Genomic DNA, 240081 nt, shown 5'->3' on the forward strand with positions numbered 1-240081 from the left:
TTTTCTGGAGGGAAAAAAAGCTGTCTCATTTAAAGCAGTCTTTAATATTAGGGCTTGTCAGTTGTAAGGCAGACTGACTTCCTCCTGAAGCTGAATTCTCAGTAGCAGCTAAACATCCATTTAATTCTCCCACCAAAGAATGGCATGCCTGCCATTAATGTTAAGGAGAGGAGCCCGTGGGTGTCAACAGGAGCGCAGACCTGACCCTGAAAATGTGAAGTGCAATAGGGTGGGCAGATTAGAGCAGTGGTACCACGTGGCACCTGCAGCACAATCAAATGGGCTTTCGATTATGAATGGAGGTAAAAAAGCAAATACCCAGATACGAACATGTTATTTAATCATTCTCTTATTTTTGTTTTCTCTTTTCCTCAGCTTCAGAAATATTTTTAAAACTTTAATATTAAAAATGTTAAAGCAACCCCCAAACATCTCGATCATTTTAACTGGAGCATTCAGCAAAGTTTATTGTTGGAACAAGCCATCAAGAATGTTCTGTATTTTGGTCTATTTAACTCAACTGCCAGATTTTGTAGCGCGTCACAGCTGGATTTCAGACTCCTCCTTCTCATGGTGGTTTTTGAGGGGAAAGTCACGGGAGTGTTTGCTTGTCAGTGAGTGAATCAACGCCTGATGAAGAGATGTCATCTGAGAGCGAGAGCATTAAAATTAGAGACGGTTTCATAGAGTGGCAGTGACAGTGACTCAAACTCCACTCTTGGAGCCTTGTGGCCCTCAGAGGGCCCTACTCAGAGAAACTGTGACATGTGGATTGTGGGAGTTAATACCTTCAAAGCGGCACAGCTCTGGGTGGGCACTCCATGGTTTCTCATCTAGTATATTTTACAGATGCAAGCAGGGTAGATAGTATTTATTTGCCTAGGGTGAGTAGGGCGAGTACCGGCTGGCCTAGGGTGACAGGGATTAGTTTAGCCTTAAGAATTTATCACTGCCCCTCCTTAAGTTCAAGCAGGGTTTCTTCCTTTCTGCAGACTGTGCAGAAATCTTATGCACCCAATGTATCTGCTTATATTATGCTTATCCAAATAGGGCACAATTATATTAACGCTAGCGAGCTTAGTTCACGTGTAACATGATGTGACTGAATTAATCAATTGGTGGGATACATGCTGGATTAGGATTTGTTGCTCAGGCTTCTGCTGGTATAATAAAGATATAAGATCCTTATGGAGAGGAATGTGCCAGGAGTCAGGAAAGTGGGTAGTACAGGTCCAGTAGGAATGAAGACCAGGAAACAACTATGCCCAGAAAAGGGACAGGGCTAGCTTGGTAGCAAGAAGAATTCATTCACTTCCTTGGAAGCATCTGCTGGTAGAGCTGGCATAAAGCCTCCAAAAGCTGCCTGTCTCTGAGGACCCTACCCAGGAGAGCAGAAGCAGTAATACCACACCACTGAAGGAATACCTCATGGACATTCAGGGATGTAATTAATGTCATCCTTTTTTCTCTTAAGTCTGAGGATGAGAGTCTTGCCCGTTGTATCAAGTTAATTTTTTTTTTTTTTTGCTGTGTTTTGCAAATCCTGTGAACATTGACTGCATGCCGAGGGTCTGAAGTGGATTGCTTTATAACTTTTGGTTCATTTCCAAAGCATGAGTTTGAATGAATTTACAGAATTAATTAGAAGCATTATCATAGCTTTGAGACGTAATCTCTAGGCCGTAGTGCAAGCAAGGAGCAGGGCTTTGAACAAGTTTTGATAGTAAATTTTGCAAATGGCTTATTATGACATTTTAAGAAAATTTCTAAGTAGTTGAATGTATTAGGGAATATTTACAAAAAAGGAGATAGAACAATGATCTTTTCTTACTGTACAGCTAGTTTGCTGTCCTTTCCAGTAAACCACAAGGTTCATTAGTGCTCAGTACTGTTTCATTTATGATAACTGTTTTTAATGTGATTTTCATGACCAAGTGTAATTAGTGAAACCTTTTACTCAATTTTTCCCTTTCTTTGCTTTTTTTAAGGAGAGACTTCTCCTTATATAGTATATATACTTTCTTACAGAGCTTTCTTACCTATTTTTATATAAGATGATTTGACAATGTAAAGTTAAATGCTCTATGAGCAAGCTATATCACTGTTACACAATCTAAAGTGCTAATATAATGACTAAGGGCCTGAACCTACTGCCTTTTACTCAGGTCCTGGTTTAACCACGTCTTTCATGTTGTGCAGTACCTTTCCCTATAAGCAGTTCCATCTATTTCTCCGGGATGACTCCGAGAAAGGCACTATTAACATGAATAACAGTGGTAAAACTGAGCCTCCTCTCCATTCTTAGCGGGACATCTGTCATGAGTAAAGGCTGCTGGCTCTGTCCCAAAAGTATAGTCATAGATTATAGTTCCCTTGATCTTCAGTAATTTTGAACTTGTTTGCTGGTGACTATAAGCTAATAACTGATCTTTGTGAAAACAAATATTGAATCGTGCTGTTATCAGCAAAAGTATTAAAATGTTTCACATTTTAATTCATTCTTTCATTGGGATATAAGGAATTGGGTTTGTGAAGCGTTATATTGCATAGAGATAGCACACATCTATCACCGCATTTTTAAAAAGTAAGAAATATACAGTATGTAGCATTTTCTTGCATACTTTTATACTGCCTGTATGCCACCGATGCACTCGGTGCCTTCTTTCTTTTGTATAAAACGAATACGTAGAGAAACTAAAGCTACCGTGCGTAAGCAATGTCACTGCAACTGAAGAGATGTCTTAACCTGATTATTTCTAGTACAGGAGGTTTGAGATGGCAGTTCAGTTTAACACAATGCATTTCTTTGAGTTTGAAGGTTTCCACTTTCCTTCCTTGCCCCCCTCTCCCAGAAACCTCCCCATACAACTGTTTATTCTTAATTGATTCCTGTGTCTGATGTAAGTCACATGGTGTTAACCAAAGAACCAAGTCTGTTTCTAATTCTTTGGATAAATAGTGTTTGGACTTTCTATTACTTAAAGACAAAAATGATAGAATGGATCTCTTTGAACAAATATCAAATAGGCGTCTATAAATGTGACTCACAGCTGAGAATTCAAGATACCTCTTTTCTGACTGGTTGTGCATTATTGTATCAGTAACAAAGTGTTTGAATTGTATTTCTTTGTGCATTTTAATCGAAATCCCGTCACAAGCAAAAATAATAGTAAGTCAGTGCTGTCAAATTAGCTTGTTTTACCCATTTTATACCTATATCTGAAGTGTGCAACTTTGAGAATAGATTCAGCTTTTCTGTGTCTGAAGTCATGATAATAACTGTCTAGTGTGTGCTGGTCTTACAGAAACAGACTCATGCTGCACTCTATGTACATTTCCTAATTGTACCCCCTTTATTCTATCATCTTTGTGATATAACACAGTTTTCAGTGACTGTTTCAACTTGAAATTCCTTAAATTTCAGTGCATGTATAGCCTTAAACGTTTAAGACACCAAGCACAGTTTTAAAGGGAATAGGTTATATTTGCAAGTAGTTTGGCACAGAAATCAGAGAATTATTTTTATATAGCAATCAAAGATTGTAGAAAATGGGTATATTGCAGTCGTGTTATCAACCATGCTTCTAATTGTATGCATTTTTAAAACAGCATTTTTGCTGAAGTTTTCAGAGGTGAAATATCAGTGCTCATTTTCTTTCTTGAATTTGCTTGTTTCGTTTTCGTACTTTCATTCCTATACAGAACCTTGGAGCCCCTAACTAATTCACTCCTATTTTCAGAATTCCTTGAGCTTCTTTTCTTTTCTGCTACATTTTTAAGTTGAATAAGCAGTAATTAAAATTCTCTATTTTTTTTTTTCCATTTTGACAGTAACATAATTAGAGCAAATGACTGTTTGCAACTGTTTATGCAGCTTATTGAAGTCTTAGGACTTTGTTTGAAACCGTCATGATAATCCAAATGAAGACATACGTTTCATGGCATTGCAGTCCACAGTGGGTGAAAACAGGAGTTCTGGTGATTAATGTGCAGATCTGCATATTGGGTGTCAGACTGTAAATCCCCAGAGGGATTTATAATTAAGTGTCACATTGTATCTACAGTACCTCCAGTTGTGTGTTGTCAGATACTTGTTGTTTTGTTTTCTTTATTATTACCTAGCAAAAAACTACTTTTATCATTTTGTGCTACTGTATATTAATCTTGAGGGTTTCCAGTGTGCGAGATTAGTTAATGTTGTCAGTTCTCTTTCTGTAAAAAAAGCTGGACTTTCAGCATACACATCCCATTACTATTCTGATTTTGGGGAGAGGCAAAATGCCACCAGCTGTTTTCAGTTATGTTTACCTGTACAGCACAGGTAGCTTTAATCCCATGTTAGTTTGATTAAAACATGCTATAGTATATTTTCAAACCATGCATCTGTCACAACATTAAAATAGTCATTTTGCGTACCTGAAGCTTTGCAGCTGTGGATTTGTATTTTGTTTGCTCTCTCTATTTGTATTGATTACTCTGTGAAATGTATTTTTGTCAGTTTGAGGACTGGAATGGGTATCCCTTGGTTATTTCAAAGTATTTTCTGTACATGGAACTAGCTTTTTGCATGTAAACTTAATTGCTGGGAAGTATTTGAAAAAAAAAAAAAAAAGGAAAAATTACTTTTAAAACCGGTTGTTGTCACTTTCCTTTGGAATTTGTTAGATCGTAAACAAATGTAATAGACTTCACTGTTTAGAAGATAATAACGCTTGGTCAACCGTTTGAACTGCTGACTGCGTTAAAGAGAAGAACAACTTTTTTAATTTTGGCAAGGTAACTAATCCTAGCCTTTACACACTTTTTTGCTCTGTTTCCAAATTTCCTAAGTTACCCCCAGTTCCCTTTCTGTTCCTCACAGTCTTCGTTGATGTCATGAATCTTCTATTTAGAGAATTTTAAATTAAGCAGTGTGATAACGTTCTGACAAATATGATGTGTATACTGGCAAATAAAGACACACTCAGGTGATCGTTCTGATTGACTTTATACAGTTTTCTTCTGGGGTCATCTACGATTCCCTCTGCTTCTTTGTTCCACATATATTTCTCAGGAAAGATCTTCTCTAACATATTTATGCTTAACTTCCACTTTCCAAGGAATAAGTAAGCTGAAATAACTGAGGTTTGATTTACATGAAAGAACACTTTCTGTAAGTAACAATTATAATTTTACTGTGACCCAGCTTAGATCTTCTATATTATCCTCCAATGATTTTTGTGGTACATACACAAAAAAGCTTTCTGGGCTCTCATGGCAGCTCTGCTTTAGGATGTGCCTGAATATATGTATGTTTTAATACATCTTAGCGTACATGAAAAAAAGAATTGTTACAACAATTAAAGCATGTTTTCCTATCCTAAAGGTAGGAAAACTTAGTATAAAAAGCTTCTATCGTTTCTTCCCATTTCTGCAGATGAGAGGTGCATAGCCCAGTGACTTTTACCAGATGAAAGTGGAGAGAGGGGTGCGTTTCTTTGCTATATGATCCCAATCATCTGGACCCATCCTCATCATCTGTGCAAATCCTAGGACTTCCACAAATAAGATAACATGGTACTTGCTGCTGTTAAGGCTGGCATTTTCGAAAGGCTGTACACTTAAAAATAACTTGTCATTCCATATGGAGACTGGTGCATATTTGGTACTTGAGAAACTCTGAGAGGAGGGCTTAACGTTGTGTCCATATTCCTTAGAAGATTTGACAAGACATTTGGTACCCTTGTCTATCAGAAAAAAAAACTCCCACAAATGTTCTCCAGATTATGGGAGATCTCTTAAAAGGTGATAATATGAACTATTAGGTATTTGTTTTTAAAAAGCAGGAATTATGAAGCTGTGGAAACATGGCAGAATAAATGAAATACATGTGTTGTTTATATGGTAATAGTTGTTCATCATTTATAAACAGCCATTTTCTATTCAAATGTAACATAAAAAAGAAGAGTTAATACATCTATGAATCAAATTCAGCTTCCAGCTGTGTGTGTGGCACCTTTCTGTCACCCATGTTTCATGCATGTAGCTGAGCAGAATTACATGTAATGCTCATAGTTGTTAATTAGTTTGTTCTGCATCAGTAATTGCTTCAGTCAGGTAGAGCCAAGTTACATCACTTTTATGCAGATACAACTTTATCTGTCAAAGGTTTTCTCTGAATAGTTACCTTCCTGGGGCAAGTTCTATATTAGATAGTATTTAAAATCTCTTTGAAGCCACTAGTTACTTATTTCCAAGAACTCCTGTGGGTAAGGGCTAGTTAGCATTTTTCCTGCTGAAATTTGTAGCCTCCATGTTTTTGTTTTTATAGTCCAGCAGTGCAGTTCTAATTTAGTGCTTGATTCATATTAGACATTTTGTTTACTCATAAATTACTCTGCTTCCTCAAAATTAAAGAGACCATTACTAAGGCATTTTGTAACCTGCTAATAATTTTGAGTAGCTACATTTCAGCACAGGGATTCTAAAAACTAAATTTGCTCTTGTTTTAAGAATAGTAAGGATAGAAGGAGGCAAAACAAATGCAGAAATGAAATAAATTCTCATCAAGTAAGATCATGCAACAAATCAGCTGGGCTTTAGATAAATGATTTATTATTAAATTCAAAACCTAATAGGTTTTTGTGTTCTAAGTGTAGGTTACACTGGTTTGTTTTCCACTTAATTAGAAGCCTTACATTTCATCTTATTAATAATGAAAATGCTCTTGTCAAACTGTGTATGATCATGTTGAACTAATATGTATATTTTAGAGGGAGAATAAAATCTCCCCTCATAGCCTTTCATATTATTTCATTGCATTATGCAAAAATGACATTCTGCTTTTAATTTTGCTAGTGTGAAATAAGAAAACTTCAAATCATCTTGCATTCCTGGTTGAGAAAGTCCTGGTTTCAAGAACTGCAGGGAAGATAGTTCGATCTCTGTAGCTGACTGTTCATGATTAAAGGTTAACTGTAAACAGAAATGCAGAATACCAGGCAAACTCAGCTTTATAAATGTAATGAGTAAGGGTATAAAAGATAATAATCCCTCAGTAATCAAACCGTAAGTTATACCTTTCGTGTCAGTTCTTGTTGCAGTGGTTCAACAGTTTGGAAAGGGAGCAGGTTCAAACATGCCAAAGGAGACTATATTTGTACCCCATTTGTTTATTAGAGTTAAGTACACATTTTCCATGATATCACAGCATTTTCATCTGCCTATGCGGAGACCTAAAGCACCAATAGACTGAAATGTCAGTCACACAAGCGTTTGCTAATTAGTGCCTTCCCCAGAAAATGTCTGGCACTCTTAGGAAATCAGGGATATAGAATGTAGAGATCATTCATATTTATATACTTTTTTTTAAAAAAAAAACACAATAAAACGAAAAGGCATTTAATCAGCTATTTTAAAAAGCTCCAAATCAGTCAGCTAGGCTAAAGGTCATGGAAATGTAGCTAGATCTCAGCGAGCCTCAGTGGCGAATCATTGCACAAGCTCGTTGCAGTTTTCTGAGCGGGTCTAAAGCCCCTGGGAGCCCACAAGCCAGGCCAGGAGGCCAAGTGGTAGCATTAACCGTTCAGCCCTCACCATCTGTGGTGCCTGCAGCCAAGCGACAGTGGGATGAAGTCGTTCCGTGTGTTGCCTTATTTCCAAGCACATGGGGTTTTTTTTTTAACTGAACCTCACAGGAGGCACGGCAGCGAGTACAAGCCACTGTCATTGGCAGCACCAGTAGATGTTGTAAAGTGGTAGAATTGATTGGGCAATGGCAATTGGGCTGTTAGCAGCCTCTTGAGCATACCTGCTAATAAAGCAGGGCGAGGGTGGGGTGGTATTTGTTGCTCTAAGCATGGCACTGGGAATCAGGAGTACCCTTTAATTCCACGTTTCATGCAAACTGGCTCTGTAGCCTTAGCTGATTTGCTGATTTACTGGGCTCTTATTGCCAAAACTCGCATTTTCTTCCACGTCAGTGATATATCCAGGCACTAAATGAGATATATAAGATTATATATAAGATATATATATATGATATATAAGATTAATCGGTAAAACTGAATACTCTCTGTAAAGTACTACAGTATAGAAATTGCTGCATGTGGTACTATATTCAGAAGAATGCTTTCCTGCTTATGCTTAAACATGCTGCATATGTATGCTGAATACCTCAGTTATGCAGTCTTTTTGTGATTCTTGCTATCAACAAGAGTCACCGAAGGATCAGGATAAAGCCTAAGAAGATTTTTTTTTTTAAAGTTTCCTGTGGGATCAGTTCCCCGATGTAACCGAATTAAGGGCAGGCAGAAACAAATCCCAATACTTTTGAAACACCATAGAGAGATATTTTGATGGGACAGAAATTGCTACTTGGTTCTGGTATAATGCATCCTTTCAAAAAAATAAATTAGAAAATGTATAGCAATGTCATAATTTAAAATTCTGTACCGTTAACAGAGTTAATGTTATTTTGGGGGTTCTCCTAAACATCCAACAACAATCCCCCCTTTTTTTTTCTTTATTTTTTTTTTTCCCTTCTTCCACCCCCAGAACACTTGTCCCACAGCAGGACCCGCTTCAAGAGCACAGGTTACCCTTTTTATCTGACACAAGAGTCACTGTAGAGGGATTGCCACCATCAGTGCTTGGACCCCACGGAGCCCTTTGAGAGAAAGGGTGGTGGTGCGTGACCGAGGTGGGAGCACCACCAGGAAGCTGAAAGAGAGCAATTGCTGAAGGTAACTGGAAAGCAGGTGTTTCCAGATGATCTGTAAAGGTCCAAAGATGCAGGTACCCACGCCACTGTGCATCTTGCAAATAGATTTGCTCATCTACTTCCTCCTTGGTTTGGTTTGTTTTTTTTTTTTTTTCCTGTGGAACGGGGTGATCCGCCCTTAGGCAAGCATTTCTCTGCCAGAAGTATTTCAAGGAATTGTTCTTCTCTGAGTGTGTATCCCACCCTCTCTAATTATGCATAATATTTCACTGAAAGCTTTCTCAAAAGGTAGACATGCGGCATAAGATCAATTACGTCAACAGCCTGAAATACAGAATACACTTAAATTGTTCATTGTTATTCCGGGCAATCCAAATTAAGTAAATGCTGCAATCAAAAGAACAAAAGCTGTAAGATGATTCAATGAATTTATAGTCCATGTAACCAGTGAACAACAAACATTCCTGCCTTGTACAAAAAGTAGAAATGTAGAAGTTTATGCAACGGTTGGATCTGAAAAAACCTTGAAACGTCATGGTGGTCTGCAGTTAGAGCTTCAGCCTTCACTTGGATCCACTACCTCTATTTGTCAGTGGATTTCTCAGCAAGTACTCGCACCTGATCTTACCTGTTTGGGTTTTTTTCTGGATACAGCGTGGAGCTATGCTTTTGTAAGTGGATATTGAAATATTTAATAAATACTAATTGCAGTGTGTAGCCCTGTGTCAGGCAAGTGTATTGATATTCTCAACCTGATCCTGAAATGAGCCGGTTTGAAGATGAAGCCCGGGAAGCTCTTAGCAGTTCAAGCCACCACTGCACACCAGTTTAAGGGAGGAGACAAAAACATCAATCCTAATTTAATGGGAGAATTTTCAGGTAGACAGTAATTGAGTTGGAATTTGGCCAAAGCCTTGAGGTTAAAGAACCTGCTCTTAGGAAATGTATTAGAGAATCTTTAATGAATGCAAACAATTGAGATCACAGTTTCATCTCTTCTGCAAGGGGTAGCAGAAAATTCTCATTTCCCTCCAGAAATACTACGTTGCCTGTAATCAGGCTGGGGCATTGAAAAAAATATGCCACCTTCTGAAACACCAGAACTGTTTTCTGATCAACAAAGATCTCAATGTGTTGACCTGTAGGAGGAGTAGCTGGCTCATGTATTTTAATAATAACCCTCACATCAATGCTGAGAAATGGCCACTAAGCAAGTACAGAAATCCCTAAGTAAATTGAGTTGAATTATATTGAATTCAACTAAGTTGGGTGGATCAAAAATCCTGCTGATTTACAGAATAATTTCAACAAGTTTATTAAGCTCTTCAGACGTACTGGTCAAGAGGAAGGTCTCCAGACTTGCTGCTTTCCATAGATAGATATTTCCATATTTGTCAGTTCTTTTGGTTTTCTTACATATATTTATTTCTAAATATAGCTAATGATTGGAAAAAAGAAGTATGACTGGAAGAGTCCTTGGCAGCATAAAAATGAAGGCAAATTGATGCTTTACAGATACTAGAATTGTTTACCATTGAAGCTCTCTGGGTGAAAAGAATGGTGTCAGCCTGCTTAACCCCAAAATGTAAGTTACTGTATGTACAGAGGGATTACATTCTGTTATTTTAGACTACCTTTAGCGCATGATAGTTTATCAGCTGAAATAGAAGTCCCTTTAAAAGCAACAGCCTCTAAAATGCATATGAAGATATTTACTTCAGAGATGTAAAAAATATGCAATTCAGACTTTATATGAGCGCTTAAATCATTCAAGATGGAACTTGAAACGCTGATGCGTGACGCTGCCTTGCACCAGGACGGCCCAGAGCAGCAACCACAGGTATCTAGCTTGGTTACTTTCACTGACGAGAATGAGAAAAGAGCAAATCATTTAGATTTTGGAACACTATCTGTTAAAGCTAAATTTTTGCAAAAGTAGCAGAGATAACGGTTCGTTTGTTCCTTCTTTAACTAACTGTGAATTTACGTTTGATCGTAACCTCATCATGGGTGTGTAGTTCCCAGCACACAGACGGGCCAGACATACCACGTATCACTACGTACTCTGGAATTATTAAAAGCCTTAATGTTTACACCTGTGTGTGGAATTGCTAAAGTGGTACCAGGTGAATCAGACCCAGGCTGACCAGTACCCTGCCGCAGGGCAGCGGCCCTGAGAGTGAACTCCAATTCTAAACTCTGCATTCAAATTTATATATTTAACTTTCGGCCCTTATTAAAGTGATTGCTTCCTTCGTATATGTACACTTTGAAACAATACGTGTTCCATATTACCTGGATCAGAGTTTGTGAGGCAAAATTAACTATATTTAAAAACATACACAGTATGTAAACTGAATAAGAAACTTAATTTTAGTGCCCTGCCTGAGATTCCCTGCATTCCCCTAATGCTTTCCTCTCCAGCCTCTGTACTTAGAAACAAACAGAGAACAAAACCTGGGAGAGTGGATAATTTCTTCAAGATGACATGGACTTGGAATCCAACTAAATAATATACTTGCTTTTGTATTTGATTTTTGGTTTGGATTATTCAAGGATATTTATCCTTCTCTCTTGGAATAATTTTGCTTTGGAATAATTTCAGACAACAAACACAGTCTATGGTTTAACTTACTGTGACCCACTCTGGCTCCCAGAATAATTTCTCCTACCAATTTGTTTCTCAATCGTTGGATATGCTCTGCTGTGTTTTAACTCCTTTTGTGCCCCTCAGATTAGGAATTGCTGCCGAGACCTCTTATTTCTGATTTACTGTGCTCCTCTAAGTAAAGAAATTGCTCTTATTGCTGTAAAGTAGTAGGAAGCTGCTAATGCTTTTTGAGAACAGAACCACACACAGGAGGCTCATATAATTTACTTTGTAATTGAATGGTACATTTCTCAGCATCCACATTTTTAGCTGTTGGGATTTCTTTTTTAAGATGATATATCCTTCAGAGATTGCAATGTATACTCCTATTAAAGACAACTGGGATGTATTTCCCTTGCTCATCATAATAACTTGCCCGAGCAGACTATCACCAGCGAATCACCCTTCCAGTTCTGCGTAATCCTCCGGTGACCTTGCGCAAACTTCTCGCAGGCTGTAACAGAAACTTGGTACCTTGCTCCTGGCTGCCCTCGAGCTGGGCTGGTGCCTGTTGAGCTTGTTTTTGTGTTTGGACTGATTGGATCTTTCTTCTCGGGGCCAGGCTCTGCCAGCTTTATTCAGGCCGAGTAGTCCCGCTGCGCTCAGTGTAACTATTCATGGAGTGAGGTGAGCTTGAGGAACTGTTCAATGGGAGCTGGGCTGGCACTGTCTGGCCCTTGGAAGCGGGGAAAGTCTGTCCCTCCTTTTGTGAAAAGCAGAGAGCATGTGTAACAGAGAGGGATGGCAAACAGGAATGCGTCAGGCAGAAGCAGACATGGGAAAGAAATAGATCTTTAGTTCATTATCATGGAACGGTAGCTAAGCTGGAGCTAAAAAATACTTCAGAGATTTAACATGAGATCTAAATTTTATTTTAGAGTTCATATTGCAATTTCATTGCAGTGACAAAAATGAATCAACTGAATAACTGAACTGAAGCTGATCGTTATTCAGTTTCTCTCGGTGGTTTGATAGATGAACCGATACCGAAGTTTAAAATCTCTCTCCTTTCAGCAAAAGAAAAAAGTCACTGTTCAGCTCCAGAGTGCATGCCTGAGAAGGACTGGATATAAACTGTCTTTGCTGTTGCTGCTGGAGTTGAAGGTGAAAGTGGATAAAGGCACTGGAGTGAGTACCAGTATACTGTACACAAAGTGAAAATATAAAGGAATACACAAGTGCTTCCTTATGTCTTCCTCTCTGGTTTTTTGGGGTTTTGTTGTTGTTGTTGTTGTTGGTTTTTTTTTAATTTGGGGAATAGCGTATTCCACTAAAATCAGGAGTATTGCTGCACAGGTTTGTTTAAACTAAAGCAATTGCTTGTCCCTAGCCATTACTCATACCAGTTAGAAAACTTCGTAGGACTTAGCTTGGGCATCTCCCCAGTCCCTGGAGCTTAGATATAGTCTAGCATACGCCATGTGGATGAAGAAGAGGGTTGACACTGCTGTGTAGTAGCTAAAGGGAGGTTTTGGAGCAGGCAAGCAGGAATGGCTTTGGGTAATCACCATTGCACCAGATCCTGCTCTTAAAATGCTGTCCCCCCCACACATCAATGCTGTCTTCCTTTCTGGACATTAGACGCTGTGCAGGCCTGTGACAGAGGAAGGTAAATCCTCTTCCTCAGCACTGGGCCCAGCACTTGGTTATCTGCGCTCCTTTTGCCTGAAGCTGAGGGGGTAATTTCCTGCTGGGTTGCTCTAGTCTGAACACACCCGTGTCTTCCCCTTCTCCAGACCCTTCTCCCCTCTTTCTGCCAGGAGCACACCCAGGAGACACCACCAGGGCATGTGGTCCTTCCTGGTCCCTGGTAATATCATCCGCGTTGGACTGTGCTATTCTTATAAATAGTCCCTACTCATGGCAGTAAAAGTACTCCTGAAAAATGCAGTGCTAATAAAGAGCAACTTCCAGTGCCAGAGGAAGAGCCACTTGTGAGGATCACAGAGCTGCGAGTCCCAGCCTTGACAAGGACACATGCCTCAAAACAGTTCTCTAAATGAAAGTTAGTTCTCAGAGTAACTTCAAGGGTTTTGTGCTACTGTTCAAGTAAAAGGAATAATCACTTCCTGTAGCACCAGCTAAATAATTGAATGCAGATTTTAGCAGAATATTATTGGTCCAAGGACAGTGGAAACCTAGATGTGTGCTTTTGCAGTGACAAACTGGGCAGAGGAATGCTTTTCTTATGTCTGTGATCTGCTTATATTCATTCTCTCATTCCCTAGCTGCTTTTGTCACCTCAATTTTGTCCGTACAAAATTTCTTTTTTTTTTTCTCATAGAAAAAATAGAAGTATTTAATGTTATTTTTCCCTGGTCCGAAGAGATGACTTTTTCCTTAGCTATTAAATCAATAGGTTGGACTTAAAATGAAAACTGAACTTAAAATGTTTTATTTTTTTTTTTAAACGTAGTCTTTCTCAGTCTTCATTGTAAATTGAAACACAAAGCCTTTTAAATTTTGATAACATTGATCTTTTTTTGTTTGCTTGCTTTTATAGATCGTAAATGTTGAAGTCTGAAAAGAGAGACATGGGCAAGGAGACTGAGAAATAAATGGACAAAGTCATGGTAATAAGAGTCTGAATGCTGTTAAGTCTTAAAAAAAAATCATATTCAAGTATGAAATTCTTCATCAAAATATGATATTTCCTCCTAGCAATGCAGTTTGTAATGCTACCCTAGAAAGCCTGTCTTTGGAGAGATGTCACCAGAGCACAGAGGGGAATGACTAATCCATTCCTGCCAAAAGTGTCTCCTGCTAATTACAGGTAATTTGTGCTGCTTGATATCCTTATGCCCGCTGAGCTACGTCGTGCATAAAAAATGGATACTCAACAGCACTAGTATCATAATTTCATAACCTTTCCATTATTTAGACATTTCTCTTTTTCTAATGTACTTTATGTGCATTGCAAATATTTATTATAGAAAGAAAACATTTGAAATTATGTTTTTAAATTATCGCCCTATGTCCCATACAAAGGTAGGCTCCCTCCCTTCCCTCACCAAAGACGTGCTGTGCTGTTGCAGCTGGGGGGCCTTTATCCTGTAATTCATCTCATTCTTCCTAACCTTTACAAAACAGATGAGAGTGATTCCCAGTATCTCTCCCTAGGAAGGGTGCTTCCTACCGGAGCCTCCACCCAGGCAGCGGGTGGGTGCTATTTCCCCTCGTTCAGTCTGTGCAGAGCAGGAGGTGAAGGGGCAGTGCCAGGCTGGGATCAGATCCCGGCTGGCCTCATGTGGCTACGGCTGCTCTTGCCAATTCGGGGGGGCTTCCGGAAAATGGGAGAAGCTGAGCACTGCAAGAGGCTGAGAACGGCTGTAGGCAAAGTGATTACAGTGATTTTTGACTTGTGGATAACACCATGTTTTCTATCACGTGCTAGCATAATGAATATATTCCTAGTGATTTCTTCTTGTTTATGAAGTCCACAGATCACAGGATGAAAAACCTGGGGAGTAACAAGACATTGCCACCTTTTTGCCTTGTTTCCCTCCTTCCTCTCTTGTTCCCGCTTCTCCCCTCCTTGGCTTAATGTTTGTCCTTCTACAGCCCTGTTCCTGCAGCAGGCACCACTTCCCAGCTGATCCCTTCTTCTCGTCACTAAAATGACCAGCCGCGCAATTATCAATATTAGAATTCACCCATAAACACAGCAGTGAGGTGGGGTCGGAGGAGCTCCTACCTCCCAACTTGCTGTGCCACGCTGCCAGCAGATTCGGGAAGGCGACACCACACTGGTTTATCCTGGTTTCCTTCCCGGCCCTGGTTTTAACTGGTTGAGCGATGGCTGCAGTTCAGCCCAATTCAGATGTCTCAGACAGTCTATATAAACATCAGTCCTACTTAGAGGTCCTACTGGAAGAAGTGTCTGTTGGGCACTTAGTGAATTACAGGCTTAAGAAACTACCTGGCAACGCTGGAGACCTTGAACCAGACGCAAAACTTCCACTAAAGCAGCTCTTAAGTAGGCACTTGGCTGCCAATCAGTTTTAGGCACGCTGTAAAGGGACTTTCTAAAAAAAGCCCTGACTCTGGACCAGCATCCCCGTTTGTTTCATCTCGATTTGGAGTGGTTAAATAGGAATTTGCAAAGGAAATGAGTAAGGGGACCGGCTTCTTTCATTTAAAGGGCTTGTCTAAGTAGAACCAAGCAAGAAAGGAATTCAGCGTAAGGTTTGCAATTTTTGTCGCTCTTGTCTAACCAGATTTACATCGGCAAAAACAAAACAAACAAACAAATCCACCAAACCAACATGAGAGAGCATGAGCATTTTAGAACGTGTGCATTACAAGTGATACAGAATATGCATTTATGATTCAAAATTTTAAACAGCTGAGAAATAAATATGCAAAGTAGATTGTTCTGTTTGCAGATGGTAATCCCGCCACACTGATTTTGCTCAGTTGTCTGATTTTTCAGTGTCTGCATTCCTGGTTCCTGGGGTTCCCGATTAAGAAATAAAATATGAGTCATGGTGCATGGTTACCTTCTGCACATCTGAAAGGGTAACTTGGCGACTGAAAACAGATAATAAGAGGCTGATCTTGCCCTGCTGAATCCAACACAATGTCAGGGGCTTGAGAAAACTCCCTGCTCTGCCCCTCGTTTTTACAGCTGTAGGATAAAGGTTCCTGCCAGCTCTTGTAGGTCAGTTTGTAGTAGATGTGCTGCCCAGCCCAGCTCTCCCGGGGGTCTCTGCAGGCAGAGACGGCCGGCGGGCAGCACAGCAAGGTGAGGCGCATCCCTTTCCCTTCCTCTCCTGAGGATGACTCAGTCGGTTATTAAAAATTTCCAGCTTCCAGCTAAAAATGGCATCAGAAGCAGTGCCCCGGAGGGAAGAGGGGGAGAAGTGAGAAATGGGTTCTGTTCCTGTCTCTGCTTCCTCACACACACACATACACACACACACGCACACATGCACACACACGCACAGAGCTGATGTGCAGCTCGTCTGGGAAAAGTTTATTTTGCAATAAGAGGGGTTAGTATTCTGCTAAAGGCTTTTGCAAAGACTGGATCCAATTTTCGGAGCCTGTTGCCAATATTTGTGAGTCATTTCCTTGGAATCCTACCTTTGGTGTTTATTTCCCTTAGAAGGAAACTTGTAAAAGAATAATAATAGCTCTCATTCTTTGTGGAAAGTAGCACACAGCAAAGTGGGAGACAACTCGCTCTTTGTTCCAAAACACTTTTTTGTTTGTTTTGTTTACTTTCTTCGGCAGACAAAAAGTGAAGAAGGCAACATAATTAACCCCATAAACCATCTAATTTATGGTGCTAGTGACATGCCTGTGCTGCTGCACTGGAGTGAAAGTTAAGTGGGGAAGCGGTTTTAATTGGTACCTCTCGTACAGAAGAAGTGAGGAGAACTGCCTTGTGCTTTGGGAAGTCTCCTTTGCTTTCTCAGCCCTGCCCGGCTGCTGAGGCCCCTTCTTCTCTCTGACTTCAGTCCCAATGACAACATCTAGCACCTATTCTGTGTCAAAACCCATTGCAAAGGTTAACTAATCATAAATACTGTCAGTTAGAGTTTGCAGCAACAGGAGCACCTTTTAACCTCAGGATACTGAAGTGTTTTGCAAACCAAACTCCCACTGAGCTGAGAGGATCCCGGACAGAGCTTTATATGTCTTGCTGGGCCACGCAGCCACCAGCGGGGTGGAGGCAGAGAGCATATGAGACATTTTGGCTAAGAACACTGGAAAAAATATTTATGCTTTCTAAAATAAATACCATGGGGCTTTATTGTTCTCCTAGAGCAGGCAGGCGAAGCAGCTGTCAAGAGATGGCTGCAGTAAACTTGATGTCACCTTTCTCGTAGCTGCCAGAGCACCGTGGAAAAAAAAACCCATTGCAAATTGGCTTGTATTTTCATATATTTGCAAAAATTCTAGCACAAACTGTAACTGTTAGAACCACCATTTAAGAGTTCATTGCATATAGGCTACCAAGAGTACTGATAGGTGACATATACCTACAAAGAAATGAAAGAAGAAACCTCTTTTCTGTCGGCCTAGAAACCTCCTCTAGTTCTGCTTCACCAGAGAAAGCACAACTGCTAAGACTTCAAAAAAACATTTTCTTTTCCCTTTCTTTTCTTTTTTTTTTTTTTTTTCCACTCTGAAAAAAATGCTTGCTAAGAAAATCCGGGGACTCTGACAAATCGGGACAGGGTAACTCCAGAAATTCTTTCTGGGAAGAATTCAACTGCAAAGTATGAAAAGAAACAAAATTAGGATGTGGGAATTAGGAAAGTTAGAGAAATATTTGCTTGGAATTCTGTCTTGAGAAAGAGACACTTGAGCATCTGGAGTTGTATAATCTAAATTAGGACAGAAGTTAAGTGAAGATACCTTTGAAACACTTTCATGGAAGGGCTGTATCTTGACACAGAAATCAATTTCTGATTTCAAATTAATTCCTCTCCCACCAGACCGCGAGTCCAACTCCAGAAAAAGAAGGGGGAAAAAAGAGAGCAAGAAGAAAAAAACAGTGGATTCCTTGAAATTCCCTGAAGTGAGGGCCAAGAAACACAGGGAAAAACACTAGACTTGGCAGGTCTATAGTTTATCTATACCTCCGAAGGATGAAGAGCTGAATTGACCTCATTGGCACACAGACCTGTTGTTCTACCAGTCTAGTTATTTCAGCCAGCCTTAACCCTTTCACGTCACCCTTGTTTCATGCTTGTGTTCGATGGCTTTATACATGTTTCTGATATGAGGTGCGGCTGAAGGAACAGAAAATGATCATTGCCCGGGGCCCACGCTGCCTTGCTGCCACCCATCCTCATCCCCTCTTCCCTCTGCCTCCTCCCTACCATCTCCGGTTTGTGCCTCAAGCGTCTCCCTCACAGCGGACCAGGGACCACCCTGCGCTGGCGCAGTGAGATACTGCCGTTCTTCTCAGCTATTTTATATCAACAAGAGAAGGAAGACCTCTCTCTCTCTCTGCTCCCAACCCACAGGGTCTCTTGGAAGTCCAATTTTCAGTTTAAATCCAGCATGGCCAATTCCAGACGCTTTCCCACTTCTTTCAGCCTTGCTGCTCGCCTTGCCTCCAGAGCCCTGATCGCAGGGATCGTCTTTGACGCTTTGCTTTCATTTACTGTGATTTGGCTGCCCCAACGTGCTGCGATTCAGTGTCCCCTGTGTTTCCACTGCTTCATTCATAATGTTACTATAATTCCATGCATATCCACCCAGACAAGAAACGTTTTAATCAAGGCCCTCGTTATCTCCCATCTCTGTTTGTAACTTCCTCCTCCTTGAATTTGTGACATATCAGCCAGTTTGATCTATTTAAACACAAGCTCCCAACATCCTCTTCCCTGTCCACTGCTGTGGTCAGAGCCAATCCACCTCCTGCCTTTCCTCCTTACTTGCCTGCGTCTAGTCTTTATTTTCACGTGTTCGGTTGTCGCAGCTCCGCCTTAGCTGCCATCGCTCCACCATTGTCTCCACTGTACGGCTGTGCTCCCTTCGCCGGTGATGCTGGTGTCCTCGTGCATTTATCTGCTCCTTCCAGGGGAGCCTTTATGCCCTCTTCCATGATGCCCTTGCCCATAGGATGCCCTGCCTCCGTCAGCTAACTGGTGATACCAAACTTTGTTGCAGCAGCCATAAAGAGCGGATAGTTTACAATGAGGTCAGCCTGGAATCTGTTTACATGTGATATAGTTGGGTTTTGTTGTCTTTAATGTACATACACCAATCTGGGTATGTGATTGTGCTTTTCCCCTTCCTCCCTCCGGCTGTCACTCGCTTTGGCAGCGCGTGGGTCTGCGCAGCCTGCCTGCAGCGCTCGTGCGGTGGGGTCCCTGATTGCTTCTGCACTGTAAATTGTCTGTAACGCCAGAAAGGTAACAGCTACCAAAACGATGGCAATTTTGTTTTCTAAGCGCTGCAATCCAGATGTTAGCAATGGTATAGTACAGTTAAGGAACGCTATTCCCTCCTCAAGTCATGTTGTTATGCAATGGAAACGCTCCAGAATATGTGATAAAGACTGAAAGCGCTGCAGTACTTAGGTACAAGCCCAGGAGTTAAGAAAGGAATAGCCATCTTAAAGTCTATTCCCTTGTCTTTATTGATCTTGGGGAGACCTGCAGCATTATTGTCACAGGCATTTTATATTTAAGTTTGGGTTTTTAGAGGCGTTCTGGAACTGTATAAAGAGCCCTTTTCACTGACATGGCATCAGGCTTGTTATAATGTGAATGGCATCATTACAGTTCTCTCATTAACATCATAATGGCTCTGGAGGAATAGTGAGTGAAAACCCCAGCAAATGGAGTAGCGTAGCAATGTATAGTAGTCTTACTGTGTAAAACTGCATACGGAAAAAGTTTGACATTTTAACCTTCAGGCTGCTGTAGATGCCTCGGGGTGTCCTCACGCTGCATGCGTTTGGCTGACAAAATGGAAAAATTGTGGTAGCCTAAGGATGGAGGGCTGGGTTCAATAAAATACTGTGCCTGGCTTCCATGCCACTGAAGCCCACACAAGGCTCCCAAATGGATTTTTCAAAATTGAATCCAGCCCTAAGTGTCAACCTTTTGCTGTAATTTTGTATAGTAAATGTATTGTATGCTCAAATGTACATCTTTCATCCTTTATTTCCAGTGGCATTAATGGAAATGTAACAATGCATGTGCTGTTCTGCAAAGCCTCATTGAAACGAACCGGATTTTGGATGAAATCCCTCCATTGCATACGATAATGTAATATAAATGGGTTGGGCTTACAGCTGGAGGACGATGAGATCTGGTTCTATTTCTGGCTCTGACACTGATTCGCTGCGTGACTTCTGGCAAGATACTCAGGAGTGGATTTTGCCACCCTTAACGGGGAAAAACAGTAGGTTGGCTCTTCGGGAGCAATGTCAGAGGTCCTGTTTATGGAGCTAGGTTCGGCAGTGCTTTTTCAGTAAATACCACCTCGTACTTCAGGCTTTCAGTTTTGCCGTGTCCAACTTTACCTTCGGGGAGGCTGACTTTTCCCACGTGCTGAGTACTCGCAGCTCCCTTCCCACTCCTTTGCAGCAGCTGGAAATCAGTGCTTCTGAAAATCAAACGGGAACAAATAGCATGCCCAGAGTCACAAGCCCTTCTCAAAGCCTGGTTCTCAGCTTCTGTCTGCTGAAGCAATTCCTTCGCTACAAAATGGGGCTTATTTTGTAGCTGAGTGCCACCCATACAGCTTTGTAATGCGTGCTGAGACCTACAAGCTTGGTTTGGGGCCTTCATTTTCTGACTGTTTTCTTTTTTTATCCAAGGGAAGCTCTATTATTTATGCCTTGTTTTTATACAGTTTGGAAACACGGAGAATGCACATGGACAGTAGCTGTTTATGGAAGTTAACTGCCCTGCCTCTATTAATTTTGCATGTTGTAAATAGCAGAAGCAGTTCATTTACTGGCAGTCCAGAGAACTCGGTTTTTCAAGATAAATCAGCAACACTGAGCAGAAGGCATCCCGACACTTCCTTCCTTTCTTCCTTCCTGTGTGTTTCTGCATAAGCATAGAAAGACCTATTTGGGATGAAATATGTAAAAAGAAAAAAAAAGCCCAGTCGAAATCTCCGTTTCTCATAAAAAAATTCCACAAAGAGATGCTGAATTCATTACGTGCAAAGAAATCCTGACTTTTCCAAAGCAGCAGCGAGTTTCTTCCAACCCTTATTCTCTAAGGACAAACACTGAGCGTTGACATCACGCCAACATGAGAAGATTGATGTCTCCCTGTGAGTGATTCCTCAGTGCAGATTAATGAGAAGAGTCCGTGGGTGCTTTCTAATGATGGCGTAATCTTTTCAGCCACAAAATAGATGACTTTTTTAGCTGGTTCTTGGGCCGCTTTTTGGCCCTGCTCTGAGGTCAGCAGACTGACCCACTTGTTGTTTTGACCAGTCTTTCCATGTGTCGCTACTCAGCCGGTAACAAAAGCCGTGAGGAATAAATAATATATACTGGGTGTGTCGGGGAGAGCTTCCAATGGGCCAGTCCAGTGCCTTGCCACTCCCCGCGTCATTGTTTCTTTGCCCAGGAAAAGCAAGATGGCACTACAGGGCTACTGCGAGAAGGTGGCTGAGGGCCGTATGCAGCGAGTGAGCAGTAAAGTGATTGTGAGGAAGGGGTTTGGGCACCCTTCAGTATAATGGCGGCGAGGTCTGGTGGCCTTTACCAGGGCAAACGAGGATTTAGCAGGGCTCGGGGATTTCCCCTTCGCCTCCTGTTTTCTGCCCCGTTGAGGAGCGGAGGGCGGACCTACGCGTGCATCCAAGGAACAGAGAGTTCGCTCGTGCTGGAAGCCCATTTCTTAATAAAGTAGCAGCCTCGTGCATTCTTCCAGGATTTAAGAAAACAACTGGCAGATGTGAATGATTTATTTTTCCTCCCTCTTCTGCTGCGGTTTATTTTTTCCTCTTGTTAGCGAGCGCTCAGCTGCTAACACAAACAATTGCTGAAATTCCACCTGCCCACCTGCGGCCCCTCCTTCTCGCTGCTTGCTCGGGCCCTCGTCTTCCTCCGGGAGGGCTGCACCGAGGGGAACCTACATCCCGCTTTCTTAGAGAGAGGAGGAGGAGGAGGAGGAGGAGGAGGAAGGAGAGGGAGGGAGGGGCCGGGCCGTGTCTGGGCGCATTGTTCCGCGCTCCTCTGCCAAGAAGTAGGTGACTATGAACTCATCCCTTGCCCCTCGCAGAAAGTTTGCTCCCTCCCTTCCCTTTCCCTCCCCTCCCCTCCCCTCCCGCCTGCTGTCGCGGCAGGAGGCAGCGCGCAGCCTGGCGCTGGCCCTGGAGTCCCCGCTCCTGCTTAATATTCCGCCTGCTCCGCCGATGTTGTGCTTGGCTCCGGTGGGACCGCAACTCACGGCTTGAAACCGGAGCCAATTTTCTGTCTTAAGTCTCGCAGTGTTTTGACTGGAGGCAGATCCAGTTCAGTCCGATCGGGGCTAGTGGAAACAACTACCTAAGTCTCTGCTGTCTTGTTTCGTTTGGGAGGGAAGAAAGAAGAAAGGAACGCGGTCCCCGGCTGCCGGGCGCGCTCTCTCTCGCACACACGCACACCCCACGCCACACACACGCACACACACACGCCCCGGCTCTCACACCCGCCGGTGCCGGGCGCGCCGTGCCAACGCCGCCGGGAGAGAATGGGAAGCGAGTGAGCGGATCCGTGCCGGTGTGTGAGCGGGGACGGGGACGGGGACGGGGAGGCGGCGGGAGCGGGCGCGGGGCCGGGGCGGTGGCGGGGAGGGGGGGGACGCGCACAAACTCCCGGTACCGTAGACCCCGCGCCCTTTGTGGGAGAGCGCTCCGGTCTTTTCCTGCCGTAAGAAGGGAAAAAAAAATATAAATAAATAACGTGTGTCTATGGCAGATATATAGGCGTATATTTTTGATATACGTGTCTGTGGAGGTATGAGTGCCGGGGGGGCGGCGGGGGCGGGGGGTGAGGTGAAGGGGGCGGCGGGGTGCCGGGCGCTCACCGCGCTGCTTCGCTTCCAGGTGCCGGCGCCCGCGATGACCCTGGTGCTGCCCATGCAGCGGCTGGGCCGCCCCATCGCCGCCGAGGGAGCCGCCGACCTCGCCGCCTACCGCGGCCTCTGGCAGCCGCCCTGCTGCGGCCGCCCCGGCCCCGCCGCCCCGCCGCCGCCGCCGCCGCCGCCGCCGGCCCCCGGGCCCCCCGCCGCAGGTAGGCACCGCGCCGGTCCCCGCGGCGGCGGGACGGAGGTTGGTTCGTCCGCGGAGGGAGGCTCCGCCGGCTTGCCGGGGGCAAGCGGGAGGGGTCGCCCACGGGCGAGCGTGGCGGGGCCGCAGGTGCGCGGGGTTGGCTTCTCCCCGGGGGGGCGGTGGGGAAGGCGGCCCCCGGCGCGGAGGGAAAGTTTTCCCGAAGGCGAGCGTCCCGGGGGCGGCAGCGGGTCAGTCAGCCCTCGGCTAGGCGAGCCCGGCGAGCGGTGCCTTGGTCCGGTGAGGGTTTGTTCCTGATCGCCGCGAGTGGATCTGTGCGAACACGCGGCGGAGTTCTCCTGTAGCGCGAAGGGGAAATGAAAAGTATTTTGTTTGGAGAACCTCCGGCAAACCGCATGTCATTTGTCATATCTGATTTATTACCCACAGGATCACATTACAGGGGAATTTCAAATCCTGTAACAACATCCAAGATCACATACTTTAAAAGGAAATATGTGGAAGAAGAGGATTTTCATCCACCGCTCAGCAGCTGTACACATAAAGTATGTTTTCTAATAGTCATTATTTTTACTCTGAGTTTCAGATGCTTCGTAACACTCGATTGACCCATTTCCAGAAGGCTGAAATGCTCTGCTGAAATTAGGGGAATGATCCAGCTGTTTGCTCAGAAACAAATAGTTGTCACTTGTTCACATTTATTGTTTTATTGTCATCGAATTGCTTAAGAAGCAAAGGCGTTTCTTCATTTATAACAACTGTAAATGGAAATGCTGAGAATAACTTTTTTTTTCCCCAGGTTATTTTGTTTTTAGCTAGTTTATATCAAGCTTACAGAAACAGCTCCGTAACAGCGTTTCAACAGCAGAAATGAAGAACATAAATAAAATGGGCCCATGATTCCCCACTTCATTCAAAACTTTTTCCAGGGGAGAAAATAGTAATAGGTTCCATGTACCCCAAACAGGTTACAGATCCTCTAGAAAAACAGAATGATTTGGAAAGCGAGTACAAGCTCCTTCAGTATTTAATCCTGTTTATTAAAAAGCTAATAACTCCAAAAGAACAGATTAGTAAATGAAAGAATATTTTTTTTAATGAAAGCTGTCAAGGGAGGGATTAGAGCAAACGTTTACCAGGGCAGTGAATACACAAATTGAAATCTAACTTCTTTTTTTTTTTTTTTATGAGAGATTTTCTGCTCTCGTTCATTAAGGGCTGGGTCCTGTAGGGAATTGAATGCCTGGAGTGATGTGCTTAAGGGTAGCTCGTGCCTTGAGACATCATCCTTACCTTTCTGGATCATACCTGGCCCATGGCAGTCCAGTGCTACCTGTGTACTATTGGTGATAGAGAGGACAGAATATAATCTGATTAAAGCACAGTTTATGGGAGGCACAAAACCCATATAGAACCACAAAACCTTATAGTACCACAAAAAACCCAGAGACAGAAAGCTAAAACAGATCAAGACGCAGAGCAAGTCTCTACGTTATCTTTACCTGCATCACAGAGGCAGCCTTCTGAGATGTGAGGAGAACTGAGTGCCTCGTCCCTCCCAGGGACACCAGGCAGGGAGGTTTGCCCAGTGGGACCCTGTTTCCCTGGAGGGATTTCTGTAGAGGAGGAGTGAGCAGTGAATGCCGAGCTCGGTTCCCAAGGACCTTAGAGTAGCGGAAGGAATTTTCAGCTACAAATAGTGTTGGCTGGAAGTAAGTACCTGACCAGGAAGGTGAAAAACTGTCTCACCATTAATTGCAGAAGGTGTCCGGTCTGCTGCCAGAACAATGAATAAATAGCACCAAGGGTGTTGAAAAATGTGCTCTGGTTAGTGAATATGTCTCCCACGTGTCACATCACTCTCTGATTTCAGCCAGTTTTTTTCTTGGCTAGATTGTTGGATTTTTGTGTCAGTGATTGTTTTCCTCACAAAGAGGAGGAATGGTTACTTATCCCTTTCTAACGGCATAAAACCCAGCTGTAGAGGTATTGGTAAGATAGACCTGTCCTAGACATCATTTTGTGCTCTCGTAGGGGTGTGTCATGTCAGAAACCCTGGGTCACCAGTTTCTTCTGTTCTGCACTAACGCGTTTTGTAGTTTGCAGCGCTGAGCTCTGGGGGAGGGAGGAGGCCCACCCAGTTTCTTTGAATTTCTTACACATTTTTATACCTCTGCTACCCGTAAAGAGTGAGTTATGTTCTGAGAGTCCTTGTCCTGTAAAGGGTATGACGATAGGGCCCAGAGCCCCTCTCCAGGGCTGCTGGCAAACATTTGTAGTAGAATGCCTTTGACAACTTGTTCCTACTGGTGGCCCTCCAGGACAATCACGGTTCAAGGCTTACTGGTTTGCTCCAGGCTTTTTTGGGTTCACTGACTATTGCTGCGGCAGGTATAAAGGACACAAATTAACCTGTAGGCTTAATATAATTTAAAATGAGTCACTTATTATAGAAAATTACTCTGTCTTAACGAAGAAGAGCTTCAGCTGTGAAATTGCATGAAAACAGGACCAATTTTTGTTTTTACGAGGCACTGTGCTGCTTCTAAGCCCTGCAGACAGGACCAGGCTGTGGAAAGAGCTAGAGGGCTGAGGAGAGCTGAATGGATGTGAAAAGCAGCTGTGCTTTATGCTCTTTCAGTCCTCATAGCTACGACTTCCACTCTGCAAAAATGCTGTAACCATGTGGGAAAGGGAAGAATGATCAAGCCACAGATGGGGGGGATTTAGAGCAGTCTCTCTTTGTGCTGTGCTGTTCCCCTCCTACGCAAACCAAATTCTTACTAAAAATGAAAATTAGTTAATAGTGCTTACAGTAGCATGCGTTGCCCCTCTCTTATTTTGATTCCCAGGGTAGAGATTACAGCGCAGAACCTGGGGCCTCCCGGGGGCAGTAACCTGCTCATGCTGCCAGTGCTGAGAAAGGGAGTCCTGGAAGGACCATGGAAGGGAGAACAAATCTGTGGGCACCGAGCCAGGATTTCTGCAAATCCCTATCCTCTCTTCGTTTCCTGACCTTGTCCCTGCCTATCCGTGTTCCCACCGGTCCCGTAGAGCGCAGGGTGTAGTACGCAGGCCAACAGCTGCTCTCCAGATGCTGTGGCGCTTTGAGATGGGTTTCTCCCTCCCTCCCTGCACTTCTGTACACAAGAGCAGTATAAGGGAGTTTGGCAAATGGAGGCCTCCTCGCTGGAGGGCCTCTTCTACTGGCACTGGATGAAATGCTCCGACACTTGCTGCGATGGCTGCTGGCTGCGTCTTGCAGACCTTGAGGCTGCAGGAGGGGGACCTTTGCTTGGGTTCAGAGCTTTGTAGAAGCCCTACAGGGGATGGAATTGGGTCCATTTAAATCAAAACACCCCCAGCCTTCACTGGAGCAAAACTGCACAACACTTTTATGTTTTAAACCCAAATGCAAATAAAGAACCAGATGTGTGCATCTGGATTTTGTTCTCCCTTCCTGGATTTGTGCCCTGCAATTGCCTCCGTAGTGTAATGCTCAGCTACTTACCTCCTAAACCCGGCTGAATTCTGTGGCCAAGGAAAAGCAGGTTCCCAGCTACATGGGTGTGCAAAATGAAAAGCCAGTTTCAGGTGCCTCAGAAAGAGAATGAGAAAAGTAGTGGCGCCAGGGGAATACCTTACTTCATTTTCTTTCTGCTTGCCTGGAACAAAACTGGTTGCCTTCAGTTCCATGTCTTCTGTCTTTTGCATTTTCAGACAATCTCCGTGTTTGAGGAGCGGGCCCATATTCTTTACATGTCTTTGGAAAAGCTGAAATTCATTGATGATCCTGAAGTCTACCTGCGGAGATCCGTCCTCATCAACAACCTAATGAAGAGAATCCATGGAGAAATCATCATGCAGAATAACTGGTGCTTCTCCGCCTGCTCCTTTGGTGGCACGTCACCACAAGAGTGGTTCGTGCCTCAGGACTGTCCATACAGAAAACGCCTTCGGATGGCGAAAGAGGAGTACGAGAAGCTCCACACGTGCTGCTTCTATCAAGAGTGTGGCAGTCACTATTTAAATCTACCCTACTCTGTTAATGCTAGTACAGAAAGTACTTCCTCCTCTTCCTCTTCCTCCTCCTCCTCCCCCATTTCTATGCCAAGCTGTTCCCAGCAGGTGGATTATGACATTGGCAGCGCCCCTTCTTACAGGAGTGATGACCAGATACCTGCTAATGAAGTGTTCATCGCTAATGCCAGGTCTCACGGTAATCAGGAAAAGGCAAAATTTAATGACGAGAAAGGAGGTAATGAACCTGAGCAAGAAAGTGTCGCCCTAAACCGTGAACCTATAAGAGGCACCCACGCTCTCGAATGTAAAGGCAAATTTTATGACTGTTTTGAGACTGGATGTAATGACAAGAGCAACATAAGTGAATCTTGGAAAAAATCGTTAAGGAAAAAGGAGTCTTTACCAAGTAATAAAATGTGCTGCAGCAAAGGAAGTAAAATATGAGGCATCTTTCTTGCTCTGTTGACGCATGCGCAGCATGTTTGTTTGTCTATCAAATTTTTATTTTGAATGGATTTTTTATAGTTTTCTACAAATGATACGATCATGCCACAAACATTACGTGTAGTTTTAAATGACTGGAGAGCAGATTGTGTAAAGCGTCTCTGTGATCTGCATCAGCGGGCTATTTATAAATACGGAGACTTCATAAAGAACGCAGTTGCGTTACTGCTTAGCACCATAGTCTGTACAGCTATGGTGTAGCTTTCGTTACTGAAAATACCAATCAGCCAGATGGGAAAAACATATCGTTTTATATATCCCTGCCCCCAAGAAGTCTGCCATTAATTAAGAAGAACCTCCATTATGTTTACCGAGGAATTGGAAGTCTGGTAAACAAATTGATGCTACCAGCAAGGGTGATGTGCTCCTTGTAACTCAGTGTTTGTTCTGACAAAGGACTGTCTTCGTGGACTGGGAATAAACCGTCCTTACGTTTTATACTGATACTTGTGAATTCCTGGATTCAGCATCTTGTTCAACTGACAAAATAGGACATAGCATAAAGAAATAACCTGTTTATGGGATATTAATCAGAAACACAACATGCCGCTCAAGTATTTGCACGTTTTCACCTCGGCTGTAGTAACTAATGAGGCTTGTTGTTACACAGGGCAGGTTTTTTTTTGGTGCCTTACTTTTTGTCTTAATTTTTGCCAGCGTGAAAATTAAGTATAAATCAGTGATACAGCAGGGATTTAACCTAAACAGAGGAAAAAAAACCAACAACCACCACAGGTTGGATCAATATTATTAAAAACCTTTAACCTTTGAAGTACTGAGTTCAACTTCCTATTCAAACATCTCTGTTCTTCCTTTTTGATGCTCAATTGCTTTTTGATTTGCCATCCTTAGGAAGGGATTTAAGAAACAATAGAGAGATGTCTCTTGTAAACAAGCATTCGATGCTTGAGTGTTTCTATGGCAACTGTCTGTTGCTGGGGCTCTCTTTTTTCCTTCTTCGTATAATGAAGTTCATGAACCAGTGGCATGTTTTATACTTTATTCTGTTTCGCATAATTTCTCTCTTTTAGATTGCAAAAGCATGCAGGAATTTTTCTATGACTTTTGCTGTTGATTTAAAGAAGACAAGCAAAGAAAGCAAAAAGCACAATGTTAATTGATAATGTGGCGATAAACACAATTTTATCTGAATGAATGTAAGGGGTTTAATTTTAAAAAAGAACATTTTGGAGAAATGAGCTGAGATTTCAGTGGCTAAGGACAACATTTAGTCATCTCTAGGTAGGCCGTTTGCAAAAGTGTGCTGCTTAAAATGCCCAGAAGACATTAGTCAGGGTTGGACTGGGAGTATTGTGAGTCTTAGATCCACCAAATTAATTAGTTCCCACAGTCATCATAACAACTGGCAGGGTGTGCTCAGTGAAATAGCCACATCCAAGCCACGGCTGACTCATAATAGATGCCTGTTCCCACAGCATTGTGCATCCAAGTGGCATCTTCTCCACTTGGTTCTTGTCCAAAGGGTGAAATTCACCTCTGTGCTGGGGAAACAGCCAGCTTGGTGCAGGGTACGAGCGTCCCGGGGGGGGACACCACCCTGGGCTGCGCCTGGCTCGGTGCTGGAGTCAGCTGGGTCTCTGGGTCAGAGACATCCTGCTCTGGGCTTCACAGGTTCAGCCTGAGTCCTCCTGGACCACGGTTATTTTGGGTGGCATCCACACCTTGCAGTCCTGTTTGCAAACTGGACTGATTTCGTGACTAAGCCCAGTGGTCGCAGGACAAAGCTTCGCCCCCCTCCAGCCAAAATGACCACAGAGTATCTAGGACATAAATCAATGATAACCTTTATGTGGTCAGGTGAGTTGGAACTGACAAGTTTGTAAGGGTTATCATTGTGAAGAATGACAAATAAAGAAAGTATAAATCCCACCTGATTTCTCCAAGACAGAAACTTTTTTTATTAATAATAATATTAAATATAGATCTCATTCATACAGTGTATGAGTAGGATCATAATTTAGACATTTGTCCACAAGGACCAATTTTTTAAAAAACCTGATTTTTCTTGTGTTATACCCAGATAGTCTAGTAATGTCTGCTCTTTTCCAATATTTGATAAACACTTGATGTTTTAAGCTTAAATATTAGATGCTTGTATACTAATGTGTTGTTGTAGTAAAGTGAAATTTCCTTGATATATATTTATTAAAATTACCAAAATTCATTTTAATTTTATATCTCCAATGGCTGCTGGATCTTTTCCCCCATGTTCCCCTCCCTCGCCCAAGGAAATGCCATTTAATCAAACTGCTCCCTGCTGAAGAAGTCAGGCTGCAGTTGACTGTGCACCTCAAGTTTGAACCCAGGACGGAACTCAGCTTTCTCGGGGTTTCAGGAGGCTTTAGGATGGTCTGAAGGTGCACTGAGAAGCAACATATTTCTCTGTGGATTTTGCATGTACAGCCAAGTATAACACCTGGCCAAATGCTGCCCAAGCCACAAATCAGCTAATGATTTTAGGGGGCTGAAAGCTTTTTGACCCCAAGGGGTTCCTTGGTCTTCAAGAGCAAGCCCGCACATATAACCCTTTGCAGAGTCTTCTGAGTTGAATTTGCATCAGCTGAAGCATTGGATCAGCAGAACTCTGGCTGTTCTAACAGCTTCTTTAGTTCCAGGGACACCTAGAAATTAAGCCATTACAGCTCTGGACAGTCTTATTGAGTGTCATCAGGGTCTGTAAGGGGTGAAATGTCATCTAATTTATGAAGGCTGGCCTAAGGGTAAGTGCTCTTTTTTGCCTTTCTCCAGACCCTCCCTCACAAAATAATGGCAGATGCTGAAAGTAGATGTATTGGACTCAGGAGTCAACTAAGTCATCCTGTTTGCTTCAGAAGAGACAGAGGTATTTCATGTTAGAAGAGGGAGTTGGAAACACCTTGTCCAATTGCCAGAAATGCAATAGACCTTGATAGGATTTCCAACCTGGGCTAGGCTGAATGGGTTTAATGGTTTAAGTTTGTTTTGATTTATGGCATGTGGAGAGTGTAAACCTGATAGGCCTTTTTCCCAGTTGCACACTCCAGTACTGAGGATGTTTTGCTAGTATCACAAGTTTTCAAGAACTAGTTCTTTTCCAAGATTATACTAATGCCTTTCATCTGTATGTGCCATGCATAACTGCTAAACGAATGCTCCTGAACCTGGTCCTGGTCAACCTGCCTGGAAGAACTGGACAGAAGGCCTTCTCTCTAGGGCGATTGTTTTACTCTTTATCATAAGATACTTTGCTCCTAGAGTGTGATACTGTAAAGTACTGTGCCTTTCAGCAGGCTAATCCCTGCTTATAATGGTACTTCAATAATACATGGAAAACAACAGGAAAAGATGTTTCTCTTGTCAGGTCTATTTTATTGTCACTAAGAACAGAAGTGTCATTTTATCTTCAGGATTGCTTTCCACCAGCTAATACATTTCCCTTGGCAATGCACAGTTCATTTCAGTTGAAAAAATCATGCTCCTTTTTCAAAACACGCAGCATAATATCATTGTGCTTCATATCTACTTAATACTTCTGGTAAAATTTTACTATTTTTACTGGATTAGCTAAACTGTTGAAACAGCTTAACACGACGGTTACTTAAGCGTTCCCAGCACTCAAATAGCCTCAGCTGGCACCGATTTGCAATGCCAGCGTAGCAGCTGGCTCCAGAGAAAAAACAAACGCAGGCTGAGCCGCAGAAATGAAGTGCTTCTTTCAGCCCTGAAGGTGTTACACCCCAAAGCAAAGCTTGTGGTAAAGAGATGTTTTTCAAATTTCTTCTTCCTGTGCGCCCTCCATCCTCCTTTTAGGTCTCTCATCTACCGACTCTCCTGTCGCTGAAGACCACAACGTGCTGGCGGAGCGGTACGCTGGGTGCCACCACCCTTCGGGTTTGCGCAGGGGAAGCGGGGAGCTGGTTCAGAGGTCTGATCTAAAGGGGAATTTAAACAAATTAACCAGGATGCAGCATGTCTGGCTCCTTTGTGGCCCCTCTGGAAGCCCATGCCAGTTTTGACCCACCCAGCTAAATAGCCTTTCCAGCTGCCAGTAGCTCAGATTGCCACAGTGGCAGTGATCTGGTGATTAAAGGGCTATGGCCAAAGCAGAGACGTGAAGGTGATTTCTAGTCTGTGTTCGACTCGTGCCCTTTCAGTGCCTTCTTGAAATAAAGGCTATAGCCAGAGGTGTAGCAAATGCAATAGCTGCTTACTCATGCCAGGAACCTTGATAAAAGAGGTTTCTTAAGTTTTATCACGAAAAGAGCCAGCCAGTCACATCAGAGAAAGGTTTAAACCGCTGTGGGGTAAAGGAATTCATCTGGCGATTTATTCAGTGAATGTAACTCTCACGTGGAAGCCTCCCAAAGGGACCTAACCTTTCTCATTGCCAGTCCCTTGCTTTGCAACCTCGAAGAAAGGGGCTGCCCTCGCTTTCTGGAGGTAACCTCTTGGGCTCCTCAGTACTGGTATGAGTTTTTCTGCAGCTGCACGAAGCACCCCAGAGGCTTTTCCTGGCAGGGTGTGCAGAGCCTGCTAAAAGATCGCAGCCAGGGAAGCGCTGCAAAGGATCTTGCTGGAAATGTTAGGAGATGTGAATCTTCCACAAGGCATCCCATGTAACAGCCAAGCCGATCAGTCACGACTACTTGGAATACACAGTAATTTCCTGTGTTTTTTCAATCTCACTTTAACTTCTCTGACAGATGGGGAAGGATGACTAAGCCCAGGGAGTTTACAAAAGTTCGTCTTGTGGTGTTTGCAAACTGTCTCTGTGAGGTCCATTTTCTCTAATGTAAACACAGCCGTGGCAGGGTGCCGAGAGCCTTCCCAGCAGTTAATCCTGCTCAGTTTAAGGCTGCTAATGCGAGGTGTAGCCGGCCGGCCCTGCGCCGGGGAACTGAGCCCTGGGGCTGAGGGGCATTGGGATAAGATGTTCACTCCTCTCGGCTCTTCACAGAGCTGTAAGACCAGGCTGAATTTGCCATTCGGGGTCAGTGGCTTTCCGTGCTAAGGGGCCTAGGGTCAGGTGTGGAGTGTTAGATTAAACTCCAAGGGAGTAATCATGTGAAAATGGTTGCATTTGGGGCCATAGTCAGCCTGTTGTTGCTCTCCATAGTCTTTAAGTCATAGCAAGGAAGTGAGCGCACCCTGGGGAAAGGTGGTGTTTCAGTTCCTCAGCTTCGCAGAAGTGGTGCAGACTGCAAGGTGTTCAAAGCTTTCTCACCAGATCCAGCTGAAAGGCAAGGTAGGTAAGTAGGTTAACTTCTTTTAATCTCTGTGTTCAAGTTCCCCTCTGAGGAACGCAGAGGGTGTGAGGAGAAGTCACAGACAGGCGGTCTGTGTATGCTCAGAAGCATGTACCTGGGCAAAAAAAACCCCAAGCCCAACAAAAGTCTCAAAACATGGAGATACTGAATTGTAAAAATAACTTTTCCTCCATGGCTAGTAAGTCTTCTCAATGAATACAGCGTCATTCTTCAATTTACTGCAGAGGGCATCTAATCTGTCATACTGGGGTTGCAGAAAGGAGACGAATGATCTGTCTGCTTGAGGTCAGTCCATTTAGTGCTACCTCCTGCAGCAGTGCTTTCCCTTTCTGTACCACAGGTTGTGTCAGCCTCCTGAAACAACTAGAAGCTCTGGCCGTGGAGAAGGAGGGTGACGAGGTAGCAGTGGTCGGTGGCTCTGCCTCCTCCATGAGAAACTAGCCTGTAGCCATCATGGCTGCACATCTCCAGCAAGCTCAGAGGGACCCTACAACATTGTTTCTGCTGTCCCCTCACCACCTTATATTTCTAATATAGCATTTTCACTTGTGAACTGTGGCTGGTGTGAAATGCTCTCTGGCAGTTTGCTAGCTGATGTTTCAGAGATGTTTTGCAGCCAGGTGATGGGCTATCAGACCCTCGGCTGGTGTGAGATGATGCCGTACCGTTGATTTTTGGGGAAGTTGTGCCTGGTGGTATCAGCTGACCACCCTCTCCTTTGGTTATTGTTGGGTTTGTCTTTCCCCTCCTGCCTTATTTTCTTTTTTTTTTTTTTTTCCTGCCTACATCCATTGCTCCTTCAGGGTGAAATCCTCTGTACTCATTTCTGTGGTAGGCTCCAGTTACCAGCCACATTCTCTTAGCCATACAGCTGCCATGGGGCCATTTATTCTTTTCAATAAAGTAGTGTGATTTTGGCTCAAAATGCAATTGCCCTTTATATTACAAATCATCAGACAGTGAACACACATGAAGTGTTGCTATCCCATAAGTGTAATATACTTGCAATATTATGTTATTCCCAAATTTATGTCCTGTGAGTCTCAACAAGTATGACCAAAGCGACCTGTGTTTCTCAATTTCTATTAATATTATAATTTTTATTATCCTGAAAATACAGTTTGACTAATTTTTAAGTGTTGAGCAGCCTACATGTTACCTGCAGAGGCTGAATGCATATTATTCCTTCTTTGACCCCTTTCTCTGCATGACAGATTGAATTCTGGTTTACCAGCAGACTAATTAGTGTAATAGTGGCAAATTTCATTTTCTGTTTGGTATGAGAAGTAATGTGCATAGTGTTAATGCAATCCTGGAGTGTACCTTCGTTGCAGAATTGCTCCAATATTGAAACTTTAAAATAACCTGTGTAGTCATCACAGTCATGAAGAAAATCTTAAAATATGAGTAGGGCATAAGCTACTGTCAGATCATTTTCCTTATTCTGCACGAAGGGTGAGACAAGGATTTTTATTGTATGAATTTATACACCCGTTGGAAGCGCCCATTTGCTAATTCTGAGGCTTAAAGATGACAGTTTAATGTCAGCTTTTGAGGTATTTCACTAGTGACCATTATAAATAAGGCATTCAGTTAACGAGATGCCCCACATTCCCAGTGGTCTTCTGAGCCCCTCAGGCTGCTGGTGGCCCCCACTAGTCCCTTTCCAGCTGCCAAAGCTCCTTTTTCCCTTTGAATATTTCCATGTGCTATCAATAAAATATCTTCCTAGGCTCTAGAAACACAGGGATAAGACAAACTCTCTTTTAACTGGATAGCAACATAAATAATAGAAAGGCCACTGGGCCGATAATTTTATTCTTTTAATTTTGAATATATGAAACCTTTATTATTATTATTTGGGAATTTTATTGAAATAATGCAACCACAGTGTTTTCTGACTGTCATGAATCTGACACCCGCTCACTAAAAATCCTTCATGATCACATAGCACTACTCTGGTGAATGCCAAAATCAGAACCTCGGCAGAGCCTCTGAGGTTTGAGTGGATGTTTTCCCACACTGCTTCGTTTTTCCCCTGTGCTCAGAAGTGCTGAGAAGATGCATGTGGAGGGGGAGGGGACCCGGGAGAAAAACGTAAATCATGGCAACCTGACTGTCAAGAGAGTATCACTTTTTAATTCCTAGCTCATGCTCCCAGCGGCGGTGGAGCTGCAATATTAAATTGTTTTGGTTTACCTCTTGGCTTGGTTTACAGGTGCCAGAGGAGACGCAGCCCCAGCCCCTGGAGCGCAGAGGTAAGGGACATTGCAGCGGAAAGCTCGCCTAGAGGTTTTGTTCCCCTTTGATAGGTCGGGCTGGCGCTTATTGCAGGAGCAGCTGGGAAGAAATAATTTGCATAACAAAGAGCTATATTATAGTATTGTATTGTGCATTTCGAGCCTTCAGATACCTTGACACATTTGGTTGCATGTTACATAAATCTGAATTCCAGGTAGAACTGGAAAAACACAAAATAAAATGAAAATAAATAGATCCCCCTTACCTGAAAGTTAAAACAATTTGAATACTCTAATTGCAAATATAGAAATCCTCAGTGTTTTGAGTGTAGCCATGCTGTAAGTGCATTCATCTAAAACCCGGTGCCAGTGGCTGTCGGCGTGGCTGCCCGGCAAGCACGGCAGAGGAGTGTGGTTCTCGCTGCCTGGCAGAAAGGTCTGAGGGGGATGCAGGGTGAATTCTTCCTGGTGTGCAGGAGCTGATGGGCTGGGGCGGGGGGGGGTACATGTGAGCTTGGACCAGCGGAAGGGGGCCAAGTGGCCCCAGCCTCCCTGCCAGCTGCTTTCGGCCCCTCTTGGCACAGAGGTGGAAGGGCAGTGCACGGGCAGTGGGTTGCCAAGGAGAAGTGTGTGGGTGCAAACACTTGGTGCTTGTCTCCCTTTCTGTCATTAGCCAACAGCGAAGCTGCACTGTGGGGGCACTGGCGATTTGTAGCGGTGTAGTCGCACAAGCGGTTACAAACCCCAAGGAAAGCTTCTTTCCCTGCCTGGCTGCCTTCTCCTGGGTGCTCCCAGGCGTGGTGAGCTCCTCTCCCACTTCACTCGCGGCAAAGCTGCCCCACACATCTGCTCCTGCCCCATGGCCGAGGCCGGATGGAGGCTGCTATGGCCCCTGGCATTTGCAAAACCCATGCTCCCTTCCCTGGCTGGTGTGAAATAAGCTGCTTTGTGCCACTGCCCACCTGCGGTCTGGCTGCCTACTCACTGCAGTGTACCTCTCGCTGCTCTTTTTCCTCCCCCCTTTTGTCTGGTTTTTGACTGAGGAAAATTACGCACCCCAGGAGTTAGAAGAAATGCAGAGAATGAAGTAAAAGGAGCAAAAATATCCCGGGGAAGGTTTTTCAGAGCTGTTCCTCCCCTGGGTCCGATGTCTGTCAGACGCGCTTGCAGCACACAGCTGCATCGTGCTGTCAGAAAGAGGGATTTAAAATCTAACCTGCATATGCAACTCTTTCTCTTGCTCCCTTGGATGGAGAGTCTCTGGCAGTGCAGGAGAGTAAATCCCAGCTTAGGAGGGCGGCTCTGTCAGCCCCGCAGGCAGTCTGTGTTACAGCGGGGAGCTGCCTAAGCTCTGTCATCCATGGTGGTGGTGATTTCTGCAAAACCTGAATATACTTCACTCAGATATTTGTATTCAGCGCAACCTCATCAAGCAAGGGGATGCAAGTTGAGGAAAGAGCATGGAAGATCCTACTGCTCCATCCTGGTTGTGCATAGGTAGGCTTTGAGGAAGGACAAAACCAGGGCATTACAATAACACATTATGGTAGTTTTAGGGAGCCATAACTTTCAAACCATTACTAAAAACACAACATTGTTTAGGTTTCATGCCTCTGATAGTGATAATAAAATTTATCAGAGAAACATATTTGTCAAAACTAATGAGACTTTTAACAGTTAAAACACACTGACATTTTGTTGTGCTTTCCTTCACAAGTAATATCTAAAATAAGAGTTGTAGTTGAAAGAGATTAGTGAGGAAAAATTACATAGATCTATTCTTTTGTTTACTTTGTGCACTTGACAGCCCTGAACAAAGTCAGGTTCTCCGCTTTGCCTGTACAGTCTGTCAGTCAGTTTTCTGACATTTGTTTGAGCCTTTCACATAGCAGTGGAGAAGACGGAACTGGTTTTCATAAGGCAAGTATGTCCCTGAAAACACAAAGGGCGCTGATGGATGCAGCGGTAGGGAGTGTCACTAGGTGATGCTTTACATTCATTCATTTCAGGAGGAAAGAAAAAAGATTTAAAGAGACTGTTTCTTTTTGCAGCAGAGACTGCTTCTTTGCAGCCTGAGAGCATAAAACACCACACACGAGCACTGATGAAATTTTAAAAAGCAAGAGCTGAAAAGTAAGAATCTCAGGTAAGCTCCCTGCAGGTTTGGGAGCGTGGGGCAGCGCCAGCCCCAGTGCTTTAATCCTGTCCTCACGGTGCGCAGCCACAGACCCTGAGACAGTCTCCTCTGTCTGCAGCAAACATGGTGCACCCCACGTGTGAAAAATCTCTTTCCTAGGATCTGCAATGGCGCTTACTCTGCGTCTTGCAGAGGCACCATCAGGTCTGTTTTCTCTGAGCCTGCTTCTAGTGTGACTTCAGAAACTGGGTTGTTCCTTTCTATAACAACCAAATAGTTTCATCAACCATATCTATTGCCAGTGTCCATTTTCTACAGCTCATGGTACTTACATGGAAAAGCAGGCTCTACGACTTCTCCCATCCTAATTTCACTCTTTCACCAGAAGTGTGGTCAACTTAAGCAAAGCATGCCAGACAGAGCAGAGGATGGGCACATAATCTGCTCTGGTACACCTCCAGTGAGATCAGTAACCCAGCATGGGGGCAGACCCCTGGGCAAGGCTTGTCAGAGGAGATCTGCTGGGCCACATACCATACTAGGACACCCATGGAGTCGTTATTTCCTCCTCCTCATGGAGCTGGACTGAAGCAACAGAAATCAAGCAGGATTGAAAAGTTTTTGGGGTCAGAGAGAGCAGCTGGCTGCAGTGCTTTAAACTTGATGCTTGCCAGACCCACTGTACTTCCTTCAGGCCAATACTGCAGAGTTCTGTAAGACATAACCTTCCCTGAGAAACGGGAAATTAGAAAGATCAGAGAGGTCTGTGTGTGGACTTTCTGTAGGTACATCTGTATGCAGCTTCTGACACCTATGAGGAATGGCAAATATTTGGAACTGTTTGGTGACAACCAAATCTGCATAGTATGAAGCATCTCCATGCCCAGCCCTGCATGTGGCTAAGTGGTCTTCTCCAACTGTCCATTTGCCCATGCATTTCTCCTGGGACCTGACTTATCTGGGACATGCAGATTCTGCTTTAAAGCTCTGTTCATGTTTCAGTAAGACCTACTGGGGAAGAAACAGCTGCCTTATAGCTCTTGTATGGTTGTTTGGAGAAGAACCACAGTCTTGATGAGGCTCCCAGAAGCGTGGCTTCATGGCACCCAAACGTGCTCTGACAGAAAGATGCATGTTGGGCACAGCGGTCCACTGCAGGTGATCCCATGGGTCCACCCTCCTGCCCCTGCTTTGCTCCTCCTAAAGTCTCTCTGATTCTCAGAGGGTGTTGGAGGGACATGACCGTGTTATCTCCTGTGCCTTTGAACCTGGCAAACTGGAGGCGACTCAGTGCTGTCTGAACTACAGCCTTAACTCTTTCTTTTTTTTCTTTGCATCAACACTGTGTTGAGTTAAGTTCTTTCAAACTCCCTGTCGTTGGACAAGAACTGCTGCCAGACCCTCTGCTTTGAAGCAGGAGAGAAACACCTCCATAGTTTCCCTAGCCAGTGCCAGAATATGGAGGAAGTCTGCCACGGTGCATGCCCTGATCCTGCTTTGGGGAATCACTTAGAGCTGTTCCTGTTGTGACAGAGCTCATTTACCTCTCCCTAACTGCTGTAATCTCTTAAGAGTGCAATTCAGGTTGTTAATATGAGTACCTTCATAAAGAATTTCCATATGCAAATTCCCAGTCTGAACTTTGCTACAACAAAGTCTGTGTTGCTGGAATATATTTCTCTGCACCCATAATCATCTTTTTTTCATCCTCTGTGCACCGTACCCTCTGCTACCTGCTCCAAGCTGCTTTCTGCAAGTTGGAAGTCGCAAGCGTGAGTCTAATTTCACCCTTCAGTAAGCAGGGAATTCAGAAAATTCAGAAGTGCTGGGATCAACAGCAGGCGCTCACGTTCGTGATAGCTCTCAGAGTTAAAACCAGGGGGTGCAGCCGTGTAGCTGCTACGGTCTCCTTTTCTCTGAATGAGAACCTGAAACCTCTCCCAAGTCGTCTGCCTGCGGGCAGCAGCGGTCGGCTCTGCTTGCCCTGCCGGAGGGAGGCCGGGCACAGCTCCTCCGAGGACAGGCACATGTGCACGCACATTCGCTGGGCTGTTTCCTGGAGCCCTGGCCTTGTTCTGTCTTGTCTCTGGGCTCTTTAAAGCAGGGGTCATTAGGACTGTTCGTTCTGGCATTTGTTCATCCCACATCCTTCTCCCTATTAGACAATGTCTACCTTACAGTGTCTGATCCTGATCCAGCAGAAAATATTCCATTAACGTGACTTGAAGAGAGGAACATATTTTTCCCGGCCTCAGTCTGTGAAGTTAGTTGCAGCGTGCTGCTTTGTACATTACGACCGAGTCAAACTTCCTTCATCGGCACCAGCTGCAGAGATTTATGCCTAAACCCAGGACGCAGAGTGAAAAAACCTACGGATCCAAGTCAGAGCAGGATCTGACCTGAAGTCATCCATGCAGTCTCAGGTCAAGTCTGCATCTATCTCCTGTTGTACCAAGCTTTCAAAAACAATTACCTTGAGAAAGCCTTTCTTGTATTTTTACATCTCATTAATTGGTGGGTCCTGCTCTCTGTCGTGCTGGCACCTCATGAAGAGTCAAAGCGGGAGCAGGAAATGACATGATGGGTCAAACCACAGAAATTCAATGTCATCCGTCCAAAGAAAGACTAGATTGGTTTAATGGAGGTTGGAAAGGCCATAGCATACATGGAAGTATGCTATTTACTGGCTGTTGACCTTGATCATGGGAAATGACAGCAAACAGAAAAATAGATGTGAATTTATGAAGTGACATAAGGGCAGAAAACAGAAACACAAAGACACAAGGGGAAAAAAGGACCATTTAAGATGGCTCTTGGCTATAGAACTGAGCAAGGTGAAATTAAATATCAAGTAAATATCAGCAAGATCTGCTTGAGTGTATAACAGCCTCCAGAAAGAAACTGGGAGAGCCTTTGCTTGAGCCACTCAAAACTAGCCTGAACAAGGTGCTGGGAGAGATACACTACAGAGAACAACTCTGCAACTGCCATAGGGCTGCAATGATCTAATAGTACTTTCCCACCTTTAATCTCTGTGATCCTGCAGTTAATCATCACATATTCATTGTGAAATCTCTGCTCAAACCATTTGTTAAGCCTGTAACTAGTGAAATTTTATATTCTCTAGAAAGGACAAACCTAGGAGTTTTAATCCATAATGAAGCCAGCAGTGGGCTTGAAGCCATGATTTTGCAGGCAGAAATTTGGACCCAGGTCCAAACTTTGTATCTCTACAATGGGCAGATCTGAAACTCAGCTTCTTTGTTTCTGCCTTGTGCCACTGTAGTAGCTGCTGCCAAGAGATAGAGATAGTGAATCAGAGACAGGTTCTTTTCCAGAGCAGTGGCAGTGACTAGCAATTACAAATAGCATCAGACCTCTTGAAGGCAAGGGTGTGAACGGAGGCTGGTTTTTTCCTTACGCCATTTTTCCCTTGCATCCTGCCCCACCATTTCTTTCTAAGTGCAAAGTTTGGGACTTGGGTGTGATGAAGACAGAGGTGGCCAGAAGAGAGTCCAGACTGTTTGCATGATAAAGTCACCTCCCTGGAGCTACAGGAATAGCTTCCCTTGGTTTGGGAGCTGCAAAGCATCAAGGTGGCAGGGGCAGCTGCAATCCAGAAATTTGCTTTTGTCACTCTGAAAGCTGATTATAGATGTTAGCAACCCCCTGGCACTATGTAGGCTTGCACAGCAATTACTCCTGCAATTACTTCTACATCACCCTGCCGGCTGTAAACTTTAAGAATATCTCAGAAATAATGTTGAGTTTTGGGCTGATGGGTTCCCAAGCAATGAACAGTCAGATGAGCTGTGCCCTGTTGCTCTTCCTCAGTCATGGAGCAGGTGCAAAGGAAAGCAAATAGCAGAGGTGGCCCTCCCCCTGATCCAAGGCTTATTACTGGGTGTTGTCTGTAAATTCGAGAAAGTGGTGATGGCAAAAGGGCCACCAGCAGTGGACTAGAAGGACACAGAGGGGGTTGGGAAATGTGCTGTAACCGGGTCATGAATTGAAACACGTTCCTCTGAAATTTGCTGCTTCTGACTCCAGTCATGGATGAGCAGCTTCTCATTAGAGTTGGCATTTCCCTCCGTTATTTTACCACCAGTTCACATCACTCTTCCTTTGGTTTTCTTTAAGCTGGTGGTGCTTTTCCATATGTATGGACCAGTCCTTATGCAGTTGTAAAAGCAGACAGGCCTGCCCTGTTCTTACCTTAACCCTGCATTCTGAACTTTTTTATTAATTCCCCTTTCCTTGCCACATTATCAGAGGGTCCGGAGAAACAAATTGGGTAACTCTGTCTTCTCTTGCAAACTTATTATTCCATGCTCCCTACACACAGCACAGATAAAAGAAGTCAGGTTTTTGTATAAAAGTTGATATTTTTTTTCTGTGCTTCCCACATTGAATATGACAGCATATGGTTCTTGAATACACTAATGTCTTGATGATTTTTGCATCCAGATTATGCACATTAGTTACATGAGCGGTTCCTGTGTATGAATAGATGAGCTGCTTCTGGGATTTTTCGCTGTGTCAAGCATGGGAAGCAGGTGAAGCTGGAGGAACTGGAAGGAAGCAGTTTTGCTTACAAAGACTGCCATTCTGAGTTTGGATGTGGTTTTTTTTTCAACCAGAAACTTCTTCATGATCTGAAGTTTGCAGAAAGTGGGTTTTTGTATGTGAGTTCATTTTCTTCCCAATGTTGCTTTTGTGGTGCAAAGGGGAGGCTTGGAAGAGCTGAGGCAGTTGGATCTTGAGAGACAGTGTAGTGCTGGTGATACTGTCCACCCTCCACAGTCCTCATTCTGGGAAGAAGAAACAGCAGTTAGTTATTCATCAACTGCTTCAGAAGAGGGACTGCATATTATTCTGCAGCTTCTGCAGATCAGCTGATAAAAAGTTAGGAAGAAGCTCTGCAAAGAAGAAGAAAGAAATAAGAGCTTTGCCTTACCCAGCCTTAATGATTGCCCAGAACACTTACTGAGGAGGCCAGACAACCCATAAAAAAACCACAATTCAGTTATGCATGGGAATAGAGTAAACTGAGATCAGCAATAAAGCAGCTTTTGTACACGTTGGGAGGATGCTGTAACATGCCAGGGTATTTTGCTAGCAGTGCCTTTCAGGGCTGTGTTATGGCAAGTTACATTTTGCCTGGGCTATGTCCAGAGATGGTCTTCCTTTTGCATTTCTTCTTTTTCCATTAATAAATTTTCTTCTGCATTCTGCCAGGCGGTCTGAGAGGCGGTTTATGCGCTTGGCTGGCATTCTTAAGCAGTGGAGTTGGAAGTCAGGCTAAAGGAGTCCTAGGTAGTAAGGGCAGAGAAGTATGTTACATAGTAGTGCTGCATCTGCCAACAGATAACACTGGTTAGCAAAAGATATGAGCTAAAACCTACCCCAATATGTTGTACTAGCTTTCTTAGTGACCCCAAAGAGGGACGTCTGAGCCACTTTTCCAGTCATGCTGAAACCATCTTTCTAGTTATGCTCTGGATTACTGATCTGTGCCTTTCCTGATTTCTTTCATGATCCTTCTCTTCAGTGGACCTTTCCTGGACTGCTTCAGGAAGGATCCTGTCCTATTTAAGAACACTGTCTCTGGGCAAGAGGTAGGGAGAGCCTTGCCCTTGCACATAACTGACTTCCAAACCCACAAATTCAACCTCATGATGCGCACGTGTTGAAGTGGGGCTCTGTGTCCAGAGCAATCCTCAGATAATGGCCCAATTCATCGGGAAGCATCATGAACACCAGGTCTGGACCACAGTGTCAGGGTAACTCTGTTCGCTTCTTGTCCTCCTCTCTCTTCTTTTTCTCCTGTAGTTGGTCCAATTTATGACTGTGGTGGGTTGACCGTGGCCAGCTGCCAGATGTCCACCCAGCTGCCTTCTCACTCCCCCTGTTCAACAGGTCATGGGAGAAAATAATATGAAGAAAAGCTTGTGGGTCAAGATAAAGACAGGGAGATCACTTGTCAATTACTGTTACAGGAAAAGGAGACTCAACTTGAGGAAAAATAATTTATTGCCAATTAAAATAGATTGGATAGTGAGGAAAAAAAAGACAAAACAGCACCTTATCTCCCTCCCTTTTTTCAGGCACAGCTTCACTCTCAGCTCCTCTACCTCTTTCCCCCCAAGCAGTGGAGGGGATGGAGAATGGGGGTTGTGGTCAGTCCATAACAGCTCCTCTCTGCCACTCCTTCCTTCTCACACTGTTCCTCTGCTCCAGTGTGTGTCCTCTTCACGGGCTGCAGTCCTTCATGATCTTCTCCGCAGGCTGCAGGGGGACACCCTGCTCCACCATGGTCTTCTCCAGGGGAATCTCGGCTCCAGTGCCTGCAGCATCTCCTTCTTTTCTGACCTGGGTGTCTGCAGGACTCTTTTTCACATTTTTTGTCACTGCTTTCCCTGAGGCACCACTATCGTGGCTGAGGGGCTCAGCTGTGCCCTGCGGTGGGTCCATTGGAACTGGCTGTGTCTGGCATGGGGCAGCCCCAACCTCTCCTAACAGAGGCAGCCCTGCAAGCCCCCTGCTGCCCCAGTGCCTTGCCATGGACACCCGGTGGAATGACTTCCACTCAGATGGTCAGAAAGTCCTTTCCGAGAGGCTGAAGTCAAGTTTTTGCTGTCTGTAACTCAGGGGTGATGTGTTGTGGGTGCCTGAGGGTGCTTCAATCCTGAATTTTATTTTTTATTTTTTTTGGCCTTTTAAGGCTTCGCTACAGACTGGAGACCTTTTTGTCACTTTTGTGCATGGCAGGGTCAGAAGCCTTGTTCCTTTAGAAGTCACAACTTGCCACCAAGCAGCTCCCTCTCTGGCACTCGCTGTTGGTCAAGTGTTGCCCACGCTGTTGCACCCCTTGGAAGGGGATTTCTCAGAGCCGAGAGGAAGGAGGTGAGGGTGGTTTTTCCCCTCCCTGGGCAGAAAAGATGGCAGCAAGCGAGAACCTTTTGAACAGGAGAAGCGTTTCAGGGAAGGGCAGGGAGGAGGCATGTGTGGCTGGAGGAGGGCTGGGGCTGAGGCGTTTTTTGGATTTCCTGAGGCTGTGGGATGTGGGAAGCACCGTGGGTGACAGACTTGGACGGAGGTGAGGAAATGGCCCGGCGCGCGGTGGGCACTGGCCCAGGAGGAGTGTCGGCCGCCCTGCTGTGGGAAGCCGTCCTCCCCTGCGCTGGGCAGCCACGGGCGAGCTGTACTTGGGCTACCAGCTCCGGCAAAGCTCTGCTGCTGGCTTCGCAGGGCCGGTCCCATCGTTCCCACACAGCAGGGCCCTGGCAGTCTCCTGTCCCCCATTTGCAGCCCAGCCGGCAGAGCTGGGGGCTCCCAGGCTCTGGCCAGGGAGTCCCGGGGGGCTGTGCAGCCCGGGATTAGCGTGGACACCCGGGCATTGCCGCTTTCCCAGCTGCAGGAGCCAAAATCACTAATTGTTCGCCAGCGCGTCTTCTGACTGTGTTTTATCTAGGAAACCCAGAGCTTTAGCTTTTTTTTGCTTTCTAATCAAGCATTCATCAAGACCACTGCAGTTGAGCGTGCTTTAAAGTAACATGCTAATATGGGCTCCTGTTGAAGTTTTAGTTTTGCAGATGGTTGCACTTTGTAACAGATACCGTCATGAACTAAACTCCTAGATCCAAATACCTCCCAGCTTTTAGATCTGACTCCTGTATGTTCAGAACACTTCTACTTAATCATTAGTAAACCAGAATATTAAATGGCATCAAAGTGTGGCCATGAGCTAGAGATTTTGTCGGTGAGGTTTAACCTTTGCAGTTTCAGTGCCAAAGCTCTGCATAAAGGAGAAATTCTATGGTAAATGTAAATAACACACACGTCTGGAGGATTAGCTGTCTCTTGTCCAGAAATGCCACACCTTGTAATTAAAGAAGAGGCTGTTAGTATGTGACATAGGAATGTAGAGGGTGTGGACCATCTCAGATTTACAGGCTATCAAGTTTATGAAAGAGACTAAATACTGTTTAGTGTTACAAAGGTGGTAAGAACTTTGTTCAGCATTGCCCCAAAAATCTGGAAAGCCTCTGATGGGAAAACACTTTGCAAGTAAGATCTTGCTAGAAAAAAAGTCTGTAGGAAAAATTCAGTAGGGAAACTCCAGTAGCTTCTGAAATGACTGCTTTTCTTCATTCACTGCAACAGGATAATGGTGTATAGGCTGAACACGTGTGTGCAAGTTGCCTACTGTGAACTGGAAAGTTTGACTGAATATTTTAATTTAATTTTACAAGTATCCATTAAAATAAAAGTACGTGAGTGAACTTTTGTGCCCAAATAAGTGCAACAAAAGCATTATAGTATGTGAAAAACGGTATCTGTGATGAAGATCTGAATGTAAGCACAGTGCTGAGGAAATCATTTTGGTCGTGTCCTTTCCAGTGAATTGCTATACCTCAGGATATTTATAGCTTTATAGAATAATGAATATTAACACTTGTCATCTCACATCCAAAGTGTCATGTTAAAAAAAGGATTTGAACTCTAGAGATTAATGCAGTGAAAATTATGATAACATTTGGGTCAATGAAAGAAAAGCTTTGAGTTAACCGTAAAAGGCTCAAAATGGGTCCAAACTCAAGAACAAACTTTTTTTTTTTGTTTTCCCCACACCACCATGGTGACTGTGCTCCACACCATTGTGTCCACATCTCCGACCTGGGTAAGGCTGCCTCCAGGACTCGTCTACAGGTCAGTAGTAACACCTCTCACTAAATCTAGTGAGTTTTGCAGGGGCTTTGGTACTCCTGAATGGGCTAGAGAAGAGAATTGAATCACATGCACTAAGAGGGTACAAGAAAATAATCAAAGACCTACTCTTGCACAGCCGTGCTCACTAGAAGTTTGCACCAGGTCCCCTACAATGAAGGCAAACTAAAGAAACTTGATTGCCAGACTTTCCTGACTGGTGAACATTTTGCATGGGCAAAAGTTTCACTTTTCTGAAAGAATTGCAGAAATCCCCTCCTCTCAAGGCACTTGGACCTGTAATAGGATAAAGAAACATTAGCTACAGTGCTCTGAGCAAAGGGGGAAGCAGCTGATTCAGATATCTGGAGTCTGGAGGGCACCATTATAATTCAAAGCTTGACCTCCAGTTGGACGGTATTTCCCTTCCATGCTAGGACTGGATTTGGTTGTGTCATTACAGACACACCATTGTGAGGCCAGATTTTGCCCAGCTGCTACACGGGTACACAAAGAGCTGAGAAAGCTGCAGGGAGCCTCTTCGTTGTGTGTTCCTGGACAGCGGCCAACCTACCATCAAAGGTTTCTCATTCCTTGAAAAAGCACAGGGCTTGCTCCATCCCCCAGCAACGCCACAACCAAAAGGTGTCCAAAAAGAGATGGGAAGGGTATTTCCAGTGTCCCAATCTGTGGGACAATGTACAAGGTGGGCTGGGGAGGGAAATCTGCAGTAACAGAGAAGATAAGCAATGCCTGAATGGGAAGGTGTGGAAAACCATCTCTCAGGGACAAGATGTAAGGCATGATAGAGCTTTTAATGGGTGAGCTGTCATCAAATTTCTAGTAATCTTTAGCCGTATGCTTCAGTACGCCCCTGACTGATTTTTTTACATGCATTTGCAAAAAGTCTTGAAACTCATCTATAAGCTGGCCTGCCTCTGACCAGCGCAATTCTTTGTGTGTGTGTTAGTTTGCATCAAATACAGCCTAATTCTTATGTAAAAATTCCATGGGAAAATCCAGGAATGACTGCATAACTGATTTGGTATGGCACTGGGCTTTAATTGTTTTCAGATTTCAGTTTTCAAGGCCAAGAAACCAAAACCCTAAGCAATGTTTCATTTCTATCCCTTTGCAAACTGAGTGTCAGTGGAATGCACAACTGCAGCACTCAGCGCTGTATATAGAAAAGCACTTTCAGTGTCCTGCAGATGTCTGCTCAGTAGCTTCCATATGGCAAATTACTTGTTATTGGACCAGACTCCATTCATGCTTGTGCAATTCTGTTGCAATTGGCGAGGAGGTAAGGCAATCACAGCTCGATCTGGCCCGTTGGGTCAAATAAACTCTCTGCACACTCGAGTAGGGGTTTCAAAGCTGAAAAATGTTGCTGGAACAATTGCCAGCCCTCACTCACGCTGGTGCAGCCCTGCCTTCCAGAGCACTTGAAAGGCTTACGGGTTCGGTAATAGGTTAAGGGTTCTCTGCCACCTGAGCTCTGGGCTAGGGTGGAAACTCTTGGATATTCCTGGCACCTGAGAAGCTTTTACTGGCCCAATGCAATAAACTGGTGGTCTTAGTAAAGTGAAGGACCTGATAATTATAGAAACAGAATATTCCTCCAGAAACTGGTCTCCCTGTCAAGGCTGAAATATTTTGGCAGGGGCAGCTTCCTCAGCGTCTCTCAAGCTCTGTATTTTTTGTGGCTTAAGAGAACACTGCATTCACTCAGGGTTTTGAGCCACCAAACTCCATTCTGCATTCTATTTATAATATTTTCCATGTTGGTTTTTGGTGAGATTTATGTGTGTATGTCTGAAACAAAGACCAAAATTTGAATTTAGACTCTGCAACCCAGTCTTGCCAGTACTGGTGTCTGCCCAGCCTGGCTCCATGCCCGCTTGGTTTCATGCTGGTGGTACTATGATATAAGGAGGATATGTTTTTGTGATGGTGTTGAGTGACGGGTGGAAATTTTTTCTTACATTCAAAACCTCATTTTGAGATATTTTTGATGCAAATGTGCAGGCTTCAGGTGAGTTGCACCTGCCTAGTTCAGGTCAGGTCCAACCTAACAAATCCAAGTTCATGATAGCCCACCTGAGGATACCCTAAGCTTTAAAGATCCCTCTTCTTTCTTAATCTAAAACTTTGCAGAAAATCAAAGTTTTATCCAATTAGAAAAGATGAATTTGACCCAAAGTGGTTTGATAGGTAGTGCAGTTAAAGAAGGCTTCAAGCAAGGCAGGTAAGGCAGAAACGCGGTGATTGTAACTTGTATGCTTTGGCAATACAGACAGTGGGGACACATAAATAAGAAGGTTTGTTCTTCTGGCTACCTTGTTTTGGTTTGCAATTTGCAAATCATATTTGTAGCTCAGCTAATTTGGAAATGGCAGGAAACTCCAGTCTAGTTATGAAGAGACACTCGCCATCTGCAGTCTAGCAGTACTTGCCAACTATATGTTTGGGACACAGCAGTCTAGGCAAAAGTGGTATCATCTGACCCTAATATATCTATTTCTCAGTTTATGGTGTTGTAAGCATGTCAACAGAACAGTTCTCAAACATGGCACATTTTGAAACAAGTAAATTATAGCTCTAATCTAATGGCCGATTTTGTTTTTCTGACCTACTTAATTAAAAAAAGTGTCTAAAAATGGAAATGTTGTTTAGCTTAACGCGAAGACAGAGCTGGCTTTTTTTCTCCCCCAACATCTGTGTCCAGAAAGGAAGAAAAATCCTGTTTTGACTGGCCTTCCTCCACGAGTCTTTTTTTATTTTTTTTTTTTTATTTCTTGTCTAAAGCAAAGTAAGTTACATAAACATTCCACCTCTTTCCATAAATTGGCTGCAGTTTCTGAACAATAGAGTTACTGTGAAGCGAAGAAAACCACAGACACACCCCACAACTGTTGGTCACACAGCCAAAGAGAACTAAAGACGCATTCTTTGAAAGTACCAAAAAGGAAATCCATGGTCTTAAGGCAAGACCTTTTATGTTATGTTTGGAAATGTTTCTCATTTCTCTCTTTCTTCCCCCACCCCCGCTGCTTCTTTAGCTTTCTTAGCTCAACATGTTTGAGGGAGTGAAATGGCTCTAGACAGAACCTTATTCTTTGTCGAGATGTGTTGATAGTATTTGTCAGTACTCACTAACCTGAGACTGGATAGTGAAAGAAAACTGAAAAGCGGGCTTTTAGAAAGAGGAAAGAAAACATGTTACTAATAATGCCTTTGAGGCTTCCTCAGTATAAAAAATACCTCACTTGAAAGAAGAGAGAGGCTAAGACAGAAATCTCTGTTTAAAGCTGATAGTTTTCAGTTGTAAAAGTAGTAATTCTCTTCAGAAAAGAATAACTCTGTAGAAACAATTGCTCGCCTCTCTGAAGCATCTCAACACGCTTTCCAAATGGGAATTCACACCCATCGTAGCCTGTGTTCCCCAGCTGGGCAAGCCGATGCACCAGGAGGCTAGACGGTCCTGTCAGAGTCACACTACAGCAATAAATACACCCTGAATTACTCTCCTCTGCTGTATCCACCAGCCGGCACAGCCTTCTAAACACAGAATACCAAGTGGTTTGGCACTGTCTGCTGATATTCCCTCTTGGAGGCTCCGGGATTATGATCTCAATGAAGGCAAAGTTGCCACTGATCTTACTGGGAGCTAAGCAAGCGTAAAGTCAGCAGAATCCTGCCGGCACCAGGAACGCAGAACAAAGCGATGCCTATAAATCAGCGACAAGGTGTCTACTCGCCTCCTGCTTGCTGGTGTGTGCTGCGGATGTAACAGCAGCCCTGCTCGCAGCTGTAAAACCCAGCTGCTCTCTAGCCAGCGAGAGGGCACGGCGGAGTTCGCCGGCTTGCTTTCGCAGCAGCCCACGCTCGAGTCTCCCCCCGGCAGAGCCAGCCGGGCTGGAGCAGCCGCCCCGCTCCCCGGCCCGCTGCCAAGGCTCCCTGCTGCACGCCAGCCCTCGGCGGGGGCACTTCCCCCCCGCACCCCCATCTCTCGCTCCAGAGCAAGTCGGAAGCAACGTTCAAATTATCTGCCAGGAGTGTGCCTGTGTTTCTGAGTGCATCCCTATGTATGTTACTGAACATGCTTTGTTCAGGAAAGCAGCAGAAGTGAGCAAATGTTATAGCATCTAAGGAAGAAAACAATGAAAACTGCTGTTCTTCTGTTCAGGTACCAGCAGGAACCATGCTCGCTTTTTTTTTTTTTAAAAAAAAAACAAAACCCAACAAATATTCAGAATAACTTCAAATGCAAGGAAATAAAGAAGAGGCTTCTGGAAACTGAAGATGAATTTTTAGAACCTCAGATGATTTTCTGCAATTTTATTCTGTAGACGTAACTGAGTTTGTGTCATGACGCTACTGAGACCCGTCAGACAGGATCGGGCCCCTCTAGGATACATAGTGTACATAAAATGCTTCCAGGCCTCCAGCTTAAGACAGAACACAAACAAAGGAGGAGAAAAACAAAGAATTACAATCACTTGCCTGCTATTAAACCCAGATATATACAGAAGCTAATCTGGTTTAGACCCTGCAGTGGCTGGAAGGTGCAGTACGCAGCATGTGGACTGAAAAAGGTTAATTTTTCCCTTTTGCCTGCCAAATCATTTCTCTACTCCACCCTTGGTGTCCAACTTTCCAATCCCTGAGTCAGTGTCTGAAGTCAAAACAACCAGCTGGGCCTCACTGAACCTTTCACTGTGGGAAAGCTCCGCTCAAAATGGCTGCATTGTTTCTCTGTAATCTTATCCTCAGTGTTTAATATCCTCAGCGATTCACAGAATTTTCAGGATTGTGTTTTGGCCCTATGGGAAATGCTGACCTAAATGGTGAGAAGCTTTTGCTCTTATGTTAGAAAGGAAAATATTATGATAGATTGAACTATCCATTTACTATCTCTGTTGATATATTTTACCTACTACTTTAAGCAGAAAGCCGCAGGATTGAACTGCATACTCCTTTTTTTCAGATTAATTCCATAAACAGAATCTGATGACCTGCTAAGATGAAAGACACGACACTGGAAATGTACCTGTCATAAAGAATGTGTCATAGTAACATTTACTAACAGAGAAGAGTTTGTCCCCAAGATTTTCAAACTGCTTTACAAAATTACGCATGGGCAAAGCATGCAGTATCTATTAATGTCTAAAGATCCTTATATAGACACACACAAAAAAATAAAATAATGTGATTAAGAGTAGGATTACAGGGCACAGGAAGAATCTGAGAACAAGAAGACACATAATAATTTTAGGGATGTTGTGATGTTGTAGCAACACTTCCAAGCTTATTAATATTGAGGTACAGCAAAAACAAAGGCCATGTTTGAAAAAAACTCAGGAGGATCTCCAAGTGTAAAGGAATAGAAGGTAGGCACTTCAGTGTGAGCAATATCTTACATTTTGATGGTTGGGAGGAAAACTCTGCAAGTATTTGCTGTGTGTCAGGCAAGCAAGTGTGCCTCTCGCTGAAGAGCTGATGTGAGGGGTGCTAGCTAGTCTCATGGGTGCACTTGTTGGAGCAGGTGTCAAGGCCGGTCTTGCAGGCTGACCTCAGCTTTGGCAAGGAAAACCCAAGGAGAATCCAGTTAGTACAGTCTTATTCTCAGCTGTGAGCTGAAGGCCAGAAATCCTACCTTTGGTGGCGAGGTTTTAATATCAGGCCAATATTGTGACAAGGTCTTTGAAGTCAGTTGTGTGATGAGGACCTGTTCGTGTACGTGTTGTACAAATTGCTTACATGTACCTGGGAGAGCAGCGGTCAGGCAGGCTGGGAAGCAAAAGCAAGACTTTTCACAGCCACGGTGGAGGGTTGCCAAAGTCCTTAGTGCTTGGTTGGTTTAAACCATCTGATTCCCTCATTAAGAACTTGATGTTAATGTAGTGTCTCTGATGATCGGCTTATTAAGATGATGATGATGTAGAAAAATCATGTACTGGAGAAACTCTGAAAAGCTCTGGAGCTTCCAAGTCACTACAGATGGGTAAGTACTGCTGTAGACTAAGTCTTACAGCAGACAGCTTCAGCCTTCTGCTGCTGGACCTTGATTCCCAGTCTATGCCTGTTTCCATGCCATTCCATAGCCTTGCTGCTACATATGATCTTTTAGTGGTAAGCATTTTGTGTATGGGACATGTAAATATCTTTTAACAGTGCATATTTCTAATCCAATCTTGGGTATGGGAACCGAGGTCTTGAGATATCTGATGATTGGGTATTGTTTTGTATGCTCAACTTGGAGAATTAGGCAATAGGCTTCACTCATGCACAATGTATGTACTTGTGTATGTAAATTATGTTCCTGCAGTTAAGCATATTGACTGTGAAAGATTTGGTCCTCCCATTTAGGATTTTTACCCCCATAGAGAAAGGAACCCATTTTAGAAAACATAGATATTGGATGTCGGATTCAAGTTTTCACTCTTACTTAGTTTACACGAAAAATCACCTCTGACTCATTCCTCTGCAATTCAGTGTTTGCACAGTTCTCTTCCCCATTGCTTGTCAGAGGATCCCTCCTCACCAGCCTGAAATTCAAAAGATCAATTGTGTTACAATTGCATAAAAAAAAAAAATGTTGCAATTGTGACCACAGCAAATTATACCAAAAGATCTGTTGCTGATCTATACAAAGAATGTCAAAGCCCTTCTGCAGCTATTTGCTTTGGCGTTGTCCATGGCACTGTCCTTGGGCACCGTGTGAGGAACGTGCAGGCGCCACACAGGCGGTACTTGGGCTTTCTTAGGAGCAGTCTGCCAGACAGATCACAGGGATTGTGCAACTGAGAATTCAAACTGATTAGACATGTGTTTTTAAGTGAAATTGGAAATGAGGAGATCAGTGAAGACAGATGCCACATTATGTATAAAAATCTGCAACTTGGTTAAACTGAGTTTTGCACGACAATACGTCCTTATGGTGATCTTAATAGAGGAGAACTTTCCCTTCCATTGACTTTTCCAATTTCTCCTGCTCTTTGCACTGCAATAGCTCTGAGCTTTCTTACTGTCCAAATCCAAGCAGGTCTCATATCAAGGCCTCACAGTTCATAACAAGGCTTTATCAGCTAGTGCAATCCTTAGATTTAAGTAGCCCACCATAAAAATTACAGCAGCAAGTAAACCCTTGAAACTTGTCTACTGGCACAGCTGACACAAAATCACAGGTCAAGGGCACGATCCACCCTGGGGATACGTGAGGTTACTGGGCACGCTGCAAGGACTAGGAAGGACATCATGTGATGACCTTAGGGCCATCATGCTGCTGAAAGACATACTTGAAGTCATTGCTTACAGTTGGAGCCAATTGGCATTTGTACTGCTTTACAGCTTCTAGTTTATAAAAAAAACCCCCACCTTTCCTAGTGCAAAGTTGCAGCCTGGTAGACAGACAAACATCCCCACCTTTTCAAAAATCGCTCTATGTGTGATAGGCTGTGGGCCAGTCTTGAATAGGTACCTGAAATCCTGATACCAAAGCCGCAAGAGGTGTACTCCTGAGAGAATCAGAAACATTTTTTTAAAAGCTAAATTATGCACAAATTTCCTCACATAATTCCATTCATAATTCCATTAAATCTTTATTGCATTTCCTTGTTAGTTGGACCAGGCAAGTTTGTGATGCCCTCAGCTGTACCGTGGTCTGCTTGTATTCCTGGCTGTGTTACTTTTTCTCCCAGGTATGTTATTTTCATTAGAGTTTATACTTTTGCCTGTTTAGCTTTCGCAAGAAACGTCAGTTCTTTCTACTTGAAGTCCCCAGTCATGCACTTCTACTGTTTTTCCTCAGACCAAAACATAATCTTTGTAAACCTTACTACCTTCTACAGCAACAAAAACATGTTGTATTTTCCAGTAAAACGTCTCAGGTGCCAAGCACAACCCAACTGGCAGTCTGAAGAAACTGTCTCCCAAAAAGGTTGGTGAATATGTGCAAACATGAGCTGTTTTTCTAAAAGCACTTGCCAGAGCCCTTCTGACACACCAAGCTTAGAAAAATATTTGGCATCAAGCCCTTCCTCCAGAATTTCTCCATTTGTAGACAGTGGAAAATGCCTTCTTTTCATGTGTTCAGATCTTCTGGGTCAATGCATAAGCAAAGCCTTCTATCTTCTATCTTTAGTTCAGCAATGGCTGGCGAACACACACACTCTTTTAGCTTTTACTCAGGACACAATTATTTGTTTAGTTGGACGATTTCAGTCTCTTAGCTTCTCCCTTTGGATGTTTTCTAGGGCAGGAACTGTAGGATGGATGAGATCTTTTGGCTTTTTTCTCTACCCTGAGATGAGTATGGTCCCCTGCACCTCCAACTTGCCAGTCTTCCTGTGACAAGGAATTTATGGCATTCCATAACAGAGATCATACACCTCTGCATAAAAACCATATGCTGCATACTGTGAACAGGTTCAAAGACTTGGAATGAGGATTTCTCAAAGCCAAGCAGGCATGAAGACTCATGGAGATGAGAGGAAAAAAATGAAGTAAGGTTACTCTTTTGTGCTACGAAGCTTTCTCAGTAATCTGGCTGTATTCTTGGATGTCTCTGTTCCTTCCCATCTAGCTTGCAGGTCTTCCTCTAGACTTCCTGTTAAATTTCATCAGTTACCTATTATACACTATAGTATGCTGCGTGGGCTTTTCCTGTATTGCAAAGTGTGAATTTATCAAGTAAGCATGGTACAAATTTTGAAGCAGGTCACGGTATATCCCCTGGAAGTTGGTAAGTAGGTTAATAGAGCAACCCAAGTCTGTATGAAGGCTTCTCCAACTATGCTTTCCAGGCATATCTGCCACCCAGTTCTGAACTACAACAGAATATCACTTGTTTTTACAACTCCTTCATGAAAAATGCAGTGTTGGTTTCTGTTAGATCATGGACCCAGCATGTGGACTCTCAGATTAGACTGAGAGTAGATAACACCCAAATAATTTTTGTGATTTTTTCCTAGTTTCACCTCTTGTTACTCACATTTAAGTTATTACAGAAGTTATGATTAAAAACCTCACTGGTTTATTTCTGCAGAAGCCAGGGCACAACTTCAGTAGTCTTTTATTGCTAGAATCTTTATGCAAAGCAACACCTTTCTAGAAGCTCATCACGTATTTTCTTTTGCCTAATTTCCTTGTCCTGGCAGAAGCAGGTGACCAAGAAATGAAAAGAAAAAATAATTTGGGGCTAAATTCCAAAGAACAATTCCTTAAACAAGCCATATATAACTCAAAGCCGTATATAACTCGTGACATTATAGTTATTGTGAGTCATATATGGTCATACAACCCACATGCACTGGGGCCAATTTATTCCATTGCTTAAACATCAAATAGTTTATAATTACAGCACTTGAATATTAACAACATCTGTAGGGTCAAGTGATCTTGCAAATATTTCATCAAAATCCTTGATGTTGTAACTCTCCAGCTGCTATATAAATAGGCCAAGGTCCAAAGGCTTTGCTGTATCACTACTCAATGAACAAAACCAAGGACCTTTTTCTCTACAGAAGGTAAATCTTCATACCTACTCATACCAGCTAATAAGGCTCCCTCATCAATTAAACTCTCAAGAATTCAATTTCTTTTTTCTTTTCTATTTGAATTGTTGTAACTGCCCAGAGCCCTCAAACGCTCAACTCTAGACTAGATGGAGGTCTGCTAACATATGTTATGTTCCTCCATCAGAGTGAGTTACTACACAGACAGGTAGCACCATACTCTAATGTAGGCAAATCCTGGATGTAAACTTGTCCCGTGAACATAACTTCTGGGTAACAGCAGAAATAATTACTCAAAGTTATTGCTGAGTGCTCTGCCTGATAGTAAATGAAATAGAAAGAAAACCTTTCACTTGTGGCTGATAATGAAATGCAAAATGTCTTCCTGAAAGGTCCCTTCATAACTACGTAGAACCATGAAAGATTGTGAGATACAGTCCTTCCCTCCTCCTGATTTACATCCGCCTATCATTTCTGGCAGCTGTGTCTCTAATTTGTTCCTAAAAATCTCCAGGGATGGGAATTGCACAGACTCCTTTGGTAGCCTGTGCCAGTACTAAACTGCCTCTTTAGCAACTGCCTGCTCCCCGCTGCCTTGAAACAGGTTTGGCTCTTCAATTTGTTCCTTCTCCAGACATAGCAGGACACTGGTGACTCATCTTAAAGCATGAAGATAATACGTGCTTTTCAGGGAAGAGCATATTTGGATGAACAATCTGTAAAACTGACGTTTCTTCCTTTTCCAATTAAACTGTTTGGCAAAAATAGATATTAACTTTGCTTTCCTGTTAAAAAAACTGTTCAGGAATTCTGTGGGAACTGGTCCCACCCAGCTCACAGTGACCAGCTGGTTGTCAACGACTCTAGAGTTCTCTGTGGGCCAGCTTTTTTTTCATACCATCGCAACTGTCCTCCCTTGTGTGCTTGTGCTCTCTTGCAAGGATGTCCCAGCCAAGCTGTGTGCTTCGTCCCTCCCAGGCGCTTGGGCGGGCGTGGGGCTGGGCGCCCATTGATTCTGCTGAGCTTCTCCGAGGGGTATGCGGACCCTGGGTAGGTATGGACAGGATAGCCATCCCTGACAAGAGAATTCCTTGCAGTTCATAACAGGACTGTAAAATAGAGCAGAAGAGAAAGAGCAGCAAAAAGAAAGAGAAGCTCTACGTGCTTGCCATTTTGTCTAGTAACAAACAGGGACTGGCTGCTTCATGCAGCTCAGTTGGAGTCTGCGTTTCTCATCTGTTTCCTATAGTAGTTCCCTGTCAACTACCAGATCCTTAAAAAGAAAGTAACTTTTGTCCCTTTGTTTCAATTTCAGGGGCCTTTGTTGTATCCTGAGTGTGGAAATGTGGATTTTTGGCTTGTAAATCAAAACTCAAAAAAAAAAACACACCCAACTTTTCCAGAAATTAAATCACCACAACTAAAGGATGTCTGGAATTTTTTTTATATGGTCTTTATTCATGGATTGTTATGTGACCATACTTTAAAACTATTTTCTTTTAATAAGCTTACTTCTTTTTATATGGCAGGGAGACCCAAAACTCTCAATAGGCTAAAATTCACTTAGATATTTTGTCACACTGGCTAAAGTAAAATTCAAGTTCCCGCAAAATACTATTTTCCCTGGAGACTTCTCTCTGTCACTGGCAGCTAAACAATTAATAGACAAAACAAGTGCTTCAAATAAGCTCGTTTGGGGGTTCTCTCCACAGGCAATGTGCAATACAATGGGTTTGGGAATTTTGTGTTAATTCCTCTTAGAATAAGCAGGATAAAACTGTGGGCCACTTAACAAAGCAGGAAATTCCCTAAGTGCAAATACACTTCCAGACATCTCCCAGAGAAATAGAAAGTTGCGGTGGAGAGAGGGAGAGATTTTTGTGTAGTTGGAGGTGAGGAACTGGGCAATATGTGACCTCCCTTGCCCCCTGCAGCCTCTCTGGAGGGGCAGTCCAGGGTGAGGGTGCCCGGCAGCCCCAGGGCCACGAAGATGGGACTTTGAGGTGACATTTCATCCACAGCAGTTGTAGCTCAGTGCTTCTGGGTGGCACCCAGAAATGTGCACGTGGGTCCTGGATGTCATTGCAAGCAGCATCTCCCACAGTAGGCAGGCCCAGGACATTTGCTAGCTGGGGAGAGAGAGGGAGGGAACTTGGCATCCTTTTGCGGGCCGTTTCCTCTTGCATTGCTGCCTGTGGCCATGGCGGGAATGGAATAGCAGGGCTGCGTTTGGCAGAGTCCAGAGGGGATGGCGTAGCAAGAGCCCCCCATGGCAGCACCGCAGAGTGAGGCTGCCTGAGGGGGCCGTGCCATCCCAGGGTGGGGGTGAGTCCACTTTGAAGACTGGAACAGAGAAATGAGAGAGGAAAGAAAAAAGAGATGTTTGGTACAAAATGGAGACAATCTAGGCTAAGAGAGTGTCTCACGTGAAAACGGGTAATGTAATGAGAGAGGAGGGAGTCACTTTTACTGAACAAGCAGCTGGGACAAGGGTGTAATGAAAGAGTAAATCCAAACCAGAGGTCTGGCTGGCAAGCTTTGATCCTCCTCAGAGATCTGGTCTTTTTTCTCTGCAGACCCGAGTACTGAAGGGCCTTGTGTAAAGAAAGAGCCATTTCCATTTTTCTGGAGATCAGGAGACTGTACAATATTTGCAGGGAGACAGACCTCTAAAAACATTTATGGTGTCATGTGTTTTTTCATTTGTTTTTCCCAACAGGGTTACAGTTTCATTGATACGTGCTGCGTTTAGGGTTTGTGATCTATGGCAGTTGCACAGTTTCACTCCAGCAGAGTTTTATTCAAATATCAGATGATACTTTAACTTAATGGACACGTTCAAAATCCTAGAAGTATTTTTCCCCTCTGTGTCTTAAATTGACATTGCCATGCATATGTGCGTCCTGAGTATCCTGCCATGCATATGCTTTTCCTGTTTCTTCAGGCATATCCTGATGATATGCTATGATAGCACGTTCTGCTAATAGACTGGAATAATAAAAATGCTTCCTTTTTTTTTTTTTCTTTCTTAGCAAGAACCACACTCCATTAGCAAAGATGTTGAGCGCTTATTCTTTACTACAGCTGGTCCTTTCAGGCATTTATCTTACAATATCATCAGTTCTTAGATGACGTTCTCTTCAGTCAAGCTACATGCTTGCCTTTCTAAATTTGCAGGTTGCCCAGTGAACACAGTCTCTGGTAGGAATCCATCAGTCGGCAAGTTTGCTAAAGGTGTGATGTTATCAGCAGTTCAGTTTCGTGGTTTTCCACGTGCTGCAGTACTGTACAAGAAAAGCAAAGCAGCAGGGGAAGCGTGCATGTTAGGGAGGATAATAGCATAGCAGAAAGCTTCCTGATTCTCAAATGAGTGGGAGTTCCTTCTGATAACATGGGATTACAGTGGATTTGCAACCAGAACATTGGGTTTTACTAAGTCGGTGTATCAAAGCTTTTTCTCCCCATTGTCAGCTGGTTGAGTGATGTTTGCGTGAGGTTGGAAGCTGGTGTAGGACACTACCTGCCAAATCTTGTAAAATGACAGTGACTGCAAAACATGGGGCTAAATGAAGGGGACTATATGCACACTCTTTTTGTAGCATGGAGTAGAGAGGGGCCGTGGGGAGATCAGAGACCTGGAAGGCACAGCATGTGTATGCAGGTTCCTGCTCCTAGCTTCATACTGCTGTTTTTTGGGATGTACCTGTACCATGAGGTCTCATACTAAAGTACAGACTGTTTATATTTGCGTGGCATGATGCTGTGAGGTACTCATCCACTATCATCCAGAAGGGAGATGTGTCTAGAAAACACCCAGTTTTCCACCCAGTCTGCCTAGGATTTATGGTGAGATCATAGAATCATAGAATCATCCAGGTTGGAAGAGACCCCTGGGATCATAGAGTTCAACCATCTACCCTACACTACAAAGTTCTCCCCTATATCATATCCCCCAACACCACATCTAAATGTCTCTTAAACACATCCAGGGATGGTGACTCAACCACCTCCCTGGGCAGCCTATTCCAATGCCCGACCACTCTTTCTGTGAAAAATTCTTTCCTAATGTTCAGTCTAAACCTACCCTGCTGGAGCTTGAAGCCATTCCCTCTTGTTCTGTCGTTAATTACCTGTGCGAAGAGACCAGCACCAACCTCTCTACAGTGTCCTTTCAAGTAGTTGTAGAGAGTGATGAGGTCTCCCCTCAGCCTCCTCTTCCTCATACTAAACAGTCCCAGTTCCTTCAACCGCTCTTCATAAGATTTATTCTCCAGGCCCTTCACCAGCTTCGTTGCCCTCCTTTGCACTCGCTCCAGCACCTTGATATCTCTCTTGGATTGAGGTGCCCAAAACTGGACACAATACTCGAGGTGTGGCCTCACCAGTGCTAAATCTAGATCTTCACCATCAACTCTGTACAAGGAGCTCCCTGCATCTTTTCATTGTTTCCCAGGACAGAATAGTCCTTTATATCCTATTGCTTAACTCTGGAAAGTTAAACTAAATTAACAATGCAAAACTAAAATATAAATTGACATTATTGCTAAGTTGTGCCTTTAATTTCAGAGCTGTATGCTGTGGCAGACTGTGACTTCTCCATTGTCCAAAAACTTAGATTTAGGAGGCTAAATAGTGAGTATGTGTCCAGGGGAGCAAGGAGCTAGAGATCAGTGGCACTGATGTCATGTTCACTTTGCCTCTGTAAGAGAATTAATTAAACTTCACACAGACAGAAAAGTGAAGCACTGAAATCATGAATGAAACCAGAATGAAAGGCAATTGCACATTTTCTCATGTTTGCTGCAACTGAGTAAAAGACAGGCCATGTTCTCTCCCCTTTGAACCTAAGAACAGCTCCAGTGAGTCAGAGCAGAGATTTGCCTGTTCCAACGTCTCGTGCATGATATGGGCTAATAGTAGAGCCCTGGGTAAAAAGTTTAAATACTAGGCAAGCATACAGACTTGTTTCTCTCAGTGTACCCTTCCAGATTCTGGAAGTCTGCAGCTAGGGATTTCTTCAGCCAAGTTTGTATCCACATCTCCATGCTGAATCATTTTTCATGGACTTTTGCAGGACTCAAAGTCAATTCATTCACAGAGCTGTCTTTGCTCTTGAGGATAGGACACGAAAAGGCTATAGAAATACAAACCACCAGTGCATCAAGAGCTGGTACTTACCAACTCTGTGTTGTGGAAATGAGTTTCACTTCTTTGGTGTTACTCATGACTCTCACTTCAGTCCTACTCATGACTCCTACAAATGCAAGAAGAGATTTGGGCCTTTTTAGTATATTGTATATTGTTTAACAGGTAATGCCTGTACACACAGCAAAATCTTTAGATTTAGCATATGCTGTTTCCTCATCAGAAGCTATTAGCCTCCACCTGTTAACCACAAATTTTTTTCAGGCACTAAATTAAAATGAAAAGCTGCTGAAGACTGCATAGGAAGTCTGTAATTGCTATGAAATGAGGATGAAATTCACTTTGCATCACTTCCTAAATGGCGGCTTCTGGTACTTCTCCTGACCAAGGATTCAATGGAAGCAAAAATCTGCAAAGGAAGCAACACTTTGCAGGAGTACCGACAGTACTGGGTATGTGTGTACAAGACTTCTTACTGCTTAGTTCATTTACCCTTTCTAAAGGGAGGAACTCTAGGCAATTTTGATGGAATAGTCAAATAATTTCGTTGAGCCAAATACAAGGAGAAGCAAGATTTTATATTCCTTAATTATGCTAACTTTACTTTGGCAACATATTATAAATAATTCTGCATATGCCCAGAAAAAAAATAAATTACATAAAACTACATTCACCCCATAGCCCCCCCAACCCTATGGTTGGATCCGATATGGGTCTTTTCCAATTCATAAACTCTTCAGGTGACTCTTCAGGGACTGCTTGTGCACTGTCATTATCACAGTACAGGAGCTCACTGTGCTTGTACCCTTGACAAATTCCCAGAGGTTTCTTTTCAAATCAGATTGCATGATCAGATCCCATTAAAAATCTTCAGCCTTTGTATTAGCATAAGCACTGTTCAGGTTTGAAACATAATTCTGCTTTATAGAAAAGCAGAATTTTCAGAAGAAATGTAATGCTATGATCTAATGATTGAGACTCACTATTTTTGTAAAACACAAAAATTTGGCAGTATTCTCTCTTTAGTAATCCTTTCGGAAAAACTAAGCTTCTTAATAAATCTCAGTAGCCATGGATGGAAATCCACCAACTGCAACAGTGTTTATTGACCTTTCCAAAGTGTTAGATTTAATTAGTCTTTCATTAGTACAACTGTACATAAACTAGTCAAGTCAGCTCTTTTTCATGTTTGCACTGATGATGTTCTTGGCTTCTTTTAGCCTTTACTGGTTCTTCGCTTTTAAGGACACGCTCGCACTTCAGTCTGCAGAGTATTGTGGAAATACCTGAGTTGACTCAGATACTGTGATCAGTTTAATTGCAGTGACCTGGAGATGAGCAGAGGGTTTACCCCACTTCTTGGCAGGCCAATCTGCAGTTTGGCTATGTCCAGCATTTGAGCGAGCTCCTTTGAAGCCAGCTTAACCATCTCTGCGCTACGCTACAGGTGTAGTGCAGGCGCGTGCCTCGGAGGTTTAGTGGTGCTTAATTCTCTGCTAATGTGCTCACTTGGTAAGCATGCTGAAGGAGCATCTCACACCAAAGAAAATATGAGTGGAGTCTTCATTATATACCTTTCTGCTTTCTTCCATGCTTTCAGTGTCTTACCAAAAGCAGCTGAAGTCAGGGCCAGGAGGATGTCTGGCTTTCTCCAACTATATTATTAAAGCAGTGCAGCTATGGAAATAATATGACTACAACATTTAGGAGGTCTTTGTTTATCCAGCTGCCGTCTTATGGTGAACATGTATCTTTCAACATAAAGGGGAGTATAGAGTGGGAATCAGAGAAAAATATCTGATGTCACACCAAACACAGGTATTCAAACCTTTAGTTACATCAGCATGTTTATTATCAGCATGTTTATTATGAACACTTTGCTATCAAATTACTTATGGTGCCTTTTCAAGATATTTTTTCCCTTGGTAACACAGTCTGAAGTTCTAAGAATACCTTTCCATATTTAAAAATACTGGCCATAGCCATATGCCCATTCATTCAAATACATACAAATTAGAACGTCCCCAATGGTTTATTTAATTCTAGTTATGCAAATCTATAGTGTAGTAAGGGCTACCAAAATTTCTAAAGTACTTGGAGTAAAATGTTTCTGTTAAATTATTTTTTATTATCAGCACAAAACTACAATGCGTTGACAGACATTTCCTTGCTACTGAAAATCTTTACATGTGCCTGTTAGAGAGGGTGTATATATGTATATAAAAGTAATCATTAATGTAATGGTGCTCAGAATGGTAATGTAGAATTCCATTTGACACCTCTTTCCCCAGAAGACCATACTCTGAAAAGTGCTGGGATATAAGTTCGAAAATCCTCAGAAATTTCTCACTGCAATTTCCCACAAGTCAACCATGTAAATGTGTACTTACGGTGTAGATCCCTGTGGCTCCCTAGGTGCTCTTCACACACTATGAAACACTCATTTAGATTTTCCTAGCTTCTCTCTTGGAGGCTTTGATTACTGAATTAATGAAATATGTTGCTATTTGGAATATCATTTTTCAGACGAGACGTTAGGAAAAACTCCATTAGGAGGGTATAGTGTCTCTGGAACAGGATACCCAGAGAGGTGCTGAAATCTGCTTCCTTGAAACTTTTCAAGACTTGGCCAGACAAAGCCATGGCTCTTCAGAAGTACTGCCTTCCTTTCCATTGGTGTTCTCTATTTTCTTATGCAAAATACTTTGCTTTTCCCTCAATGTTTATATTACCGTAATCTTTTTTGGTATTTCATGTAGCTTAAGACCAGACTTGACCACTGCAATGATTTAGTCTGATTATCTGCATTACACAGACTGCAGAACTTTACCAGGATTTCCTGGTGAAAGCTGTCTCATAGTTGCCTGAGAGTGTAAACTGTAAGGAAACAACTCAGTCTTGCTTTAAGGATTTCAGGTGGTGGTACATGCCCCAGTAACGTGGAGGGTTGACCTGAGAGATAACTATCCTTACAGCTGCTAATTTGCAGTTTGTTACCTGAATTTTTCCATTTTCAACTTTTGTGGATTTGTTTCTCCAGTATCTGATATCATCTTCTTCTGCATTGTTTACAATCAGAATTAAGACATTGTTTAGTACATTTAATTCCATTATTTTCTTATTTTAAGAATCTTCATTTTTTTTACCATGTGATTTTAAGCTGGGTACAGGATCCAGGGCTCTGTTATGATCTGTATTGATGCAGGCCTGCAGAAGAATAGTTAAAGGACATTGTTTCTGTTTACTGCTCTGGTATGAAGCAGTAGAGCAGAATTCTTGAAAAAGGGCATATATACATATATTTATTTGTATATGTATTTATGTGTGTATATATGTATTTTAAACAGCTGTAGCCTCAGTAGGGACTTCAGGGTACATTCTTCAGAAAAAATCATCAGTTCATTTTCTACTACTCAGATTGAGCAAGTACATTAAATTGTAGTCCTCAGTTACTGACATTCCCTTTTAGACTGAAAACTTCATAGCAGAAAGTGTGACTCTTATTTACTTATGAAATTGCTTGCTGCACTTTCAGGTACTACAAGATAGATAATAAGAAGAGTGGTTTGCAGAGGAAAATCTTCCGAATGATTCAGAAAATTATTATTGCTTATTATACGTTAGTAAAAGTATGCAATAAAAGCAACAGTAAACATTTCTTAATCTGCCTGAACCAAAATGTATGTAAACATAGTTCCTGATGTGATTCAAATGATATTTCCAAATACTGCTGTTTTGGGGATTACCATGGCCACATCTGAAAACTGCTCAGCTGCACAGTAGATTCATCCCAGATTTCTGAAGCTACCCTCGGATTTGTTGAGGGTATATCTCTTATGTTTGTTCACCTAACACCTAGGCTAAGGTGCAGGTCAAACCTAAAGCTACAGCACCGGAACCTTTTAAGATGTCACAAGCCACAACAAACAAACAGAGTGACAGGAATCAGCTGTGCTGTGACACACACTGCAGTGCTGAGGGGGTAAGGACAAATCCACACATGGATGTGGTACCTCGGTGGGGGGTGGGAATTACTCACTGGTTTTCAGAAGATCCCAGTGTTGTGTTGCTGTACCATGATGAAATAATGAAAGCTTGATGTAATGCTTCTGATTAGTTTTTCATTGGTTAAGTGTGTTGTCATTTGATACCCTGATGGAGAGGTTTTCAGAGGGGAGGGGTTGAGCCCTGCGAAACCTCAAAGCACTTTCTTTCCATTGTGGGCAGCTCAGTTAAGCTCTTATTAAACTCAGCTTTTTCTAATTTTGTAATTCACCTCCAGACATTTGCTTTTGCTCCAAACACAATATTAGCTGTAGATGTTTGTCTGTGTTTGTGCTGTGGGTTGTTTCATTGCTTATTGTTGTCTGGATTATCCTTTTCTACTGTCAGGTATCAATTAAATATTTGATTCTTTTTTGGCTATAAAATAGCTTGCTAATTGTTACACTCATGCTTTTGAATTCAGGACTTATTTGAGGTTTATCGGTGAAAATATATGTATTTAGATACATTGGAAATAACATATTCTTATTATAACTTTCGTTTACATGCAGTGGTCCATAAGCTACATAAGTTTTCCGGTATTGAAGATAAACTTAGCTGAAGTGAATTCACTTCAGTATTACTTCTTAATCCACCGGAATGTGTTTCCCTTTTCCTGGAAAAAACCTTTTTCAAGTCAGTTGCTCAAAATGTATCAAGTGACGAACTGCAGATAGCAAACTGAGCATTTGTTTGAGTTCATGCTTATTACAGCAGTGTTCTGGAAAGTGTTTGTGCTTAGGCTTTTAATAAACTCCCTCTAGAGATCAATTACCATGATTTGTCTAGTTACTATGGATAAGAGGTTTTGGGGGGTTGTTGTTGTTGTGGAAATGTTTTGTTAAACTGAAAGAGGCTTGAATGCTTTTATTCGGGCAGAATAAAAAGAGAATGGGAAGCAGAACACAGCATCTCTAAGGAAAAATAATAATTGAAATAGTCTTAGTGAAAGGACTCTGCACCATTACCAGTTCTTGTAGGACAATTTTGTCTGTGTGTTTTAGGCTTGTTCACAGGTAGCCCAGAATGTAGGTCAGCAGGAGGAGATGTGTAGGAAGGAGGATAAGCACCGATAAGTTAATACTCTTGACAAAGTTTTCTCACTATAAGGTTTCAGTATAATCAAAACCAGTTTAGCATTTGAGGAAAAGCACCATGAAATGGAGTAATGGAATTAGCTTTTATGTTTTTCCAGGAACCTAAACCACATTTCCTGTCACAACTGTATATTATTAATACAAGGCATCTGCTAAATCGGAGCTGCCCTAAAATGTGCACAAATATCATGCATCTGGTTTAAATCATTTATTTTTTGACGTTTGTGGTGAAAAACTAAAGCAAGATGCTGCCTCAACCCACCATAAAAAAAAAAAAAAGAGTATGATTTGGAATACAGCAAGTTTTCAGTATGGTCTCACAGACAGATAATATAATTCTGTTAATTTAGCAGCCAGGACTGTTACTGCCTGCATTTTTATGTCTTGCTTCCCTTTCATTTTGTATTCTATGGTTTCAGCAATTAGTTTCCAGTCACAGAGGGAAATGAGCAGCTATCTTAACTCATTCACTTTCCCAGCCCCCTGTCCTGTAGAACTGGGAGTAGAAAGCTGTTTGGTTTCTGATTTTTGGGGGGTGAGTGAGACAAAAGTCGTCTTTTGTCACGTTTCTCTGCAGGCTTAAGGCAAAGGGCCCAAAGTCTGATAACAAAATGGAATCATCTCAGGAACATAATGTCCGGAATACAATTTCCCAGGGGACTAATACCCTACCCAGACATTTTTCCACATTAATACCTGCTCTGAAAAATATCTATTACCACATTTTGTTTTAGATTACTTCAACATATAACAAGGATGACAGAGGCTTCTTTGGGAGCCAGACAAGCCTGGAAGTCTGGCACTGAGTCCTGGACTGTGAATCAGGACAACGAGACTCAGAAATTCCTGTGTAGTTTGCCCAGCCCTTTCCCAAAGGCCTGAGTGGAAGGGCTCTGGATAGTGTCACAGGTATCTGTGTCTGTGTGCTGTTTGTGTCACATTAGCCTCATCAGTCTGATGAATGGGTGGGAGATAGTATCTAAAATCCCACCTGATTACAGTAGGTGACTTACCAGAGGCCTCGAAGACTGGCATAAACTTTGCACAAAGGTAGCTCTAAGCTGAAATAACATGAGAGCCCTAAAGTGGAGATCAGTTCCCTTGCAGAGCTGATCAGCTCATTTTCCAAGGCCTCAAAATTCATTTTACGCTGACACCCACCATCTCTGCTTCCTCTCGTGCCAGTGTTGCTTGACCACCTCAGTCTTGGTCTTTGCTCTCTCCCTTCTCCTGAACAGCTCTACCCGTTCCCACAGATTGTGCCCTGAAAAAATCCCCTCAGCACTTAAAACAATTTGTTCTTAATGAAAAACGAAAACATGCTGAAACAAACAGTGGGAGGAGCTCCTCTACCGCTTTCTTCATTATTGTACCTGTGCCTTTTTTCATCCTTGGTCTGTTGCGATCGCTTGGCCATGTTTTGTCTAATTTAGGGATTCTGAGATTAAAGGACAGAAGTGTTAGCTAGTTCATGTCTGTAGTGCTGTACAGGTTTATACCAGCTAAGCATCTGAATTCATGTGTGCTAAAAACTCTTTCGTAGACTATTCGAGTGACATTTCACATATGGAGGGAGTAACTTGCCTATCCAGCCATACAGCCAGTTTGAGCCCTGAATATTTTGGCTGTAAAGTAACGATGCTATCCAGAATCAAAGAGTGAAAGGAGACTTTTTATAACCTGTTTCTTAAAAGCAGATCTGGGGATCTGAAAGCCAGGTTGGGTGTTTTAAGGTTCACACATCTATAGGATAAAGATTTTGCAATTAGAGTTAATTAATAATTTTCTTGGTTGATGAACCAAATCCAAATCCTCTTCACCCAGTTCAGACTGTGAAAACAGAAAATATTGTTTGGAGTTTACTCTCCAATGGGACTAATTATTCTCTGTATTTCACCCATCACATTATAATCCTCTTCAGAGAAAAGAAAGAATAAATGTTCTCATTAAATTCTGAAACAGGCATTTTTTTTCTGACAAGTTGCTCTTCCTTTGAAGAGGCTAATATCCAATGATAGAAATTGTAAAGAATAAATAAAAAAGCTTTGTAGAGAATGATTTACTTAAAATTACACTGTCAAAGAGGTTTTCATAATAATTAAAAAAAAATTCACAATGCTTGTGATGAAAACACTACTGAAACTGCAATCTGCTTACTCACCTGGTGGTATTTTCATGTTCTTACTTAATGAACACACTCTTTGTTTTATTATTGTAAGGCTGCCTGGGAGAGCTGGGCTGGTAGCATTGACTCTTTCCTCAAAGACAGAAGTCTCAATTGAGCAAATCAGTCCTATTCAGCAAACCACTTGAGCATGCTCTCAAGTTCCATTAATTCGAATGATTTTCTGATCTGGAGACTAAAGGGTCCCTAGTAGCCACACAAGGCTTTTGCTCTCATTCTTTGCAGTAGGACCAGATGTTTTGGGTACAGTGTGTGTATTGGGGTGAAGCTGCTCTTCTCGGTAGCTGTGTAAACACATTTCTGGTTTTCCTGTGAGTGTGGTGTGTGTTGGTATCCAAGGGAGAATGAACTGCTGGGTGAAGGAGAATTACCTCTCATAGAGGGTAGAGAGCAGTTTAATACCTTTAAAATCAAATTATTTTGGTACTATGCTAATTCAAAAGTGAACTCCTTTGAGAAGGCAGACATGGTCAAATGAGGCTCCTGTGAACAGTTATAAACCTGGACTTTTTCTCTCAAAGAGTAATTTCATCATTCCTGGAACCCCATCAGAAAAGTGTGCCTGATGAAACATGTCTTGGCTGCAAGGTGAAGAAATAACTTTTCCTTAGTTAAGGAATGTCGGTCCAAATGAAGAGAAGCAGCTCCACACTTAGCAGATCTATTTTTATGTATATCTCAAACAGGGTCATTTTGACCTGTATGATGGTCCTACCTGAGAAAAACTTCCCTCTCATACCTAGGAAAAACTTGTCTTAGCTGGGAAGTAATTCATCTGAAGAAGTGTAGTCTGAAGAAGGGAATGATTATGTAGTTATCCAGGCCTGTTTGCTTGCCGAAGTGTTACTGAGGGGCAGAAAATGTCCCGGAGAAGATCATATCGAATTTTGGTGGTACTGTGCTTGTAGGCTTATACCAGTTATATGAGGGCAGCTCTAAGACTAAAAGGTGCTTGTACCCATTTGACCAAAGTCCCCTGAACAACACGACAATGTTTTAATGATTCCCTGTCCTGCTGCCGCTGGCTCCTGCTATCTGCTCTCCCTCCGCTACAGAACTTCTCAGTAGTTCGTTCCACTCCCAGCCTCAGAGTTTGTCTCCGTGGGTACCAGATCTGGATCCATGGACAGCTGCTGTGTCCTCTGTGAGTTGTTCTGTGTTACAGTTAGTGTAATCCATCAAAACTGGAATCACTGCTTTACTTTTTGATCTACATGCTTTTTCAGGCTGACTTATTCTCAATCTAATTTTCTGATACAGCTACTATCTAGTATAAGTAAGGTATTAGAGACTCTGGCACTTTGAGATTCTCTGATTCAGGCACTTGAATCACTATATGGCTGATACCTGCTGTCAGCCAGCTCCTAAAACAATGTTAGAAAAGGTCTGCATTGCCCTGGGAAAGTGGCATTATCCTGTCCTAATTTTTAAAACTACACTGCACCTATTCTGTGTACTCTTAACAAAAAATATGCTGTGGACCATACCAAAGAAATATGTATCCCACAGCTAAGTCCACATAATTTTATTTATTTTTTTTTAACACACAAGTTCAGACATGGTTTTCAAGCATGATGAATAGAGAACAATGTCCTGTTTGTGTGGGTGTGTGCACTGTCAAGCAGGCGAGGTTTAAGTGACTGCAGATTTTTGAATGGGAATCAAAAAAGGTCATTTGGAAACGGACAACATTAGCTCCTGCGCAGTTTGCGACTAAACATCTGGGATTCACAAAGGACACTAGGAAAATGAATTAGTAGTAAACAGGATTTTGCAGGTTTCTTCCACAGAAAGAGCAATACCAAGAATAAAAACGGTAACAGAGTAGAAAATGATCAAAAATTGTGCTGTGTGCACTTAAGCTGCTTTTAACAATTATGTTCTTCTTTCTTTCTTTGGTTGTTTTGTTTTTTTTTTTTTTTCTTTCACTCAGAGCCTTAAAAATTGACTAGTTCTAATGAAAAGGAAAAGATGCTGATGTTATACAGTAGTGGAAAACAAACCAATTTGTTGAAAATTACTGTTGAAAAGTATTCTTCACTAATAGGTCACATTTATCCTCTTGAAACATTGTGCAAAATTCTAAATTCTTCTGAGGCTGTAGTGAATGTTTTTCATCTTTACAATAATGTTTTGAGGAATCACAGATAGCAGGCATCTCAGAAGGGGAACATAAGTACCCTCCCGAAGCAGTTTTTACCATAATATCATACTTCTCTACCTATTTTCTCCCCTCTTCATAAAATACCAAAAAAAAAATTACTTGCTTTCAAGCTATAATAACTTAGCAATTTCTTCATTTACGCCCTTCAAGAAGGTATATATCATACTTACAGTTGTTTCATCTGCCTCTTTCTGTTGATTCCCTCCGTTTCAGAAAATGGACAAAAATGAGAGTAGCTATTGATGTGAAGAATACTGATGCATTATTTTAACATATTTATTCCCTGTAAACATTCATTAGTTAAAAACGACGCTTTTCTCAAAGCACTTCCCAGCACATTCTTAAAACACAGTTATCCAAATAGACTACTCCAAGAGCAGGCATCGCCCAGGCATTAATAACCCGGTAGCTGAAGGCTTGTTGGCTTTCTTACCAGAGCCATTCTCTTACTTTCTCTCAGATCGGGGACGCAAATGTGCCTTGCAGCATGCCTTGAAGGTTGATGAAGTCAGACTGTTATTGGCAATAGTTAGTCTTTAGAGGGGACGCATCAAATATTGTTCTGAGCGCAAGACAAAACCTGAAATTCCCAGTTCCGGCTCTGACAATAATTTTATCCAAGGTTTTGCGTAAATCACTTGATCTTTTCACTTCAGTGTCTTTATATGTGAAATACTGATAATATCACTTTGTTTTGCGGAGCAGATTTACAAGATGTTGGAAAATTAATGCTTGGAAAACATTTTGATGATAAAAAGTTCATTTTAAGTGTAAGATTTAATAGAAGCAGCTCATAAGAATGGTGTTCTGTACTCTGTTATAAAGTAATCAGGACAGATTAAATGCTTAAGTCAAACTGCAGGACCTACAACTGTGTTTTTAGAGCAATCCACAATAGCATTTCCTTAGAAAAAGCTATAGAAAGTGGAAACCAAAAATGCTCCCTACTGTTTCCTTGTGGTAAGAATGTTGCAACAGAAATGGCGAAGAGAGATATTGTTCAGAATATTTTACTCAAAATGTCCACAGAATGTTTCAGTTGAAAACAAACCAACAACTCGGTGGAGAGTTGTACTGGGCATACAGTTGCCTCGGAGTGTAGGTCAGCAACAGTCCTGAAGATTAAGTGTCTGTCTTTTGTGTTGCAAAGTAGCCATAGATCAGGTGGCAGCAAGTCTGGAGCAGAACAAAGTGAGTAGCAAAAAATGGCTTTAGAAGGCAGAGTTTTCTCAAAGACCACATTTCAAAACAAAAAGCAATTTCAGCCATGAGTGGAATCGAAGAAGTTTATTTCTTAGCCTTGTTCTCTATGTATGGGCTGCAACTCTGATTGATGAGGCTAGTTGAGCCAGGTCTGTTTTCTGTCCCTTCCTGTAGAAACTCCCTTCTGGAGAAAAAGCTGTGAACTGTCACAACTCCAAAGAAGGACCGGCATCTCAAACAGAAATTGGGTAAACTGGAGGTTACCTAACTGAACGCTGCCACTTAAAACCAGTTAATGCCAGTGATGCTCTAACATTTCCCTGTCAGACCCAAAATATCTTCAGGCACCTGGAGCTTGGCTTTATTTCTTGTGCAGACTCCCCTTGTACCCTTGTCACAGGAGTGCTGTGAAAACTTGTAGGGTGTCTCTGAGTTCAGTGATGGCCTGTCTGTACTCCTCAAGGTCTGCTAGGAGTGTGTTTGCCCCAGCAGCCAGAGCAGGTACCGATCCCAACATCCTCAAGGCAGCCATCATCACTTTCTATTTAAAATACAAATGGTTAGGCCCCCTTTGGCACAACCTAAAGCTCAGAGCAAACCTCAGGGTGTGATAGTGGCAGATCTTGCATTCAGCCTTGGAGCTCCCACCTGGCTCCATAATAGAAGTGAGCTCATGAAAAACAATGTAGTGGAGAAAGAGAGCTCTTCACTTTTCCATGGAAGGGCTGTCACCTGACAACAACAACAACAAAAATAAAACAGAATGCAGGGTACTTGGGGCCAAAAAGAGTAAAAAGTGCAAGCGTGGGGCCGTACCCGTATCTGGGACACTCACAAGGGAAAGGATTTTTCTGGTTTTCGGTCTTCCATACAATTGTTTTTGTATTTTGCACTAAATCTCCATTGATTCAACTGTGTAAACTACTGTCCAGAGATGGTGACTCTCAGTTGTCTCCTCCAGGCAGCCTAGAGGATGATCTTGTAGGGCTCGCATCACTTGGGTGGGCTGGTCCTTACTCAGTTCCTTTTCCATGTCAAGGTGGTGTTTTAAAGAGGTGAATCCTTTTCTCCTTAAGGCAGGAAGATTATGGCAGTTCAGGGTAGACGTGAGGTTTGCAACCTATTCCAGAACTACAGTAGTCAATGAAGACATCGTGCACTGAAAGCAGCACCTTGTCCTGAGGCAGCAATTTGATGTATTTGCAAATCATGTTGCAGTTATAAGCCACAGTTGGCAGTGACCCACTTTTTTATTGTACACAATGTTACTCAGTTGATTTGTGCTAGTTGCAGAGCAAAATTTTGGCATATCAAATAGCTGTAAATATTTATGAGTTAAATGCAATTTTTGCTAATATTTTAGCACCGTTATATGAAGAGATTATCTGCAAAGGGTGAGATGTTGCTGGCATTTTGCACAGGCACAAAGAGAGTTTTTGAATTCTTTTCCTATTGAAAGGCATAATTTCAAGAACAATCTACAAAGTGTTTCAAGTATGATGGAGCACTTCCTGTTGTTTATAAACATTTATGGCCTGTTTACATAAATACAGAAGCAAAATAGAAGATGTCTGCATCCCAAAGTCAGGTTTTTTGTGACTTGGAAGCCCATCCTGGACTACCAGGAAGAGGAGGTACCAGTACCTTCTTTCAGTACCATCCTGGAAGACCTGTCTTGAAGAAAAGGTGAAACATAACGTGGAGACAAATTAGGAGGAAGTCAATGCACAAAGCAAGAAAGCTTCTCAGAAAAAACATACAAAAGCATTTGTTTTCTGAAATATCCCTAGAGGAATGCTCCTTCTGACCAGTAATATGTTAGCTTAGTTCTTAAGGTGTCATCCATGTACTTAAGTAGGAAACCAGCTATAAGCTTTTTATTTGCAATACAACGTGGAGGCAGCTGCAGACTGATCTAAGTGTGTGTATGTGTAAGGGAAAAAGGAACCTGCAGCCATAAGGCCGTGAATATACTTGCACTGACTTTAGTATTCAGTGACTTTTTAATATCCATGTTGTGGTAGAGCTTAGAAGGAACAATTGGCAACTAAGGCATCATTGAACAGGCCCCACACAATTATGGAACAAAACATCCCTGAAGAGAGGGCAGCCTGAATAATAAGGAAAATATTGGCATAACAAATGAAGCTAAGATGTAGCAAAATCCGTTCATAGAAGATATCAGAATCCACTTAGAAATGTTTTTAAGAAATATTTCTACCAGACAGTTGACATAAAAGACTAAGGTGTATATCTTTGCCTGATTGCTATGAGGGAGAAGTTTCTGAGTCCTCTGCTGGTTTTGTCTGGACAGGGCTGTATTGGTTCCATTTGTGATGTTGTGAACAGCCAACTCCACTGAGTTCTCTTAGTTTCATAGACCTTAAAAAGACAAAAAAAACCGCCAAACAACATTCTGCCAAATAGAAATAATCAACCTGGAATGTATTCCCACTCTGTCACAAAGATACAGCAAGCAATAGGAAGTAAAGGATAAATTTGTAAAATACAGGTGGTTGCGGTAGTTGAAATGATCCTTTACTGGTTGTTCATGTAGCGAAGTGGTGTGAAGAGATGGAGAGTTTAGAAAATTTGTTCAGTTGGCAGGGAGAAAGAGCGATCTGTCTGAATATTTTTTGTCAATTATCATATAGTAATCTCACACGTATTTTGGTTTTTTGCTACATTTATTCCATTCACTGAACTGATTAAAAAGGCTATGTTTTCAGGAATATAACTATGGATTAAATATAGATGTGCACAGATAGGAGTAATTTCTTATGCCACTGAAAAAGACGTCTATAATGTGGTATGATAGAATGAGATTTGCATCTGATTTACAACTTCAGTATAACTAAATTTAAAACACCTTTTGGATCACTTACATTTTGTCAGCTACTGGCCCTGTTGGAGGTCAGGTGGGAGTCTTGCCATCGTTTGTAATAATCTAAATTATAATTGAGTAAACTGGCTGTAATCTGGCCTTTTTTCTGAATTTCCTTCCTTTATTATTTAAAAATAAGTAATACCTGAAGTAGGGATTTTTTTTGAAGAATCCCTTCTCCCATGTTTGGGGTGGTCCATCCATTCTGCCCAGGGATGACTGAGATACTGAAACACTGAGGTGTTTAAATACTCCAGTAGTGGATTATCCACTTCCTCGCTAGCAATCATGGAAGATTTCAATATGATGGCTAAGGTATGCAGGAGTTGACTCACCATCCCCTTAACTTCCATCATTTCACACTTAAAGCTAGACGTCTAAGTAATACTGTGGGAAAAGGCATAAAAAACCCCTTTGTGTTTAACAGCTGGCAACTTAGAAACTAGGACTCAAGCATGATTAACCAAGACTCAGACATGATCAAGGTAGCACAGTTGAACCTCACCCCAGGTACAGTAACCAAACACAAGTGGACTCTACATCCATGGTGAGAGTAAGGCTGCATGACTTCACTTACAATACTGTTTTTGTTGGAGGGAAAAATGGATAATCAGTAAAGAAATCCATTAAAAGGCTCAGACAAGGAGTGGTTTCCCAGCATGAATCCAACAGTGAGCTGCTTAGTTACAATACAGTATTAATTTAATGTATTTTTTCCAAAAGTAATTTTATGAATCCTCAGTCAGAAGCATGATGGTAATTTTCCAGCCTCAGAGCATGAAACAAGTTCTCAAAGATGCAAGAGATTCGTTAAAAGGAAGCCAGGAAAATTATTGTATCTGCACGCACAGCAATACTGGCTTTGCCATTGCAAGGATCTCTTTATAAACAATGTCTACATAGATACGGCTAAAGGTGATGGGGAGAAGAAAATGCTTGGCACTTCACAAAGAGCCAGTTTCAGGGATGGGGATCAGATAAGAGAGGGACCTGTGAAGATGGGGCTATTTGCAATGCTGACCAACTTAGTGTAATGTTCACTTTTCATTAAGCCAAGCCAGAAAAGGGCAAACTTGCATGTTATCTCCCTAGAGTCCCTAACTCTGTGCCTGAGATCTCCAGAGGGAGGGTTCATGTTAACCTCAGTTGTGTCATATTTAACTTGGCTATTGGAAGACTCACTTGGCTCTCCTTGTAAATACCACACCTTTCATATTTCTGACTCTCCCCATTTAAATACTGCTGTTTTGCTTCATGGAGATTTCTTGTCATACTTGTAATTTCTTCTAAATATACATAGTTCTTCCTGCTGTCTGCTGCTGAACTTATAATCTGCAGACTCTCAGTGGGTGCTGATTGTGTCCCGTCACTCAGATGTTGCACGCAGGGTGCATTACTGTGTGATTTCCAGAGGGTGAATGAGGCTTGGTTCACTGATGTGAAACATCAACCTGTAAGGGAAAGCTCTAAGGCACCGCTTGTAATTCCCAGGGGGACTTTACATTCAGAAAAGCAGTGAGAAGCCCTATGCTTTAGCCTGACTGAGGACTCCACTGCTGGTTTCATACTCCTTTTGATTTCTTAATGGCATGTGAAACAAATGACAAGTTAAAAAAGGGTTTCCTCAAAAATGCACGTTTTGGTTTACTTTCCCTGCTGCAGAATGCCTCAGTCACCCACCTCATTGCCTTTTATGGTCCCACCCTGCCCTGCCCCCATGGCCACCACAAGGCTCTAAAAATGAAGAGTTCTGAAACAAGCTCACCTCAGAACTTGCACAGAAAGGCAATACTAAGGGCCTTTCTAAAAGTGCTCCTGCTACTTCTGTCCTCCTTGATTCTGGAATCGTTTGCTGAAGTTTCTGATGATCACATCTATAGCTGATCGCATAAGAAAGGGAGACTCTCACCAAATGGCATTTGAACCTTACAGTCAAAACTCAACGATTCTGACTGAGGTGCTATACCAGCTTCAGAAGAGATGGAAATAAAAAAAGGCAACATGAACATCTGCCAGAGACAGACTCTCTTCTAGTAGTGCTTGAACTGATCTGCAAGAGGCTGGCATTGCACCCTGCACTGTTTATCAAGGCCATGGTGGAGACTGGATGCCTTCCAGCTGGCTCCCAGTAGTGAAGATGGACATGGACCCCTTTGGCAGGTTGTTGCCTCTGCACTCTGTCACCATTGGACAGAGTGGTGGAGAATAAGAGTAGTTCAAACCTTCAAGCAGGAGTGATACTCTGAATTTGTCCCAGAGAAACACCTCTACCATCACAAATCATCATTCTGCCCAAGGTGGATTGCTTTTTTGGCCTTGGAGAAACTTGTCACACATGTTCTCAGCATCATACCACTTTCTTCCCAAAGGGCAGATGCCTTGAAGAGGCTGCCAGGCCTATGCAGCTGCTGGGTCACTGGGCAAGAAACCTTTAAAATACGTTACTTTCTTGCTGATAAATGAGAAGTGAGGCTTTCTGCTGCCACTTTTCTAGGGTTTTTGCTCTCAGGTTCCTCTGCTGCCTGTCAGTGACTATAGCAGCAGCAGGACTCGCTTCTTAATTGTGCCATCTAAAATGGTGAGGGCCATGTCAATGCGTAGGTGTTTATGCCAGTAATGTTCAGCAGCTTAGTTTACAGCTAGTCTTGCAAAGTCATTCATTGAGTTTCTTGTCATGTTTTACTAATAAAATTCTTTGAATAAGGGTGGGTAGAAAAAAAATAAAAATTATCTAATGTAGAAGTCCAGGCAGTGAGATCTTCCAGCTGGGAACATTGTCAGAGTTTGTCAGTGTTCCTGCCCCACGGGCTTGGCAGTGACCTTTGTGGAAGGGTAGCTGCCCACCTGGTTAGAGGATGCTTGGGCTCCTAGATGTCACCACATAACTAATGACAAAGATGTCCTTTTCAGTATAATCTGATGTAACGGCTGTAACTTGTTATACCTTTTCCCTTTTGGAAGCTGCAGTACCACTCCTGCGTGCATACTGTTTGTGTTATGCAGCCATCTAGAGGGCCTGCTGCCTATACCAACTTCACACCATTGACCAGAAACCACGAAACTGCAGGAAAATACAAGCTCTGCTGACCCTTAGTGGCCATAAGTCGGCTGCAGTGCTGTGGAATGTTTTTACAAATGCAGGAGTGCTGTTCTGGTGCTTTCATGCAGGTGATGTAGTATTTTTTGTTGGGGGGAGAAGGTACTGACTAACCTGCTGGGGGCAAAAATTGGGGAAGCCCTGTCAGCAGAGAAGAGGATCTGGGTATCATAGAGGAGAATGTAGCTGACCTTGAGATTTTATGACAGTTGCACAGAGTAAATACAATATCTTACACCTAGGGGCTATCAAAATTGACACTGTATATTGAAGCTAAGTAATTTCCTGGCAAAGAGAGACAAGAAGAAAAATTGAAGGCAAAAAGAAAAATTATTAGAGACCGCCATGTGGCTCTGATGGAAAGATGTCACTCTTGGAGACACCAGGAGACGCATGTCTGGTCAGGTAGGGAAGACTTAACCCCTTGTACCAGTGAGACTTCACCTGGAGTATCAGACACAAGCCTGGTGTTCAAAGATCAGGAAACAGGAATTTGAATATGCAAAGAAGGTCTCAAGGTGATCAGGAGAACTGAAACCCCATTTAAAAGAGGAACCTAAAGATCCAGCAAGACAACATCCACAAAAGGGTATGAGATGTTTTCCTCGTTAAAAAATGACATCACTGATGTCAACAACAGAGAAGGATAAAAGTCACATTGTGCAAGATCAGATGAACATAAATTGCCCAAACCTTTTGGCCTGGAAAGTCAATGTGTTTTTAATGCTAAGAGCAGTGAGGTTCATTAGCTGCATCTGAAGTGCCAAGAGGAGGGAACCCTCTCACCCTGCTAAAATGCAGGTTGATCCATGATGTGGTTGTCAGCACCAGCACTTCCAGCCCCACATTCCTGTTTTGGTGGTGCTCTTCAGACCTGCTAATTTCTCAAGTTATATCGTGATGACTGTAAAAAGTGTCTCTGCACTCGCGTACCTCACACTCCAGGAGGGGGGAAAAGTCTATGAGAGGCTGTTATGGGCATCCTTTTGGTCTGAATACAATTCTTCACTTTTACTTAATCATTAATTTACACAACATGTCTTGGAACAGCTTTTCAGAGGCCGATACCTTTAAGAAAATGTCTATGTTTTCACTCTTCCTTGCAGCACCTGTCTCCCAGTGCCATCCCTGTGGCTTTTCCCAGCTCCTGTAAAACAGTGAAGCCAGCACCCTTTTCCAAGGATGCCTTTATGCAAGTGATACTCTTACGATCCCTCAGCTGTGAGGGTGCCTGCATCCACAGTCAGATCCTGATAAATGCTACAGAAACAGAGACCAGAACCCAAATGGTTCATACGTTTGATATAAGCCAACTGATAGGTTCTCAGCAGATCTAAGCAGACCTGTATCACACATTTCATGCCCAAAGACAACAATGTTTCATGCAATCATAGAATACCTTGGGTTGGAAGGGACCTTTAAAGGTCATTTAGTCTAACCCCCATGCAACGAGCAGGGACTTCTTCAACTAGATCAGGTTGCTCAGAGCCCCGTCCAACCTGACCTTGAATGTTTGCAGGGATAGAGCATCTACCACCTCTCTGGGCAACTTGTTCCAGTGTTTCACGACTCTTATTGTACAAAATGTCTTCCTTCTATCTAGTCTAAATTTACCCTCTTTTAGTTTAAAGCCATTACCCCTTGTCCTATCATAACAGGCCCTGCTAAAATGTTTGTCCCCATCTTTCCTGTAGGCCCCCTTTAAGTACTGAAAGGCTGCTATAAAGTCTTCCTGGAGCTTTCTCTTCTCCAGGCTGAACAGTCCCAACTCTCTCAGCCTGTCCTCATAGGACAGGTGTTCCATCCCTCTGATCACTTTTGTGGCCCTCCTCTGGACCTACTCTGACAGGTTTATGTCTGGAGGGCCCCAGAGCTGGACACAGCACTCCAGGTGGGGTCCCACCAGATTGGAGTAAAGGGGTAGAATCCCCTTCCTTAACCTGCTGGCCACACTTCTTTTCATGCAGCCCAGGATGCGGCTGGCTTTCTGGGCTGTGAGTGCACACTGCTGGCTCATGTCCAGCTTTTCATCCACCAGTACCCCCAAGTCCTTCTCCTCAGGGCGGCTCTCAAGCCCTTTACCCCCCGAGTCGGTATTGATGCCGGTCGGTTGCTCCGACACAGGTGCAGGACCTTGCACTTGGCCTTATTGAACCTCATACAGCCGCAGCCGGGGAGGAGGCAGAGCGCGGCCTGCCCACGCCCCGCCTTCACGGAGCTGCCGGCCGTGACGGGCGGAGCCGCAGCGCCACAGCCCGAGGCCCGGCGGGGCCGGCGCAGGCCGCGGGGCTTGCTCCACCGCGGCGGGAGGGCTGCGGCGCCGCTCGGCGGCCGGGAGAGGCTGCGCAGGGGCGGGGAGCTCCGCCCCGCTCCCGCCCACCCTCCGTGGGGGGCGGCCGCGGCGGGCGGGGCCGCGGCCGGGTGTTCTGTGGAGCGGTGGGGGTGTCTTGATCCCAGAGCGGCCCCTCGCCGGGGGTCCGCTTGCCCGCCGCAGGGCTGGAGTTTCGGCTCGACCCACCCGGGTTTGCTGCTCCCGCTCCTGGCGGCGGAGCCCTCCTCAGGTAAGGGAAGAGCGGGGTCCCTCCTTCGCTCCCCTCAGTCCCGAGTCGGCGAGAGCACCCGGGGACCGCCCCTGGCTCTAGTCCTGCCCTAGGGCCCCCACCGGGCCCGGGCCGTACTGAGCCCTCAGCCCCGGGGCCTCCGCAGCCGTCGCGGCCGGGCAGGGCTCACTTAGTCTCCCCTCCCGGCGGAGCCCGGTCGCCCCACTGCCCCGACCCGCCTCGCCGCAGGGCCCGGGCAGCGCCGGGGCCTGAGACGCGCTCCGTGGCTGCTGCCCTGCCCTCCCAGGTCCCCCACCGAGGGCTCGGCGTGCGGTGCCCGATGCGGGGTGTCCCGCTGATCGGTACTTGTCCGTTTTCCGCAGGGAAACCTCTCCCGTCCCCTCTTTCCCTGCAGGGAGGCTGCCGGCGGGGTCTGCGGGGAAGCAGCCCCCGGGCCGATGGTGCTGCCGGCCTGGGAAATGTGTCTCTACGGGCTCCTGGCCGTGGGCTCCCACCTCTACGCTTTCTACGAAGCGCACCAAGTGTCTCAAAGTAAGTCTGCGATGTGGCTGTGCTCGCTCCGGCAGCGCTTCCAGCTGGCGGCCGGTGAGGCTGTTCGGCTTGAGTTGTCCTCTCTGGGTTGGTTTTACTTCGCTCTTCTGCAAGGAGTGCCTGTGCGATCCCTGGCTGCAAACCAGCCCTCTGTGAGGAAGCAGTAGCCAGGTGCCAGCTGGGCAGAGAGCTTTTCCCAAGGCTTTTCTGCATCGAGTGCTGGGACACCCACCCTTGGCAGTGGTGTCCTGGCACTTGGCTGTCAGGAAAGAGATGAGGGAGACCTCTCAAACTCAGCTGCTCAAATGTGGGAAGTGCAGGAATGTTGGCTCTGAACTGAGTTTTTTCCTGGCTGGTCTTGAACCTTCTCACCTGCAGCTGCTTGGAGGTGGGTGGTTAGAAGCAGCTGTGCCTCCTGATGGTGCTTGGTCTAGCCTGAACCTGGGGAGGCCCCAGGGCAGGTGTGGCTCCCAGCCTGGAGCTCTGTGGCTCCTGTGGTGGGTTTTCTGTGCAGCTTTTGGGGTCAGTTTGTTTCCAGACAGCTTCCCGTGCCTTGCGTAACCTCTTGGTAGCTGCTACAGTGGCTTTGTTCTGGTTCAGTGGAGCTGTGTAGTGCAAAGGAAGGGTGGGCTTTTAAATAGTTTAAATACAACTTATAAATGAAAAGAAGCTGTGTTCTAGCAAATTGGTATCTTAAGGGAAATAAAAAGGGTATTATCTAATAAAAGTATAGCTAGTTAGAGGGGCTTGTTAGAGAAATCTGTAATGCATCCCGTTAGGATTTAATCAACAAGGTGTTCTCCATTAATGACCCTGGCTGGCTCTCAGAAGAGCTTAAGGGAAGAACAGGAGTACCAGAAAGGCACTTGCAGGGCAGTGAAGGAAGCACTGGGTAAATGGGCGCAGGGCTGTGCACCCACACGTGCAGCGTCTTTTGCAGAGATGGCAAAAGGCTGCATGGGAACGGGCTCTGGAGGCAGCTTGTCTGAGAGGCTTTGCCCTGCTCTGGCTGTACTGGTCACTGTCAGGACTGTGTGTCCCTTCTGCTCTGATGGGAGAAACCAGGCAGCCCTGAAAGAGTGGAAGTGAGGATCAGTGCAGGTTCTGTGTGCTAAAAGGTTGGTCACTGCCTGCTACTGCTCTTGTTGCAAGGGGGAATCAAAGCATAGGTTCTGGGCAATTCAGTGGCTTTGCCTTTGCCGTGGGGCAGAGCTGTGGCCTAGCTGGGCAGCTTGCCTGGTGAGCACGGTGATGTGCCCTTCCGTGGCTCTGAGTGTCTCCAGCAGCAGAAGCAACACAGGACTGTGGTGCTCTTGAGCAGCAGAGGCCACATCTTTGACTCTCTGCTCTGGCTGCTGTGTCCTTAGCAAAGGTTTGCTCTTCTCTGCAGAGTACGAAGCTGTGATGGACAGAAGGTTTGGGCTGGAACCAGGGACTCTCTTTCGGGGCCTCAAAAAGGTAGGATGGATGACTGGTACCATCATCTTTTATTTTGTGGCAATAATGCAAACATCTTGTCTCCATGCCCTTTGCTCACCTGAGCATCTGATTTAGCTTCAGATATTTATAGCAACTTTGAAGATCTGGATATTCGTAGTTAATTTTATCTGTTTCTCATGAGGAAGAAGGACTTGCCAAGTGTGTCTAGATCTAAGAATCATATCCAAAGTTTTATTTAATTTCTTGATCTTGGCCTAAGCGTTTCATTATATTACGTAATAACCTTCTGTTTTACTGTTTGTCCTTAAAAGCTATGATGACCCTTGACATTTCCTGCAGCCCTTTTCCCCTTTTTCCTGGGACTGGGTGGTTTGAATAATGCCAAACATAAGTAAACACACGTTTTCTTCTATTGGCTGTAGTCCAGCATAGAGAACAGATTTTTGAGGCATAAGGGCTTTAAGAAACATGGTTGGTCTTAAAAAAAATAGTAAGAAAACTAGCATCCCTCTACCCCAAACCAAAAAACAACCAACCCCCCCACTCCCTTTGTTTGCTTTTGGCCTCACATCCTTTTGAAGTGCAGCTATCGCACACAAATATTATTGAGGATGATTTACACAAGACCAGGAATGCATGTCTGTGGAAGTATTTTGGTGTTTAGTCCCACCATCACTGCTTGTAGGGGACCTTTAAGGTGCTTTCAAGAAAGTCATAAAGCAATTGTGGAGATGATCTTCTAGTGGGGCTCTGTATGGGGGACAGGGCTACCAGCTGATCCCTCTTACCTAATTTAGATAAAAAACCCATGTCCCAGGAATCTCCAGCTGACGTGATTTTAATCTGATCCCAACTAGGCTTTCTTGAAACAGGGAGTGAAACTTCTCTTCGGGTAAGATGCCTTTTCACCCAAGCTTTTGGTCTTCCAAGGCAGAGCAGAGCTGTTCTCTGAATCCCTCAGGTGAGGTGAGGGGCATGCACAGGGAAGGCAGTGCTCTGCTTCTCTGCCACCTTTCTTAAAAGCTTTTTCTTAAAAGGCTGACAGAAATTGAAAAAGAAAAATTCCTGGCTAAACTTTGCGCGGGTTAAGGATAGTCCAAAACAGTTTGTTTGTGGTTTTTTTTTCCTTTCTAAATAAAAAAAAACCTCCTAAAATTAAAAGGATAAGGGCAAGATGAGGTGTGAGTTTGTTCAGTTTAAAGAGATGGTCAGGAACGGTAGTAGCAGACTTAATTTGTTATTTCCCAGGAAGCTTCCTAATGGGGAACCAAAGCACGGATGTGTTGGACTGGGCAGCCCTGAGAAGTGGGACCCGTGTTCCAGGCTGCATCTCTCTGTAGTCACCAGCATGTTCCCCATGTCCCAGGGAGGAAGAGTGTGTGTGTGTGTGTAGGTACCTCCCTGCCCACTTTGTGGTTAGAAAACTCCCATGGCACTTGTATGGAATGGCAGCGATTGCTGCTCGATCAGGTTCAGTGCTAGCGTGGGGTTTAGGAGTCATAACACCATCTAAAACCCTTCTTCTGAATTTCACATCATTGGAAGTCAAAATGGAGCTGTCAGAGCTCACCCCTGTAAGTGATCTGACTGCATTGCTGGAACAAGATGTTCCCCAGATGTTAAGTCTGCGGTGTTGGGTAACAGAGCTGGTGTGTTATGGAGGTGTTTCCTTGTCCTGTAAGAGCATGCTTTTACGGCCAGATACATATACTGACCAGTTCCCTTGCTGCCCCAGGACCCCATGGACTTTGAGTGGAGCTACTGGATCGAATGGGGAAGGGAACGTATACTATGGCTTCTGGCTGGTCACCTCCTGGTATCACAAGTGTCCAGGCTCTTGGTGGAGAAGGTATGTATGAATTTTCTTCACAGTGGGGAGTTTCTGTGTGTTTCAGTTTACTCTGGGCATGGGAAACTTGGCACTGAGACTACTTAGTGTGGGAAATCCCATTCTGTGGGGAGAATTGTGTGAGTGGGTCTGTAATGATGCATAAGTGAGAGGGAGTGGGTTGGTTGCCTTAGTGTTTGGAGACTTCAGCCACCAACCCATGAAAGCCTGTGCTTTGTTGTGGAGTATTAACCGGTGTCATTTGACCTGTACACAAGAGAATGGTGTGGTTATTCCTTTCCAAGACTGTGAAGTGATGACTTCTTAGGTTTTGGCGTGATTGTGGGAAATGACTGACATGTGGTGCCATACCTGCTAGTTTGGGGAAGGAAAGGAGGAAGTTATGTCCTCTCTTAGATCAGGGAGGCTTTGGATTTCTCGCATGCTTCTACAGAAACCCCTTACCTTCCATCTTTATAGATACAGTTGGGTTTCCCTGTGTTTCATATGTGTTGTTAACCTTGCTGACTACATTTGTTTCTACTATAGATCCTCTGTAGGACAGCACAGATATTGAGTCCTTTTTTTCCTTTAGAAATAACCAAACTAATATCTGTTCATTTTTCTTTTTCTAACAGTATAAACCATGGTGCTTGATGGTTTATGGAATGGCTGCCTGCTGGTTGTTACTGGGAATCAAGGGCTTTGCTGTCATTTTGTTACATGCAACAATTTCATTTGCTGTGGCTCAGTTCCAGCTGTCACTCCTGACATGGTTGTGCTCCCTTATCCTGCTATCCACTTTACGCATACCAGCTGTGGAAGAAGCCAAGGTAATGTGAGAAGGACTAATTAAGCATCAAATTAATTGTGGTGGTCTTCGTCCATTATGGCAGCTATCTGTGATGGACTACTATCCCTTCAGTTGATGTAAGCAGAAGTTGGCTTTGAAAAACCTTAGGCAGTAGAGCTGCAGGGCCTCATGCTGGAGCTTCTCCAGTTAGAAAAGTCGTATTTCTCAACCATGCTGACCGGTGCGTTGACATGAAAGTATTTCCCTTAGTGCGTAAGTGGTATTCTGTAGAGCTGGAGTATGATAATACTTTATTAGTGCTCTAGTAAACACATTTCTTGTTCTTTGGAGCTGTAATCATACTGATTTAAGGTGCTGGTTTTTGAGTTCATATCCAGGAGTTGCTTAGTCAAGCCTGGCTGTACCTTATTGGTGACTGTAGCCTTCTGCATGGAAAGCAGTACTGTTTCTCCAACACTTTGATTTGTACCAAATGAATTGCTCACAACTGGTTGGTGCAAGCTCACTTTTTCTCTTTCTCTAATGGCTTTTGCTGTGCAGTACAGGTTTTAGAGAAACTGCTGCTTGGTTGTGAGGAAATGTCCTTGTTGCATTTACTTTGACGAAGGGAAAAAACTGGGCATATGTTGTAAGGCTTGTGGCCCTGGTGCTCAGGGAGAGGGCAGAGCTCTTCGTGTGGTGTAGGCAGACGTGCCTCGCTGAGGGGAGGAAAGGGCTTGCTGCTATACGGATCAGCCAAAGTATGTTTGCTGATGTTTCCAAGTTTTTTTGTGATGTGGTTGTTTTTTCTTGTTGTTGGAAACAGGTGTGACAGGGAGTGTCAAAAGCTTGATAAAGGCTCAGTAACATCTTACCAGCCTTGAGCACTCTCTGGAGTGACTGTTTCTCTTCGGATCTGAACTGCAGCTTTGGCTTCAGCCCTAGTGGTCCCTTGGCTGTCCATAGTGGTGCCAGCTGGTTTGGATATTGTATTACTGGACCAAATCTGAGGGAGATAAAGGGATTCCTATAAGAAAAACTATCCTGTTGTCATAGTTCTTCATAACCTGTATGTTTCTGAAATCAGTCTGTTGTTTCTATGCTGGTTGCAGTAGTTCTGGAGGCCCTTTCTCCTTCAACAGCCAGTGCTTGTTGTTCATGCATTAAGTAGTGCTGTTCACTTCAGATGCTCATTCCAGCTGCTGTTCGCTTTAGTTGCTTCCTGCTGCTGCTGACCCTGAAAGTTAGGATCTGTGTGGACATTGCTGCCCTGCTATATAAGAAACACAGTAGTGCACTGTCATGATCTGACTTTGATTTATCTTGCAGAGAAAGTGGTACGACACCGAAAACGAGTATTATCTGCTGCTCTTCACTGTGTCTGTCCGCTGCCTCTTCTGCACCAGCTTCAGCCTGGAGTACTGCTGGCATGGACCTGCCCAGAAGTCATCCCACTCGTTCCTTTGGATGCTGGCATACGTGTTTTATTATCCCACATTCCACAATGGGCCCCTTATGAACTTTGATGAATTTAGTAAGCAGGTAACAATGTTCTTAAGATCACATGGTTACAGATTTTCAGTGCATTTGTGTCTCAAGTGAATTGTGTGACAAACTATTGAAATGGATGGTGATCTCTTCTCAGTTGCCAAATCTAGACACAAACCCTGTACTTTGAGGAAGAGATTAAAGCATGATAGGCTGATTATTTTTTTTTCTTCATCTTAAGAGATTTTAATACCAATCATGAGAAAATGTTAGGTAGGTAAATTAATTGTTTTCCTTCAGATGCCTTTTTAATGGTGTGTTTCATAATGTAATTTACAGATAAACCTGAGTTTCTGTTTATTTTCTAGATAAGTACTTGACAAAAATTGATACTGATGAGACTTTCTAACTGAAGATGTTCTGAATGTTAGTCTGTATCTATTGTCCTTTTCTCTGTAAGTGTTGAAGTAAACAGCATGCAAAAGGGAAGGCTGTAGGTAGAAACCAGTCTTGGATATTCATGCTTGCATGTCAGCCATGGCATAATATTGAACTCTTATCAGGCTGGTAACTAACATTGAGAATATATTTAGTCGAACTATATTGTCAAAATCAGTCTTTGTATCTAGTGCTTGGGTGGAAAGAGATTGATTAGACGCTAGTGTTAGAGAAGGTGGAAAGAAAGCAAAATAGTTATTGAAGGCTGGATGATTAATCTTCTCTATGAGACTCTGAACTCTATTTGCTTCTGAAATAAATATTTTTCCCTCAATGAGATACTCTGAAAAAAAAAAAGCAAACTACAGGAAAGGAGTCTTCATTCACATATGTTTTGACTTTAGTAAAAGTATCTATAACTGATTATGTAATGTTTTTTCTCCTTACTAGTGATTTTAAGGATTTCAATTTTTACTTGGTCCTTGGAGGTTAAGAATTGTTTATGTGTCCAAAGCTATCTTCCACATAACTTTTTAAAAATATCAAATAATGTTATTGGAATGTGAAGAGCTCTAAACTGGACAGTTTCAAGTGTAGCATTGGGAGTTTGACAATATCCTGGTTATCGGCTTCAAGACAAAACCGTCCTCCCCAAGTTCTACTTTGCAGGATGTCTTTTTGTCTGGCATCAGATTAATCCCTTCAGCCAGGGAGCCAGACACATGTCATTGTGTTTGGAGAGTGTTCATAATTTTAGAATGTAGCTGCTGGACTGGATTTTTGTTTTCCTTTCCTCCATTAGGCGGAATAAATTAACATTTTTGGCACCAGCTGCCTATTAACTCTGAAATATATTTCAGAGCCACAGAAAGCTGCTGGTTTGTATTGGGTATTCCTGAAGACCCCAGATTCCCCTTGTGTTCGTGTGAAAACAGCTGATGATTTACTAGGAACACTTTTTTCTTCAGACTTCAGCAAGCTGAGCAGCTCCTTTAATGTGAAAGACCTACCTATCTTACTACATGGGGTTTTTTCCTAGCATCTTGCGGACTGCTTTTCAAGCCTGCTTCTACATGGCGGGGAAAACCTCAGACTGCTGTGCTTTATTGCTTTTCTTATTGCACACTTTAAGAAGTGAAATCACCACCCGTGATGTCTATAGCTAATGTCATTGGGACAAAGTGGATGAGTGGACATTTCAAACCATAAAACTGCTGTTTCAATTTATGTATAGAAGCCTAGGTGTTGCTTGCTTCTGCTTATATTTGGAAATTTTCTGTTGAAGCCACAGCAAATAGACTGGGCTTTATGAAAGTGAAAACTGAGATTCTGGTGGACCCCTGAGTGACAAGTCTTGTGCTCATTTGTCTTCAGTAGCTTTGGAAGATGCAAGGCTGAATGTTGTTATCCTGGGCTGGATGTTGTAGGAAAAGTCCGCATAGACTTGCATAGAAACTGAGGTAATTTATTTTTTACTGTTTATTGCTTTGTAGCTTCTGAAGTGTGTCCACCTGTATTCCTGAACCGCTAGCAGAGGGAGGTGATTTTTTTTTTTTTTTTCCCAAGGAATATTTTGGAAGACATATGAGACTCCAAGTTGAGTAACTTGGGTATAGCTGGTAGGAAAAATTGTGTGTGTGTCTTGCATTGAAACTAAGCTCACCTGATATGGCCCAGTAAAGACTACCTATATTCTTGGTGAGAGGAGAGAAAGGAAGATTGAGAATGGAATGCCTATTTTTGCAGTAGGTTCTCATTTAAATATGCACAGACCTCTTTGGTTAAAGCCATAAAGAAGATGGAACAAACTGAACAATCTTATTGTGTTTATTGTTGGTGTTTGCTGAAGTGCATTGTCAGAGCTCTTACCTGAGCAGAGGATACTGCCTTGACAGGTGAGGCTGGAGAATGGTTTTGAAGTTTGCAGTGCTCAGCAATTGATTCAAAGTGCTCAGTACAAAGAGTGTGCTTATTGCAGCTGTCAGAAAAGACCACTTGCAGAACCCCTTAACTGAAGCTGAGACTGAGATGAGTCTCCAGCTCCAGCTGAGCGGACTGCAAAGCAGAAGTCCTGGAGATGAAAACAGAAACTGCTGTATGGCCTGAAGAGTGTAATAGCAGTGCTCGCAATTGGCATCCATTGTCAGGCAAAAAAGAGAGACACTGATGCTTCATCAATGGCCTTCTTGAATTTCTGGGTAGAAGCAGGGCATAGCAGTTTGTTGTGGGTTTGCAGGCCTGTTGTGCTAATCCCTCCAATTAAGTGGTAGTCTTCAAGCTTTTATCTAACTAGTACAAATGAGCCTTCAAAATGAGTGTCCTGCTTTATTTGTAAGTGAGCAGAGCTAACTGCGTGTTAGCTGTACTGTGTACTTGCAGTTATCAGGTTTGTGGTGTTTGTTTTTTTTCTGTGCAGATGGGTTGATTGCTTACCTTTTACATGCATTGTTGGTGGCCAGTTAGAGACTGGAGAAGGAGACGTTGCACACACATGATGATACATGTACAATACATGACTGAATTTTTAGGCAATCCTATGTTTCTGTTATTTGATTATATTCTTTTACTGGGGAAAGAAGAGAAAGTAATAGTATACTAGTATGTTTATTATAGTTAGCAATATAAGAGTTCGGGGCATCTTGAGAAGCCTGTCAACTGCAAACCTTGTCTTATCTGATACTTAACTTGCACTTAACTACCATTTGCTCAGAATGTCGTGTAGGTGTTGCTGACCTTGGCAATGCTACAGGAGAAAAATGAAGAACTGTCCTCAAATAATTAATCCTGTGCAGCTGGTAGAAGTTGGAGGTATTTTAAGAGCAAGCAGTCATTGTTTCTGTGTTTGGTAGGGCTGCTGCTTAGAAACTCTTCTCCTTCATAGCTGTAGTTTCTTTAAACTTTTTTGATTATCTCTAGAGATTGATCAAGTTGTAGGAAGTAAAAAAAAAAAAGTGTCTCACGTCTGGATTCTGTTGAGGTTAACAGCACTTGGCCTTTGCTACAACAGTTTGGTGCAGTGTATGGTTCTTATTGGCCTCTTGTTGATTTCTACTGCTTACTGAGGTTGGGAATTGACAGACCAGCCTCCCTCAAGGCTGTGTCAGGAATTTCTAAATGGTGTAATCAAATGGTCTCCTTGGTAATAGTAATGAATAGCAAATGAAATTTAAAAAACTTGTGAGGATGAGTATTTGTGTAAAACAGTCAGTTTTGTGCCATATAACATCTTTGGATTTCTTTTTTAGATGAGGAGAACAGAAGCCTTCAGTTTGAAGACCAATCTCAGCATCTTAATCTTGGGCATAATTCGTATTTTCTTTTGGTGGTGCCTGGCTGAGCTGATGATTCACCTCATGTATATCCATGCTCTCTACAGCAGTGCTCCACCTTTGGAAGCTGCATCATACTGGGCCTTGGGTGAGTATAGAAACAATAGCAGAAGTCTTCTCTCTCCCTTCAAGAAACCCAGTCTACTTCTGTCCATCTGTAGGTACTTAACGAATAGTACGTTCTGGCCTGTCACTGTCAGAAAGGTGGTCTACAGACTCTTAATATAACATGTAGATCCTCCAAGAAGCTTACAGTTGAAATTGAGTTGCTTCCTAAATTAAAAAATATTCAGTATTTTTTCCAATCTAAAGTGTGTCTAAACTTTGTTCTAAAGTGGCTTTCTCCCCCCCAGGTCATAGAAGTGGAAACTTAAAAAAAAAAAAAGTTTGTTCAGTGTAGGGATGGAGGAGGGGAGATGTTAAGAGTTACAGTGTCTACTTATCTCCTCCTGTGTTTGTTGTTTTTAGTTTGTATTCACATTGAAAGGTAAAATGACAGTATTCATGAAAAGAGCAGAGGGAAGGAATTGCAAGCAAGTTGGCCTGGAAGTAGCAGCCAGTGCCTCTCCGTTCTGTTTTCCTGCTTGACTTACCCCATTTCTGCCCCTCCCCAGACCCCTGGTATTTCATTAAAATGCCTGACAATGGGGGGAGAAAAATGAGTGCTGATGAATGTAGCATAAAACGGCAAGAGCTTTGGGTGCTGGTACCTAGATAGATGTAGGCTAACCCGTAAGCAGCTGGTGTATGTGGTTTGTTTGATTTTTTTTTTTTTTTTTTTTTTTTTTTCCACTGCCCTGCTATGTGTATCATCAGGTAGGAGGAATGAAAGCAGAGTAACTTCAGGCCTTAAAATTGGGTTCTGAAAAAGCCTTGTGGCAGCTGAAGTAAAGGAGATACTTGCTGGTATAGTAAGAGGCATCAGGAATTGATACACACACTGGTATGGTCCTGTCAAGCATTCATTGGAGATCATGCATGATGAGCGGTGTGCGCTGGAAGACACTTATGTATTGGCCTCTGGTCAGTAGAGGGCAATGTGTATGCTCTGTATGTATATGTGCATATATATACACTTAAAAATTATATTTTTGAAATACATATTATGTATAAAAAAGAGCAAGAGCAGTTGTAGAGCAGAAAGTGAGAGGTTTGCTGCTGTGGTTCATTTTACCCCTCCTCACTCAGTCACTGTTTAGAAAGTGGATTTTGAGTTTTCATCTGTTCTAAATGTCAGTTCATTTATGAATTAAATCTGTTAGCTCCTGGTATTGTCTGTATGTCTGAAAAAAAACTTCTTGTTGTGTTACTGAGCATGTGGAACTTGGTAAGTGCTGGCAACTGGATAAGGCAGGCAAGGCTATGGAATTAGGGACAAAATATTCCAACTTTGGTGTTACCAGTGGATTTTTCCCTCCCTTCAAAACTACTGATGCTCACTTTTTTAAAAAAAGGGGGAGAGGAAAGTTACTTTCCAGACAGTAGCTAAGTAGGCTTTATATTTATTTGATGGAATCAAGTGTTATATCCTAGGAATTAAAATGCACTTTGAACAGATGATTAAAGAGGCTAAAATGCCTCAAAGCAACAGGTGACAAAAGCCAGTGTTAAAGCAAGTTTGGACTGTAAAGCTGCCTGATTTAAAATATGATCATTTGAATTGAAGCAAGTCCTCTGTGGAGACCCTGCTTTTAGGAGAGATGTATTCAAAGTGTAACCCTACTCTCATTGCATTTTGTCTTTGTAGTAATGAAAGCAGGTGTTTATTATAGTGCAAATGAGATTTTGAAGCAGAAGTTTTTCACTTCTTGAAATGTTTTGTCACAATGATTATACTAGTCATCTTAGAGTGACAGGCCACTGTTGTGACTTGCTTTAGGAAGCTACTGATATGGGAGTAAGGGTACTGGTATATTTTCCTATTGATCCTTAAGGATCTTGCCACGTTTCTATACCAGTTCTTGTACAGAGCAAAACACTTCTATTATTTTTGTGTTTTGTGTTATTAAAACCAATTACATCAGATACATCTGATTACATCAGAGTTTTGAGACCAAGGAAGCAGCTTGTTTTTGACTCGGTAGGGTTAACCACATGGTATATTAGACTTTCTGCACTGCTGGGTTTTTCGTTCATTTTGTATTTCCTTTTTAACTACAGCAGCTTCAAAGCAGCATGGAGTGTCTACTTGTGTTGTGATGCCTGGCTGCTCCGATAGCCCGGTAAACTTAGCGGAAAGCTGTAATCGCATCTAATTAGGGTGATTATAACCACTCCTCCATTTTTCTTCTGGGATATCTTTGGGCAACGGGCAATAAATGCCAGCAACCAAAGTGCAGGTAAAGACGAAAGTGCTATGAGATTTTGTTCTTGGCATCTTAAGGGCAATGCTGGTGGTCAGTATACACCTCAGAAGTGCGAAGCTACACAGTGTGCTGCATCACTTCGGGTGGTGTTCCTGTATGGTGAGACTGCAGATAAATAATCTAAAACCAAAACAGACCTGTACTGCGATTCAATGCTTGTTGTACACTGTCATTTTTAAGCATTAATAAATGTACATGGCCATAAATGACAAGGCAGAAATGCTAAAGTTACCTGAAGTAACATTACTGAGTGCACACAGTTATGAAAAAATAGTACCTGGGAGAATGTGTTACCCAGCAGTAAGAGGAACTTCCACACGTTTTCCCATGTGTGGAAGGAATTAGGCAAATGGGTTTCTAGAAGCAGCAATATACAAAACAGTGCATGTATGGTTTTGATGCCTGTGTAGTTAACTCTAACAGAGGTGCAAGCTGCCTTTAATATTACTGCTTGCGTGCATTAGCTACTGTTGGTACATTTTGTGAATTGTATGGGGTTTTTGAAACTTTTAAAACTTTTAAATCGTGTCCTTTTGCAACTAAACCAAAGATCCTCTTAGGTCAAATGTTCAGGTTGTTCTTTTCTCCATGCCCTTTACAAACCAGTACCTTCATTACTGCTACAGCACTCTTGGCCTATAGGCTGTTCTATGTCATTCTTTCCAATTTACCTGCAAATGCCTAATTCTGTGTGTTCTACTCTTCTGAATAAGCATGTCAAAGTTGGCACAGAGTTTCTCCCTTTCTAGAGGAAGCTGCCTTCAGGCCCAGATAACCCAGCTGGGCTGTGTTTTCTTGTGACACTGTTACCATAGTGTCTTAAAGGCTCCGAGGGCATCGTAGCCTTGCTTGTTGGATAACCTCCAGTCTCTTTATTGGCTATGTAATCTGGGAGATGAAGCCTGTCTCTTGAATAAACAATGATGTGGCACATGCTTTCCTGCATTTTTTGTTAACTATGGATGGAAGAACTGCTGTAGTTGAAGTATCTGCACAATCTCTTTAATTGCTGTTATATGCAGGTTGTATTTGTAATTGGCAAGTTTCAAGGTCGTTAACCAGGTGATAATGTTGAGAATTGTGAGCAGAAGTCTAAAGACAGTGTATGTGTAGTTGACGTAAAGGTAGAACCTTCAGTTCTCCCCTGGTCACCCCTGTTTTGCACCTGGCAGCTGCCAGTAAAGGCAGCTCATGTGCCTGCCCTGTGGCTCAATGAGCTATGGAAGTACATAGTCAGCAACCTGCTCTGAGAGACAGCAGGCTGCATCCTCTGTGCATTGATCCTTTAATGAGTAGGAAATGAGTCTTGTTAGTCTTGTTGCACTCTGGGCCCTGGATTTTGCGGGGGGGAGGGTTGAATGAAAAAAGGTTGGAGTCCTAACTGGAGGGTCCTCTGAAGAACAGCGGCTTTCTTCAAACTATTCTTCTTATTATTTAGAACTTCTCTACTAAAAGAGAAAATGGACATTCATTATTTAAGCTCTTTAGCTAGACAGTACAAAATCTATTGTTTAATTCAGTTTTTTCAGTGTTGAAGTTTTTTAACTGGGTTTCTGTCCATGATATGAGAGAAATCTGGTTGCATCCGCATCCTCTGTGCACTAAATACAATAGAAAAATATTATGGATCTGTTTTCAGGGCATCCCCTCCCCTGCTCAGTACTACAATCCCCATGTGCCACAGAGATGTCAGAATTTCTTCTACCACATATTCCTTCTCTCATCTAAATTGTTTCCTTTGCATTCTAACATACTTTAAACTTTCATGCTTATACTGCAGCAAGCTGTGGTACTGGAGACCAAATACTAAATGCATTAACAAAAAGCTGCATCATATGGGTCTGAAAGTGTAATTTCATGCTGAGTACACGGTTGTATTCTCTTTCCTCAGTGGTCTGTGTTTGGTAGCAAGAATAACCTCCAAGAGGAAATGTCAGTCTCTGTCAAGAGGAGGAGGTGGTGAGAGCTAGCTTTGGGTAGAGTTGCTTTTAGATAGCCAAATATTAACTCTTGGGCACCTTTAGTTATAAATGATTTCCAATCATCGCCCATGGCTCCAGCTCCCACAGAGACTTTATTCTTCTCTGTGTAGGACAGTGGGAATCTTGCTTCCTGTCTGGATGCTGGGGAAGGCATTTGGCTGTACCCTCTGGGTAGCATGAGATAGAGAATACAAAATCCATGTGAAATCTTGTTTCTTCAAGAAACAGAGCTTCATGTCAGTCTCGCAAGGTATAATGAATGATGAAAGCCAGAATTCTGCATGAAAATGTATTGTCTAATGTGATCCAGGATACTAATAGATACTGTAATTGTGAAAATATATTTAATTAGCAATCTGTATATATGTGCTTTGTCAGAGGTGTGTCTGATGTGGAGATGTACATCTGAGATGTATGATACAATGTCATGAGTGTTCTGTGGGTTTCTGTATTGGTCTTAACCATGTGCCGTTTGTTTGTTGTAATGAAGCATGCACAAGTTAGTGTCAATTAGCTCTCATTATTTTAATTATTAACTAGGCTCTAGTACTCCAAAAGAGTATTTATTTTCCTCTGAACAGCATGTAAGTCAGTCTAGAATATGATCTCTTCAAAGGTGGAGTCACCTGGTTTAATCTATAATTGGTGATTTCATGTTTTGATTTGTTAAAAGAAGACATGTTATGTAAGTTCCTCTTTGAAAGCAAGATCTACAGAGCAGTTGGTGTAAGTTGGATGTAGGGTGCTGGTTTTGATGCGTTGCAGTTCTTTTTCTAAGGTGGCCATAGGTAGGAAATGGACTTCCAAGTTCATTTTAAGAAACACACAGTGTTTTGGTATTGAAATTAGGGTGTCTGTGCATCTGTCTAAAAGGTAATGAAATGCTAACAGAGTAATCTGAGATTTATTTTATTTCCATCCTGCAAGATAACGATAAGGAGAATCTGACTAAATATTTGGCATCTTGATGTCTGTTTTGAAAACTGGGAATACAAACATGAATCAGAAAGCTTAGTAAGATTTTATTCTCTAAAACACTGGGTCGTTCACTGCTTTATAGAAAGAAGTGGATTTGGGGGAAGATAAATTTTTTTTTTTATAAGCTTTCCTGCAGGCTAAACTTCCGGGTGGTATTGGCAATTAACCTACTTTCATGATTACTTTTTAAACTTGTGTGTTGTGGTGTAACCCCAGCTGACAACTGTGCCATGCAGCTGCTTGCTCGGTCCACCCTCCTCTCCCCCAACCCCAGGTGGGGTCAACTGTCCTGGCTGTGTCCCCTCCCAGCTCCTTGTGCCCCCCAGCCCGCCTGCTGGTGTGGTGGTGTGAAGAGCAGAAAAGGCCTTGAACCTGTGTGAGCACTGCTCAGCAATAAATAAAACGTCCCTGTATTATCAACACTGTTTTCAGCACAAATCCAAACATAGCCCCATAAATTTTCTTCACTAAAAAAAAAATACTTGGTCCCAGTCAAAACCAGCACAGTGTGAGAACTGTTGATTTATTTAGAGAGCTCTTTCCTGCAAGTATTTACTAATGAACATAATGCCTACCGTAGATGTTTTGGGAGTGTTCATGTAGGTGGCTTTGAGGCACGTGTATCCTGGAAAAAACCTTATGGTTTTCTCTAATCTGGAAGACCCATCTATGCCTTGACCAAGAGTCAATTGGCAGTTCTTCACTTTGAGATCTTTATGTTCATTCACCTTTCTCTAAAAAGAAGCACTTAGCCTCCAGGGCAAGGACTGTGGTATGTGCTTTCCTGCCACTGCTGTGTATGTTTTAGGATTTTTCTTGCTTCTTGCGTGCTCCTGGAAGGCTGGGATATGAAGCCAGGCTGCATGAATCTTTGTAGTACTTTTTTCTTTCATCATTCCTTTTGATTTTGTGAGCCAGCACCTCTTTTAAAGCACTGCCAAGCAGGAGTGAAAAACACTACTAAGCAATATGAGCCTAATTATTAATTGCATTGTTTGTTGTTCAAGGAATGAAATTGGGATGCTTCATGTTTCTCACATGATGCTCTGTTTCAGTGGCTGGAGACAGGAATAACAGAATCGAGTTGTCACTTTTGCATTAGTTCAGGTCAGTGTAACAGGTGGGAGTGGGTGGTTAGTCCTCACTGGGGACAGGTCAATATGGTGTGAGATATGTGGGACTTCTGGCAATGGCTGCAGAGCTCAGCTTACCTGGCAGCTTGTGACCGGTTGAGCCAGTGCTGTGGTAGTCGTACGTTCACGTGAAAGCTTCCCCCAGCATGAGGTGTAGCCTCCTGCTGTGGTCAATACCAAACTAAGAAAGTCATAGTAGATCCGATCTTGGGGCTCTTGTCAGGGAGGAGTGTCCTGCTGTGAAGAAGATGCTGTAGCCCAGCATGTAAAGCTTGTCAAAAATTGTCCTGTTACTGATTGATTAATGGAGCTGGAAAATCTTGAAGCATCTTATGATTGTTGGCATTATTGTTGAGATACATCTGTAGCCTATCTGCTCCAGTGCAGAGCCACATGCTTTCATGGTGGTTTTCATTTGAGGGAGTCCCTGCATAATTTTTTTTTTTTCTTCTGTAGGAGAAGAGGCATGTAAAAAATGAGAGAGGGTAAATGAACCCCTTAAAGCCTGATATTTTAAACTTGATGATATGGCTTCATGTTCTGAGCTGTTTTAAATGTCTGTTTCCTATTAGATTTGTGTCAGTAACCTTCTTGAAATATGGCTGCATATTTATCTCCAATACGTGTTTTCTAGTTTAACTTGCCGTGGTACTTGACACAAAGGAGCATCTACGATCGTTAATGCCATAGGGTCAGTATAGCTACAAAAAGGATAAATTTGTGCTTGTAATAAAATTGCTTGTTAAGTTACAGTTCTTGACCATGACTTTTGGTGATGGCTTGTGGACAGAAAATTGCCAAATGTTGTTTCTAATGCATGGATCCAAATATTTTGTCTTTTACTTATGAAAGTGTTCTGCTTGATAACTTCTGTCAAAAAATATCAGGCAGGGTTCTGAGAATACAAAAACTAAAAAAAATCTGTGAGCATTCTAAATTCTGATTATCCTTGAAACAGATCTATGAAACTTAGAAAATGAAGTTTTGCAGTAAATTTAAGGAACGTAAATATTTGATGGTCTATGGATACATTCTTAAAGCATAGGAAAACTCAATGTTTTAAGGATTGCAAGATGATAAATTGAAAATATCAATTTGTATAAAAGCCAGTTAATTTAATCTGGGACTTCAAACAGCCTGACTGTTGAAGTGCATGTGTTTAAGATTGTATAAGTACTTTAACTTGATATTTTTATCCCTTAACACATTTCAGTTTTAAAAAACATGAACCTTGACTCTGAACCCTTCGAATTAATTTATTCTGGGGAAAAGATAACAATTTTGCATTACTTTTTCCCTTCAGTGTTTTTAATATACGCTTGGTATAGCTTGTTTTCAATTTAAGATAATGCTCATGTGCGAGTTCTTTTTAAGCTTAAAGTTGAATGCTGGAGAACAAATTATGTGATATTGTTAATGAATTTGAGAAATTTAGCATTGCTCTTAAATTTCTTCTTATTTTTTCATGTTTTTAAATCAGGTGAAGCAGTGTTCTTCTGGTTGCTTTGTGCTTTAATGGAGCAAATGCAAAGCAGCTGGAATGCAAGAAGGTGTAAAGCCTGTACCTGTTGGCAGTGCAGCCCAGCTGTTGTGTGGGTGTGAATCTTGCCTTGGTCTTCCATGGGTGGCCAGAACTCTCACACAGCTGGGATGAGCTGAAGACCAATGAGTACTTATTTTACATAGTTTTATAGGGACCTTCACATTGCTGGTGTTGTGAGGCTTAGAATTGCCACGTGCAGAGTAGCTAGTGCGTGCCAGGTAATGATTGGTTATGTGACATCTACATTTATTTAAGATACCAGTGCTATTGAACTCTCTGCTAGTTAACAGTAATTAAAACTTAGATGTATGTTATTAGATATGGTGAAAATGCAGTTTGTTTTTTTTTAATTAAACTTATAACTTTGTATCTGAGAACTTGGAATCTTTCACTGTTGCATTTAAAATCAAATGTATTGATTTTCAGGTCTCAAGAGAGTGGTAGTCTGTGTCTCTGTCTCTTTTCATCATGCACAGCCAAAGGATTTTGACTTCTACCAGTGCACAGACAGCTGTAGTCTTTGTAATTGGTTTGTGTGGGTGTCAGCATTCAGCTCTCCAATGAAATTTGTCAGAAAAGAAATGAGAAACTGAATGAGGTGGGAATTAAAGCAGAAAGTTGTCTGTATAGATGATTTAGCAGTAATCTAATGTGTAGCTAATTGGCTAGTATCCAAATTGCGCTTCTGATTGTTTGTTTTCCTCTGGGGAAGAATGTTACTGAATACTAGATCACTGCTTTCCTGAAGGAAAATGCCATAAGCTTCATGTCCAGGTATTTTGTTCTAACATCAATTTTTGTTTTGTATGGCACAACTGTTTCTTATATCATGCACATGGACCATGATATTAAAAGTAAAAAGGAGTTTTGCTATGTTATTATTGCCAGAATTTCACCCTAGGTTATTATATATTGGATGAATTTTTAATATTTAACTTTTCACTGTTATCCATAGTAGACTCATTAGTCAGCAGAATACAAAAAGGATGTTTTGCCAAAAACCCCCACAACAGATTATTTAGATGTTCATGGCCTTGTACTGCTGGAGTCAAATTGAAAACTTTGTCTCCAAGGAAAGTCTGCTGGAAGGTTTTAAAATTACACTAAATATCTAAAGTACTCCAGTCAAATAACAAGTTAATATGAGAGAGGGAAATCAAAACACTGGAAAGGAAGGAGATAACAATTGTATTTTATAATTTTTACTCTTCAAAATTATAATTTTACTTTCCTTCCTTTGGGATTAGTTTTTACTTATGTCAGCTGTCAGTCAGATGGAAAAGTTCACCAAAGTGAATGGACCTTTAAGGAGTGAACTCTCACCAGTTTCTATAAAGGTGTTGGCCTCTGCTTTTTACTGAGTTTTTCCTTATGATTATTGGTCAAATACCATTTTTATTTGGTAGAAAACATTTAGGATATTAAAATGAATCATCTTGCTTTATTTCTAATGTGTTCTGAGGTTGTTACTTGCATGAGTAATAACTCTGAGAATAGCTGGTATGATTTTTCATCTCACACCTGTGCAAGATGCTGCATGTTGTGCCATACCTGGGGTTAAGCTGTGAGCAAACACACTGGCAAAATTTCTTCTTTGGAAATCAGGCAGCTGAAGTGCCTTAAGGATGCCTTTGTCCTGTGGTTTTAAAAACTGAAGTATTCCTGAAGCATTACGCCAAGTGGTGTTCCAGTCTTCTATGCCTGGGCTGCAGCAGGAAGGATCTTGTAGGGAGTGCTTTAGGGGACACAGATAATCTGGCAGTAGATGGGATGTTTGTGGAGCTGTCAGGATAAGCTGCAAAGATAACCTTGTTTGTACCTGATCTGGAGGAACGAGTCAAGAGTGGTTGTTGGGTTTTTTTGCAAGGGTAAAACTTGTCTCTGTGGTAAATGTTCATTGCTTATATCGGTATGTTCTGATTTTTAGCTCAACATAAGTCAGTATTTGTTTTTCATAGCATTCAATACCCGCAGTCCAAAGATTTTTTTGAAAGTAGAACTACAGATGCCTTTATATTGCAATGATGGTACCGTTTTATGTGTGTGCGCGCCTACAGTCATAATTGCATGTGCTTGTGTCCTAGAGCTGTTTCAAAAGTAGGTACTGTATATCCCAGCAACCGATGATACTTGCTTTAGTTCTTTGAATAATGGCTCTTTAGAAGTAATCAGCATTAACAGATTTTAAAAGTGTTTCAGGATTTGTTTAAGTTTTATGTTTATTTTTTCTTTTAGGTGGTCTGGCTTTAGCTCAAGTACTGTTTTTTTATGTGAAGTACCTGGTTCTTTATGGTGTTCCTGCCCTCCTCCTTCAAATGGATGGACTCAAACCTCCAGCTCTGCCTTGCTGCGTGAGCCTGATGCACAGTTTCACTAAAATGTGGAGGTTAGTCATTATTGCTTTTCAGGTAGTTTATTACTGATATATGGTAGTCAGTATATAAGAACATGCTTGTGTGTGTTCATGGTAACCATGGTAATCATGCTTGCTTTCATGTCCTCGTGCTTTTTCTCTCACCCCCATTATTCATCTTTAGCACTTTCTAAATGAACTTCAATTTGATGGTTACTTTTTTCACACTGCAGAGGGAAGGGGCAAGCATCCCTTCCAGCATTTTCATCCTCTTAATTACTAGAATTAGACTCAGCCTACTTAGCTTCACTAAAATAGTAATTATTTTTTTCCAGGTACCTGTTAAATGGTTCATTTTTCAGTCTTGGTCTAAAATCCACATTTCAGATATTCTTCCAGGGAAGGAAAATAAATGGTTGATTAATCACCCTGTGAGGAAAGCTGTAGTTACAATACTCTAATATCTAGAGTCACACAGTAGAGAAAGCCTTCAGCACGTTAAAAACATTATGAAAAATGGTAATTGTTTATAATATAGGATGAATTTCTGGATCCCATTTGCTTTTAAAGAGCTTCAGCGCAATATTTCAGTAAAAAGTATCAGTTTTGAATTTTACAGTTGCTTTAAATCAGTGTTCACTGCAGTATTTTCCCTGAAAATTGTCTCCCAGGTGGAATTCCGCTTGATGTTTACACTGTGTGTAACAGTGGATTCACTTGACTTCTCCCTTCCTGTGTTTTTCTCTGCACTATCTCTAGTTCCTCCAGTGTGTGGGATGCTGTGCCCCAGACTTCTAGAAATAATACCTAAAATGAATTAGATTTGTCACCAGCTTTTTAGTCCAGAGACTTCTCTTGTTCTGTTAGAGCAGAGCCTAGCACAATGGTGCTTACCCTGTTTTGTCTCCAGCTGCTTTGGGATATGAATAAAGCTTTTTCATTTTAATCATAAAAATAGTGGGCCTACTATTATCAGAGCTTTATTGGATGAGATTTTAATTTTGTTTTCAGCTTGAAGCTCATTGTAGCAAGAAGGCTTTAGAGTTTGTAATAGTTGGTAACTGTAGATGTGTAGTATTCAAAGAAACACAGCAGAAATAGAGTGCAGAAAGCAGATGAACTGTTAAAAACTATTTGAGCTACTAGCAAGTGCCTTAGTTTAAATTCTTTCAGAGTTTGAGCTGAACTCATGACCTACAATTCTCATACAGAAATCTGTGGTTTTTACCAGACACTCTCCTGAGAACAGCATCTAATGGCCTGCTGGCCCTTGTAAGCAGAGTTGCAAACAGCAGCAGTGTGTTTGCCTCCTCTCCCGGTTATTATTCCAGGGAATCTGTGTATTGCTCCCGAGGTGTCAAATGAAACTGAACTTCAGCACAAATACTAATGACACTGATGTGTCAGGTACTTGTAACAGACCATGACAAGGTACTCTGCTCCTGCAGCGATGTGTAGTATATCAAAGTAAAAATATAGGGTATTTGGAAAACAATATTCATAACACATAGGAAAATTGAATCTAGTATCTAAGCAGAAATTAAGTTTTCACAGAAGTAAAAAATGTCAGCTGCTGATAATTACTATTTGCCCAAGTATTTCATTCATATATGTATCAAACATTCACTGCCAGAAATAATAAAATTATCTGATAGATAGGATTTGTTTGCTTTGAAGGTTGGAAAAAGTCAGTTCATGTACAGCTGACTTCATTCCTTGCTCTCAAAGCTGTGTGGATAGTAGAATTTCTTATGACTGCTAGTGAATTATGAGTTGTTCTCTATTATCTAAGAAATCTCATGTAGCTTGCCCTCTGAATCCCTGGAATGAGCCCAATGGAGGGCCACAAGGATGATCAGAGGGCTGGAGCACCTCTCCTATGAGGACAGGCTGAGGGAGTTGGGGCTCTTCAGCCTGGAGAAGAGAAGGCTCCAGGAAAACCTTATAGCAGCCTTCCAGTACCTAAAGAGCCCTACAGAAGAGGTGGGGAGGGACTCTTTATCAGGGAGTGTAGTGATAGGACGAGGGAGAATGGTTTTAAACTAAACCAGGGGAGATTTTATTAGATATCAGGAAGAAATTCTTTACTGTGAGGGTGGTGAGGCACTGGAACAGGTTGCCCAGAGAAGTTGTGGATGCCCCATCCCTGGAGGTGTTCAAGGCTAGGCTGGATGGGGCTTTGAGCAACCTGGTCTAGCAGGAGGTGTCTCTGCCCATGGCAGGGGGGTTGGAACTCGATCTTTAAGGTCCCTTCCAACCCAAACCATTCGGTGGTGATTCTTCTGGGATGGTGGTGGTGATTCTTCTGGGATGGTGGTGGTGATTCTTCTGGGATGGTGGTGGTGATTCTTCTGGGATGGTGGTGGTGATTCTTCTGGGATGGTGGTGGTGATTCTTCTGGGATGGTGGTGGTGATTCTTCTGGGATGGTGGTGGTGATTCTTCTGGGATGGTGGTGGTGATTCTTCTGGGATGGTGGTGGTGATTCTTCTGGGATGGTGGTGGTGATTCTTCTGGGATGGTGGTGGTGATTCTTCTGGGATGGTGGTGGTGATTCTTCTGGGATGGTGGTGGTGATTCTTCTGGGATGGTGGTGGTGATTCTGTCCTTATGCCTTTACAGTTAAATGCTTCAATGGCTACTACCCAGAGGCTTTCCAGTCTTTGGTATGTTATATAGGAATGTCAGCGTTAGAAGTGGGAATAGCCTTTGTTTCTAAACTGTATGACTGTCTGAACAGGACATGAAGTACGGAAATGATGGGTTTAGCATAAAGGCTAGCAAAAAATGGTGAAAGTAAATAGCTTGTGTTGTGAAGCCTTAGGAACAGCAACACTTTTGTTTCCTTAAAGTGCTAAATACTTTTTTTGTCGTTTATGAATATGTGGACTTCTAAGTGAATGTTCCTAAAATCTTTTTTAGAGTGGGTTAAATTTAAATGTTAGTAACACAGTGCCTAGTTTTAAGCTGGTAGAGTGAGAGAGACTGTTTTCATAAAATGGTAGCCTGGTAAAGCTTATTAAAGGCCTCTGAGGGCCGGTTTGGGAAATAGAGTGGGGTGGAATGAGCCAGATGACATGGAGTGCACCGCTCTTAGCTGCTGGCTCACATCAGGGAGGCTGCTCACGGTAAAAATGTTTGTGTATCCTTGACTTGCTCTTGCCCTTCTTGCTGGTGTCCACTTTAGGGTACTCTCAGAAACAGGGTATTGTGCTAACCAGGGTTTTGGAAGACCCAGTATTGCTATTTTTAGGCCTCAAAGCTATTAGCAGTGCAGATTTTGAAGGAGAGAAGGTAGCCTTGAAGAGAAAGACAACATGAATGTCACAATGAAAAGAATGCAAATGTGCAACTAAGGAGTCTTCCTCCACCACCTGGTGTCCTTTGAGCATAACACAGCTTTTGATCTGATACATCCAGACCAGTGTCACTTATAATCAGTATATGCCGACATAATTCACTATGTGATACAGCAGGTGGAAGAGCTTTCAGTGAGGAAGGCAAGAAAGATACCACAGTGTGTCTAAAATTTCTCTAGAGCTGAAAAGCAAAGTGGGTATTAGAAAAACAAATCAGTATGCTGCCTCCCTATTTTTTGGTACTAAACAATAAACTAAATTCTGGCCATTCAAACTTAAAAATTAAAGGCTTTAATTAAAAAGGAGTTATGAACACTATAGTAGATTCTGCCTAATTTGCATTTTATTTAATCAAGACAATCTCAAGTCAAAAAATTAGCAGTCTTGTTTACTGTCTCAAGACAAATACAGGTATTGAATGTGTTGCTGTGGTTTCATTTTACCAGGATATCATTATCTTGCTAAATATGCAGCTGCATAGCTAATAAATGTATGATAAATTAATTCCTATTCAGAAGCTTGATTATAGCTGTGAAAAGCAGTTTCTGAGCTCCTGATTTCCAGATAGGGCAGCAGTTCAGTGACACATAAAGTTTTTAATGTCTGCTTCGTCTTAAGTCATGAGGAATTAAAGCTTGGTTTTTGTTACCAAGGTTAAAAGCAACGTAATGAATCATGTGAGAGCAACCAGTGATGTTGTAAACCTGTAAGCGCTTTTAAAGAGTTGGTCAAGGCTGACCATACAGCTTCTGAGGTGGGGGGCAGATTCCGCAGTGCAGCTGGAAAAAGTTGTGCTACTGCTGAAACTTGCAAATTGGTTCAGTATGGAAAAATATCCTAGTGGAAGAGTAAGGGTGTGGAAACTACAGAAATAAAAGATAGCACATAACTAAATGCTATATCAATTTTGACATGTTGGTGAATGACTTTGGCAAGGTATTCCACAAAAAAACTTGTCAGTTCATAAATTAGGACATCTAGCACAGGTGCTGTTCATGGAAAAAATCATGCTTCCATTTTTGTTTCCAATACTGTTACTGAGTGGCAAGTGCTCTTCTGCAAAGATGTTGGACACATTAATCAGATATGTTTTGACATGCTGTGGGAACAGCATGGCATAAGAAACCAGTTATCTCTGGTCATAGACTGAGATGTGCAGAAGCACAACTTTCCTTTGCCTTTTCACCTTAGAATTTGCATGTTCCCAAGTATCTTTTCCCAAAATAATTTGGAGACAAGTATGTTGGGGACAAATTGTGCTAAAACTTTATGCATGTTTAATATAGGTTAGCTTCAGCAGGGGTAGAGGTTCTTTAGGAGGGCAGTAAGAAGTAGTATTTGAAAGGTAAACCTCACAGGAAATGGAATTTCATCCAGAGTAAAGAAAATGGAGTTTAAGAAATGCTGCCAGATAAAATAAAATAATGCAACGATAGGGAAAGGTCTGGCTACTTTCAACTACCATGCTGTAAATTCCAGATTGTCTTGTATTTAACACCCCAATTCTTGACAAGACAGGAGTCTGACATAAGTCAACCCCCCCACTTTCTTGCATGCTAATGGGTGGACTAGGAGGGCTATATTTTGCTTGTACAGACACACACTTTTATATAAACATTTAAGTTTATCCCAGATACGTTTTGGTGACATCCAGAAATGGTGTCTGGGTTATTATTTGAAAGAAATTGTCTGCAATTCAATCTGATTTACCTGCCTCATTATTGCAAAAGCATTGCTTGCCTTGTATTAGAAAAGCGTTCTGTATGCAAGCTCTCAGTGAATTGCTCCAAATTATGGATCAGAATTTTGCTGTAGGCTAATCGTTCTCGGCTATAACCATCCCATAGAAAATGGATCTAGAAATGAAAATGTAATTTCCTCTGCATCTCTTTCTTCCTCACCCTGCTACTTTGTCTACCTTCACCATTGTTCTTGAAATCTTTCCCCCCTCTGGAAACAGTTTCTTGTGTATGTCTGTCAGAAAGGCCTGTACAGGGTATTTTCCCTTCCTTTCAGATTCTTTTCTGGGAAGAGACAAGTCTGATACTGATGCTATGTGTGAGTGTGAGCCACAAGAGATCACTGTAACCACATGCAGTAATTTTAGAATGATGAATAGCAAGCAAAAATTTACCATCTCTTACTTCTGGTTTGAACACTTGATAGTATTTACATCTAATTGCTTATTCTTAGTTTGTGGTGAGGATGGGAATATATTTTTAAACAAGGAAAATGGATTTTCTGACCTGTGGGGGGGGGGGGAAGTAATTATTTAAGTCCACTTTCACCTATGCTTCTCATGGTCTCGGCCCAGTTTACTATGTACTTCCTGTCTTTGGGCTTCTGCTTTTTGTCTTGGAATAAATCATTATGGGAGTGAACTTATTTCGTGTGTCAAGATGAGTAAGCTGCTGAAAGGCTTTGTTATAAAATATCACTAAGGAAACTGAAATAAGGTCAGAAATGGTGTTTCTATCGATGCTTGATTTGGGAAGCTTGCCTCCTTAAATTCCCAAATAGCCAACCTCTGGCACAAGTTAACTCTAACATAATTGTCTAACTGTAACTGTGCTACAGCCATGTGTAGTCAGGATAACATCTCTGCCACTGGGCTCAGAAAAAAAGTGCCTTTTCCAAGCTTAGGGGCTTGTATTCTTAACAAACTCTTGTGGAAGGCTTTTGCTTTCTGTTTGACTATCATAATGCTCTTTTGTTGTGGTGTTTCTGGGTAAGTTGATGAATGGCCTGAAATTTGAGAGAGCAGATTTTCTCCCTAAATTTCATTCTTTTGACTTTAGTTCTCTGATTATATGCTAGTAATCATGGCAAGTCACTGTTGTGCAATACGTCATTTGGAGGTAATTACACAGGGGAAAGGAAGGATACTAAATGATGGATGGTAAACTCCTTCCCATGGCAGGTATCCTCAGGAGTCACTGAAGTTACAAATCCTTGAAAAACTTGCATGAGAGGAGGAGTGGTGAGCAGTGAAAAGGAACTCCACATCTCCGTGGCAGTGTGAAGAGATTTAGCGCAAATCACTTGGAGCCTGATAGAAATTTGAATGGCACATCGGGATCTGTGGCTCAGACCTGCTGCCCACCTTGCTGTCGAGTGGAAGGGGTTACAGTGGCAGCAACAGTTGCTTCCCAAAGCTGCAGGAGGACCTTCCCTGGGGTTCTGTGCATGGGGAGAGGATGCTGCCTGGGGACTAGAGCAGGCATGCTGAGCCAAGCCTGCTTGTGCTACAGAGAATTTCATTTTAAGTGCTATAAATGGCCTAGCAGTCAGCTTCAAGAGGTTCAGGTATTTTGAGGTGGTTTGTTTTGAGTCTGTCCTCTACTTCTAGACAGCTGTGTTCTTGAAAGCTCTCAACTCTATGCCTCTGATGGGACTTAGCCAGCAGCTGGAACTGACAGACAAAAAAAGGAAGGACAGACTTATGCATATTTCCTTTTCCTCTGGAGATTAGGAGTGTCACTTCTGGTATATTTCCAGCCTTTGATATTTTCAAAGCAAAAGTTGTCCAGTGTGTTTTAGTGTATCAGGTAAAACAAAAATGTCTTCTAATGATCTGGCATCTCACTGTATGTTAATCATGCAACATTTCTATCTAAAAATCAAAAGGTGCATTTTCCTCACCCTATATTTTTAGACAAGATCTCTTAAATATGAAAAATTATTATTTTAAAGGATAGTTGAATTAAATAGAATTGCACCTGCAGTGTTGAAATGGCCTCGTGTTCCAGGTCTCACTGTATGTCCTTCCACAACCTCTATGGTACTTTTAAGCATGCTCCCGTATGAAGTACACAGCTGCTGTGCAGAGTAACAGCTGGACTCAGGGTGGTCTTTTGAAGAGGAGAGCACTCCTTAGAAAGGTGTTATACACAACCTTTAAACATTACACCTGCTTGCCAGTGTCAGAATGCTTAAGCTGTTTGCCCAAAAGTTGTCATTTAATTGCAGAATTAGTGCACATTTTTCAGTAGTGGAATAACTTGTTTCTGAGTTGAAAAATGACACTTTGCCTGACTTGTTGTATTTTTCCATTAACTGTTATGATGCTTAAAGCCGGGCATTGATCTGTGACACATTGTTTTTAGCTAGTGTGTCACCTGAATATATGAAAGATGCTTTAGTTCTGGACTGGTTAGTCATTCTTTCGCTGATAGAGACAAAAGATTTAACTGCTTTTGACGTCAGCCAGATTAGTGCATGCTACAGTTCTTATCTGCTGTACAGCTCAATTTGCTGGTTACATTAAAGCTTTAAAAGACTCCTTAAATCTCTTCAGTAGAGGAAAAAAAAATCTATTATTTGTCTCTTTGGAGTGTAAAAAGAAGCAGTAATAAAGCACCCTAATCCTTCTTGGGTCTAAATTGCATAATTACTGGAAATTTGTGTGGTGACTACTTTGTTACTGTAATCTGAAATTGCCAGGCTTTTATAACAAACAAGCTAAGCCCACCTACTGCTGATCACCCATGAAGCCCATTCGTCACAGTATTCGACATGAGGTCTGCACAGATACAAACTATCGCTGCTGCTCGCATTTGGCAAACAGCACTCTGCCTGCTCATAATCACTGTAGAAAATGAGTAATGGCTATTAATAAACTTCACTGCTCTGTTTGCAGTAAGGATAGGGATCTCATAGTGATTGGACAGTCACGCTGCATTGCAAGAGTCTTACTCGAGGAAAACCGAAGGAGAATTTACCCTATGGCAGTTTGCCACTAATGGGCATTAGGTTTCATCCACTCACCACAGGCTTTTGAAGAACCAGGGAAGGTACAAAATTAAAGTAATATTTCTTCTGAGGAGTTCTAGCAGAGATTAACAGAATATAAATGAGATTTGTTCTTTTAAAGAAAGCATTCTGCTGAACCATATCACCAAGATCCAACGTAGGGAGATGTGAGAAACAGAACTAATTTCTTGTCTTAAAGCCTCCTAAGCAGGCAGACCTGTATGTAATCTTACATCAACACTGGCAATGACTGATGTTTCCTTAAAGTTCTGCTTGTCTCTCTTTCCAGGAGATTGCAGGGGTGGGGGGAAGTCACTGCCTAGAATCATTAAAACTTTCCCCAGGCTTTCTCATATAATACAAGTTGTGTGTTGAAATAGAAATGAAACAACAAAACATATTAGATCATGGATCCAATTCGTTAGGCTGGAGGCCACTACCACTTTGTGAAGTCTTATTATGTGGTCCACAAAAGAACTTTCTCCTTGCAGCCATCATCCTGTAGATTATTTTTGCTATGCAGGTCTTCAGCCTGAGCTCCCAGCTAATAACTGATAATCCGCAGAAGAAGGTTTGGGACTCTTAGTGATATTTTCTACTCAGAGGTGAAGGTATCCCTAACAAAATGTGTACCAAAGTTGGACTGTATCCTGCATTATACAGGCTGTCCAGAGTCAGTCCAGGTACTTCTGTCAAAATCGGTGAGGGTTTTGCTGCTGATTTTGGCTGGGTCAGGGTTTGATCATGGATTCCCACCATTCTTATAGGAACGGAAAGCCCTAACTTTTCGTGGTGCTATGCAGGAAATGCTTTGCAAGTAAAATGCTTAGGGTTTGCTCTCTTCAACCTTAAAGTAATCACATATTTACGAAGTACTCTTTTGTGGGGTAAGGTGAATGTTTATGCACTGGCCGTATTGGTGCTGAAGAGCTGTACAGCACTGAGCAGGAGCTCTGGCTGGAGGTGTCTGGCGCAGGCTTAATGCAGTGGCAGCTTTGGTTATTCTAATAATGGAGGAGTCCAAAAGGCAACTTGGTACTGCTGAATCATGCCAGGAAGAAACAGAAGTGCAAAGTGTTTTATCTAAATGTGAAGTGTTAAAATTCTGGTATGTCCTTAAGCAAGTGTCAGAGAATATGATAAAGATATCTTCATGTATATACAAGTCTTGCTTATTATTACTGTAACAAGAAATTGCTTGTCAAAGACATGATATAAAAGCATTTGACAGTCTTCATATTTTTTCTTTCAAATAACATTGATTTTCCTTTTTACTCTTAGTTGCATTTTTAAATTAAGACAAAAGAAAGCTGCTACTACTAGTTTTCTGCATTGCGGATGGTTAAAATCAAAGCTCGCAAACAAAAGGCAGTCCATAGAAGCTTGAGATCTAGGCCTAAGCAGATTCTTAAGATCTTGATGTTTAAAAGAATGTTGAATTCAATTAAAGAGGAATTTTATAATTCAGTTGACCCAGGGATTGTTTCACTGTATGTTGCACAGTAAGAACTGTTTTGTTTTTAAATAGGAAATGATAGGATTTGTTATTGTTTATCCTGAAGGAATGCCAGAAGAGCTGCATATATGTATTTTTTCCAGATTCCAGTACCATGTCAGTGGGCAGACTGTAAAATCCTTATGTGGGTGGAATTCACCAACTCTTGCACTAATTGAAAGGCTGGGTGAAAATGAGAGCTCCAAGAACATACTTGTATGTGGCAAAAGAGTCTCCAGAAAATGTTACAATGTGACTTTCAAGTCTCAATGTCTGAAAGTATCTTCCATAGTTTGGGTAACAGATAAACTCAAACAGCTTGTATTGGATTGCATCTCGTTTTTCTGGATTATCTGTGTCATCATTTATCTTCCCATCTTCATTTGAAAAACTAACAACACTAAACAGTCTGGGCTTTTTAGCTGAATATTTTGAATTTGCATGCTATATTTATCTCTACTGTAAGATATCTTGTGATAATTTGTTTTTTTTTTTCTATTTTAAGTTATGTATCTGCTTTCTAAATAGTGTATCCTTGCATGGTGGCAGCTATATTATTTAGGAAGAGATGTGCTGATTGTCACTGAAGAGAGAAGTTTTGCTATGAAGGTGTAGGTTTCAAGTAAACTTGCAGAAAACAGTATGTTTGAGTCTGTGCAAGCTATAGACAGGTAAAAATGTCTTTTAAAAATATGAATTGGCTTTTCCAGATCTTTAATGATGATGAATCGTTTGGTAGCAGTCACTACTTGAAAAATACTTATTTTAGTTGGTAGGCATACCACCTCGAGGGGATTTGATCTAGCAAAGTTTTATAGTTCATTGAGACATTAAATAATAGAATTTAACAAAGCCTATATGCAGGTTTTGTATCTGCTTTCCCAGTACTAATCTTATTCCTCAGACAAGACTCTAAAACATGTTTCAGATTTATATTGCACACTTGTAATTATTTGTAATTTAGAAGCTTTCATTTTTGAGGGATTGCCAGCTGGGGAGGTTGCCACAGGCAGCGCTGGAAGAAAGATGAGCAGAAGTAGGAGGATCAGGAAAAGTAGTTTAGAACTGCTAAATGGTGGGGTTCTCTCTTTACACAGTCTTTTGGGCATCCCTGCTGTAAGATACTGCTTGTGAAAGAAGCAGTATCTTACAGTGAAGTAATTTAAGAGCATTTTGTTGGTGAAAGGTGTTATTCAATGACCTCTCAAGTCTCCAGTGCAAAATGTGCTGTGTGGAGAGACTCTTAGTCAGCAGCTCACTGGCAAAATGCCAGATTTATTTGCAAAGACTGCTAATGGAAGTGCTGGTCTTGCAAACACTGTCCTATGGCTAAGTAGGATGGGCTTCTCTGAGGATATGTGATTGAGTTAGACTTTCTAATGCCCAGTTTGGCCACATTTGTGAAAGGAAGGGCTGAGAACCGTTGTTGAAACATTGCAGCAACTACAATGCTTCTTTTAAGAGATGGTGAATACCCACAGGGTACAGAGTACTGAAGCTGTAATAAACAACTCACTTGTTAGATTTCAACACCAACATAAGTGACAACTAGTCTCGCTGATTTGAAGAGCTCTAATTACAGTTATTGTATTGTTTGCTAAAGTGAAATGTGGGATAGTGCCAAATGTACCTTGAGGAGAGAGATGTATGCTGACAGGCAGAGATTTTAAAGATTGCATTTTGGAAAGGGGCCTTGTTGGTTTAGTGTATGTATGTTGTTGGTCACTGATTTCTAGTTAACATACTGGGAAAAGATTAATTTGATTAGAAAGAATTCTATGTATAATCTTTCATCAAAATGCATCAGAAACTAGAACTAGAATGGTGTTTAACAAAAGTGTTAAAGTTGCATAGAGAACAGATTCAAAACTGATGCCCTTTAGAGGAACTGAACTAGAGACATTTTTATAAAGAAAATAGCTATCAAATTGTCTGCAATGAGTAACACTGTTATGAAACAGAGATTAAATACCTCCCCTTTATTGTTCCACTAGCTAGTCAAGATTTTTCCCTGTTTGAAAACTATTACTATTAAACTAGATTTTACCCATTATTTCTCAAAAAAATTAAAGTAATATGTTGCTTCTGACATCTGAGCAGTATAGAAAATTTAACTGGCAAATCAATTTTTACTCATATTGCAGGGGATATCCTTTCCCTTGTTTTAATTAAAATCTAAAATAACCTTGCTTTCAGAAAATGGTGCTCGTTACAGGGTTTAAAAAAGCATTTGTGAAACTTATGTAACCAAGGCACCCTGAATTGCAAGGGCTACCAGGTAAATTCTCTATTTTGCAGAACAGCTCAAGATTGAATAAGCTGTGTGAAGTTGATTATAAATTATGTTGCAATATCAAATAAATATGGGTGTACTTTATAGGCAGTAGATAATCATGTCCATGTGCATATGGCAGATGTAATTCTGAATTAATAATGGGGGGCACCCTGTCATGCCTGAGAGGTAGATTCCTGTGATGTTGAAGGGATCACTATGAAATTTTTAATATAAGTGCAGTGTGATTACTTGTTCGCTTTTTTCATGTAATGTAGTTGCTCATCCCACACCAAGTTGCAGTCTGAACACTGCTATACAGACCCTTTTTATCCCTTGTTATCTTTTTCCATCTGAGAAGGAAGGGATTAGTTACATCTATCGGATCTGTTTTCATTGCTACTGCACTGTATTTTCACTTCACTTGTAGACTTGAACACAGTGCGTATTTAAATGTGAACAAGCGGAATAGTTGAAAGTGTCTGTGGTAGTGTTTTGTGAAAACCAGCCTCCCAGAATCAGTATTTCAGTATTTTTGCCTTGTACAATGTCCCTAATCATTATCCTAGGTGCTTAAAAATGTGTGTACCCAATATCTATAGCCTTAAGTAATGCAACTATTTCTCCCATTTAGAGTTTGAAATTGTTTGGCCTTGTTGTTCTTGCTTTTGGAACTAATCAATGATACTGAGGTGTCTTTAGGATCTCAGTGCACACTGATGCTTCTGTATATTCTCATAATTCTGTTGGACATAGTGTAGTTACATCTTTAAATGACTGCTTACACTGCTGAGAATTCAAGATCTTGGGCAGTCAGTTGAAATGTATCAGTACAGCATCAAATTGAGGAATAATGGGGCTGGTCTGTCTGTGCTGAGTTATACCTAGTGAGGCTCTGATCTTCTTTCCTCCTTTTCATTTAGTCTAATAAATTGGTTCTATGCGTGTTCATTTTTTCAATATTTACTGAAGATTTTGTGGAAATATTTTAATAGTTATAGCCTATATGAAATAGTTACAAATATTTTTTTGCTAACAATTGCATTCTGTTTTCAAAAGAGTGAAAAATGAGAGGAAAGAATGGCATGTAAGTTCACAGCAAAGTGTCTCATTCTCCCTTCCTGTTTGAACTCCCTCTGCCTCAGCTTTGTCCACCCTAGCCTCCTTTGGCTCTGATCATCTCAAGTTAACAGGACCATTCAGTTTCTGTGCCTGTTGTACCCTAAGTCCTTTGGCTTTTGGTTCAGTGCCAAAAGTGGTGCTGTTTTTACGCTCCCCATCCCTGTCCACAAGAAGCTCAGATGTTGTGTCCCAGCAGAGGCTAGAGTAGGTTTGGTCTTTGCCATCAGTGGGTAGCTGGGAGAACCTGAGAAGATAAGCTGGGTGATGATGGCTGTTTAGCATACAGTGGTTTCCTGGAACCGTACAAGTTTCCTCTTCTCCCCATCCCTGCACAAACATACTGAACTGCTTGGTCCTAGGAAGAAAAGTTTTTTTTTTTTTTAGAGCTATAATATGGACTGTGGCCAGCTCTGATATAGAATGTTGCCTGCACAACACAGAATATTTTAGTGAAGGGGGAGGGCCAAATTACAGTGTGCATCCAGATAGGAGGAATGCAGAAAGATAACTGGATACACTTCATGCAGAATAATTACACAATAATATAACAATAATGTAAAATGGGGAATGATTTTAGGAAAGAAATGTGAGAATATAGGTTTAATTATGACCATGTGCATGTTTTTGGAAGAATATTTTTTTTCTGTTGAGAGGCAGCTCTTGAGTGAGAAATTCGCTTCCCTCCTCTCCACCCTGCTGAACTGGTGTGGACTTTCCCTCCCTGGTAACTCCTAGAATTTCTGTAGCTCATTATCAATCTGCTGTTACCAGGATGCCATTAACTAGCTGATGACTTCTCTTGCTGTTTCAGGTAGAAGGCACCACACTGCAAGCGATACTGTTAAAATTAAACCATGTTGTACTCAAATGACCAATTAGGTTTTTGGAACAGGATGCTCAAGAGCTTAGTATATGCCAAAATGTTTTCTGTGTACAGAATGTAAGCCTGTTCCAGGGGAAGTCCAGCACTAGAAAGAGCGCATTTGCATTTTCCAATTGTGCTGTTATGCATGCTGTTAATCTGGGATTATATTGATTGATAGTCCCATAAAACCAGCACATATGGCAGATACTAGATAAATATCTCAAATCAGCAGATACCTTCCTGTAGTGTCAAGGATTTGCTAGTACATTGCTCATGAGCTTGATTCTCCTGCTGGCTGAGGCAGGGAGGAAACAGAACAGGGAAAGAAACACTGTCAGTAATTGCCAATGTATGTTGTTGGTGCTGAAGTTTTCAGGCATGGTTCTTGTATTCTAGTGAGATCTAACTTGTACTTATTATCAAAAGTCCTCAAAGTTATTTTCCTCACCAGATCTGTGGAACACACTTGTAAGGCCCACTTCTCGGTATGTTCTGTGTATCTGAAGGAGACATAAGGAGGTTCTTTGATTAATCTGTATCACGGAGAGAATTCACAGCAATCTCTTGCATTTTAGTGCAGTCCAGAGCAGAAAAGGGTAAAGAAAGGCTTCCACAGTAGTTTTGTATAGAGGATCTACCTGCCTATATGGCAGGAAACATGTAGACTCTCTGATCATCAGGATGCTTAAAAAATTATTTCCAGTAATAGAATATACGCAATTTATCCTTTATGTGGGTTACACTACTCTGAATGTTACTGCTTTATTGAAGAGATACTCAAACAAGGAATTTGTAAGCTTTTTAATATGAATCTAAATCTTTCTGTATGATGATTATCTTAAATTTCATGTGTCATTACAGAAAGGAGATTGTATATTACGCTTCTGTTTTTTATCAATTCAGTAATCTTATATTTGTCTTTAGTATTACTGATTGTTTTGAAATACAATACCCAAGAGAGCAGTGGGTTTTTTATAATTAAACTATGGTGAATCTTTTTTCTTACAGAAGCTTTGACGTTGGGCTGCATCGCTTTCTGGTCAGGTAAGCTAATGTTTGTTTTGAATTGCAATTCTATATTAAAAAGCATTTCTTATTTGAGTTCAGATGGCCATCTGAACTCAATGCTACTTGATATTTTCTATGGCAAGATTCTCTTTAGTCTTCCATTTATATATTAGTTTGAGAAACTTTTAACTATTTGGCTTGGATATCTACCCAATGTCAGTCTCTAAGGGACATCTTCAAGTGTCATTCAGGAAAACCTTGACTCAGGAAATTTCAGTGGCAATGTTCCACTCATTCCTGAGGAAATCTTAATTTTTCTTTCACTGAAGAAAAACTTTTTAAAGTTTTTTCCACTGGAAACTCAAGTACCTTTGCACCTTCTAATAGAGACTTGAATTTTGTAGAAGGGGAGGGGATTCTTTTGTTTTTCTCAATAGAAAACTTGATTGATTCAATGCTTGGGATGGACTGTGTTCTGAAGGTGAATAAGGAAAGTGGAATAATTGTGTGCTTTGTTTGCTGACACTTAGAGGAGTGCAGTGATTAAAGCAGGATGGCTCAACAAGAAGAGGGAGGTTAATGCATTTGAATGTTACACTGAGGAACTGTTTTTTGCTGTTTGGAGTTCTTTTGTGTGAACAAAGTCGCAGGTGTTCACTAAGAATGTGTTTGCATTCATTTTTGATAACCCACCTATCACTATCTACTGATCTTTATAAAAAAGTGTGATGTGTACCATGAAAGATGAAGTTTGCCATGGTCATCAGGCCCTTAGAAAATACGCTCTATCGGTTATTTCATCCCACTGAAATGTTGCAATATCCACCTGTGAAGAACTTTACCTTGGAAGAATGAACCCAGTATGTGAGCCAGAGCATGCTCTTTGGGTCCTACTATAAGGATCAGGTGATCTTAGTTCTTCCCTTGATTTGGCCTTGCTACTGAACTTGTATTTTAGGCTACTTTGCATATTTCTTGGGCAAAGACTCTATTAAGCCTTCACACTCACAAGTCCTTAATGCAAAGGTTTTCAGTACTGATTCACAGGCTCCCAGAGCTCTAACAGATTGGTCACTCTTGATTTGCTTTTCAATCCTCTGGTTGCTCACTTGAAGCATGGATTTTTTTTTAATGTTTTCAGAACCCTGCTAATAGCTGTTGATTGTAGCTAGTACAAGAAGCATACAGCTCCAGACAGGATGATAAATGCCTATCTCAGATCCCTCTTTCAGATTAATCTTCTCTAGGTTATCAGTACCATGGCAAAATCCAGGAAAAAAAATAGTAATTCTTTGCCCAGGTTCTGGGTGCCAGTAATACAAAGCGTATATCTTAAAGGGAAGAATACAAGGTAGTATCATATTGACACCATGCTTTTGTGGTTTAAATACAAAAAACATGAAAGAGATGGGATCACACAAAGCCTATGTCACAGGGGAAGTCAGCTTTGTTTTAAGGTTGCACAGGAAAACCCCCATCCTGACATCTCATAACCTTTGAGCAGTAGGCTTTGTAACATTAGGGTTATCTTATGTATTTCTTTGCATGTAACATGACAGCTTTTAACAGACAACTCTCTTCACTAAAGCCATAGTGTCAATATTGCTGAAGATATGTGTATTTCAGTCTGTAAAACTAGATATAGTTTTAGACTACTGAAAGTATTTAAGTTGTGGTATCAGTTCTACAAAATTAGTTGCATCTATCTTTTGACCAGCAGATTGGTTTTTAAATTTTTTAAATAATCATAAAAAAAATTGAAGTCACCATGTTAAGAAATGGTTTAAAAATATGCTACTGTTGTAAAGGGAATACAGTGCACAATAAGGTCTTCTGGGGATGTGGACAACTACTTAATCAAGAAGAGAATCGTGATAAGCATTGATGTACTAAGTTTGAGCCCCTGGTAAAGCTTCTGCCACAAAACTTGCTTTCACTCGCTTCATACGAAGACTGTAGTAAGATATTATTCTCTTATACTGCATTGTTTTACATCCTGTGGAGATGCAGTATTGGAATTGTATGCTCATGCAATCACTGGACCGCAAATAGCCATTGAATTTGAATGAGCTGAGTGACACCTTTGAGTAATGTGCCATTTTTTTCAAAGCCCACTGTGGGTTCTCTGCAGTGTGGTGTTCTAACCTTAGACAGCTTTAATACTTCATTCTCAGTCTGTCACCTACCCCTGTTAGCAACTTGGAGCCATCAGATACTTTTTCTGTAACTGTGCCGCTAAGGAGGAAATATTGTTCCCTTCTGTTGCAGCAATATGAGTTTTGCTTGGATTTTCTTAACTAAAAAAACATTTCCCTTTGTTTAGTAGATGAATTTTGGACTAGGAAACAGAGGACTTGGTGTTACATCTCTGTTGTTGGTCTGCCATGTGACCTTTAGAAAGTTATTGCCTTTGGTTTTGCCTATTTAGACAGTCTCTGCTCTTGAGAACTTGCAGTTCTTCTCTTCTGTGTTCACATAGTATCTGTCATAAATGGTTCTCTTCACAGTTTGGGTTTCTATGTGTGAAATACAAACAGTAGGGAAAAAAACACCCAACACAAACCCCAACAAAACCCAAACAAACCAGAGTTGTAGGAAGTGTTGAAAATCTATGAATTAAGATTTTAAATGCTCAAGAGATAATACGTTGTTTTAAATAGAAAGATGCCACTCTAAAGTGGAACAGGGAAAGAAGCATGACACTTTCAAATGTAAAAGTGATGCCAACAGCAGTAAACCCAGTCTCTGCTAAAAGGTCAATTTATGCCTAATTACTTACTAAAATACTCGTTGAAGGCACTAGGACAGTACACAGCCTGGCATACACAGTCAATGGCTTGCGCAAGTGAAGCATGGCACGAAGTATGACAGAATTACAGCTACACAGCCTCTTCTGTGTTCTTAGGAAAAAAAAAAAAAATTTCTGTCCATCCATCTAGCTGTGGCTTGAACTATGCTTCTGATGGTTAAAATAGCTCAGAAAGTTTTAAAAATCCCCTCTTTTTAAATTTGTTATTGAAAGGTGTATTTTGTACTGAAATGGCTAATTATGATGTTTACTGGCTTGGGCTGAACTGGATTGTAGGACTAGATTTCTAATCGCGTGCATGCTGAAATATGGTGGCATCATGGAATCACTATATGTGAAATTAAAGTGTAATTAAGTATGTCAGGGTCCCGGCCTTGAACATTTGTTAGCTACAACGTTGTGTTTAAGTGGGGATCCTGGAAATTCATGGGGGAAGATCAGTAATTTCATGATGAAAACCAAGTTTTGATACTACCCATTAAAAATGTACTACTGCACTTGAAAGGCTGTTTGCCCACTGTTTTCACACAATGATATTAAACAAAGTATTTGTTACTTCTTTTAGGATCAGCAAAATTATAAATCAATGTTATAGTACTTGTGTGATTTAAATATAAACATAGTGATTTTTTTTTTTTTGTCACTACGGGAAAAAAAATAATCCTGTGTTTCCTAAACCTAGGCATTCTCAGAATGAAGCAATAGGTGTATTTTCAGAGTTCAAAATGTGCAAAAATAGCCTTTGGGGTAGCGGTTCAGAGGGGAAAGAGCAAGAGAGGCTGCTTGGTGTTGTTTGCTTACTGAAGGTATTTTATCCAGGCATTTCATCCGGTGCTGAGAACAGGGCATTGAATGAAATAAAATTGTGAACATATGAGAATTTTTACTGTCTAAATGCCAAACAGTGCTTCCTTTAGGGCAGTGTGGATGAGGGCAATAGAGAAGAGTGATGGTTCCTGGAGGCACGATCCTTTTGAAAAATCTCCACGCTTTCAGCACTGCTGTGTCTTTGAAAAAGTGTGAATCATACTTATTCCAGTACAGATCTGGCTTTGAAAAGAACTGCAGGACCAGACACCCCCAGTGTCTCCCAAAGGTGTCCATCTGTTAGCAGCGCTGACAGCTCACCCCATGGTTTGCAATGACTTTAGCTTGTTCAGAGTTGCAGGTTACTTAGGTTTAGCTTATTACCTGGTGCAAAGCATCTCCAAATACGAAACTTGAAAATCATCCCTTTTTTTAGTTTTCTCAGGTGAATCAGGCCATAGTTTAGCTCTGGGATCAGAATTTAATGTGTTGCCACCTCTACTGATTTTTAGTTAGAAACAGGGCACCTCCATCGCAAAAGAGGGATTATAGTTCTAAATAAGATACACTCCTGAAAGAAGATAAGTAAAAGTCTGTTCATCAGCTGGCTCAACTCCTGTTTTTGTTCTCTGTGGAATACCATAGGACCCCACATATTTCCATGCTACCCGAAAGAAAAACAGAATAATGATGTTAATGAACTATCTGATAACTGGTTTAAGTCAGTTTTTTCCTTGTTAATCTTACCTGTTCAGAAATGCACTGCTGAGATCAATTTCTGTGAGGTCAAACTTTTCCTGAAGTGCAGACATTTTGTCCCAAAAGATATTACAGCTCTTTACTTAAGATAAGTCGCTATCTAAGTGTAACCCTCATGGGAAGTGTAGACTCACTGAGGCGCTCAACAATATTCAAGCCATCCCAAGCTGAAGAGATCTATGCCCCTGCTTAAAAAACCAAGCAGTTCTTGCTATTGTTGTTTCTCTTAAAAATAAAATAAAATTTAGAAATCCAAGATTTCCCCCCCCAACCAACAATGAATAAACAAGAAACCCACTTTCCCCACTTCCCCACACCCACCCCCCAACCAAAAATAACCACCACCAAGACAACCCAACATATCTGAGCTTTATCCTCTTGAACACACCCAGGTCTTGGAAAATCAACATCTGATGCAACTGCCCCTTTCAGTCTGTGTTGCACCCCTCCTCTAACTCCATTGCTAGAGAAGATCAGAGGTGGTTCTGGGCTCCAACAGCTAGACACAGGTTCTCTGCTGGGGTGCCACATGGGATGCAGCATAAAGCATGGCTCTCTCGAGAGCCAAATACCAGTGCTAATCCTGTACAGTCTTGCTGCTGCTTTGAATGTGGCTGCTCATAAAGTAATATGGATGTTCCAATATACTGTAGCTGGGCCAGGCAGCAAGGTATTAAAGAGATTCTACTCTTGCAGCAGGATCAATAGAGGTATTTGGATAACCCCCTCTGCCTTTGAAATCGCTAGGTGTAAAGTCTCACAAGAGTGATTTCTTTCTCTTCTGGTCTGTCAAGAAGCTTGGCTTTTTGGTTCTGTGTTCTGGTCACCCAGTCATCCTTACTGCATGCACAGCAATGTTAGCACAAACTCTCTGCTGGAGCGAACCAATCATTTCCTTGAGAACAAAAATCTGAGTGTGGTTCTGGGAATCATTCATGCTAGAGACCCTTTGCAGTAGGTGGTGTGGATGCAAATACAACAGCTTTGTCTTCCTGTGCAGTTCCCTAGCATTGCCCAGTAGCTTTCACCCTTAGGACTTCCCTTTTCTTTTCAAGCCATGCTTTTAGTCAGCACTTGACCTTAGTCTTTTGCCATAATAAATGGGCACAGTGCTGCCCTCGCCTTCCTTCAGCAACCTTGAGAAAAACACAGCGCCCTAAGGGGCGATTTCTGCATTGTGTGGATTTGGCTGATCTGGTCCAAACAAGGCTAATCCGAACCAGTTTTGCCAAGTCTTTGTACTGGTTTGCCTGGGAGTACTGGATGAGTGGTTGGAGTGGATGTGTTTGACCTTTTATATGTAGCCTGTGTGTCTATGGGAGACCTACTGAATAAGCAGTGCTCTCTTCTTTAGTGTTACCTGTAGCATTTCTATAACAATTTTATGTCTCCATCTCATTTATCTCACTTGGATCAGTGCTGGCACAAAGGTGCTGTATCTGGAGGAAGGAAGGAAAACAATTTACAGCAGTAGTCATCAAAGTAATGTACAGGGTAAAAACTGCAAAGGACACAAGTCACGCACTGCATCATTCCATTTAAATCTACTGATACGCTTTCTGGGGAAGAATCCAGTGATGCTGGCACTTAGTTCATGTGCAGGTAGGACCACCGCATGTAGGATGTGTGCAAGTGCTGTACTTGCTTTCTCTTTTGGGTCCTTTCTGCCTCCAATCCCCAGCCTCTAAACCAAGCAAGGACTAGTAGGGCACAATGCTATGGCAAGTATTCACCAGTCTTGACTCCATTGGATCCCTGTGCCCTTCAGGAGCAGTGCAGATAAAGCCAGTGGAAGTAACAGGAGCAGTGATTTCAGTCAAGGGTGTCCAGCTGTGAAACAAGCTTCTAGAGCAGACTAACACAGAAACAGGCTCTTTCCAAGTTGCCCTACAAAAACATCCTTTTGGACAAAAAAGCCCCACTGTAATAATACCTCCTTATTCAGGGAGCTAGGAAAAACAAAAGGTGATTCTTGCTCTCTTTTGTATATCTTGTGATGGAAATATGATGTGCAGCAGATGGCCCTTGTAGAGACTTATTTGAAATTTTGTGATTAAGTTAGAACACTGAAAACCCAGGAATGTAGTCTTGTTGCTAATAAAAACAATTGTAGTAATCACTAGAGGTGATTGAATGGCTTTGTGTCTAATAAGTAGTTTTAAGGTTAAAGTGTTTATTTTATTACTGTAAGGAGTTATTGGTATTAGCACAGAAATTATTTCTTGTTTAAATTTACTTTCAATATGAGGCCTTAGGGTTTCTGCAGAAATCATTTGAAAGTTCTAAAATATAGAAGAGAACAGTAATCAATCTATCTGTAGAGACCCCTGCATGGAGGAGCTGAAAGCTGGAGCTCTTTTTATAAAATATTGCAGTTGCATCCAGCTGCATCACAGACTCCCGTGAGCTCTGCTTCCAGATGTGCTGGAAGTTTTGCAGTGTTTGCTGGTCTTGGCAATTTTTGAAGGGGTCAGCATCTGTCTAATTGTGTTCATATTGAAAGCAGTGATAAGACTGAAATGATATTAAAAAACCACCCCAAAACCCAACGATCAAGTTAGGCAGTGCTTGGAAGCTTCTAAAATATTTCCTGACCAGAAGATCCAGCTTTACTGCCGTTAAAGCCTGTGGCTTGTGGTGGGAGGCTCCGGGAGCGTTCTGCCATGTGTGTGTGCTGGGCTTAAGTATGAAATGTTCGAGTGACCCTGATGTATAAAATCAGTTGGGGCACTTTGCTTAGAGTAGGACAGTGTCCAAAAACTTCATTTTTTAAAAAAAAAACACCCAAAAACCAAACAACAAAAACACCTTAATCAGACAGTAATGAAGAATGATGCTAAATTGCTTCAGAGCAACTGCGCTACCTCAAATGCTGTCTCAGAATTAACATTTTTTTTAATATAGAAAACAATCTGTTGTTACATAATGAATTAGCATTGAGTGTGTTGCAAAATAAGGCTGGGTTTTGTATAAACAAAACTGAATCTTTATGTAAATGTTATGTAAATGTGACATTTAACTTAAACTGTTGGAGTGGGGAAGTCGGGATTAACAAGGTACAGATCTCATGGTGTTTATGTGTTGCAACTGTGAATTAAAACAGTTTGTTATTTTTGTTGCAGGGTGTTTGAGTTACTATCTGTGAGCAAGGAATACACCGTTTGTGGAACGTGAAGTATTTTGAGATTCAGTTCAGGCTGCTTTTAAATAATTATGCTGAGTAGTTTATGGAGCTGGATCAAAGGTTGTATTTCACTCTAATAGAAGAAAATTTGTTCCCAGGAGTCTTGAACCACCTGAGATTGCAAGGATTCCGAATTTATTCTTTGTGAAGTCCAGGAAATTGTATCATGGGAACATTTTTGTCCCTGACTCTGACTGTAAGGGCCTGAATTTGGCAGGAGTTTACATGTGATTTCAGTCAGAGGGACTTTGCATCTTTTATAACTGAAGGAATGTGTATTTCAGAGTCACAAAACTGAATATATAAGAAAAGTTATTTATATTAAAAATATCATTTATATAGTACTTCCAGTTCCACCTGCACTTCTAGTTAAAGCTAAGTCTGTGTAAAGATTTCATATGACCTACAGTATAAGTTTACAGATTTTTGCTTAACTTTGTTTTCTTTTTCATTCTGTCATCTTTCTCAATTTTAATGTTGTCTTTTTTTTTTAATTCCATGTGTTGTAGTCCATATTTGTACTTTGGCATGCTAAGAGACATGATTACAACTTCCAAATAGTAGGATGCCGTTGGTACAAACGTCAGTCGCGCAGTTATTTCTTGTTTTATGTTTTAGTTGTGTTCCGGTAAGCTGCATGCTATTTTTGCATGGTAGTATACTGGAATTGTTAAGATGTAGACCACTGGAGAAAAATAGGATGAAAAGAGCATTCTTTTCTACTCCCCGCTTCTGGTAAATCAGATGTGTGCCGCACAGCTGCTGGAGGTTACAAAGGTTTAGTCTGAATCATGTGGTGGCTGAAATGTAACCTGCATCGCTGCTGCTCTGAGGTTACCTTTCATCCTCACCCTGAAAAAGAAACGTGTTATCAACCTCCCGCCCCGTTCTCCCTGCCCCATGCAGGAGCATCCTTAGATTCCTGTGGCTGTATTTCTGGCTGCCCGCTTGTTCCGTACAGGGGGGAGCCCCGAGAGCGGCGGTTCCTGGGGAGCCGCGTTTCCCACAGCGCCCTCCGCTTCCCCCTGGTGCCGCCGCCAGGGGGCGCCCTTGCCCCGGCGCTGGCCGGGGAGGAGGACGGCGTCGCCGGTGCTCAGCCGGCCCGTCCGGAGCCGGAGTCGCCTAGAGCCTGCTCTAGTGCATTCTGCCGACGTGCAGGCTCCCAGAGCCGCAGGTTGGCTTTTCTGCGTTTGTACCTGGCTAAGCTTGGCAATGGGTGAAATTTTGCATGTTTAAGCTGTGCTTTCTCTGTAACATCTTTCTCTGCTTGGCAAACGTTGCAGGGAATGACCTGGGAGTCCCTAAGGCTGCCTTTATATTTTTTGGAAGACTGTCCCAGAAGATGCAGCCTGTTATGCGACCTCCTCTGCTTTTGTGCCTTTTCTTCCTGAAAGAAGTTCAGGCAGTAGGTAGTTCATGTAACACATGGGATTCTAGGAACAACCGCTCAGAATAACCCATCTGGGTTAACACAGTGGAACGCAGAATGACTCCCTTCATCCCCATTGGCAGGAAAGCTTGCACATGTTTCTCTTCTTTGGCTACCTTACTGCATGGAGTGTTCTGGGGAGTGAAGTGCTCCGAATCCTCTCCTGAAGATCATGGCTCTTTGGCTCATGTTTGTGCTCGGGGGCAGCTTGCTTGAGTTTGCCCGAGTCCAAAGTTTTTTTGAGGTAGTTTGTGATATAGTATGTCAAAACAACAACCCCTTAACTTTAATCTGAAGTCAGAAGTTACAGTGTGTTCTCCGATCATCACACCTGGAATAATACATCATCAGATGTGTTACTGAAGTAGTTCGCTTTACCGCTATTTTATGGCACTGCGGTGGCACGCAGCAGTTGCCATCAGATCGATACCCCAGTAACCTGTGTGGTTGTTAGCACACAGTCTGCTTTCAGTCATTGTCCCTAACCGGGTAAGCTCCAACACACGGACATGGTTCTAGGTTCTCTGAACAGTCCAGGGGAGTTCATAGAGTTAAGGAAGTCTGAGTTTAAACATGTGCCTTAGAGCAAGGTGCAGAGTGGGCATGAGAAACAAATCTAAACAAAGGGAGGAAAGGATGAAGGCAGGAGGCTTGATAACTCATACCTAGTTACCCGTGGATCAGGTGCTTTGAGGGTTTCAGTGTGGAAGTGAAAATACTTTGAGACACCTGAGTGGCATTGTTAGACCTTGATATCTGTGTATCTGTCTGCAGAAGTATTGATTTCAGTAGTAAAGCCTGAGTAGAGGACTTGATTACGGTTATTTACAGCACTGATGGTAACATTACTGTGTTTAAAGCTGTAAGCAGGATACCCGGGAGAAGGTGTAGAGTACACTTAAAAAGCGCTGCCTATGTGGGAAGGGAGGCATTTTAGTGAATGTCAAGCTGAATAAGATAGCGTATTGAAAGCCATATTCTCTCGATTGATTCCTAAATGACATGTGGAGTTGTTGAGTGCCATTCACAGGCCACCAATGTTATGGAAGGCTCTGGGATCCATCTGAGGACATGGATACTGTTCTGGCTGAGCGGTGGTACTGCGATGTAAAGTGAAATTCTACCTTCACTGTAGGAATTCAGTGAGATCTGAATTTCACCCTGAAGATCCACATGTGTTTTCTTTTCATAGCTGAAGCAGGATAATGATCATCCTTTGTGAAATGCTTTGAGATCTATGGATTAAGAATGCTATATAAGAGCTCAATGTTGATATTTAGTATAAGCTCTTTACGTAACACCAAGAACAGATGATAAAACAGGACAGGAAGTAACTATTGGATTTGGAATTGTTCTATCACAGATATAAATTTAGAATAAAAAAAAAGGAACTGTAATAAAAAGTGATCTTTTAAGCAGCTAAGGAAAAATCAATAAAGCATGTGTAAACTATGTCAGTTAACAACTTTGCAAATATATGTTGTTTACAATGTGCAGTTTAAAGGGAAGCACTCCTCCAGCTTCTGAAGAAATTAGCCCATGTGAATCAAAATCTCATGCAGACTTCCATCTTAAATGTCACAAATATATAATTGGGTAGAATTCATATTTTTGAAGGAATGACAGGTCAAAACCTGCAAACTTCTGTTTATCTCACTGTCTGAAATAAGAGAGTAAAGTAATATGCTGTAGGCTTACTAGTATATCCCAAAAACGTAATTGCAGTACCTCCCTGCAGTGCTGAAGAACGAGCTAAGGTCATGATAACCAAAGGACAGTACTCTTTATCAGCCATCACACGGTTCTTGTTTGCTTTCTCCTGGAGAAGATTTGGCATTTCCTTGCAAGCAACAGAGCTGGATACTGGAAAAGTAACCACTTTCCAGCCAACAGCTGGTGTTCTGCTCTAGGGGAATAGCAAAGTGCAGTTTGCTTGCCTGAGTTGTGATGTTACCTCACACTTAAAAAGCATTAAATAAATCAGAGTTCCACCTTGACTGATGTAAAGAGAATCAGGATCTATAAGTATTGCTCTACTATTTTTGTGAATACTGATATTATATAATGAACATTATCTCCTCCAGCTATAAGGATAATGGCATTCTGCGTGCTAGTGCTTTTCAGAGACAGTTCTGGTAGATTTAGAGATTATTTCAAAATGTATCTGGTATTTTGGTACAATGAATTGCTTTTCAAATCTGGATTAGACTTGCTCTGCAAATATTAAATATTAGACATTTACAACTTGCTAGTGAGGCAGAATAGTTTTAAATATTGACCTTAAATTTTTGATCAGTGATAGGAAACTAACATTAGAATGTAAACTTCAGTAGTGTTTTTCTTTGAGTTCTGCCAAACTCAAATATATATACACATATATATATTATATATAAAGTATCTTTTCTGGTTAGATTGAAAAGGGGAGCCAAAACAGGCCATGAGTTGCTCAGGTAAATTTTGTCATTTGAGTGCCCTCAGAGTGTAGCAACAACTCGGGAGCAAAACTTGTTCAAGAGTAACCTTGGTAGAGTTGATCCTGCCATGGAGGAGAGATTAGCTGACCTCGGCAGGATTCACAGATTGTCTAAAAGAATAATAAATATGTTCAGTGATAGAAGTTTTTGCAAGCACACAGCAACAGTGAAATGCAGAAGTTTGCTTGTAGGATGGTGGAGAGGCTGATTGTGTTCAAGTTGCACAACAGTTTCCAGGATGCTTTTTGGCTGGAACACAGCAGAGAAAAATGCTGCTTTCTAGAAAAATATGTCTGTCTGGATCTCTGTGTGCTACTTAAATGGACTGTACTTGAGTCACTATCCTGGAGGTATTTAAAAGATGTGTAGACATGGTGCTTAGGGACATGGTTTAGTGGTGGGCTTGGCAGTGTTGGGTTAATGGCTGGACTCGATCTGAATGATTCTATGATTCTTCTTATCACCTTGTACTGAAATCAGTGCTGCAGGACCGCTGTCAGTACTGGAGTTAGCTCCCTTGAGTTTATTTGTGCTTTGTTGCTGTGTGATGACTGTGCATACAGGACCTAAGGCTGTGTGCTGCCTCTTAATGGAGTGCAGTCAGTATCCAAATACCAAGGGCTCCAAAATACCCCCAGACTTTCCTGTCCTGGGGTCTCTGTATAGAACTTCTCAGCTTTTGGGTGCATCTCTGGATTCTTCCCAGTACTACTGGTATTGCAGAGTTACTTGTTTTTCCTCACCCAAACACTAAGAAGCCTCACTAAAATAAGTTTCCAGGAAATCAAAATTAAAATAACCTGATTTAGATGTCTTTTTTGCTGAAAAGTGCTGTTATACAGAATTAATCTTTCATGATTCAAGATAAGAGGAACTTCTTTTGCATTAGAAGTAAACGATTAAAACTGCAGCTGTTGAAATTGATAGAGCTTGAGAGCAGCCTTCGGTGGTCAGGTTTAGCTGACAGCCAAGCCGAGAGCTTTTGTGTGTAAGTGAGACACCTGCAATTTTATCATTAGTCTCAAGGCAAGGGATCATCTTCTACTGAAAATAAATTGCAGATGAAATATTAGTAAATGAACTTGATGCAAGGGCTTCCTCTGTGCATGTTCAATAAGGGTTTGTCCTATATAAGGTACCCAAAAGCACCAGTAAGTAGTAGATGTCAGTGTGTCTTTTAGAGCTTCATCAGGTAGTTAGCTGTTGAAACAGATGTGACATGGTGGGAGCTTTGTGTAATGTAGATCCTAATACATATTTCATTTCTTCTTGTTTACAGTGTCTTGTAGTTTTTAAACTATGTAAACAGCAAAATGGAGATGGTTAACAAAGTAACCATGGAAACCTGCTCTATCTTCTTTCTCTCCCTATCTCGGTGGAAATGTTTTTTGATGATATTTATGATTTCTTTCTCTCACTGTGATTTGAACTGAACCAACAAAATAACCCATAAAAATTGTATTTTAAGTTGTTGGTTATCTAGTCACAACCAATAGACTAATACTTATATGATCAGTGTAAAGAGAGAGTTTGCATTCATACTCTTTATTTGGGGTAGCAGTGCATGAATAAAGTGGTACCAAGTAACTGTATGTAACGCAAGTAGTAACGATGACTGGACAAAATATGTTTCTGAAGAACAGGATCTTCAAATTTGTGATGGCTTTTTCCATTGTGAAATGCTGGATGAGGAAAACAGATAAGCGATCATTTGAGTTTTTTATTGATGTTTCAAGTGCCTGAGTGCTAGCTTGCATAAGATCAAAGCATCATTAGACGACATTATTGTACCTTTTTGAGGGGGAAGATTCAAAAACTGGAGACAGTGCCTCCACTTTGAAGAAATAAAGGTTACCTGAAGTCTTGTTTAGTTACTGTGATTTTGGGAGACCTTCCTTTGGGGAACCTGGTAGGTCAGAGCAAAAGTTGATTACAAGTGTAAGAGTAGCCATGCGGGGTCAGAGCTCAGCTTGTCCTGGCCAGGCTCTCTGTCTTTGCTGGCACCTCGCCGGGAGGTGTGTACAGCCGGGTCAAGCCTGGTCGGTAAACTGTCTTCAGCAAATCTGTGGTTCGTGAACTTCCACGTCAGGAGTGGCAAATTCATGTGTGATGGTTTGTGGTGTGGGCTGGTTTATGGACTTTTTTAGATGAGAATTACTGCCATGTAGGTTTGACGCCCTCTGAGGGTCAGCACTTTGGTCTTTTTGAACTGTGAGAGCAGAAGCTGCACACTCAGCACTTGCAGTCACTCAGCAGTTTTTAGATGGGGGAACGTTGCTTACTGGTAGGATCATATAGCCTATTGCTGAAATACAGGCAGGTTTAGCAGAGGTGATCAACCCTGAATCTACAGAACTGACAAAGAGGAATATGAAAGGAAATAATGTTTTATATTTAGAAATCACTAGGCTTTATCATTAGAAGTGTCGGAAGAAGGAAAACCAGTATTAGGTATAACTTGCCTTTCTAATTAATTCCTGAGAAAATGACAATTACAAATACAAAATGCATATTTTATGTAATCTGAGACAATTCTAAGAAACACCTAAGTATATTAAAACTTGATGACAGTGCTTCAGATCCATATTTTAATTCTGGAGTATTATTTGAAGATAATTCTCTGTGTATTGCCATGATAGTAAGCTTAAACTCTGCAGAAAGGGTTAGTGGTCTTAGTTTTTGTCAAATGAACAACTGATTTCAGTAGTATAGAAGTATTATATAAAAACATTTTATTTCTTGGATTAACTTAATTTCAGTGATTAGATAAAAAGAGACATCTATTGCCTGAATACTTTTATTGTGCTTTGAATTCCATAATTTGGAGTTGGATAATAACTTCTTAGTGGTCCTCCTGTGGACTGGAACATTACTCTGTTGTTTGTTACAGTACTGGTTGTACTGCATTCAGTCTGCTTGTAAGAATTTCAGTTGCCAGGATTTCCATCACGTTTCTTGGAAATCTTGTCCTTGCTCTTAGGGGCAACAGTTCTATTTTTTTGAGATACCTACCTTTGCAAAATTTTCCCCACCTTCTCTGATTCCTGATTCCAGAACTGAAGATTTGTTCATGTTTTAGGCTGTCTGTTTAGAGATTTGCATGACTCAAGAGCAGTGGTTAAGGAGCAAAAGTTATAAATAATAATTTTGCAATTTCTTACTCACGGTTTTGCCTTGGGTTTTGGTTTGTGGTACTGCAAGGCATTCTGTCTTATGCAGGTTTCCTGTTGCCTACAGGAGTTGTTATAGCAGGTAGGATTTAAGCCGTGACTGAAGTAAAGAAATTGTGTAGAAGCCATCAGTATTTCACATCTGTATAAAAAATAGCCTTAATAGGGACAAAGTGTTGAATACACCAGGCAGAAATTGCTCCTGCAGGCCAATCTTCTGTTATTTATACTTTTCTGTAGATGTGATATCAAGTTCACTCTTCTGGTTTTTGATTCTCAAAAATTAATAGTGGCAATGTTAGTATAGCTATAACTAAGTAAAGAGTTGTGATTGAATTGTCTGTGGTTGAATTTGTAGGCACAATCTGTGAAGAAGAGTTGAGGCATATGCCAACAAAACTGCAGATATGATACAGTGACACAAAGATTGCTCAAAGTAGACATGGTCTTATTTGCTTAATGTTACCAAGTTAAAAGATATTTTGGTGCTAGGAGGCAAGTATCTATTACAGAACATTAACCTTTGTTGCTTTTGGGGCAGTGCTTAGGGAAGGGTGTGCAGGTCAGAGGTGTAATGTTAAAAAGTGAGTTTCAAAAAGTGAGTGTCTAGTACCATACATGCCCTTGATTCCTCTCCAGATTATTTTTTTGATCTAAATGTTCTTCTTCCTCTTCTGTTGAACTGAGAAAAGATGAAAACTTGATCCACCTCAAACAAGGAGCAGTGACACAAGGTTTTATGAAGTGCTGTCAAGTGCACAGACCAAATCAATGGGGAAAGCCTGAAATTATTTTTCTCAAATATCTTTCACCTTAAGCGTGGCTTATAACAAAAGGTTCAGAAAGCAGTGTTCAGGCAGAACTGTCTCACTTCAGCTGATGGTGTCTCTGAAGAATTCAGAAGTAAATTAGAAAAATAATGACTGCTTTCATTAAGATGTTTCACCTGTGGAAGCAAATGTGTTGGAGTTACATGCTTACGCTAGAGCTGTAGAGGCGCAAGTCGTTTTTAGGAACAGACTGACAAATCATTTAATCACAGGAAGTGGACATATCTTTGCTGATTATGATCAGTGCCTGGGAGGCAGCATACATCTTGACTGGATGATTATCGTTTCACTGGAGTAGTATAGACCCCCCCAGAACCTGTGCAAAGCGGTCACAGCATGCTGACTCCTCTCATGTATCCTACAGAAATCTCTTGAGGGCGGTATGTAGGAAACATATTGTTATGACCTATTTTGTAGATGTTAAATACTTATATCATCGTTCCAAAGAATTCCTGACTTGACACTTTATACCAGCCTATAGTAAGAAGAGAACTTTTTTTAAAGTGTAGTAACATGCGAATAATTGTGCATGTGTGAATAAATGTTAGGCTGCTTTACACAGGATTAAAATGATTTTTTTCTTCTCATTATTAAACAACAAAGTTATTAATGCCATGGTATTGGGTCAGTGTTTTGTGCTTTGTTTGTGTCCTCGTAACATACAGCTTCAGTCCTTGAAAATACATAGTTTTCTTCAAAAAGATACTTATGCTTGTGTTGAGATCATCAGACTTTTTGTTCCGTTTCTATGTGTTTTATAGAAATAAAGATTTTGTTTCTCTCTAAAGAACTGTGTGACTTTAGGTCCTGATGCTGTCCCCAGGAACTACTGATGCAAAAGTCTGCCCAGAGGTACATGCAGTTGGTCCTAGTTTTGTCAGAAGCAATCAAAACACCCCATAGCTCAGACTCATAAGGCCTCATAAGACTAACAGTGAAATTAGTAGCTCTACCTCTTTTATGTTTCCTTTTGATGTCCAAATTTAGTTAGAGAGCTCCTTGCTCATCCATGCAGGCTTCTTCCTACCTTTGTTTGATTTCTTATTTGTCAGGATGGACCTTTCTTGAGCTTGGAGGAGGTGATCCCTAGATATCAAACAGCTTTTCAGACCCCTCTTCCCTCCAGAGCCATGTCCATGGGGTTATTTTAAACAGATCTCTGAAGAGGATGGTGTATGCTCTCTTGAAATCCAAGGCTGTGGTCCTGCTTTCTACCCTGCTCCCTCCTTTCAGGATCCTGAAGCCCATCATCTCATGGTTACCGCAGCAAAGGCTGCCTCTAACTTTCCCATCCCTGGCCAGTTCTTGTTGTTTGCAAGTGTGAGGTCCAGCGGAGCACCTTTCCTTGTTGGTTCTTTGATCATCTGTGTTGGGAATTTGTCATCAATGCACTCCCAAAGTGTGCTAGATTACTAGAGGGCTGCTGCATTGTCCATCTAGCAGATATTGGGGTGGTTAAAGTCCTCCATGAGAACCAGGGTCTGTGAACATGAACATTAGGCTTATTCTGGTTGTAGACCTTATTTTCTCCTTCATGATCAGGAGGTCTATAGCAGATACCCAGTAGAGTGACACCCATCCCCAGGCAGGGCTTCAGCTGCTCTTTCACATGTTGGGCAAGTCCCCTTCCTGGCCTTCCCATCCTGTCCTTCCTGAAGAGGCTGTATCCATCCATCACAGCATTCAGTCATGTAACTGCACACATACTCCTAGCTCCTCCTGTTCGTTCCGCATGCTGCCTGCATTAGTGCAAGGGTGTTTCAGAGACCCACCTGAGCAGGTGGAGTCCCCAGTGCAGGCTTGAGAGCTTTCCCCATAAGACTGTTTCACGTTGTTATTGTTGTCTTTTGAACAAAATGTACTGTAAAGTATACAGAATGTACTTTAGTAGTCCTGAAACAAATTACAGAAGTGTTTTAAGTCAGTATCCTTTGTTGGACATATCTATTTTTCCTACATTTTTATTTGTTTTTAATTTATGATCAACATTTAAGGGTTATGAGGTTCTTTTTCTATGTAATCAGTTTAGTACTAGCCCTTAGGAAATTATGGTAATGAAGAAAGCTCCCAAATGAGTCTGTTTAGATGTACATTGGGTGATGAACGGCTTCCTCTGTTTTGTTGGTTTATCTTGGTTATAATTATCAGAGCAGTATTTTTTTTTTGAAATATGTCTAATTAATGAACACTTTTTTAATACAAAGAAACAAAAGGAAGCTCTAAAGAGAGCTGGTTTATTTGCATTCTTTTATATGTAATAAAACAGTTTGCAATCTGTCTATATTAATTTATTCTGGGTTTAATATCATTCCATCTGTGCTTTTTTGAGTTGTTGCTACTAAACAGAAAGGTATCAATGAAATATTGATATATGAGCACCTGGCAATCAGTTGTGCAGTGCACAGTTCTGCCAACTTTGTGAGAAAACTCAGGTTAGAAAAGTTACTAGTGGCAGCCTGCAAGGAGGGTAGCAGTGACATGGCAGTGTCAATGATCTTCCAGTCTTGATAAGAATGCATAATACGTGTTGTCAGCCACTAGATTTAACAAATGGGAAAACAATAAGGGAGAATGAACAGAGCAATCAGGTCTAGTGTGAGGGGTCCCTGCCCACAGCAGGGGGGCTGGAACTTGATGATCTTTAAGGTCCCTTCCAACCCAAACCATTCTATGATTCTATGACAGTAACCTAGTTTTACTTCTTGTCTTTATATATAGTACTGGCAATATAGTTCTCTTGGAAAATGCTTCTGTATTTTCAATAACTTCATGATTAATGATTATTTGTAGTTTTTCATCTTTGTAGAAGCACTCCTATCTCACAACTGACATACCTGGAATCAGGATTGAGTGCATTGTTTTTAAAAATCACTGCTTACCACACATAGCGACATAAGTATTGTTTCTCCTTGTTTTTGCACATTTACCTGTACGTGCTCAGTGTACAGTGTGCAGTTCCAGCCCTGATGAAATGCCTGAACATAGGGGAAAATACTATTTAGTGACTGTAGCTTTTTTCTAAATACCATTAGTACTTTTTTTGATTTAATCTGAAATGTAAAGAAAGCCACACTGTTTAGATTTCTCAAATCAGAGGGGAAAAAAAATTTAAATCTGTTCCTACTGTGCAAGCTGTCTGAGACTAAACTTTGTCTCTCGGTGGTGTATGTGCTTGTTTCTCTGTCCTTTTTTTGTATGCAAAGTAGTGTTGCCAGTGTTTAAGATCTTGGAAAGTGGAGATAAGAGCCTAAACTAATCCCATCAGACTGAAGGCGCTTTATAATTCCATCGTATCTACCCCTTCACTGATTTGAGGTAAATGACACTAGAGGAGGTTGCCATGGATCGAGGAGGAGAAAACAGAACTCTTCATTATCTCTATTGCATACACAAATGCCTTTGAAGACATGATCTAAAGGCGGTTGGTGCTTCCAAGAGCAATGGGCTTTGATTCCACTTCACTTTACAGAAACTGTAGCCACAAAATGTACAAATAGCCTGAAAATTGCTATCGTTTGCTTTTGGTAGTGTCTCCTACCCACGCTGCCAAAGGGTAAATCATAACACTGGGCACTGGAGAAGCAATTCCTCTGTATTCAGGGGAAGAGTGAAATGATGGGGAGTAGGAAGAAGGCGGTGCGTGGATTGAGTTCTGACAGCGTGGCAGGCTGGGCTTCTTGGCGGCAGATGGCATTAAAATGTCAGAGCATTAAAATATGCCTGTCAGGAATAGGATTGGGCATGTAAGAGGTAATTATTTCACAGAAAAGTGATATTTCTATGAAACGGATTCTGAGAGGATTTAGTATGGTTGCTGCTGTAATTAGCTATGTTAGGCTTATCGCCCTGTCTTTCAGCCCTGGCAGGAGACTGCCACAACCACTTTAGTTAACAGACTCTCAATTATTTAAATAATGGCAGAAATGAATGAATCTTTCAATCCTGCCTTTTTGATCTGGGAAAGGAAAACCTTCTTTGCTTGGAAAAGGTGGGAAAGGAAAACCTTCTTTGCTTGGAAAAGGTCTCCAGAAAGTCTCTTTCCAAGTTGCTCGAGAGCTGCTTTGAAATAGGTTCTTATTGATCATTTTAGGTAAGAGCATTCTTCCGCAGCTGATGTCCAGCATCTTTGCACCATTTGCTGTTATAGCAGGACCATCTATTTTCCTGGTCCTTAAAGATAAAAACCCCACTCCCTAAGAATGGTGTTCATATATTTTGCTGTCAGTATTTTGCTAACGTCTGGATTCTGCAATCCTGGTAAATCATAAAGGCTGGCCAATAAAGCCCTATATTAATAGAGAAACGTGTTGCCTTTATCTTATAAAAACAGTGGATAAGCACTGCTTGCTGAGTCGTAGCTGTCTGTGTGTCCCTGAATGCATTATTTATGTATTATCAAAACTGATGGGCCTACTGAATACTGGAGTAATAGGTGTCTGTGTGTGAAGGTAAAAGGACTCTGTAATACATTACCTATAGATGTGGTATCTGCTTTGCTTTACTGTGACTTTCCATCTGAATCTAAAACAGTTCTTTGGCTGTGAATCCTTGTCTCAAATAGGTGCCACGGGACAGTTTTGTGTCAGGAACACTTGGCTCTGGTGTCTAATTTTCAGCAGTCTGGCTGTTAAAAAATTCTGTTCATCCACCCTCCTGGTGCTTAATTCATCCTATATATTATGATGATTCTTTAGGCCATCTTGTGTATCTCCTCCTTGAACCCTTGTTTTGAGCCAAAATTCCTGTATGGTGAGGCCAGTGCACTGAGCCGTGTAACTGTCTTCTGGACAGAGAAACAAGAAAGGCTGATGGAGTTTCCTTGTCCCTACATTCCCAGCTACTGTGGATGCTCCAAGAGAATTGTTTAGGATTCACAAGTTGAATTAGGAAATTTTCTACAGCCAAGTCTTGTATTACTTCATTATTTTTAGTATTAAGATCTCAATCCATTAATTATTTCTAACATTGGTCATTTAAACCTCTCGTTATATCCTAAAGAAAGTAGCTTCCAAGCAGATTACTGCGTTTGCCTGGTTTACTTTAACTCAATGTTCATACCAGTCACTTTTTCTATGAACTATACATATAACTGAAGCTGAGAGTGAAACTTCCATGGTCCTTTAGTTCCTTTGCAGCTGTTTGTCTTAAGCTATCTGGGAAGTCCTCCAATGACCAATTTTCCTTTGGTTGTCTGAGCACCCTCTCCTCATTCACCCAGCAACTTGCCCAAAAAGGGCAGTTCAATCACTGCAATGCAGCTGCCACAGTGAGGAAAGGTGAAGAAATCAGTAATGTGATCTTTGCCTGCTCCCTAGATAATTACACTAAATTCAAGCTCAGATTGCTATGGCTTGGCTCTTGAAGTTTTTATGGTATATGTCAAAGACAGATGAAAGAAGTCTCTCTTTGAGGTGTACTACGTTTTAAACGTAGCGGTGTTATGAAGCATGTATGTAAATTTGTTATAAGTTTTGCTATCATTATCCTTCCCTTTCTTAGACTTGTCCAAAAACCTGCATATGTATACTGTAAATAGAGATACCTATTAAGTACCTTACCCTGGGTTTAGGAATTGTAGGTTCAATAGCCTACTTTTTGATGTGTTTACATAAAACAAATATCTGATGTTCTTAGCATTGAAATGGGTTAGGCTATTTTCACTTCGACACTAGTTACATAAAATTTTGTCCCAGTCATATTTTTCTGGTACAACACCAAAATTTTCTAACATCTTATTTGCAGCAAGTATGTCTAATGAATAGTATTGTAGAAAACGAAGTGCAGTAGGTTTTGACTGAGGGGAAAAAAAAATAGCATTGTACTGTGTTTACATGATAGAGAATTCTAGACAGCCAAACATTATTAACTTATGTCTCCTTGCTGACAATCCCAAATTTTGCCTGAGACTTTTTCACAGGTTTTGAGGCTTTTTGCCTAAAAAATGAAAACTGCCCATGAAAACTGCTAAAAATTACATTTTTTGTATTGTGGCACCTGAGCTGACTTTTCTGTTGCAGTGCAATCTCTCCTTGTTTCTATAGCTTGTGATGTTCTAGTAGCTGCTCTCTCTCTCTGCCTTTTAAATCAGTTTTCATTTTTTAACATAAATTTTTCCAGTCAGTGCATTTAAGGGTTTGGAATTTTGAGGTTGATCGGTAAATTTATTTTGCCTCTTTTTAAAACCTCTGTTCATGTTATCTCTGCTTTTCTTTTTTTCTTACTCTGTCAGCTGGGTTTTTTCTAGCCTTTATAATTTCTGCCACTCTTAACTTTTGGTTTTTGCCCCTTCAGCCGGCCTGCTTAGTGCTGTGGTGCCCTTATCTAACCGCTGTCTCAAAATAGTTCTTGATGATGATGATTATAAAATGAACAGTAGCAAGGATTAGCAGTAATTCCAGTGTCTGCTCCCTGTCAATCAGCCCTACTCTGCAGTCTCCCCATTCTCTTTTCTTCCTTTCCAGAGGTCCATCTCGTTAACTCCCGTGTAGGTGCTGGAGCAGACGTAGCCCTGGCAGATGCTGTACACGGCATTGTTGGCTATTCTGGATGTGTTTGTTACATCACTGTGTTTCCATGATGCTCTAGGAGAAGTGTTCCTGTGTCCTGATGAACATTTCAAGGTTTCTCTAAAAATATCTGTGTCGAGCAATGTATATACATCCAACGCATATGGAAACACTGTAAATGTAAACTAGGCTCCATATGGCTCATGCAGGTTGTTCGCTGTTACTCAGTGCAGTGGCTTGTTTGGGTGGGAAAATGGGGGCAAGATCTGCTCATTTCGTGGTGTTTCAAGTACTTATCTCCCTCTTCCCCCCACCTGCAAGGTACATGATTTGGATACAGTTACAAATTATGAACAATTGGCTTTAGCCCTGGAAGGGTGACTTTGAGGATGGTTCTTATTATCCCTGCAATGGAGTGATATAGATTGTTTACAACCTCCTTGTCATTGGGTTGTTTTTTTTTTTTCTTCCTGCTGGCATAATATGTTTGTGGGCTGTCACTATGCAATGTTTCATATCTATAGATGGCATCCCTATTTTCATACATAGTTATTGAAGTGCATTGGGTAATATAATAAGCAATTTCTTCCTTTGGTGCAGTCAAGTACTAGCATATACAACTCAAGTGTCAGGGGAGGATGGGACAGGATTTGGAACTGGGTTCTAGGGCAACACTGCTTGATATCCTACAGGGGTTAGGATTATTTTTCTTAACGATTGCTTTTTTTACCATGCAGATAGCCTCTAGCTTAGCTATCTTCAGCGGCACAATGCAGTGTGCCTTTGAAACGGTATTGTTACGTGTAGAGAGTGCTCTGTCTTTTAAACTTTCATTGCTGAGAAATTTCTATTATTCCTAGATAGTGTTACAACTATGATGTACATCGAACGGTCCAGTTGGCGCTGAATAGTGCATATTTTCACTACTGTGGGCTACCACTAACACATAAAAGCTAATCTGCATTCTCTATATTTTCTTGCCCTACTAAGTACTAATCAAGTTCAAGGTTTGGGCTCTGTAGGGCTGAGACACCCAAAAGATATCTTTGCAAAGGTCTAGAAGGCAGACCAGGGTCAGTAACCCTAATCTTCAAAGGTAACGAGGCCTTCTACCTGCAAGTTAAAGATGATCTTTTCAGGAGTTTATTCTGTCTAGTAATATGACAGAATATGTCTTGTTTTTGTAGTGAGCAGCTATCCAAACTAAGGGCCACGGTATCACCTTTTAGTCTATAGGCAGAGCAGTGTTCTCAGGCCTGCCTTGCTTCGTTTCTAAATGCACTTTGAAAAATGTATGCACAGTCTCCTTCCATGCCAGACTGCTCTGCTATATCGCACATGTTTTTCCCTCTGTGGTGAGAGAATAAACCACAGTGTATGGTAAGCTAAGGTTTTTTTGTTTTCTTTTAATACAGTACCAGAATGCATTCAGGTACTGTAGTGATGGGGATAGGGGATAGCATTTTTATAGAACAAGTAAGAATGTGGTTTGACAAGCACAGATTATTTCAAATAAAATACAGAACGCTTACCAGTGCCTGAAAATAACTTTGGAACAAACAGAAATCTTTTGAGTATTGTTTTGAATAGATACACTGTCCTGGATCACCTATGACATGCAGAGAATAAACAGTATGTTAAGATGACATTCAGTGTAACTTTCTTGTCTGAGTGAGATAAGTAGAAATAATGGAATCTGCATTTTTAACTGTTACAGTTATGACAAATCTTCTTTTGTTTACGTTTTATCTGACTTAATACGGCTTTCCATATATCTATTTCATGCAGACAATGTATGGGAGGCTTCACTGGACCTTATTGAGAGAATGTGAACCAGCTGAACCCTATTAGATCAGATTGCATATTTTAAAGGTATTTTTCTATGCATTTTAAGAGTGATTGCAACATAATAATTTAGCTACCTTGAAAGCAACTCTCTCTTCCCAAGTATGCAGAAGGAAATAATATCTTTTTATAAATGTAATGAGAAACTTCTTAAAAATAAACTTTAGCATCAGACACATCAGTACAGAATTCATACGTAAGCTGAAGGGTCTAGAGAATAAAGGGCTACTAGCTGTGTTCTTCCTATATGTTCTTTCACCCATGAAGAGATACATACTTGTACAATGAGAATCATGACACTTTATCCTTAAATCACTTTATAATTTCCAGGTGCTGCACAGATTTAAATTAGTGTCTCATATTGCTTGCAGTCAGCTCATTCTCACCGAGTCATACCACATTATTCCTTGGTATGCAATGTTCGACATAATCAACTTCCAGCTTGCAAACAGTCTAAAATCTGTTCTTTCTAGTGTACAAGCAGTTCTTAAGACTTACACATGTCAAGGTCACTTGCACTTGAATAATTATGATATAATTTGAAAACATAATTACCATCTGGGCAGTAAAACCATTTCTGTCGTTATCGGTCAAATGGCAAATTTCGAAGATACACTTAATTCCTGTCTCTCATTCCTTCTTCAGCTCTGCTTTAATTTTCATAAATTGAGTCTTGAATTTTAGTTGCATAGGAAGAAAAAGATGCTGAAAAGGAACAAAAAGCATGGCGTTTTTTTCCCTTCTGCAGTTCATTTCCATACAGACTTCTTTTCTCTGCTTCTGCAAACCTGCTGATGAAAACAAGAAGCTTGCCAATGGTGCCAGCACAGTTAGCAAGATCTTTATCTGTGTTTGCTGTGAAGCATGTGTGTTTAATCACTTCGCTTTTAGATGAAGCTGATTCCAATGCAATGTAGTAGGGGTTAAAACTTTGGGTCTATGTAAAATGCTTTTGGGAGTTTGTTAGTCATGTTATATCTGTTGTTAATGTTGGAATCACAATGACTTAAGAAAGCCTAGGATTTGAAGGTGAACATGTCAAGCAATTATTTTCTTATTGTAATAGAGCTCTTGGTCATGTTTGACAACTTGAATATTTTGCATACTTGATCGTCTTTTGCCAGCAGCAAACATAAATGAGAGATATTGATTTGTGCCTATCTTTGAACTGGTCAAGTGTTGTCAGTAAAACATTCTCTTCTTTCCTCTGGGCCCTTTTTCTCTCCCACAAGCATGCAAAAACACACATGGGGTTCGCTGAATGATAGCTGGGTGGGTGCAGGCCTTGCAGTGCTCTTTAGTGCTCTAATAAGTCAAGTATAGCCTTACCTGGCATTAAGCTATTAAGTATTCCTCAGAAATAGAATCAGGATAGTGTTGTAAAATCCTGCCCAGGGCTTACTGGTTTCCTGCCAAAGTGTGAGATACGCTGGGTGTTGAGCCAGGGATGCTGGATATACTGGCAACTCAGCTCTTTCCTGCAATGGTCTGCAGGTGTTAGAGTTTGTCAAGGACCAATGGTCAGTACTTCTGTTTTCCTTCTCTCTCTCTTTCTTGAATAGTTGATTCAGTCCTTTGAAGCATACAAAAGGTATTTGATACGTGTTTTGTTCACAAAACCAAAGACTGATCATAAACACATAAATTCTGAGTGAAAATGGAACAGCATGGTGGTTTCTTGTATTGCTATTCTCTTTTGGAAGGTGAAAGAGCACAGCAAAGGTGGCTGAAGCTAGAAGATGGAGAAGAATGCCCTTGATATTGATTTAAACTCTACCTACTCAGCAAAATAAGGGCCATCAGAATCACAGCTAGGCTTCCTTCACAGAATGTACTCATTTAATATTGAACTCTATTAGCAACGTGAAAAAAAATGTTGTATGGTAACTAGGACCAGGTTTTCTTGCTCAGATACAGCTAGCAAAGGAAATACCTATCCTGTCCAAAGAGCCTGTTGATCACAGGGGTTATCATTGTTAAGAAATATGTATTTCAGAACTAGAATTAGGTCTAAAACTCAATTTTCAATTTCAATTTTGCCTGCACTCACTTTTGTCCACACTTTGTTCTTGTTGCTTTAGGAGTTAAAATCACCTCCTGTTCTGAATGCCTAAAATCCTCAACCTTCTGCCAGCAGTGGATGCTTCAAAGGCTTTAACACCGAGTGTTACAGTTGGCTTTTTATTGTCCCCTATAGCTTTAAAGGGATGTTGGAGCTTGCTGAAATGAGTCTGTGATCGGATCCTTTGCCTTCCAACCTTACTGCTTTCTCCTCTCACCAGGCAGCAGCAGAAAAGCCATTATCTATTGGGATCTCAGGAGTGGCCCCAGCAGCTTGTGCTTTCTGCCTCAGAGGGGAGGTGATGAGGGAGCGAGGGAACAACAGCTGTCTGAGAGGGATTACCTCAGTGTCATACACCAGTGTGTATCATACATCAGTGTGGCATATTTTATGCCACAAAGGCACAGAAAAGAGTCTGAGATACAGAGAAGAGTGTTTGTATGTTTGTTCTTTAAATAAAATTTGAGCTTAACACTGACACCTCACAGCTTAGCTGCAAAGTTAGTACCGTGCATGTTCTCAGAAAAGGATTTAGCTGGCAGGCTTGATGTTTAGGACTGCAGGTCACTTTATACGATTTTTTCTTGATGGTTTCTCCACCTTACTGGAGATAATTATTTCTCAATCAATATGCAAGTAAAAATATCAATAGATCATGGAAGCATATGAGTTCACGTACAGGAATGCTTAGAAGATTAAAACTGGACAGCCAGGTCATAATTATGTATGGCTATTCTGCTCAGCATAAAAGACAAGAAAATCGTTGTATCTTGCACGTGGTATCAGGTTTTTATAATAAAGAATTTTTAATGGAAGAAACATTGTTTTTTAACATTAAAATGGAAATCCTTTAATGTGTATACTCTGGAAATTGAACAAACTGAAATAACATTTGAATTGGAAAAAATATCTGTCAAGTTCACTCTGCTAAATCCAATCTCCAAACTAAGTTAGTGCTGAAAGAATTTATTTTGTCTTGCTGCTCTGCTAAGTGTATGCTCTGCTTAATGAACCCCACCCCTGCATCCACAACACATGCAGGCATCCAGCTGAAACATTTGTGTGAACACATGCAGAACAAGAAATATAACCACACAATTATTCAATAATACTTTTTTTTTCTCTTAAAATAGCAATGAGTTGTGGCATCATTGCTGTAACTATGGAAAGGTCAAGAAATCTTTCTGATTTTTCTGTCCTCAAATTTTGAAAAGGTTTTGATTTGGCTAATTTTAGGGGTAGAGCAGAAGAGGCTTGGTGTAAAAGGTACTTGGCATTGAAAACAAGCGCAGAACCCAGATCCCTATCCATCTGAAACTGATGAAGAAAATCTTGCTGGCAGTAAAAGAAAATACGCTCTGGCCTTTTCTCTTAGGAGCAAATAAATAGATCTTAGTTATCACTGTCCAAGAAATCCAGTGCTCACTTTGGTAATATTTTGGTGCGTATGCATCAACAGAACGCTTGCATTTTTCCCTTTGTTTTATCAGTAACCTAGCAATCTGAACTAATGATTTGTGTATCTGGTGAAGTGTTCATAGCTGTCAATCATTATTAATGTTTTTCAGTCACCAGTTTCAGCCTGTTATTGTATCTATGCTTAGTGAATCGACTCTAAACTTTCACATTACTGTGTTTAATTTCTGTTCAACAGTGTTAAAGTGTACAGGATAGAAAGGAGACTGAGACAATCATAGAAGAATTATCTTTTAGGACAGATGGTAATGAAGAGAGGATGGAGTGGGCTGCTGTTGTGGGACTGGGGGCTCTTTAGTTTGTAGAAAAAGGTGAGAAATACAAATGAAGAAGGCTAGTATCACTAATAATCAAATCCATGAGCAAGTAAAAATGAGAAAGTATCATTTTATGGTCGCTCAATTTCACATTAATTCTCACTGAACATCAGTAAACAGTACTGTAGAGATGGATCATCATTGTCAATCTCTGCAGTGGTGCCGTTAAACAAAACATTTGCAATGTAAACAGAAGATATTCCAGGACATTGTCAACACACTTGACCCCAGACAATTATATTTGACTTCTTGGTATGCATGAATTCTGTCCATATGGCTGTGCTCTGCCACTGTATAAGCTCATAATTGAGAATCATGAGTTTTAGGTAAAAGCTGGGGGAGAATGGGAGACTCCTGCTTTACCTGCCTGAGCATTTCTAGTCTACTTCAGGGCAAAACAGTCAAATCACTGGTGAGGGTGCACCTGAAGTTCAGGGTCCTTTTCACTGCCTCTCAGCTTTAGGTCTCAGCCAGGAGCTGATGGATGCCTAGTAGCCGTGTAAATGCTGTACCCCAACATCCTTCCTTCTGAAGTAACTCATCTGTGAGAGGGAAAAGTGCTCCTGGAGTCAGGGGTCTGTCTTGGCTTGGAGGCAGAAAGCACTGGGCAATGTTGTACTGCTTGTAGCTCTTCAAGTCAAGTGACACCTGTGCGAGCAGTGATTTATGATGGGGAAAAGCCGTTTTCCAGTCAAGGAACAGCCTCTGCAAGATGGTGGAAAATCAACAGCTGAGAGCAGTTGGTTGCCCACTGCCTCCCAGTTGAGGCTGGAGTCAAGGACATGTGTTCCACCTCCATCCAGTGTCACCCATGGTTTGTGGGTGTCTGATGTTCTCCCAGGTGTGGAGCTTACGTCCCTGGGAGGTGCTCACACCCTGTTGCTGATGCGGTATGAGTTACTGAATACTAAAGCAGTTTAAATGCTTCATTCAGTATTTGGTGAATAATTCAAGCAGTTTCAAAGCTAAACCATAGCTATCCTGCTATGTTGTTCTTTATATTGTTAGACTTTAACTGACAGATTTGGTTTCAGTTGAGGTTTTTCAGGGAAAACATGCCAGTTTGGTGTTACTGTTTCTGTTTAACTCTTTGAAGGTACATGCTGTTTCTTTGCTGGCCAACCCCAAGTACTAAGGGTGATGTGAGCACAAGCTGCTGCTTCATAGTCCGTTTCCAAGCCCCACCAGGAATTTGTTGGGCAGTTCCCAAGCTGGGTGGGGTTTTCTTGCTCCTGCTTGGTTCCCCTCACTTTGGAAGAAAGAAAAGGAGTTCGTTTGCTTTTTACGGTCTGTTGAAATCTCAACAAGCAGAAAACAGGAAAAACAATCACTGGTGACCCAATGGATAAACTAGATGCTTCCTTGAATACCTTTCAGAGAATTTAATGAAGGCACACTGGCTGGAATGCTGTTGACAGTCTTAATCGTCTTTAACCTGTTTTCTCCCTTTTCTGACATATATTTGTACTTCCCAGTTAAAACTAGTTTTGTTGATTTGTTGTCTTAGGGCTTTTTGTGAAGATCAATGCAGAGAAGTCATTCTTTTATCAATCATTATCCGTTCTCTGTTTGTTACAAACAGACTGCCTTTAGACAACTGGACAGATATACAGCTAGGTGTTACAGGAGGATAAGAAGATACATGGTACATTTTCTACTTACCTTTCTGTGATACCCTAACTGATGTTTTTCCCCTGACAGGCTTTTACCATTCCTTTTTCCTCGAGGATGCACCTTTTCTTTTCCCCTTTCTTTCCCCTCCTTACATATATAATTAAATATATATCTAAATGCTGTAGCTACAGCATTTCTTACTCTAGTATTACATCTGCATTGGGATAATTTGTTGCTGTGTGTTTAAAACATATTGCTTGTTTAGCTCTCGTGTTGCTGCTGACTTCACAGGAACTGACATTTCCCCCTTAAGTTTTTGTCTGGATTGAACCGTGTTCCCAACTGGTGTTAGGACATTGTGTCTATGCTTTCTTTAAAAATGAGAAAAAAAATGAGATCATCATTATTTAAGGGTACTGCTTCAAGAAATGTAAATATTTTGCTTCACTCTGCTTAATTAAATTTTGTATACATTCTCACATATAAAATTAGGCAACATTGATTTGAGCTGATAAATAGGGATTGAACTCTATATCAGAGGGGATTTAACTCTGCTGGTGTTTGAAGGGGTTTTGACACAGTCTGGACAGTGCATAAAAGTTCTTTAGTGTGGAAGATTCCATATAATCTTTATTTCAGTCATCCCAGCTTTGCTTAGACATCTCAATGCCTTGGCTGTATTTCATAAGTAGTCTTTTCCCGGAACTACAGACAGTATTTTCTAAGAAATGTGAACTCAGGAGAGGTGAGTTACTCAGCTTGGAATAATATCAAGAGTCTAACTCTTTAAATTGTGCACATGCAACATGGAGGAATATGTAACACTACTCAATATTTAAGCAGATACATTGGTATTCGTCAAGTTTCCTTCAATATTTAAGCAATGTCTCTTCTATATTTTTGCTCTTCATTAATTACATCTTCACTTTTTTTCAGAGATACATTTGAATTACGTTTTGTTGATGTTGATTTATAATCTGAAGGTTGTAATGCTTACCAAGTCTTCACTGACTTTGGAACTTAGGATCTCAAACATCACTCTAGTCTCACAAAAATATGTATTTGTGATGTACCCAGGTGAAAGTCTTCTGATGCCCTCTTTTCTGCTTATCTATAGAACTGTACAGCCCAGTGAGGAAAAGGTATTGCATGGTTTGGTGAAACTGCTGTGTGGATGCTAAGCCCTTTGACATGCATGTGTATAAACCGTGTATATGTGTATATAAATGCAAAAGAATCATCAAGCTCTCCACAAAGGGATCTGTAAAGATTAAACAATCTTTTCTGTTACCTAGCAAATTGCACAAGGCTCTTTAACTTCTATCACCTTGTCTCTAAGGAAAAATATTTTAATAACAAAAAAATAATATAGATACTGTTGTAGCGACTACATTTCATGCACTTCTTTGACAGAGGTGTGCTGGAAAAGGTAGCTGTTAAGTGCATGGTGATGAGTGTATTTTAAACATCTGAACCCACAGATGCAGATGCATTTTATCTGATGTACCTGGCATAGTAAGATTAGCAGGATAGCTAAATAGCTTGTGCTTACACTTATGGAATTTAAAGTGGCTTTCTAAGATGGGGAAGAAAACGTAGTACTTTATTCTTGGCGTGGTCAAAGCAACAAATGACACGTACTTAACAGTTTTTCACTAACTGAGCCACAGACAGTTCGATATGTGCAGACACACAGGAAGAACTGGTCTCTGTTGCTTTAGCTGTAGTTGAAAACTACTGTAAAATGTGCTGTTTTGAATGCATGCTTATGACGAGAGGGGAGATGGCAAGGGAAGAGATTTGATGCAAAGGGTTTATTTGCGTGGGGAAATTACACCTATTGAGCCTCCAGTGCAGATTTGCAGAGCTCTGAGTTTTGAGGTGGGCCCTCCAACGTAAGAGTCAGGAGAAGTAAAGAAAATGAGGGGAAAAAAAATTAATTCTTTTGTTCATGGTGTTGCTTATGCATTTTGTCTAATGATTCTTTAGGGCACAGCGAGCAATTCCTAGTGCAGGAAGCAGGACTGGGATCTCTGTGTCTCTCTGGGTAGTGCTGCAGCCATAGACTTGTTTTTTCTTGCATATTCACTCTCTGAATCTCATTTTCTTTTCTGCCTGGTGGCAGCCTGGTAACAGACAGCTGGAGCACTCCTCTGGGAGACAAGATATGTCGGTCTCCCTGGCAAAGAGCCTGACCTCTACCGTTTTATAAGTAAAGAGTGACAGTGCTATTAATAGATCCCTCCTCCAGCCGGGTTTTCAAAGGAGTACAGCCTGGTTGCTGTGCTTCGTGCTGAGCTTAGATATTATCAGCACATGGTAGGTGTATTGTGAGTATCAGGAATGAATTGGGTCCCTGAGGGGAGTTAAGTTCAGAATGGCTTTGGGGAGCTCTGCAAACTCTGCATGGGAGGAGGCACCAGCTTCCCAGCTCCATCAGCCAGCTGGGACACAGCCCCCTCCCACCCAGTAGCTGAGCTGTAGGCACTTAACTCTAGGGTGTTTAGGCAATAACATATAGGCTCCTACCGTCAGCGAAAAAGTTGGGGCCCTGGTTTGGACTTGGTGATTTAACCGGTCTTTTGGCTCTTTGGTTATCTGGAACCTCTCCCATTTCCATTGAGATCAAAGGTAGATGACTGGTAGTTTTGTGTTTGACTGATAACAGGTGGTGGGCAGGGTTTCTTTCTTTCCTAGATGTGGCTGGGAGAAAACTAAACACAGCAGTCCATCAGTAATGAAACTTTTTCTATTAAAAGGAAGTATTATGATTTAGATTAAAATTTCATTTGAAATAAATGAATCTCTTTGAAAACATGAGCTTCCTTGGAAGAGCGAATTCAAAATGATTTGTTCAATATTCCCCACTTATCTGCCCTTTGACATATGGCTCAGATAATTTTTGGTGTTGAATGCAAGGGAAGAAAAATACATTAAACACTTTTCAGTTTTTTAGTAGGAAACTGCACACTCAGTCTTTGCTGGGAAAGGTGCTAGTAACTGGAAAGTGAACCAAAATTCAGGTCATATTTGCAAAGCCGAGTATTCTTGCATATGAGTATTCTCATTAATGCTTTGTAACCCAAATGGACTTAATTTCTCATTAAACATTTTTGTGGTAATTTAACAAGGCCTGCCTGGAGCCAACATTAGCTTAAATATTTTAAAGGGTCTGCATTCGTTAAGGCCTCTTTAAACATCACATTAAGCTAGTGAGGTGAGAGAATCTTAAAGAGCTTAAAAAGCTTTGCCAACAGCCCAGCAAAATTATTAGACCATGTAAAAAATTGAGTTTCAGAGTAAGAGCAAGGCTTACCTCTCCTAATGGAAATTTTGCCAAATGGTATTCCAAATACCTCTGGTTATTACTCCTTTCAGGTGCAAGTATGCGGGGCTCAGCCTTCAAAGTCTTGTTTACAGGAGATGTTTCTGTGGTTTAAAGCAGATTTATTAATGTAGGACCCAGTCTTGCAAAGACTTACAGGTGTGCTTTACGTATGCACTCTGCGTAGCTCCATCCAAGTCGGTGAAAGCTTGAACTAACAAAACAGGCATTGTAAGACCTCACCCAGAAGTAAGAACTTGCAGAACTGGGCCCGAAATCTTTTTGTTATGCAGTAGAGAAAACGTTTTAAATCAGTGGTCTAAGGTCACAAAAAGAAAGCACAGGATTAAAAACAAATAAATGAAGGAAGCGCAACCCCAGTTGTAGAGGGAATTCCCTTCTAGTTCTCACCCTATGTTCTGCTGCATTTTTCATTTCAATCAAATCTCCTTTGTGGTGACAATCCTTGGGATAATTTAGAAGCAAAGTGAGTGGTAACTCAAAATTGTTCACGCTCACATTGAGCATTGATTTCATAAGTAATGATGAAGAACTTTTTATTGACTTAAAGAGTCAAATTCTCCAGGCGTAACGCTGCCCGGATGAAACTTTGTATATATATCCATGAATGGACACCATCACTGTACAGAACCTCAAGTGATTTCTGTTGTCAGGATGTAAGATGGAAGGGTTTATTATTGCTTTTTTAACTTTTACTGTGTTGACTGTGTAACTGTCCAAGTCAAAACAGTATGGTTAACCCTTGAAATTCAGAGAGGCATTGGAATTTTGAACATCAAATATTCCCTGAAATAAAACACAAAAAAGCTCTTAAATTAATTTTATTTACAAGTAGTTTGCCATTACAAGCAAATTAACATTTTTAAAAAAAATTACATTTCACCTGATTCTACATAAGACATTCAAAGACCAAGAGCTAAGCAGAGGGGAAGAAAAATCATGGATAGCATGCATCTTGCTGTATGGCCTTACTTCAGGAAGAAATTTAAGCACATGTTAAAGAAATCCCCTGAACAGAATAACATTTGAACAGGTGCTTTACTTGCACTTACTTCAAGATAGAAATATGTTTAAAATTACATGCATGTGGAAGTAAGAGCAGTGCATTGAGGCCTCAAGGAATAAAACCCCTTCAGAGTGATTCTTAACTAGTTGCAAATGCTCCTCTTAGTGGGTTTCTAAAGTTATCAGAATAAAAACTTTATAATGCAAAATAAAAGAAAACAATGTGTTTTCCAAGGGAATGATTGTCAGGTCTCTTAAGAGTGTTCTGTAGATTACCACTTCAAGAAAACTAACAAAATGGTTATTGGATTTCTCTGTAAGTAAATGTCACTTTTAAATACCTCAGCTATTATGTTTGTGTTTGCATTACTTTAGGGATTAAAATGGTACCATTTACATATTTTATCCAATTCTCCGACGTTCACTTAGTGAGCTAAAATTAAGATAAGTTGTGTAAATGGAACAGCTTCCTGGCTGTAGATAAGCTGATTTAAACTACTGTAAATGGGACTAAAAGTAAGGCACTTGGTTATTCAGAAGACACATACACAGTTAAGCTTCCTTTGTGAAAGAAAGATGTTTAATAGCATGTAAGTTTTAGTTTGAAATCGAAACAGAGTCTATGGATATGTGGTAAAGACTGAAAGCATCTTTGCCTTGGGAGGGGAAGGCTAAGAATGCAAGTATAGTCATCTCAGGTATTTGTGTTTATGTGCCTCAAATGCTCCCCAGATGTTTTGAGATATTTAATCTACATGGAGTTCTCTTCCCCCTTCTCTTCTCCCCATCTAATATGCACAACTTTTTCTTCAGACAAGGTGAAGTGTCTTTCCTTGTTGTTATTATAGGAATGGTTGGCAAAGCCTGGCCTGTGGCATTCATGAGTTTGTCTTTGACAGATGGCCTGGAAATCTTCTCTGTTCTTTCGCCTTCAAATTTCACCTTTGAAGTTTTGGCAGGGCTTGACTTTTGATCCCCTAAGTTGATGTTTTATTTTTAAATGCTCACCTAGCCTGCATTTTTTTGATACTAAGCATCTTCCACAGGTCTAATCTTCCTGTCGGTAATTTTCATGGATCTTAAGGGGGACCAGTGTTACCCATCCCTCTAAAATAACCTGGAGGGACATGACCAATTACCATCCTCAAATCTACCTCCCTTAGCACCCTTTTCTCTTTGCAAAATACTTTGTTGCTTCTTCATTTGTCTTTGGCGCATTGACCACCAAATAACTGTTGAGTTTTCTTTTTCTGTGAGTATGTGAATTTAGATAAAGTTACTGCACGTTGGCACCACGTTTTTCATCTAAGTCTGCCTGCCTTGCACATCTACGGTAAATGTGTAATCTGCTTATGAGCTGTTAAGAAATTCTGCTACAAGGGTGTTCCTTTGAGTTGTGTTAGTCTGCCATGAGGAACCGTGATTACTTTTATGTGCTAATAGTCTCTGAACTGGGGGTTTTGAGCTTCTCCATGGATTTTCTGTGATTAGAGATGGAAATAGTCTTAAAAACTGCGTGGAAGCTTAAAATGAGATATTTATGTAATGCTATTCCACATATGGCGCAGCAGATCAGCGTGCTTTACAGCGACCTCTCTGTGTAAACCCTGAGTTTCTAATCACATGACAGAAGGACTGTAGGATAGATGGAAGGTAGATGGTAGCCTTGGTAAGGAGGAAAAAAGTTGGGAAGCATGCAGATATATAAGACATCAAATTGTAGTAGCCGTTGCCCCTTAGTCTGTCTCTCTCCCTCCTTTGCTTCTCACGGATTTTCTTAGTGAACGGGACAACAGAAAATCTTTCCTGATGTACTGTAAGAGACTCCTTTTCTTCCCCATTCCACTGGGGGGAAGTGAGTGAGGGGCTGTGTGGGGCTTTAAATCACAACAAATTCTTAGTTTGAAAGCGGGTGTTATGTCATAAATGATAATACGGAAGTAACGTTTGTTGTATCTTCTGGCTTAATAATACCGTTCACTGGTTTATTCTACCTCACAATTTAGTGTAAATGTAGCTTTCTGTAAGCAAATGAGTACTTTTCTGTGTAAACACACAGGGAAGGTATTGAGAAATTAGATTCTAAACTACCACGATGCTCAAAAATAAGCAAAACGCGTTTTTGTAACGACAAGGGCTCTTGCGGTGGTTCTTTTGCAAGACAGTTTTGGCGGCATCAGGGAGTACAAAGGGGGCTGTCAGGGAGCCAGGGGCTGGCCCCGGCTGCTCGCTGGGTTGCCCATTGCTCGTACAGGGGCCTGCCAGTGTACGAGTGTGAGCAGAAGACATGATGTGCGGGGGTGATGAGGTAGCAAAGCTACTTTTTTTCCCCTGATGTGTTCTGTAACGTAATAATGGATTTTCATGAATTTTGCTGTGTAAAAAGCATTGGAACGTACAGAATTGCACTTCACGCTGCTTAAGAGAAACGACTCAACATCCATCAGCCCTTTATACCTGCTTTAAAATTGCCAGTGGGCATGCCCTGGCAAGGGAAGGTAAGGCCACGCCGTCTGAGGGGGTTAGTGCCCTTGTGACAAAAAATGGCAGCCGCCTTTGTTCTGTTTTCTTACGGCAGCCAGCAGGGGAGGAGAGAGGCGTTGATTTCTGCTTTGCATTTCTCCTCGGAGCGAGGGGGCAGATCCTCTTCAGACAGGTCCTCACAAAGTTAACGCAAGTGAACTTTCAGTTGCACAATTGCTGTGGGCCTTACTAGGAGCTAAAGCTTCACTGACCTTGAGCGTTCATCGGAGTTACTGCTGCTCAGTTATCTAGCTGCTGGTGTTAAACACCAAAAATCAGAAAATAGCCTATTTTTCTCTGCAGAAGTAATCTGAAAGCCATTCATACCAACCTAAACAGTGCAGTTGCAAATGCAGAGGCTGGTGCTGCCGGGCTGCTCCTGGCCATGCTGGTGCCAGCAGAGGCTGCCTGTGTGGACAGGATGGCTGGTGCCTACACAACAGATCTGTCTCAGTGCAGGGAAACCCAGAGCTACTTCTGCAGGAAAAGCTGCCTTTTGTCGCTTTAACATAGATTTAACCCAGGACCCTATGAGGTCAGCAGAAAGGTTTCCTGAGGGCTTAGAGTAAGGTCTCCATCCGCAGAGATGTGTCTCTTCAACAGTGTCTGGGTTAATTTTAAATGCCGTGTTTCAGTAAGTGTGTGACAGAGTGAACGTTGCTGAGATTGGCAGGGCTGGCAGTGCCCTGTTTTACGCTCCTGTGGGTGAAGCTCTGCAAAAGGAGGTTCTGCCATGCTCACAGGGGCACCAAGGTGCTGCTCTTGGGGTTGGGGTTTCTCGGTTGCGGAGCTGGGCTGCCAGCCCTCCTCCAGCCAGCCTTCCAGGGGAAGCGATAATGGCCATGGGCCCTGCCTAAAATATAAAACAGCCAGCCTTTAAAAAGGGAGAGGGAAAGCTGTTGGGAAAGTATGTCCTAAGAGGGGATGAGCTGCTTTGGTCTTTCATTTCTGTAGTCCTTTGTGTAGAAGGAATGTGTCCAAGGCAGCAGGGTCTGTGGCTCTGCTGCCTTCAGCCTCCGTGCCAGAGCCCTGCAGGGCATCCCCCTGGTTACGGGCTGCTGAGACATACCTCCCTGCTATCAGACTAATAGATTGCAATTGCAGGTGTCTATTATTGCCACACTGTTTCTTTATATATGTGAAGAGAAAAGACTAGACCCAAGAAAAACATAGGAAGGGGAGAGAGAAGAAAACCACAACATAAATAAAAACTATTGATCTTAATTTCTATTTATTTTCATATGCTTAGTAAAAAGCACACTAACACTGAAAATCACTATAAATGTAGACAACTGTAGCAGGTTGAAATGAAAAGTTGTATTGCTGTTATGCTTAAAGAGAATTTTGAGTGACAGTCATATTTTTAATGACTTGGTTCTGTTTACTTTTTAATTACTTTCATCAATTTATTTTTCCCTGTTACTGCACTGTCTTCCTAAGATTAGGAATAAAGCACTATGTTAATTTCCCATTTAATTTTTTAAGCTACTATTTATCTCTGAATATAAAAACTGATAACCAGAGATAAAAATTCCACTGCAAAAAATTCCTTTAATTATCTTAGCAAGTAGGATTAATCTCAAGTATGAGTACAGAGCATCATGCCAAGGGAGTGACAGCTGAGGAGAACTGTCACCGGCAGTTCTCGTAAACTGCATCTCCTTGCCAGTACCCATGAGCTGGATGGTGACTCCGTTGCCTGATGAACTTCTTTAGTGTTGACAGAGATATGTGACTTTTTCAGATAAAGGCTGGCCAGTGGCCATGCTTTACTTGGAAAATGCCAGGAGTGGATGTATCTCTCTAGGCAGGAAGGAAGTGGAGTGACCCAGAAAAGAGTGTCAGCTTTCAGAATCACATTGCTTCTGGTATTTTTACTGAATGAGCATTGCTTTCTGGACAATTAAAGACTAAGGTTCTGACTCCTGGATTCAGTTTAAATACAGAATATAATTGCATGCAGGGTGCTTCATACAGGTTTTGGGGATATTTTTGGTACATGTGCTCTGAAGGTCATTAGGCAGACATGATACTGAGTGTATAATAGGAGAACCAGATAGGAAATATTTTCAGTTCATATAATTTTTAATGAAAGATTTTAAAAGAAAGAAATTACAAGCTGTTAAAAATAAAACATGTTTGCGTGTGTCTACATTTCTGACAAGTGGAAAACATTCTGTGGGCTATGACTATATATGACTTCATATGTTTTAATTTTTTAAAGAGTCTTGTAATTTAAATTCACATGAAGAATACATGTAATTTCTGTGTATATAAGTTGACTTCCAACCACTGCAGCTTAAAAAACCTGAACATTAGTCTTTTGTGATTTTAAGAATATAATTTATGCTATACATTTGCCTAATGCAGAGTTCCCATGACCACAAAATTGTCTTTTTGCCAAATGTGGTCTATAATGTGGTCACAGCTTTGTAGAAACTAGTGCAAGCTCTGTAAAAGATAATGCCAGGTAATTATTCAAATTCTTTTTTTATGCCAAAAAATAACAAATTTGTTCTGTAGTGGATTCCTTTCTGCGATTTCTATGAAATCTCTAATAATGTTGCTTATCTGTTGTTTCACCTACAGGTACATTTATGTTCCAATGGGAGGATCTCAGTCCAGTCTGCTGGGAACACTCTTTTCCACAGCCCTAACTTTTGCCTTTGTAAGCTATTGGCACGGAGGACAGAGTTATCTGTGGTACTGGGGTGCACTTAATTGGCTTGGAGTAATTGTGGAAAATGGTGTCAAGAGGATACTTTCTATTTCACTTATTCAAGATTTAATTGTAAGTTGAATCTCTCTTCATTTCGTGTTCTTGTTTCATGGCACCATGCTCTTCTGAAATTTTTGCTTACTAGTTTGGTTTAATCTAGATTGAAATTGTGGATAACAGATAAAAGAGTTAGCATTCTCTTGCCCACCCTTTAGTATCTGAGGTAAGCTCTATAACTAGGACGTTCCAAAGTATCAGCAAAGCAAACACTGAAATATGCATGGTCTTAAAAGCTTCCTCTGCAGTCCTGGAGTAAGCAACTGCTTGTCACTTTGTATATGGCTGAACAGAAGCTGGATTTAACATTTGTATTCTGATTTCACTCAGGATGTCCTTAAAATATTCATCTTCACTAAAATTAGGAGTGTATATTTCTAACCATGTGTTTCCTGGACAAATGTGTGTGTAGCAGCTGCTCGCATCTGGGAACAAGCTTACACTGGGAAATCTTATACCACTAAAGAGCCAAGTATAGAAAATACTGTTTTGCTTTGATGACCTCCAATATTTTCACTTTTATACTTTTGACCTGTATTCTGTTGTTTCCAAAGGACAAAATTGTCTTTGACATGCAATCATATGCAAATAGCCCTATTTTAATTTTGATGGTCGTTTTAGTCTGCGGGTTTGCTCACTATTAAATCCCAAACCTTCTAATAGCTGTTTGTAAGAATAAATAATTCCTCTGTCTTGCTTCCTTAGTAGTGACAAGTGTACAGATTTCCTACTCCTATATAATGTGGTAGTGGTGACTCGCTCTGCAGCCTGATGAAGTCTTGATGCTCAAGCAATTTTGCTTGTTCTCCATCCCACCCATTTCAATTTTCAGTGTTGTGGCATCCCATGTGTGGCAGCTGATACAGCAAGTAATTTAGTAGCCAGTAATAGCCAGCACTACCTTATATCATCCAACTGTCCATCACTGCAAATTCAGTGACAGTCTGGAAGCAGCTTTTTTCCTTCCTAGAGAATGAGTTTATCGGAGCCATTAATCCTCCCTCAAGGGTGACACTGAGCTTCACCATCTGACTGGCTGCATACATTTGTCTCTGGACTGGAAGACAACATAGTTTTTTAGGCATCCAGCTGTATGAGGAAATATAAGTGTAGGGGCTTTTTGTATTTGATGTCACTGTATTAGAAATTTTGAAAGAACTCTTAAGGAATTAAGTGCTTAAATACCATAGAAATGATAAGGAAGTGGCATTATGAAGGTGGGTTATATGTACTGGATTAATTTCTAACACGTAGTTCTAATTATAATTAACCTAGGCTGGCAGTAATGTTGGCTCCCTAACAATGAACCCTGTGCATTTTACCCCTTTCCTCCCCTTTGTTTTCATGCAGTGTTTTTAAAGGCCTATCCAATGTCTTCCATGTCTCCCTTGGTAACATGCCTGTAGAACTTCCTTAGAAGATACTTTCACATCTTTCCCTGAAATATTTCTGAAACCAAAAATTTTAATATGAATAGTTTTGGCATCTAAATTAGTGCATTGGCAGATCTTGCTGCATTTGGTTATGGCTGAGTCATGCTTTGCTTTGTGCCTTGAAGGTTTTTCTACACCATGAGCTACAGTCTTTGCAAACTACCCCTCTTTGCTCTCTCCTCACTTATCTAACAAACTCCCGTTTTCTTGAACGCTGAGACTTGGGAGCAGATGAGTAGTTGAACTTTGACCCTTCCTTATCAAGGGGTGGAGTGATGTGACACTCTTGTAAGAAGTTTTACGTTTAAAATTAACTGCAAATTCCCTAATGCCCTGGATAAATTTCATTTTTTCCCTTGTAGTCTACCTTTTGGAAGCATTCCCGTAATCCTGGCTCAGCGAGAATGTGTGCTGCAAGCCTGGTGACCGTGGTGTTGAGAACCCCATTCCAGGGGATGGGTTTTTCACTTAAATTTCATCTGTTGACAAGCTGAAATCCTTTGCATTCTTGTGCTTCACTCACTTGTGATGTTGACTCTTGAAGGCTATTTTTGAAAGGGAAAGTTTATTTTTGTCCACGGAATAGAAGATGAGTTTCTGAAAAAATAAAACGCACAGGTTTATGCTTTTTTTAACCCATACTATTTACCAAACCTCCTCATATATGTTAAAGTTGAGTTACATAATTCAGTCGAGCATATGTCTTTAATTAGTAAAAGATACATTAAAAAAATCTTGGAGAATAATTTGAATTTTAATTCTGCTCTGTTTTTAAAATTGAATTGATCACAAAGAATAACAAGAATTATATCCAAACTGCTTCCACTATATTGTCTCAATTCTCTTGCAAAGGAAAGATTTAGAAATCTAAATAAAGCCCATTTGAGTCTTGTCCTTCACTGAAGCCCTGTGCTGACAAAGAATATATATAAAAAGAATTGGACCCTATATTTATGCATATTTTATGGTAGTTTAAATCTCAGCACTTGAAACCTAGCACAATATGGGTAAATAACACTTTTGTAGCAGTCTGACAGGTTTTAAATGCCATCTCAGGTATATTGAACTAGAATGAACAAAGAAGCGTGGGCATTATTTGTGAGAAGTAAAATCAGCCTATAAACCAATATTTACTGAAAACAGGAAATTTCCCGACCCAGAAAGTTGGATCTGAAACTTTTCATTTGGACTGGTTGTAAACCAGTGCCTGGCTTTCTGATTTCCTGATGCTGCTTCTTACATACTTTTCAGCTTATACTGCTCTGAACTTTCATGTTTCAGTGAGTTGTGTTGTGAGTAATTATCTACGTATCTTTTTTTCACCTAGAGGTTACTTGTTAGATATCAGTAAATTAGAGCTTAATTAAGTAATACTGTCTTTTCATTAAAACATTGCATATGAAACAACAATAAATGCTATGTATCATAAGCTAGAGCATATCTGGGAACTTTTTATTAAACTGGAGAAGTTTTATTGTATTTTTATCAGTTGGTTTATTTTTTTACTTTTTCAGGAGATGTTTAGTCCTGTACTAAGCAAAATAGTGCTCTGTTTCAATGATTCTATATTAAGGTTTTACAGATGAACAGAGACTCCAGTAGTAACTCATTTGAAATCAATGACAGAATTTGTATTGATTTTTAATAAATAATGCATCAGAATTCTGAAAGAAAATGCTAATGGTTATCATTCTTCCAGTGATACAAATTTATTTCCTACTGCTTTTTCCTTAAGGAAAATGAGATATAGATCTAGACAAGAAATTAGGTCTTGGTATAAAAATAGATTTAGAATGATTTAAACCTTAGAATAGCTGACAACATCTTTAAATCAATAGATTTTTTTAAAAGAAATATTTGGAAATTACCCAAAAGAAGAGATGTAGCAAGGGAGGTGAAGTTGGCATTTTGTTAAAATTAATGTTTTAATCTCAATTGCAACAGTAACATTTATCTTCTTAGTTCTTTTGTAAAGTGAAAACAGGTCATTCAGTCTATTAAGAATTTTTTAAATTGAGACATAGAGATCTCGCTTCTAGAAATCATGCTATGATGAATTTCTAGTTTAAGATCTTATTTCTAGCTTTATTTAGTAATAAACGGAATGCACTATAAACAATTCGAGGATCCAACTAATTTTAAGCATGAGTTATTTTAAAGTAATTTGTACTATCATCGTAAGTGTTCTGTTTTTTTAAAGCATAAAATACTTTGATTTCAACATTTTCATTTATGGCTGTTATGAGGTGCACTAATTAGGTCCGTTTCAATACACTGTAATTGCCTTCCCAACCCCCCTTTGCAAAAGGGGAAATATTTTGTATGATGTCCATGTTTTTCATTAGTGTGTTAGATTAGATTTGGTAAGTCTGATAGATTACTTCTTTTTCCCGGAAGAATGAACTCCATACTTTTGTCTCTGTAGTTAAAATATCGCCATTGTTTTGGGTACCAGAGATATGGCCAATGACAATTGGCATCCTCAGCTTCACAGAGAAGAGAATTTTAGATGTCTTTCAAAAAGTTGGGTGTGGTGAGGGGTTTTTGTCCCTTTTTTTCTCTGTTTAATTTTGTTTGCCCTGTTTCTTCTGCTAGGTCCATTAAAATTTCTACAGTTCATAAAAATTCATAATAAGTTATGCATTATGCAGTGATCCTGCAGACAGCTGGTGTGGAGCATGGAAAGGTACTGACTGGTGAGCCTGACCTCTGGGCTGCGGTTTGACAGGGAATTAAACTGTTCTAACAGCTCACTGCTATTGAAGTGGGAAAGGTTTAATTTCTCTTTCCTCCTTTCCTTGCAGTCTCACTACTTCTTCCTCTGCATGCCTTCCCGCTGGAATTTTGCTGAGCTGACCTAGCTCTTTACCCCAGCAGAAAGCCTTACTTCCTCTGGTTATTTTATTGCTGGGTGATTTGCCTCATGGAGAGGAATCTGACAAACACCCAAAGCAGTACAATGTAAGAGACAAAAGCCAAGGAAAGGAAGAGGAGGAGCTCGACTACTTGGAACCTTCCCCCTTGCAAATGTACATAAGCAGTACGGGCTACTAGGCTGAGCCTCTGTATTTAAAGTCAGTGGGAGAAAGAAACCAATTGGGTTCTGCTGTACTAGTAGTAGAAGTACTTTTATTGCAACATGGTGATTCAATTAAGTGGGAAGCATTGCCAGGGATATTTTCTTCATAACATTTTTGTGTGCTTGCTGTAGACTTCTGTTAGGCTTGTCACTTCACTCCCTGAGTATCTGTAAGAATGTAAGATGGGGTAGTTGAACAAAGTCCCTTAATCAGGTTCAGGTTCTTACTCTTTAGTAGAGAGTTTGGTTTTGAGATATAGGCATCACCTGTAACGTCACAACCCAGACCAGTGGATGGGGCTTGTCCCGCACCCCTCACCCTAACCTTGAGTTCAGCCACATCATTGCTCTAACCAGAAGTCTCTGCTATCCAAGATAGATATACTCTGTCTCAAAATAAATGGAAACTCCTTTCCCTACGTGTGAACAGTAGCCAGGGCAGACTTGTGACAACTGGTCTTTGTGTTTGGTACCTAGAAGCAGCAAGCTGAGTTATTGTGCTCTTTTGTACTGAGCTGCTGAATGACCATCAAAGGTGAATATGGGCTGGCTGATGCATTCTAGGCTTTTTCCACTGACTTTTAGCTTTGCCAACAATAATTCTGAGTCAAGTAATTCTTACCGTGTTTCTGCTTTTGCTTGATTTTATTTTTTTCCTCTCTTCTCCACCCTCTTGTTGTAAGGGTTCATTTGTCTTCATGGAAGTGGATCCCATAACATTTTGGGAGCCTTGCTAAAAATGTACACACACTTGCACTCTGACCCTGTTTTTTTTTTTTTTTAACCAAGGGAACTTCTTGCCTCAGACTCAGTAATAAAGACTGAAAATCTGGTAGGTGTTGCTTTGTGTGAGGGACAGGCATATGCGATATGATACAGGCTTTTATGCCATGAATGACAAAAGTGGCTGCAGTAAGATTTCAGAGATAACAGTCTATCATTTCCTACCTTTAGAGTACGAGCATCCTTTTTTTGTCAAATCTGTGCAAGAAATATTTTTGATGTCAGTAATGGAGAAACTATCGTGATTTTCCATCTGTCTTTAACCAGATGATTGCTGCTCTCCTTCAGACTCCAGTGCCAGCTGGGAAGCCCCTTGCTCAGTTGTCATAACAAAAAAATGTTTCTCCCACTTACCAGCATTGTTTACTTCCTCTTCTGTTTTGGAGACATCAGGCAGTTTTCTGGAGCTCAGGCCATAATGCAGTTTGAAAAGCAAGTAAATCACGATACGGGGTGAAAACACCACAGAGTGATGCTGGTTACATGCTTCTTTGTTACTGTTACATGAATGCAGCCTCCCTCTGTTGTTCACCTCAAAAATTAGTCCAGACAATAGATGTCAGCAGTTACGGAAATGCAAATTAAAGTACTGAGGAGCGGTCGCACTCATCTTTCTGCTGTGTCTTGAGCTACAGAAACTTGCCACAGGGAAAGCGAGGTCTGTATTTGCTGAGAGTGTTTATCAGATGTCCCAATGGGGATTATTACTGTGTATTACTTATTTGTTAACAGTTTCACAGTGGCTGTGTGCGGTGGCTGTAAGGGCAGGACCAAAATACAGCACTAATGATTGGTGAGGTTAGATCCTTTCCCAATTTGAGTAAAATTTAAAAGGTAAAAATGTTAAAATGTGGATGTGGGAACTGAGGGAACTGGAATGGGCAGAAAGGAAACTAGAAAAATAAAAATTAAGGATGTCAAGGACCTAGACACAGAGGAGATTCCTTGTCTCTCTCGACCTGTCCTCCTTGGTGACAGCTGAGACACATTTATAGGAGTATATGCGCTCCCATTACTTGGTTAAATTCCCTGCTTTAAACATAAAACAGAAAAGAGGATGGTGCATTTCAATGCTGTTCATTTCGCGCTTTTCACAAGCTGCCACTTTTTGAAAAAAAATATGTTTGGGCAGGTTCCTTGAGAGTGAAGAGTAAGTGTAGGAGCAAGTACAGAAATTTACTTCTGTGTATGTCAAACTTTCACACATGCATCTGTAAGTGTAGTGCATACATATGAGCTGGTAGGAGGCTTTCTTCCAACAGAAGGGGGGGTTGGCTGTTTGCTGAGAGATGCTCTAAATGTAGCTCTTTTGGAAAATCTAAAAATGAACTGGTGCGAGTGCAAGACAGCGTTTTGTTGAGTGAATGTTTAGTAAGACATCAATAGAGAAGATGAGTATCTTCTCAAATACTATATATAGCATTTATTCCTAAATTCAGAAACAAGTTCTATTTATGAAAATAGATCTTAACTGACAGCTGCTTGATTTTAATTGTGTGGTCCTCTTTTTATAGGAGTGATGTAGGGAATTACAGGTCATTTGCATCATCCTGTCTCTTGGAAAAATGTTGTCAGTTCCCGCCTTCATGTGTGAACCTTCCAGGAGCTAATTTTTACCTTTGCTTTGGAAGGACAGTATATACCTTGAAAAGAAACAGGACCTGACCTCAGGCCACAGTTCAGCTTGGGGAGAAGGGAGGGAACAACTGCAAGCAAAATGTAATGCCAGAAAAATAAAGCAAAGTAAAGGGAACTGGTTCTGGGTTAGAGCTAGATGAAGAATGGAACAAACAGGAATGATTGCCATTGATTACTGAAGGGTACAGTATATGTTGATGAGAAATTAAATTTATTCTTCCATTTGGTGTGGCAGTTGTTGATGCATAAGATCTGATAGCACATCTCATTCACTTTCTGCTTGTTCTTCATTTTCTTGTTACTGTTATAGCTCTGGGAATTCCACAATTTCTTTTGGATTATTTTATAAATGGATATTTTGCATTTGTATTCAACCAGAATTCTTTATTTTTGTTGCTTTTCTGTTCTGTGGTACAGTCTCTGCTCTTACCCTATTCAACATCTGTCCCTCAGCTTCAGAGTGCAGGAGTAGGTTTTATATTGACATGTCAGCCTCTCATCAGCTGCCTTTCCCTTGCTCCTGCTGCTCTTCGAGCCCAACTTCTACCAACATTAATGAGCACATGTAGTCCCTCACTCCGTTTCTGCAGTCTCCCAAACACACTTTTGTCATTATTACCCATTGACAATGTGTATTAACAAACATTTTCAGAAGTTGCCCCACAGCTTGGACCCAACCCATCTTCATTTCTATTGCTCACTTTAAAAATTAAATAAATTGACATTTTGTTTAGCAGAGCTTTGTCACAATTTTCAGCCTTTCCTCCGCCCCATCTGCTCCCCCAGCTGCTCTGTCACACCCTGCCCTCCATTTTCAGTGTGCCTAACTGCAGGCAGATAAAATAGCCAGGAACTGTTAGTCAGGATGTGTCGCTTCCCTTCCCACCGTCCCATCTGCTCCTCGCTCTCTTTCAGCTTTTCACCCGTGCTCTTGTTTTTATGCTGGCCCGTTATTTTTGGCAAATGGCTGCATTGCGGATGACCCAGATTCAAGGGACGCATTGAGGTGTTCACTCTTGTGGTAATGGGTTGATTACCTGGGTCCAGGGATAGACATTGAAGAGTTGGCTTGTCATTTATCTAAGACCATTTTCTAAAAGGAAGCACTTAGAAGTGCTTTTAAGATAGACTGGCTGGTCTCTGTTGCTTCTGTAGAGAAGTAAACAAATTCGGGCCTTACCCTTCAGTCATGGTGCAATGGGGGTGAAAACCAAAGTTCAGATCCTTAAATTGCACTGGTAAAAGGAGCCACAGCAAGCGATTTGAGGTTTTTTCCAAGCATTTTTCTGATCCGTGTAAAGGTACCACCTGTGTCCCTCCTGTACTGCAGCAACCTTACCCAAAAATATTTTACCCCCACCCAAATCCTTGTAAACCCTATATAATGGGCCATTGCAAAGAATATTTCATTTAGTTTTTGTGATGTAACCAGGACAATTACATTAGCTTTTAAGCATTGTTTCTCTAGTAAAAAGTTTCAAGAAATTGAAAGGATGGGGCTTTAATAACTGTAGAAACCACACTTACTCCCCTCTCATACACTAGGAAAGGCAATGAAAGATAGTGCAGGACTAGGTGTATCATTCATGGTAGTTAATTTGCTTGGTTTTGTCAACACAACAAATAGTGCAGTTTATGTATCTTTTTCTAAAATTATTGTGGATAAGTTGGCTGATAGGTCTAAAATTGTTCTAGATTATTTTGACCCTTTAAAAATGAAAGGCAGATGAAAATAGAATAATGCAATCTGTAATGTTGCAGTTTGTAGTAGCAAGCACATGTTTCATGTCACTCTGGCCATAGTATTTGACAGTCTTATTCCACAGTGCATATGTTCCCATAAAAAATATTCAACTGCTTCTCCAATTTTACCATACGCTCTTATTTTACCATGTGCTTCGATTATCAAGTCTCTGGAAGGGTAGTTAAAAAAGAAATAAATGTTGAGAATCTCTGTTTTTCTCCATGAAGATAGACTCTTCTTTAAATTGCAGCAAATTTAATTTCCTTACATGGCACTTGTTGAAGTATTTTTAGTATGAGCAAGCTTGATAACTTCAGTGACTTATACAGAAGTTTTCTTTAATCTGCCCCAGAACAGCTATGTAAATGAGATGCATTATGAATGCAGCAGACATAGATAATTTCCATCTTCTCAGCACATGCCAAGAAGTTACCAGCAGCTGATGTCTGTCAGGGGAGGCTTTTTGCCACATGTCATCCTGTCATGAGGCTGGGGTTGTGGTGCGGTGGAAGACAGTTCCCAAGCCCTCCCTAAAACAGCATGATGTATGTGACCTACTCCCAGAACAAGCTACTGCAAATGGATTCAGTAGCCCTCTGAATAGCAAGCATTTGGGACATGCTAAGTCACCATGGCGCCACCACTATTGCTAGAAAAAGTTTAAGAATGATTGCTGTAGGAAGATGTAGGATTGGGTCCCTGATAAAATACTGGGGAATATTTTTTCTGTAGAAGACTTCAGCATGATATTTTGTATAGAACTGCCTAGTTTTGACTGCTGTACAGAATTCAGTCTTGGGTGGATTTCACTGAATTTCACTGAATTTTTTAGAGTTGGAAGGGACCATAAAGATCATCTAGTCCAACTCCCCTGCTGAAGCAGGATTGCCCAGAGCATGTCAGAGCATGTTACTCAGGACTGCATCCAGGCAGGTCTTGAAAATCTCCAAAGAAGGGGACTCCACAACCTCCCTGGGCAGCCTGTTCCAGTGCTCTGTCACCCTCACCGTAAAGAAGTTTCTTCTCATATTTGAGTGGAACCTCCTATGTTCCAGCTTGTGCCCGTTGCCCCTCTTCCTCTCACTGGTAACCACTGAAAAGAGTCTGGCTACCACTGAAAAGATTCTGGATGAGTTATTCTGGTCAGTAATCCCCAAAGGATTATCTCTGTCATTGGCTACCTAGGAGATTTAGTGCATTTAGGAAAAACACTTCTGGACCCTCAATTTCATCTCTCCATGCCATTCAGTAATATTGTTGTATGCAGTCCTGGAAATCAGTGAAAATGCAAATTTATTGTTGATTAACTCACCTTAGAAGTTCTTTTAAATTATGCTCTGCTGCCTGAAGCCACTTCTGCCACATTTCTTTGTTTCGCACTCATAGTGCTCTAAGTTCCTTGCAGAGCAAATTAAATTAGTATTTTCTCTCGCATCCTCTCTGGCTTCAAAATTCCACCGTGTGCTTTAACTTGAGTCTTAATTCTAACCTAAATGATCTATTCTTGTCCTTCCTATGCTATCTTTCTCAAGAAATAACCGTTATACAAATTACCTGTTTCTCACTTAGAGGCTAAGTGTAATATGCATGTGTAACTGGAAATGGATTTAGGAATGGGAATGTTTGGACTATGGAAATCCTCCGTGGCTGGAGGATCGGGATGGATGGCTATAGCCTGTTTCATAGAGACAGGCAGGGAAGATGAGGTGGAGTCGCCCTCTATGTTAAGGAGAACCTTGAATGTATAGAAGTCAACTACAGTGATTGTGGAAGCCCTATCGAATGCCTCTGGGTCAAGATCAGAGGGGTCATCTCCAAGCGGGATCTTACAGTAGGCATCTACTACCGACCTTCAAACCAAGATGATAAGGCCCACAAAGCAATATTTGGGTCACTTAAGCAAGCTTCAGGTCAACAGAACCTGGTTCTTATGGGGGCCTGCAACTGCCAAGACATTTGTTGGAAGAACAATACAGCAGCTCATATGTCATCCATCAAGTTCCTGGAATGCGTAGAGGACTGCTTCCTCACAGAAATGTTAGATCTGCCAACCAGGAATGAGGCACTGCTGGACTTCCTACTCACAAACCAAGAAAACCTGCTTTGTAATATCTCAGTTAGTCATAGCCTTGGCCCCAGTAATCACAATATTGTGGAGTTTGGGATCCTGCTGAACACGGTGAAGGTTAGTACGAAGACAAAGACTTTAGGTTTTAGAAGAGCAAACTCCAGCTTGCTCAGAGCTCAGTTGGGAGGGATTCTGTAGGAAGTTTCCATGGAGGATAAGGGAGTTAGTGAGTGCTGGGAGTTTTTCAAGAACGCTCTCCCAGAAGCACAAAACCAGTTTATCCCCTTTAAAGTAGGCAGAGCAGGAGACCCCCTTGGCTTAACTGCGAGCTTCTGAGTCTGCTCAAAACCAAAAGAGAAGCATACCAGAGATGGCAAAAGTGGATGAATATCCATTAAGAGCTACAAGGGCGTTGCCAGGGCATGCAGAGATGCAGTTAGAATTGAATTAGCTCAAATTGAAATTGGCCAGAGATGTCAAAAACTACCAGACAGGGTTCTTCAGGTACGTAAACAACAAGCAGAAACAGAAGGCAAATATTGGCCTGCTGTTAAACAGGGGAGGTGAATTACTCACCAACAATGCTTAAAAGACAGAGGTTCTCAACACTTTCTTCACCTTTGTCTTTACCAGCACAGTTGGGCCTTGAGAACAAAAATCCAGGTTGATGCAAACACAGACCCTCCATCAGTGAAGGAAGAGTTGGTAAGCGAACTATTACAGAACCTTGACCCCTACAGATTGATGGGCCCTGATGTTATGCACCTGAGGGTTCTAAGAAAGCTGGCTGAAATTGTTGTGAGGCCACTCTCCATAATCTTTGAGAAGTTGTGGAGATTGCCAGACATCCCAGAAGTCTGGAAGAATGCTAATGTCACCCCCATCTACAAGAAGGGCTTTAAGGAGGATCCAGGAAAATTGCAGGCCTAGTAGTCTTACTTCAATCCCTGGGAAGGTTATAGAACGAATCCTCCTGGGGGCTATCACAAGTCAAACGAAGCATGTGATTGGGAAAAGCCAGCACACATTCACCAAGAGTAAATCACGCTTGACAAACCTGATTGCCTTCTTTGACAAAGACGCCTGCTCTGTTGATGTGGGGGGAACGGTGATGTTGTCTACCTGGATTTCTCCAAGGCTTTCGGTACAGTTCCCCACAGCCTCCTCCTAGAGGAACTGATACCTTACAGTCTAAACAAGTGGTGGGTGGGGAACTGGCTGACAGTTCGCACCCAGAGGGTGGTGGTAAATAGCTCTTTTTCAAATTGTCAGCCTGTCACAAGTGGGGTCCCTCAGGGATCGATATTGGGCCCAACGCTGTTTAATTTCTTCATAAGTGATCTGGATGATGGGATCAAGTGCACCCGGATGAAGTTTTCTGAGTGGGTTAGTGGACACTTTGGAAGGGAAAGCCACCCTGCAAGAAGAGCTGGATAGGCTGGAAGAGTGGGCTAACAGGAAACTTAGGAAGTTTAACAAGGAAAAGTGTAAGGTCTTGCACCTGGGAAAACATAATCCAGGAGTGGAGCACAGGCTGGGATCTACCCAGCTGGTGAGCAGCTCTGTGGAAAGGGACCTGGGAGTCTGGTGGACAAAAGCTCCATTTGAGCCCAACAGTGTGCTGCAGCTACAAAGAAAGCAACAGGATGCTGTGTTACATCAAGGGCATCACCAGCAGAGGTAAAGAAGTCATTATCCCACTCTACTCAGCACTTGTCAGGCCACACCTGGAATACTGTGTTCAGTTTTGGTCCCCGCTATACAGAAAAGGTGTGGACTGGCTGAAGAGGGTCCAGAGAAGGGCCACAAAGATGACTGGGAAGCCTTCCATATGACGAAAGGCTGAGAGAATTGGGTTTGATCCACCTTGAGAAAAGAAGGCTTAGGGGACACCTTATAACCACATTCCAGTATTTAAAGGGTGGCTACAAAGAAGATGGAGACTCCCTTTTTACAAAGGGTCACGTGGAAAAGATGAGGGGTAATGGGTACAAATTACTTCTGGGAACATTCTGATTCGACACGAGGGGAAAATTTTTCACAATGAGAAAAATTGGCCACTGGAATAATCTCCCCAGGGAAGTGGTAGGTTCCCCAACATTGGATACTTTTAGGATTCAGCTGGACAGAGTGCTGGGCCACCTTGTCTAGACCATGCTCTTGCCAAGAAAGGTTGGGCCAGGTGATCCTTGAGAGGTCCCTTCCAACCTGGTATTCTATGATTCTTTTCACACCTGTCTTCTTCCACCCCTCTCGAAAACATACAGGGTTCTACTTTTCAAGGTACTGCACTACATGATAGTATCATTTACTTTTGTAAGATGACTGAGAAGGCCCAGTTGAAAGAGATCTGATGGTAGCCAATTTTGCTAGACCCAACAATGTGCAGAGAGAGGTTTTTCCCAGCATCTGGCAAAAATGTCTGAGGCTGATTTTCATTTACAGCAGGAATTGGGTTGGGATAATAACCCAAACTCCATTCAGTTCCAAGAAATGTCACCTGAGCCAGCCTGTGTAGGTCACCTCCTATGTCATGCCACATGCCTTTGGACTGAGTATCTTGACGTCGTCTCAGGTTTTTTGTGTAGTTTAAGTGCCACGGTCCATTTATTTCACAATGTGTGAAAAAAAAAAAAAGTGATTAGTAAAAGTAAAGTATGACAAAGTATTGATGTGAGAATACAAGTAAAATGGAGCATTGAGGAAGGATGTAAATATAAGGGTTTCAGCCAGACAGCCATGTCTTCATTGTCATTTTAACACTAGATGCTCTTTTGCCACTTTATCTTCTGGCCATATTTCCAACAGGAAAAGAGAAGAGAGAAAGAGAGCAGTAAAATCCAGAGAAACACCACAAATCCATAGCAGCTGCTTGTATTGTTGCAATGGAACATGTTGTTAAAAGCATTAAATAGCATAATGAAGAGTTGTGGGTGTGGAGGGTTTTTTTAATTTTGTCTGCTGATGAAAACAACTTGCTGTATATTCAGAAAAATCCACATGCTGGTTGATATTTAAATCACAAATGTTATTATGGATTATCTAGACTAGCCTCATTCTTTTTTCATGGGTAAATTAATGCTTCCAGTGTATTAATTTGAGCACAATAGCTGCTCAGGTACTTTCATAGTTAGCTTTTTCTAGATGACATGAGATGTCTAAAGAACGTTTTCTTTTTTTTTTACCTTCTTAGCAGCTGGGTAAAAGCTGCACTGACATCAAAGACTCTAAGGAAAATGTGTACTGCTTTTTGGATCAATGCCTGGCAAAGTTAATGGAAATTAGCTACAGCAAAACCCAGAAAGGGTTCAGTGTTTGTCTAAACTGCTTCTGTCTTAAACTACTCCCTTATACCTTATAAATGACCAAGGCTTTTATGGTCTGTACTACAGTTAACTTGCATTGTTTAACATATAGCACTTCTGTAGACGGTGATGTATTATGCGTGACAGTTCTATTTATTTTTTAGTAATTGTATTCATTTTTTTTTTTTAAGTGGCAGAGCTTTTTTAGCTATTCATGTTGTTTGTCTTCACGGTACTGCTTTTGGTTGTAAAACAGGCACACCTCACAAACTTACCAGGTCTACCCAGAGCAGAGTACTAGAAAGGGAAAAAGTAGTTCACTAAGTAACTATAATTATCATATATTCTCTACCCTTCTCCTGTGATGCCCTAGTTTTCATCCAGAATTTTCAGAGAAGAATCTCAGTCTCTGTGTTTCATACATGAATGTTTTTCATAGCCTTGTATGGAAGGTTGACTATGGCTGTATTGCACACACAGCCTGATACAGCTTATCTAATCCCCATTCTTGTGCTGACTCAGACTGACCATACATTAGATATAGTTCTGTCTGGGGCTAACATTCAATTTACCAGAGATCTACTTTGCAGTAATATGTTAAAATTGTATTTTTATGCTCATAGCTGTGATTTATTTGAAGATTTGTCACTTTATAATCTAGCAGTTGAAACATTTGTTTTGATGCTTACCAAACTTACAAAATTTAATTGACTAGGAATGTATTTTTAGGTCTGCTTTGAGCATGTGTTTATGTTGTTTCAGGTATCTGAGCATGAATTCTGGTCTGGCTGCAGATATTAAAGACTAATTACTGCTCTTTTTTTTGGTGCTGCAGTCACAAGATACTGTTTTCTGCAACATCAATGTTTATGACGTGAAGGCTGAGCAGCTCTTGATATTTTCCTTAGTTCCCATGCACTGGCAAATCTCATCACTTCACACAAAGCATTCAGTCTTTTGCAGATTCAGGCACTGTGTAAAGAGGCTTTCAGCCTGGGGCCATGATGAACGAGATAATTTTCTTATACAGTAATGAGACAGTATTTCCATGCGATGTGCTGTAATGCACTTTAGAATTTGTTCTAATAGCTGAATATTGGAGGAAGCTAAAACTTTCTCATCCTTCTTTCACCATCTTCTTGCAGTCTATGCGCTGCACTCACACCTCAGGTGATAATGCAAAATATGGATTCAGAAAAATGTAGACTAGTATATGGTGGAGAGAGACCTACTTTATTTGTATCATTAGAGCAAAGTACCAAAAACTTTACTACAGATATTTACACTTCTCGAACATTAGCAGTAATATTTGTGCTGAAAAAAAATATTGGGGATCGCATGTGTATTTAAATCTTTCTTTTTTTTTATAGGAACTACCTGTTTATTAAGACTCATTGTGATAATCAGTTCTAATCTGATTCTAGAATCTTTCAGTGAAGTCTTATTAATCAACCAAAGCATTCATGACTTCTGAACTCGTTTGATGCTGTTTGTTTTATACTGAGGTGCTTTACTCCATATTGGAACCTATTGGATAGTATTATCTGTCACAGATGCATGTTGCTACTGTTTATGTCCATCAGCAAAAATTCATCAAGGAGTACATTTAATAAGAAAAGAATTAAAACATAGAATGTGCAGAACTGTGTCCAGTTCTGGGCTTCTTACTACAAGACAGACATGGACATGCGGAGTGAGTCCAGCAAAGGGCCACAAAGATGGCAAAGGGACTGGAGCATCTGCCATAAGAGGAGAGGCTAAGAGAGCTGTTGGGACTTCAGCCCAGAGAAGACAAGTTCAGGGGGGAACTTATCCGTATGTATAAACACCTAATTGTAGAGGGGAAGAAGACAAAGCCAGACTCTTCTCAGTGGTATTTAGTGACAGGACAAAAGGCAACAGGCACAAACTGAAATACAAGAAATTCCATTTAAACATAAGAAAACCTTTTTTACTGTGAGGGCAGTCAAACACTGGCACAGGTTGCCCAGTGAGGTTGTGCAGTCTCCATCGTCGAAGATATTCAAAACCCAACTGGACACAGTCCTGAGCAGCCTGCTCTAGCTGACCCTGCTAATGACCTTTCTAGGTAACCTCCAGAGGTCCCTTCCAGCCTCAACTATGATTCAACACTCCTTTTTATTGTGAAGTCTTACCCAAACTTAAATGGCATTGGTAGGAGTTCTGCTAGATATTTTAAAAGCTCTGGGATCCGTTCCATAAGTATTTGAACTTCTGTATAATAATTGTTTGTCTGTGTCTTTTTCTAACATTGCTTGAAAAATTGTAGGGGTTATTAACTTCGTCTGCACCTTTTGTTTTGCCCCTTAGGAGAGTTTCTTCTCGCCAAGAATTCGTCGTCGACTTCATGCTGTCCTAGCATCTGTTAGCACTTCAATGTTGATTTTATCAAATCTAATATTTCTTGGAGGAAATCATGTTGGAAAAATCTACTGGAACAGGATCTTTATGGAAGGCAAGTTTATTTTTATGTGCTTTCTAGGTAACAGAAATTTCCAAATATTACCTTGGGTGGGCTGGGCCAGGTTCTTTTCTCACTGCACTAACTGGGAGTAACTTTCTTTCTGTTCCTGTTCAAAACCATCAAAAATCTGAAAAAAATTAAATAATTATGCAGGCTGTGTGACTACAAAGAAACATTGTTTTTCTCCCGTCAAGTCTAGAAAAAGAGTTAGCGGGCTTTTCTTGTCAGTGAAATCACTGAAGATCAAATAATAAATGTGTGTCAAGTTAGCCACATTAGATTATTTTTTTCTGCTCTGCATTTCAGGTACATCAGTAGAAACAGGCATACTAAAGCCAACCCCATAGATTCTATGGAAGGTTAGTGAATGAGATCGGCATAACACAGCATAATTGAGTAATTAACGTTTTTTCGTAGTGGTTCTTTTGTCAGCATAGGGACCTTCTGACTATTGAGGACAAAGTTTGAGGACAGGGGAACTTGGGTGTCAGTATCAGCCTGTGGTGTTGCCAAGTAAGCAGTATGCAGTGTTGTGCTGTGAGCTGACTCGGGAGACAAATCCAGCTTTAATTTTTTTTTTGGCCAGAGTTCAGTGTAAGCAGGACCAGTTTTCTTTTTAGGATCTTATTGCTGCCAGAGCCCCCTGTTGTAAAATAAAGGTCTTGTAGAGGAATATTTCTTCCTTGTGAGGGAGGTACTACTGGGCTTCTGCGCCTACAAGTGCTCTCCTACAAAGACCACCAGTCTGTTGCTCCTTCATGCAGTGTTTTCTCCTCCTGTTCCTTGCAATGGTTTAGAGGTCAGCTCTGAAGTTCCAAGATTCCTGCTTAAGCATCCCAAAATAATGAAACTACTAAAGAGTAAGTTATGTACATAAACCGAATGATTCCTCTTCTGAGCTCTAGCAAAAAAACCCATTCAAACAACCATAGGAAAGGTACGTTTTTAGCATAAAATATAGTGAATCTTTTTGTTAAAACTGCGCAGGGAAGATGGGGTGAAATACTTGCTCATGTTTGGGTTTTGCATTTAAAACATAAAAGATTTGTTTTCCATCTTCTTAAAAAGTCTTCATTTTCTCTTAATTTGTTTTCTCCCAGTTAGGTGGCTGATAGTTTCAGTAGAAAAAAATAGCTGCAAGAATAAGTTTGGAGGTAAAGACGGAAATCACTGCTTATCTACTAAAAAAAAAAAAAAAGCACTAGGGAAATTGTCCCATTCAGGTTTGTAGCTTCATGCAAATTATTTTCTTAATGCAATTTCTATATATTAAATGGAGAAAGTATGCCTTCCTCTTCAGAAGGATTAGCAGTTGGCAGAATGCTGGGGTTTGCATCTGATGACGCAAGAAGAACAGTATTTAATTAAACCAGATCAATTATTGATTGTTTATCTAGGTTTGGTTTGGTGGCTTTTTTTAAATAGTTCTTTGGTCTATTGATCTGCATATAACTTGAGTACATTTAGTTACTTCAGTATTAGGTACCAAGTGTCTAAGATAGGAATAGCAAATACAAAGACAGTTTGTATTTGAGCATGGCAGGTAGCAGTATTTTTTAGCATTTGCTTTCCTCTCGTGAAACATAAATTCATCTGGATTTAAAATTAATTTCTGTGCATCATTAAAATCACTATTCTCAAAATTACAAGAGCAGGGTTGTGTGTGTCTTACATGTATGAGTATTTGTTCTTAAATTTGTTGTCAAACTGTTTGGACCAGCCTTAGTGCTGGTTTCTAAAACTTAACTTGACCCCGTAAGTTATTTACAAAGAAAAATGTTCCTGCAACAAGCATTTGCTTTGACTTTTTTTAGTAAAACTTTCCTCATATGAGACAGTGTCATTTTAATAAGAAAGCAGGAAAAATGTGTTCTACATAACAAACTGGTTTTAATCCTCTATTCAGTGTAATTAATTAATACTTCACTTCAAAATGAGAGGCTCCAACAAGGGGGATTCTTTTTGGAAGGGCCATCTCCTGGGACCAGCGCTGTGCAGTGCTTTTGGTTAGGGGGCTGAATTGTCTTAGCAAGCATGGCCAAAGGCAGTAAGCTGGGAGGAAACACAAGTATACTGGATGATAAAAGTATAAAATGCTTCCTGCACTTTCTCTGGTTTTCGAGCAACAGAGCCCAGATTAATGAGGAAAGTGCACAGTGCATGTCAGGTGTGTTTTACTTTGAATAGCTGTCTGAAAACTGGACAGCCATCATTTAACTTCAACTGTAAACCAGTACTTTAACTATCCAGTTTACCTTGCTAAATTGTGAGAAGTGCGTCTCTTTAGGGCAGTTCATCCCACATACATCTATTTTAGCATGGGATGAGATGCACTGTCACTCTTTACTGAATTTAGGGGCATTTTGTATAGGCTAGTTTAGTTCAGATTGGACATCCAGCCTTTGAGAAGGTGCCCTTCAGTAGGCATCCAGCTAAGAGTGAATTTCACCCTTGGTTAGAAATTATTTACCACAGTAGTATGGAATGGCTGGCTGGGTGGAAGTCCTGCAGTGAAGGGTACCTGACTGTTCCACCGGATTGCAAACTTTGTGCATCAACAGTATCACACCACTTACAACAAAAATAGACCTTACACCAAGGTGCATTGACAGCAATGTAAAATGCATAAAATGACCTCTTCTCCTACATGATGCTCTGAAGGTTAAAGTGAAAATATGTCCAATTTTGGTTACTGCATTTAAAAAAAAAAAGAAAAATCATCTGACAATTAGGGTGAGGGAAATACAGCAACATGATTGGAAGGCTAGGAGCCGTGACCCTGAAATAATTGGCATTGTTTTGTTTTGAGAGGAAAATATTGAGGGCAGAAATAAGTACATAGAAGTTTCTGGAAAGAAAATGTTAACAAGCTATTCTGTATCGCCGGTGAGGTCAGGAGAAGAAAAAAACCCTGTAAAATGTAGCAAAGAAGCTTTAGTTGTTGTAGGACAAACTTTCAAACTGTAAGGCATGGAAAGTATTGAAACGTTACCTAGGTAAACTGTTCGATTGCCATCTTTGGAGGACAGTCTCCAGGTAGACAAAAATCTGACAAGCAATGCAGAAAATACTGGTATCATCATGGTGTGGGATGAACTTCTGAATGGCCCCCAGACCCATTCCAAGCCCTCTTTTCTCTTGGTGGTTCATCAGCAGATACAGCTGTTGATATGGAAGAGAAGTCTGTGTACAGCACAGCATGATTTTTTTTTGGATTTATATATTTCTTCAGTAAGTTAAGGACCAAGGTAGTGTACAAAAATGCAGTTTCAGCAATGTTTTATAACAGTTTCTTTTTGAAGTGTGATGGTTTGATGGGGGGAAAAAAGCCCGAAGTGATATGGTTGAGGTGCAACTTAGTAGAAGTCATGGTGCAATTTTAAACTACTGACAGATACTCTCATGGAGAAGTCCAACCTAAACTATTCTATAATGCTGTGACTCTCTTGTTCGAGCATTTAGGAAATGCGTAGTGTCATATATGAATATTTCATTAGATACATTTCTGAGAGCATTTAAAACCAATTGTAATATGCAAAACTAAAGCTGATTTCTCAACATCTAACATTTGTTCACTAATTGAAGATGATGAAGCCTTTATTTTCCCTCCAGTTTTCCCTTTCAGCTTGCTTTGAAGCAAAATCAGGTTTTATGCTGATCAGAATTCAGTTATTTGGTTAATGTATAGGGAAAGGAAAAGATTTTCTCATCACTACTAGGTTTTTACCTGACCTACTTTATGGAGACAGAAAGCCTTTGGACTTCTTCCCAGTTGTGCAGCGCTATCTCAGATTATGTTTCACAGGACATCTTAGACATTGATTTGCAAGTGGAAATTTCCATGATACAAGGTGCAAGATTCAGAGGTTTCAGGCGAACCAAAGAGTTTGGTGTAGCATGTTTGGTGTAACATGCACAAATGTGGAATTTTTGGCTTCCTTTGGCAGAAACAGTAGACGATTATCTTATAATTTTAAATTTAAATGATGCAGTATTGAAGATTATTCTCAGAATTTGTATTTGTTTCATTTTATATAAATCATGTAGTGAATTAATTGAGAATTGAAAGGGTATCAGGATCCTTCAAGGCATCTTCCTGGATTGCTGTTACCTCTATAAGTTTTGCCCTTGATTTTGAAGACAATGAAATTAGGTCCTTTTTCTACAAAAAAACCCCACTTGTATGTTAGTGATTGAGATGCCTTTCTATGTTCAACAACTGAATCATTTAAAAACCACTACTTACTTATTGTGTAGCTCCGTTGCTGTGTGAGATGTCAGTAACAAAAAAAGATGAGAGATTCCTGTACCAGGTGTTGTATGCTCGTCTGGCTCGTGTAAGATCATGACTACCCATTAGATATGTTGCTGATCATATGCCTCATTTGCTGCAATAATGAGTATAGGAAAAACGTCTCAGGATGATCAGCAGTTCATACGACAGCATCTCTCCCCTCAAAATCTATCTGAATATTGCTAGTTGGCTTAGTTAACAGATTGAACACATTTTAAGGGCTGAAGGAAACTAATAAAAAGAGTTAAAGCAAAGTAGTTAGAACTGGCTAATAAACAAAGGTTTGTTGGACTTTTTAACTCTGAAGTGTTGCCGGATAACATACAGTGATGTATTAGGAGCCGATATTGCTAGCAGCAGTGTCTGTAAATATCTATCTATGAAGGGGCTTAAAGGTGCAGGAAGAATGAATCATGTAGCGAAGGACCTCAAAGGAGGCCACAAGACCTGTCAGCTAAGGTGTCTCTGTGACTGTGCTGTCACACAGCAGACTTTGCTGTCTGTTCTGTGCATCTCTTGCAAAGCCTTCATTCAAATTTCTTTGCAGCTGAGAGGAAAAGGAGAGGAGAGCCACTTCAATGGCCGACTGTTCAGAGTTATCGTCGTTTGTGTTTTCAGATGGCCCTTGTTTTCATTTGGAAGCTTCTGCTGTAGAGTAGCTGGCATATGGTCTTCCAGCGTTCTTGTTCCTCCAGATTTTCACTTTCCCTGTGAAATCCCACTTGCTGCTGTTATGCAGAAACTTGCTTAAGGTCATTTTTCCCAAAAATACATTTATGAATGCAATATTGATGGATCGCATAATTTAGATAAATATTGCATAGGGGCAGGAATAGTACTGAAGATGTCACATTTTTCCAGATGATTCATTCTTCTTCATGCACAAAGGAAACTTGTTTTTCCAGTCATTTATGTAACCTTGCTTGGTGGGTGCAGTTCATTGGGAAGTGAACTGGCAAAATGCCAAGAAAAATGAATTTTGATCTGCATTAATAAGGAGGCAGTGGTTTTTTCCCCCTTCACCTCCCAAAGGATGAGAGCTGTATAAAAGCAAATATTCTTATGGTTTTGGGGGGTTTACTTTAGAGTTGAAATAATAAAGCATGTTCTGCCATTTTCTGTTGAATCACGTTGGTCTGAGCCTCTGGGGTCAATGATGGTTGCAGTGTCAGAATCAGTCACAAATAATGTACATCTCATACTACGTTAAAACCTTTATTTACGGCATGTACAAGTACAAAAATGCAAGAGAGTCTACACTATGACTGCACGTACAGAATTCACTGTTGTGCATTATGTGACTCACAGAATTACGTAAACTTCACTGCAGTTTACAGAAAATGGGGAATTTTTGCTACATCACGCTGCCTTCATGGCATTCTACAGCTCTTTTATAAAAAGGCAACAAGTTTGCTACGTAATGAGTTTTGCTGATCACAGGCAAAAAGCCTCCGGATTTTCAATAGCTTGGGGAAGGTTCATACAACCTTTTTCTTATCATTGATAAGTATGATCAATGATAAGTATAAGTAATGATGCCAGTAAAGTGTAGGATGGACAATGAGCAGTTGGTGTAGTGGGTTGGCCAAGTCCATCTTACAGATGTAATCTTGCTGATAGCAGTGTGCTTAGCGTGGAAGCTGGAATGAATGATACCGCCAAAAATGCATGTTCTGCTGGTGTAGCAGAATGTGGTGTTTTAGCATAGTCTTTCGGAGACTGAAGTAGTTTGAATGTGTGGACCCTTTATGTCTTAAACATAGCATGAACATAAAAAATAAAACTAGTTTTTGTCTCAAAAACTTTATAATTGCCATGACCTCATGACTGCTTGTCAACATGTAATTCAGCTTGTGATTCCTATAGCAGAGCTCAGCAAAGAAGTGAGAGAGCGGGAGTGGTTTTAAAAATTGTGGGAGAACTTTTTAGAAAAAATAGTCTTGTAACACCTCTAAAATGGTTTTCTCTTTTGGGTCCTTATGCACATAAAGTACAATGGCAGACACATCAGAATGCCATGTAGGAATACTCTTGGAACCACATTTTCTTGAAACTGTTCTTTAGGAATTACGAACAAAGACAGTAGTAGTGCTCCTCTTTACCCCTGTGAGTTACAGATTAACCTGTAGGGACTGGGGCTGAGGGCAGCCAGAAGGATCAGTGTTGTTGCTTCCAGAAGCAATACTGGAAGATGGGAGTGTGGCTGTGGTTATGCCAGATCTATTTTTTGTCATGCATGACCAGCAAGAGTAATTTTTGAGGACCATTAACTTCCTTTTCCACTCCAGGCTCTGCTCACCCTGAGTGTTGAGCGGAGATGTATAATTTTGGCCTTATCTTGCAGAGGAAGAAGTGTAGTGACCCACACTGACCATGACTGCTTCTCTTCTCTGCCATTGCACTTGCTGGCTCTTGCTGTGCAAAATAACCCAGCCAAGAACCTTAGGAGGGCAGAGGATGCTCACAGTTTTGACTTCTCATTCCCCTGGTTTTTTTGCCATACACAGCAAAAATCTCACAATGACTCACATTAACGTAGCCTGGTATAAAATACTTGAATCGCTGTTTTATACTTACTGTGTCACTATGCTTATTGGGAAATGCATACATAAATGAATGTGGTGGCGTGTATGTAACTGATTAGTAAGCAATAATTTCAGCTAAGACTTGCAACCATTGAGAAAAGTTCTCTGAAGAATGAGGCAATCTTTTTCTTTTCCCTTATTCAGAAATTTCCAGGAATCTTGTAGCTGCTGCTTCTTTCTCATCATTGAATCCCATTTCTTCCTTCTGCCAGCTCCTTTCAAATCTGTCTTCAGATTTGAACTAGTCCTGACTCTTTCACTTTATACAAATGCTCATTGAGAGAACAGTTCCCAAATACAGAAAGTAACCATATAACAGCAGGAACTGGAACACCAGCTGTATTTAGCTTTGCAATCATTGAGACTTTCATGACAACTTTCTAAGTTGTTTGTTTCCTGAAAAGTGATGTTAAAACAGCATTGTGGTGTTCCACAATTACTGCCACTTGGAGCGTGCTAGATCAAATTTTCTCAGTTTACAGGAAAAAAAGACACTTTTTTTTTTTCCCAAATGCCAACCCTGCTTATCAGCTTGAGATCAGAAATTCATGCTGTGTTCATTCTGGCTCTTGCATCTTTAGCAGCAAAGTCAGAGATGTAGTTAACAATTCTGTTGTGAAGGTGCATGGGCCACAGAGGAGGCAGATTCTCTTCTAAAAGTTGTGTTGCCTGTGCAACAGGAATGAAAAGCAGTTAAGAGCTTATTTTTCTTACCAAGGAAGCCAGACAGGAGTTTTTACTACACAACAGCATGGTTCTGCTGCATAAGTAGGCAACATTTTTACACTAATGCTGTTTTGTCTAGAATTCTGTTCTAGGTTCATAAATAAAAATCGTTGTCTGAGACTATTTTAGCATCTTTCTTTTTATCTTTGTATGAATTCATTTCAACCTTCCTTAAATAGCCACTGCTTTAAAGAACAGGAAAACTAAAAGTGGAAGAATCCTGGGAAAGATTGACTGATTTGATTAGGCATTCTCTCATTGTCTTGACTGTTGTTTTTTGGGGTAGGTTTTTGGTTTGGGGTTTTGGTGGGTTTTTTTGAGAGGGAGGGAGTGAAACATTGTACCCATATTTGATAAAATTTATAGACTTACACCTTCATAAATACTGACAGTTCTGTAAAATGTCTTCTGGCCCCTGTCATTATGTTTCCTACTGAGTCGCATGCTGTGGCATGTTTTCTTGGTGCGCTTAGTCCCAGAGCACAAAGATCTGAAACTGCAGAGCTGAGATTTAAAGTTCATGCCCGACTTGGAATATATTAAACTTTATGTGGACTTGATCAAACCCTTTGAGAAACGGGACCATACAGTGGGGCAAACTTAGCTCTGATATCCCTAAGGAAGCACCGTGAGGGCAGAAGTGTGTCTTCTTCCTAAACAGCTGGGATTTTTTGCTCGGTGTTATACCACTCTATTGATAGTCTTGCTATCTAGTGTGGCACCTGTGAAGAAAGGATGGATGAGCAGGGAGGAACATGGCTTTACTACTTTTCTTCTTTCTTTGGCCATCGTCTTCCCCTGAGGAAACAGAGAGATGTCTGTCTCTAACTTGTAAAACCTCAGTTCTGTCTGCTGCAGAGGCTGCACCCCTGGGATACGGTGCTCTCCAGTGCTAGCATGTGTGTGACTTCCAATGACCATTTAAATACAGGGTTTTGAAGTGCATGGACCAGGTCCACCTAAGCTAAGTGAGACCACTTAGAATCAGAGTACTAAATGGCACAGTTCCCAGACTTAACTTCAATAATCCTAGAGATGCTACATTTTTCTGTTAGCGTGTGGGTGTAACAGTATGTAGCCAACATATTAGACTAAATAAATAGAAGAAATATTAATGTCTTAAATCCAGCTGTGAAGTCGGACAACAACATAAGCGTCCCCAGTTATTGTGACAAATTACATCTGATGCCTGCTGTTTCTTCTGTAGTGAAAACATTTGAGCAACCTGGTCTAGCAGGAGGTGTCCCTGTCCGTTGCAGGGGGTTGAGAACTTCTTGATCTTTAAGGTCCCTTCCAACTCAAACCATTCTATGATTCAGTGATAATTTTGAGAGCAGGGAAATTCCTCAAGAATATTTCTTCCAGGAATGTAATGGACTTCTAGTATTTAGAGTAGTTTTTATTTAATAAACTGTATTCCATATTATCTTTCCCTTTTCTCACTTATTGTTTCTAAAATTCCTAATATAAGGAAAACGTGTACTGATACCCAGTTGTGACTTGTTAGGTTGTGGCTATCTTCCTAGGTGTTGAATTTTCACTGTTAGTAGTTTAGCTTAAAAGCCTGATTAGCCTTCCATGCTTTAACAAGATCCGTTTTATTTCTGACAGTTGTTGAGATACCCAAGTCTTTTTTTCCCACAAATCTCTGTCAAGCTGCCAGACCTGTGTATTTCTGCTCATTCTACTGGTTAGCAGTAAATGGTGGGAGTCATTTGTAGCTATAGATTAGCACACCAATATTTAAGTGTCATAAGCAGAAAATATGCTCTGTTGTTAATAACTGTTTTAGTTATTTTGATTTTTTTTAAAAGCTACTTCCTTATTTTTGCAGCTTGCACACAAAACTGGTAAGATGGTAATAATAACATGATAGGGTTTTTTTGTATTGTTAACAGCCATGCTCCTAACTATGTATCAACAGTAGACTATTGATTTTTGTTACTTCTGCCTTCTTTCATGTGATTTTTATTAGACCCACAGCTAAGCCTTCTATCAAATATAATAATCCTTTTGCAAATTCTAACTTAGGCTTTGAAGCAGTCTTGGGAGAAGAGTGACTTGTGTATTATAATACAAATTATCCATAAAAATACTCCCACTGGTGGGACTTTTATGTCTGAATAAAGATTTATCTTGCATCTGGATTGGACAAAAATTCAAATCATGGTACTTGTGTGGTGGAGTACTGTTGTAGGAGAGGGTTGTTTGTCTCTTTAGAAATAGTAGTAAAGTGTTATTGAAGTAGTTGCATTGTTCAGATGGAACGATACCTTCTTTAGTAGTTCTTAACATTGAAAAAGAAGTTTAAGTGTATTGTTCCATTACCTGCAGGTTAATATGCATCCTACAGTGAAGAATAGTTTGTAAATAATTGAAAATATTTTAAATTTTAACATTGTGACTATAATGTTTTGTCAATCCCTCTGTCTATTAGTAAATAGTAAAGGCATCTTCTGTTTAACAAGTAGTTTGTATGTAAATGGCTGAAAACCAGCATATCAGAGAATCTTAATGTTGTTCCAGTTGCTATTACTTTCGATTTAAAATGCTTAAAACAGTGATCGTTGTTCTAGCATGTCTGTTGCACACGACAGAATGTTTTGTATATTACTTCATTGCTTTCTGTATATAAAAACTGCCTTAGTTATGTTTTTAGTGTAGCAAATCAGAAATTAAAACTTACATGTGGAACAACATAATCTTCAAGACATGGGCACCGTTCATTACAGATGAAGTCCAACATGTGTATATCTTATTTTTTTTCTCCAATATTGAGACAGGAGACAATTTGCTCATTCCTGCCCAAGTAACATGTTTAAATGCTTAAAAACAGTTAACCTGTAGACTGATTAGAAATGTGGAAAATGAAATGACTGAAAACTCTAGAGAATTGCTAATGGCATGTGCAGTCCTTTGCATTAGCTTCAGTTCAAATTTTTTCCAGGTCAGGAGCAACTGAGAGTTTGTACAACCTGATAGTTTTTTCCGTGTGTCTGGTATACAAACTGGGAAGAAGGGTTTGGATAAAGTTGCTGTTGTTTAGCAGGAACTCAGCAGTATCAAGGTGGGTCTGCAGACTGCTCTAGCAGTGGAGCTTGGAGACTGAAGTCCTTCTCTTGTCAATAATCTGGGCATTTGAAACCACAGCTATTGCATAAAAGCTATGAAAAAAGTTAGCAATTCAGTTTTTGTCACACCCCGGGTGTGCTTGAAGGAGTATTTGCACAGTGCTTTGGATATTATTTCCTGCAAAAGCAGTCTCCCTCTTGCTGATCTTATTTCTAGCATTACTAAAGATGTCCTAGTGGAATGCGATTCTGTTTTCCAGCATTTTCTTACACAGATTGGTTGCCACTTCATCAGAAATAACAGGAGATCTGCATGACTAATACAGCAAAGTGCTGTGAGTCGAAATGTAAAGCCAAAAGAAGGATCATCAAGACTCTCAGGGGAAAACCATCACTAGAGCCCTGATGGAAAACCACCAGTATCCCCCAAAAAGCCTTTTAACGTTATTTGACTCATAATTCTACGAGAGCAGATTACTTTATTTAGCACCTTATTTTTGCCCACATGCCAAAATCCCTCATAGTGCTCACTGAGGTATGTAAACAGTATTGTGCCCAGTTTAATACAACTCTCATAATGCGATTTGATTTAATTTCTCTTATGGAACTAAGGAAGCAGTCATTATTTCTTTATCTTAAAAATGTATGTTTGGTCTATGCAGTCTTCTGCTGTTGACAGAGGAGTCAGATATTTTGGCTTAACGACTAAAGCCTGAAAACAACAGAAGACAAAAGCTAATTAGTGTTCTTTTGACTGCTGCTCTGAAGGAATGAAGCTGTATTGTCAGCTCCTTCTTAAGCTCCAGTGGAGATTAAAAGAAGACAATTACTACAAGGGAGGACAGAAAAAAAGAAATGGAAACAAGGCAGATCCAGGCAAAAAAGAAGTCTGGCCTAAGCATTACTTCACACTGCAAATTCATGCAAAATAAACCTTGAAAAGAAACCTGCATTGACGCCTACTCTATCTTTGCAGATTTCCTCCATAGCTTTTGCATAGGCTGTTACTGTCTTTGCTTGGAGAAAAGCTTTTGTCCAGTTCCTTTTACTGGACTGGTTTGTGGAGCAGACAGTCTCACTGCAAAGTAGCGCAAGGAACACGGACAGTGTATCATGCAGTGCAAGATACCAGTGGGATCAGCAACTTGCTGCAAGAGCACATTTTGTTGAATGAATAAGTTATACCTACTTGAAAATGTAATATGGACCAACACTTTCAATCTATAAAAGCAGAGTGCAGATTCATATCTCACGGGTGGCTGCTCTACCTTGCTTGGCTGGCACTGATACAACTGCCAAGGATAAACCGAGCAAGGTAACTGGCCTTGGCACTTTAACGCGGCTAATACCAAATGTAGTTAGGTGCGTTTTTCTTTTTCTTTTTTCTTTTTTCTTTTTTCCTTTTTTTTTTTATGCTGTGTAAAGAGTTAGGTACAAATTGGCTTTTGTAGGACCAGGAGCAGTTTAGAGCCTCTGGTGAAGATCTAAGCCTGTGAAATTATTGGCATCTGCCATCAGAGATACCAATATATCCAAGGAAGTTTGGTTCTGACTTTGTCTGAATTCTTGTTCACCCCCTCTCCTCTTGAGTTTTAAAAGGATTCTTTTACTTTTTCTTTTCTTCTTAAACACTTTCAATCATCGTGGCTGTTCTGACTGGCCTTGCTGGCAGCTCTCCCTTGATAGTTGACAGTCGTCTGGAAAGGACATCTCCTGAGGCTGCAGGATTGTGGGGCCAGCGTTAAGGAAGTGCATCAAGGCAGTTCATAGTTTAATCCTTTTCAATATGTATAACAGCACATAACCATGAATTCCAGCTAACAAATCCAATAGATGTCCAAGAACACTTTGAAAGACCACTTTAGTTTGGGCTAGTACTGGGTTTGATGTTCGACTGTAGCCCTTGTTTGTGTTGTATGTACTGGGAGGCCAAAGTACAGGGTGCATTAACGCAGCTTATGAACTGCATGCATGCTGATTTTAATTTGAAGTGTAAACTTAATCTTTTCTGATCGTTTGTTAATGTTAGCTAGAGAAACATACCCAGGCTGCAAAAGTTGCTTCAGCAATCAAAGCTCTCATGTCCATTACAGCTGAAAATAGATAAGGTTTTTTCTTGCCAAAGTTGATTCTCTCAAAAGAAGTTGGGTGGGCAGGAGAGAAACAGCTCTTTGGACTCCCCAGTAACGAAGACAACTTTTTCATTGCTGGTAGAGGTTGGAGCAGCTGTAAAGTTTTTCCAGTTTCTGCTGAAATTGATAACCCACAACAGATGTCAGCAGCCTAGAGATTGCAGAATGCCATAGACTATCGTAGTTTAATAAAGTCCAGCTAAGGTGTAGCAAAGAGGTAAAGCCTGCCTACTCTGGCTGTGCTACCCCCAACTATTTGTTCTTTTACTTCATTTCTAAACTGAAAGATACTCATTTGTCACATATAGAGTGACTTGTTTCTCTGCGATGTCCACCATTTTGAAGTGAAACACCATAAAGTATAACACCTTTTGGCTCTATTTCTCTTTCAGTTACCCTAAAAAGAATACAAAATCCTTAGAAAGGATCAAAAAGTATGTCCATTCCTACAAAATAGTGTCATCTAGAATAAAACCCAAACCATATTCAGCCAAATTTTTACAACTATATACTGTCCCTGGTAATATCCCTTTCTCTATGTTCTTTCCCTAATTCCCTCAACAAACAAACCAACCACCCAGCCAATGGGGTGAGCCTTTGTTATCACTATTATTAGCAGAACTGGCTCCAGGAAAGTGTACATGAGTTTGACTTCATCAATACTTACATTTTGCTGAAATACCTTAAGACATTAGTGAGACTTTGTGTTTAGCAGACAGTGTACTTGCAAGGAATGAAAGCAGGCACTTTGCCCTTACTTTGTTCCTTTGTTCAAATTTTAATCCTTTTAAATCCTTTTTTCTTAGTCTTTTCCAGGGAAGAATTAAATGCTTGACTATTTTTGTGACTACTTTTATTTCTGTTAACTCTGTCAGATCGTTTCTTTTCACAGTTGCAGATTTTACTGGTGGTCATTGAAAGACTTCGCTCTGGGCTAGAGGATGTGTGATGGGTGGCCTCTCACTCTTGGCTGACTGGCAGTAATATTGCTCTGCAATAATTGTCACAGATCAGTGACCATTTAGGATATCATGTGTTGTGTGGGTCACTCCACCCCTCGATCCCAATGTCACCCTGAACGTGTCTTGTTATAGGGGAATAAGAATAGTTTGAGGACATGAAAGAGCAAACAACTGCCTGAGGAGACTAAGTAGCATACAAAAGATTAATGAAGTGATGTACTTAGCACTGCTAGCGTTATTTTTTGGTAGTGTATTCAGGAGGAAGTAAATCACTAATGGGATTTAAGAAGCACAAAAGGAGATTTCAGTATAATAAATAGGTGTTACCAAGTATCTGTATATACTACAGAAGCATGGAGGATTTTTGTGTGAACTGCAAACACCATACCCAGATTTCTACCTCTGTTGAGCACCAGACTGGTACAGTATCTATTGAAGATGGCATTAGTGCTTTGCATTGCTTTCGTCATTCACCCTACTCCTGTAGGGAACTGAGTAGGTTTCACCACTGTGTAAGAAATACCAGATCTTTATTGCTGGCTCCATGAAGAATCTGATAACTTCATGGCACCTGAAATTATCTATCTCACTCCTCACTGAATTTTTCGATTTTTTTGTGGAAGCAAACAGTACCAGCGTGAAATCTTCAAGCATCTCAACTTGATAGTTTTCACAGAAAGGAGTTGATCTTCTTTGCATTCTGTTTCCGGACAGTTCTTTCTGTTTTCAAAATATTTTGGATTTTTACTGGACTATTGGGTATTCTTCAGTTTCTTCTTTTGAATCACCTTACTAAAAGACTTCTGGAAGCCTATACATGTAAAGCGTGGTAACTGGGTTTCCTTCGTTCACTGTCTTGGTGTTGTAGTAGTTATGACAATTTTCCTATGTGAAACTATGCTGCCCTAATTGAAAATCTCTGGAAAACAGTGAACCAATAGGATCATTGAACTCTTTTGCTGGGTACAGTCCGTGCAGATTGAACATGTTTTATTTTCCTCCTTGTTATACATGAACGTGTTGGGCGAGGAGAGGAACACCTGAATTGAGCACAGATACTCGGATCATACACCAGAAAATGTAATTGAAAACATGGACTGAGTAGATGGTTGTAACTGTGTGTGCTCTGTCTGTGTCATAGGTGGACTTGGCTAAGTAGGCCCAGGCGGGACCTTCAAGCAGATGTTCTTGCTATCTGTTGCCTCAAGGCAGCATACGTGTCCTATACCTATGTAGCTTGGGACAGGTACTTGTACAAGGTGGTCCCTCAGCCCTCCAGTGCTGGGCTTCCAGGCTGCTTTTCAGGTTGCCAGTGCCTGCCCTTCCAACATCCCTGTCAGGCAACCCAAGCTTTGCTGACGCAAGGAGCTCTTCTCCTTTCCTGGCCACTACGAGCTGATGGGACAGATTATTTCCTTCTGTTTTTAGGTGGCCTTTTACAGATTCGACTACACCCCTCCCTTATTTTTTGCATGTGTCTTTCCATCAGTCTTTCTTTTATGTTGTCTCCAGGTCTCTTATATCTCTTACTGGATGCTTTCCAGTATGCCCACATGGTCTTGTTAGGTAACCTAGTGATGCTGCAGAAATGCAGTATTTATAGAATCATAGAATCATTCAGGTTAGAAAAGACCCTTGGGATCATCGAGTCCAACCATCTTCCCTATTCTACAAAGTTTTTCCCTACACCATATCCCCCAACACCACATCTAAATGACACTTAAACTCATCCAAGGATGGTGACTCAACCACCTCCCTGGGCAGCCCGTTCCAGTGTCTGATCACTCTTACTGTGAAGAACTTCTTCCTAATGTCTAGTCTAAACCTACCCTATTGCAACTTGAAGCGATTCCCGCTTGTTCTATCGCTATTTGCTTGTGAGAAGAGACCAGCACCAACCTCTCTACAATGTCCTTTCAAGTAGTTATAGAGAGTGATGAGGTCTCCCCTCAGTCTCCTCTTCCTCAAACTAAACAGTCCCAGCTCCCTCAATCGTTCTTCATACGACTTATGCTCCAGGCCCTTCACCAGCTTCGTTGCCCTCCTCTGTACCCGCTCCAGCACCTCAATATCTCTCTTGTATTGAGGTGCCCAAAACTGAACACAATACTCCAGGTGTGGCCTCACCAGTGCTGAGTACAGGGGGACAATCACCTCCCTACTTCTGCTCGTCACACTATTTCTAATACAAGCCAGGATGCCGTTGGCTTTCTTGGCCACCTGGGCACACTGCCGGCTCATATTCAGCCGCTTGTCAATCAGAACCCCCAAGTCCTTTTCTGCCAGGCAGCTTTCCAGCCACACTTCCCCAAGCCTGTACCGATGCATGGAGTTGTTGTGGCCCAAGTGCAGGACCTAGCACTTGGTCTTGTTGAAGTTCATATCATTAAGGTTTGCCCATCGATCCAACCTATCTAGATCTCTCTGTAGAGCCTCCCTGTCCACGTGCAGATCAATATTTCGTTAAAATCGATTAATATTTCATTAAAATCTCAGTCTGGCTCCAGTTATAATGGGGTAATTTCAAGTTCAATGTTTCCATTTCAAATTCATTGAAATATCTACCCACGCAGAATTGGTTTGAATACAACTGTCTTCCCGTTGACTAAAGGAGAAGGGTAAAATGCTTACTTGGCATCATTTTACCATAGGCTAATTTCAGGTAATGAAGATAAACCAGGTTTATTTTATGAGTGTAGTCAGGTACTTCGTTTTGAAGAAGCTTTAATCACAGTCCCAGAGCTGTCGTAAAGAGAGGCTGACTGAGTATTTCAGTTTACCCTGAACAGATTAGAAACAGGTTTGCTTGTGCAATTGTTGGCATCAGTTTTACTGAGCTAGAGTAGGAGTGCTCACATGGTCATTACTGCATTTGCCTAATTAAAATGAGCTGAAAACATACCTTTTCATTAGGCCAATATTAAGCTACAGTTTCGTTCAGGTAAAAGCAGAACACTAAATACGCATTGAATATTAGCACTGATGTAACTGATCCAAATAGATACATAGATACATAAAACCTTAAACTAAAATGGCTCTGCCATTTTGCCTTTTATTTACCGTACACTGAGGGAAAACTCATGAGGTAACTGTCACACACTAATTTATACACAGCAGCTTTTAAGGGTGGATCAAGTGCCTGAGATTACCTGTGTGCTCAAGTCAGGTAGTTTGCCTTGAATATTGCCTGACAAATTTCTTGAAGTTTTCAAATAGAAAAAAAGGAGTGTTAAAAAGCCAAATGTGTTTTATGAGATGCCCTGAGGAAACCTTCTTACACATAACTTTGCTTGAATTTGATGTGCTGGCATTGCTTTTTACATTTTGTAATTTTTGTGTTTCGTTTCTTTCTGGTAGCTCTGACCTCCTCCCTTATCGGTGCTCTCCAGGTCTCCCAGGCAGTAGTGGCCAATGGTGAATTCACTGCACTTCTTGCTGTTTCCACATAATTTATCTGAAATGTTGTGGGCATACTCCAGGATTTCATCTTTTTTCCTTTATGACAGTAATTAGTTTCCTGGGTTTATCTCTTAATTTGTCATGCTACCAATTTCTGTTTCTTAAAATAATCGTTCTATTGCAATGTTTTTAATTTCTTACAGCTCATCTGTGTAGAAAAGTAATGACAAAATTCCAAACTAAGGAGTCCTCAATTTAAAGTGGCAGAGTTACTACGGAATAACATATTCCTGGTCAATGCTACTGAGCAGGTGGCCTCTCCATTCTTTATTATATTTCAAGTGAAACAGACATTGTTTGGCCTCCAAATCATAAATGCAAGCTGGTTGTCTGGCAGTTGAGCTCTGGTTTCTTTTAATCTAGTTGTAATAGCATGACATTTTTCCCTTGAAAAATGGAGGAAAAGCCAGGTTTCTGGAGACGTGGCTTGGAGCATTTTTATCCCAACAAAGAGTTTGATACCCCATAACACTGAAGGACACACAGAACTGATACGTCTTAGCCTGGATTATGGCAAATGAAAAAATAGCTCAACAATGTTAGACATGAGTGAGGGGGAGGTGAGTGCGAGTTTGTGAGGACTCTTAAGTGAGTCTTTTCTGCTGAAACCCATATATTTTAAAATATATTTTATTAGAAATATTGTGATCTTTGTCACTTCAGATAAAAGGCAAGTACATGTTTCTTGTAAAGCAAAGTTCTGTTCTGACTTTTGGAGCAATGTTGAAGAAGCCCTGTAGCTACACCACAAATAGATGCCTATGATGGTGCAGCAGGTTTGTTAGGGACGTAGGGAATGGGGTCCTTACACTTGCAAGCATACAGTATTTTTTTTCAGAATATGAGTTTAACATCAAAATAATTACAAAGGGTTTGGGTTTTTTTATGCAGTTTCTATTTACATGTGGCACATCTGTCAGGCGTGTAGGCAGGCACCAGTAGAACCTTAAGGCATTGAAACTGCTCCCCACTGGTTGTGGGTTTGAACTTCAGGTACTGTCTTTCTGTGTAGTGCAGAAGGAAAAACTTGCTAGGGAATGGGAAAATGCGTCTTTGTCATTATGCTAAATGTATGTTAGCCAAGTGACTGTACACAAGAGCATGTACGTGGAAGTCATTCACTGAGGCCATGCTTTCACTGTGTCTTCATGTTGCTGCAAAAAAAAGGCAGGAAGCTCATAGCAAAAATAATATTCTGTGCTTGTTTTGTTGGGTTTTTTTGTTATTTTTTCTTTTTTTTTTTTACTTTTAAAGCGGGCAACAGTTATTTTTAGACCATTTTTAAAAGTTGCTATGTAAAAAAATGTGTATTTTTTTGTGGCAATTCAAATTAAAATGCATAGATAAAATTGAATTGAAGCTGAAGTAGAATTTGCATTGAAGAACAAGATTTCATTCCATAACTTGAAAGAAGCAGCAAAAATCAGTTGTATAGCTTTGCGTACCAATATGATTATTACCAGGTTAGATTGCTCCAGAATACTGTATTAGCATCTGAATTTTGGGGTGCCTGTCATTTATTTCTTTTATTTAATGGCAAAGTTTAAGAGGCAAAATCCGCTTTCCTTTTTCTCTCATCACCATCCTGCTATTTGGTATAGCTTGAATCTGCAATAACTAATTATCATTCTTTAAGGACACTTAGGAATTCTTCTTCCAAGTTTCTGTTGTTTGCATTTCTCCCAGAATGTCAAGTATAACCTTGTGAGGATAGTTTGACATTTCTGCAGCTGCACTCCATCCCACTATGTTTTGCTCATGACCAGATTTAGTACATTTTCTATGTTCTTTATCCAGAAAGAGAATAGATTTATCAGACGTAATTAGTTTGTTTTAAATCATGGCTGCTTATCACTCTTACCTTTGTCATCACAGAGGTTGTTTGTAGTTTTTGTTATCTAAATATTTGCGGCATTATTTTACTAATTATACATGCCAGCATTTACAGCTGCTCTCCATTAAAAAAACGCTCTGCAAACACATTTTCATCATTTAAGAAAAACTGGTTTGTGATTTGGAAGGTACATCAAGTCACTTGGCACCCTTTGCAAGAGTGTGTCTAGCTCTTTGGAAACACTGTGCTAGTGTCACTGGAGAAGCGTTCGGGTATGTCAGCAAGGGTATGTCTGTTGGATGACAGGCTGGGTCAAGCAGAAAAAGGAGGGCTTCTTTTTACTGTTTCCTGTCTTACTAATCATAAGTACATCTAGGTAATGCAGTATCTGATGAATGGTGGGTTGGATGTTGTCTGCATACCTAGAACGTAAAGTTGAGCCAATCCAGCCTTTCTGATTTACAGGGTTTTTCCCCCATATATCTCTCTGCTCGTGATATTTACCAGTACAGAGTAAAGAATGCCCTGCAAATGCAGCCAATTCTGTGAATCTCTTAGCTTTATTCCAAAGGTAAATAAATCTGGAACAGGCATCGTAAGGGATTAGCAGTGGAGTGGTTTGCAATTATAAATAGGCACCAGGGTTCATGGTTGTGAGCTGTATTTACACACCTTTCCCCCCACAAAGAGTGACAGAAATAAATTGAAAGATGACAGGAAGGTGATGGATGGAGAGCTGATGAATGCAATTGTCTTCTCGCTGTTGCTTTTTAAAAAGGGAAAGATTTTTTTTTTATATTACATCTTGCACAAAGCCGATACCTTTCCTGAGTACCAGGGAAAAAGTAGCACAGAACTCAGCTTCTTATTTGCAGCTCTCGGGCTTGGGGGTCAGTCACTGCTTCATTAGTTCATGTGCAGGAGTGACAGTTCAGGGCAGAAAGCAGATTAGCTTCTATTAATTACTGTAAATCCCTTACAGCATCTTCTGTGGTGGAATTAATAAACAATTAGTTGCTGCTGGAAGCAACTGAGATTTTAAACACATAAAAAAGTAGTGATGACTCAGAACTGTACCAAATTAGCTTTGTATTAGTGTTGAGGTTGAGGATGACCATGAAATTGGGATGGTGACAAAATCCCACCGGCCATCTAGACAACTGCTGTTTCAGACTGACATTTATAAGAGCTGAAATATTTTAATTCTCCTTAATTCCTATCCAGAACCAATACTGAAGGGATGAGTTTGTATTCAAAGGGTGTGTTTATGGGCCGTCTGCTGGAGAGGTTTTGCTGAATGACTTATTTGGGTTAATGTAATTAAGCTTCTTACAGCTTATAGCCAAGCCAAAAAAATACCTGTGTAAGTGTGCTGCAGTGCTCCTGGGCACGCTGTCCCTGTGCCCACTGCATGCAAACTGGTGGGGTATGGCTGTGTCTGCATCAGCAAGTGGCTTCCTGCAGGAGGAACAGATCCATACAAGCAGCAGCCGATGCTGAGGGTCTGCTGATTGCAAAATGCTTTTGACAAGAAAAATGAAAGTCTTAACATGATGTAACAGTCTCAGAGTGGGTACTGTAACTTAGGTGCACATTAAAAATTTCAGTCTTAAGGATGGGAGGCTGAAGGGGAACTTTCTGCTCTCTTCAGCTATCTAAGGGATAAGACAGGAACAGAGTCATCTTAGAGTTGCATAGTAACAGGACAAGAGGCAGCAATCATAAACTGCAACAAAGGAATATCCAATTAAATAGTATGGAAAAGGGTTTCAAAATTATGATATTTACACACTGGAACAGATTGGCCAGAGAAGTTGTGGAGCTTAGCTGAACAAAGCCCTGAGCAGCCTAAACAGGTACTGCTGGCATCTGGAGCAGATGACCTTTAGAGGTCCCTTCTGACCTAAATTAGTTTGTAGTCCTAGCCTACATCCACACCTCCATGCATGGGGTGCTTCATGAAGAGAAGAGATTACTTCAGACTGAGTTTGTTGGATAGCATTGTAAGATTTTCATTTCAGCAGAGAGCAATCCAGGTAGATCGTGTCACTCTGATGCAAATCAAAGTGCTGTAAGCAGAGGCAATCAGAGGATTCACTTCCAGAGTGTATCTTTTTTTAAGTTATTTTTTTATTATTATTATTTTTTAAACTCTCCCTAACACACTGTGTCAGGAACATCCAGCACCAACTAGATAAGTAACACTTACTCAGGATCAGATCTATTGTTTAAAATGAATCACAGGTGCAAAATTGCTGTTGCAGAACCACTCTGTGTTACAGTCTGGAAGAGTCAGCAGTCTGCAGCAGATTGGAAAAGCTCCAGCTTGCTTCTCATACTCGTATGTTTTCATGCTCTCATGGTACTGTGATAGATCTTTGGTTTCTGAGATTTCAGCTTAGCTTTTGGATTTACTTGAGCTGCTGTAACAGTGAAATGTGGTTGTTATTTGGTGAGGCTTGCAATTGAGTATGGCAGATAAAAAGCATATCTCTCTTCTACTGTATTCAAAGTTTTAAAAGTTACTTCTGGTTTCAAATGGGAACAATACAGAGAGGATTAGCTTTGTCTTAACAAATGCAACAAAACAGTGCAAACAAGATGCAGAGGCATCCAGGCTGAAACACTTTCTATTTGAGGTACCTCAAAGATGGGTGCAGTATAAGGATGCTGACAGAGTTCAATGTTTCTCTTTATTCTGGCCCAAATATCTGCTCTTTTGGGTTTTTATTTCATTGTTTGGGTTTTTTTGTCTCCTCTTCTATTTCCATTCTCATTTTCCTTTCCCTTTGCATGTCCTATTTTCTAATAGTCTGTCCCCAGAATTTCTGTTTCACTATGTCCTTATCTGCTTATCCTGCAGGTCTTTCCTCCCTTCCCTTCTTTATTTCTTCTTTTGCTACCTTTTTCCTGATACCTTCTCTGCCAGTTTTTTAAACCATCCTAAGCATTAGCTCTGCACCAGCCCAGTTTCATTTGTAGCCTTAGTTATTGTTGTACAATTGTGTATTCTTTTCCTTATTCCATTTTCAAGCAGGGAAGGATGGGATTTTGCTCCTGCAGAAAAGTAAAATCCCCAGCAGTCCACTGAAATGGCTGTTTGCTAACAGTAACCATCACACAGACCTCAGGCCTCCTGACTCCAGGATAGTACTGAAATAGCAACAAGCACATAACTGGGTGCAGGTCCTGGGGGTCTGCAGAGAATGAAGGGTCTTTGGAGCAGGGAATTACCTGTGAGGTTTGGGTTGCTGAGCTTCCCCTGAACATGCCCTTGCTGTGCAGCAAAGTGCTGTACTGATGTCTCTGTAGGCTTTCTCTTGTGGCTGTCAAGGGTGACCTGTTCCAGGAGTCTTTTCCAAAACAGGTTTCTCTTCCTTGTCACCTCCAATTAGCCTGATGTGAAAAGGTGTTTTTTCACTTTTCTGACTGCCACTGATAGATTCCGATCAATGGCAGCCTCTTTAAAGTTTAATTGCTCAGCTTCATTTCTGCATGTTAACTTAGTTTTATAAATCACTGCTTCCCTCCTCCCCACAATTTTTCACTATCTGATACTCTTTGCCTGGAGCAGTCATCTAAATGACAGGTCAGCGGTAGACCTTAAATTAGTTATGGCTTTGGCTCCTGAACCTGGTAATTAGCAAGATGGAAGCAGAGAAGCATAGTGTGTTCAGCTTCTGGTTTTACTGGCTGTAGCTTCAGCCACGGTATGGGCTGTCAGTGTCAGGTCCAAAGCCAATACAGTGATATTGAAAGTTGCCAGAGTCCCATCATCAACAGTGCTTATCATCTTCATTGTGACTTATATGGCTTTGTATGCTTGAAAACCTTCTAGCTTTTAACTTGAATTTCACATATTAAAAGGAGAAATTGAGGAAATGTTTTATTTCCCAAGTTGCCCTTTTTTTACAGTAAAATTGGTGACGGAATTAACACAATCTACCTGCCTTTTTCACCTATTGTCTGCCAATGATGCGTCAAGTTACAGGGGATGAAATTGAGAGCAGCTTGTGGTGGCCTCCAGCTAGCTCAGCAAGAGAGGCTGGAGCAAGAGAGGCTGCCTCCAGAGCTCTGATGCTAATGAAACGGCCCATTTCATTGATGGGTATTGATCAACAGTGGTATGCATTCCTGGGGCTTCTAGCACAGACAGGGCTCTAGGGAAGAAGACAAGCTGTACACTTTGATGGATTGACCCTAGCTGGGCACCAGGTGCCCACCAAAGCCGCTCTATCACTCCCCCTCCTCAGCTGGATGGGGGAGAGAAAATATAACAAACGGCTCATGGGTCGAGATAAGGAGAGGGAGTGATCTCTCAGCAATTACTGTCACAGGCAAAACAGACTTGACTCAAGGAAAAAGTAATTTAATTTATTACCAATGAAATCAGAGTAGGATAATGAGAAATAAAACCAAATCTTAAAACCACCTTCTGCTCACCCCTCCCTACTTCCCAGGCTCAACTTCACTCCCAATTTTCTCTATCTCCTCCCCCTGTGTGGCGCAGGGGGATGGGGAATGGGGGTTGTGGTCGGTTCATCACACGCTGTCTCTGCCAATCCTTTCTCCTCAGGGGGAGGGACTCCTCACACTTTTCCCCTGTTCCAGCGTGGGATCCCTCCCATGGGAGACAATTCGCCACAAACTTCTCCAACATGAGTCCTTCCCACAGGCTTCAGTTCTTCATGAACTGCCCCAGCGTGGGTCCCTTCCATGGGGTGCAGTCCTTCAGGACCAGACTGCTCCAAAGTGGATATCCACAGGGTCACAAGACCTACCAGCAAACCTGCTCCAGCATGGCATCTTTTTTTCATGGATCCACAGGTCCTGCCAGGAGTCTGCTCCAGCGCAGGCTTCCCAAGGGGTCACAGCCTCCACTGGGCATCCACCTGCTCTGGCATTGGGTCCTCCATAGGCTGCAGGTGGATATCTGCCCCACTATTAACCTCCATGGACTGCAGAGGGACAGCCTGCCTCACCAATTGCTCAAATTGGTTTTTTCCCCCCCTTCAATTTGTTATCACAGAGGCACTATACCACTGTCACTGATGGGCTCAGCCTTGGCCAGTGGCAGGTCCATCTTGGAGCCATCTGGCATTGGCTCTATTGGACATGAGGGAAGCTTCTAGCAGCATCTTACAGGAGCCACTGCTGTAGACCCCTGTTGCGGTTTAACCCCAGCTGTCGACTAAGCACCATACAGCTGCTTGCTCATTCCCCCCAGGTTGGGATGGGGAAGAGCATCAGAAGAGTAAAAATGAGAAAACTCATGGGGTGACATAAAGACAGTTTAATAAGCAAAGTAGAAGCTGCGCACACAAGCAAAGCAAAACAAGGAATTAATTCCCTGCTTCCCATGGGCAGGCAGGTGTTCAGCCATCTCCAGGAAAGCAGGGCTCCATCATGTGTAACGGTTACTTGGGAAGACAAACACCATCACTCTGAAAGTCCCCCCTTCTTCCTTCTTCCACCAGCTTCATATGCTGAGCATGACATCACATGGTATGGAATGTCCCTTTGGTCAGTTGGGATCAGCTGTCCCAGTGGTGTCACCTCCCAGCAGGTCAATATGAGAAGCTGAAACATCCTTAACTGCTTAGCAACAGCTAAAATATTGGTGTGTTACCAACATTATTCTCATCCTAAATCCAAACCACAGCACTATACCAGACGCTAGTAAGAAAATTACCTCTCTCCCAACTGAAACCAAGACACCCCCAGCTACCAAAAGCTTGCCATGCAAACCCAATATGTACACATACACCTTGGGTTCGCATCCTGGGCTTGTGTAGACTTGGTGTAAGGGCTGAAGTAAAGATAAGAAGTTGTGAGAGATAGGGGGATGAGCTAAATGCAGGTCCGGTTACGACAGGCAGTGCCAGCTCCTGATGGTCATGTCAAGTCAAGTGCTGAGGACAAGGAGAGAAATGGTGGCATAGTGGAAGGTGCAGACCAGGAAAGTGGGTGGCGCTGGTGTCCTATAAAGAGAGGAGCTGAGAAAAAGCAGTGACACCGAGTGTCTCAACACTGTATGTCTGTACTGTTGTAAGTAATTGGTGGGAACGCTGTGTGTCTGTGCTTAGAGTCAGCAGATCACCATACTACAGGATTATAGTGAATGGTATCGTCCTGAAAACATTTCTTTGAAAAGCCCTTTGTCCCTGTCTTGATCGTGTCTTGCCTACAAGACACAATTGCAAGGTCGTAAGGGCTGTTCCATAGTTCTGAGTCTGATGGAGGAAATGAGCCCTGTAGAAATTGTTCCTTCTTTGTAAAAAGGCAAACAAAAAGACGTATTGACAATGTGCACGCAGCGCATTGAGTGTCTTCCTTCTCTGTCTCTACCTGGACAGGGGACTGGCACTGTCATCCTCAAATGAGACTCAAACTGCAGAAGCTACAGTCAAGGAGAAATTGAATACCTGGAAACACTGGCAAGTGTTTTAGTGGCTGGCACCCAGGTGGAAGAGTTAGATCCATAAAACTCAGAGTGCAAAGAGTTATTTATTACAGAATTCAGCAAGTTACTGGGTACAATGGAACAAGGCCACCCAATAATCAGGATATTGAACCCAAATTATACAGCTGAGGAAAAGCAAGGAATAGGAGACTTCACTATAGCAGCTGACTAATAAGTCTTATCTGAGAGAAAGAGCAGGAGCCACAGGAGTTTTGTTGCTGAGAGTCACTGGATTTGCTACATGGAAATTAGCAGGATTCTGCTCACGCTGCTATTGAGTGACAAAAATCTGTCTTTCGTGTAGGTAAAATAAGGCCGTGGTTTGTAGCATTTCTCTGTAATAATGGGCTCCCTGCTTCTCTTTACTCATTTGTATTTGCGCTAGTTATAATTAGTAGCGGCATACATTTGGCAGGCAGCGATGGGCAGGTGGCCATGCCACTTAGCAGAACTGGAGCTCAGGAAGCAGTCACTGCTGTCCTGGCGCTTCTCTGCCAGCTCAGGTGTAGCAGTTGACCCTGTTGAAAACCTCACTTCCCTAGCATTTCATTTTTGGATGCAAATTGTATTAGTGAGCCAAACTTCCTGTCTTACCTTATAGTATTGACAATGGCTTTCCAGTAACTTTCAGCACATCTCCCAGTTCTTCTCTAATTGAGCAAAATCAGACGTTGGGAAAAAAATAGCTGTATCACGATGTACAGATGAGTTTATCAGCTTGTCTAGTACTATTTTCATGATGTCCCTCATTAACTCCATTACTTCTTGTTGCCATGCAGTTTTGTTAAAGGGCAGTAGGAAATATCGTACTTTATTAAATCCAGTAAAGGCCAAGTTTGAATAAATTGTAGCTAATTATAAATTCAACTGGAAACATGATGTGATGTAAAACAAAATTATACAATTCCACTTCCTCTGTTTTTGTTGAATGTTTTGCCTGCTAAACATACTAGCCTGGTTTTCCTGTAGAACAGCTTCTCATTTTTTTTTTGTTGGATTACTTTCCAAAGTAGCTACCTTGAATTTTCAAGGTAGTAATTAAAAATAAAGATTAAAATTTCAGATATTATTTCAAATGACTGAGGCAGTCCCCATCTACCTTTCCTTCCTTACTTGAGCAAACACTATTAAACGTTAAAGCAAAAGTATCATGAACTAATTTTAGAGTGGACTGTGAACTGGTGTCACTTAGATCTCCTCCTCAGCATCGCCAAATGTGAATAGCAAATTATCAGAAGTCTGATCACAAAAAACATGTTAATGTCTTAAAAATAATTTTAGAGCTTTGATTCATTTGTGGTTTTTATCCTAATTTTGATTTTTTGGCTTTTGGCTGGAGTCCATCTGTGTTTCAGGTAGCTTTCTATAAATATGAAGGCTGAACACAAGCTCAAGTTTCAATGAGAAGCTGAAATTTTTATGCTACTCCAGGATCTGGGGCTTTAAAAAAAGAATCTTGTTTTCCCAAGATAGGAATTTTGATTCTGGTAGCTTCAGCTGGAAGTTCAGCATTACTATTTGTGTTTGTCTCCGTCTTGGAGCTGATTTCCAGCACAAAAAAAAGTTTGAAGGTGCAAGTAATCATATCAGGAGTACTCAAATGGACTTGCAGAGGCCATAGGGGAAATGTATTCCTTTCTACATGCCAGTGTTAAGCTGTTTCTTTCCGAAGTACATCATTTTTCGTTGATTCCTAGCACTATTTTAAGAACAGTACGACTTCTTTGTTTTGTTCTTTTTTATAACAAGTATGTCCTCCAAATTTTGCTCTGCCAAAAATGTCTCAGAATTTTCAGTCTGGTCATTTCACAAGAAGAAAAAAAATATTTAATGTAGATGGGTTCTGACTATCACCTTTATTTATTTGAAGGGCTGAGAGCCTTAAGCCCATTACCTTTCTGCATTTTGCAGATATTACTTACATGAACTTTCTGTTTTGCTCCACTCCTGCAGAGAAGTCCTGCTTTCAGCAGACCTCACATAGAGGTGAATGATTTGTCCTGTGCTGTCTATCAAGACTCTAGCAGAACCACAAATGGAAATGAGATTTTCTCATCCTGGTCTAATGCTCCATCCTTTTACCCTGGTTTGAATTTTGCAGTTAAAGTGCTACATACATAGTACAGCACAAAAGCCTTTGCTGATCACGTAAGCTGTTGATTGTGATGAGACCTTGTTATATGCCTGAACTATGGGGAACTATATAGACAAGTGATAAAAAATAGGCTCATGCAGAACATGAGAGGTGGTGTTGTTTTCTCATTGTCACATGTAAGATGGTGACTGCCCTGCATTCATCCCTTGGCTTTGATTCATAGCCATTTTATAAGAAAATACAGTTATGGCATAAGCTGCAGTCATTCTGAGCAAAATACTCTGTATAGGGCAAGTATAAAAAAAAACTCAGATTTTTACACATGCATAACAAAACTCATCTTCTGAACCTGCGCTTTTTATATCTTGTGATTATTCTGCTCTTTTGTCAAAGTAGTCTGTGTACAGAGCAGCAAACATGACCATATGTTTTATCATTGGGTTCTAACAAGTTTCTCCCTGAGATGAAGTACTTTAAGAAGCAATAATGAATGGTGGGAAGTGAATGCACTAAATAAATAGATGGGGTTTTAACAAAATTATCTCATGCCACTTCCATATGCGTGTATCTGTGTGTATTCAAAGGGAAGAAATAAGTAAACATGACATCCTAGCATCCAAATCTTGTGCCAGATGTCTTATGCTTGGAGTCAAGTCCTACATGAATCAAGGAAAGCTGTTGAGTTTAATTGAAAGTTGATTCTGGTCTGCTTTGCTTGATCTCATGCTCAGTAGAGAGCTTGTCAAATAAAGACCACATCTGTGAAAGAATGGTTTCTCAGAGAGTAGGAAAACCTCTGTTGTGTTGTCGTTAGTGTGTGGTTCCCAGTATTTAAATTCCACTGCAATTAAAGAGGCAGAGGAAACGAATAGGCACAGTTTTAATTTTCTCTAATTCCTGCTGGTATCCAGGAAGTTCTTTGTGCTGCAGAACGGAAGTCTCTAATCCCTAGAAATGAGAAATTAGGAAGCCCTCACTGAAATGGGGGGGAAACTTCCAGGGCTGGTCCACAAACTGATGTTGCAAACAGGGCAAATCAAAATGCCAATATACTGGCATACAAATGAGAATGATAATGAGGTCTGCTTTTTATTGTGCACATTATCAGTGTTTTGGGATCATTGCCATTTTCTCCTCTAGAAAGAGAGCTCCAGAACAAAAATTAGAGCTGTCAAGGTGAATATCAGCAACGGTAACTTGGGAATTCTTCCAGGAAGAGCAATCTGTGTATGGCCCATAGCATATGTGACTGACTGTAGCGTGATGTTTATATATTACGATTCCATTCACTCTCTCTGCCAAGAACACAAAATTTGTAGATGGTGCAGGAATTCTTATAAGATCCAGTGAGATGGATAATTTTTATTTTTAATTTCATGGAAGAGGAAACAATGAGATATTGGATGGTTTCTGCTCCTTGATGTGGCTGCTGCAGGGCCAGAAAGAAGACATGGATTGCCTGTTCTGGTTTTCTTCTTTGCAATACTCAAATTCTGCAGGGCAACTTTGCAACAAATAAAGCTACGAAGGCAGTACTTACTTGAGCTCAATTAGTCTTTAAAGCTGTACAGGTTTAGTCTAGGTCAGACTGGATACAGAAGTGGACTCTGCCCACAGGTCAAGTAGGTAGATACCTAGTTTGTGCTACTGTGCCTAAAATTAAAAGGCTGAATGATCAGAATGAGAGAGATTTCTGCTGTTTTCAGTTGTCAGGACTCCACCAAAAACTATGGTCTCCAAAATAGGCAAATATGAGATCAGTTTAAAACAACTCAAGATCAGTATCTCCGCTATGAAATACGGCAATATCCAGTGGAGTCAGTTCACATTAAAAGGCAAAGTTACTTTTGTTTGAGGTTGAGGGCTCAGCTCTAGCTTTGTTAGTATTCTGTAGACAGGGAATTAATTTTGGGAGGGCTGCACAGGGGTGGGAGGGTTTCTTTCAGTCACCTAAAAACCTCCTTAGACCATCCTGCTTCTGGTGGTGCAAGAAGGAAGACTTCACAGTGCCAGGATAAATATGCCTAAGTTAGATGCAGGGATGTATTTTGAACAATGCTGCATTGAGGAATCCTGCTCAGTTTGCTCAATGTGATGTGTTGTAAACTCTGCAACCATTTGTTACAGCAAATAAGTGGAATGGCAGGAAGCATCTTGCTGTGCATTTCATTCCTGCTTAAATGGCTTGTTGAGCTGATAATTAATAAGCAACAGGACATTAGGCTTATCACAACTGTACAGGATGGATGGTAAATTACTTACCACTGGGGGTAGTCAGAAAGTACAGTAAGCCTGTTATCTGTCAAGACTTTTCACATCTATAGGAATTACAGCCATTGATATATGGACTAGAGCACTCCTGAAGAACTGTAATATGCACATGAAATATTATTGTGTGGAAATTCTACATAGGATTCTTAAATTATTCCCATTTGCTTCAGCTGAACACCAGATACAATCGCATTGCAGTCTTACAATCAAAATAAGGGAAACTTTTGGGTTGAGTAGTGGAGTTGTGTGTGATTTCTGTGTATACACCTTTGCAGAGATGTGCTTAAGCTGAAACGATGGTTCAGGATTGCATACAGATTAAAGTATTACCTACTGAATCATTAAAAACTAAGAATTCCTAAAGTATCCTTAAAGTTTTCTTTACTAATTCTGCTCAAATCTGATTCTGTTTAGACATGATGCTCTAGTGAGTGTCTAGTTTGGTGTCTACTGCATGTGTGCAAAATGTATAGTCACTAGTATAAGGCATGCTTATATTTAGCAGGGCTGGCTGACATGCAGTACATCTCCTGTGGGCCGGGTCCTACCGCAGAAGGCTGGAAGCGGAAGAGGGCTGCTGAGCAGGGTGCTGTGTGACGTATCCTCCAGGAAGGTGATGGGGAGCAGGTGCTGCTGACTCACCAGCTGGGGAGAGTGCTGATGCTCATCATAAGCAGCTGGCTATGAGTAACGCTGCTTCACAGGAAGCTTTTGTGTGCCTGTGGCTGTCTTTCATAGCAGTTTCTGTTCTTGTTTTCTCTTAAGGTCAGCTCTTCTATTAAGGTGATCAAAGTGCGCCTTCAAGACAGGAATGAGAAAAGCTTCAGGTGATGAGCAGCACCTGCAAGCTGGTGGATTGCAGCTCTGGGCCTGTACAGGAATAATGGACTGTATCGGCAGCTCCCTAATGTGCTGGTACCCACCTGATCATCAGAGCTCAGTTCAGTGCACACGTAGGTGATTGCTGATACAGTCATCAAGCCCTGCAGCGAGGCAGCCTCACTTTCTGGAAACAAAGCAAAGCTGGGAGTTAGTGCATTGCCTTGTTGCCCTGCTTTTATCACTGCACTGTAGATAGTGGGAGCAAGTTCTAAGCTTTATCCCCACTGAAAATACAGTGCTAGAGTCTAAAGGCTTGTAAATATCCAACCTGGAGCAACCTGGTCTAGTGGGAGGTGTCCCTGCCCATGGCAGGGGGGTTGGAACTCAATGATCTTTAAGGTCCTTTCCAACTCTAACCATTCTATGATTCCATTCTATGATTCTATGAAATATAAAAGGCCCGTTAAAGATGCAAGACTCTATGCCTATTGTAAAACTTCTTTTTATTATTATTTTTTTTTCTTTTTGCTGCTAAAGCCACAGAAAGAACTTGAAGGATTTTCAGTCCTCTGTGACGAATCCTAACTCCCAAGATTCTGCTGAGGGACTGGGTGGAAATGGCATAGCTGCAAACTGAAGGCCTTTTTCAATTCATGCTTAACACGTAGTGTTGTGAATGTCACTAAGCAGGAATTAAATTCTCACATTTGAATAGTTTAGCTCTTTGAAGAGGCACTTCTTAGTTCATCTTTAAAAGCTTGAGGCCATTTCTTCGTGATAGTCTGCTAATGCAAGGACAGTGCTAACAGGTTGTTTCTAAAAGCTTGTCACGTTTATTTATATCCTTGATGGAAGCAAGCACTTCGAAAGCTTCTCTATTAGGGCTGCGATGTAAGAGGAGTGAGTAAGGAACAGCTTTGAAAGAGCTGCATGATCAATCAGATGGGACAGTTGAAGCACTTCATTCTCTGTGCTTTGGCAAGCACTGGATACTTGGCTTCATGGAGCCACCTTTGCAGCAACAGCAAATGCTTTGGCCTGGATGCAGACAGCCAGGTTTGTAGCAGTCATCTGGACGTTTTGGGAGAGCATAAGGCTGGAGATAACGGTCTTGAATTTTCCTCCTCCTGATAGGCAGTGGGCACTCTTTCAGTTCAAATGGACAATCTTTGGCCACCGTCCTGTGTTAGAGTTGTCCTAATCCAGCAAAGTCTTTCTTGGAAACCAGAGCAGGACAGGAAATGGTTTTCCTGTCTCAGGGATATATTGAATCTCCAAAAAATTTCCTGTCTTAATATGGGATAAAACCAGTCAAAAAGCAGTTGGTTTTCCTCATCTGCCATATAGGGTCCAGGGAGATGCGTTTGCCTTAAGTTTAAATTCCATTTAGACTTGAATTCTTTTAATTGAAGAATAAAATCTTAGCTTCCATTTCAAAACAAGATTTTTGGGGCAGGGACTATATTTTTTTTCCTCCTGTAAGAAATGGTAAAAGGTTCTGTTTCATGGTGTTTTTTAATGAGAAACCACACACAGAAGGTTCGTATAAATTTGTCTCCCTGTCTAAAGCTGCAGAGTCAGTGTGACAGTATATTTTGGGCCAGAAAAGTTCTCAGCCAGCTACTAGTATCTAAATACCTTGTGTTGAATCCAGGACGTTTCAGTGGGCTCCTACTGCAACATGCTTGAGCATGTTAAGTTTGAACATTTCTTCCTGCAAGTTCAGCATCAGGTTCTTCAAAGGGAGAGAAGTTCCATCAGGATTACAAAGAATTAGAAATCCTGGATGGAGACAGTAGACTGCAAAAACAGTGAGTCACCTGTAGTCCTCCTCCAACTGCAATCCTTCAGCAATCTTTGCTTCTTTAACCATTGGCAACCAATTCAGTGTTTTACAGCTGGTCATATTCAGTCTATGGCAAAATGCACCAATTTCTAGTAGCTCTGTAGAAGACACAAGATTAGATATTGGTGCAGTTACAGGCATATAGGGAAATACAAATATATCTGTCTATAACTGGTTTCTTACTATCTCATATTGGGCAATGCTGTATCTGGCTGGTGAGTGTTTCCACTGTGTGCCTTCAGCTCCAAACTTAAGTAACTGACTGATTCGTTACCTGACCAAGGCTTTAAATGATCATTTGATGAAGAAGGATTTCAGCAGGTCTCAAGCTCACTGCACTCTCTCTAATTCTTACATCTTGTTATCCCCACTTTGCTAATTTTCTGGCAGACAGATGTGTTCTTTTGTTGCTGTCCGCATACAAATATTTAATTAAAATAATGAAGTCATAACACTTCTCAGTCAGAGGCAGCTGTTCTCCCTACCTCTAAATGCAAAGAGTCAGTTTAACAGCAGCTGCAAAACGCCCGAAACCAAGCAGTGACCAGGTCAGTAAGTCCATGCTGGCAGCAGGCACATGTGCAGGAGATGAAGGAAAGGCCATAGCAGCGTGTGTCCATCAGTGCATTTGGCAGGGCAGCTGGCTGCAACATGCCTCAGGGTCACAGCACGGCGGCCAGAGCTGCCCCTGCTGAAGAGCAAAATGTTCATGAAGGCATGAGGCTTTTAAAGAAACAAAGAGCTTAGAGCTGCTGAGAAGCTGGCCAGGCTCAAGACCCAAAGCAAAGGAGCTGTGATCACTCACACCAGTACTTCAGGGGGCAAAATGAGTCTGCTGGCTCTGCTGCAGCCCTCAGCTGCCCTCCAGGCCCCTCTGATGAACCAGCACACTCATCAGCACTATGGTGGTAAGTGGCATCGAAGGGCACTTTCTCTTTACCAGAAAGCAGCTCACTGAAAACTGTAGCCAAAAACTTCTCATTTTTTTTATTTTTTTTTTTTTGTTGTGATGCAGCAGGAGCAGTTTGGGTGTGTTAAGGCAATGCCATTGCATTGACTGCTGTCTTTCTCATTAAAATGTCTCAGCAAAGGATGTTGAACAGCTTCCTTGACCTTTTCTCTCCCAAAAAGCATCCAGGCAGGATATTCAGAAGTAGGACATTTTTTAAAAAAACACATGGTGTATTTTTATGTAATAATGAGCTCAATTTTCTCTGAGTTATAACCAAAACTTAGTGTATTTATACATGAAAAACATTAGTGTAATTATCACAGAAAAGATTGAAAATATATAGCGGTAGAGAGGAAGGCGTTGGGGAAAAAAAAAACCTTCAGCATTATCTTCCTGGTGGGATCTTGGGTTTTTTGATCATAAGAAGTTTCCCAGTTAAAAGCAGGTGTTTCCTAGTAAATGTGTATATACCAATTCATTAACTTGCCAGCAGGTGAACCAGGGCCATGTTTGGAGAATGAATTGCCAGTTCACTAATTAATCTGTTGGTTTTACCAGAGCACAATATCCCTGACAGTGATTTAGAAGAATGGTAGTTCTTTTTGGGACAATCTGTTCTGTGCTGGAGATGTAATAAAAACATAAAATAAAACCAAAAGGGAAAAGAAAACGGAGAGAGAGAGAGAAACCCACAGTCATTGAGGATTAAGAGGCAAGTATATGGAAATAAGTTTCATTGTTCCTATTTGTCATTTTTATATGTAGTTTTGAAGGAAAACTAATTAAAGTAATTGAAGTTATTTCTCTTGGTCTGGCATCCATTAAAATCCCCTTGAATATGTAATGAATGTGGTTAATATAACAAAAGATCTAAACTGAGAAGGAGGGGGCTTTTTTATCCTGTCTCTCCTGCTACCACTTCACCCTGCTGCTGTGTGTTTGAGCATTTATTTTGTAAATGTAGTAGTGTGAACACAATATATTTTTGTTATGGTTCTCACTTTGAAATGTAGTATCTTACCTTATCAGAGAAGGAAAAGTAAGACTGTTTCACTCTTAAGGATTGCTGAGCACTTTTTACAGTAAACATAGTTAAATGCTCTCTTATAACGGGGTGTATTTAGCTGTTAGGGTGTAAAAGAAAATCTCCACAGGCAGGTGTATGCACATACTTGAATGAATTTGGTGTTATGGCAAATTAGCTGCAGCATCTGATTTGGACATGGAAAAGCTGTTTGTCAAGCAAAGAGGTGGAACAGTGCAGGCACATGCTCACCTGTTTCAAACTCAGCTGGCAGAGGCTTTCTCCACTAATGAGAAAGCAGTTCATTTTTGTTCTTTCAGCTGTTATTTGGAATAAGATCTCATTCTGGGTAATCCTGATTAATACCAGGTAGAGTTTTCCTTTAAGAACTAGAGAGCATCCCTAGCTTATTACTTGCAAAAATAACTGGTTGATGGTCATGAGCTTTCACACATGCTCATAAGAGAAAAAAGAAAGAAAAGTTCTTGATCCAGCTGCTTCTTTTTATTTTTTTTTTCCAATAGAATTCTAGAACATGGTTTTATTTAGAGAATGGTGTAAGGGAGGAAATGCAAGTGTTATGTACCGTCACAAGGTATTGCCCTTTTTTCCATCTGTGTGCTCTAATGCTGAAGGTCAGAGCATCAGCACCTCTCTCACTTCTCTTCCCGTCCTTTTTGCAGTAGTTTGTTTCGAGTGGTGTTAATGAAATCCTGTTTAAATAGGTGAACTAAAGTAATAGATTAACATTGCAAGTGCATAATAACTAGCAATCAGTACAGCACATTGCTCCTCAAACAGGACAGAAATGAGTTGCATGCCTATTCACCAACAATATATTTTTTAAAAAATCAACTTTAAGACCAGTAACCCCTTGATTTGATACTTGAAAAACAATCAGTATTACAATTTTTTTCTATTTACTGCCATGTGTGAACAATATCCACTCAATAAGAGCTCTACTGTTATACTTGGCTGTAAAGTGTCGGTGAAAATTAAGCATCAGGACAACACTGCCTCCAGCAAATATTTTAATAAAAGTGACTTAAGAGAATGAGAACAGCTGGGATAATTTATCCTTTTATAATCCTTTCAAATCCACATAATTTCTGTTCAGTGAGGCAATTTAACTACCAGTATTCTAGAAAGTTTGACATTCCAGTCACACAATTGAGTAGGTGCAGTAATATTTATCAGTTGCTTCAATTTATTATAAACAAAATTCTCCAGATTTGTTTCAGACCTCCTGTCTGACACAGGAACTAGGGCTTTTGGAAATGAAATGCTGGGATTCAGCTTTCTAGCTCAACTTTTCTCACAAGCCAGTGTCATGCATTTCATGCAGAAACAACATTAAAATTATATGAATTTGATCAAACAGGCATAGGCAATAAACATTGATTGTGGAGATCCACTCATTATTGAGGAAAATAGTCTTTACTAAGTTTGATTTAAAAAATTTTAAAGCAATGTTCTTAAAAGTGCCTGAGCGCTACATTTCAAAATCAAATTATGAGTTTTAAATAAGCTAAATAGTACACTTCTCTTCCATAACTAAATTAAGAAATAGCACCATTCGCCTCTTAGAAGATATATGAACAGGTTGTATTTTGTCATATTTATACCTCCTCACTGAAACAAAACTTCTCTTTGAAATGATTTTATGAAAAAGCTGTTTTTTAAGAAAATTTGAGCAATACACAATGAAGGCAAATACCTAATATTATTATTGTGAGCACTTAAGTAAATGTTGTGAAGTCTGAACACTGTTTATATTTTAACTGTCTTCTAATCCCCTTTGTTACTTTATTACTTATGTAATTTTTAATGTTACTGTCTCCAGAGGTCTGTACAGAGGGAGGAGGGTTTGCTTATCTTAAGGATTTTGAGATCATCTTTTTCTACCTGCTAAAACCATCTTGTAATTGTAATGTAGTGATAAGCAGAGCCCACGTGTTAAAAATGGTGTAGTTTTTTGTTGTTTAGCATCTTGTAATCCGATAGGAGTAGGACGGATGCTTTTTACCTCTGAGAAGAGGTCATGAACTTTTTGATTTTTCATAGCTTCAAGGTTAAAACGGTGTTTGGACATTGCTCCTGATCTGAATATAGAAAGATTACTGCACCTATGCAAGGCATAAGACAGATTGTGTGAAGTAAACAAAGATTTTACTTGGTGTCAACACTCAGAGCTTTGTTTTCTTCCCAAACAAATATTAATGCAATGACAGTAAGAGACTTGGTGTTCAGGGGGATTTTCAATAGCACCAAAGAACCTGTCAGCACCTTTGAATATCTAAGACCTTCAGAAAGTCTGGTCCGTACTGAATCCTTTAGCAGTGAGCTCTTACAGTCTCTGCCAGTTTTTGCTTGTAGGTGAGAAGAGGAAGAGTTCACATTATATTTCTAAGTTTCAGCTACTTTAAAGAAAATCTTCCTGCATATCTCCTAAGAAAATGAAAACTGAAAATTAGTTAGGACAAAACTTACTCATTTTCATGCTCAAAATAAAAAATACTTGCATTTGTGGTAGAAAAGTCCTTAAAATAGGGCAGGAGTTCACTCACACTTCTGTCGCAGTATTATTAGCTGCATTATTTATAAAACTTGAATTGACATCCACAGCTACAGCTCTTACTTATTCCATTCGTCCACAGCTACAGCTCTTACTTATTCCATTTCTACACTCATATAAAATCATCACCTTTTAACTTACTAAGCTTCACAGCATGATTCAGTAATGCAATATTTCTTATATAAATTATTTGAATGAATTACAAAAAAATCAGATATTCAGGAAAGTCAGCGGTTCTTATTAAGTTTTAAACCAGTTTGTTTAGAAAGCACAGTGCATTAAAACGTAATTTACACACTAAAAGTTCCTTTGAAATAAATTCCTTAATCTCCATCCAATCATGGATGCAACTATTAAAAATAACTTCCTTTGAGTGTTGGGACTGTATCTTTCCTCTTTTCAGCTGTGCCCCAGCTCCTGAGTGAAACCCTACCCTGTGCCACACCATTTAGACCAGTATACGCAGATTTCCACTGGTTTTGCTCCATTGGCATCTCCAGTCCTAAATCTGAACTGCTGCTTCTTTGTGTCTCTTTCCACTGCTGTATTGAAGTCTTCTGCTGCTTTACACCTTGTTCCTGCACCTCCTCTTTCCCCCTCTAAGATCCCTCGCGTCTACCATGGAAGCAAATTTCAGTAGGAGTCTGCCAACAGAGGAATGTATTCTATATGTTCATTGTCCATTTGGATGTCCTGTCTAAACCTGTGTGATGCTAAGTTTTGCACACAGCAATTGCTCAGCTAGTTACAGTCTGACAGATTTTTGCAGGAAAATCTGTGAGATTAGGAGCAAGCCCTCAGGGAAGCTGGTGGAAGTCTTCTGACGTGACGTATTTAAACTGGAATTACTGACACGGTTGTCCTGACAGAGGAGCATTTTATGTTCCCCAAGTCTTTTATTGCAGCGTATGTGGGGTCTGTAAAGCACTTTGATGTGGGAGCTGTATTTAGGTGCCAGGCATTATTGTTTTGAATCTTTCAGGTTAAGAGTTCTTGTGGACATGGGGAGGCTGGTTTTTGTTAAGCTTTCTGTTTTATCTTTTTCACACATGGTCTCCTGCTGCACAGACTTGGCTTAAAATTACAAAATTCAGAATTAAGTATTAAAGAGGATTTTGGAAAGGTGACTATCAGCTGTGGGTGGCTGATGAACAATCTGGATTTACCACGTAAAATCACATGGAGGAGAAACTGGAAGAACTCCTCTTTCTCGCTCTGGGCCTGCATGTCGTGTGCCAGGCTGCAGAGTCCATCCAAGGTTGGGGCTGAACTAATGCCTACCTGAATCCATTAAGGTAACAGAAATGACCTCTTTTTCTCAGGAATAGAAAATATAGTATAACATTTTGACTATTATGTTATTATTACAATTCTAAGTCTTGGGAAATGATCCTGGGTAGAGGTTGCTTTGTACTCTTCTGTGGTATTCCTGAAAAGCCCTTTTTCCTTTGCTAAGAACCATCTTTTAGTTCTGTCTGGATTCCTGGGGCTGTTTGTTTGTGTTGGTGTATTTCTGTGCTCAGCAAATCCTTGAAAGCCTGGAGCTGCTCATTTAGGAGAGTCTGACGGTGATTTCTCCTGCCACCTCCAGAGATCTTTTAAAGTGGAAAGAAGATTGGAAAGATCAGGAAAAAAAAAAAGTCTTCATGAAAATTACAAGAGTTTATTGGAAAGTAAATCTGTGGGGCCTAGTCATCTGTGGAACTATAAAGGAAATGTGACTCTGATTTTCTCCTGTTTTCTCTCTGCTTTTGTGGAAGAAGACATTTTTGCTAGGTGCCTTGGAGGCATATATTACTTTGCTCACATTCTGTGCTAGATGGTCGTACTGAGTACTAATGGTAAAAAAGACATGGAGCAAGCATGAATAGGTTCTGAAAGATCTTATGAGGCTCCAGTGGCATAGAAATAAAATGGCAGATGAAATGTAGTCAACTACAGTTCACTTACACGTTAACTGTATGTTGACAGAGGAGAGGGAGGGAACAAAATCCAGTCTTCGTATCTCTGAGCTGACTATTACTGTCCAGGAGAGAACCTGGCATTATCTCAGTGACAGTACAATGGAAATATTAGCTCAGCAGCAGAAAAAAAAACCAAACACAAGCATTGTCCCTTCTTGGGAATACCATTTTCCCATGGTACAAGGCTGTGCTGGGCCCACATCTTGACAGATGCAAACTTGTCTGTGATTTGATATGGAAGTAGGTGTAAAAAGCTCCAAAAGTAGCATCTGGCTTGGAGAGTCACCTAGTTCTAGGTTGGGTTTCTGCAGTGCTTGAGTGTACCACATGCAAGTTCATAAATGCATGGCATATAAGCATTTATCAGCCATAAGCATAATACTCAAGCATATATGGATTTATTGCATAGCTCTGAGTCAGCATAGCAGACTTCTGTCTGCACAATATGGAAAGTAGCGTTTGCCCTTCCGCTCTCCCTGCTCTGACGTTATGTTGTTTTGCACCAGTTTTTCTCATTGATTTCGACATGACAGCTTTCCTGTATGGTCCTGCTTTTCAGACAGTTGTTGCACTTGTGGTATCTGCTCTATAGACAGTTCCACCTGCATTTGTTCCTATCCCTGCCACAACTTGTTGCTTTTACAGCTTGTTACTTTATTTGGACTTCCTCCTTCTGCTTTACCCTGCCATGTTTGTCAGCCCTGGATGGGGCTTCTTTTACACCCCTCAGTATTCGCATACAGGCAGCCCTCTGGTACTTGTATTCAGGCTACTGTTGAGCTCTGCAGTCCCTGCAGCCTTTCCCCAGTATGAGAAAGCATATAGCAGCACTTGGCAGGTTTTGGAGAAGAACAGCAGGGATGATGAAAAGGTGCGACAGTTTCCATGCCCATAAGGGTCATGCAGATAAATAAGTTGGTAGCTGTAAGGTAACCAAATACTGAAGTGAAAAAGTTGATAGATGGAGGAATTATAGCAAAGTTTGTTCGAGTCAAATTTACAGATTCAGAGCAGACACAAGTGTCACCTTCCGTTTTCTAAATGCTTTTCATGAAATTAAGAGTAAAAGATGTAACACTTTTACAGAAGTCGGGCACTTATTTGTTAAACAGTTTTATTTTACAGAAGTATTTCTATCTGTCTATGCAAAATTGTGTCTGCATTTTTTCACTGAAGTGTATAAAAAGTTCTGTTTATTTTCCTGGAGACATACATCATTTTAATACTGAAATGTTTCTGTTTGTTAAAATATTTAATGTACTCTTTTTCTCAGATGGGAAGATGTGGGGGATAGTTTGGGGGTCAAGGGACAGGGATTATAAGAGAAGGTCCTGTCATGTATTCATAGATGTAAAGTCCCCCAATAACAGTCACAAGCAAATGGTATATTTCCAGGGTGAGGTAGGCATCAATATTTCAGGTACTTTCAAGCCAAGTCCCCCAAATTATTGGGTGCTTCTAAATTCTGCCTGAGTTGCTGGGAGTGGTCGTCACCATACAACAAAGAGCATCGGGCCCTGGGAACCCAGTCCTTTATGGTTGGTGGCAAAATCACCACTGATTTTGTCAGTACCAGATTTAAATGTCTGGATCTTTTTTTCTCAAGTAAACCCTTTTTCTACAAAGACTACAGTACTTAAATCTGAGCCTTATTATGTCATGTGAAAATTTTAGTAGGAAAATTCAGTAGGAGCTGATACATTAAACCTTACATTTACTGCAATCGGCTTTGTTTCTTTCACATACACTTTCATAGCCTTAGAAAACACGATCAAGGTGTTGTTCTGAAGAAATGCTCTCCAAGCGATGAGGCCGTCTCACAAAAATCTAATTTGGAATAAGCTGCATACTGAATTTTTCACAGCCTATGTTCAATACACTTGCTGCTCTGTACTGGGCTGAAGATCTATTGCCTGACTCCAAAAATGAGTCCAAGTTTTGTCACATCAATTCTCTGCAGGAAGCAGCTGTTGAGCTGCATCAACTTGTATAGTGGCAGTCGTGCCTTTTATCACATAAACAGTTCAGTGCACATTGCCTTTTATTCTGTGTCATGCTGCAAAACAAAACAAAAGAAAAAATCTAAAGGAGCCAAAAGCTATTTTAGACTTGACAGCAGCATATAATAAACTGTGCTTCCTGGAGGAAAATTACTAATGGCTCCCTCTTGGTGTAAGGGACAGAGGCTAGCTCTAGTTAGAGTGAGAGCCACCAGTCCACTGCATTTATGAGAGGTTAGCCCTGAGGGATGCCAAACTTCTCAAGGACTAATGACTTCCTAAGAATACCTAGAGTTAGTCTGGGATTTCTTTGGAGGACCATTTTTCAAAGAGGGAAAAACCACGACGGGATTTCTGTCCAGCTGTCTGTATTCTCAGTTCATACACTTGGGGCCACACCGATGCAGAGGGCACCTTTGCAAGTACAGGGGTAGCCACAGGCTGCACCAGTAGGACATCTCACATAAATCCATGTTTTATACCAGTTCTGTAAAACTCTTCCCTGGATTGAAACAGCATGTAATGGCAGATATACTCTTGTAACTTCTACTGGCAAAATAATCTAGAACAGGGATTAAACCTTATTGTAGTGTTACCTGATGTGTGCAGTTTGGTTGTAAGGGACGTATAGCTTTGCTAGGGCATTTGATATCACCTTGCTGCTTTACGCTGAACAGTAAAATCCCAGACCCTACAGAGCAGCCAGGATCAAAGGCCTTTCCTAGGAACAGCAAGATTATTCTCTTCTTCATAAGACATCCTTTCCAATGAGCCTGATGCTGACTGATGGTGACACTGTCATGGAGCTCTGTGCACATCGCTGTATGAGCTAACCTGTTTGATGAGGTGCAAATTTGCAAACCTATGTTGCACTGGCAGCATGTTAGACAAAACTGCTCAAAATTGTCCCAAAACACTTATCCTTATAAACCTGCTTTGTTTCTAATTGCCTCTCCTGAAGAGAGCAAGCATGGTTTCTTCTCCTAATGTCATTTGAATCTGCTTTGGCCGACTTCAATGTTGCAGTAGGTTGCCAAGTTTCTGAGCAGTAAAATATGGCAATTGGCAGGTGTATCCTTTTGTTGTCCTGTATTGTATGTTTGACCTAAACATTTGAAAAATTTTGTGATTCCAGTTGTTTTACAAATAACAAAGGGAAACAGAAGCACAGAGAGAAGCAGCAGCAAGTCAGTAGCAGAACTGGGAATAGATCTTGGCTCTTATGCCTGCTCTCAGTCAGTAGCGGTTCAGCATTTATTCCTCTCTGTGATGTGCTTTTTCACAGCCCTGCTTAGACACCAAGTTCTTTGAGGTTTGTGAATGGAGCACAGACAGAAGTGCCAGAAGTGATCATGAAGCAGAAACACAGTAGTGTTAGAAGATCTTTTCAGCGAATTGGTTTATGTGCTTCTTGAGCTGACAGTGAAGTCCTTAGTGATAGCAGTGTATGAAAAATCCACTGTATTGTATATAGAAGGGGTTGACATGAATTAGGCATGTCTCAGTTTGTTTGACCCATGACAAGTTGAGAAAGGTCAAGTCCTTGTTTAAAAAGTCATGATCGCTCACAGACATGAAGGTGTCTTCTTTACATTGCATAAGCATTGCTGATCTGTCTCTCAGGGAAGCTGGCCTCCTGCATTACAGTCAAATACACAAGCTTTATCTCGTGCTTCTTTTTTAAGTAGCATTATTGCTGATAAGAGGTTGTGGGATGAGGACAGGAGAAACTAAGAGAGAGAGTCAGCATTTGCCTGCTTTCACAGTGGAGGAAATGGCTCTTTCTGTCCCATCCCCCTTTTTTCCTCCAGGATTGCCTGTCTTAGTGTATGTGTCTGTCATGCATAGGTTAGGAGTCCTTTATGATGCTTTTGTCTTTATTTGTGGGTTTTTTCCTTCCTCTGAAAATCTGCCCTTGCCTTTACTGCCTGCTGTGCAGGTAAAGTGGAGTAGTGAGATGTCCTCCACGTGGTCTGGGCTTTTGATGCCTCCTAGGGAACGCTAAAGACAATCTGGAAGCATCTGTAGGATGTGTTTGCTTTAGTTTCTGCCAGTTGGGCCATACTGGAAAGTCGGATTTGCTTTGAACAGTTACTGGATAGAAACAAAATGTAGTCTGTGGAGCAGAGAGGGGACCTGTCTCTTCCATTCTGCTAAGGGGAGTGTGCAAGCCACAAGGATACAGAAAATCCTGTGGGGTTTATGTAGTGACTTTCTAACCGAACCGTGGGGCAGTTTCCAAAGAAGGCAGAGAGCTGAGCACAGCAATGGGGGCAGCTCCAGTGCAAGCCTCCTGCGAAAGCTTCCTGGGGTGAAGCATGTTTCCCTTTGCAAATCTTGTCCTTATATTGGACCCCAGCAAATACAATAGGTATTGTTGCTATAACATGGTGTGCAGGTGCTACTGTGAGCATGGCAACTATCAAAGTATAAAAACAAACAAGAAAACCCACTGCATACCTAAATGTCATGTCTTAAAATGCCGAATCTTCAGCATGATTGTGAAAAAATAAGGGTTGGATGATTTCTTTAGTGTCCTGCTTACACTTTGCACTTTCTATATCTTTACACTATCTATGGTGTTACATTAGATACCTATAATTTCATTTCAGTGCATACACAGTGGTATATAAAACAACTGCAAAGCTCCGCCTACAGTAACCTTCCTGTACTTCTGTTACAATAGTAAGTGCTGACTCATCAGTCCTCCTAAAACTTGAGACCATGGCAGTGCTGTGCTTAGCTGAGGGCACACAATTTGTGAGCATTTCAGTTACTGAAGTTAATTACATCAAGACCCTGTATTGCATGTAGTACTTTGCCAAATTTGCACTGGTTTTGAAAGATGACACAAATTACTTCCATGACAATTTATAGATGGTTCAAAGTTAATGTATAATCTCATTAGATCTTAATCTCTAGATTAATCAAAGATAGTGATTATTTTTTTAAGAAGACGTTAACATTTACTCAACACTTTTTACAGAGTGTTTCTACCATCATGTGAGTTCTGCAGGAGTAATTTCATTAATAATTCAATTCAACTTTATGTACTGCTGCCTTCATTAACGAAGTTGGCTACTGACAGCACTTGTATTTAGTGTTCTGTTAAGCTTGATTGAGATACAAGATTGAGTCCACTTAGACCTCCAAGAGGGAAGACAATAAAATTTTTCTGCATTAGTAAGATTATGGCTATAATTAAGCTGCTGGTCAACCTCTACCAAGCCTTCACTACCAATCTCTACAGCTCTTCACTGTGGATTAATTTAAGTCTCACTCTGAAACAAAATTGGCATAATTAGTTCTGAAAGAAGACTCAAAACACTGGACCCATTTTTTCCAGGTAGAGGCCACCCTAGTTAGTAGTAACTGCAATTTACAAATTTTTAGGGGCATCTTTTGGGGATGTCAAATGACCCTCAGTATCTGTTCTGCACGTATGGGATCCACAAGGCAAGTGGAGCTAGCGAGTGTCCCTGCTGAGGCACACGTGTGAGCAGTGGGGGAAGTTTATGTTGACAATGAGCTTTGTTTGCTTTTACTTGTAAGACTAAGAATAACCACCTAAGATTTGAAAAAAAAAAAAACTGTTATCAAATCTTTCTTTCTGTCATCTTTGCTAAGAAACAAGTATTGTTTAACAAGAGTGTATTCTCTCATACTCTCTCATAACATACTTGATTAAGACCATTTGTTGTCTAATGTAGTGTATACTACCCATTCTTTGCCCGTTTTCTAACTGGACTGTTAGATCAGTACTGGTGAGTTGAGGAGTCTCTTGTGGCTTCTTTTTTTAGTGAAAATTTAATGTGTTCAAATCTGTGAGTTTGACTCTTGCTTCCTGTCTTTTCTCTGTCCCTGTTTCCCTAGTTTGGTTCTCAGTCTTCCTCTGATATTTCTTCCTTCCTACTGGAAATTAACTTGATCACTTTAACCCTTTGATCTTTACTTTTTCAGAGTCTTTGTCTAGAGTGATGCCAACGCATTTGAGTCACCCACCTGCTTCTGTCCTTCTCTGTACTTTTATTTATTCTGTTTTGAGGCTTCAAATAGCAAATCAAAATGGAGATGTGCCATAGCCTGTCAAGTATTTCACCCAACAATTATAACATCTGTTGCAGTTTGGGTTAGAATTTAAAACAAATTAAGCTACATCACTCTCTAGAGAATAAAAAAAATCATTTATTATTCTAAAGCCATAGAAGGTACAGGGGCTTCAGCAAAAGGGAAGGTAAAGATGTTAGTAAATTGATAATGACCTTGGTCCATCTGCCAGGGTAATTTTCCTGCCTTGGTAATTGAAATGTATTCAAATGCAATTTAAAGGTCATCAAGGATGCAAGTCAAAGACTTAAGCAGAGTTTCTGATCAAAACATTAAGTATGATGTTTGACTTTTCCTTTTATGAATGGCTGAAGGATTCTGCCAAGTGGTGCATTTCTCTTGTTTAATCAGGCTTCTTTGTTACGATAAACTTTGACTGCAGCGGAGCTCTTCACTTGAGTCCAGTACTCGCTGAAACACCAAAGGACAGAGGAAGGTCTTTTATCCATAGTTATCTTGCAGTTCTGCAGAAAAGTGAACACTGAGACAAATGCCAATGCAAAATAATTCTTCAAAGGGGAAACAGAGGGTCATCTGAGCAGCATTGCCACATAGGAATGCAGTGGCGCAGACATGAAGGGTGCTGACACTTGTGTTGTAAAATTCGATCCGAAAAGAAGGACTTTCAAAATCTATACTTGGTGTGCCAGTATCCATTCAAAAGATCTGTTGAAAGAAATAAGTAAAGCGATATATGATGGCTGGACAACCAGATTGTGCCTTCAAGATTTCCAAGTAGATTTAAGAATCAATGAAATAAATGGATACTGTTATCTTATTCTCCATTTTCCTGGGCAGAAATCAGCTGCATTAAATGACCATGCATAAATTTTTGAGAAGTTCTTCCATTTCATCCAGAATCTGTAGCTCAGCGTCAGGAATTAATTTTTAGTAATAATTCGTGTAGATCTAGTAGAAGATCGAACTGAAAATAAAGGGGAAGGGGAGAAGATGAACCCTCTATCCTCTCTATTAGGTATCCTAATTATTGCCAAAGAAATTGGCATTAATATCCCTGTCAAGATCAGGAGTAATACTGCCTTCAGAAGAAAAATAGCATATTTTAGCAGGGAGAGCCATATTCTCCATCTCTGCCCTCAAAAATGGCAATCTTTCAGATCTTCTCTAGCTAATCAGTGGAAATGATGGACACCTTGACATCTTCATTTGGCAATACATTTTCACCAACATATCAAAGGTTGCCAACGTTTAGCTTTGGCAATCCTAACTAAAATGAAGTCACTCCCAGTCCAGTTAACCCCATGCTTTAACCTTTTTACTGCACTCCCTACAAAATCATGGCTACCTTTCTTGGTAGCTTGTTTTCCATGGCTAGCTTTCCTTTTCCCACCTTACCACACCCATCTAAGTAGACCAGATCTACTAAGGTATTTTGTTCACCTCAGGTTTTAAAACACACCATTTTCACATTTCTTATGCCATGCTGAAAATATTATCTGCATAGCCCAATTACCATTGGATCATTTATTGACTGTAATGGTGACATGAGGAATGATGCCAACAGACAAAGGGGGCCCTTGGTCTATCACCTGTGAGCTGTTCCCCATGTCTCGTTCTTCCCAGGGCACGCTCCACCCTGTGCCTTGTGTGTCCGCGTGTTCGGGCTTTGTGGTGCTCTGCAAGCCCAGAGCTCCATCCTGCTTCAATGCTGGCTTTGCCAGGTCAGTCTTCTGTAACCACTGTCTTCTCTTCTTCAGGTGGGTTACTTCTCCGCCTTGGTATTTTAGTTTCCAAATGGGGATATGAGAAAATGCTGTTTTGAAGTGCAGAGATTGTAGACAACAATGTTTGAACGTGGTCTGGGCCTGCTTGAGATGCAGCATTCGTTAATTATCCCACAAATTATATTTAATCTGACTAATCTGTACGGTCACACCATCGCACGTGAACTGTGATCTCAAATAATACAAATCAGATCCAGCTCTGATCCTCTGAGCTGGTGTGATGGTGCCTAGATTAATTAATTATTCTAGTTGTGCAGCTGACCCCATGAAGAAAGGCAGCAAGCACCACGCACGCTCTGGAGAGGTTTGCAGAGATGATTGTTTAGCAGGGACTGTACATATGGAAATTTGTTCTCATTTCTCCCTTTGTGCTATCCCATTTACAAATGGAAATGACTGCTTTGTACCCAGTTCTCATTATATTTCTCCCCCATGAGATGTGAAATTAGCATTAGGAGAAATCCCTCGGTAGCTGGGGCTGAAGCCTAGTCTCAGGCTTCAGGCTGCTGCACTGTAAGAGGGAGCAGGGAGGCAGCAAGGCTGGCAGGACCCTGCACTGGCCAGCATGCCTCAGCAAGGGGCAGAGACACTCCACTGGAGCTGGCCAAGGGGTCAGCCAGGGCTGGCCAAGGTGGTGGTGATGAGGCCCAGGCAAGGTGGAGCTGGGAAGTCAAGTCACAATCAGGCACGGTGTGCATACAGTATATGCGTGAATGGTACTTTTATGCAGTTAAATATAGGGGCAATGTGGAGGCCTTGCTAAGTCTGGTCAGGGCAATGAGAGCCTGCTGGTGCCTTCAAGTCCCTGACATCCATTCAGGTGGATCTTCTGGTGAGGGAGTCAAATCCACCCCTCACTGCCTTCAGGGCTCACACTGTGTTGCTTAGTCCAGGGTTGTACAGCTAATTTCAATTAACCCGGTCCTGCCTTACATCAATAGCAAACGTGATCAAGGCTGTGAATCACTGAAGTGTCACTTCATTGCACACCTGGGCAAGGAGACAAGAAACTAGTTGAAGATTACAGAGTTGACGTATATAAATGGATCACTAGTTTCCTCCAGAGAGGTGCATGTGTGTATAGGTTTTGAGCAAGATGTGTATATTAGCGCTATAAGCAGTCTTATTAAAGGTTTGCAGCGCTGCTTTGATTACATTGAATAGCAGAGCACGGGTGGGACAGGGGGTATAACAGCCGTGCGTCAGCTCATGCTCCTTGCTAATTGTTGTGGGCCAGGGAAGCACATGGAAAGTTTATATCTCATTGCACTAAGCTACATTTTGTTAAGTAAGATAATTTAAATATAGGCACTAACTTTCTGGCAAGGCATGGTAATACTGTTTTACTTGGTTATAGTTTGATGTACTGTAAAGGAGATGGTGGTTGTGAGGGTTTTTTTTTTTTCTTCTGCTAAAGATATTAAAAAAAAAAAGGATTTTTTTTTTAGAAAATCTTTTTACAGGCGTAGGATTGTTCCTGTACATACTTTGCTTCACGAGTGCAGCCATCCTTACCTGAAAGGAACATTGTGAGCGATCCCATTCAGCATCTGTTCAGGAAGCTTTCTTAAACCAGGAAAGCAGGGAGAGCAGCTAGTCTGTTATAACAACATGTCAGTCTTTCCACGTGCCTTCCTCTGAGCCAGCTACACTTCTGATTCACACAGAAAGCAGGGAACAAGGTATTTCCTCCCCAAACTCACTAGATGTACTCTTGGAATCCAGAATTGATTTTTTGAGACTGTACAAGTAAATTGTCTAATTTTGACCTTGAAGTCAATTAAATACTGCTATCTTTCAAGTAATTTTAAGTCACTGTTTTCTTTGTTTCAAATGGTCTTGATGGTAGACTAACACAGACTTTTTTTTTTTTAAAAAATTATCTTACCCACAAGCTATCTGTATTTTATCTGTATTTTACTGATAATTTTTCTATTTAGTTGCTATGACTATGGGCTGCAGCAGGGTCAGATTAGCTTGTTTTATCACAAACTGGTCAACCATGGTCAACCCCATGGTCAACCTTTTCCCACAGGTAACTTGCACCATTACATTTTGTGTGATATGCTGCCAGTGTGATGGGGATTGATCACTGTCAACGTTTTCTGTTGGCTGATGGCCGTCTTCAGGCACCGCTGTCCTTCCAGGGCTGCCTGCCTTAACTCTCCATCAGCCCTTTTCTTTGCCCTTTGGTGACACTGTGAAAACAAGACACAAGCGGAAGGGGGGTAACTTCATACAGCCTGAGACCAGCAGCATTGAAAATGCCTCAGTCACGAATCGATTGCTACGGCTCGGTAACCGATTGCAAGATCGCCTGGTTACCTTATCTGTGTACTTCCTTCCCACAAGATGTTTGGATTTCTGTTAAATGAGAACTCAGTTCAGTGGCCTCGCTTGTAGTCCCGGCTTTACACTGATACAGCAATTATCCCAAGTGCAGTGTTCCCATAAATTACCGATGTGCTCTCAGCCCTTCTCTTACTGCATTAAGCTCTAGAAGGTAATATAATTTTCATTACACAGAGCATTTCAGGTACGAGAGCTCTGTGATAAGAAGTTGCAGTTTGTTTATTGCTAGCGCAGCTGGTTGTAAAATTTGTTGTTAAATTTGTCACGCTGCTTTTTTTCTTATTCTTAACACTCTGAAGGGACAAGACAGTGCCATAGAATTGCTGCAATGGTCTGGGAACATAAGTGGAGGATGACAAGGAAAAATTGTAGATTAAAAAGTGTGTTGCAGGTAGGAAAGGGGCTGTGAATAATTCATTTTTAAATAATTCTTCACATTTAAAAATGAATTATTTTATGGTCACTTAAGCATCTTATATTCATGACCACTCCAGAGTACCTTAGCCAGAAATTGGGTTGGGGAAATTAATTATAGTACTTCACCTTTTTTACCCAAATGTTTGCTTGGTGGTGATTGATGATACCTGTCTGAATCTCTGGTTAAAATCCTCTGCTTTAGAAAGTATATAGCCTTAATTTTCAGGGGCTCCCTAGCACTGAAGGGCTACAGAAGGAGTTCTGTTGTATGCAAAAAGGCTGACATACAAACCTAAATCCAAGAACCCAAATTGCATTGATATAGAAACCCTCCTGAAATTCAAGCTCTAGTAGAGGGAAAGTTAATTCACCCTTCTGCTCAGCACATCTTTCCATATATAACATGGGTATCTCTCTGCTCACTGAGAGACAGACACTCACCTCGGGATCCTGCCAGGCAGCAGCAGCACATTCCCAGCTCTGCCTTTGGGATGTTGATGTTCTTCTGGGGAGTCAGCTCTTTGTCACATGTTTCCCCTTGCAACTGCAGTGAAAGGAGGCTCGTGGCTCTGATGCTGTGATTGGCGTCTATAATGCTCTCAGCGAATAATTAGAAATGGAAAATGCCGTAAAATCTTCGCAAGTGTTATCTTTCCGTAATTGTTCACACCATATTTAAGGGGAAGTTGTGCTGGGAATACCTGAGTAGACATTTAATGGTAAGGATAGTGCTGTCCTTCTGCAAACCAAGCCAGATATATTATTCAAAAATGTTTTCTTTGCATAACACTTGGAAGAGGTAGCTCTTTTGCCTTGCTTCCAGGTGAAGATGCATGTTTATTTACAATGATGCTTTCAAAAGCTTTTGTCTCTTTTCTAAAATTAAATGAACAAACATAGAGATTTCATGATTTGCAGGCTTTGATTTCACATTAGCTGTGTGCAGCTGTCAACTAAAGACCTGGGAGGAGAAGGGAGGTCGCTTCTAATTTACAGATTCACCCCTTCTTAATCTGAAAACTAAAGCTGTTTGTTTGGTTTTCTTTTCTTTTCCTTTCCTATTAGCAGTTGTGGCAGAAAGAGTCTGCCAGGCAGTTTTAAGCAATATTCCTTACTGTTAATTCAAATTCAGCAGTAGCACGAATATGGTTCTTTTTATTTTATTTGAATTACTCCAGAGTCAACTTGATATGCATGAGACCAGGATTACTGCCTAAAATCTCAGGCTTTTTTCCACTAACTAACTCTGCTGGAAAAACTAGTAGAGGGTGAAGCTCTATTTTAAAACATGAAGCAGAAGGCATAACTCCTATGATTCCTTTGTGCTTTATACAATGTTTAGAAGTAAAAATATTTAAGGTAGAATTATGGTCAGATAATACTACAAAAAAAACCCAAGAAATATAGAGTGAAGTTATCAGCATCATCCTGCTCTGTGATACATCCTTCCCTGTGATACATACAGGGAAAATAATGCTTCTAATCTACAGCATGTGGAGAACTGCTAGTGTCATGGTTAGGTAGCGTTGAATGAGGTTCAAAGACAAAATGGAAAATCCATGTAGGTAGGCATATCCTATATGGATATCTGCATCCACAGAGCGTATACCAGCATTTGTAATTATCACAGCAGGTTTTTTTCTTCATTCATGTACATACTTAATGCAATGCAAATAGTTCTGGCATCATCATTGAATTGTGTTGAGGAGCGCTTTATAACAGCTATAGGATAGGCCTATCTTTTCAGCTCTGCCTATGAAACTGTTTATTTGCAGCTTATCTAATTAATAGGAAAAAGTATGTTCAGCATCCGTAGCCCTGACATAGGTTGAACTGATTTCTTGTTGTTTAAGAAAGTCCTTGTCAGCACGCAACTTCCTTCAGTGCTGTCAAGCATAAAAGTAAAATGATTTTTGTTATGGTAAAGTGTGGTTCCACACACAGTGAGAACAGAGAAAAGCCACAACTTTTGTGACCTCTATCTGCTAAATAAAACCTGTTTGCGTTATGAAAACAGACTACAGCTTTCTGCTTTCAGTAATGCTGATCTGGGTGAGTTGCGGTCATCCTGCACTGCAGATGATGGTCTTGGACTGTTATCTATCCATTTTCAGTTTTTCTCAGCAGTGATAAGGACTACCTCAGAAAGCCACAGATGTACACATTCTCCAGAATGGTATAATTTAAAATTCGCATAAGTAGACTACTCCGTTATACATTTGTTAATGTCTTTAACTGGAAACTGCTTCATGTCTACTGAGGAGGAAGCTTTTGCGGTTACTGCCAGTGCACCTGGATGAGGTTCAGGTCTAGACCGGGCAGCTAAGGATTTTGTCGTTTTCTATCTTGTTTCCAGATGCCGCATGAGACAGCTTTTGCCTTATCCTAACAGCATTTCCCTGGTTTTCCTTTAAAATACTTCCTATTGTACAGTAATACTTTTTATGAATATTTGGACCTCACCCACACTTGAAGCTTAAGCATCTTCAGCACCTGGAATTCTATAGCAATAAGTAAGGTCAGCCTGGAGTCTCCCAGGCTGGTTCCCCTTGGCCGAGCTGCTCTGCTCCCAGGCTACGCAGTGGTTGGAGGGGAAAGACATAGGAGCTGTTTGCTTGCTAATAATGGCATCTTGAATATACAGACCCTGTGAGTCTGCGTGCTGCTTTACATGGGCTGGGAGGATGGAGATGCCCAGCTGGGACTTTGAGGGCTGTGCATTTGCTGGCAGAATTTAGTGCTTATTTTTCGCAATGTGTGCAATATGGATGCTGAAAGTAACAGCAAAAAAAAAAAAACCACCAACCCTTCCATGGCTCAGGTTAGGGCTTTGCTTGCCATATGTATTCTTTGAAACTGAATTAATTATCCTCTATGTACGGTATCTTACCTTACCATCCTTGCAGTTATCCCTGACTGAACGGCTGGAGGTGATTTGTTATACCTGGTTTGAGTGCTCCCACATAACAGCCAAGAAGCCAATTAAATGGAAGGGAAATTCTCTGCATCAACTCTTTTTTCCAGGCAGCAGCAGAATTTTACATATCAGTAGCTGAACTGGAAGCATGCAAAAATAAAATGCTTATTAGGAAAAGCTCCTACACAAGGATGCAGGCTGTTCGCAGACAGTAATGCCTAAGTTAGCCACTAATTCACCCACAGTTGAATTTAAGCATTTGAATAATACAAATGAGTAGACTCTTCATTTTAAGTTTTAAACCCAGAAACTGGGATCCTTAATTAGCCTTTAGGCTAAGATTTCAAGTATTAACTATTCTGGATTTTAAGACGACCAGCTACAGCCAGTAATGCACACACTTATATTTTGAAGAGCCTATCCTCAAATACGGATTATTAAAAAAAAAAAAAAAAAAATTTGGTCACCAGCATCAGGAGAGTAGGACGAATTTAAATAATGAGAAGACTGCTTCCTTGACCAAAGCTTTTTGTACAGAAAAAGAGTCTTTTAATAGCACTGCGCAAGAAAATACAGACTGATGAAAAACTGCATTTCTAGTCAAATTCTCTAGGTTGTATAGAGCTTGCAGAGCAGTGGGAGGATAAACTGGGGAAAAAAAAAATATCTTTAAATCAGGTTTAGGCCACCGCCAAATCTGGTCAGTGCAAGCAGAGCATAAAGAGATCAGTGGAGATGGGGCAGATGTGATAGGGATGGGGTACAGCTGGGTGATTTAGATATATTAATAAATTTTCTGTCAGTCTAATATCTTGCTGTTCCTACAATATAGCAAATAATTTAGATATGCTGCAGCCACACAAAAGGGAAATTGCATGTCTTCCTTTAATATTTTACATGATTATTCTTCTCTGCTTTGTGGTCCTACATGGTACTGCAGTAAGTTTGCTTTATCGCAGAGAGAGTTTAATTGAACATATATGAGAATTTTTCCGAGCTTCCCACCAGTTCTGCTTGCATCTTTCCATCTCTAAATTTTGTTCTTAGGATGAGCTGTAATACAGAAGTGCTTAGGGCAAAGCTGCCAGCCGCTAGTGAACCACTCCAGAGCTTGCTAAGGGTGAGTCCAGCAATCTGAGGCAATGACAGAATTTGATTAGAAACTGAAGAAGGAGCGGGGGAAAAGGGAATGAACTGCAGCAGAAAGAGAGAAGTCCCTTCCATTTCTCCCTTCATTGAAACACTGAGCTTGGTCTGTTGGAAGAACAACAGTATCTGGGAAAAAGATAATATAATGAATGTTAGTTTCTATTCAGCTGTGCAAATGCAGCACATAGTGCATAATGCAGTGCTGCCCAGACCCAGCATTAGGTAGAGCTGTGTGTACCATCTCTATGCTTACCAAGAAGTTGAAAAACTGGATGCACAATGCATGGAGCAATTTTATATAAACCGGTTAGATCGCCTCTGATGGGCTTTGAAGTTTTCCCGTCCCACATGTGCATGCTGAATGCTAACACACCCAAAAAATTTATAGGGTTTCCTTTTCCAAATGCATAAAGAGTGATTGGGTATCAGATCGCGCAGTGTTTGTAATATATGCTGCTGGACGTGCCCTGCTGTAAAGGTCAGTAGGGGTCCACCTGGAAGTGACAAACAGACCTGAAATTAAAATTAAAGAATTCAGACTTTATCCTCTGCTTCAAATGTTGGGCTAGATAATACATTTCTTTCAACTGATCTTTAGTTTTGAATGTGTTATTTTTCCTGAAAATGTGGCAATTTTACTGATCTTGTAAGGATGTTAGTAATTGTAGGTAAGAGAGGTCTTGGCCTCAAATGCTGGTTTGCCTTGGCTTTTTTTTTTTTTCTGCTTGAGAAATCGGTGTCTGTTCCTCCTCCTGCCCGCAGTTGTGTCTCCTTAATTCCACTTTACAGGGGAGTTGCTTCAGTGTCCTGTCACATGTGACCTTTTGTTTAAGGATAAATTTTTCCAGAGTGCTAAGTCTGATAGCAACTTAGGTACTTTCAAATCAAAGTCAGAGTAAGATGTAGGCTCCTGAAGTCAAGCTTTACAAAGAGATGACTGTTTCTGACTTCTATTGATTTAATAACTACTCTGTACTTGAAGACTTCGGAGGACTGTGTGGCCAAGTCACATCTGAAAATAGCATTAAGGTCCCAAAGCTAAGGCAGTTTTGGAAAATGTAAAATGCAACTACAGTCCCTTTCTCTTGCATTTCACTGCTTAGAGGGAACAAAGGGCTGTTTCCATGATGTGAAACCTGGGTACATATAAAACATTGCTGATGGGATTCTTTTTCATTAATGTAGGCGCTAGGAAATTTGAAAGAGCTTCTTTATGGATACATGATTAAATGGTGGTTCAGATGGTTTGAACTGAAGTGATGAGGACGTAAGTGGCCATTTGAGAGATGTGATCCAGGCTGTTACTTTTGAGCTGAAAGCTTAGTTTTACTCCACTGCCTTCAAAACCCAGAGCATGCCAGAAACACAACCTTTGCTAGATGTTTGCAAAGTATCCAGATGTGTTCCTGAAGAGGAGATAGGAAGTTTAAAACAAGGAGTAACTCTAAAAGCTGTTCCTGTTGCAGTTAGAATCATAGAATAGTTTGGGTTGGAAGGAACGTTAAAAGGTCATCTAGTCCACCCTACTCCTCCATAACTTCAGCTAGACCAGTTCACTCAAAGTCCTGTCCAACCTGACCTTCAATGTCTCCAGGGATAGGGGATCTCTGGGCAATCTGTTCCAGTGTTTCACCACGCTCATGGTAAAAAATTTCTTCCTTCTATCTAGTCTAAATCTACACTCTTTTAGTTTAAAACCATTGCCCCTTGTCCTATCACAACAGGCCCTGCTAAAAAGTCTGTAGCCATCTTTCTGATAAGCCCCCTTTAAGTTCTGAGAAGTCTGCTATAAGATCTCCCTGGAGCCTTCTCTTTTCCAGGCTGGATGATCCCAGCTCTCTCAGCCTGTCCTCATAGGAGAGGTGTTCCATCTCTCTGATCATTTTTGTGGCCCTTCACTGGACCCGCTCCAACAGGTCCATGTCTTTCCTGTGCTGAGGACTCCAAAGCTGGACACAGTACTCCAGGTGGGGTCTCACCAGAGTGGAGTAGAGGGACAGAATCATCTCCCTTGACCTGCTGTCCATGCTTCTTTTAATGCAGCCCAGGATACTGTTGGCTTTCCGGGCTGTGAGCGCACATTGCTGGCTCATGTCCAGCTTTTCATCCACCAGTACCCCCACGTCATTCTCCTCAGGGCTGCTCTCAATCCCTTCATCCCCCAGCCTGTATTGGTACTGGGGGTTCCCTTCTTTGGGAAGAGGCTGTTTGATAGATGGATAAAGTGTTGCTGTTACCTCACCACAGAATTCGCAGTCCTCTTCACAAAGGAGTCCGTGTTTGACTTTTCTGGAGCAGCATATCTGTATAAGCACAGAATTTGGTCATGATTCCATTAAAGTTTCCTCAGCCGGCATTCCTTTGTTAAAAGGGAAGTCCAGCTGTTTTAAAAGAAGTTTGCGCAAGTAAAGCTTACAAATATCACTGGATTTGCAAATACCATATGATTTTTTTCTTAGATTTAAAAATAGCTTATGTTAATGAATACTAATTCATCTTTCCACAAAAAAGATTATGAAAATGTGAGTTGCCTCATGAAACTTGGCCTTCAAGCCTAAAATCAAATTGTTGAAGACAATCAATAAATTTTAAGTTTTAAGGTGGTATGTGACATGCTTTTGAATAGGAAAACTTAACTCAGTCATTTACTAATAGCTTAGTACTTGATTTGACCCTAGTAATGTTGTTTTTAAGAGTACATTTTATGTATATGATTTTGTAGAGATGCTAATCTAGAATGCAGGCATGCATGCTTCCAAGCAGAGCTGGGAAAATGATACAGTGTAGGTGAGGATGAAGTACTTTAGGGTGATAAAGTAAAGCTGGGGAGCCACCAGAAGGAGGAGCCCGTAGAATTGTATTTGAGGGTGGGAGCAGAATGAGAGTCAGCAAAAGGCCTGAGGGAAGAACGTACCTTCCACTGCTGGCCCAGGGCAAAAAGCGTGATTTCCATGGAAATGTGGATCTGAGACCATCAGTACTGTTTGGTTGTTCGCGTTTACAAGGAGGAACTGTTTAAGCAAGGAGAAGGTTCCTGTGAATTCATCTTGCAAGAGAGCAGCTCATGCTGCTGTTTGATTATAGAAGTCACACACAAGGATGCCACAGAGGTCATTTAAACGCTGGGCAGAATTTGAAATTGCATCCTTGCTGGATTAGCGTTGCTCGATGTATCCTTCCCTACAACATCACCTTCTGGAGACCAAGTTCTTCAGTCTTTTCAACAGGTTTATTTTATACCCAATCCTAAAATGGAAGAGCTGAGTGAAAATAGTGTAAAAAAAAATCATCTGCTTGCTTCAGGCTGTCCTTGGACATCTTCTCAGGTGTGGATGCGCTTGTGTGGATCTGCCTTAAGGGGACTGGCGCTGATCCGAGATTGCACAGGAGCAGGACATGACACCTTTGCTTCACTCACTCACAGCAGAAGCACCATATGCATTTCCCCACGCCCGGCGGCCATGCACGTGGTCCCTGTGTGGCAAGAAAGGGCCAGCAGAGGTGCCGTCTCTCTCACCCCTGCTCAGAGCTGGCTGCCTCCTGCCCCTGCAGCAAGAAATGCTTTGGGATCTGTGCAGCTGCTCCTAGAATAGCAGTAGCAAGATTAAATTAAAAAAAAAAATAAAAAATCCCCTTTTTCCCTTGCCCATAGTGGGTCACTTTGTTCTTCCCCCTTCCTTTTCATCTTAATTGGATCAGGAGGAGGTGATCTGCCAAATGCAACCCCAGACACCTGCTAGTGTGCAGGAGAGACTCCCTGCGTTCCAGGAGGATTACCACAAGCCTGATTATAACAGCAGGAGAGCCCCATGAACCCAGGTCGTGGGCACTATGAAGGAATCTTACCATAAATCTACGGCACCTAGGGAAGATTTCCAGTGCATACTTATGTATTCCAACAAGATCTCTTATACTTTGGCTAGGAATAACAAGCAAGACTAAAGACTAATGTTGGCACATTTTCTGTGTGCCAGAGCTTTAAAGTATTTAAAAATGCAAAATATGTATCTAGCAAGATTTCCAAAAGTGCCCATTAAAAAAAAAAAAAAAAAAAAGGCTATTCTGGACTCAGTCCTTTTTTAACTTTCTGGCTCTGTATAAAGCAGCCACAACAATACTGCTGCCAAAAGAGGTATTTTTTTTTCAATTACATTTATTGACATGCTTTCACATACAATTTTATCAGAGACAAAGTACAGCCGGACTTTAGCTTGCTATTGAAAGTGAAACCTGATCTACAGTAGCCTAACTTCACTGAAGAAAAAAAGGGACTATTTTATTGTTACAAGTCCCTTTCACAAACACAATTGCTGAGGTATTTCCAAACAAATAATTACACAAAAAGTATAATTTTGCTTTAGGGTGTTGTGAGGACAAGTGATTAATATTTGTAAATGTCTCCATGAAAATCATTCAGGTTGCAAGACTGTATTTCACCACAAAACAAAGCCAGAACAATTAGAGATTCATGAAGCAAACAGCTTTTCATAGGGGTGGGGGGGGGAATAACTTTTTCTGAACCTGTTCCCAGGTGAAGTGTTACACTCCCTGGGCTCTCAGGGCACAGAGGAGGGGTCCCAGCAGATGTGGCCCCTTGGACTGAGCCCAAGGCAGCAAGCCCTGCTGAGGGCAGGCTATTAAGCTAAGGCTTAACTGGACATTAACACAATTAAACAGTCTCCAGGACTGGCATTGGCTTGACACCTGGACAAAGCCAGCCTGCAAAATACCTTGTAAACATCCCTTCAGAAGGAGTCCTTCCTGGAGTAGCGCATTCTGTAGAGATTACATCTTCTCTCCATCCCTTCTCCAGACCAATGGGGAATCTCATTTCTGCCAGCAGGTGCCTTGAAACCAGGGTTTTCCCCAAGAGGGAGCACTGAAGCCCTTCCTTCAGAAGCAGCTGCTCATAGTTTGAGGATGGCATGCAGAAAACCAGTCCTACACGTAACCAGAATTCCTATGTCAACAACAGCAACAAAAAAGCCATCAAAACCCCCTCAAACACCTTCCTCCCTGCCCTCTTCTCACAGACAGAACACACTGAAGAACATCAGGGCCTAATGCTGGGGCTATCAGCCTGTAAACTCTAAATTTCATAAATTCTAAGGGGGTGAGGAGGATGGAGGAGGGGAACAGAGGTGCCAGGAAAGGTATGAAGAAAAGCAAAAGCATTTACCCAGTTCAGAAATCTACAGATAAAGATTTTTCAAGTGATCTGCAACTCCACTGGAAAGCAATAGACCTTTTGGCTTGTGACCTCCTCCTTACTGCTTTAGCTGTAAAAAGTTCAAGTGAAAAGACAGTGATTTTCACTAAAAAGAATTTGAAATAATGACAAAACATGTCATTTCCCCAGCAAAAGTTTTATATATGAGAGGAGTTAGTCTTTTTAGTTAACAAGAAAAAAAATAATCTAACAAGAACACATCAGGCAAATGGGGCTCTCTGTTCTGCGTGGGCACAATGGTGTTCTGACCCCATGAGCTTTTTACAGAGCTGTAGACGTACATCAATTTTACACCCAGCTGCAGGGTATCCAAACCAGACTTAATCAGAGGCTTCCCCAGACTTTTTTAGCAGAACAGGTGACTGGGTTTGTTCCGATTTTTAATAACCTGCATTGTGGCTATGCATCCCTTTGTGCCTAGAAAGCACCGTAGCCAGCTTAAAGCGTCAGGGTTCATTCGTGGATCTGCTTGATAGACAAGCCCACCACAAAGGGAGAGGATTGAAGCAGACCTCTTTTATTCAGCAAGCAGGTTTTGGTGGTGCAGAGAGGGAATAAACCTGATCCAGTTTCCTGAAAATGGAAAAGACTGGGGCTACAGGGGTCAGGCATCCCAGAAGCTCAAACAATCCAGATTTCTCCTTTCAAATTTAGTGGGTTGACTCTACTTACTTATGAGACTGAATTGCTAATAAAATTAATTAGAAGCATCATAAGTTGGTCATCCCAAGAGTATTTATACTTGAAGCAGTCATTAATTATTATGACTAGGATTGTCTGTCTTTCTATTTATAGGCTGGCCATGGGCAACACTGACTGTTCTTGGGTTCCTGTACTGCTATTCTCACGTTGGAATTGAATGGGAGCAAACGTACGCTGTGAATTAGCAATGACACAGAACAGTGACTTTTAAAACAGGTTGATGGCATTTCTACACTGGATATTCTATCTGCAGAAGGATGCACCAGACCCAAGTATTTGGTTAATGTGTTAAAACCAAAAGCTCGTGTAATTGATTCTGGATTGTTAATGCAGGAATTGAACCAGAAACACTGATGGGCTACGGGTGGGGAGAAGTGATGAAGCATTTTGAATTATGTTATTTTTATAAAACAGTATCTCTGTAACTCTATGTACATTAGAAGCATGCATCTCAGAATGTGTATTTTATATATGTTGACGATTGTATTTGTTTTTTCCAGTGTTTCACTGCCTATTTTGACATATTGAAGAAAGAATTTTTTCCTACCTTGCACAATTCAAAAAACCCAATCTCTGTCAGCTTCTGTCCAGGGGCACACAGGGCTGTGCCCTGCACTTACATTACTCCATGAAGGGCAGGATGCTCATCAGTTCTTCTTGATTGCTTTCTGATATAAGTTAGAACATTTTTTGCTATTCTCAGTGACAGCAGTAGTTCAGCCTTAAGCTACCTCTCTACTTACTGTAGCAAAGTCTGCTTTTTTTTTTTTTTTTTTATTTCTTCATTTAAAATTTTGCCTTTAAAACACCACCCTTTTTTGGTAGTCTTGGGAATTGTTATGTTTGTTTCTTTAAAAAGAGGGTGTAGGGAAGCAGGTATTTTCTTAAGGAACAGCTTATCTTTTTAATCAAATATGACCTTACAGCTTCTTGGGCTTTAAGTGCTCTCTGCCTTATGTTAGAGCTAAAGCATATAGTATTACCTTTATTGTGGGGTGAATCCCATCTTCAAGGGACTGGTCAGTCATCCTCTTGTATTTTTCTGTTATGAAAGGAGATAACCCAGGTCTGGCTGAATGGTAAATCTGTTCAGTCTGCTTCATTCTCTGGTCTCCAGGCAATCAACTCCTGCAATATTAAAGGTACACTAGAAGTAGCATTTTAAGAACTTTAAAAAACAAAAAATCCCAACAGAATGGTCCAACAGAGTGGCACCAAATTAGCCAGAGGTCTGTATCCTTTGCCCACAGCCAGACCTGTTACAGCAGCACCTTTGCTAAAAGATGAACTTCTGGGGTTGCCCAGAGCTGGGAAGGTCCTGCCTGCAGGCATCGGGCTGTGGCAGTGCCTCAGCACATGATGATCTTCTGAGAGAAGGGGAGCCCCTACTCACGTCTGGCACAAGGGGTGTCTCTCAGGCTGTTCTTTTTTAAACTGATACTGAAGAGCAGCCAGAAGACCTTTAGTCTTTGTAAAGTTAGACGTTCCCCCTGGGCCTGGCAAAAGGCCATCAGTCCTGGAGTGGGATTCTTCCAGAGCAGCTTCCTGCACCTGAAGCAGAAGGACTTCTATCAAAACTTGTTCTGTGCCCCCACCACCACCAGCCATTTGGGCCTGTTTGGAGGTACAGTTAGTGTCCTACTGTCCATCACTCCTACACCTTCAGCCAAGTCTGATCGACCTCATCCCTTGAACAAGAAATTCAGTGCCCGAGAGGGACTTCAGGTTAGCACCTACGTTTCTGATGTCTCTGCTGCTCAGAACTGTGGCAGCCTTCTTTTCCCCCTTCATTTGTTCCTGAAGAAATAAGGGCAGAGGCTTCAGCTCTCTACCCCTCTGGAGACTAAACCCATCTCTTGCTGTTTCAAAGCAGAATCTCCAGCCTTTTATGTTTAGGGAAAGCTTTTTCTACCATGAGAATGCAGTGATTTCCCCTGGAAGTCATTTCTAGGAGATACCGTGGACTGTTGCAAATAAGACTTACCTTGAATGCTGCCTGGCCAGAGATGTGTCCCTCCTGACTGACTTATGATGATTGCAGAGATCCTCTCAGCCACGAAGAAGTATATTGCTCTCAGCCTCTGCATTTACTAAGAGCATGAGATTGGCCTCCATTTTGGAGTAGAACTGAGCTAAGGGCAAGAACTTCCTCAGACTTAACTCAAACTTTGTAATTAATTGGAATTAGAATTGGAATGAAAAGTCATGAGTCTGTTCTTCAGTCTTATTGATTACTGTTATTACATGAAACAAGGGGCTGCTAAGTGATTAGATTCCAATTTGTATGCATGCAAAACTTCCTGTTCTAATATTAGAACGACCTTGAAGGTCATCTACAGTATGCTTATTTCTAAACTAAAATTATTTTATATTTTTTTTCAGTGCTTTATACATATTTCATAATTTTGTAACCACTTCTGTTTCTAAAAATAAAGCTCAAACAGACGGTTGGCTTGAGAACTGTGTCATAGAAAGCTACAGTTTGGTGTAAGAAAAAGAAGTGCTTCACTGCCATGAAGAAACATCACTACGCACTGGAAGCCTGCGGGATGGGTGCAATGCAGACTGGTTACTTTTATCCCTCTAGTGCACTGCATGGAACACGCATTCCCTGATGGTGGGAGTTTAAAAAGGAATACACCCTTCATAGAATCGTAGAATTGTCTAGGGTGGAAGGAACCATCTAGTCCAACCATCAACCTAACTCTGATAAAAAAAAAATAAAAAAAAAAAAAAATCACTAAGTCATGTCACTCAGCACTATGTCAACCTGTCTTTTAAATACCTCCAGGGATGGTGCCTCAACCACTTCCCTGGGCAGCCCATTCCAAGGCTTAATAACCCTTTCAGTGTAAAAATTTTTCCTCATATCCAATCTGAACCTCCCCTGGCGCAACTTGAGGCCATTTCCTCTTGTCTGTGACTTGGGAGAAGAGACGGACCCCCCCCACCTCTCTATAACCTCCTTTCAGGTAGTTGTAGAGAGCGATAAGGTCTCCCCTCAGCCTCCTTTTCTCCAGGCTGAACAACCCCAGCTCCCTCAGCCGCTTCTCATAAGACTTGTTTTCCAGACCCCTCACCAGCATCATTACCCTTCTAGATCAGTTAAGGTGAGGCTTAAGCACGTGAAGCTTCTGGGAGTGGTCACTGAGAGGGTAGCATGCAAATAAAATGATGCTTCCCTTCAGTCTCTTGCTATCTTGGGCCACAGTCAGAAATACAAAGCATGCTTCCACAATTTTTCTTATAGTTTAAATATTTATCTTATGAGAAATAAATGGATTTCCTTCACACTCAGTCTTTCCAGGGGTTCTTTTTCATGCTATTTTTGAAACATGCATTTCAAGAACAAGGCCGCTTACAAAGTTTCTGAGCTGTCCTGCTCATAGAAGCACCAGTAGGCAAGGCATGAGGCAGGCACGGGGCACACCTGGTCAAACACGCAGCTCTCTTAAGAGCTCAGGCTGTGCCTGAAACACTTCACATGTAAGTACTCAGTTACATCTTCAGCTTGGAGACACACTTCTCAGCATGACCCGAGAACTGATTCTACGTTATCAAGTGGCACCTGATGTAATTGAAATTATGTGGTAGCCAGAAGCGCATCCCCCATGCAAGTCCTCAGTGACAGTCCTAGAGGGGGGCGGGAGCGTACAGAGGTCTGGAGGAGATCGAAGTAGACACCCCACTTACCAAGAAAAATAAAGGGGAGGGGAGGAGGAGACTGCCGAACACTAAGGAAAATCTAGCTGAGGGACCTAGGAAACCGTTGACAAAGACAGAAATTGCCAAAGACACTGGCCATTTTGAACTGAAGGGAAGACACTTCTAGTCTGATGGGGATGGGGGACGCTACTGCTGATAAACCCTAGAAGTCACAAATGTGCAGTGACCAAACACAAGATGATGGGCTCTGAAACTGAGCTGGGCATTCTGAAAAACCGCCTAAGCGGCGAACAAACATAGCGTATTGCAATATATGGCTTTAGTGGCTTCCACTAAGCTGTAGTAATCAAAAGTTCTGTCACACATGCGTCCCTCCCCTAGCCCCCTTCTTGGCCAACAAAGCCCTCCCAGCCATCATTACTACTGGGGACAGTAAGCTTATGCTAAGTGGCTCTTTCTTTAATTCTGCATTGATTAGAGGGCAAGCCAGGCTTTGCTCATATATCTCTTTCACATCTGAGAGCTAAAAGCAGCTTAGTTGGAATAACCAGCTCACCACAGGTCAGAAGAAAAACAGCATAACTGTGAAAACCTGCAGCAATTGTGTTAGTAGTGGTGGCAGTAACACAGTGCCTCTCTGTGCTCTTGCGCACCCGCTTAACTTACCCTCCATCACTGCTAACCCTTGAGCTGGTTGCAGCTCCCGCTTGCTAAGCGGAGGCTTGCCTTCCTCACGGCCTGCTGGCACCATTCGACTCAAGGAGCTGTGAAGAGCGAGGAGATTGCTATGCACGGTCTGTCCGAGCTTCTCCTGCCTGTGCTTTGTAGTCCATCCCCCCCACTTCCCGAGTAGCGCTGCCCGTTATTGCTTTGCAAAAATAACTCTCTCGGCGCACAGCCACTTGTTAGTCAAGGCATATATTTTAATCCAGCAGGGACAGCTGAAATACTGCTCGCCGCAAAGCCTGTGAAGAACACCGAGGCTGTAACACCTTTGAGGAATTAGGGGACATTTGCATTACAATGGCTCATTTCTTGTATCGAGGGACCCCTGAGATCAACCCTCTGCTGACCCCCTGCAGATGCCCTGGGGTGTTGTGTGCACGTGCACTGCTTCCAGCAGTTTCACAAATAGCTGCTTGTGGAGCAGTTCCTGCAGTAGTTGCATGTAAAAGGAAGAAACGAGGAAGACAACTATTTTATCCGAGATTTCCACTTTCAGCAAATGCGATCGTGTCAACTGCAGGCCCTTCCAGAGCATCTGAGAATGAGATGAGTCCCCAGCATCCCGTGAGTGTGAATCACCTGCACCAGAGCATCCTGCTGGACCAACTCAGCTCGGGCATCCCCAGCCTCAGGGGGCAAGCACTGGCAGCTCCAAGCTTGAGAGGCTTTCAGGGATGCCACCGTTGCCCGGGAGGAGAGGAAGAGAAAACATCTAACAGGTCTGACCCATATATTTTAGACACTGTGCAAGAGGCTGAGCTGAAGAGTCTGAAGGCCCAACTTTCAGGAAGCCTCGGCGCCGCTTCATTCAGGGTATCTCCCAGAAGCTTTAGCAACATCAGGCCTCCAGCCACATGTCAGCATCACTGGCCTGGGAAACTACTGCTCCGTGGGGGAACCAGGCACCTGTGCTCAGTACCCAACACTGATAGTGACAGGATGGAAACTGCGCAGCGGCATTAGTCAGGGGAATCAAACGCACCTACAGGTGCTCAAAAACCTCCTCACTCCTTACACCGGGAGTCACAGAGGTCTGGGTGAGAGCAAGTTAAGCTAACAGCAGGGTTTAACAGGCAAATTTTGACCACAAGCTGGGCTGCACCACCCTGCATCATATCCAGGCCCAGTTCGGTTTCAGTGTAAATAACCTTAGGAACCTACATACCAGCTCATCTCAAAAACGGGTTAAAAGAAATGGGCTTCCTGTGGCATATGGCTTCCCCAGCAATGGTCAAGCTACATGTAATAGAAGTGCCTCACCACCTATAGGGATTTAAGAAAAACTTTACGTGTGGTTGGTTGGGTAGCTGAGGTGAATCATTGCTGACAGGTGCATCAGCCAACCACTGAAAAATTAAAGGTTACTGAAGAAATAATACAGAAACATAACTTCGGTTATGACCTGTGAAGTTTAAGTTGTATTAGCACTCCCTCTAGAGCTGATCTTTCTTGACAAAATTAATTAATTTTTATGGACCAGAGAACTCCCATCCCTGCACTAGTGCATTTGAGTTTCCAAAATTAGGTGGCAAAAAATAGAATAACTGGAAATGCTATTAGAAGAACAGAAACATCTATACTGTTGGTAAATGAATTTTAAAGGCAAAAAAAAAAAAAAAAAGATCCAGTTGATTTATTTTTTTTTTCCAAACTGTTTCTGGAAGGGTTAAGGTTGTTTTAAGGGCTCAGATACGTGGCAGGATTACCTTATAGTAATCCAAATTGCAGAGATAAAAATAAGCATTTACGAGACAGTTCTTTAAATTATGTTACTGTTAATTTATAGTTATGGGTTTGCTTTACACTTGTGGTGGTAGTTTTGTGCTGAGATGGTAGTTTATGCTGAAATTACAGGCTAATGACATTCATTTTGTCACACCTCTGCTCCAGGCTACTCCAGTGATCTGTCATCTGCCTCCCCCACCACCCGGCCCCAAGACCGCCCCTTGATCAGGTTCAGTTCTCATGATGGTGCTGCAAACACAGAAAGGGCATGGCCTAGGTCCTGCCTTGGCAAACATCTGCCCAGGACCAGGCTGACTAACAACCAAGCCCAACACTTGCCCAGCCCCACTGCTGCCCTCCAGGGCCTCTGGCGTATGCAAAGCTGTAGCGTGGGGAGGGAAATAACTCCCCTTTAGTACCCGCCCCATATATGGCCTTACTGTGGGCCCCACACTAAAACACCACACAGCAGCAGCACCCAGCCTGCCCGGGGTGCCACTTCACCAGCCAGTTGCCACAGACCCATCGTGACTCATGTCATGAAACGCCAAACCACAGAGGAGAAAGAACCATGGAGAAAACCTTCTACAGGACTTGGGGACTCAAGGGCCCTTCAGCACAGGAGCTTCTGACTGCACCTCCTTCCAGCCTGGCAACAAACGTAAGGGTTTGGGGAAACTCGGTGGTTTTAACCCCTTCAAGCCCCAGGCAGGTTTTGAGCCCTTCAAACAGTGATATCCCAGAAGGTCACAAGGGATGAACGACCAAGCGAGCCCTGGGTGCTGTCTGCCCAGACTTTAGCAAACTTTGCTCAGGTTACTTAGTCTCAGAGGTCCTCAATCTGATCAAGCCCTACCAAACATCGCTTGTTAAGAATACGAGACCTACAAAGGGTCTTCAGTCTCTGAAGACATCCTGCTTGCCTTGGAAGGTTATTTCAATAACCGCTGGCACCAAGAACAACTGCAGGTTTAGTATAAGCCCTGACAAGGGTTAAAAAAGCATGATAATCGTTCAAAAATACAATAGTGTACTGCTTTGGGAGTACTTGGAGGCTATGAACTGCTTATTACTTAATGCTGGTTGAGGAAACTTCCTTTTTCAGAAAAACTACATTTTTGTAATAAGGTTTCCAAGCTAAATCTTTACAACTTTAAAGGTGCCGGCAGTGACACAAGGGTACCCTGCAACACTGGTAGTGACAACTTAGGCAGGGCGAAGTATCTCACAGCTCCTTCCAGAAGACAGCCACACTCCAGTAACGGAACTACAGCAGCTGCTGGGCAGAAGATAACTCAGAGGGCTACAGCCCTTGATAACCCCCAGCCTGACGAGCTTCCTGGGCAGTCGGTCCCATTTGCTCCTGTGCCAGCATCCTGCTCTCATTTAGCTGCTCCTGCTCCCTCCCTGCTGCCTGCCCCTCGGCGAGTTTGCAGACTGCACGTACCCTCTCACTCTGTTCTCCTTGGCTTTCCTCAGAAGCTTTCCTGAGCAGCAGCTAGGTTTCCTCCATAGCTGATTTTCCACGGCAAAGGAAATGCAGCAGATTCAACCCACCGGGACAGGTATCCAAGGCTGTACTTTGGCTACATTATATGCTTCTTCCATTTATTACCGTGACCTTAGACTCTTCCCCCGACACCTGGTCTACCACTGAGGTCCGAGCAACCAGCCTGCAGCTTCTCAGCAGGCCTGACTACAGCTGCTTTATTTGCTGCTCACAAGAGAGACATGCCCACCCCCATGTTACAGAGCTGTTTACAGTTCTAGCAACAAGAATTGCAATTTCATGCACAGTTTCTGTACACTTTCCTAAAAGGTGCCTTTTTCAATTCCACTTTCAGCTGAACCATTTTAGTTTATATTTCTGTCTCCACACACGTCCAATAGCCAGGTTCAACGTGGCTGCATGTGCAGTTATCATTCTAAAGGAAAACCAAAACAAATACTTTATTTTGACTTGGGGCTACATACGGATTATCTTCTCTCTCTTTTCTATCCTCACGCCACAGCTGAGAACGTCCAATAAATTTTCCTGTTATCATTAGTTCTTCTAAAATACCTTCTGCTAAAAACTCGCCAAAAAAAGATTGCCGGAGAGGTCTGAAAGCGATCTGCGTTTCCCTTCACTGTAAGCCACTGCTCGCAGGGAACTGTTTCTTGTTGAGCTGAGGGCACAAGCAGCTCCCAGGCTTGTACCGCACTCGCCGTGCTGCCGCTGCTTAGCGGGAAGTGGTAACCCCTGCTGAAGAAGAGGCCATGGTCCTCCTCTTATAGAAGATCCACATGTGTAATAGATACTCCAGCACAGTTTCTCCCTGAGTTGTGTATTTCAGCTAGGAGAACGGGGATCCCTGGAGGTGTTCAAGGCCAGGCTGGATGGGGCTTTGAGCAACCTGGTCTAGTGGGAGGTGTCGCTGCCCATGGCAGGGGGGTGGAACTAGATGATCTTTAAGGTCCCTTCCAACCCAAACCATTCTATGATTCTATGAAATGCCAGTACCAGAGCACGTCCACCTCAGATTTGCACATACAAACTGCAGAGACATTGGCAGGGGCTACACAGCCCCCCAGGGAGGAATTAACAGCAAAGCCTCATTAACCTTCACCTCGTTCCTCAGCCACAGGAACAGAAACATGTTCAAGGAAAACTCTACAAGTGAACAAAGCTTAAGAAAAGCCCCAACAAAAATAAAGAAAACACTGTGCAGGATAACTAAAGTTGTCTCAAAAGCAAACACTTGGAGGTTACTCACGCACTCCTGCCTCCAGGAGTGTTGTTAACTTAACAAATTCAGCTTGTTTTAAACCTACACCTGTGCCATGCAGCTGCTGAAATTTGAACTCAGCTGTACTACGTGAGGGCTTGAACTTGATTAGGAAGGGGGAACAGGAATGGAAAAAGAAGAGAAAAGCAATAAAAAAACCCAAAAGAGAAGGCTTCAGCACGTTTATTTTGCAGATATGGCTGTGCACAAGTGTCCTCGTATCTCCTTCTGACAGACACGTTAGGAGTTCAGTTACTCTAATGCCGCCTTTGGATCTCTCGCGGGTTTTTACTCAGTCTGTCTTTCAAGAACAGGCCGGGTTATTCCCCCCAGCTTCCACGTGCCAACACTGAGGCTGTGGTGAATTAGAATGAAAGGAGCAAAAATGCAATCTTCTAGGTGAGAAATATTTGTATTTGCTGATATTCTTCATGCGCTATACGCCTGTTGCAATGAACCCCTCACGCCACTGCCTCTGGTCATGAATACCACAGCAACACCGCATCCTTTTCAGCATTTTCTGGTTGTATCTGCAGCCTTACTAACCCCCTCCCCCCACCGCAGTGGGGCACGAGGCAAGCACGGGAAGCGGCCCATCAACCAAGATCTCCTCAAGCCCGCCATGGCTGGGCAGGTTGGAGCATCGTGGCTCAGCGAGGGGGCAGACAGATGGCCACCAGGCTCATCGCCCACCCCACTGCAATGGGCACTGGGCTCATTGCTCCCCCCAAGTTCAGTGGGCTGTCCCAAGTGTCCGCCTACTCCAGGCGGACGCATTGCTGGCAGGCACTAAGCAGAAACAGTTTTGGTGTTCCCTTAGTGACGGGAGGAGCAAATAAAAGCCATTGCTATTGCACACATACGTGAGAGGGGGTAGATTCCCTACAACCCAGTCCCACAGGTTCTCCCAGCACAGAGAAGCTGGGTTATGCTGGTGGAATTTACTCCAGTGCATAGAAGCATTGGAGCCCGAGTGCTCCTGACTCCAGCAGAGATACTGAAATGCACCACAGGGCAATTAAAGAACCCCCATTACCAAATGCAAATTCAAAACCGCGTAGGCAACACTCACCTCCCCACAAGCCAGACATCGCAGACTGCCCTGGGAGTCACTGCTGCTGTCCCTTGG

At 41.4% G+C, this 240081-nt stretch overlaps 2 protein-coding genes across 2 annotated transcripts; both read left to right on the plus strand.

The window, feature by feature from the left end:
• Positions 1 to 22886: 22886 nt before the first annotated feature.
• On the plus strand, positions 22887 to 29775 carry SERTAD4 (SERTA domain containing 4). Its single transcript, XM_074169105.1, has 3 exons — positions 22887 to 23058; positions 23484 to 23599; positions 26775 to 29775. The coding sequence occupies exons 1-3, from the start codon at positions 22887 to 22889 to the stop codon at positions 27519 to 27521; spliced, it is 1035 nt and encodes a 344-aa protein (XP_074025206.1). The 3' UTR covers positions 27522 to 29775.
• Positions 29776 to 80232: 50457 nt separating this feature from the next.
• On the plus strand, positions 80233 to 232525 carry HHAT (hedgehog acyltransferase). The gene is made up of 11 exons (XM_074168775.1): positions 80233 to 80363; positions 81754 to 81821; positions 83539 to 83652; positions 84270 to 84464; positions 85754 to 85966; positions 89596 to 89767; positions 99917 to 100067; positions 114907 to 114942; positions 153652 to 153853; positions 170220 to 170364; positions 230161 to 232525. Exons 1-11 carry the CDS (start codon positions 80270 to 80272, stop codon positions 230250 to 230252), a joined length of 1482 nt encoding a protein of 493 aa, XP_074024876.1. The 5' UTR covers positions 80233 to 80269; the 3' UTR covers positions 230253 to 232525.
• Positions 232526 to 240081: the final 7556 nt, after the last annotated feature.

This window comes from Numenius arquata, chromosome 2, assembly GCF_964106895.1.
Source record: "Numenius arquata chromosome 2, bNumArq3.hap1.1, whole genome shotgun sequence".
Classification (NCBI taxonomy): domain Eukaryota; kingdom Metazoa; phylum Chordata; class Aves; order Charadriiformes; family Scolopacidae; genus Numenius; species Numenius arquata.

Excerpts from the sequence above, each read along its gene's own strand:
- HHAT (XM_074168775.1), top strand. The coding sequence starts at position 80,270 with ATGGTGCTGCCGGCCTGGGAAATGTGTCTCTACGGGCTCCTGGCCGTG. Across the intron at positions 81,822-83,538 it reads TCTTTCGGGGCCTCAAAAAG|GACCCCATGGACTTTGAGTG; the intron begins GTAGGATGGATG and ends TTGCTGCCCCAG. Across the intron at positions 153,854-170,219 it reads CACTTATTCAAGATTTAATT|GAGAGTTTCTTCTCGCCAAG; the intron begins GTAAGTTGAATC and ends TTTGCCCCTTAG.
- SERTAD4 (XM_074169105.1), top strand. The coding sequence starts at position 22,887 with ATGACCCTGGTGCTGCCCATGCAGCGGCTGGGCCGCCCCATCGCCGCC. Across the intron at positions 23,059-23,483 it reads CCCCGGGCCCCCCGCCGCAG|GATCACATTACAGGGGAATT; the intron begins GTAGGCACCGCG and ends TATTACCCACAG. Across the intron at positions 23,600-26,774 it reads TCAGCAGCTGTACACATAAA|ACAATCTCCGTGTTTGAGGA; the intron begins GTATGTTTTCTA and ends TTGCATTTTCAG.